At 37.2% G+C, this 258,467-nt stretch overlaps 12 protein-coding genes and 1 long non-coding RNA gene across 28 annotated transcripts; 5 read left to right on the top strand and 8 right to left on the bottom strand.

Annotated features, from left to right (window-relative positions):
- Positions 1 to 6,454: 6,454 nt before the first annotated feature.
- LOC127423559 (dual specificity protein phosphatase 13-like) lies at positions 6,455 to 12,419 on the top strand. Its single transcript, XM_051667984.1, has 4 exons — positions 6,455 to 6,678; positions 7,826 to 8,043; positions 8,260 to 8,448; positions 12,369 to 12,419. The coding sequence occupies exons 1-4, from the start codon at positions 6,539 to 6,541 to the stop codon at positions 12,398 to 12,400; spliced, it is 579 nt and encodes a 192-aa protein (XP_051523944.1). The 5' UTR covers positions 6,455 to 6,538; the 3' UTR covers positions 12,401 to 12,419.
- Positions 11,255 to 17,657, top strand: LOC127423552 (dual specificity protein phosphatase 13-like). The gene is made up of 4 exons (XM_051667974.1): positions 11,255 to 11,370; positions 12,389 to 12,578; positions 16,334 to 16,554; positions 16,712 to 17,657. The coding sequence occupies exons 1-4, from the start codon at positions 11,289 to 11,291 to the stop codon at positions 16,912 to 16,914; spliced, it is 696 nt and encodes a 231-aa protein (XP_051523934.1). The 5' UTR covers positions 11,255 to 11,288; the 3' UTR covers positions 16,915 to 17,657.
- A 4,463-nt stretch (positions 17,658 to 22,120) lies between these two features.
- LOC127423239 (dual specificity phosphatase 29-like) lies at positions 22,121 to 26,814 on the top strand. Its single transcript, XM_051667378.1, has 3 exons — positions 22,121 to 22,508; positions 24,474 to 24,697; positions 24,863 to 26,814. Exons 1-3 carry the CDS (start codon positions 22,336 to 22,338, stop codon positions 25,093 to 25,095), a joined length of 630 nt encoding a protein of 209 aa, XP_051523338.1. The 5' UTR covers positions 22,121 to 22,335; the 3' UTR covers positions 25,096 to 26,814.
- Positions 26,815 to 28,965: 2,151 nt separating this feature from the next.
- adkb (adenosine kinase b) lies at positions 28,966 to 55,672 on the bottom strand. 4 transcript variants are annotated; one of them, XM_051667229.1, is made up of 11 exons: positions 55,586 to 55,672; positions 40,459 to 40,533; positions 40,215 to 40,268; positions 37,549 to 37,627; positions 37,175 to 37,347; positions 32,254 to 32,362; positions 31,791 to 31,961; positions 31,663 to 31,698; positions 31,454 to 31,568; positions 29,889 to 29,975; positions 28,966 to 29,527 (listed from the first exon to the last, which is right to left on the bottom strand). In XM_051667229.1, exons 1-11 carry the CDS (start codon positions 55,627 to 55,629, stop codon positions 29,403 to 29,405), a joined length of 1,068 nt encoding a protein of 355 aa, XP_051523189.1. In that variant the 5' UTR covers positions 55,630 to 55,672; the 3' UTR covers positions 28,966 to 29,402. The 4 variants fall into 4 exon arrangements, with proteins under 4 accessions (XP_051523189.1, XP_051523192.1, XP_051523191.1 ...); XM_051667232.1 differs by lacking the exon at positions 55,586 to 55,672 and adding an exon at positions 54,554 to 54,572; XM_051667231.1 differs by lacking the exon at positions 55,586 to 55,672 and adding an exon at positions 47,225 to 47,259.
- Positions 55,673 to 57,204: 1,532 nt separating this feature from the next.
- On the bottom strand, positions 57,205 to 116,825 carry vclb (vinculin b). Its single transcript, XM_051667173.1, has 21 exons — positions 116,520 to 116,825; positions 96,977 to 97,047; positions 90,641 to 90,791; positions 90,437 to 90,545; positions 89,996 to 90,118; positions 88,525 to 88,685; positions 78,594 to 78,684; positions 74,372 to 74,519; positions 73,953 to 74,106; positions 73,680 to 73,855; positions 69,530 to 69,720; positions 69,246 to 69,445; positions 66,468 to 66,596; positions 66,225 to 66,374; positions 64,488 to 64,596; positions 63,751 to 64,053; positions 63,513 to 63,637; positions 61,390 to 61,575; positions 61,099 to 61,302; positions 58,751 to 58,855; positions 57,205 to 58,650 (listed from the first exon to the last, which is right to left on the bottom strand). Exons 1-21 carry the CDS (start codon positions 116,685 to 116,687, stop codon positions 58,504 to 58,506), a joined length of 3,201 nt encoding a protein of 1,066 aa, XP_051523133.1. The 5' UTR covers positions 116,688 to 116,825; the 3' UTR covers positions 57,205 to 58,503.
- Positions 116,826 to 125,172: 8,347 nt separating this feature from the next.
- Positions 125,173 to 154,967, bottom strand: exoc7 (exocyst complex component 7). 11 transcript variants are annotated; one of them, XM_051666902.1, is made up of 22 exons: positions 154,801 to 154,967; positions 154,325 to 154,390; positions 152,879 to 153,063; positions 151,350 to 151,455; positions 151,044 to 151,266; positions 149,331 to 149,495; positions 149,111 to 149,122; positions 143,548 to 143,637; positions 142,605 to 142,667; positions 138,277 to 138,422; positions 137,719 to 137,871; positions 136,607 to 136,705; positions 133,294 to 133,356; positions 133,098 to 133,164; positions 130,608 to 130,646; positions 129,638 to 129,703; positions 127,147 to 127,267; positions 126,700 to 126,795; positions 126,538 to 126,601; positions 126,088 to 126,129; positions 125,859 to 125,992; positions 125,173 to 125,704 (listed from the first exon to the last, which is right to left on the bottom strand). In XM_051666902.1, the coding sequence occupies exons 1-22, from the start codon at positions 154,858 to 154,860 to the stop codon at positions 125,602 to 125,604; spliced, it is 2,163 nt and encodes a 720-aa protein (XP_051522862.1). In that variant the 5' UTR covers positions 154,861 to 154,967; the 3' UTR covers positions 125,173 to 125,601. The 11 variants fall into 11 exon arrangements, with proteins under 11 accessions (XP_051522862.1, XP_051522864.1, XP_051522866.1 ...); XM_051666904.1 differs by lacking the exon at positions 130,608 to 130,646; XM_051666906.1 differs by lacking the exon at positions 142,605 to 142,667.
- LOC127422973 (uncharacterized) lies at positions 133,935 to 140,197 on the top strand. Its single transcript, XR_007894253.1, has 2 exons — positions 133,935 to 134,384; positions 139,501 to 140,197. It is a non-coding gene; the product is annotated as an uncharacterized LOC127422973 (long non-coding RNA).
- A 1,212-nt stretch (positions 154,968 to 156,179) lies between the features above and the next one.
- Positions 156,180 to 160,510, bottom strand: tvp23b (trans-golgi network vesicle protein 23 homolog B (S. cerevisiae)). Of its 2 annotated transcripts, none has more exons than XM_051666915.1 (7): positions 160,437 to 160,510; positions 160,104 to 160,174; positions 158,090 to 158,234; positions 157,525 to 157,614; positions 156,977 to 157,102; positions 156,652 to 156,780; positions 156,180 to 156,556 (listed from the first exon to the last, which is right to left on the bottom strand). In XM_051666915.1, the coding sequence occupies exons 1-7, from the start codon at positions 160,443 to 160,445 to the stop codon at positions 156,530 to 156,532; spliced, it is 597 nt and encodes a 198-aa protein (XP_051522875.1). In that variant the 5' UTR covers positions 160,446 to 160,510; the 3' UTR covers positions 156,180 to 156,529. The 2 variants fall into 2 exon arrangements, with proteins under 2 accessions (XP_051522875.1, XP_051522876.1); XM_051666916.1 differs by having other exon boundaries at positions 156,977 to 157,099.
- Positions 160,511 to 163,010: 2,500 nt separating this feature from the next.
- LOC127422971 (tripartite motif-containing protein 16-like protein) lies at positions 163,011 to 176,430 on the bottom strand. Its single transcript, XM_051666914.1, has 6 exons — positions 175,791 to 176,430; positions 169,151 to 169,246; positions 167,501 to 167,734; positions 167,043 to 167,214; positions 166,808 to 166,903; positions 163,011 to 164,379 (listed from the first exon to the last, which is right to left on the bottom strand). The coding sequence occupies exons 1-6, from the start codon at positions 176,382 to 176,384 to the stop codon at positions 163,799 to 163,801; spliced, it is 1,773 nt and encodes a 590-aa protein (XP_051522874.1). The 5' UTR covers positions 176,385 to 176,430; the 3' UTR covers positions 163,011 to 163,798.
- Positions 176,431 to 183,716: 7,286 nt separating this feature from the next.
- On the bottom strand, positions 183,717 to 194,767 carry LOC127423195 (fatty acid desaturase 6-like). The gene is made up of 6 exons (XM_051667338.1): positions 194,370 to 194,767; positions 192,057 to 192,223; positions 188,332 to 188,512; positions 187,905 to 188,089; positions 184,940 to 185,119; positions 183,717 to 184,550 (listed from the first exon to the last, which is right to left on the bottom strand). The coding sequence occupies exons 1-6, from the start codon at positions 194,629 to 194,631 to the stop codon at positions 184,401 to 184,403; spliced, it is 1,125 nt and encodes a 374-aa protein (XP_051523298.1). The 5' UTR covers positions 194,632 to 194,767; the 3' UTR covers positions 183,717 to 184,400.
- Positions 194,768 to 208,703: 13,936 nt separating this feature from the next.
- ush1gb (Usher syndrome 1Gb (autosomal recessive)) lies at positions 208,704 to 223,172 on the bottom strand. Its single transcript, XM_051667431.1, has 4 exons — positions 223,009 to 223,172; positions 212,286 to 212,736; positions 209,758 to 210,327; positions 208,704 to 208,988 (listed from the first exon to the last, which is right to left on the bottom strand). Exons 1-4 carry the CDS (start codon positions 223,170 to 223,172, stop codon positions 208,704 to 208,706), a joined length of 1,470 nt encoding a protein of 489 aa, XP_051523391.1.
- Positions 223,173 to 225,467: 2,295 nt separating this feature from the next.
- Positions 225,468 to 233,965, top strand: LOC127423225 (proton channel OTOP3-like). The gene is made up of 5 exons (XM_051667364.1): positions 225,468 to 225,737; positions 226,918 to 227,054; positions 227,305 to 227,362; positions 230,834 to 230,973; positions 233,927 to 233,965. Exons 1-5 carry the CDS (start codon positions 225,617 to 225,619, stop codon positions 233,963 to 233,965), a joined length of 495 nt encoding a protein of 164 aa, XP_051523324.1. The 5' UTR covers positions 225,468 to 225,616.
- Positions 233,381 to 257,419, bottom strand: LOC127423150 (protein HID1-like). Of its 2 annotated transcripts, XM_051667258.1 has the most exons (19): positions 257,306 to 257,419; positions 252,323 to 252,472; positions 251,970 to 252,140; positions 249,423 to 249,536; positions 246,079 to 246,185; positions 245,881 to 245,994; positions 245,447 to 245,702; positions 245,255 to 245,311; positions 244,885 to 245,025; positions 244,603 to 244,693; positions 242,301 to 242,452; positions 241,821 to 241,899; positions 241,584 to 241,748; positions 241,241 to 241,483; positions 237,278 to 237,426; positions 237,079 to 237,153; positions 236,711 to 236,802; positions 234,411 to 234,569; positions 233,381 to 234,042 (listed from the first exon to the last, which is right to left on the bottom strand). In XM_051667258.1, exons 1-19 carry the CDS (start codon positions 257,369 to 257,371, stop codon positions 233,979 to 233,981), a joined length of 2,445 nt encoding a protein of 814 aa, XP_051523218.1. In that variant the 5' UTR covers positions 257,372 to 257,419; the 3' UTR covers positions 233,381 to 233,978. The 2 variants fall into 2 exon arrangements, with proteins under 2 accessions (XP_051523218.1, XP_051523219.1); XM_051667259.1 differs by lacking the exon at positions 233,381 to 234,042 and having other exon boundaries at positions 234,429 to 234,567.
- Positions 257,420 to 258,467: the final 1,048 nt, after the last annotated feature.

The following is a 258,467-nucleotide window of genomic DNA, read 5'->3' as shown; positions in this document are numbered from 1 at the left end:
GGGACTTCCTTTCTACATCCGTTGACCGTTTGGCGTTCCAGTTTCTCCCATTCATTTAAATAGAATTGGCCCGTCTCTGACCACACACAGTGACATCTGCTGGTGAACTGTGGAATTACACCATCATTCACTTCATTGGTAGTACTGAGGTTAAACGGATACTGCATCTTTTCGCATTGAATGAAAGTGAACATAGGTTAGGGGTGGGTGGGCGATGATCATTAATTTCAAAAAAGTTTTCAAACATATGCTTCAAGTTGAAAAATATATATTTTTTTACAAATATTATGCATATTTAAGTCAAGAATAATCAAGTTGTTTTCTCATGGTTACACCAAATGACCCGAACCAAATGTGCCTTTTCATTAAAATGTCAAAATATTGATATTTAATGATATGAGAAAATAATGATAGGTTTTTAAATCTTCACACACAGTGTTGTGGGTCTAAAGAGATCTTCTCTGTTTAATTATTTTTGTCACATGACAGCAACATTTCTACCTACTACATGTTGGGTATACATCATGACTTTGATTTGGTTGTAAAAAAAAAAAAAAAAAAAAAAAAAAAGGGGGTATTGCCAAAACTATTTGTCCGATGTCGGAATCCAATAGAATGGCCCCAGAAGGTTTCTGCATTGTTCTATCTTTTCTGAGCGCTGAAACAAAAACACTTATTATTAATTTGCACTTTATCAATTTTATCTGACTCCAATTTTATATTGACCTCTAATTTAAATTACAGCTCTAATTAATTTCTGATCATTCTTTTAATTTGATCTTTTTAAGTTATTGATTACTCTGAATCATCTTAATTTTCATTTGATATGGTTTATGTATAGTTGTGCAATCACAGACGCGTCTGCTTGTGTGTAGTGAAATACAATAATTATACTGTAATCGGTGCAGAACGTTTCACTTGCTAGCACACGTGTGTATTTTTCTTTATAGCAGCAATCATTTATTTAAATAAATCCTTTAGTCCTAGGCTTCCCAAGGACATGTGAGTCTTGAAATTATGTTGACCACTGGTTGGTAACAATGACAGTTACTACCATAGTCTATTTGGCCAGAATATCCTGCAGTTATAAAAACGTCACAACGTTTGACCTTATCAGACTATCAATCGTTACATCTAATGTTAACGAATGCTGCCTAACTTTTGTAACGTCATTTATTTCAAAACATCAATGTTTCCAATAAGTCAAAACAACAGCATAAGATATTGACACATGTTTTCAGATATATGTTTTTTCCTTTCTTTCGTTATTTATTTGTCCATTCGCTCTGATAAGATGTCCTGTACCCAAGGGCGTAGATTCCAGAAGGGATGGGGGGGAGCTAACCTCCCCAATAATCAAAACAAGCAAGTATGACCCAAATTAAAACCAGCCCCAAAACAATGTAACAAGGTGCAGAGATGTTGAAATAATCCTCACAGAGCATCATGAGCTCGGCTTTCATTTACAGACAGGTTATGTGTGCGCAAGCGCACTGTCGCTTGAGACTGCCGAAATAAGCCGCAGGCGGTCAGAGATTCTCAGACGCAAGCAAATAAACCGTAACAAATTATCGGCAAAAATATCGGCAGTAATTCCATTATCAGCGTGATAATATTTTGATTTTCCCGGTTATCGGCCAATAATTTATCGGCCACCGATATATCATGCATCCATATATATATATACAGTTGTGCTCAAAAGTTTGCATACCCTTGGAGAACTGGTAATATATGTACCATTTTTAAAGAAAACATGAGTGAGCAGGCAAAACACATTTCTTTTATTTCTTATGGGATTCATATTCAACTGTAGGTTATAACAGAATGACACAATCATATAATAAAAAAATGAAATGACCCCTGTTCAAAAGTCTGCATACCCTTAGTTCTTAATACTGTGTATTGCCCCCTTTAGCATCAATGACAGTGTGCAGTCGTTTGTAATAGTTGTCTATGAGGCCCCAAATTCTTGCAGGTGGTATAGCTGCCCATTCGTCTTGGCAAAATGCCTCCAGGTCATGCAAAGTCTTTGGTCGTCTTGCATGAACCGCACGTTTGAGATCTCCCCAGAGTGGCTCGATGATATTAAGATCAGGAGACTGTGATGGCCACTCCAGAACCTTCACCTTTTTCTGCTGTAACCACTGGAGGGTCATTGTCGTGCTGGAAAGTCCAAGAGTGTCCCATGCGCAGCTTTCGTGCAGAAGAATGCAAATTGTCTGCCAGTATTTTCTGATAACATGCTGCATTCATCATGCCATCAATTTTCACAAGATTCCCCGTGCCTTTAGAGCTCACACACCCCCAAAACATCAGTGAGCCACCACCATGCTTCACAGTGGGGATGGTATTCTTTTCACTATAGGCCTTGTTGACCCCTCTCCAAACATAGCGCTTATGGTTGTGACCATAAAGCTCTATTTTGGTCTCGTCACTCCAAATTACAGTGTGCCAGAAGCTGTGAGACATGTCAAGGTGTTGTTGGGAATATTGTAACTGGGCTTTTTTGTGGCATTGGCGCAGTAAAGGCTTCTTTCTGGCAACTCGAACATGCAGCTCATTTTTGTTCAAGTATCGTTGTATTGTGCTCCTTGAAACAACCACACCGTCTTTTTCCAGAGCAGCCTGTATTTCTCCTGAGGTTACCTGTGGGGTTTTCTTTGTATCCCGAACAATTCTTCTGGCTGAAATCTTTCTTGGTCTACCTGACCTTGGCTTGGTATCAAGAGATCCCTGAATTTTCCACTTCTTAATAAGTGACTGGCATTTTCAAGGCTTTGGATATCTTTTTATATCCTTTTCCATCTTTATAAAGTTCCATTACCTTGTTACGCAGGTCTTTTGACAGTTCTTTTCTGCTCCCCATGGCTCAGTATCTAGCCTGCTCAGTGCATCCACGTGAGAGCTAACAAACTCATTGACTATTTATACACAGACACTAATTGCAATTTAAAAAGCCACAGGTGTGGGAAATTAATCTTTAATTGCCATTTAAACCTGTGTGTGTCACCTTGTGTGTCTGTAACAAGGCCAAACATTCAAGGGTGTGTAAACTTTTGATCAGGGCCATTTGGGTGATTTCTGTTATCATTATGATGTAAAAAGGAGCCAAACAACTATGTGATAATAAATGGCTTCATATGATCACTATCCTTAAATAAAAGACAGTTCATCAGTCATATTTTCAAAATCAATGCCAAAATTTCACAATTTCTGCCAGGGTATGCAAACCTTTGAGCACAACTCTGTATATATATATATATATATATATATATATATATATATATATATATATATAAAATGTAAATTTGTAATGTAATGTAATTTGGCCGATCGCTCATGTCAAAAGGTGCGCTCCTTTAAGACTTCAGCAGCACTGTCGTGGCATCAGGAGTGTGGGGAACACTGGCATAGTGTTGTAAGACAACAAACTTGATCCAGCAGTTAAGAACAATGCCGTGAGAGTTTGTGTACTGCACTATTAATGTGACGTTCCACACGTGACAAGGCAAAAGGAAAACGAGCTGTGAAACGGTCCGTATTATCAGTCTCCGCTGGGAATTTCAGTAATAATCATTAACCATCTTTTTTAAATGACATTAACAATAGTAGCACCTGGACATGTCAGCCTACGTTTTAGTTTGTTACACTTTCATTACAATATAATGAATATCTTTAAGAATAGTTGTGCCTGAAAGGGCACAAAACAAAACAGCAATTTCCGGAATTCCGGAAAAAGTCTTTTCCCTCTGGACGATTGTAAATTCCCCTTCAAAGCAACAGATCACAAATGCACAAAAACACATGCAACTTTTACACCGATACAGCTGTTTGACTGTCTAACACACTACAGAAAGAGGAACAGAAGGTTCATTTTGCTGATGTCTCAAACTGAACTCAAAAACATTTGTGCTGGCATCAGCCCTGGATATTGGGAAACAACCTCTTTTTCTGATTAAAAGACTAACCGCAGACTAACTGACACATCACAAACACACTGTTCCACCACGACAAACACACACTGCTCTGTTCCTACTGCAGCTTTACAGGAAAAGAACCGTGAAACTGCAAAATTTGGTCCTTTCTTCTGCTGAACACAATTGAAGATTTTTAGAAGAATATCTCAGCTCTGTAGATCCTCACAATGCAAGTGAATGGTGACCAGAACTTTGAAGCTCCAAAAAGGATATAAAGGCAGCATAAAAGTAATCAATAAGACTCCAGTGGTTATATCCATGTCTTCTGAAGCAATATGATAGGTGTGGGTGAGAAACTATTGAAACTAATCAATATTTAAGTCCATTTTTATTACAAATTTGCCTCCCTGCCCAGTAGGTGGCGATATATCACAAAGAAAGTAAATCGCCAAAAATGAAAAAACAAAAAAAAACAAGACTGTGAGTGGATTTAACCACTGGAGTCTTGATGAAACAGCCTACAGAGAGGAGGTGCTCACTCTGACACGCTGGTGTTAGGAGCACAACCTCTCCCTCAACATCAGTAAGACAAAGGAGCTTGTGGTGGACTTCAGGAGAAGAGAAAGAGAACACAGTCCCATCACTATCAATGGAGCACCAGTGGAGAGAGTCAGCAGCTTCAAGTTCCTGGGTGTCCACATCACCGAGGACCTCACATGGTCCGTAGACACTGAGGCTGTTGTGAAGAAGGCTCATCAGCGCCTCTTCTTCCTGAGACGGCTGAGGAATTTTGGAATGAACCGCCACATCCTCACACGGTTCTACACCTGCACTGTAGAGAGCATCCTGACTGGCTGCATCTCCGCCTGGTACGGCAATAGCACCGCCCACAACCGCAAAGCCCTGCAAAGGGTGGTGCGAACTGCCAGACACATCATCGGAGGTGAGCTTCCCTCCCTCCAGGACATATATACCAGGCGGTGTGTGAAAAAAAGTTTTAGCACTTAGCTAGGCATCACTATCTTGTTTTAGCATTTAGCTAGGCATTGTTAGCATGTTTTAACATGTTTAACATGTTTTAGCATGTTGTTAGCATGTTTTAGCACTTATCTAGGCATTGTTAGCATGTTTTAGTATGCCGCTAGCATGTTGCTAACATGTTTTAGCACTTATTTAGGCATTGTTAGCTTGTTTTATCATGTCTCTAGCATGTTGCTAGCATGTTTTAGCACTTATCTCGGCATTGTTAGAATGTTTTAGCATGTCGCTAGCATGTTGCTAGCATGTTTTAGCACTTGTCTAGGCATTATTAGCATGTTTTGGCATGTCTCTAGCATGTTGCTAGCATGTTTTAACACTTATCTAGGTATTGTTAAGATGTCGCTAGCATGTTGCTAGCATGTTTTAGTGCTTAGCTTCTTATAGGAAGTATTGGGAAGAACGATTCATTTTAGTGAATCAGTTTGTTCGGGTGATTCATGATGAACCTTAAAGGATGATTCATTTCAGTGTTTTAAGCAGTATAGCTTACAATCCAAATTGTTTCATATGTTCTTATATGTTGCTGAATATGTAGTTAAATACTGATGTTCACCACAGTGAACTAAAAAAATATTGATCTATAACTATCATATCTCTTCTGAAGACATGGATTAAACCACTGGAGTCATATGGATTACTTTTATGCTGCCTTTATGTGCTTTTTGGAGCTTCAAAGTTCTGGTCACCATTCATTTGCATTGTATGGACCTACAGAGTTGAGATATTCTTCTAAAAATCTTAATTTGTGTACAGTAGATGAAAGAAAGTCATACATATCTGGGATGGCATGAGGGCGAGTAAATGATGAGAGAATTTTCATTTTTGGGTGAACTATTCCTTTAACAGCTTGTAGTTTAGGAGAAAAAAGTTTTTTTTTTTTTAAAGGGTAGCTTTATAATTTCTTATGGAAGCATTAATACTGTAAATATGTTAAAATTATTAAATTATTGATCTTATTGTTTGAATGCATTGCAAGCTGTTTTGCGGTAATTCCCATATCAAACAAGGAGCAAACAGTTATTGGTTGTATGATGGCCAGCAGTCCAGGAATTTTACACAGCCAAAGTGACTTTCAATTTTTGCATGAACTATTCTTGATGGCTTTTAAGGCAGGACTTCCCAACCTATTTTGTAAAATGATTCCCTGAGATTTTAAGGAATGCTTAACTTTTAAATCATACTAGATATTTACAGTTTCTGAAAGGAAAAAAAAATGTGAGTAGTACTTGCCTGTTAAAAACTTGCCAGATGTTGCTATGCAGTTGCTAGCGTGCTGCTGTGCGGTTACTAGGGTGTTCCAGGTTATTTCAATCTAAGTCTGTGGGTGTTTTTTCCTGTTTTACACATGTAGGATCAGGTCAGGATGAATCATATTAATCTGAATGTCATATTCCACAGTTCTGACTATAAGAAGCTGGTTTAATTTTAGATTACGAGCTGCACCTGCTCCTGTCACTTTAATAAACCTGTGCCTTCATGCTGGACAACAGCAGATACAGTATGACACGTACATTTTTCCAGAGACAGAGAGAGAAACAAAGAGTCATTACTAAAAGAGTGTGAGAGAAAGAAAGAATTATATGAAGCTCCATGATGAGCGTATAATGGATGAAGCTCGTGAAACGCCCTCTGTTAAAGAACTGGAGAAAATACTGTTTGGAGGGAAGAGAAGTGGAAATCATGTGGATGAAGTTTGGCCCAACATGTTCCTGGGTGACATGTGAGTCATAGGCTGTTTCAAAGCCTAGTAAGCTGCCTATCTGGACAGCATTTGTGGACATCATACATTAATGTTCGAATGTGCCAATATTAATGTCCCAAAAATATTTTTTACGTTGATGCCTCAAAAAGGTTTTGATACGCAGCCATAATCTCTTCCTAGGTGACTGACTGTCTGTTTGAAACTATATAGATGTGAATAGACATGGGAATCGTAAGGAATTTAACAATTCTGGTTATGATTATGTTTTTATGTTACCCCATGTGACTCTACCCTACCTAGCAACCGGGCCAATTTGGTTGCTTAGGAGACCTGGCTGGAGTCACTCAGCACACCCTGGAATTCGAACTAGCGAGCTAGCGAACTCCAGGGGTGGTAGCCAGCATCTTTACCACTGAGCTACCCAGGCCCCTTTGTTATGATTATGTATGTTTTGTGTCGTTGATTCAACAGAACTGGCTCATGAGAGTCATTCGTTCAGGAATCATACTACACTTGATGCGCTAAATTCAAACGGGTCAATTAAGTTGTGGTCTGCGCCGCGTTATCGAGAGAAGCCGGATTGAGTATAGCGAGTAATCCCGCTAAATATCAGGAAGCCTGCTGGACTCGCACGCACTTGCATGCACCAGAGATAGCACACGCGACGCTCACGTGAAACACATATGCGCGTGAGAAGATGAGAAGCATATTAAGCGCTTATGAAGTGTCCGTGTGGACATTGGAAATTGGGTCGTTCAGGAATTCAGGAATCGGACGCTGGCTTTAATAGCAGCGCTGCAGTACCGCTGAATGGTAGTGCAGGAAACATTGTCAGTGTCCCGTGTTCCGTTCGCAGAACACACGATCGAGAACCGTAAAACTGACCTGAACGTCATGGAAATCATTCGGTTCCGGTATTCATGTTGATGGGGGCCGATTCCGAAAAAGAACCGATTTTTGATTCCCAACCCTAGATGGGAGTCATTTCGAACACTAAATTAAGCAGTATTTGAACCAGCATCATGGTCGCTCTTCAATTCCTCTTGAAATGAATACGCCTACTAGTTTTCTAGATTTAGGGAGTTTTTATGGGCATCATATATATACCCAGAAATCACTTGGTGGTAAAGGGAAATTATAACATCTGTGCATTTGTGATATTCAGGTCTGTAGCCAATGATCGGTTCATTCTGTGGAAGCTGGGCATCACTCACGTCCTGAACGCCGCTCATGGAAAGATGCACTGTCAGGGCAGTCATGAGTTTTATGGGTCAACAGTCGAGTACTACGGAGTCCCAGCAGATGATTCGCCATCGTTCAACTTGTCTGTTTACTTTCATCCTTGTGCTGATTACATTCAGGAGGTGCTCAGTTCTCCGGGAGGTAAAAGCAGCCATTACATTCTGAGATTGTCCCATAAACTTCTCCTTTTGAACAATCCCTTTATTGTTTTGTTTACATTCTTCTCAAATGTACTTACAGTGGAAGTCTGTGGGGCAACCAATGGTCTACAATTAAGCACATTTCTATTAGCTATGATTTAACAGACTGAAAGCTGATATACGAACTGTGAACAGAATTCTCTCTTGTTTGCTGCAGCACGGATGTTGGTTCATTGTGCGGTGGGAGTGAGTCGTTCTGCGTCTCTGGTGTTGGCTTATCTCATGATACACCAGCGTCTTTCCTTACTGGATGCTATTAAAACTGTCAAGCAGCACCGCTGGATCTTCCCAAACCGAGGGTTTCTCAAACAGCTACGGGCTCTTGATGCGACTCTACGCTGGTCTGGTTAAACACACTTTACTAAACGCAGACATTCCAGCATCATCAACCTGAACTCTTTAAATGCATCAGGAATTTGTTGAAGTTGTTTTTTGAAAGGCTGATCTCACACTTCTTGAAGGCAGATACTAGCTTCTGTTTTGTTGTGCTAAAATAAAGCTAAACACTTTATAGTCTTTACATTTGTACTCTGAATGTAAAGTGTCATTTTAACATGAACTTTAATATAAAATTAGTAATTTAACTGAAAAAGAATGTGAAAATGCTACTGTAAAAACTATATTTTATTATTTTACCATAGATGATGACAAATTATATTAAGAGAATAATATACATAAAACAATAAATGCATCTTTACTGTAAAATAAGTGTGTGTGTGTGTGTATAAATATTATAAAAAAATATAATACTATCTATCTGTCATCTATCTATCTATCTATCTATCTATCTATCTATCTATCTATCTATCTATCTATCTATCTGTCTGTCTTTCTGTCTGTCTGTCTGTCATCTATCTGTCTGTCTGTCTGTCTGTCATCTGTCTATCTATCTATCTATCTATCTATCTATCTATCTATCTATCTATCTGTCTGTCTTTCTGTCTGTCTGTCTGTCATCTATCTGTCTGTCTGTCTGTCTGTCATCTATCTATCTATCTATCTATCTATCTATCTATCTATCTGTCTGTCTGTCTGTCTGTCTGTCATCTATCTATCTGTCTATCTATCTATCTGTCTGTCTGTCTGTCTGTCTGTCTGTCTTCTATCTATCTATCTATCTATCTATCTGTCTGTCTGTCTGTCATCTATCTATCTATCTATCTGTCTGTCTGTCTGTCTGTCATCTATCTATCTGTCTATCTATCTATCTGTCTGTCTGTCTGTCATCTGTCTGTCTGTCTGTCTGTCTGTCTTCTATCTATCTATCTATCTATCTATCTATCTATCTATCTATCTATCTATCTATCTGTCTGTCTGTCTGTCTGTCATCTATCTATCTATCTATCTATCTATCTGTCTGTCTGTCTGTCATCTATCTATCTGTCTGTCTGTCTGTCATCTATCTATCTATCTATCTATCTGTCTGTCTGTCTGTCTGTCTGTCTGTCATCTATCTGTCTGTCTGTCTGTCTGTCATCTATCTATCTATCTGTCTGTCTGTCTGTCGTCTATCTATCTGTCTGTCTGTCTGTCTTCTATCTATCTATCTGTCTATCTGTCTGTCTGTCTGTCATCTATCTATCTGTCTGTCTGTCTGTCTGTCATCTATCTATCTGTCTGTCTGTCTGTCTGTCTGTCGTCTATCTATCTGTCTGTCTGTCTGTCTTCTATCTATCTATCTGTCTATCTGTCTGTCTGTCTGTCATCTATCTATCTGTCTGTCTGTCTGTCTGTCATCTATCTATCTGTCTGTCTGTCTGTCATCTATCTATCTATCTATCTGTCTGTCTGTCTGTCTGTCTGTCTGTCATCTATCTGTCTGTCTGTCTGTCTGTCTGTCTGTCATCTATCTATCTATCTATCTATCTGTCTGTCTGTCTGTCATCTATCTATCTGTCTGTCTGTCTGTCTGTCATCTATCTATCTGTCTGTCTGTCTGTCTGTCGTCTATCTATCTGTCTGTCTGTCTGTCTTCTATCTATCTATCTGTCTGTCTGTCTGTCATCTATCTATCTATCTGTTTGTCTTTCTATCTTTCTATCCATCTATCAGTTAAATGTATAAGTTAAATGAGTTACATTATAATTTACAGAGAAAATATTGTAAAATTTAACATGATGGGGTGTTTAATGCTTGTTATATATATTGTCATGACAGTACATGATATACTTTCACAGTAAAATACATATACATACATACATATATATATATATATATATATATATATATATATATATATATATATATATATATATATATGATGATTTAAACAACTTATGCTCAAATAATAACTGAAGAATTAATGTAAGTGCTTTTATTAAATTATAAGCGTCGCATTTCTGCCTTTAAACCCTCCAAAAATTGGCCCCATTGACTTCCATTGTAAATGTCTCACTGTAACCTCGTTTTCTTTTTTTTTAAAGAAATGGAGGGACGAGTCAAAATTTTTTTTTTTTTTTTTTTTTTTTTGTGATAATCAACATTATGCCACAAATGCTCGAACCCGTAATATTCCTTTAATGTCTTTTGAAGTAAATTTGACTTTCTTAGTTCAATGAACTTCACTCATTCTAATTCAATTTAAACTGAATATAGACGTTCAATTACTTTTCATTACTGATAACCTAGAAGTAGTTGGGGCCATCCCATTGTTAGAGGTAAAATAAACTGCCATTTGATGGTAACAACTACATTTGCATTTTTTAATTATATGACTTACAATTTTTATTTCAGCTGAATGGTTTTTCTAAGCTCAATAACTTATACAAAGTTCAGACAAAACAAACTTGGATAATTGAGTTATCTCAACAAGATTAATCCAGGGCAGCTATTCCAACTCTACATTTAAATTTATAATAACTAAAAGGCTAAATCGTTTTTTTTTACAGTTTAGAAAGAGGTGATGTATTTTTATCTTGCCGCTGTGGGAATGAGGTTGTCTAATTTAAGTCACTGTTACTCGGACACAGATGAGAGGGACTGCAGTGCATTAAAAAAAATCATAATTGTACAGTACCTCTATTTATCAGTTATAATCACAAGACCTTATAGTCAGCTTATCTTAAACCAGTCTATCTCAGACTGGTTTAAGATACTTTTACTTTCCTAGCAGGGTAGTCTAGGAACCCTGATGAAAGTGCTTGCAGTAGAGTCTGGTAACAAGAATTGAAAATATATAAATAGATAATGTCGTCAGCTCGGTGTCTTCCCACTGCTTTGGACAACACATCATACACACACACGCGCGCTGACGAGCGGTTCCTCAACTGTGAGTCTGTTTGCAGAACTAGTTGTTTTTAATGTGCTTAAAATGTGTTTTAGATTCATTCAAATGCATGAGTTATCTTAAAATGGGAACTAAAGTTTGATTGTAACATATAATGACATGTAGGCTAGTGTATATTATCATTTAATACTAGTTATTAACCTGAAAGAACATACTGTTTGTTTACCTGTATTTGCTAAGGTGTTGCTAAGGTGTTGCTAGGGTGTTGTGAGTATACAGTACTTTTCATCCTGATCTTATATAAATTACATGACTGTGGCAACATTTTTGCTAAATTATATTAAGAGGTTCATTACACATATCGCTGCATTTTCGAGGTGAAAAGCAAGTTGCTGTAAATGTTCAACCAAACAGATGAGGTTTTTAAGGTTAATCCTCTATCGAGTTTTAAATCAAGAAAACTGACCTCCCTACCCTAAACCTTAAACCTAAACCTAACCGATAATGTCAGGAAAAGCACATGTGAGATGAAAAACACAATATGTCATATTGTGGTGCTTCTATGACACTTTGGGCTTACGTGTCGACTCATGTGCTCTTCAAGACTCATACTTCCTTTACACAAGTGCAACACTCTATCAGTTGAGCTACTGAGCAATTTGATCACACTCGAACAAGCTTGTAAATGTAGTTGATTATGTAATGCAAACGTTAAAATGAGTCATGCACTATAGTAAAAGTGTTTAAATGTCATAAGATAGCATTGTGTGAGGAACAGAGAGAAAAGTAAGTGTTTATGAACTGATAATCTGTCGTGATTTGTGAGAAAGTGAATAAAAGTCATTGTTGTTGTAGCGCCTCTAGTGTTCATTTCACCAGGAATCTGCCGCGATACACACAACAAGGCACGTACAGTTCATTTAGCAAAAATGTAGGTATAGTAACACGATTCTATAATACCAGGATGGTATTTTTGGATGTAGTTTGTACCAGTTATTGGGAAATATAAAGTGGAATCAAAGTCTGTAAATTCTTTACAGTTCCCATCCATACCTGGCAGCAGGTGAGGTGAGCAGCGGACAGATGTGGTCAGATATGCCACGGAACGGCAGTCATCTGGGATGTGGTGATGGAGGGGACGTCAGATACGAGACTCCACCCACCTCTGAACTCCAGAGATTACTGTGGATCAAACCGGGCACCAGCGGACACCTGGATGAGGTCAGACCTGGAATATACATCGGAGACATGTAAGAAAAATAGAAAAAGATTGGACTAGCCATGTTTGAAATAGCATACTTGCAAGGCCGTAACCATGTCTTAAACATTGGGGGGGACCAAACCATTTTGGGGGTCACGGGTGTTGAGGTCACAAATATAATGGTCCTCTTTGGTCCTTTAATATAGTAAAGGCGCTGAATGCAATCATTTTCTGAATAAAGGCTTGAATTGCGGCCTTGGTAAAGGCCCAAAATTGTATAATTTCTGGTTTTAAAAGAAGTTCACACAGTACAAGACAAATACTGTGTTTGTATTGCTAGCAATTTGCTGTTTCAGTCATCTTTTCTTTCTTTTTTGTGCTGCCTCAAAGAAAAGATGAATATAATTTGAACTTCTTTTCATCACTGATGTATCTGTAAAATGGCTTGACTGTTTCAGCTGGCAAGCAAAAAGAAAATACATAAAATTATTTACTGCCCTCAAGTTGTCCCTTATTGTTTTTTCCTCCCAGTAGGATCTTTATGCACAATCTTTTCTTCAAGAATCCTAACGCTGCTCTTTTCCATACAAAAACAGCTCATATTGAGGGTTAGAGCTTATAAATCATTATAAAAATACCATAAAAGTAGTCCATATAACACATAGCTGTTGTGTGGCCCCAGAAAGCTTGGAGTATAATGCACGAGTCACTCAGAGTAGCTCAGTGGCAAAATACGCTGGCTACCACCCCTGGAGCTCGCTAGTTCGAATCCCAGGGCGTGCTAAGTGACTCCAGCCAGGTCTCCTAAGCAACCAAATTGGCCCGGTTGCTAGGTAGGGTAGAGTCACATGGGGTTACCTCCTCGTGGTCGCTATAATGTGGCTTGTTCTTGGTGGGGCGCGTGGTGAGTTGAGCGCAGATGCCGCGGTGGATGGCGTGACGCCTCCATACGCGCTATGTCTCCGTGGCAACGCACTCAACAAGCCACGTGATAAGATGCGCGGATTGAAGGTCTCAGACGCGGAGGCAACTGAGATTCGTCCTCCACCACCCGGATTGAGATGAATCACTACGAGACCACAAGGACTTAAAAAGCGCACTGGGAATTGGGCATTCCAAATTGGGTGAAAAAGAAATAACGATTTATAATATTTGGCCTTTATGAAGCTTGACAGCTCCTGCTAACTATAAACTGTTATTCTATGGAATACAGCTGCTTAAAATATCTGTTTTTATGTTCCAAGAAAAACCCCAGCATATGGGTTCTGAACAACATAAGGGTGAGTAAATGAGTGAGTAAAAGTAAATTTAACATTTTTAGGTGAACTGCTCCTTTAACTGGGGGAAAGAAGACAAAAGACAAAAGAAGACACTTAGGAGATACTGTACAACATTCTGAATTAATTAAAGACATAAAGAAATTATTTAGAAAATCTTAAATTGATTTTAAATTAAGAATATGTGACACTATCCTTGCCAAAACCTAAAAGCACGATAGAAGCCACAAGTCACAGCTCTTACCATGTTCTAGTTCTGAGGGTGATGATAATGCTCTACTTTGTGTTTTATATATATATATATATATATATATATATATATATATATATATATATATAATTTTCTTAGACAATGTCGAGAGAAGTTTCTAAAAAGCTCCTTCAAAAATCAGCCACATTACCAAATTTATTCAGCTTCTTTACAATATACACACATTCCCTCTTTGTCTAAAGCCTGATTCGCTGAAAACAGCTCCGTTAACGTTTTCACGTTCACAATTATGAATGGCATCCAAGTCACGTGCTGTACATGACATATGTTTAATTCAAAAAGGCGAATTTCGCCAAACGGTGAATAGAGTTTGCACCCTTGGAAATTAATGTCAGTTGTACATTTCAGTCATAAAACAGTGGGCAAATATTGCATGATTAGTTAGATACTAACATCTCACATGACACAAACACTCTTTACATGAATCATCGATTTGATTGGCTATCTCATATGACATTGACGAGCGGTGTAGCAGAACAGCAACATGGATATCAATTAGTGGGGGGGACAATCTGGCCATATATGATTATTTGGGGGGGGGGTGATTACTTTTCCCCCTCAAAATATATTGTGGTTACGGCCCTGCATACTTGTATACTACTCTTACTCAGTGTTGGGGAGTAACAGAATACATGTAACAGGATTACGTATTTAAAATACAAACTACAGTTACAATTTAAATCATTGGTAATTCGAATAGTTACATTCAAAAAAGTATTTAGAATACTGAAGAGATTACTTTGCATTTTATTGTCATTTGTTTCATTTAATATTTAGTCCTTTCAGATGGAAAACATTTATCCATATAAATGATGCGATCCAAAGTGCATTTGAACAGCGGTGAAACACTTTCTTACATTCAAAGAAGTTCATGCTGTTGTGAGTTAAAAGGTGGATATGACATCATTCCATTGGGAGCTTAATAGAAGAGCTACATCGTGTTTCTACAGCTTTTCAAAAAACAGATGAAACATAAATCCAATAAATACACGATTACATGCCATGTCAATGTTTTTATGCGGTTAGGGGTTTTTTTTAACATGAAATGCTAACCAACGTAGCCTATAACTTCGTATAGAAAGCTACAAATAATATATTTTCTGCCTCATATTATGAACAGAATCCACATATGATCAGAAAAGGATGTTGTTGTGGACACTCTGTGGGGTTTTGAAGTTTGTAGCAGCAAATATAGTTAAACTTGTCTAAATTGTCATGTGAACATTTAGCTTTATGCTAAGCTAAAATGCTATTTCTTGCATTTACATGCATCTGTTACCAGGCGTGATTGTATTTTATAATGAATTCTATGTAATTTACCTTGAGAAATCTAACGGAATATGTTACAAATTATATTTTACAGTATGTGTTCTGGAATACTTTTTAAAAGTAATTTTATGCAGTATATCCTATGTACACTGTGCACAGTATGCACATTTTCTGTATACAACAGAGCACACTGTAATGGAAAAAATGGTCGCTATATAACAGGTGGCTAGAGGGATTCTGCCCTGCAAAAGCATTTTTTTTTAACTTAAAATAACATGCACTGATAAATCGTAAACAATAAGACCAAGATCGGACATTAAGAGAGTAATCAAAGCTACCAGGTCTCACAGAATCACATTTCTATACAAAATGATTTTTACGTACCTCATTGTACGTCTCACGGCATTTTCCTGGTGAAATGAACAATAGAGGCGCTACAACAACAATGACATTTATTCACACAAATCACGAATAAAACAGCTGATTATCAGTTTATAAATACTTACTTTTCTCCCTGTTCCTCACACAATGCTATCTTACGACATCTAAACACTTTTACTATAGCGCATGAGTTGTTTTAACATTTGCATTACATAATTGTGTGGTAGCTCAACTGATAGAGTGTTGCACTTGTGATGTAAAGGACCGGAGTACGAGTCCTGAAGAGCACACAAGTCGACATGTGAGTTCAAAGTGTCAGAGAACACCACAAAATGACGTGGTTGTGTTTTCATCTCACATGTGCTTTTTCTGACACTACCGGATAGGTTTAGGTTGAAGGCTTAGGGTTGGGAGGTCAGTTTTGTTCATTTAAAACTCGATAGAGTGTTAACCTTAAAAACCTCATCTGTTTGGGAGAACATTCCACTCGCTTTTAGTGCCACACAGTGGACATTTCACCTCAGAACTGCCGCGACACGTGTATCGCACCACATAATATATCACACTGTGTTCTGTCTGAATTTGTTGTGATTGGATGTTTTTCAGGTACGCAGCCAAAGACAAACATATGCTACAATCTTTAAACATCACACATGTGCTGAACGCAGCTCATGGGAAGTTCAACGTCAACACGGGGGCGAGTTTTTACAGAGACACTAAAATCACATATCACGGCGTGGAGGCGTTTGACATGCCCTCATTCGACTTAAGCCACTTCTTCTACTCTGCCGCCAAATTTATTAAGAGTGTCATGAGCACCCCTGGAGGTAAGAAGAGGAAACACACATTATGTTTTGTGCATGCAAACATTTTTAAATAATATGCAGTAATTATATTTGCAGGATCTATTTTTACATTTTCATTATTTTGCAAGTAAGACGCTTATACTTTGCTGTAGGTAAAACATATTGTGTTTCTCTGTAGGTAAGGTGCTTGTGCACTGTGCTATGGGTTTAAGTCGCTCATCAACACTGGTGTTGGCGTATTTGATGATTCATGAAAACATGACGCTGGTGCAGGCCATTAAAGCAGTTGCTGAACACAGAAATATCTGTCCAAACTCTGGATTCATGGAACAGCTCCGCCAACTGGACAAAAATCTGCACTGTCAAAGCGCTGCTCTCTGACGCTCCACCAGTTACATTGACATTATAATGTTTAATGTTTATGAAAACGTTTTGACAAAATACATAGTTCAGAAATGGTCTTAAATGAATATTCCAAGTTCAACACAAGTGCCTCACTGTAACCTTGATAATCAGCATTATGCCACAAATGCTGTCGATTGAGCATAAACTATATTGAACCCGGAATATTCCTTTAAAACACGACTTCATTTTTCAATGAAAATGATTTTGTAAGAGTTGTATGTAATTGATTGGATGTTAAAACACTATCTAGTTTACTCAAGATCTAATCTGATCCAACAATACAATATATTAATTGAAATACAATACAGAAATGCAGGGGCGTAGATTTCGGGGGGGTAGGTAACACCCCCAATAATCCCCACCCCACAATATTTATACCATGATTAATGGAAGTAAATGCTTCATGCTGCAACTGTTCGGGTCAAATTTGACCTGCCATAGGAAATGAATGGGTGAGACTATGACACAGAGCTTTTTTTTTTTTTTTTTTTTTTTTGTACAAAAAAATAAATAAATCAGATACAATGCAGAACACACATAAATGAAGGTGTGAGACTATAAAACATCCACAATGTGACACATACACAAACACGCACACACATGTACACACACAAACATGCACGCACAGATGTTCAAGCCAAATCTACGCCCTTGCAGAAATGTAACTACAGAAACATTTGCTGTGTCATACATTTGTGTTGCTTGTAAATGGCTTTATCATGTTGAAGAATCTATAAAAGAAACAGGACTAATTTTAAAAATCACAATTTTGTTGTTTCTTTTGTAATGTGCTGTGTCGGCTTGAATAGGTTATTCTACATTTTAAACATAACAACACATGGCCACATAACAAAACACAAAATAATAACAGACTGATTAACCTGGTTTTTAACCTCAGTACACCTGATTCAAACATCACCAGATCAGACTTGCTCTTTCAAGGATTTTCAGCTCTCTATTCCTATGAGTTATTCTGACCTATATTTATCACACTGACACGCAGAGACCAAAATAGAGACATATACATTACACACACCACCAGCCGATCTGACAAAATCAACTACACGTCATGTAGGTTTTTTCAGAATAGAAAATAAATAAAATAGTTGAATTACTCAACTTTGCTATAAACTACCTTAACAGAACACACAACATATTGAGATGCAGAAATGTACTCCATCTAACTAATCCCAGGCTTGTGTATGTAATGGTATCTGTATGATGTTTAAAGAATGAGCAGAGAGGAAGTTCAGAAACAGGAAGTTGGATATGAGACTCCACCATCTGTGACCTTTTGACACTCCTGCTAAAGAACCGACGGCCCTCGGGCCCCTATAATGAGGTCTGGCCTGACATCTACATCAGTGATGCGTATGTATTATACTGTAAGACCTACACTGAACATTTTAAATCTTTCATTTTCTTGATTTTGTCTTTGGTTTGACCCTTAATCACTGTTTGGGTCAATTTTGACCCTAATCATTTATATATATATATATATATATATATATATATATATATATATATATATATTATATGGTTTCCTTAAATGTGCACTAAGTAACATTTTTGTTAAGTGTCAGTTGGACTTACAGTGATACCTAGCGGTTTGGATGCAGCATAATTTAAAATCAATAGTTTTCAGTTACAGATGCCATTGTATAAATTCACTATTCACCTTCAGCCATGATTACTTTAATCCATGAGTGAAAGTGTTCAATAACAGGGCGGTTACTGAGATAAAGTAATAGTGTACTATTCGGCTGGTCATGAGACCATAACATGGCAGCCCCCATTAGGGGACCCTCTAATTGTAGATTTTAACCGTTTTTATAAGGTTACTGATGTGACTGCCACCCCTGGAGTCACAGGGCATGCTGAGTGACTCCAGCCAGGTCTCCTAAGCAACCAAATTGGTCCGGTTGCTAGGTAGGGTAGAGTCATATGGGGTAACCTCCTCGTGGTCGCGATTAGGGGTTCTCGCTCTCAATGGGGTGTGTGGCAAGTTGTGCGTGGATCACGGAGAGTAGCATGAGCCTCCACATGCTGTGAGTCTCCGCGGTGTCATGCACAACGAGTCACGTGATAAGATGCATGGATTGACGGTCTCAGAAGCGGAGGCAACTGAGACTTGTCCTCCGCCACCCGGATTGAGATGAGTAACCGTGCCACCACGAGGACCTATTAAGTAGTGGGAATTGGGCATTCCAAATTGGGGAGAAGAAGGGGATACCGATATGACGATATATATATATATATATATATATATATATATATATATATATATATATATATATATATGTGTGTGTTTGATACATGTTTAACCCTTTAAGCTCTGAAGGTGTTTTTAAAGATTTCCTGTTTCAATTGCATACCCAAAATGAAAGGCTTACAACTTGACAAAAAAAACAAAAAAAAACCAAAAAAAAACTTTTTTTTCTTATTTCTCTGATTTTATATTATATATCTCTATGTTTAAATAAGGTGGCTCCGAAAAACTGCTTTTGTTTTGTTCCCAATCATGTCAACTGTAGCTGAGAATTTGTGTGTGTGTGTGTGTGTGTGTGTGTGTGTGTGTGTGTGTGTGTGTGTGTTGATACGACAAAGCAATAAAAAGTTATAGCATTACAAAAATAATTTATCATAGTGTCTGAAACAAATAAAACATAATAATTGTACAAAAGAACTAATTACACATGCAAACACAACAGTGTCTAAAGGTTTGAATAGCATGCAGACATGATTTTAGTAATGAGATTTCACAGAATGAGTTTCATTCTGTGTCATTTGAGTCATCATTGAGTCTGTGTCATGTATTTGGCGCCATCTCCTGGTGGCCATATGTAACATTGTGCTTCATGTGGATTATCTAATGATCTATACATCTGATTACCTTGTGTGTGGACTCGTTTGAAAGATAATCCTCTAAATAATGGTATGTGATATTTTATGTTCCCTTTATTTTTCGTGAAGTTATAAGTGAAAACGCGGCATACAAGCAACACCAACATAATTGTCAAAGACATATTCTTAGCTATTACTCGCTATATTTTTGTCTGTGAGTAAAACAAATAGGCTGGTTGTATTCTACTCTTTGAGAGCTTTCCAACAACATATGACACATGACTATTTGATGAGTTTGATGTTTTTACTGATTGCAATAATGTGTACATAGCAATTGTTTTTTTTTATAAATACTCAAAACAGAACACTTCTGATTTGTCTGCAAATTTCAAAGCACTTGTTCAGTTTTAGTCATAATGTCTACATGCATTGGAAAGTAGAGCTTATAACCTTTCAAACAATACCTATTTTGTGTTGGTCAAGACTGTATTTATTAATATTTTGATGATTCTTTTTTGGCGGGCCCATCCGAGCTTAAAGGGTTAAATTAGAAAGTGTAAAAAAAAAAAAAAAAAAAGAATTCTAAATGTTTGAATATCTGATTAAAGTTTGGTCAGTTTTACACACATTTTTGTCCATTTTGCACATAAGCATCTAAAACCAAACTAAAATATATTTTAATTGACTAAAATTATATGTCATTTTCTTCAGAGTAAAACTAACTAAAATTAATGAATATTACATGACGAAATATTGACTAAATTTAAAGGACATTTTCGTCAAAAGATTACACTATGACTAAAAAAACTGTGTAAAAAAATTTACATGGTTTTCATCTGTCAAGCATTCACTTTTTTTTTTTTCCAAAGAAAGTCTATGGGAGTTATGAGCATTTGGGTAGTTTTAAGCAGAATTATATCTAAATTTTAAAAAAATATGGAAAACTTTTTGTTGCCGGGTCACTTATAATAGTGACATGAGGTACCCAGAGAGGACAGACTCTGTATTTTATTCTCTTTTTTAATCTTTAAATATTTTGAGAAGAGCGTGCTATGGATTAAACTATGTGTCAGTTCATATTCCCAAATGAACATGTATAACATCATCCATTCTGCTCATAACATTAATTCATTTATGGCTTGATTCAGTTCTTAGTAGAGGTAATTGTTAATAAAGTGTTCACAGCATCAATGTAAGTGTTTTATGAGACGTTATGAGCAGTTCTGTTTACTTACACTAATGTTATCAAGTGTGTAATCGCCATCAAATGACACTTTTCTCATGTTATGATAGTTTCTCTCGATTCTGATTCACATCTCCACAGTTTTTAATCACGATTCAGTGTAATGTATCAATTTCTTAAAAAAACAAACAGCATACAAAATGCTTTGCAATGTCACTCCAGCCCACTTAAGAATATTATCCATCAGTTTATGAGACTATTTTGCCAAAAACCAGAGAAGGGTATAGCTGCAGGCATAGCTCCCCAAAAAGGAGCTCCAAATTGCCATTAAAGATATAGGGATCGAGCCCCTAACCTTACCCTTTCCCTAACTTTAACCCTTTTGGAGTTGGCACAACCCCCTTTTGAAGTAACCACGCCCCTTTTGGAGTAATTCCGCCCTCTTTTGGAGATTCCGCCCCCACCTGAAGGTCTCCGGCTTGCTGCTCTACCTACTTGGAAAACCGTGCAGTTCACGGTAATATCCCATTCATTCCTATGGAAAGTTTAGCAAAGCTTGTCAGAGCGAGCAATGGTTACCAAGGGGGCGGAGCTTAGCGAAGGGTCAATTGTAGGAATAGCAGTATAAAACATTTTCTAAGCTTTTTATAATGTACATGGTAAAATAATACCAGGATTCTACAAGATTTAACAATAAAATATATTCAGCATTTAACTGTGATATCAATGCAACACTGCATTGGGGAACCCTACATTGGTGGAATAATGATTAATGATTAGTTCTATAATTAATAAAGCTTATTGCTCTACTGCATGGGTCAGTAATGTAGACACACATCCCAATAGATGCAACTACATTGACAGAATAAATGCCAAAGAGTCCCTTGTATTGCTCAAAGAGAAATGTTTTCTTCTGTGCCTGATGGGGGTGACTGTGTTTTAGGCAATAAAGTTTTTCATGATTATGAGTTAATATGATACTGTGGTGTCTTGACATCCTTTCAATGTATCTGGTGGCTCTTTCATATGTTGTGAAGGGTGTGCAAGTGTGTGTTTTGGGGGTTCAGCCCTTGGTAGTGTGAGTATGTATGACAGACGAGGAATAGAGCTCTAAAAATAACCCAGAATTTTAACACCCACCGTCAGACCAAAGCAGTCGACTCTTGGCTCTTCTTGACCCAAACAACTGAAAAACAGAGAACTACAGATATTGAAGAATAAACAGAAATCAGGAGACATTTGGTGAGTCTGACAGCAATACGACGACCTTTCAGGATGATAAAACATCAGCCAATGGTTTGAGACATTGTTGTGTACCCAGCCTATTGCTCATCTGAACGTCAACTTTTGGGTTTTATATTTACTCTCTAATGCTGTTGATGATGAGCTCTCAGAGGAAGTTTGGAGTGAAGAAAGAAGTTTCTGAAGTTAAAGAGGAATATGTCACACCAAACGGCTATGAGCTTGAGAAACATCTCACACACGGCAGTGTGGCCTATACACACGTCAATGAAGTCTGGCCTAACGTCTACATAGGAAATGAGTGAGTCCACTACTATTGTCAATCAATGGTCACTTACAAATCTAGTGAGCTAACTTGCTGTCTACAGCCTACATAGGCAGCTTTCTTTTAAATTAGCTTACATGATACTCTAACAAACATAGAAGTGTTGCGCACACACAAACATTGGGTAAAATGATAAATTTTTAATTAGACAGAAATTTGTATCTATATTTTTCAGTATTGAATGAATTGTATTGACATTTCCCTTGCTATGTCCATCATCTTGGATGGATTTTTTTTTCTTCGCTAAGCTCGTTGCAATGCATTATGAGTTTGCCTTTTCCGTGACGGATACATGCAATGCCTCCAAAATATGGCCAAAACAAGGTATCTTAGAAGGTAGCATAATTATGGAACTGCCTTTGCAGTGTCTTTGTAGGCAGCTCACTAGGGCCACATTCACACTAATTAGTTTTTAGCTTCCTAAAATTGTTTTCCAAAGAGAGCGTTTCAGTGGAGGAAAATGGCATTTCAGTGTGGATAGTGTATACGTATTTAAAAATGTATGCATTTTAACCTAAAACGTATTAGGCCGCATCCACACCAATTCGTCTTTAGTTTCGAATGTCATTGTTTTCCAAAGTATGTGGTATCGAAACGTTCCATTTTTGGTGGAGGAAAACGCCGTTCTAGTGTGGAAGGTGTAAACTTAGCAAAATCAATGCATTTTCAACTGAAAGTATGTTAGGCCACATCCAAATATATTTGTTTTCATTTTAAAACTCCTTTTTCAGTTTCCTAACAGCATTGTTGTCTAAAGCATGCGGTAATGTAGAGCGTTTTTGAAACACTCTGTCGTGGCCTGTTGTGTGTTCAACAGATCCGATGTTCAATGGAAATTATTTAATGTAAGGACAGTAAAAAAGCTTTTGTACCTCTTTATAAATTTTTGTTTTTATCCCCTTTTTCTCCCCAATTTGTAATACCCAATTCCCACTGCTTACTAGGCCCTCGTGGTGGCGCGGTTACTCCCCTCAATCCGGGTGGCGGAGGACAAGTCTCAGTTGCCTCTGTTTCTGAGACGTCAATCCGCGCATCTTATCACGTGGCTCATTGTGCATGACACCGTGGAGACTCACAGCATGTGGAGGCTCATGCTACTTTCCATGATCCACACACAACTCACCACATGCCCCATTGAGAGTGAGAACCACTAATCGCGACCACGAGGAGGTTACCCCATGTGACTCTACCCTCCCTAGCAACCGGGCCAATTTGATTGCTTAGGAGACCTGACTGGAGTCACTCAGCACACCCTGGATTCAAACTCGTGACTCCAGGGGTGGTAGTCAGCGTCAATACTTGCTGAGTATCCGACGACACTGAACTGATGCGCAGCGTGAAAAGCGCAGTGCCTGTCTGTGCTCGTTTATGCCGTGAGCATCCGCCACTGACTCGGCAACATCTGCACAACGGACATCACGAAACAAATAATGCAGAACGCAATGGATACATTAATTTGGAACTATGTCATATTGCAGGGGATTATTATTTTACTCCTTTATGATTTCATTATACAAAAAAAAAAAAACTTTACTATGCAATCTGCTAAATGAATGCAGTGAAAAGCTGCATCAATAGCATTTTTATTATTTATTTTTTTCCGTTTTTCCCACTCTTTTCATATAAGTCAAGATGGGCCAAGTCAAAGGTCATCGCGGGCCCTAGTTTGGGCAATGTTCGTGTCAACGCGTCCAGTGTAGACAGCCTCAAGCCGTCGCATCAACGGACGTGCCCAGTGTAGACAGGGTGTAAGTGTGGATCATGGGCTTAAACGTAGCAAAAACAAAAACGTATTAGTGTGAATGGTGCCTAGGAAGTGAGTTTTACTGATTAACAAATTCTCTGAGGCAGAGTCAAAACAGAGTCAACTATTAATTATGATTCTACCTTGACAATCTTCTTTATCTTAAGACTAGTCTAGACTGTTGTGTTTTTGTGAAGAGAGACAGCAAGAGACCGATACAAACTGAAGATGATGGGCATCACACACATCCTGAACGCTGCAGAGGGTGAGTGGAACAGTGTGGATACAGGAGCCGAATACTACAGAGACATGGACGTGGATTACTACGGTATCACAGCAGAGGATGTGCCCACCTTCAACCTCAGTCAATACTTCTGTTCTGCAGCAGAATACATTCACCAGACCCTCAGAAACCCACAGAGTGAGAGCTGAACACACAATATTTAATATCAAATTGTGAATGATTCACACTTGACTGATTTTGTTTCTTATGACCTTAGATACCTTTGATCTAAAGGCTTATAGTGGACTGCATATAGACAATATACCGTATGGGCTTGTGTCATTTTTTGTTTTGTTTCTCCAGATAAGCTGCTTGTTCACTGTGTGATGGGTCGCAGTCGCTCCGCCACACTTTTCTTGGCTTACCTGATGATCTACGAGAACATGACGGTCGTAGACGCCATTGATCACGTCAAACGTCGGCGACGCATCATCCCAAATTGGGGCTTTCTGAAGCAGCTGAGAGAACTAGACTCTGACCTGCTGGAAAAGAGAAGAGCTACAAACACACAAGCTCAGGAGACCGCTCTTAAATAAACCAAAAACAATGTTTACAGTGTCCACAATCACCTCACATTACATGTATTTTAGATTCAAGGACTACAAATAAATAAATAAACAGATTTGCATTTTCTGATGGAAATAATAGTCCATTCAGAATGCAAATACTACAATGGCATCATTGTTGTTGGTCAGGATTTGGCTGGTTAGCACAGGCCACTTAGCCCCTGTTGTTAGATGCCGTAACTACACTATTCAGTGGGCAAAAAGCCCCCATTTCCCCATTTCCGGCCATTCAAAAAAATATGCACGCAACACAAATCATAAATACCTCATATTATATGACATAATACAATGACCGTTTTTGTTTTTCTTAAAAAAGAGAAATGGACTCAACCAAGGGTGTAGGCTTGGTTTGAAAGTTGGTAGGGACACATTACAAGGATGATGATATTTAAAATGTTGGTTTAAAGAAATGAGAATGTCAGTCTGGTAATATAGGCCAAACAACATTATTTTCTCATATATGTAACAAGTCGCATTTTCCATTTCTCTGGCACACCACATTAAATATTAGCCTGATTTTTGAAGAATAAACAGGTTTATTTAGTGGAGGAAAAATACAATATGTGAAAAACAGGTTGGATTATATGATGACGATATGTGATAAATTTAAGATTAATGTCTCAAAATCATATTCAGTTGTTTTTTAGTAGATCTACAATGAGAAAACAATGATATCAATAGACAAAGTGACATTCTGTAAATTGTATCATACAGCAATAAACAAATGGAAATCTAAACAAATGGCAGGCTAATTTTCAACATTTTCCCCCACTTTCTACTTTCCAAATCCCCTCACTCCCAAATATTTCACACCCTTACCTGGCACAATTGTTCAAATTCAAAGGTGTCTTCATTTAGAGGGCGCTTACCGGCTGTAAAAACAGAATCGTCCATTGGGTTGGATGCAAAACTCAAGGAGATTTATTTTTTTCGTAGACAACATTTGTATACATAAAAGTATGCTTCTTTAAATCTATTAATTTCAAGGATTGAACCTAAAATACAAAAGTAAATTCGCCCGTGTAATCTACAGAAAATTAAGCAATCAAAAATGAGAAGAGTAACAGGTGCCATGTGACAACACCATTTCTGTGCTGCTCCAGAAGAGGTTGGACAATAATTTAAGCATGAATTGCAATACTGAGGAACTTTAATAGTAATTAAAATGAAAATAAAAACATAGTATAAAGTTAGAGTACATTCCATGTGGTAAAATTGCCCACATGTTGGTGGGGACATTTCTGATTTTCTAAAAGTTGGTAGGGACATTTGTTTTCATACCATCCCTACCTAAATCTACACCTCTGGACTCAACTACCAACACAGCACCTCCCAGATAACAATGTTTGGTTCCCAGAACATTCCCAGAATAGACATTCTAACATTCTCTTTTGGTTAGCCAGATTTATTTTTTTAGTTTTTACAGAAATAGAACGTTCTCTTTAGGCCCCATATATGGGCTGCCATGGGAACGCACAGAATGATTGGCAGGCAGAAAGTGCTTCAAAGTCTTCTGACTTGGGTAAACAAAGCGTCTGACCACGGGCCGTGCTCATTTCTCTGCAGTTTGTCTGGGACATCTTTGCTTCAACAAAAAACTTCTACATGCTCTTCTCAATATGACTTGAAACTTTATCAAATCAACAACATATATATATATATATATATATATATATATATATATATATATATATATATATATATACAGTACAAGGGCGTAGATTTGGCTTGATCATTGGGGGGGTTGCATCGTAAAGCATTTACATGTTTCCATTTATCTTGGTATAAATAATGGGCAGGGGGTTGTACTTGCTTGTTTTGATTATTGGGGGGGATAATCCCCCCCCCCCCCCGTATCTATGCCCCTGTATGTATGTATGTATGTGTGTATATATATATATATATATATATATATATATATATATATATATATATATATATATATATATATATATATATAAAATATCACATCTAGAAGTAATTATTTAATGTCAGTCATTGAGTCAGTCCATAGGAAAGACCGTTAATTTGTAAATTGTGAAAGCATGCGGATTTCTGTGGAGGAATAAAGCGCGTGTGGATCAAATGCACGTGCATAACAGACGCAGTGAGTAAAATAGGAATAAAAAGGCATGTATTATGTATGCTTTTCACATCTGTTCATTTTAAAGAGTTCAAATCTCATAACTGTAATCTTTAAAAAAAAATATTCCTGGTTAAATACAAGTTAAGCTCAGTCGACAGCATTTGTGGCATAATATTGATTACCACAAAAATGTATTTCGAATTGTGCCTCCTTTTCTTAAAAAAAAAAGAAAAAAAAAAGAAAAAAAAAATAGGCACACACTCGTGTGTGACGAGGAGGAGGGCGTGGCCGGGCCGTGAGGGTGCATGGCCAGCGCAGAATCAGATGATCAGCAGGAGAGTGAGATAAAGGGGAGCCGGAGACGCCAATTTGAGAGAGAGATGCACGTGCCAGAGGTCGGAGGGCTCGCTGCTGTCTGCCAGAGGGCGGAGGAGGGGTTGAGAACCGGGCGACGGCGTGTCTGGGGACCGGCGAGCAAGTTTTTCCCTCACTCTCTCTCCATGTGTCTCCCGCTCACTCTTTCCCCACACCTCCCCTCATCTCTCTCCCAGGTTCCCAGGAGGTGGTGTGGACCACCGGCTGACAGAATGGCCGGAAGTGCAGCATCTCTCCTGCGGGGCGAGGGGTTGAGTAAATCAGTCTGGTGGCACCTTGGCTTTAATCAGGCAGGGGAGGAGTGTGATGAGGAGGAGGGCATTGGCGGGGCATGAGGGTGCACGGCCAGCTCAGAATCAGATGATCAGCGGGAGAGTGAGATAAAGGGGAGCCTGAGACGCCAATTAGAGAGAGAGAGAGACGCACGTGGCTGCGCAGCACGTGTATGTGTTTGTTTATGTTTGTTTTATGTTAAGTTTTGCATTAAAACTTTATGTTGACTGTTCAGCCGGTTCCCGCCTCCTCCTTGCCCATCCTCTTACTGTCACACTCTGTTACAGTGAGGCACTTAGAGTACAATAGAAGTGAATTGGGCCAATTCGTAAATGTTAAAATACTCACTGTTTCAAAAGAATGATGATTTATAAGTAACATGATTTTAGTGTGATAAAATTACTTTTAACCTTATATACAAATTTAGGGTTATATGCAAACCCTAAAATGGTGGTAAAAATGTACACGAGTAAGAAAGTTAAACAGGAGAATTAATTTAAGTGCTTTTATAAAATTATAAGCTTCAGGGGACTGGGTAGCTCAGTGGTAAAGACGCTGGCTACCACCCCTGGAGTTCACTAGTTCAAATCCCAGGGCATGCTGAGTGACTCCAGCCAGGTCTCCTAAGCAACCAAGTTGTCCCGGTTACTAGGGAGGGTAGAGTCACATGGGATAACCTCCTCGTGGTCACTATAATGTGGTTCATTCTCGGTGGGGCACGTGGCGAGTTGAGCGTGGATGCCGCGGTGGATGGCGTGAAGCCTCCACACATGCTATGTCTCCGTGGCAACACGCTCAACAAGCCACGTGATAAGATGCGCGGGTTGACGGTCTCAGATGCGGAGGCAGCTGAGATTTGTCCTCCGCCACCCGGACTAAGGCGAATCACTATGCCACCATGAGGACTTAAAAGCACATTGGGAATTGGGCATTCCAAATTGGGTGAAAATAATAATTATAAGCTTCACATTTCAGCCTTTAAACCCTCCAAAAATTAGCCCCATTCACTTCCATTGTACATTTCTCACTGTAACCTAAGGTAATACATATTTGTATACACACACATGCACGCTCACACACAAACGTTAAAACAGAGATGTACAAGCTTGGAGCAATTAAAACCTTTTTATTGAATTGGCAGAAAGATTAAGAGAAAAAATCCTTCCACATCTGATAGAGTTTGTGCATATTTAAACATTGTGTGTTTAAGATACAATTTGGTGTTTCATTACAGTACAGTCCGAAGTTAAAAATTCATTCAAATAATCCTGTGACGTTAATCTATATTATTTTAGATGATGTTTGAGAATTATAAATGTGAATGCACTTCCTTTGCATGATATAATGGATCTTTATTTGCTTATACTGTATATAGTTTCACATCATGGAGTGTATTCATGTGGTCGCAGTTACCCTGATAAATGCCCATAACAGTGAACGTCTGTAAACAAATGCAGAGGCACGCAGGTTGTGTTGCTGGAATTTCAGAATAAAATGAGATGGAAAGATTCAGAGTTGGGATAGGAAGAGAACGAGAGGACAGTTAGTGGAAATCAGGTTTTTCAGGGAAGGTGCAGCCGACTCGCTGGATGATGACATTGGCGGCGTAGTGACCTGCACGGATGCACTCTTCCAGCGACCTCTCCTGAACTAACTCGGACAGGAATCCTGCAGAACATACATGCACGAGTCATTCTACCAAACGGGTGCCTTAAAGTATATTTCTGTAAGATTTTAAACATTCTATCAGACATATAATGTTTACAAGTGTTCAATTGCACTGCACCATAACAAGCTAAATTAATAAAAATGAATATGTAAGATATTACCTACGGTTCAGTGATGATTTTTATTTTAATATAATGAATTGCGCTAAATTAACATGTCAAAGCAACAGCTCTAAACTACATCTAACCCTGTGTGTGTGTGTGTGTGTCACTAGTCCACAGATTGACAAATACTGGAAGAATAGCACAAAGCTTAATCAATATGAATGAAATTGTCAGTAATTATTTGATGAATCATTTACCTCCCACAAAAGCGTCACCAGCACCGTTAGTGTCAACAATGTCATTCTGGTCAATGTCTAACACAGGAAACATTTTCACTTTGTCACCTGAAACAGGAAAACACAATGAAAACTAGTGACAACAGACTTGATATAATTGATTCAGCGATCAAGAGAATTACTGAGCATCAGATAATTTCTATTATTGATAAGTGTACCACTGTGAGTACTAGTGGCAGCTGTTTACCACTAGGTAGTGTATTAAGAGAAGACACTTACTTACACCTTTAAACTAATAATCTGTACTTTCGGACTCACAGAAATTCTAATCTACACATTTTCCCTTTAGCTACTTCAGTGTTTTCTCAATTCACATGGGATAAGCAACGTCTAGAAATTGAGATGGGCACATCTTCTTCTTTCATGCGTTGTCGTAGTGTCGAAACAGCCCTGTACCAGTGTTTCCGTTAGCTAGTAATTATCGTTTGACCGTTAAAATGTCCTCATGTCTGACAAATTAAAACATTGATGGACACAATGTCCGGTGAAAGTATGAACAAGAAGCGTCAATAACCATCGCAAGTGTAGAGTGTGACGGCATGCCAATGATTACAGTGCGTCGCTAACACGGAGGTTTTTTTATTTATTTAAACCCAATTTTGGAATGCCCAATTCCCACTACTTAGTAGGTCCTCGTGGTGGCGCGGTTACTCACCTCAATCCGAGTGGTGGAGGACAAGTCTCAGTTGCCTCCACCTCTGAGACCATCAATCCGTGCATCTTATCACGTGGCTCATTGTGCATGACACCGCGGAGACTCACAGCATGTGGAGGCTCATGCTACTCTCCACGATCCACACACAACTCACCACACGCCCCATTGAGAGCGAGAACCACTTCATCGTGACCACGAGGAGGTTACCCCATGTGACTCTACCCTCCCTAGCAACCGGGCCAATTTGGTTGCTTAGGAGTCCTGGCTGGAGTCACTCAGCATGCCCTGGATTCGAACTCGCAACTCCAGGGGTGGTAGTCAGCGTCAATACTGTCTGAGCTACCCAGACCCCAGAAAAATGGTTTCTTGATGTTTTCATATTGCATCTTTGGGCTGTGTGTCTCCACACGATGAACTACGGGTACAAGGTAAAAAAAAAAAATAAAAAAAAAAGGCAGCAAAATATAGTGCGAATATACCAGGAAAACTGCTTTCTCACAGGAGATTGGGTAATATTTACCCTCAATATGCATGGGATTAGTATAACCTGGAGTTATTTTAAATGGGTGCTTTATAAAACGTAGAAGACGCTGCAGACGCGCAGTCTGTAAAAATTCCAGAAAAATTACTGATATGACGGGATTCAAATCACTGAGAAACTCTGAGAATTACTGTATTACCCTATGTCCCCATATGAATCTAATCCCATCTGAATAGGTCTTAAGTGGACGGTTCTTGGCCTGAATGTGTTGCTATTATTCCCCACCATTGGTTGTTGAAATAACTGATACTAGAAAATGTATACCAGTTGACATATTTATACCGGTATATCGCAAACCGCTAATTGTAGCGTTGGGATTGTGGAACGTACCAACAGTGGCCACAGTGTCATCTTTGCCTTGAGTAAAAACCACAATCCTTTGTCTTTTCTTATTGACTTTGGGTAGAGACTGAACCCTCCGCGCGATCTCTGCGATATCTTCTGTCTGCAAAAACATTAGAGTAGTAGACATTAGACATTACAGATAACTAAGAGATGTAAAACTGAATTCAACTGAAATTGCAGCTGCACTTCCTCACCTCAAAGCCCAGCTCCTTTGCAAATGTAGCAGCCTCCTGAAAACAACATATACTCCGTTAAAGCAAACTTCTTTTAAATTATTTTGTGCAGTTCAATACTTGGCCACTGGAGTCCCCAAAACGCTCACCGTTTCATTCCCGAAGATGATGTCAACGTACGGCATGACCTTCATGAGTTGCTCTTTGAAGAACTGACTGATGAAGGGGGCCGACAGATTGAGACCGAAGATCTTGTTGTTGTCAGACGCGTGTTTGGCCACTTTAACAATGGACTCCAGAGACACGATCAGAAAGAAACCCTGCAGGAGAGAGAGAGAGAGAGAGAGAGAGAGAAAAATCAGAAACGATTCCATCAACAATAAGAATAACTGTTCAACACTGCAAGAAGATTTGCATGCTGGACACTTGTTGAACACTTTTCCTTCACTACACGTGCCAAATTCATACGTATGCACAATTTAAGTTTGTCTACAAAACTAACTTCAAGCATGCTAAATAGGTCCTTAGATCAAAAGGTTTTTAAGATCATGAAAAACATAAATTTAGCCAAACTTTTGACGAGAAATGCTTGCGTTTGTGTACTTCACTTACTGCGATGTAGAGGACTTGTGCTCTCTCCACTAGACTCCAGTTACTCTCAATATCAAGATGCTTTTCTTTATTATAACAGTTTGCTGCTGCCAGGTTTGCAATAAGAGATCTACACACACACACACACACACACACACACAGTTAAACATTCTTCCTGGAGAGAGTTTTAAATATAAATCTAGTTGTCAAGATCTACTTCATTCTTTTCTGTTTTCCAACAAATCAGGATCTAATGAGTGAAACCAAGGCCACATCCACACCAATCTGTTTTCGGTGGAGTAAAACGCCATTCTAATGTGGATGAGAGGCGTAAACGAAATTAATGCGATGACAAACGAAAACGTATTAATTTGTGTTTGAGTATTTTCAAATATTAGCATTAGTGAATGAATCAATGAATATTGAATTTCGGTCTGTTCCTTGCACAAAAATATCGCATGACTTCAGAAGCAACCCTCTAAGGACACGTTGGAGAAAGAATCGACATTAGCTAGTACATATTTGTTTTGACTTTTGAGGACATATAAGCATAATGCAACTGAAAACTGAAAAGATATCAAGCAAACCGAGAAGGGGGCATCTTTACATATACATAGTTTTCATTTATATGACTTCTCGCAAGATCGTACATTTTATATTTAACTTTTGAGCACTTTTAATCACATTTCAGCTTTTTAAAAAAAGCACAAATTTCACATTCTATCAATTTATATTATGTCATAAATTTGTATTTTTAATAATGATACAAACTGTTGTCACTGTTCAAAATTTCATGCACATTTTTTAACAAAATATTCACAAGGTTGGAACCCAATAATGAAAATAGAATTACACACATAACAATTATATTATAACAATAATAATTTAAGTGCTAATTCATCAAAACTACTATGCAAATTGTTTTAAATATATTTTTAAACCAAACTCTTGCTTTGATTCTGTATATATGTTAAATTCTTTAATATTTACAGTTATCTAAAGTTTAAATATTTCATGATGTATTACTGTGCCTTTAAATATTTATGTATTTACTAGGGCTGTCAATCGATTAAAAATTTTAATAGAATTAATTACATGGTATGCCGAATAATTAATCCAATTAAATTGCAATTAATTGCAAAGCTGCGTGTTGCCTATAGTTTCGCTTACTGCCCCCTGGAGAAAACAGGTGGTTCTCAAAGCTTGAATTACGACATGGTTAATTTTTTTTAACGCTTTATTTTTTTATATAATTAATCACACCGAATGAATGCGTTAAATCAACAGCCCTAGTATTTACACATTTATTACAATTACAACATTACAACATTTTGTTTCATGTTTGTTTAAATGCACTTGTGCGATTTACATTGAGTATTCACTGATATGTATAACAACCACAAAATTGTTACTGTCTCTTTAAGAGAACTGGCAGCTCCGCGATTAAATGTTTTGGTTGAGCGCACATTAAAGAGAGAGAAGTAGCACAGCGGTTTTTCCCTCATCCATGCAATGAATGATAAGAATAATGTTTATTTTTTACTTTTTGATCACCAACTGACTGTAAATAACAGAAAGGATATTAAGAGACATGAAATATGTGGATCTCACCATGGACACACAATAGGCCTCATTCAAGAAACTTTCATAAATATAGGAGTAAATTCTGAGTAATTTGCACATAAAACCTTCCACCAGATTCACAAACGCTTCTTAATCCCCAGATTTCTTAGTAAAACATGCGTATGGTAGTGAATTCCAAACATTCGTAAAGAAGTGCACATACATTCACAAATATCATAATCCACGACCCATTAAAACGCCATAGTAAAACGCTAGTAAATGCTTTTAACGTCTATGTGGAACAGTAATGAAATTGTTTATGAATGAAGTGCATTCACATCGTAAAAATTTTATTTAGCGAGCATAATAGCATCTCAAAGAAAGTGAGTTACTGTCATTGCATGTTTTTGCGGTCATATGACGTTCTTTTGTGAATAAAACAGTTCAAGAAGTCAATAAAAATGGTTTGGCATGAGCGTAAAAAATGGGACGAGGATGTCCACCACCATTAATCTTCACTGGTTCAGTCGAGCACGTCACCAGCATCATTTGTGAAACTTCTCGGGTAAATCATGATGGTAACAGTAATATACTTACAACTGGAAGAAACTTCAGAGAAATTTAATAGAATGCCTGAAGAAGATCTTTGACTGAAACGCTGTAAGGTATCACAGATTTGTAAGTTAATCAACAATGTGCGGGCGTTTTACATTTTCCCCGTTGTATTGTGTACGCACCTGTTCACAATGTGTTTATTTATAGGTTTAACAGCATTAGCATTGACCATACGTTATCAACCGAACTCGATTTATTGATGCCTATACTATTATGAAACCTAAATTATAGAGTTCATATCAAATAAAAAAAACTGTCCAACCAGTCACGTGGTGATATTCTGCTGGTATTATTTTTTTTCGAGAAAAATCAAGCACTTCTGCTGCAAAGATGGGAAACATTATTCTTTGAAAAATATCCAAGCAGTAAAGAAACATTTCTAAACAAGTATAGGCTATGGTTTAAAAGAAAACACAGTTTTTTTTTCATTTATGTTATTTTTACACATTTAATTGTTAGTGACATTTATATTCACTTCTATCAAAACGTAGTGACCGTTTGCCTGAAAGAACACTCCACGTTCGGATGTCTTACGCACGATTTACATGTGGTCAGGAGCAGGTGAAAAAAAACATTTGTACCAACTAACGTTGTGAAAATACGAAAACTTTCATGAACCCGAGAATTTACGTCAGAACGGCTTTACTAACGATTTACACAAAAGTTCGTTCTGCTCGTGTTTCATGAATGAGGCCCAATACACAGAACAAACCAAAAGGAAACTTGTACTTGCACAATGTGTATTGATTTGCTTGTCCTGTACAAATATTTATTGTACAAGTTCTCAAATTCAAATGTTTGTTTTTCAACACTTTTTACTAGGGATGTAACGGTTCACTCATCTCACGATTCAGTTCGTTTCATGATACTGAACTCACAGTGCGGTTCCTTTCACGATTCTTTAAACTAAGAATGAATCAAGATTTAAAGTTGTTTTTTTTATTATTATTAAATCTTTTTAGACCTAGCCTATGCAAAACAGTTTGTTTTCTTAATAATGTAGCTAAAAGTACTATTCTTAAAAGTGCTAAATGATTTAGAGATGTACTGGGAGTACAAACAGCCCAGAAACAGGGCAATGGTGACACCAAATGGAAATATTAGCTAATAATTCTGCTTACTGAAAATATGGAATTATGTTTTTTTTTTCTCCCCAATTTGGAATGCCCAATTCCCAATGCGCTCTAAATCCTCGTGGTGGCATAGTGACACGCCTCAATCCGGGAGGTGGAGGACAAATCTCAGTTGCCTCCGCGTCTGAGACCGTCAGTCCGCGCATCTTATCACGTGGCTTGTTGAGCGTCGAGAATAGCGTGAAGCCTCCATACGCGCTATGTCTCCGCAGCATCCGTGCACAACTCACCACGCGCCCCACCGAGAGCGAGAACCACATTATAGCGACCACGAGGAGGTTTCCCTATGTGACTCTACCCTCCCTAGCAACCGCGCCAATTTGGTTGCTTAGGAGACCTGGCTGGAGTCACTCAGCTCGCCCTGGATTCGAACTCGCGACTCCAGTGGTGGCAGTCAGCATCAATACTCGCGGAGATACCCAAGCCCCTGAAAATATGGAATTATGTTAAATAAATGTGCTGCTTACACACCGTCACTGTTTACAAACATTTAAAATATTTTCGAATAAAATTGTATTTTACTAAAAAAGTATTGTCGCTAATTCCATCAAAATATTCTTTTCAAAAATACATATTTAATTGGAAGTGCATGCTCATTTAGTTAAATAATAATAATTTACTGATGAAATCAAATTAGACATGTCATTTGACATTTGACTCTCGTTCTGTCAGAGCAGATCACTGTCGCACTTCAAACGGACATTCGATCCCTCGCGTTGAAAAGGCACGTCTCTCTCCCGCTCCTGGTTTCACTTTCAGTTTCCACTGTTTCAGACATAAACTCATCTTACAACACCAGTGGCTGCTAGTGTGCAATCATATTTTAGAGCTCCTTGTGCCAATGAAGCAATTTCCATTTGTATGCCAGCGCTATATAGGCATTGGACATTGCGTGTATTGGATAGAACTGACGCTAAAATATAAATATGTCCCATCTCCACAATGTGCATAGTCATATTTTTGAACCGTGATGTATCGTGCCACGATAAACCTTTACACAACTACTTTTTACCTTCCAACAGATGTCAAACAGGTGCATTACTGGTCTGTAGATGCTGTAAAATGGAGAATGTTGTGAAAACAGTCAGTGGAAATGTTGAACCAATATCAGAGTTGATGTCATTCAATGCAATGTCAATGATATATCGTGGCTCAACTAAAGCGATGGTGACACCGCAATCCATGACACCTCAGGACCAACTGCAGCCAAATGAGGTCAATTTCCTTCAGATTGCACGCTCACGAGACACAACACAGTAAAAGACGAGACTGAATCCAGCTTCTCATTTGTCAGCTTCTTTTTCAGTAAAATGATTGCGGTGCTTAAGTTCTTCTTCACCACTACACAACTCAATCTCATGCAAGTAAAACCTGAATATTTACTATCCAGTGGCTAACAACAGACATATTTTAGTCGCATAGCATGACATTTAGTCCCATATGCGGGTGATTAACTCACAATATAGAGGGCTGAGAAGTCTTTGAAATACAGTGCATGTGTCATATATACTACTTTTATGATAGTTTTATGGATTTTTGGAGTTTGACAGCTAATAAATGTAATGTCAATTAAGTATATATTATAATTGATGTATGTACATGTGTGAATGAACATGTATGTTGTTTGTAACCTGTTGTCTCCAGTGATGCAGGCCGCACATGTTCCCGTGGGTTCATCACTCTGTTCATAATAATGAGCATCAACATGAGCTTCAGCTGCTTTCTGCTTCAGAATCTCCCCGAAATGATCTGTACCGATACAGCCGAAAAACGTGGCCACCTTATGAGGCTCCTGGATCATCCACTGAGAACGTAAACAAATCAAACACATATTCTTAGATTTAGAGAGTTCTGCTGGTTCCCTCTATACTTCATCTAAACTACGAAACCATGATCTGTACTGACATTTCAACCACTTTCCCCAAATCCCCCCTGAAAGCAACAGAGCTGCTCTATAAAGTGGCGATTAAGAGTGTGTGTGTGTGCGCGCGAGTCAAAGACTTACTTGAGCAATTTTGACAGAGTTCTGTGTGGATCCACCAGCGTGATACTCAACTTTACTCATATTCACAATCTCATCAAACCTGAAGCATGACACACAACCAACACACACACACACAGATGAGTTTGGTGATGCAAACAAGTCAGGTTTGAGTCCCCCATGAATTAAGAGAATTACAAGGAGCAGCTACTCTATAGATGTTTTTAATCCATTTCTAAATTAATAACTGAATTTATTTTCTATTGTGTTGCTTGTGCTATGTGCCTCCAGCCAACGTCATAAAACAAGGACTGGACGATATATCATACATTTATAAAATACTGTATTTGCAATGATTTTGCTGGCGATCGCAGACACTGTGATGATTTTAACCCTTTAAGCTCGGATAGGCCCACGAGAAAAAAAATAACCATCAAAATATAATAACTACAGTCTTGACCAACACAAAATAGGTACTGTTTGAAAGCTTAGAAGCTCTTCTTTCCAATGCATGTAGACATTATGACTAAAACTGAACAAGTGCTTTGAAATTTGCAGACAAATCAGAAGTGTTCCGTTTTGATAATTTATTAAAACAAAATTAATTGCACTGTACATATTATTGCAATCAGTAAAAACAACAAACTGATCAAATAGTCATGTGTCATATGTTGTTGGAATGCTCTTAAAGAGTAGAACAAAAACCAGCCTATTTGTTTTACTCAGACAAAAACTATAGCGAGTAATATCTAAGTATATTTATTTGACAATTATGTTGGTGTTGCTTATATGCCACGTTTTCACTTATAACTTCACGAAACATAAACGGAACATAAAATATTGCATACCATTACTTAGAGGAGGTCATTATCTTTTTTAAATGAGCCCACAAACAAGGTAATCGGATGCATAGATCATTAGATAATCCACATGAAGCACAATGTTACATATGACCACCAGGAGATGGCGCCAAATAAATAACACTGACTCAATGATGACTCAAATGACACAGAATGAAACTCATTCTGTGAAATCTCATTACTAAAATCATGTCTGCATGCTATGCAAACCTTTAGTCATTGTTGTGTTTGCATGTGTAATTAGTTCTTATGTACAATTATTATATTTTATTTGTTTGGAGAGGCTTTTGGACACAAGGAGACGTTTTCGGACACTTTGATAAATTATTTTTGTAATGCTATAACTTTTGATTTCTTTGTCGTATCAATACAAAAATTTTCTCAGATACAGTTGACATGATTGAGAACAAAACTAAAGCAGATTTTCGGAGCCACCTTATTTACACCCAGAGATATATAATGTCAAATAAAATAATATGGAAAAAAAAGTACATTTTTGGCTAACTTTTGAGATTTTTCAGCAGTTTCTTAGGCTGAGTAATCTATATCATAAAAAAAAAATGTGAACGTTTTCCTTACTATGATAACCAACACTTGACCCTCCTTGATTTTTTTTTTTTTTTTTTTTTGAGTTATAAACTTTTAATTTTGGGTATGCCACTGAAACAGGAAATCTTTTAAAACACCTTCAGAGCTTAAAGGGTTAATTAAACTTTTTATTTGGTCCTAAGACTAGTTTTACAATCCTTCCTGGTCTCACAACTCACAAATATGAGCATCAACATCTCATAGAAACAAAAGTGCCATTTCATTGGGTACGACTAAAAGTGTTTGGGAAGTTTCTGCATGCCATTTTTAACATATTTACAATTTAGTCAAAATATATGTATGTAAATATTGCTGCTAATGGTGGTGCTTATAAATGAAAATTATTTAATATTCATTCTTGTGTTCATTTAGTGTGGAAAACATTCTTTAACAACATTTCTACTGTATTTTACTTCTTACATTTTGAAACTTGGCTACAATAGCTGTTTGGTTGAAATGATGATACATTGATAAAATGATACATATATTTTTACAAAAAAATTTAATATATCAAAAATGCCATGCAGAAACTTACCGGAATACGTTTAGTCATGACGCAAACCAGGGTCACAAAAAAAATGACCTCAAAATTCACAATATCGAAAAAAAAAAGAAATGCCATAGCAGTGAATTCTGATTTTTATTCGTAACATCTGATACAATTCTTAATATTCTATTATAGTCCTAGTAATTCATATTATGGCATTAAATGTGAATTTGTGTTGATTTAATCCTTTTAGAATTCTTAAGAATTGATTAAATTCAAATATTTGACATAGACGGATGGGACCGTTTGTTATAAAATCGTTTGAGGAAAAAAAAAAAAAAAAAGCCCCTAAAAATCAAATCCAGGGGGCAAATATTGCTTTTTAATGTCAAACTTAATTTTTGACACTGACGCAAGCAAATAATTTATTTAGAGTTTGGAACTGATTCACTGAAACAAGCAGTTACAATTGAACTTGAACCAAATCTAATGCCATTATTGTTTAAATGAGAGACGCCGGTCAGAACGCTCTTATTCTCATTAATTGTGAAACTAATTGTTTTATGACACGATCTTTAGGACATTTCTAAATTTAAAAAACAACTGAAAGCCATTAATAAACCAATTTTAGAAATATTGAATATCATCAAAATGCTGAAAAATACAGACATGTTATTTTGTAGCTATATTGCCCTAAATATATGCCATAATTTCCTACTGAGCTTGTGTGAGGTCATAGTAATGATGTCACTCACAGAGCTTTGTGTTTCTCCTCTGCCAGGATTTGATCATTGGGCTTCAATCCATACCTGTATACACACACAAACAAAATCAACGAGCTATTTAGGAACAAATACACTAACAGAGTTCAATGGAAGTCAAAAAAGTTATTTCTGGCTCAGACGTTTTACTACAATCATAAATACATGTATGACCTTTAAATGACACACTACATACATGTCTTAAGTTACATGAACAGTGTGGCACTCAACTACTCACTTATCAAGAAAATCTTTATCCACCACTGCAGAGATGTCCAACAGTGGGTTCCCCATCCCAAACAGAGCATTCTGACTGCAAACACAGAAAAAAATGAGAATAACATGATTAAAAAAAACAAATGCAAATTCTGTCATAACTTACTCACCCTCATGTCACTATAAAATGGCTTCAATGGAGCACAAAAGGAGTAAACAGTGACCAGGGGCTGTCAAGCTTAAAAAAGGACAAAGAAGCATGACAAAAGTACCAAAATAGTAGTCGATAAGACTCGTGCACTACAGAAATGAATTATTAAATATAAAATCGCACCTGAGAACAAGCACATGTAAGGGATATAAACAGCATTAGAATAGAAAGCAAAGCGAAATATGACAACAATTTATGACATTAAAACCAGGGGTAGCTCAGTGGTAAAGACGCTGGCTACCACCCTTGGAGTTCACTAGTTCGAATCCCAGGGTGTGCTGAGAGACTCCAGCCAGGTCTCCTAAGCAACCAAATTGGTCCAGTTGCTAGGGAGTGTAGAGTCACATGGGGTAACCTCCTCATGATCGCTATAATGTGGTTTGTTCTTGGTGGGGTGCGTGGTGAGTTGAGCGTGGTTGCTGCGGTGGATGGCATGAAGCCTCCACATGCGCTATGTCCCCATGGCAACATGCTCAACAAGCCACGTGATAAGATGCATGGGTTGACGATCTCAGACGCGGAGGCAACTGGGATTCGTCCTCCGCCACCCGGACTGAGGCGAATCACTACGCGACCACGAGGACTTAAAAGCACATTGGGAATTGGCCATTCCAAAATTGGGAGAAAAAATTAAAATAAATAAATAAATAAATAAATAAAAACATTCATTCTGCTCAAACTCACTTAAAAACACCAGCAATTGTTTGAAATAACTTCCAAATTCAATCTTATGTGGAGTCTTATGTTGAATTATAACCGAAACTCATGAGGTCTTTGTGCATGTATGGAAATAAACATGAATGATAATGAATAATGAATAAAGGCCCATTCACACCAAGAATGATAACTATAATGATGACTATAACAATAAAGTTTTAAAAATCTTTCTAACTCTAAGAGGATTCCACACCACAAATATAACGGTAACGTCACCGAGGAACGATATCGTTGAGATCAGAGCGATTTTTTCCCAGCTGATGAACGATGAAAACATTGACAGCCAATCAAAATCCATCCAACTTTGAAGGGCTCGAGCCGCGACGTACACCCATCATAAAATTCAAAACGACACACTCCAGCACCGGATCGCCACTTATTACAGTGGCAAGAAAAAGTATGTGAACCCTTTGGAATTAGCTGCATTTATGTCTAAATTTGTCTTAAAATCTGGTTTGATCTTCATCTAAGTTACAATAATGAACAAACACAATCTGTTTGAACTAATAACACACAAATTAATGTATTGTTCTTGTACATACTGAATACACCATTCAAAAATTCACAGTGTAGGTTGTAAAAAGTAAGTGAACCTCTAGGCTAATGACATCAATAAAAGCTAATTAAAGTCCAGAGCTGGCGAACCTGGCATCCAATTAATAAAAGCGAGATTGGAGGTGTGGGTTAGAGCTACTTTGACTTATAAAAAGCACAAAAACATTTTTGTTTGCTATTCACAAGAAGCATCTGCTGAGATGGACCATGCCTCGCAAAAAAAGAGATCTCAGAAGACCTACGATCAAGAATTGCTGAATTGCATAAAGCTGGAAAGGGTTGCAAAGTTATCTTGAAGAGATTAGATATTCATCTGTCCACAGTTAGACAAACTGTCTATAAATGGAGATGATTTAGTACTATAGGTACTCTCACTAGAAGTGGCCGTCCAGCCAAGATGACTCAAAGGGCACACTGCAGAATGTTCAGTTAGGTAAAAAATAACCCTAGAGTGACAGCTAAAGACTTGAAGGAATCACTGGAACTGGTTAACATCTCTGTTCATGAGTCTACTATACGGAAAACATTAAACAGGTATGGTGTCCATGGCAGGACATCACGAGGGAAGCCGCTGCTTTCCAACAAAAACATTGCTGCACGCCTGAAGTTTGCCAAAGACCACCTTGATACTCCACAATGCTACTGGGAAAATGTTTCGTGGACTAACGAAACTAAGGTTGAATTGTTTAGGAAGAACATGCAGCACTACGTATGGTGTAAAGAAGGGCACCGCATACCAACATGAAAACATCACCCAGCGGTGAAGTACAGTGGAGGAAGCATCATCATTTGGGGCTGCTTTGCTGCTTCGGGGTCAGGACCATTTGCCATCATCAAGGGATAAATGAGTTCCCAAGTTTATCAAGATATCCTACAGGATAATGTCAGGGTGAATGTGCGCCAGCTGAAGCTCAGTTGAAGTTGGGTGATGCAGCAGGACATCGAAGTAAATCCACTACAGAATGGCTTCAAAAAAAGAAAATCCACCTTTTGGAGTGTCCCAGTCAGAGCCCAGAACTTAACCCAATAGAGATGCTGTGGAATGACCTCAAGAGAGCCGTTGCAACACCAGACATCCTAAGAATATGTCTGAGCTGAAGCAGTTCTGTATGGAAGAATGATCCCAAATTCCTGCTGAAAGTTTTGCAGGTCTAATCCGCAGCTACCGGAAACACTTGGTTGAGGTTATTGCTGCCAAAGGAGAATCGACAAGTTATTAAATCCAAGGGTTCACTTACTATTTCCACAGCACTGTGAATGTTTAATGGGATGTGCTCAATAAAGACATGAATGATTATAATTGTTTGTGTGTTGTTAGCTTAAGCACATTGTGTTTGTCTATACTTGTGACTTTGATGAAGATGAGATCACATTTTATGACCAATTAATGCAGAAAACTTGCTAATTCTGGATTCATATACTTTTTCTTGCCACTGTATGACACACGTGAACGAAATGGCAACTCCTGTTCAAGAACCAGCAATGTTACTTCTGTATTCTTCTTCTGTATTAACGGAGATGAGATAATGAAAAACTAATGCAAGCTGGTAGCAAAAATAATGTCAGGTATCCAAGCGCTAATGTCAAAAACATTGTCTTGCCTCCTCTGAAATTGTATCCATCTGTTTTTCTTTTAGATTCTTTGCGAAACGTAGAGCAGTAGCAGGCATCTACATCCATTTTCTTGACTGTGAACATAACTGCAGCACACGTTTAGAATAAACATAACGTTATCGTACGTCGGTTTGGACGTTAATATAGTTATCATTACAGTTATAATTATTGTTTTCATTTTGAGGTGAACGGGCCTTAAATGTAAACAAAGCCAAACGCTAAATGTTAACAGGAAAGTGAAAATTCTCTCATTATTCACTTACCCTGATGCCATCCCAGATGTGTATGACAGTGTTTCTTCAGCAAAACACAAATGAAGATTCTCTGTCAGGTCATTATAATAGAAGTACACGTGTGCCAGCACTTTGACGGTCCAAAAGTCATATTTAGGCAGCGATAAATAATCCACACGACTCCAGTCGATCAATAAATGTCTTCTGAAGCAAATCGATATGTTTGTGTAAAACATAAATCGATAATTAAAACGTTATTAACTTTTAAATAGTGCTTTCTAGCAATGACACGAAGCGTGACGTAGGCATGTTGGCGAGTTCACGTGAGAATTCGGAAGCAGCGCTTATTTACAACAGAAGAACGAACGTCACGCGAGAGTTCGGCCATTTCAAACTGCGTCAGAGCCCTGGATGGAAGAGCCAATTTAAAGTTAAAAACGGTTTAATTATCGAATTGTTTCTTACATAAACCAATTGATTTGCTTCACAAGATATTGATCGACTGGAGTCATGTGGATAACTTTATCGCTGCCTAAATATGACTTTTGGACCGTCTATTCCTTTAAACGTGTCTCCATTTCAAAACGTCCGACAAGCAGGTCAAGGCTGTTGTGGCATTGTTTACATACAACAACTTCTTTAAATCCTACTTCTGCTCACGAGAGAGTTTTGAGGCATTCAATTCTCGTCTACTGAAATTTCATCGTTATAGCACCACTAAGTGGCTTAGAGCGGCCGTAAAAAGGCCATTCAGAATGAGTTCAATCTGTATATTTCAAGTCTTCTGAAGTCATACAGTAGTTCTGTGTGAGAAACAGTAATTCACTGAAATTCTTCCTCTCCAACATAACTTTTAAATCTCATTCGTACTTCTGCATATTCAAACTTGGTGGTTCAGTTACGAGACATGCGGGAGTCAATGGCCTTTGGTGTAGTTGCCATCAAACCTGGTCCTGATGCGTCTAAATGCGGCAAATTTGAAAATGTGCATGCATACTACTATATGGTAGCTTGCATTCTGATTCACTTTCATTTTATGAGAGCATCGTAAACCTTCTGTCTAACGTCTCCTTTTTTGTGCCACGAAATAAAGTCATACAGGTCTGAAATAACATGACGGTGAGTAAATGACAGAATTTTTATTTTTGGCTGAACTATTCCTTTAAAACACATCTATGTTACTGACAGGTGAAGATAACATGATCATGGGGGTTCTGTAAGTGACCCTGATTTTTGACATTTAAACCCTTGGAATGTGAGTTGAGCTCAGAGAGCCAAATTTTCAGAATTCAAGCTTATTTACAAACTGTGATATTGATATCGCAGAACATTTTCATGACAATTAAGCACATTTTTCTTCCCAATTCTCATCACCAATTACCACTTTTCAGAATAGAACATGTCACTCACAACAACTACTAACAACCAAAAAGTGTATTAACAGATATATTAAGTGCATTTTAATAATTAACATTGAAAGAAGCCGAGAACACATTGCGACACACTATCAAGTCTAATCTTTTAACGGACCGTACGTTTAAAGGGTTTAAATTGAATGTGCCCACAGCGCACAGAACACATGCTTTAGTGCTGACTAAACCCTTTGAATGCATGCACATTCATGCACGCAAACACATACACCCATGGTACAGAAAATATACACAGGCTGCCGAGCCCTCAAGTAATCTAAAACTAAATAACTTCAACCCTGAAACCACACAGGGTTGCGGATGGCCAGAATTCTCATTGAACTGGTACAAATCAAAGTACTTGAAACCATGAAACTAAATATTAAAATGGGCTATTCCAAGAATTGACATTGATGATGTATTTTCTTTTCCCTCCTTGAAAGTGTTTTTTAGGAAGTGACTGACTTTAGGATAATCTTACATTTTAAGCATATATTAATTTTGTGTGACTTAAGCAATGTATGTAGGCATTTTTTTTCCTGGTTTGGTCACTAGCCCTACCATAAAAAAATATTTTTGTGTGTCATGTATTTTTGTATCTATGCATACTTTAATTAAATGTTTCGTTTTCTATACGAAACATTGCAACAAATTTTTTTTTTTTTTTTTTTTGCAATAGGCTTATTATACAGCTATTAATTCATCAACTCACTTTTGCTGTAAACAATGGCTTACATTAATTTGTTTATAATTTTAAAACTATTTTAACCAATGCTTCTGGGCTATTCTACGTCTAATAAATCAAAACTATTTGTTTTGAATTTTTTAAATATTTTTTTATACTTTTTCTGAAGAAAGATAAACATAAATGATGACCAAAACCATAATATTAAGTGCAGTGGATCAATATTTAATGAGTAATTCATTATTTTGTATTTTGTCAAAATCCCAAATTCCGCCTATGATTTTGGAGCAAAACTACAGGTCAAAAAAATAACCCTAGAATGGTGTCAGCATCATGATTTTATTTTTACACACAGATAGGTAGGTCTATTACTAAAATCAGTTGACTTCAGCACCACTTGTTGCTTTATATGCCAAAGGTCAGAGTCCAAATATGGGAAGAAAAAAACAACACTTTTTTGTGTTGTTTTCCAAAGTTGGAGTGCCAATAACTCTAGAAGTATTACATTTATGTTAATATCCTTTTAGATTCTGGTTCAGAATTCATATTTAAGGCCCTATATATCACAGAGATATGTATTTATTTTATCATCTTATCATATACATCCACTTTATTCTGAGAATTAAGGGGTAAAACACCACCAAAAACATTATAGATCATGCACGTGGCCCTGAGCCCTAATGCATAATTATTCAACATGCATGACAGTAAACAACCAGCACACATGCAGTGAAAGAAGGAAATACAGTATGTTGCATCATAAAAACCGGAAGAGTAGAAAACAGAGAGACAGTAATAGTAATGAATCGCAATACATTAATGATCTCTCACCTGACTGTAGGCATGATTAAAACACTTTGATTGTCTTTAATAAATCCCTGCCCCTTGTCTATCGCGCTCCTAGCGCCTGCTTCAAGCGCGTGCGTTTCGGTTTCACATCAAATTTCCTCCAAACCGGAAACCGAAATCGACTACATATGATTGGTTATGCCACAAATGGGCGGATAGATTGGCTGACAAGCCCACATCTGTATTTTAAGGTCTGAATTATCACGTTTACTATCATAACATGCGAGCGCGCGCATGTGTTTTGACGCATCTAACAGGACATGCATGACATAAAACTATCAAATAAAAGGAAAAATGGTTTGCAAACATGTTTGCACATTATTGTCTTTCTCATGCACACATCACGTCATAGGGGCTTTGAGTCGGACATCCTAAACACGTTGCATCGTCTCTGCTGCATGCATATGACGCTAACATATCAAATAAACAAACACACACTTGTGATTGCATCGGTAAATGACCGCAGTAAAGTTAGTTTGACGTTCGACATTCGTTAGATATTTGGTTTCGCTTACCCGCGCTCTCTTCAGGCGACAACCTTACAAAGATGTCATTAGCACACTTGGTTTAAAGGGAGTACAACTATACTATATGGGCATAAAAATTGGATTCAGAACAGTCAACGCTTGGTGTGGCTGCAAAAGGGACCGTCTGAAAACTCCATCCACAACGCTAAAACATAGGAGACGTACACTCGTTCACTCAATTGACGTGCAAGTTATACATGGAAAAAAAAAAAAAAAAAAAAACAACGTAAAATACATTTTCACATTCAGAATGTTCTAATAACTTCCAAGAGGATATATGGACTTACTACAGGTGAGATAATTACAGTATGATCAATTATATAAGTACAGTAATCAATTATTTTAGAAACATATTCAGTAAAATTCACCAAAATTATATTTTAACAGGCTGTAGTAACTTCCTAAGGATAGATGAACTTACTACAGGTGAGATTATTACAGTATGATCAATTATATAAGTACAGTAATCAATTATTTTAGAAACATATTCACTAAAATTCACCAAAATTATATTTTCTCATTCTAAAGGCTGTAGTAACTTCCCAGATGATAGACGGACTTACTACAGCATACTAGCGTAACCCCGGTTCTCTGAAACATCGAGTGGAGAGATCCACCTATGGGAAGGGCATCCATACCTGACCTCTGCAGAAGCATTCAATTGCACCATGTCTGGCTAGACAGACAGAAGTGCGTGACCTATGCCCGGTAAGGACCCGCCCCCTTACCTAAGAGCGAAGATAGTGACCATGACCTACCTGCACGCGCTGCTGTTCCTCAGTAAGTATATACGCTTCTCGTGCAGCAAGCGGGGCAAGCTTGGTGGATCTCTCCATTCGATGTTTCAGAGAACCAGGGTTACGCTAGTAACCTATTGTTCTCTTTCATCATCTCGTGTTCGAGATCCACCTATGGGAGACATTGACAGCTCTCCGGTTGCCCAATACACTCACAGTGAGGCCCTGCAATCCAGTTAAGGGAACGGTCACCTCAAAGAGGCGGTTCTTGACACATCCCATAACCACACACCTGGCAACTCTGAAGCACACAAGTGAGAACTATGCACAGGCACAGCATGAATAACATGTTAGTGGCACAAACATAAAAATCAGCCCAGCAGCATATATACAGTGAAAATAGCACCCAGGCAGGAATGTAAATGCATGCTTGGTGACATGAATGTGCACGGCCAACCGACCCATAACCCCTTTTTCTTACTCTTTATATATATATATATAAGAAAGAAAAGGAGCTAACAGGGGAAGGGCTATGAAGAACCCACCCCCAAGACAGAATTTGCTACCTGGTAACATCCAGCCGGTAGTAACATACAAAAGTATGGGGAGAAGCCCAGCCGGCTGCAGAATAGATGTCCTGCAATGAAACTTCCCTAAACAGAGCCCAAGAGGCAGCCATGCCCCTCGTGGAGTGGGCTCTGAGGCCTTCTGTAGGCTGCACTCCCCTAGATTCATATGCCAAAATTATAGCTTCCACAAACCAATGCGAGAGGCGTTGCTTAGAAATGGAATTCCCAGTGTGAGGGGGGGCCCAAGAGATGAAGAGTTGATCACTCTTCCGAAAAGCACAGATCCTATCCAAGTATGCCTGCAAGGCATGAACAGGACACAGAGCATTCAGCCTCTCATCCTCCGGAGAGAAAAAAGGAGGAGGGTGAAAAGCGGAAAGCTCCATTACCTCACATGAGAACTTTGGGAAGCATTTAGGCACAAAGGCCGGGTTGGGCCTAAGGAAAACCTTATCTCCACTAAGAGAGAATGACACATTTAGCTGATGCTAAGGCCAGGAGCAAAGCTGTCTTGAAAGACAGCAAATGTATTTATTTTTTTCCTTTTTCACCCAATTTGGAATGCCCAATTCCCAGTGCGCTTTTAAGTCCACGTGGTCGCGTAGTGATTCGCCTCAATCCGGGTGGCGGAGGATGAATCCCAGTTGCCTCCACGTCTGAGATCATCAACCCGCACATCTTATCACGTGGCTTGTTGAGCGCGTTGCCACGGAGACATAGCGTGTGTGGAGGCTTCACGCCATCCACCACAGCATCCGTGCTCAACTCACCACACGCCCCACCAAGAACGAATGACATTATAGTGACCATGAGGAGGTTACCCCATGTGACTCCCTAGCAACCGGGCCAATTTGGTTGCTTAGGAGACCTGGCTGGAGTCACTCAGCACACCCTGGGATTCGAACTAGCGAGCTAGCGAACTCCAGGGGTGGTAGCCAGCGTCTTTTACCACTGAGCTACCCAGGCCCCAAAAGACAGCAATTTTAGGGAAATGCTTCCCAGGGGCTCAAAAGGCTGCTGAGATAAAGCCTCCAGCACCATAGAGAGGTCCCACTCAGGAACAGTTCTCCTAGTAACTGGGAGAGAATGGCGGGCGCCCTTCATAAATCTACAAATGAGGGGGTGCTGTCCTGCCGTTGAGCCGTCAAACCCAAAATGACAAGCAGAAATAGCTGCCAGGTAGACCTTAATAGTGGAAAAACACCTGCCCTTATCCATAAAGTCTTGTGATGATATGATGTGGAACCGCGCCCATCATACTACCCTTCAAACACTTGCCACTTACAGTCATATAAGGACCTTGTGGAGGAGGCCCTAGTGTTCTGTATAGTGGCAACCACATGTGGGGGGAGCCCCATCGAGCTTAAGTTTGTCCTCTCATGGGCCAAGCCCAACGAGCCACCCTGTCAGGGTGGGGGTGATGTATCTCCCCGTTCGCTTGAAACAACAGGTCTGTGCATAGAGGGAGGTGCCACAGCTGGGCATGTAGAAGAGGAAATTTCTCTGCCAGCCATGGTGCTTTGGGCCACCTGGGTACTATCAAAATGAGGGACAAGCCCTGCTCTCTCACCCTGGCCAGGGTGGGTATTAACAGGCATGGAGAAGCACTTTGGGCCACGGGTGGGCTAGTGTGTCCACGCTGAGGGGCACGTCCTCATCCTTCAGCGAGAAGAACATACAACAATGGGATTTTTCATGTGAGGTGAAGAGATCTACGGGCGCCTATCCGAATCTCTCCCACAACATGCCCACTATCTGAGGGTGGAGGTGCCAGTCTCCGTAGAGTGGGTTCCACCTCGACAGAAGGTCTGCGCCCCTGGACAACTTAGGGGCGACATGTGGGGTTGCAGAGAGATATTCTCTCTCTGTAATGAATTAATTTGATTCATTGATTTATTTTTATTTTTTTGTGTGTGTTGGGAAACACTGGGGCCTTTATTGCATGGGTGAGAGAAATGTAATGGGGTGGTGTGGTGACACTGCTTGTGTACTTTTTCTCACTGTAAACACCTCCAGCACGGGGAGGCTCCCCGACATGAGCTGGACAGGGGAACACACATTGTTCTGCACTGAACACACAGGGTGGGCACCCTGTGTGTGTGGGGGGGGGGGGCTGACCCCACCGAGAGAAAACCTCCTTTTTTTGAACGGGTGAACTAGGAGGGCAGGATAGGAGTCTGGGGGGCTGGCGGCCCGGGAACATGGACTCAAAGCCCCCTGAAGCCAAGCATCAGGCCGGCCGTTTACATTTAGAGTCGGAGGGGGTAGAGTTGGGGGGTTTCTTGGCCGCAGCCGCGGCAAAAGGCATTCTCCCCCAGGGCTTAGCGGAGGGTGGTTTACTCTGCTGAGGAGGTGGTTTGTTGCGTGGCTTTGCCTTACCAGGGTGCTGGAAAGGATGCCCTGTGGCAGGTGGGTTGGGTGGCTGCGCGGGGGACGCCTGGCGTGGTGCCGCTTTCCTAGGAAGGCATAATTTAAGCACTTCGTCCTCCTTTTTCTTGTTGCATTTTTCTTGTTGCGTTTAACGTTGTTGCATCAAGGTGACGGTAGGGCCAAAGAGAGCCTGGCCAGGCTCTACCAGGGCACCTGCGATGCGCCACTTCTCACTGTCAGGGAGGCCCGACAGATTAAGCCAGAGTGCACGTTCTCCGGCCACTGAGAGCCATGGAATGCCCGCAGGCTTGGATGGCCTGATGGGCATTACGGAGGACAAGGTCATTAACTGTGACAATCTCATTCCACAGAGAGGGTGTGGGGGTCCCTTTCTCTAGTTGCTGCTCCATATTGACCAGGAGTTAAGCCTGGTATGCAGAGAGGAGGGAGGAGACGTTGAGGGCCCCGACAGCCAAGGCTGGGGCCTTGTAAGAGGCCTGGTGGATGGAGGCAGAAAAGCAGTCCATTTTGTAGGCAAGTAGGCCACCTTGAGAGGGATTAAGGTGTCTGGCGATTGAGGGCTCGATGGCGGGGGGGTCACCCATGACAAGGGCCGTCATATCCTTCACTTCGAGGCCCGCGAGACTGTGTTTGAGGTCAAGCGGGTCTCCCCAACAATGCCTCATATGCTTAGCACATGCAGGGAGGACAGGGAGAAGTTGTTTTCTCGGGCCAGGAGGGGGTCCCAGGAGTTTCCCGTCGTACACATCCCTCTCTTGGTCAGTGGCACTTTGTAGGGCTGGCCATTTGATATTAAGGTGAGCAGCCGCTCACTCACAAACCTCAATGAGGACAGACTGGGGTAAGGCCGCAGGGCGTTAGCCTGGGGAGTCATGGAAGGTGGGATCCTCATGGAAGATGGCCTCCTCATCCTCCGAACCCTCGAGAAGGCCCGCATCATCCTCGTCACCAGAACCAGCTGGCTCACTGGCGAACGAGGGATCCCCTGAGAAAATGTCCTCAGGGAACGCCAGGTTGCTTTGATCGGCCCAGCTGAGAGAGACCACGCCCCGGGAGGCACCCAGGAGCGCGTCGTTGTCACCGTTTCCCCTGTCAGAGTCGGAAAGTTTGGGGTCTTTTGGGCAATGCCAGGCAATGGCTACAGTTTTCTGGGAATTCTAGAGCCTTTTCTGTGTGTTTGAGACCCACGCAAATGACACAGAAAGGATGAGGGTCTCTGGCGGTGATGAGGGCGCCGCACGCAATAGGTTGTCCCTGGGAGTAGCCATAGGTTTGGAAAGCACCATATTAGAGAAAAATTCCGTAAAATCTGTGGCGAGCAGCCGTGGAGCAGGGTAAGTGGTGAGAGAGAAAGGCGGGCAGCCTGACTGGTAGTTTGAGCAAGTGTGGGCGACTTGCAACAAACAGAAACAGCTAACCTGGCTGAAGCAAGACAGTCACGTATGGTGGAGGCTGATCTGAACAATATGTCCTCCTGTAGACAAAATTGTGAAAGTCCAATTCCAACCAATCTGAGAGAAACAGAGGTCCTGAAAACGTCAACTGAGGACCAGCAGCGCGTGCAGGTCCTTATATGCTCTTAGAGGAGGCGGGTCCTTACCGGGCATAGGTCATGCGCTTCTGTCTGTCTAGCCAGACTTGGTGCAATTGGATGCTTCTGCAGAGGTCAGGTACGGATGCCCTTCCCATAGGTGGATCTCGAACATGAGATGATGAAAGAGAACTATGCACTCTTACAGTTGCCACCACACCAGAGTCCCCCATCATGGCTGCCATGCCTGAGTCCCCCGTCAAGCCTCAGCCACCACATCTGCCTCATCGTGCCATATTGCCACACCTGCCATTCCTACCTCATCATGCCATGCTGCCATGCCTGCCATTCCTACCTCGTCATGCCATGTTGCCACGCCTGCCATTCCTACCTCGTCATGCCATGTTGCCACACCTGCCATGCCTACCTCGTCATGCCATGCCCTGTTGGCACGCCTGCTGTGCCTAGTCAAGAGGCCCTGCCTTGCCATATTGCCACATCTCCATCCCCTGAGCCCACCACGGCTCCGTCCCCTGAGTCTCCCACGGCTCCACCTTCCGATTCTCCCACAGCTGTGCTCATGGCCGTCTGGAAGCGGAAGAGGAGAAGGAGGACTCCTACTTCCCAGGCACTGCCTGTGTTCATGGCCATGGAGACCGTTCCCATCACTGCCTGTGCTCATGACCACGGAAGTCGTTCCCCTGTCACTACCAGTGTTCACGGCCATGGAGGTCATTCCTCTGTCACTGCCAGTTTGCATGACCACAGAGATTGTTCCCCTGTCCCTTCCTGTACTCACAGCCACAAAGGCTGTTCTCCCGTCAACGCCAGTGCCCATGACCACGGAGGTCATTCCCTCATCACTGTCTGTGCTCACAGCCACTAAGACTGTTCCCCTGTCATGGCCAGTGCCGGAGCCTTCCACGGCTCTGCCCTCTGAGCCGCTCCCTCAGGAACCCTGTACAGCGGCCGCAGCCCAGAACTCTGTCCCCTCTGCCCCGTGGCCACCTCCCAGTCCTCCTGACCCTGGCCCTGTCCTGTGGCTGCCTCCCAGGCCTCCTGTCCCTGCCCTGTGGTCACCCCCCAAACCGCCAGACCCCTCTCTCTTCCTGGAGCCTCCACCAAACCCACCACCGGCTCTGCCCTGGTCTCCTGCTCCACACCCTGTCTCGCCAGGCCATGCTCCACACCCTGTCTTGCCAGGCCATGCCTCAAGGACCCCACCCCCCCAGCTCCCTATTGAACTCTGTTAGTTTATTTTTGGGCATCGGGAGCCACCCCTTGTTGGGGGGATATGTCATGTTTTAATGTGTTTTTGTTCATGTTTTGTGTTCATGTCTTTTATTTTGAAAATGTAGTGCCTTGTTCCTGTTTCCTCTTTCTTGTCATGTGACCCTCTTGTTCCACCATGTTTATTAGTCCTGTCTCTTCATTGGTCTATGTTTATGAGTCTTGTTATCAGTTCTGTTTTATCATTGTTCTTGTTTCATTGCCTTGTTATCATGTTCATTAGTTTAGTCTCATCATTGATTGTCTCTGTCATGTGGTTACCCATGTTCATGTATTTAAGCCCTCATATTTGCCATTGTCTTTTGTCGAGTATTATTTTGGTGTAACATTGTCAAGTTGCTTATGTTTGTTTCGTTTTGGATTTCAAGTTGTTAATAAATACTGCACTTGGGTTCACTCGTCATCGTCTGTTCCTGTCTTCAGCCTGTCTCAAAGTTACAATTACTTTTATATCAGGTCTTATCTCACTTCATAAAAATGAAATATCCGATGAAACATCCAGTTGGAGAAATACTCATACAAACACAGTTTCCTTGCATTAAGTTTGCAGTCAAAACATCAACTGGATGTTGCACTGAAAATGGAGAAGACTCCGATTACAAAAAGCTGGTGGATGACTTTGTCTTGTATTGTAGAAAACTGCAGCTGAATATCACAAACATAAAAAAGCTGGTGGTGGACTTTGAAGGAACACCTGAGTCTGACTTGAGGCACAGGACGCAACAGTACATCAGAGCAGATGACTAAAAATATGTAAAGGAAATTATCAGAAAGGACAGCTATACTAGACTTGATATACATTTACTGAAGTCAGATGTTAAAGCATCCTCTCCACAACAGCGATTTCAGAGCACCGTGCTCTAGGAAGCGATAGTGGAGATCTCTCTTGCCATCAGCAATCAGACTTTATTATGCCATCTCTCTTGTTAAGCCTATATAACAGGAAGCAGATACAGTATTAACAGAAATTTATAGAATTGTTTCTAAAATAATTGATTACTGTACTTATATAATTGATCATACTGTAATAATCTCACCTGTAGTAAATTCATATATCCTCTGGGAAGTTACTACACCCTTTAGAATGAGAAAATATCATTTTGGTGAATTTTAGTGAATATTTTTCTAAAATAATTGATTACTGTACTTATATAATTGATCATACTGTAATAATCTCACCTGTAGTAAGTCCATATATCCTCTGGGAAGTTATTAGAACATTCTGAATGTGAAAATGTATTTTACTGTTATTTTTATTTTATTTTTTCCTTGTATAACTTGCACGTCAATTGAATGAACGAGTGTTCATCTATGTTTTAGCGCATTGGAGCATTTCAGGCATAATTTTGCAGCCACACCAAGCGCTGACTGTTCTGAATCTAATTTGTATGCCCATATAGTATAGTTGTACTCCCTTTAAACCAAGTGTGCTAATGACATCTTTGTAAATTGCCGCCGGAAGAGAGCGCGGGTAAGCGAAACCGAATATCGAACGTCAAACTAACTTTACTGCGGTGTCTCTCATCGATGCATGACATCCGTCTGTTAGACATGATGCAATGGTACATTCTGTACGAGCAGCCCTGCCAGCTCTTGTGCATAGAAGACATGCATTTAGGTAATATCTGTAATCACATCGTAAATTACTCGAATGCGTCAGTGATTTCAGGTATTGCATATCAGATGTGCGGCATACTTCTTTGTGGACATGTTAAGAAGCAAAACATCCTCTTCTGACTGTCAAGTCGCAGTTGTTTTCTTACAAAATCTCGATCTGATTCGCAGATGCACATTGTGATGTTATCTCAAAGCATTAAAATGCACTGTTTACCTCAGTTTCTGCTTGCTGTCTGTGTGTTTCTCCGAGTGAGACATCTTCCGGATCTCTAGACAGTAACAGACCACGAGCAGCCTGCCCCTTACACAATAAATAAATAAATAAATAAATAAATAAATGTCTTTTTCTTATACAGTTACATTTCCTCAACATCTTAAAGGAATATTCCGTGTTCAGTACAAGTTCAGCTCAATCGACAGCATTTGTAGCATAATGTTGATTACCACAAAATTAATTTCGACTCGTCCCTCGTTTATTAAAAAAAGCACAAATGTGTGTTCCAGTGAGACACTTACAATGGAAGTCAATGGAGGCCAATATGTAAACGTTAAAATACTCACTGTTTCAAAAGCATAGCCACAAGACATAAACAATATGTGTGTTAACATGATTTAAAATCACTTACAAGCCTTTTCTGTGTAAAGTTATAGCCAATTTTACAACTTCTCTGCCATGAGGACACTCCGGTAAACCCTGTAATCATTTAAATGCTATAATGGTGGTAAAATAACTCATTATTCACACTAAAATCATGTTAACATATATAATGTTTACATCAAGTGGCTATAATTTTTTTTTTTAAAGTGTGTATTTTAATGTACTGGCCCTATTCACTTCCAGTGTAAGTGCCTTACTGTAGCTAACTAGCTATTATTAAAATGATATTTTTTAATAATTATTAAAATAAATAAATATACAAGGAACAAGTCTAATTATTATGTATTTATTTTTTTGTGATCGATGTTATGTCACAAATGCTGCCGATTGAACTTAACTTCAAAATGTTCCTGGATGAAATTTTAAACAATTTGTAAACATGAAAATCACATATGTCATCATATGTTTTCTTTAATCAAAATGAAGCGAACATAGGGGTGAATTTTAAATAATTGTACTACTTTGTGAAATTACTCTGTATCCCCTGGTGCTATATGCTCTAACATCTAAAATGATAAACCAGCAATTTATGAAGAAATATTCCAGGTTTTTCTATTCATGTTTACTTTTCCTACTTGAAATGTTTCACACAAAACATGCAAAAACAGTAGTGGGTGTTTTCAAATCTGTGGGCATTTCCAAACCGGGAAGGGTGTTCCCCACTGACTGGGAAAAGCCCATTTGTGTCCTGCAGAGATAAAAGTTTTAAAACATGTGGCAATAATGATAAACGACGATTCAGTTTCTATTCAGGTAGTGACATCTAGTGGCAAACCAACAGCACAAATAGGGTGAATGTGGGTAAACTGGTACATCATTATGTGTATATTCTTCCATTACTAAATTACTAAAGTTCATCATAAACTAGTATGGGATGTCATTGATGTAATCACTGTGTCATAATTTATAAACAACGCCAATGACAAAATATCAGAAAGTGGCCCACTTTACCTGTATTCACCCTATTAGCGATTCATTGGAAGAATTCTGTCAAAAAGGGACATTTTGCGGTATTTGTCGTCCCAAATGTAGGAACATTTGTTGGACTGTATGCTACATGCTACATTTTTGAAGGGGACATTCTCATTTGTTTGACCTTTCAAATACTCATTCGGCACATAATGCATATTAAAACAGACCTTTTCAAGAAAAAGAAATAAATATACTCCCGCACAGACGATAATTAGTTATTTTATTATGACAAGGCACAAAGGTCTTACAGGCTGTCTGTAGAGGACACATTATTTACACTAAAACTACTGGTCTCCTCAATATTATACAAGGAAAATTTATGCAAAGAACATACTTTCACTCATATAAATATACTTGAGTGTACAATCCGCAAGAGATTTTAGTAGTGTATCTAGCACAGTGAAGTCTTTAGTGGAAATACGAGGACAGCAGTGTGTTTTGTGTGGTTATAAACAGATTTGATTTGCATAGTTCACAGGTACACATGAAGCACCAGGTTGTAGGTTTAATTACCTCTTTAATTCAGCTTGCAGTGTCATCCCTGAATGATAGTTTGGACGGTCTGTTGATAAATTACGTTACTGGATAATAGGTAAACAACAATTATACGTTTGGTGAAATCGGTTTTTATAATCAGTATTTTTGTCTTATTTTTCAGTGAAAATATTGAAACATCCTTAAAACAAAATACACTTATGTGAGAAGCAAAATTGTGGAAGATGATACAATTTGTGAGTGTTATGCTTGAAATAAGAAAACAACCATTTGCCAGTGGGGTGAAAAAAGAAAAAAGTCTTTTGTTACATAATTTTGCTTCTCCAGTAAATGCATCTTGTTTAGAAGACATTTATACATTTTTGTAGGAAAACAGAAGAACAATGCTGATTATAAAAATTATTCTTTGCAGTTTTCACATACACTTTACATTCAAAAGCACATTTACTCATATAATCAGCTAGGATTGCAGAATATCAACATCTGTGCTTGTGTTTCTGTGCATGCGAAGACAAAAGATAAAGATTTGTATGTGTGTGTGTGATGATGGCATTTAAATATACATTCAAAGACTGAAAAAAGTTAGGTGAAAATAAGAATACGAAAATGACATAGATAGTGTATATATAAAGACACTTTATATAAACTGCATCTACGAAAATCAAATGGCTTCAAAATGCACCCATATATTGTTTCTGTAAAAATATCTGAGAAATAATAAAAATAATGACCTTTGCAAAACATCAGGATTCAAAAATTTCTAATTGGGATCTATCAAAACAAAATAAACCACAATCCACAAATTAGAAAAGGAATTGACCACAATACGGTATAATTGAATAGTCCCATATTTTACACTCATTAACATCCTCAAGAACAATGGTTTTGATATGGAATAGTTTGGCCACCCCTACACGAGGTGGACGTCATATCTGCAATGACATTTCGGACCTGGACTGAACTGTTTCTCCAAGTGCACGCTGGGATATTTGTGTTGGTTCTGCTCCTCACTGGTACCACGGTGTCTTACGGACCCAGCGGAGGGTGAATCCGGCATCTGTGCGGATCTTGATGGATGCGGCTTCGGCTTCTCTCACAGTCTCCTTCACGGACTGCATCAGGTTCTGAGCATTATGGACCAACATCTCAGTAGCCTACAAGAAAGACCCATACATTTGGGATACTTACATGTTATTAAGCTGATTTGGAAAAGAGTTCGGCTTTCACAACAATCCAACAAGAGAAAGATCTGACCTGCTCTGATTCCTCCTCGCTGATATTGGTTCGTCCTAACATGGTGGCCTTCACAGTGGAGAGAATCTTCAATTGTGTGCTGATGGTAGGAATTCTCTCACACACCTACAAAAAGACAGAGATTTTAAAAACTTGGGCATTTTTTTCCTAATAACCAATAAAGTGGACAAAAAAAACCAAAAAAAAAAAAAAAAAAACCCAGATCTCTTTGCATTCATGCTGTTTCTGGCCTCAGATCTGTTTTTGGCCCATTTTAGCTGTGATGGGTTCACTTTCCATTCAAACAATTTTTTTGGAAACAGTAGAATATTATTTATTATTATTAAAGGGGCCAAGGTTTAAAAGGGGCTCAGGCCCCTTATTGTATTTGTAGCTTTTCTTATCATGGGGCAAGCACTGAAGGTGCTGTGGCACCTATTGTATATTTTATTTTCTTCTTCTTCATCTGCTCTATGAAGCGTACATAGGAAAATAATTAAATTTGGCACACTGGTGGGGATAGGTAAGAATAGCCCCCTGACCAAGTTTGGGGTATCTATGCCAAATTCTATAGCTCCACTACCTACTGGTCTAGAAACAAATATTTTACCTCTGATTAGATTACAATGGCAGTTGGCACAGATTGAGATGCTAATAGTTTTTTTGGCTACTCCTACACAAACATGGCACCAATGATCTTAAGACCAAGCCATATAGAAACAACTGAGCAGAATTTTTATTAATGCCTTAGTTTAAAAGTGACGCCATTGCAAACTCGACAAGGTCTACTCAAAAGTAGAATGTGAGGCTGTATTTTCGCAATGCTTTGGTCTATCGAAACAAAACTTGGTATGTTTCATTAGGACAATGATCTGAGAGTACACACCAAGTTTGGTGACAGCACCGCCTACGGGTCGAGAAATGTCAAAAATTGTCATTTTTGCCCATAACTTTTGAACAGTTTCCCTTACAAAAAAATAGAGTTCTGGCAAACTTGCTGCCAGTTTCCCACTCATTATTTTTACATGCAAATGAGCTTGCGATTCACTGCAAATATTTTCCAGAAGTTCGCAGTAATGGTAAACCTGCAGCAAACCTTTGGTGACAATGACGAGTTTGCCGCAAAGCTCATTTGCATTTAAATATGAGTGGTGAATTTGTGGCAAATTTGCTAGAACTCTCGATTTTTGTGAGGGTTGTCCTAAAATCATGTTTTTGGATTCCTTGTGTCATATGGAATCCAATGATACGGATTTTGATATGATAACATGATACCATGATCGACAATATCGCCTGACATCTTGAATTTTAACACAAGGTGATGCAACTTTTGAATGTTTTATCAGATTTAAACAAAACTTGGCATGTGTCATCAACACCATGTCCTGAGTGTATCTGAACAGTTTGGAGACAGCGCCACCTATATTTCAAAAGAAATACTACTATATGCCTATAACTTTTGCATTTTTTTTTCTCCAAAAGTTGTTGTCTTGGTCTCTTTATGTTCCTAGCTTTACACAGATTCCATCGGTACCCCAATGGTGATTACTATATCTAATAACATCAATTTTTTCGCTACTTTTTTCCCCATTTACTTTATTTCCGTCCATTCTTCACAAACATCTGCTCAGATGATCTTCGGAGCAAACAGCATAGAAGTGACTGAACAGATTTTTGATTTTCACTACCATTATCAAGATATGTCTTACTGAATTTAATCTAGTCTGTCCTAAGAGGCTAGTCGGTTAGCATGCTAACCACATGCTATGCTATCTTAGGATGCTAATCAGCAGGGTAACCATAAGGGTATTCCATCTTTTCAAGCTAATCGTTATCATGCTATACATAGGCTACATTAGCTCAGCATGCTAACTAATGTTTATTTCTGATGAATCTCATCTTGGTTTGCCTCTTGGGCATTGTATTGACCTATCAACTGGGTGGCGTAGCGTGTAAACCAACGGGCAAGACCTCAGGAGTTTGTGTTTAAATCCCGCCTTGGACAATCTTGAATTTATACCTCTTGACTTTCCAAAGTTCTGAGTGGCATTAGTACCACTTTTCACCTCTAAGTCCTTTCATTATGTATCAAATTCCCTCTGTAATAGGCAGGTTGTGCAATCTGCCTATTACTTTTTTGAGGCTTGGCCATGTATTGCTGCTCACAGCTCTATTTGTTATTATTATTGATCAGTTACTTAATTAATGATATTAACTATTTCTAAATGATTTAAAATACAAGATCACAGTTTGATCACCAGGAAACATTAGTACTGATAAAATGTAGAGCTTGAATACGTAAGTTGCTTTTGATAAAAGCGTGTGACAAATGCATAAATGTAAATGTAGAGTGAACACTCGTTGTTTACCTGCAGCAGGTTGGTTCTGATGCGTTTGTCTGTACACTGCTTGGCGACTTCTTTGGCGAGGCGTGTGACCTCATCAGAGGCTTTGGCGATGTCTTTGGCACATTGGATGAGGGCTCTCTTATTCCCGCTGGCGCCACGCACCAGTCGAGACATCTCCGCCATCAACAGAGCCATGCGCTTAGCCGCGCCAATGATGTCATTACCCTGCAGGAAGTCAGCACCCAGAGATTAATAACCCGCACATTAGCGTATACTCGTAACCCAGCAGGGAGACTTGATGAGACCACTGACCTTGCTCGACCACTTCCGGGCCTCGTCATGTAGCTGTCGGGCGGCCACCATCATGGGCTCGCTGACCATCTCTCCAGCCTGCTGCTCTGGGAACTCCTCGTCCTTCTCCTCGGGTGGTGGGGGTCGGGGAGGGGGCATTTCACCCTCCGGCAGGGGTGGTTTTGGGGGAGCAGCATCGTCGTTTATCTAAATGTAAACCATCGAAACACTGTTCATGTTGTTACTGTGCAGATGGAATAAAACTGCACAAAATATGCAGATGGCAGACTAGAGATTTCCTGAATCTGAGCTAAATTAACAATGAGCATTTCAACTGGAGATTTTGTTTAGTATGGAACTGAAGTGGTAAGAAAGTTTGTGTAGAAAAATGCAGTACAAATTAATTTGTGAAATAAGGACATCCATAAACAGTATGTACATTTCACATTCATAGCAGCACTATACGGAAGCCCACAGATGACATGCATTATTATTATTTTTCTGTCTTGTTTTTTTAAGACCTTGTTAAAAGACATCTCGACAAAGCAATTTATCTTGAGTTTCCTTTTTTTTTTTTTAAGAAGGCAGCGCATGGCACTAGTAACACCAAGGTCATGGGTATGTGTCTGCATACCGCGATAGCATGCACAGTTACGTTATCATGGACACTTTAAAATTCTATGAAAAAATCTGTTTCTGCTTAAGTGAAAGTGAAACAGAAGGGTCTGCCAGATAGAAATAGGTTTAACTTAAGCAAAAACAAAAACTAGAGGGAACGTTCCCAGCATCTGAATCTGCATACTTCCCTACTATGTTGTACGCCAATAGTAGTATGTCAAATAAGTGTTTGAATCCTCAGAATTCATAAAACATTAGCCGTGAGGTACCCAGATGGACTACTACATCTGGTGAGATTTGGAAGTGCGCATCCACTGGACTTTTTTTTTTAACTTTTTTTTTTTTTACTTTAAGTGCTATATATACCAAGAAAGTTGTTACTTGTGTTTAAATTGTACATGACCAACCAGAGTAAATTATTTTGGCATTGTAAAAAAATATTTTTTTTTAATTTAGAAAATATTTTTTGTAAATTATTCATTATTTTTGTGTTGTAAATTATTTTATAATAATTTTAAAAAGGTTTTCAAAAATAATTATTTTCACATTGTAAATTTTTTTAAATACAAGTTTATATATTTTTGTAAATTAATTATTTTTGCATTGAAAATTGTTTGTATAAGTTTGATAATATTTTTTGTAAATTATTATTTATTTTTGTATTGTAAATTTCTTAACAATAATTTTAAAAATAGGTTTTGAAAAATCATTAATTATTTTCACATTGTAAATAATTAATTTTATGAATAATGATTTCTAAAAAGTGTATTATTTGTGTACATTCACAAATTCTTTATGCTTATTGTTCATTAACTATTTTTGCATTGTAATTTAAAATACTTTTTTTTTGTAAATGTATTTTTCCGCATTGTAAATGTTAAAAAACGTCTAAAATAACTTTGTAAATTATTAATTAATAATTATTTATGTAAATTATTTTGTTTTTAATTTTTTTTGTAAAATGATTAATTATTGTTTGCATTTTAAGTAATTTAAAAAATAATTTTATGAAGAATGTTTTTAAAAATATTTATTTGATATTAACTATTTTCACATTACAATTTTTTTAAATACTTTTTTTGTTCATTAATTTTTTAACATTAATTTCTAAAATTATTTAGTAAATTATTAATGAATTATTTTTGTGTTGTAAATTGTTTTTAATATCTTTTTTTAAATTTTACAATAATACATTTTAACGTTGTAAATAATTTAAAAAATAATTATGAATAATGTTTTGTAAATTATTAATTATTTTTGTTTTTTACCATTTTTTTGTTAATTATTAATTAACTATTTACGCGTTGTAATTTTTTTTAAATACTTTTTTTTTGTGTAAATTATTAATTCATAATTTTCATGTCACATACACATTTTCATGAATGTATTCATACTACTCGCCTTCATACCTGAAGAACATACTTTATTAACGGTTAGGTTAATAAAGTATGTTCTTCATCAAATGCAGTACATACTCTTGAATTTGGATGCCACTTCTGTCTGCAGGAATCATGAGTGACACTGACCTGCAACTGCTCCAGGTCTGGAGGTGGAGGGGGGAAGTCTGGCTCCTGTGGCTGGAACACCTCTCTGACTTTAGCCACAGCACTCAGAATCTTGAAACCAGAGTCCAGGAAACCCCTCTGAAGACCTGCCGACAGAGACAGAAATATTCACATTGTCCTGGTCTGGTTTTATGTTGTGACTTCTGACTATTGACATAACAACTTGTCTAGATTGCAGCTTACTCGGCAGGTGTCTCACCTTGGTCCTGTATGTTTCCAGCCACCGCCTTGGCATCCATGACCATTGGTGAGATGGTTCTGCTGAGCTCGTCTGAAGCTGCTTTCACCGTTTCTCTAAACTTCGGGTCCTCGGAGTTCTCCACCTCTCGTTTTGCCACAAGCAGGATCCGATTGGCTCGCCGAGCGATGCTGGTTGCCCCGGCGACCAGCATCTGAGGCTGGTGATTGGCCATAGCTACCTGACACTTATCCAGATCTTTCTTAATGGCTTCTTCTGATGCGTCCAACAAAGACCTGGTGTCGATCGCCTCATCTACCAGACCTGACAGAGAGAGAGTTAGGTGTCACTTAGGATGAGAATCGTAAGAAATGTAACAGTTCTCATTCATGATTCATAAGAAGCTAAAAATATTGATGGAAAAAAGACTCTGAGAAAATTCTAAAAAAGCATTTTCAGGAAATAGTAGACGAAAATAGTAAAGAAAATGTATATTCTTAAGAATGTTTTGTGAATTCGGACACTTGTTGCGAATGTGTATTCACCAGTTCCTAGGTCATATTGACATGACAAAGGTTCTGAACTGCAGATTAGTAAACCGACAATCGTTCTGACTGATTCGGTTAGATGAGCCAGTAGACCGAATTTTTTTGACCAATTCAATGAAAACTCTTCCTAGATCAATTTCAACAAACTTCACAACAGATTAAATTTGCTAAATTTCAACTTCAAAACAAAAAGTAAACATTTAAGTTCACCTGTCATTTTCTCAACATTGTCGATCCACTGATTCTTCATGGTTTCAAAGTGCTCGCTTGCCGCCTGATTACCAGGATTCTTGAGGAGGATTCGAGCTGCTGAAACAACCTGCAAGACAAAACAATTCTACATGATTAGGTCTGTCAATAGATTCAATAGATGCTTTTTAGTAATTATTATTAATTTCTCAAATGTTGACTTGAGCCAGTATTATTGTTAACGAAAATTAAACAAAAATATTTTTAGTTAATTGAAATAAAATAAAAATCATAAATACTTCTTCATAATTCCAAAACTAACTAAAATAAAAATATTTTTATTAATTAATAAAGATTATTTTTAAATGAAAATATTTTTTTGTTAACTGAAATAAAATAAAAATCATAAATACGTCTTCATAATTCCAAAACGAACTAAAAATATAGCTGCAAGCAGCAATGTGGATTTCTCCTCAAAACTGCAAATTAAATAAAAATTGACATGGTAGAGACATGTACTTCACACATGTACACAACATTTCAAAGCAATTGTAGCAATGGCTGATTTTGTAGCATTACCATTGGACAAGAGTATACTCGCATAATAGTAAAATATTTATAGTGGAAATGTTGAAATAAGTAAAGACCGGTTTATTAGCTTGGGTCAGATTTGGCTCTAATTCCATCATCTTTTCACATATCAAGGTGAAAATTGGCAGAGTAGCACAGAGTGATGTCATCTTGAAGCCTGTTACGTTTGAAAAACCATATGTCAAAATGGCGTTCAATTTATGGACATAGAGATATTGAGACAATGTGTACATTTACATAAATGCGCACCTTTCAGCCACTTTGGATTAAATTCCTTTTTGCTAAATATCAAATTGAAAGACATGTATCCTACACATATATACCGAGTTTCAAGTCAATTGGAGCTATGGTTCAGGAGGAGTAGATTTTTGTAGTTTTGGACAAATTTGTATTGTACAGGAAAACATCATGGAGGACTTTATGGGTTCTAGAGGCTTTTTTGTTCCTCATGAGAAATGAGGCATATATACCAGGTTTCAGAAATTTTGGACTTATGGGGTGGAAATGGCATAATTTTGAAAATGGACAAATTTGGGCGTGGCCTGTAGCGCCACCTATAGGCTCACGTGGGCCATTTTTGGTGTGGTAGTTAGTCGTGGCCTGTAGTATCAATGTGCCAAATTTCAAAACTTTTTACCAAGGAGATCTTGAGTTATTGGGCAATTTAGAGCTACAGGAATAAGAATAAGAATACTAACAAAAACAACAGGTTTCCGCCTACCGGAGGAATCCTAATAAATAATGAAAATTGAATTAATTGTCATTATTGTTTTTATTGATTTTAGTTTTAGCTTTTATTTTTTCATATAATATACACAGTATCTTATTAAATGTGCAACCTTTATAACCCACCTTCATGAAATTTGAAATGAAATGAAATTAAACGTGACGCTGTTTAAACATTTCAATGATATTAGTTAAAACGTTAACTGTGGAGGCTATAAAATACTAAAACTGAAAAACACTGATGTATTTATTAAAGTTAACAAATACAACTATATTGTAAAGTTTTACCCAAAAATATAATAACCCTGATTTGATTGCACATGCGGTACAGTATGATCAAAATTACATTTCAGATCATTTACAATCAGTCTTTTCAATAAGCTTCAAACTCTTAATGATACCATTTATAAACATTATGTTCAACATACACATTTGTCGTACCTGTGGCGTGAGCTCTCGGGCAGATTTAACCGCGGCTTGGATGCCCTCTACTGTGCTCTTATTGGCAGTGCCCACGGCGGCCGCCTTCTCTGCTGTAGCGCCTAGACGCCCGGCGTGATTCTCAAAGTTTGCCGCCCGCTCTTCAAACACCTGAACAGCACCATCAGATTATATCAGTAACACAGAGGGACATGTTGATGTGTGTGTGTGTGTGTGTGTGTGTGTGTGTGTGTGTATGTGTACCTCCTCTCTATTGGGGGTGTTCGGTGGGGCCGTCGCTGCCACAGCCAATAGTTTGACTGGTGTGGTTGTGTCACTGAAGATGTCAGAAACTTCCTGTGTCATGGTTTCCTGCATTTTACCCTTCAGCTCCTGCAAAAAACACATCAAACACACATTATACAAGGTATACAGAAAATACCTTGTAATACCTCATACTGGTATTCCAGAGGGCGCTCTTTACTATATCTGTGTATGCATGTGTGATTTTCAGCATGACCTGTAAATATACAGTGTACTTGATGATTGGTTGTTCTGTGTTGGCATGCATTCATGTAGTTTGTTTACAAAAAATGTGGTCGATGTGTATGAGGTTTGTGCACCATTCAGAACTGAATTGAGAATTGTGCTAAATTCCAGTTCAATTGCTGAATTTGAACTGTTTTTCTGAATTGAGGTGGCAAACAGGATGCAGAATTTTCATTCATATTTTCATATATAATTTTTTAAATATTTCATTCTGAGTGATCCTAAACACAATAATATTTACATAACATATGGTTTATTTCCAGACACATTAAATGATATTAATCAAGGTTAGAAAACAGCTAGAGAATTTTTTTTATATATATTTCATTAGAAATGCATTACTTTGTTGACTGTCTTTAAATTGCAATTCAGCACATTTATCTTGCGGCCATTCCAATATAAATTTTAATTCAATATCCCATTTGGCGTGGCCAGTTCGATTCAAATTTCAACTCATGGGAGCCAATTTTTAAATTCTGAATTTTGCCCAACCCTGATGTTTGTATATTTGCAATTAAACAGACCAATTTATTCTAAACTTTTAGTTACATTTCATTTTATAAATGTCAATTTTATTTCTTCAAATTTTGTTTTTCATGACCGATTTCCACCCTCTCTCTGACCCTTACAATTGAAGGAATATTCCGTGTTCAATACAAGTTAAGCTAGATCGACAGCATCTGTGGCAAAATGTTGATTACCACAAAATCATTTAGACTCGTCCCTCGTTGATTAAAAAAAGAGAGAGCAAAAAACATTGTTACAGTGAGGCACTTACAATGAAAGTGAATGAGACAAAATCATAAATGTAAATATTCACACACTGGGCCTCATTCATTAAACCTTTGTAAATATGAAAATATATATTACGTAAATATACATAAATATATATTCAGAGTAATCTGCGCATAAAGTGAACCTCCCAAAAACTTTATGCCGGATTCACAAACACTTCGTACCCCCCAGATTTGTAAATAAAACGTGAATATTAGTGAATTCCAAGCATTCGTAAATGGGGGCCATGTTCACGTTCATTCACTCGCTAGTTTTTTATGAATGAAGTGCACACATATCGTAAAATTTTGATTTAGCAAGCACAATAGCGTCTCAAAGAAAGTGAGTTACTGTAATTGCATGTTTTTGCGGTCATATGACGTTCTTTTGTGAATCAAACAGATCAAGAAGTCAATAAAAATGGTTTGGCATGAGCGTAAAAAATGGGACGAGGATGTCCACCACCATTAATCTTCACTGGTTCAGTCGAGCACGTCACCAGCATCATTTGTGAAACTTCTCGGGTAAACCATGATGGTAACAGTGATATACTTACAACTGGAAGAATCTTCAGAGAAATTAATAGAATGCCTGAAAAAGATCTTTGACCGAAACGCTGTAAGATATTAAGCTATTCGCAATGTGCGGGCGTTTTATATTTTTCCCCGTTGTATTGTGTACCCACTTGTTCGCGATGTGTTTATTTATAGGTTTAACAGCATTAGCATTGACCATACGTTATCAACCGAACTCGATTTATCGATGCCTATACTATTATGAAACCCAAATTATAGAGTTCATATCAAATAAAAAAAAAACTGTCCAACCAGTCATGTTAGAGGGCGTTAATTTTTACAAGAAAATCAAACGCAAACCGTGTCTTTCCATGAACCTGGAAAAACGATAGTTGAGAATATACTATACTTTGAAAAAAATAAATAAACGCAAGCAGCAAAGAAATGTTTCTAAATAAGTATAGGCTATGGTTTATAAAGAAAACAAAGTTGTTGTTTTTTTTACTAATTTATGTTATTTCACTCATTTAATTATTCATAATTTTTTCATTACTTGTTTAATTTCGCTTCTATCAAAACGCAGTCATGAGAGTTTGTCTGAAAGAACAACACTTTCGGATGTCTTACGCATTGATTTACAAGTGGCCGGGGGCAGGTGTAAATTTTGTTCGTGCCAACTAACATTTGAAAATACGAAAACTTTCATGAATACGAGAATTTACGTCAGAACGGCTTTACGAATGATTTACACAAATTCCTTCTGCTCATGTTTCATGAATGAAGCCCATGGTTTCAATAGTAAAGTGGCAATACGTCAACATTATAAATGTTAACATGAATTTAATGTGATAAAATCACAACCCATATATTTGTAATATTATGTCCAGTTTTACAACTTCTTTATCATGATGACGAAATGCTGGTAAAGCCTGTAATCTCGTTAATTCCACAACGCTGGTAAATCCTGGATTTTATCAAACTAAAATAACATTTACATGTATAATGATGTTTTGACGTTATAACCAGGACACTCAGCTTCTGTTCCAGCTGTTTCTGCAGTTTAGTTTTAATAAATGTTCTGGGTGTATCTGGAGCTCTTTAAGGAGTTTAAAAGAGCAAAGAAAGTCCTGTTTTCCATCATTTGCCCACTTAAATGGGTTCTTATGACTACCAACTTATAGCTGCTTATGTGTGTGTCTCTTACTTTGAGTGTATCCTGTAGCTGTTGAGCGATTGCGCGGGCTTGTGGACCATCTCCGTCTCCCCGAGCTGCTAGTTCGGCTAACTGCGCCATCAGATGTTCCACCTCCTCACATTTACCCAACAACTCGTGCCTTTGAGATGCCGGCAATGCATTGGCCAGACGACGCCCCTCAGCAACCAGCCCACGAATCGCAGCCTGACCTACAAACACAGATGACAAAAGAAGGAAATATTTAAATGAGTAACAAATTTTTTTTTAAACTTTGACAATTTCCAGAAACTCACCGACACCGCTGTCGTCCAGGGTTGGGTTGTCGATCCATCTCTGAGCCTGCTCGATTTTGCCTTCCAGGTGAACGGCGGCTTTGGCCGGTCGAGTGTTGGCTACAGATTTACTGGTTTTGGACTGAAGATTCTGCAGAGCGGTGGCAATCTGCTTCGCCAAAGCACGAGCCTCAGGAGTATCACCCTTACCTCTACACACACAGACAATGAGATGAGATGGAACTATAATCAAGAATTGTAAAGTATTTCAGTATATCGAAACAAACATAAACACAATCTTTCACAATGTTAGTTCCACTAAAGCCCTATTTGGACAGGACTAGATTTCTAGGTTATGGTTAATGCATATTGCATACAAAACTGACAAGCACTTCTGCTGTTTTAATCTAACTGACTTGGATACAAAGTCATGTTTGCAAATATCTATATACAGTATATCTATATATCTAAATCTATCTAAATATATATACTGTATATACACACACAGTTGAAATCAGAAGTTTACATACACCTTAGCCAAATACATTTAAACTCAGTTTTTCACAATTTCTGACATTTAATAATAGAAAATATTCTCTGTCTTAGAGAGAATGATTTATTTCAGCTTTTATTTCTTTCATCACATTCCCAGTGGGTCAGAAGTTATACAATTTGTTAGTATTTGGTACCATTGCCTTTAAATTGTTTAACTTGGGTCAAACATTTTGGGTATCCTTCCACAAGCTTCTCACAATAAGTTGCTGGAATTTTGGCCCATTCCTCCAGACAGAACTGGTTTGTAGGCCTCTTTGCTCGCACACGCTTTTTCAGATCTGCCCAGAAATTTTCTAATCGGATTGAGGTCAGGGCTTTGTGATGGCCACTCCAATACCTTGACTTTGTTGTCCTTAAGCCATTTTGTCACAACTTTGTAGGTATGCTTGGGGTCATTGTCCATTTGGAAGACCCATTTGTGACCGAGCTTTAACTTCCTGTCTGACGTCTTGAGATGTTGCTTCAATATATCCACATAATTTTCCTTCCTCATGATGCCATCTCTTTTGTGAAGTGCACCAGTCCCTCCTGCAGCAAAGCACCCCCACAACATGATGCTGCCACCCCCATGCTTCACGGCTGGGATGGTGTTCTTTGGCTTGCAAGCCTCACCCTTTTTCCTCCAAACATAATGATGGTCATTATGGCCAAACAGTTCAATTTTTGTTTCATCAGACCAGAGGACATTTCCCCAAAAAGTAAGATCTTTGACCCCATGTGCACTTGCAAACTGTAGTCTGGCATTTTTATGGCAGTTTTGGAGCAGTGGCTTCTTCCTTGCTGAGCAGCCTTTCAGGTTATGTCGATGTAGGACTCGTTTTACTGTGGATATAGATACTTGTCTACCTGTTTCCTCCAGCATCTTCACAAGGTCCTTTGCTGTTGTTCTGGGATTGATTTGCACTTTTCGCACCAAACTACATTCCTCACTAGGAGACAGAATGCGTCTCCTTCCTGAGCGGTATGATGGCTGCGTGGTCCCATGGTGTATATACTTGCATACTATTGTTTGTACAGATGAACGTGGTATCTTCAGGCATTTGGAAATTGCTCCAAAGGATGAACCAGACTTGTGGAGGTCCACAATTTTTTGTTATGAGATCTTGGCTGATTTCTTTTGAATTTGAAGGTAGGCCTTAAAATACATCCACAGGTACACCTCAAATTCAGTACACCTTCTATCAGAAGCTAATTGGCTAATTGTCTAAAGGCTTGACATCATTTTCTGGAATTTTCCAAGCTGCTTAAAGGCACAGTTAACTTAAACATCTGACCCACTGGAATTGTGATATAGTCCATTAAAAGTGAAACAATATGTCTGTGAACAACTGTTGGAAAAATTACAAAGTAGATGTCCTAAATGACTTGCCAAAACTATAGTTTGCTATAACTTGGATATAAACAATACTCACTTCTTCAGAAGCCTAACGAAATTTGCTTCACCCCTGGCCTCTGAAGTTAAGACATTATTACAGCTAAATGGAATACTACGTTTCAGATCTCGCTCGAGAGGTAAGAAAGCTGGAAAAATTTTATTCGTCCAATATGTACAATTGTTGGTAATTGCACAACCTTCTATGGAACCATAGCTGGCACTGAACCACGATTGTCTGGGCAAAGTCTGCCTATATCTACGGGTTGCTACCATTTTAAAAACTTAGTTTGTGTAAGCACAATTCAACATAAACCAAAGCCATCCCTGCCTGGGTTTCTCCTTTCTAACGTGCGTTCGCTACACCACCAATGCGATGATCTACACAGTATATCGGTGAACAACAATTCAGCTGTTATCACCGTGTCAGAGACTTGAATGTGGACATTCCAGACTCGATTGTAACTTTTCCTGGATATGTTTGGAATAACATCACACAGAAACGACTGACTTACTTGGAAGTAGATGAGTATGATGACTTATGGGATAGGTTGCGCCCTAACTGTCTTCCTCGTTGGTTAAGCTGCATTATCTATATATTGCATTATCTATGCTGTGCTGTATATTCCACCATGCTCCTCAGTGATGGCCCAACCAGACACACTAATTACACAGTATCTGGAATGTTGCCTTGGCAACATCGAATGCAATTACCAGCATGCTGCAGTTGTCATCCTCAGGGACATGAATAGGTATAAGTCTGAAACCATCTGTATCAGACATGGACTGAAACAAGTTGTGACGGGAGCAAGAAGAAAAGCCAGTCAACTTGATTCAATTCTCACCAACATTTCTTCCATGTATGAGTCACCTGTGCATCTGCCTCCTGTTGGCACCTCTGACCATCAAACCATCATGTGGAATGCTGGTAAATGGCCATCCAAACCCATACAGTACATCACTTGTAGAAAACCTACATCTGAGGCAAAGAGGCAACTGGGCCTTCTTATGAACACTACTGACTTTTCCTACATTTATGAGGTCATGGACCCTAAAGCCAAGGTCAGTGCCTTCCCTTCCATTATTGGGTCTATTTTGGATAAAGCTGTCCCACTAAAGAGAGTCTCAATTACTAACAATGACAAGCCCTGGATGACTGTACAAATTAAAGATAAACGAGAGACAGCATGCGTTTCGCTCTGGTGACGAAACTACCTACAGAAACTTAAAATCAAGTATTGCGAGAAAAAAAAAAGAAGAAACAAAATCAAGATTGCCAAGCAGCGATACTACAAGAGCGAGGTGGAGGAGTTGCGCTGCTCTAATTTAAAACAGTGGTTCAAATCTGTGAAGGCACTAATGGGGATGGAGGATGAGGATGATGGGCGAGTTGTGGCACCAAAAGACCCCAGCTCCCTGCAGAATGAGTGTGACACTCTGGCCAAGCATTTTGCTTCAGTATGGGACCAAGTGGATCACACTATTCTATCTGAGGAGGATGTTACTCATAAGCTGTCAACTGGTAATATACCTCTCCTGAGTATCGGGCAGATTAATGCTAGACTCCATAAAATCAATGCAGGGAAGACAGCTGGTCCTGATGGCATTGCTTCTTGGGTTTTTAAAGACTTTTCATGAAGAACTGGTGCCTGTGTTATGTGTTTTTAAAGTTATGTCTGTGAAATAATCAGTATTTCTTTGGGACACTAGTGCACACACATTTTCTGCTCATTTCTTCAGTGTTTTTTCTACAACCAGTCGCTGACCGACACTGCAGTGCAATTATTTGAATGATTTATTACTGTTATCATCAACTAATTCAGATAAACCCGTCCCTAAACGGCAAGTAAAAAACAAATTGAATTGTGATTAGTCACTTTAGACGGTCTCTTCCTGTAGAATAAGCTGCAATGTGGAGCAGACTGATAGTCAAAAGTAGGCAAATGTTAATGATTGCAGCTTCCTTCACACATACATTCTCACAGTGTTTGTTGAAAGGCTTCATTCACATATGTGAAGATCATCAGTACAACACTGTCAGCAACACACACATACAGCTGTTAAATATACTGATATAATGTGCAAAACCTTTGCACAAATGTTGATTAACTACAATCAAACAGTGAACAGTCAAACAATGGAAAACTGGAGTTTGGAATGGAAAAATGTGCTCATATTCCAGAGACTGTAGCCAAGAATTCCACAAACCCTCAACTGAAAGTCAAGATGTTGAGATGTACGTACACTTTCTTGAGCTCGGAGAGTTTGGCGGTGAGCGCTGTGATCTCGCCCATGTTGCGCAGGATGTCCTCTCTTTCTTTGGAATCTTCACACAGGTCAGCGATCTTCCTCGCTTCACCCAGAAGAGCCTTGATGTTCTCCTCACCCTCGGGACCTCTGTGGGGGTCTGCCAGCCAGTTCTGGAGAGGCAGCATATGGTCACCATTCACATGATAACACACTGTAACCATTACATGTTGTGTGATGTGCAACAATGATTTGAACAAATCCTCTCACCTGCGCAGCGTCTATTCTCTTGGCGATGGCTTGTTTAGAATTGGTCATAGCCTCTAATTTATGCGCCGCATTTTCAACTTTCCCCGTCAGAACGTCCAAACCCTGAGACACCTGCTGCGCTTTCTGCATGGCCACTGGACTCGCTCCCTGACCCCTGCATTGTACACACACGTAACACGCTAAATCACACTTTACCAGATATATCTATGCTCTGATGCTAACAACAACTTCAAAGTAAGCAGATATTATATATATATATATATATATATATATATATATATATATATATATATATATATATATATATATATAGTATACTGACTAAAATAAAGTATTTCTAAAATCCCCAAAGAAAGAAATTCAGCAGTAAGACTCAGTAAGTGTCTTACTGATGGTGGGGTTTTCATACACGATCATACCTGGCTCGTAACTCAGAAACCTGTTCGGTAATCTGTCCAAGAGTTTTGGCTGTGCCCACAATATCTCTCCTCTCTTTCCCAGCACAGAGTTCGCCCACTTTACCCGCTTCATCCAAAATCTGACGAATGGCCTGCTCACCAGGGTCACCTGCAAAAGCACACATAACGACATGAGGAAACATCCACAATTCCATCCACAGCAGGGATGTGTTCGGAATGGTATCCTACATACTATTTTTTACCACTACTATATACTAATTTTGAAAGTATTCAGTATGTATACTGTGCATAGTATGCACATTTTCAGTATGCATGGACAACAGCATGACCTACTACATTTGCCAAAACATGCAGAATACAAAGAGCACACTGCGTATAACCCAACAGCAACATGTTTTGGGTGTGTAGTTTTGTCCGTCCTTAGTTTCTCTCTCTCAAATTGCTCTCAGGTGTGCACAACTGGGTGAGCTGATTGCCAATGGGGCACGCCGGCGTGCAGTGTGTTCCTTGGCTATATAAGATGGAAGTTCCCTGGTTGGTGGTGCTGGGAGATGATCGGTCGTGATCTGTTCTATCTTGCTCAAGGGTTTTCGGGTGTGTTGACTCTTCTCCAGGGTTCTCCACTCTGGCTGGAGTGGGTAGCTCGTGGTTATTGACCTTAAAACTCCAGAGTTCATTGTCTTCTAAATACAGCATTGTCAATAAATATGCCTGTTACTCCTTACCCTCGTCTCCCCGCATCATTTGTTACATTTTGGTTTTGATATATATATATATATATATATATATATACACACACACACACACACACACACACACATATATATACACATATATATATATATATATATATATATATATATATATATATATATATATATATATATATATACACACACACACACACACACACACACATATATATACACATATATATATATATATATATATATATATATATACATATATATATATATACATATATATATATATATACCATCTGTTTTCTCCAGGGGGCAGTAAGCAAAACAGAACTCCAGCTGTATAGGCAACGTGCAGCTTATACAGAGAACAAACCACACTTACGACCGCACAACACAAGGACGCGTTCTTGCATTCAAAATGCAGCTTGATGGAGGCAAATCTGACCTTAGAGATCTCACGACGTGTTTTTCTAAGTATTAAACTACATTTAACTTGACACAGCGACCTAAAAAGGGTATGTTTATGATGCAACACAACCAAAGTGAGATGCTCTAAAAGCATCCGTATGATGTAAATGTACATTGACGCGTCCTTTGACAAGCCCGTATAATAAATCTCAGACTGACTGACGAATTCAATTGCAAAATGTATTGCTGTGATCTGTAGACCAATGATTGGCTTATGTTTAATAATATGCAAATAAACAATACATTTTATATTAAAGCCACTTTTTGTATTGTATTTTTTAATGCTTTACTTCTCTGCCACAATAATGTAATGCATTTTAATTATCTGAATATTATTTTTAATCATTTATATATAAATAAATGTATATATAATTTGTTATATAACTATTTATAATTATTTCATCATTATATATTGAATTATTGTTATTTGAGGGGCCTCTCAGCAAATATTTATAGAAGCAATTAATTGTGATTAATTCGATTAATTAATCAGCACACCATGTAATTCGATTAATTTTAATCGATTGACAGCTCTAATATATATTACGGTATACGTTATTGACAACATCGACAATAAAAAAAATTGTCGACCAAAATTTTAGTTGTCGAATAGTCGTTTGATCTCATTTAAGGTAACATGAGATCACATTAAACTGTAATGATGACGAGTGAGAGCAGCACTGCAGTTCGCTCCTGATTGAGGAGAGGACGAATTACACAGAACACAGTCCAGATGCACTCTAAACTTTCCAAACAGCTTCAGGTGATGTAGATCACAAAGTATGAGGGGAGTTATAATGCAAAAATACAAAATAAGTAAATACAGAAGCACTCTCGTTGTGGAATAAGTGGAGCCAGAGCTGCTGCTCCACTGAAGCAAAACTTGCGTGCCGAGCGTCTTTAAAGGGAACACCCCAGCGTTACATCTTTAATGCAGTTATATTTAATGCATTATAGCTTTATTCAAGTTCAAATAATATGGAAGCAGATCGTGTAAATAACTACAAACTCCGAAACGGTAATTTTTCTGTGCGGTCTGCGCCTCTTCTATGAGTTGCCCGAATGTCCCGATCTAAGGGGGAGAGATTGAAACTGTATCCGGTTGATGCACACTCTGTCACGGGGATGCACATCCCTCGAGCGCACACTTGCTGCAGCTAGATTATAACGTGATTGCTCGTGACTTACTGAATCATAATATATGTGTCACTGTGCATTTCTTATCGTGAAGAAAGTTGGCAATATGCAGCTCTATTAATAAGAGAGAATTTGTTTTTTTGAAGTGAACAGAAAGGTGAGAGAGGGTATTCTTAGACCCATTATACACTGCAATAAAATATGTTTTTTGTTTTGGCTTGTTTTCCAATATAAATATCTAAAACTCCTTTAAACATCATACATTTACTTTAGCAGCTATACTGCAGAAGAAAAAATTGTTATCTGAGAATGTTGAACATAATATTAAAAATACAAATATTTTAAAATATCTAAAAATCCTTTAAAAAAAAAAAAGATGCATTCACCTGAGAAGCAGCATATAAGATATTTAGACTTGCTTTTAGAGAATAGATCTTGAATATAAGTATATTTTGTCTTTACTGCACTCACAGAAGTATAACCCTGTGAAAAAACACACTTATATACAAAATACACTTATATTTAAGATACATTCTCTTAAAGCAAGTTTAAATATCTTATATGTTGCTTCTCAAGAAAATGTATCTTGTTTTAAGGATTTTTAGACAATTTTAAAGGGAAAACAAGACAAACACTTGATAACAATAGGATTTTTTTGCAGTGAATTTCTTTACTGAATTAAACTTAATAAAAAGTATTTTTCCCTTTAATTCAGTGAATGTCATTTAGAGGTATTTTTAAAAGATGATTTTGTCCTCTATTGTTAGTAAGCACATTTAATACAACCTTTTAAGTCAGACACAAGCTAAATAATCGGTTAAGAGCTAATGATTAATCGTTGCAATAATCGCAGAATAGTCGAATAATCGATCTAATAATCGTTAGATTAATCGATTATCAAAATAATCGTTAGTTGCAGCCCTATTATACACACACACATATACATATATATATATATATATATATATATATATATACACACACACACACACACACACACACATATATATATATATATATATATATATATATGCGCATGTATGTATGTATGCATGCATGCATATATATACACACACACACACACACACACACACACACACTCACACACACACACACTCTACCGGTCAAAAGTTTTGAAACACTTGACTGAAATGTTTCTCATGATCTTAAAAATCTTTTGATCTGAAGGCGTATGCTTAAATGTTTTAAATTAGTTTTGTAGACAAAAATATAATTGTGCCAACATATAAATTTATTTCATTATAAAACTAAAATTTAATAATAAAAAAAGTTGGACTCTTTTCACATTTCCGGGTTTGGAACATGGAAGTAAACTAAAGTATAGTATTCAGTCATTAAAGAGAAAAATAAGCCAAATTTACTGTGCCCCAAAAAAAATCAAACAATCACTCAATCAATAAAACAAATACAATACAAAAATACCAAAAAATACAAAAAAAGTTTGATAGCTTCCCCTTTTTTTTTTTACTCCTCATCAATAAACCTCAAATATATGTATATACTGTATAAAAATTTTGGATGAATTTTTTTTAGTTAAAAGTCCTGCATTATGCACCAAATCTACATTTTTCGGGACATTTTAGGAATTTTGTTCTCACAATAAACTGCTTTTGTTTTGTTTGTTTTTCTTGTAGCCTCAATAACCGTTCCCGTCATAGTAAAGAAAGACTGAGGAGTCTTTGATCATTCTATAAATCGATTTTAAAAAAAAAAAATTATCGGCCGATTAATCGGTTATCGGCCTTTTCAACCACTTTAGTTATCGGTATCGACAAAATCCACTATTGGTTCATTATAAAAAAATTTTTTTTTAAAATTGTAGTTAGTATACAGTATATACTGTGCAGTATGCAGTACTCCATTCAGAACATTGCTTAGGTGTATTGTCATACCTGGCTGGGCGTGAGGGTCTCTGAGCCAATTCTTGGCCTGGGCCATTTTCGAGTCAATCAGAGCCAGTGCTCGCTTCATGGCCTCTGTGTCCTGCACACAAATAACACAAAATAAACAAACAATCCAACCCAAATCAACGATTGGATGTTCAGACAAGTATGAACGCAGGAGATATTCGTATGTGCCGGATCTTCATTATTAGCTTCCTCAAAAGTTGCATTTACACTGTGATATAACTTAATGAACAATATCCCATCAAGAATTATAAATTAATTCTAAATTAAAGGAATTAGAAATTAAAAATCCCATCATAACAGTGCTGACCTTTTTTAAAAAAAAAATATTATTATTAATGCAAGTGTAATATAACATGAAAAAAAATGTATGTTATAAGTTTACATTAAATAATAAACAGAATTAAAACCTAAAAAAATATGCTAAATTTAAACTGCTAAATTAAGGCAAAAATGCATCAACCAAAAATGTGTCACTACTTTGTGTTTCACTGTGTGTGTAAGGGCTATTATCATTCTGTCAATTGTTTGTGTGATTTATTAATAGGAATGACCCCACTGAACTGCTTCCATTGGTCTCCATAATCTTCACCAGTGCTTCTGTTATTAATGTTTATATTTATATATATTTGATTGAATACTTTGGCAATATCATACAAGTCTGTTAATGTGCCGAGAGAGAGAGAGAGAGAGAGAGAGAGAGAGAGAGAGATGGCATGTTGTGATCCAGTAGGTCATTTCCTTTTTTTGGTTATGAAAGTTTCAGCTACTGTTCCCTTACCGTCTGTTTTAACAGGAGAAAACAAACACACGCTCACATAAACACATGGGTAATATGCAATATACTATGAGTGTATAAATATTACGAACATAAAAGCATCCATTGTTATTTTTCAGTGTTGATGAGGGTAATGTGTATGAAATTCTCATCATGTCACTGTTTTAGAGATGAGCTCTCACTCTGAAACTTCAGAAAACACAAAGCCACAAAGCTCACAGTTTCTTTCACAGCTGCCTCAGTGAAGAAACACAAACACATCCTGTCAATGACAAATTTATTCAGAATTCAAGACTCATCAGTGTCTAGAAAACTTAGATGTTATTTTGGGGGGATTTAGACAAACTTATTTAACAAAGAAAAAAGCTTAAACCAGCCTAAGGTGGTTTGCAGGTCTTAGTTGGCCATTAACTATTTAAGCTCTGAAGGTGTTTTAAAAGCTTTCCTGTTTCAACGGGATACCCAAAATGAAAGGCTTATGACTCTACAAAAAAAAAAAAAAAAAAAAAAAAAGGAGGTCAAGTATCATTGTTTGGTATCATTGTAAAGAAAACTTTTCAAATGTTTTAATGATATAGATTATGATGCATTCTGAGACTCTCAGCCCAAGAAACAAATTGAGCCCCAAACATTTTTTTTCTCTTCTTTTTCTTATTTGACATTATACGTCTCTGGATGTAAATAAGGTGGCTATGAAAATCTGTTCCCAATCATGACAACTGTATCTGAGAAAAATGTTGTGTTGATACAACAAGGCAATCAAAAGTTACAACATTATAAAATGTATTTATCCATGTGTCCAAAAGCCTCTCCAAACAAATAAAACATAATAATTGTACATAAGAACTAATTACACATGCAAACACAACAACGATTAAAGGTTTGTATAGCATGCAGACATGATTTTAGTAATGAGATTTCACAGAATGAGTTTCATTCTGTGTCATTTGAGTCATCATTGAGTCTGTGTCATGTATTTGGCGCCATCTCCTGGTGGACATATGTAACATTGTGCTTCATGTGGATTATCTAATGATCTGTGCATCTGATTACCTTGTGTGAGGGCTTGTTTGAAAGATAATCACCTCCTCTAAGTAATGGTATTTACATATATTTTATGTTCCGTTTATTTTTGCTGAAGTTATAAGCGGAAACGCGGCATATTAGCAACACCAACGTAATTGTCAAGGACATATACTTAGCTGTTACTCGCTATATTTTTGTCTGTGTAAAACAAATAGGCTGGTTGTATTCTACTCTTTGAGAGCTTTCCAAGAACATATGACACATGACTATTTGATCAGTTTGATGTTTTTACTGATTACAATAATATGTCCAGTGCATTTAAAAAAAAATTCAAAATTCAAAATGGAAAGCTTCTGATATGTCTGCAAATTTTAAAGCACTTGTACAGTTTTGGTCATAATGTCTACATGCATTGAAAAGTAGAGCTTCTAAACTTTCAAATGATACCTATTTTGTGTTGGTCAAGACTATAGTTATTAATATGTTGATGATTGATTTTTTTTTTCTCACGGGCCTATCCGAGCTTAAAGGGTTAAGCTGGTAAGTTTGGTCTGGTTTGATGGACTTTGAACAGTTCTGTATATTTAAGCACTCTTGATTCACTAATTGCAAATCTCTGTAATTCCACATATTATTGGTTGCTACAAATTACTATACAAATCTAAAATAACCCCATCACATGCTTTAGTTTTCCATCAAAATAAAGGCTTGAGGGTTTATCCGGACTGCACAGCAGCATGCAAGATAAGAAATTATGACAAAAAAAACATTGCAACTTTTTTTTGTAGTTAATCGCGATTAATCGCAGATTTTAAAAATGCAGAAATTTGACACTATATATTTCCACAATATAAAGACAATGCACTAAAATACCACCAATTCAAATACCATCAAACGTTTCCAAAATCTAAGTGGGAGAAATTGAAGAAATAGTCCCCATAGGTTACATATTTATTGCAATGGGCATAAAATCCCTTAAACTGTCATCCTCCACAATAATAATCTGCCGGTAGACCGTGGCTATCCCCTTTGCTACAGCAACCGTGAAGCTGTGTTCATGATTTACATCAGCATGACAACGGCAGCATCAATCTTTGAACTCACCATGAAAAGCGCTAGCAGAAAAAACGTCTTATTCTACATTTTGGTGATGGTTAAGACTTGGTGTGCTTCTGTGGTAATTAAAACGTGCCTTACATAGGCTGAAAAATACTTGATTTCTATCACAAGTCCCATCTGGGTTTGTTTTGTACATCAAATAGTGTTAAGAGCTCCTTTCTCCATCATTTTATCACTGGGAGGGATGCGATGTCGGAGATTGTTTTATTTCCTGACATAACAACCTCCTATGACAACCTCTATCATAGGAGACAGCGTAACAGTCAACTAGCATGTTAGAATGTCTACGGGACTGCCGCGTTACGCTATTTTATGCTTAGCTTGTAGGCTCACCTTGGTAGAAGGGCTCTGGTACTGTGGTGTGTGCATCAGTGTAATGACTCCAGGTGGTCACATTACAAAGGTTACACCCTTCACACCAGTGTATATGCTGTATTAACGGTAAATGCGTTTTAAGAAAACGCGATTAAGAAAAATGTACGTGTTAATCATTTTAATTAAATCGCATGCTTTAACGCATTAATTCTGACAGCTCTAATTATTATACAATAATAATATCTTTCTGTAATAATTTTGTAACAGCAAATTATCATTATAATTAAATATTATATTACAATAATTTTCATGTTGACTGGGTTACATAACAATAATGAAAAGTGGGCTGAGACTCTTTTACAAAGTGGACAAAAAGGACACAGACAGGTACAATGTGAATGTATCTGTCAATGTAATGATGATTTTATTCCATCTGTGTTTCACCGGTTTAATTACTTATTTATTTTAAAAAAACATTTTTTTAAGAGGACTCTAGTGTGAACAGTCTTTCTGGAACAATATTTAAAATGTTGGTTAAAAGGAATCCCTTTTTTTTTATGTTTATCATATCGTAGGTCAAATTGCAATCGCAAAAATGTTCAAAATAATCATTTTTTGTCCAAATCGTTCAGCCCCAAGACAAAAGGATTGAAACAGAAAATTGCTTCAACGGGACTGGAACTTCTGTCGTCCGCACAGAACTGTCACTGCGCAACATGTCGAAATATTTACAGTCGTGCAAAACCCGCCAGGTCACATCTCCAACTTGAAAACTTCTTAAATGCAGGTATCACCATTTAACACTCTAGTTTGACAATATTAGAACTGTAAACGATCATTATGAAATGATCGGAGATAAATCGGTTTGTTTATACAGTTAAAAATCAAAGTTGTGAGAGCTAGCGTCAAATTATCAGAGGAGGCCATTTGTAGACTTCATTTAAACACACACGCTATATTTATAGTATCAGTGTAATTCAGTCTCAATGCAAGGTTAATCACACACACTCCATCAAACACAATGCAATAAAAGCAGAAAACAGATTAGTTCTGGGTCACATTACAGCAGGACAGAGAGAACAGACCTTTGGCGAGTCCAGTACGGCCCTGACAAACTGAACGGCCCAAATCTGTGGTTCTTTTTCCAGCGTTAAATCACAGAAGCTCAGATATTTTTGCAAAATTATTTTTACATGGCTCTTTATACGTATTGTGATGTTTCCTTGTAAAATGAACATTAGAGGCGCTAGAACAACGACTTTCACTTTAACACAAATTACGAGTAAAACACCAGATTATCAGTTCATAAACACTTTTCACCCTGTTCCTCACACAATGCTATTTTGTTACATCTAAAAACTTTTACTCTAGTGCATGACTCATTTTAACGTTTGCATTACATAACCAACTACATTTATGTTTGTTTGTTCGAGAGTGGTCAAATTGTGTGGTAGCTCAACTGTGATGTAAAGGACCTGGGTACGAGTCCTGAAGAGCACACGAGTCCACAAATTGACGTGGTTGTGGTTTTCATCTCACATTTGCTTATGACACCATCAGTTAGGTTTGAGTTTTGTTGATTTAAAACTCGATAGAGCGTTAACCTTAAAATCCTTATCTGTTTGGGAAAATATTTAACTCGCTTTTAGCGCCACACAGTGGACATTTCACCTCTGAACTGCAGCGATACGTGTAAGAAACAACGCAATGCAAAAATGTCGCCAGAGTTATGCAGTTTTCATCAGAGTTTATCTTTATCAACAATTTGAACAGTTCTTTTGATGCCACATTTTTAAAAAAAACAATACAACATAATTCATCTTTACTGTAGATCACTGTACATACAGATGTTTTTATGCCTGAATTCACTTGAATCATGTGATTCCACTTGGAGTGAATTGTATTTTTAGTTTTAAAAATAGGCAAAATTGCATAAATGTATAATATCAGCCATCATATCGGTTATTGGCAATAATGTAAAGAGTAGTTTTTGACAAATTCTTTATTGGTGGAATAATTATAATGACCATTCGAATGTTTTGATGTCTAATTGCACTTGAAGCATGTAAATTCACTTAATGTATTTAACTTTCTGTTTAAAATGGGCAAAACAGCATGAGTTTATAACATCGGTCACCATATCGGTTATTGGCCAAAACGTAAAGATCAGTATCAGCTAAAATGTCTATATTGGTGCAGTAATCATAATGAACATTAGAATATTTTGATGTCTAATTGCACTTGAAGAATGTAAATTCACTTAATGAATTGTACTTTTTTTTTAAAATGGGCAAAACAGCATGAGTTTATAACATCGGTCACCATATCGGTTATTGGTCAAAATGTGAAGAGTAGTATATTACATAAATTCTTTATCTGTGCAATAATTATAATGAACATTCGAATGTTTTGATGTCTAATTGCACTTGAAGCATGTAAATTCACTTAATGAATTGTACTTTTTGAATAAAATGGGCAAAACAGCATGAGTTTATAACATCGGCCACCATATCGGTTATTGGCCAAAACGTAAAGATCAGTATCGGCTAAAATTTCTATATCTGTGCAATAATTATAATGAACATTCTAATGCTTTGATGTCTAATTGCACTTGAAGCATGTAAATTCACTTAATGTATTTAACTTTCTGTTTAAAATGGGCAAAACAGCATGAGTTTATAACATCGGTCATCATATCGGTTATTGGCCAAAACGTAAAGATCAGTATCAGCTAAAATGTCTATATTGGTGCAGTAATCATAATGAACATTATAATATTTTGATGTCTAATTGCACTTGAAGCATGTAAATTCACTTAATGAATTGTACTTTTTTTTTTAAAATGGGCAAAACAGCATGAGTTTATAACATCGGCCACCATATCGGTTATTGGTCAAAATGTGAAGAGTAGTATATTACATAAATTCTTTATCTGTGCAATAATTATAATGAACATTCGAATGCTTTGATGTCTAATTGCACTTGAAGCATGTAAATTCACTTAATGTATTTAACTTTTTGTGTAAAATGGGCAAAACAGCATGAGTTTATAACATCGACCACCATATCGGTTATTGGCCAAAACGTAAAGATCAGTATCGGCTAAAATTTCTATATCTGTGCAATAATTATAATGAACATTCGAATGCTTTGATGTCTAATTGCACTTGAAGCATGTAAATTCACTTAATGTATTTAACTTTTTGTGTAAAATGGGCAAAACAGCATGAGTTTATAACATCGACCACCATATCGGTTATTGGCCAAAACGTAAAGATCAGTATCAGCTAAAATGTCTATATTGGTGCAGTAATCATAATGAACATTAGAATATTTTGATGTCTAATTGCACTTGAAGCATGTAAATTCACTTAATGAATTGTTATTTTTTTGTAAAATGGGCAAAACAGCATGAGTTTATAACATCGACCACCATATCGGTTATTGGCCAAAACGTAAAGATCAGTATCGGCTAAAATGTCTATATTGGTGCAGTAATCATAATGAACATTAGAATATTTTGATGTCTAATTGCACTTGAAGAATGTAAATTCACTTAATGAGTTGTACTTTTTGTGTAAAATGGGCAAAACAGCATGAGTTTATAACATCGGTCATCATATCGGTTACTGGCCAAAACGTAAAGATCAGTATCGGCTAAAATTTCTATATCTGTGCAATAATTATAATGAACATTCGAATGCTTTGATGTCTAATTGCACTTGAAGAATGCAATTTTACCTAATGAATTGTACCTTTTGCTTAAAACAAGCTAAACAAAATAGATTTATAATAATGTCCAAAGCAAAATAGTTTTTATTTGTTCAGATATTTGTATTGGTCAAAATTTCTTTATTGGTGCAAACCTAAATTAAATGACCATAAGACACAATAAATGTCAATTAAAAGGTGTTTGTTTGTATGTTTTGATAATTTAACATTGGAAAAAGCAGCATTTGCTTATCTCCGTGATCAGCGACCATGAAAAGCAAGACAAACATGTGACATCATCTGAGCAAACTGTGGCATATTTCTCCTTGAGCACTCCCTCATTCTGTTATCATCACACATGAGTGACGGGACCCATGACCAATCATTTCACTCAATCTGATGACATCACGCATAAGCGAGGCTGAGCATACACCTGCTAACACACGGCGAGAGAGCATGCTCACACATCCTTACCTTCTACAGGGAGAAAACAAACCAAGAAAGGAGAAACAGAAAGATATTTCAACAAAACTTGAACTAAGGAAAACAGAATGACAGAAAAGGTGAAAGAGAAAAGAAGAAAGAGAAAAATGAAACAAATCAACAACCCACAAGCCAAGTTCTCACCAGCTCCAAAACCCAAAACCCACATCTGAAAGCTTCAACCGTGCCAAAAACACCCACTTCCCAAAACACACTAGAGAGTACCATGAAATCTGTAAAGAACATGCACAGGTGATATTTCACTCTAAAATCAAAAGAACAAAACAAAGCCTAATTAAAAGGAATATTCCGGGTTAAATTCAAGTTGAGCTCAATCGACAGCATTTGTGGCATAATGTCGATTACCACAAAATTATTAAATAGTATTAAACCTGGAACATTCCTTTAAGGCATGATAATTTAAATGAGAATTTGGAGGATAAATTTGCTTATTTGTCATAAAAATCTTAATGATTTAAAAAAAAAAAAAAAAATATATATATATATATATATATATATATATATATATATATATATATATATATATATATATATATATATATTTATTTATTTATTTAGTATTATATAAATAATACATTTATTTATCAAAAAAATTACACAATTTCTTTACACATATTGTGCGATTTCTCCGGACATTGTTTTTGTCAAATCCGTTCATAGCCACAACTTTAAAATGCTTTAAAGAGTGAGATATGTTGATAAATTCATGCATGTAATAAAGCATCAGCCAGATTCAGTAACTGCATCTCTAAAAAAGGCAATCAGGTTATCACATTCAATACAAAAACCGTATAATGTTTCCTCTTTCAATATGAGTGTAAAAAGAACGGTCTCATACTGTGGCAGCAAAAACCCTTTTAGATGTTTGAGATAGCAAACTCCATCTGCAATCTGTTTAATTTCTGTTTAAAAGTGATCTGGAGGCACCTCAGTAACAGTTTAGATTAAATTGATAAATTAATGTATGCAAAGAACCTAGCTGAACTAATTTCATCCAATCTATAATCCAAAATTCAGCAAGAAAACTTTAAAGGAATATTCCAGGTGCAATACAAGTTAAGCTCAATTGACAGCATTTGTGCTATAATGTTGATTACCACAAAAAATAATTTAGTCTAATTTTTGTGGTAATCAACATTATGCCACAAATGATGTCAATTGAGCTTAAAGGGATAGTTCACCCAAAAATGAAAATTCTCTCATCTTTATTCACCCTTATACCATCCCGGATGTGTATGACTTTCTTTCTTCAGCACAACACAAATGAAGATTTTTACAATAATATTTCAGCTCTTTGGTCCATACAATGCAAGTGAATGGGTGCCAACATTGTAAAACCCCAAAAATCACATAGGTCTGCATAAAAGTAATCCATAAGACTCCAGTGGTTAAATCAATGTCTCCAGAAGCGATATGATAGGTGCGGTGAGAAACAGATCAATATTTAAGTCCATTTTCACTATAACTTTCACTTTCACATTCTTCTTCTTCTTGTGTTTTTGGTGATTCACATTCTTCATGCATACGCCCCCTACTAGGCAGGGAGAAGAATTTCTAGTAAAAATTGACTTAAATATTGATCTGTTTCTCACCCAAAATTATCATATAATTTCTGAAGACATGGATTTAACCACTGGAGCTGTATAGATTAATTTTATGCTGTCTTTATATGCTTTTTGGATTGTCAAAATGTTGGCACCCATTCACTTGCATTGTGAGGACCCACAGAGCTGAGATATTGTTATAAAAATCTTTGTTTGTGTTCAACAGAAGAAAGAAAGTCATTCACATCTGGGATGGAATGAGGGTGAGATTTTTCATTTTTGGGTGAACTATCCCTTTAACTTGTACTGAATTCAGAATAAACCATATAAACACACATCATTAGACATAGAAAGAAACACACACACAAACACACACACAAACACACACGTCTATATTGCCCAACCCCAAATACTCACACTCTAATAAGTAAAAGAAATTTATGTTCCACTGCTTTGTTGCTGTCTAAGACAAAAAGGCAGTTTATGTCAAATCTTCCAGGGTTACAAAAAACTCGAAACTAGCTGCAAATTTGCCGCTCGTTATTTTCACATGCAAATGAGCTTTTGATTCGCCGCAAATGTTTGCCAGAAGTTTGCAGCTCTTCACCAGTAGTGGTGAACCTCCATCAAACCTACGGCAACAATGGACAATTTGCCGCAAAGCTCATTTGCCTGTGAAAATTATCAGTGGCGAATTTGCGGCAAGTCTGCGGAAAATTTGCCACGAACTCTTGATTTTCGTAAGGGTATGCATGCATGCGTATTTGGGGAGTAAATTGTTTAAAATAGTTCCATGCATATGTGTGAGCAGACTGTATATTGCTCTCTGTAAGCGAGTAGTGTTTAGATGGCTGCGTTCTTAAGGCGAGAGATCAATCCATGCGCATAAGTACACAGTGACCTTTGCCCTCTCACACACCTTATTGGCCCAGGCGTCCTCATCCCAGGACGTGAGCTGCAGTACACGGATGATCTCATTGATTTCTGCGCTCATCTTCTCCACGGTGAAATTCCTGTTCTTCAGTGCCTCCTCCACACCCTTCCCCTGAGATGTCCTGGTCGTAACGAAGATCTTAATGCCTATGTTAGACATTTAAACATGACCATTAGGAACTTCACACTTGCGTATATAAGCATCATGTAGATGTAGATGCAATGTAGAGGTGCAGCGATATAGACGTTTTTGGTCAATGCTGGATAGACATTTTATTTTGCAGCAATAACTTTTTGATTTGATGGCTGATGTTATAAATTGATATGTTTTGAATGTTTGTTTTAAAAAAAACACTAAAGACTATTATATACTTGGTTTTCAGTACGTTGTTCCATCGTCATTTAGTTCGACATGCAAAGGCGCTGTGTGTGTGTTGTGAAGTGCGTCAGTGTAATGACTTACGGACAGACACATTACAAAGGTTCCACCCTTCCAACAAGTGTTTATGCTGTAACAATGGTAAATGAGTTAATCGCGATTAAGAAAAATGAATGTGTTAAATTTTAATTGATCACATGCGTTAACGTGTTAATTCTGACAGCTCTAATTTTAACATTAAAAGTTGTAAATGTTAACATTGGTTATTGCATTATAAACTAACATGAACTCACAAATAATTCATTGTTAGTTCATGACACCTTAATTTACTGAAATCTTATTGTAAAATGTTGATGATTTTAGAAAGGCTGCATTACCTACAACAGTAGCATAAAAGAATGGCTTAGTTTGGCTAATGGTTAACATAAACCAAGAGTTTGAGCGGTGAGCCTAAAAGAGATGACATTTTTTATTACAGATTCAGATTTTTTATTTATTCAGTTATTTATTTATGTGCACCAGCATCAGAAATTAATTGGGGATCAGGGGAAAAGTGCCACCGAAAGTGACAAAAATGCCCTCAAAATTAAAAATGTCCTTATAATGAGTTCTTCTGAGTAAAATCTGATATATTTCTAAATATATTGCAAGCCACAGATATTAAAAAGATGTTAGTCTGAGAATTTATGTAAATAAATGCCGCAAACTTGCCGCAACTTCGCCACTGATAATTTTCACACGCAAATGAACTTTGCGGCAAATTGCGGCAACTTATCCATTGTTGCCAAGGGTTTGCCGGAGGTTCACCACTACTGGCGAAGAGCTGCAAATTTCTGGCAAATTGCGGCGAATCAAAAGCTCATTTGCATGTGAAAATAATGAGCAGCAAATTTGCGGCTAGTTTCGATTTTTTGTAAGGGAATCCAGAGGGCAAATTCTGCCCCTAAATAGGAAACGTAATTTCTGACACTGATGTGCACTGACGAATCGTGCAGAAACAGATATGTATATTATGAATGTAAATAGGGTCAGTTTTGATTTTGTGTTGACTTGAAAGAGGTCAGAGGTCAGATGAGACCTGATATGAGGACGGGCAGCAGCTCCTTCACCGTGTTCATGGAGTTCACCAGCATGACCCTGTGCTCCTGATGAGTCAATTCCTGCTGTCGCTCGTCAATCATCTTCGCCATCTTTGTCATACCTGTGCGGGAAAAACATAATAAGAGACGTGATTTAATATTCTGTTTAATGTGTCTTCAACAGGTACGATACAAGTGATAGTTCTCCTCAGTACTCGGCTAATTTTAGATTAGTTGTTCTAACCAGCCGTAACGGTCAACAGCGACATTTTAATTAACTTTAAGAAACCTGGTTTCTATTCTTGTTGTGTTGGTTTACCTATAGCTGTCTGTGCATGCTAAACTGGGAAAAGCTTAAGTGTTTTAACATTATAAATAATTACACTTCTCCTTCATAAATGTGTGTATATTGTACTCTTTTTGATTGTGTGCATGTTCACCTGGTCCCAGATTCTTTGTGTATGTGATAAGGTCTTCCATCGATTCCACGACCTCAGCTACAGTCAGATACTCCAGAATCCCTTTACACACACGGATGATTTTACGAACCTGAGAGCAGAGAATCTGTCAGTGTCGAAACACACACACACACACACACACACACACACACACCCCCGTTTAATGCTGTTAAAGTCACACTATACCTCGGCCTCATCGAATGTGAGAAGCAGGTCAGAGGTGCCTGACAGAATCCCACGTGAGCCATCGATCAGATAATCTCTGGCCGGGACAGAATACGGGTCGGCCTTTAACATCTGAGAAGCCTGCACCAGTTTCGCACAAGCGTTCTCGACCCTACAAAGAGTGAGAGAAAAACAGAGAGAGAGAGTGTGTATGAGACCGCCTTTTTATGGTTATGATCCATCTGTATATGCAAATGAAGCTATACACTAACCCTACATGCAAACAAATGCTAATCTCCAGTACATGGCTAGAAACATGAGCTGTGTCCCAAAACTTAATTAGCGGACTTGCTGCCTAGTGCCTACATAGGTAGCTGCCTTCAAAAGGCAGCATCCTAACCATCATGAAATTTCATATGTGACTGATTTGAGGTAGCAACTCATATCACATAAAGAGCGCTCTTCACAATTGATTTCAATAGAGTATGGCGTTAGCATGTTGCTAAGCTAACGGCATGAACCATCATGAAACCTCATTAGGCAGCTGTGACGAGGAGGAGGGCGTGGCCGGGCCGTGAGGATGCACGGCCGTGAGGGTGCACGGTGGGAGAGTGAGATGCATGCGTGTCTATGTCCTTATATCATTAAAGTTTATGTTGACTGTTCAGCCGGTTCCCGCCTCCTCCTTGCCCATCTTTATACTGGGTGCTTCAGGGTGACTTGCAATAATTGAGGGAAACATGAATTCTCCTCTCTACCAGAAAATCCTAAAGGAGAACGTCCGGTCATCAGTCCGTGAGTTTGAACCTCTGAATGGCTCAAAAGAAGCTAAATTAAAGTTTTGGAGTGGCCTAGTCAAAGTCCTGACTTGAACCCAATTGAGATGCTGTGGCAGGACCTTAAACGGGCAGTTCCTTAAACGGGCAGTTCATGCTCGAAAACCCCTCAATGTGGCTAAACAAAAGCAGTTCTGCAAAGTAGAGTGGGCACAAAATTCCACCACAGCGTTGTGAAAGACTGATCTCCAGTTATCGGAAGCGTTTGGTTGCAGATGTGGCACAACCAGCTATTAAGTTTAAGGAGGCAGTTAGTTTTTTGGGTGATATAGGTGTTGGATATATTTTGCTTCAATAACAAAATATATGTTTGAAAACTGTATTTTTTGTTTACTCAGGTTGCCTTTGTTTTATGTTCTCTCATTTGAAGATCTAAAACAATTTGAATTTTTAATGAAAAATACATAAAAATAGAATCAGGCAAATACTTTTTCACATCACTGTATATGAAAATAATAAGTGGTGAATTTGCGGCAAATTTATGGCAAGTTTGCCAGAACTCTCTATTTTTGTAAAGGTCGAGGCAGCAACTCCACGTCTCAAATATAAAAGCGCTCTTTACACCTGACTTGACTTACAATCTATTTCAATAAAGTATGGTGTTAGCATGTTGCTAAGCTAATGGCATGAACCATCATGAAACCTCATAAGGAAGCAACTCTGCACAACAAACAAATAGCGCTACTTACAATTGCTTTCAGTGAAATTTGGTGTTAGCATGTTAAGAGTTTGATACACTAATAAGCATAAAAATACACAGCACACAAAAGTATTTGGTAAAATAGCCCTTTAATTTCAATGAACTATTTTTATTGACACTTTTTAGTATTGAATGGAATCTATGCTTCTTTTAGAACAGCATTTGCATTCCAAAAGGTACCAGCAATTAAACATTTGTGACGCTACACTGTTACATGTCAGACAAGCAGTTTGTTTGCAAAAGCTATATATATATATATATATATATATATATATATATATATATATATATATATATATATATATTTTAAAGAGCGGAACAACTGTCACGCTACTTAAAAATGTTAGTAGGTTAGTAGCATTTCTAATTTTAGTTAGTTTCACGCCAATAGAGTGCAACAGTTCCTGCCCACTTTTTCAGCACTCTTGGTTCTGGAAGTGTTTTCCCCATTTATTTTTCCCATAGGAATTTCATAAAATCTTTTATTATAGAGTTCTAAGCTATAAGCCAAACTAACCATCTTTGAGATGAATCACAACATTACAAACTTTGATTTGAAGAAAAAAGTTTTTGAATTTCAGAAAAAAGACAAAAGATACAAGACTGTGCAATTAACGTCTTTAATGAGGGAATGAACTACAATCCCATGAAGCATTGCAAATTATGTCATCGAATTAAAAATTATGGAAAAATATAAAACAATTGATTTAAAGTTGTTGATTTTAAGTATAGAAACAATATACTTATATTTTATTGCAAAATATTCAGATATAAGCAAATATATTAGAAGTAATGTCTTGATTGTGTTATTCACAGTGCATCATGGAAGTGGGCGGTCAATTTTCTGATTGGTGAATCATGGGTAGTGTAGTTCTTTACCAGGTTCAGTGTTCAGCAACACTAAATCATGTAGTAGCAACTTATTAGGCCTAAATTACCACACACTAAACACTCCCTGTACACATACACACTCATGTCCTATTCATCATGTCCTCTCCTCCTGTGAAGAGGATATTGTTGTAGTTGCCGAAAAGAGACTGGTGTCATATTTCTCTGTGGTAGGAGCCAATGCAGCTGTGTGTGTGTGTGTCACAGGACAGCAAGGTCAGGACAGTGTGTGTCAGAGGTGGCGGGTGAGAACTGTGGTAATGTATGTGAATGTTAATCAGCATTAATATATGCAGAAGACACACACAAACTAGAACTATGTCCGGTATAACTCAATGTAATGTGTAAGATCAATACAGTATTGCATTTTACAAAGCTAAGGGTTGTCTTGTGTAACGCAAAGTCTGTGCAGAACACAACCACGGTAATGACACAACATCTGAGTAAAACAGCATCATATTGCCTATCTGTGGACTTGGAGAAAACAATATCTTTCCCCATCCAAATAGACAGGAGCTGTACTTGTATGACTTGAAAAAAAGCTGCCTTAAGGAAATTTGTCGAATTGCCAATGTTTCGCTGTCACCCAAAATCACCAGATCTCAATGAAAACGAATTAATTCTGGTTACTTTATTGATAAAAAATACTGGTGTCCTTTCAGATACATCAGAATAATCAAAATATACAGTTGAAGTCAGAAGTTTACATACACTTAGGTTGAAGTCATGAAAACTCATTTTTTAACCACTCCACAGATTTAATATTAGCAAACTATAGTTTTGGCAAGTTGTTTAGGACATCTGCTTTGTGCATCACAAGTAATTTTTCCAACAACTGTTTACAGACTAGTGCCCAACCGATTTATCGGTCAGCCGATATTAGCCTTTCACCGATATATCGGTATCGGCATATATGTTTACCGATATACGCAGATATGAAAACTTTTTTCAGAACATATAATGTAGAAAACAATGCTTTAGAATTGGTGTCATAACGTAGTTTGTCCAGCAGAGTGCGCTCCAAAAAGTTTACAGAGCTGAGCTGATGGTGGTTCTGCAGACAGTGCGGTGTTAAGCGGTGACTTCACGGTAAGCTGTTAACTAGTTTGTGAAATACATACTGGAAAGTTTATAAACAATGACCCCATCATTTTCCCTTTTCAATATAACTAATATAACGTGAACCCTGTCCCTGATAACCATGTCACTCATGTTTATCACATCTGTTTGCTGTTAGCCAGCTATAGTTTGTCAAGAGCATCTTTTTGCAGCTCAGCAGACAACGATGCAGTGGTGGATTGTGTCTGTTGAGTGTTGATTTCACGCTACGTTGTTACCTAGTTGGTGAGATGCAATGCTGGAAAGTAAATAAAGTCCATCTTTTGCTCTCCGTGACAACGAGCTTATAGCTAACTAGATAATCACGTATGCTACTTTCATTGCTTGTCAGCTGAGTGGAAGCTAATGTGTAAACATGTATTCGCCAAACTGTTTTGTTCAGGATTCGCAGTTTGGTACCCCCTTCAATTGAACAATTCCAGTCGTTGCATTTATAAAATGTAATATTTAAAAGTCTGGTTTTCCACCATTGAAAGTTTCCCCTGAACTTGTATAGCAGAATATGGTGTAACACCGCTGCCACTGTTTATCTCTTGACTCGGCAGGTGTAAATGCTTCTTGTTTTACAACCTGCCCCTAATTGACTGGCAGTATTAAAATAGTCAGCATTTGACTGATACTAAACAGTACTACTGATGTTTATTTATCTATTTATTGTATTTTTATTTATTCTTTATTTTCTCAGTGTTCATTTCTAGAATTTGTTGACAATGTATAATAATAATGTCAAATATTCTTTGATACAAATATTTAAGAAAGCAGCCTTCTGAGTACCTTTGCATAGTCATATCGGTGCAAAATCGGTGCACAATCCACATAGAAAAGGTCTGTTTTCATTCCAGCTCAAATTAACAATATCGGCCACCATATCGGTAATCTGTGAATTTTCCCCCTCTAAAATCGGTCTCAAAAATCCCATGTCGGTCGGGCTCTATTACAGACAGATTGTTTCACTTTTAATTGACTATATCACAATTCCAGTGGGTCAGAAGTTTACATACACTAAGTTAACTGTGCCTTTAAGCAGCTTGGAAAATTCCAGAAAATGATGTCAAGCCTTTAGACAATTAGCTTCTGATAGGTGTACTGAATTGGAGCATGTACCGGTGGATGTGTTTTAGGGCCTACCTTCAAACTCAGTGCCTCTTTGCATGATATCATGGGAAAATCAGAAGAAATCAGCCAAGACCTCAGAAAAAAAACAAACAAAAACAAAAAACCATTGTGGACCTCCACAAGTCTGGTTCATCCTTGGGAGCAATTTCCAAACGCCTGAAGGTACCACGTTCATCTGTACAAACAATAGTACGCAAGTATAAACAGCATGGGACCACGCAGCCGTCATACCGCTCAGGAGAGAGACGCATTCTGTCTTCTAGTGATGAACGTAGTTTGGAGCGAAAAGTGCAAATCAATCCCAGAACAACAGCAAAGGACCTTGTGACGATACTGGAGGAAACAGGTAGACAAGTATCTATATCCACAGTAAAACAAGTCCTATATCAACATAACCTGAAAGGCTGCTCAGCAAGCAAGACGCCACTGCTCCAAAACTGCCATAAAAAAGCCAGACTACAATTTGCAAGTGCACATGGTGACAAAGATCTTACTTTTTGGGGAAATGTCCTCTGGTCTGATGAAACAAAAATTGAACTGTTTGGCCATAATGACCATCATTATGTTTGGAGGAAAAAGGGTGAGGCTTGCAAACTGAAGAACACCATCCCAACCGTGAAGCATGGAGATGGCAGCATCATGTTGTGGGGGTGCTTTGCTGCAGGAGGGACTGGTGCACTTCACAAAATAGATGGCATCATGAGGAAGGAAAATTATGTGGATATATTGAAGCAATTTCTCAAGACGTCAGACAGGAAGTTAAAGCTCAGTCACAAATGGGTCTTCCAAATAGACAATGACCCCCCCAAGCATACCTCCAAAGTTGTGGCAAAATGGCTTAAGGACAACAAAGTCAAGGTATTGGAGTGGCCATCACAAAGCCCTGACCTCAATCCGATAGAAAATGTGTGGGCAGAACTGAAAAAGCGTGTGCGAGCAAAGAGGCCTACAAACCAGTTCTGTCTGGAGGAATGGGCCAAAATTCCAACAGCTTAATGTGAGAAGCTTGTGGAAGGATACCCAAAACATTTAACCCAAGTTAAACAATTTAAAGGCAATGCTACCAAATACTAACAAAGTGTATGTAAACTTCTGACCCACTGGGAATGTGATGAAAGAAATAAAAGCTGAAATAAATCATTCTCTCAACTATTATTCTGATATTTCACATTCTTAAAATAAAGTAGTGATCCTAACTGTCCTAAGACAGGGAATGTTTTCTATGATTAAATGTCAGGAATTGTGAAAAACTGAGTTTAAATATATTTGGATAAGGTGTAAACTTATGACTTTAACTGTATTTTTACACAGATGTTTTATTCATCATAGAGGGTAATGCAGAGGAGTTCCATGTATTCTGAGGTGTAGCATGCATGCTAAAGTGATCTAGTAATCATCACAGGAAATGTAGTTGTGTTTCTTCATGAGTTTAGCTGTCCAAACATGTCTGCAGCTCATTTATAACACAACACACCTGCATGAGTGCACTCACTCCCTCAGCAAACACACACACACATATTTACAGACAATCCATTTTCAATGCAGTTAGCTGGTAGAACGATTAAAAGCAGAAAACCAGCAATGCGCAGAATCACACACACACAACCATTGACAGCTCCATTATTTACACAGCACCACACACACTTAACATATCATCCCTGACCTTTACAGGAAAAGTGTGTGTGTGTGTGTTCTTACTTTATAAAAGCAGGAGGCATGTCTCTCCTCATGATGGCATCTTCTGTGGTCTGAACAGTCTCCTTTCCTACCTGTATTTAATACACAAATCACACACATGATATAAAAACACGTTAACCTTATTGTCCACACATACACACACCAAACTTTTAGACATTTGAAATGAAAAAGCACAAGGACTCTAGACTTGGTAAGGTTGATTCATTTCCATGAATCACTTCAAACTGTAACATTTTCAAAAATTTACTTACCTTTAAGCCATCCCAGATGTGTATGACTTTCCTTCTTCAGAAAAACTGAAGTGAAGATTTTTATATGCACATTTCAGCTCTGTTTGTCCATACAATGGAAGTAAACAGGTGCCATTAGACTGCTGGCTATTTGATGGTCCAAAAGGCATATTTAGGCAGCATAAAAGTAATCCACATGACTCCAGTCGATCAATTAATGTCTTCTGAAGCAAACCGAGAGGTTGGTGTAAAAAATAAATCGATAATTAAAACTTTTTCACTTTAAATCGTTACTTCTAGCCAGTGCTGGGATGCTGTTTGAAATGACCTAACTCTCGCGTGATGTTCGTTTCTCTGTTGTAAACAAAGCGCACGCTTCTGACTTCTCACGTGAATGCACCATTGCGCTTACGTCTATGGTCATTGTTTAATATTGGGATCCCACCCCTACTCCTGACCCAGTACTGTCTTTTTATGAATACCTCTCTGCATCTACATTTCCTATATTTACTTCTATGTCTTTGCTGTTTGCCTGTATGTTAAATTGTCTTTGTTTCTGTGACCTGAGCCTTGTCCCAAGTGTTTCAATGCCCAGTGTACCGTGTAAGCTGTGCAAATGATAAATAAAATAACTTGACGTCACTGATGCGTCGACTGCTGGCAGGAAGCAATTTTTTAAAGTCAATAAAGTTTTAATTATCGATTTATTTTTTACACAAACTTATCGATTTGCTTCAGAAGACATTAATTGATCGACTGGAGTCATGTGGATTACTTTTATGCTGACTAAATAAGCCTTTTGGACCATCAAATAGCCAGCAGTCTATTGGCACCTGTTTACTTGCATTGTATGGACAAACAGAGCTGAAATGTGCTTATAAAAATCCTCACTTTGGTTCTGCTGAAGAAGGAAAGTCATACACATCTGGAATGGCTAAAAAGTAAGTAAATCAAGAGAGGATTTTCATTTTTGGGTGAACTAATCTTTTAACCCTCCTATTGCGTTTGGGTCATTTTTGACCCGGGAGAGGTAGATCATTTTTAAATGCCACATAGTTTTTAGCACAGGAACCAAACTTTGTGACTTTGTCAAGACTATCAAAATACACCTTATAAAATTTTTTTTAATAAAATTGTTTAAGAGATATGACCATCTTTTGCGTTCGCAGGTCAATTTTGACCCGGGCATCAACTGTGGCTTTACACATGATATTATGTAGATTTTTTTGTACATCAATGAATTAGATTTTTTTCTTATAAACAATTCACTTACATTTTGCCTTTTTCCCATACTCTCTCACTGGGACTGCATCTTGTTTTCAAACATGCACACACACACACCGTACATACAGTCACACACAGACACACACATTCCTGTATAAAACAGTCATGACAGATGTAACAAACATAACAAATAAACTAAATCAATGGTACTACTGACTAAAGGGGGTGTGACGAGAGCAATACTGCATGCACACATTAGTCTAACCAGGGCTTGAAAGAGGAAATTGTTCATATTTTAATCTGCAGCCATCTGATGCAGAACCAGATTACAGAAAACTCACATCAACATTCAACAGTTCTTGAGAGTAAATAGAATAGATTTTGCTTAAAAACACAGTAAAGTATTAATGTTTTATACTTGTGTTGTACAGTTGTTTTGATGAAGTTTAGTTGAAAAAGAATACGATGGTTTTATAACTTTTGACCACCAAGTTGTATTGAGCAGTTATGAGCAATAGGAAATTAATTTAAATTACTATTAATTCTCACATTAGATGTTAATATAAATTGTATATTATTGTATAGTTAGCGTTTCACTGAAATGTTGATAAAAAAAGATGTCTTCACATGTATCACACCTGGTTTTGCTGTAGTTAATAGTTAATGCATATTTGTGAAATGTCAAATAATTTCTATATTTTATTATTTAAAAATGGCATATTAATTAATAGATTTTATATTTGTCCGTTAACATGCCAAAAATATCAATCGTTTTACATGTATGAACAGTTAAGAACCTATTAATGACTTACAATATAGTTTTAGATGAAAACCATCTGGTTATGAATGATTTATAAGCTTGAATTCCACCGGGTCAAAATTGACCCCAAATGCAAAAGGTGTATGCAGATTCTCAATGCAATAGGAGGGTTAAAATGTTCAGTAGCAGCACAAGAAAAACTACTTTACTACAGCTTTCTGTTCACATCTGTGAAAGAATGCAGGCAGTCAAGATCTGTTACCGGAACCGAACGTCATAAAAGGAAAAACAGAATCATGTCTGAATAAGATCCAGTTCTCAATTTCCAACCCATCTCAAACACAACCAAAGACAGCACAGCTAACTCTTTAACCAGAGGTGACCCTCAGAGTGACCCCCACAACAGGTCAGCAAGCATTTTAATAACTTGTAATTTCAACATTACCACATTCTTGTGATTCAGTATTTAATTCTGGATAATTATAAGCACACCCAAACACTGCAAGCAGATTTGCTGTCATCCATATGACATCATGTCTGGTGCCGCTCCAGTGATTGTGGGTTGAGTATACGGCCTCTATTGGAAAACTCAAGGCCATGTTTAATGTTTTTCCCTCAAAGTGTAATTTGGTATGATGAAACTATATACTTTGAAAGTGACAATCAAGTAAACGCACACCTTAGATTCAGAGGTGAAGTTTTGGAGAAAAAAAAAATGTGAAAAAAAAAAAGAGAGTATAACTGCACAACTCAAAATATAGGCTCTTTTATTTTTATTACCAACGTTTTGGCAGCCAGCCTTGAAAAAGGTATACCTCGAAAAAGGCTGACTGCCAAAACAGTAATAAAAATAAAAGAGCCTATATTTTGAGTTGTGCAGTTATACTCTCTTTTTTTCATGATGAAACTATAACCAGGTCAGTATCGTTCTCCGAATATAGATTAAGTTGCAGTATAGGGCATATGTCTATGGTATACTGTATATTAATGTCAACATTAAAAATGGCATTCACAAACCATTTTACTTACATAATTTGACAATGTTCACTTGCATGCCTTCTCTAATAATACCTATTGATAATTGCTATGTTGTTGCTAAGGTTTTCAGATTTTTTGTTCAATGCTATGCATTTGCTATGGTTTTTACAGGTTGGAGTCCAGCCCACCCTCAAGTCTCTATGAAATTTTTATATCTAGATATGACTTGAGTGTCTCCTTCAATGCAAGTCTAAAATTTGGCATATTTCATCTACAAACCCTCCTGACAAAAAGTTATCAAACAAATTTTCCATTCGTCAAAGCACTTCACAATTACAAGCCAGTAAAATGTTTGGGCGTGGCCCATATTAAGTTCAAACTCAATGAAACTTGGTCAATTTCAACATGAATACATTTTGAGGATGCACACCAAATTTTGTCAAATTCTGTCCATAGGGGGCGCTATAACTAAAACGCTACCATAACTCTTCATCCGTTTCACCATGGAAGTTGGAACTTGGCATGAATCTTTGGTTCAGGTGAATAATAAACATTGATTAATATTAAGAATGAATGAATGAATTAATCCTTAATATTAATTGTTGATTTGACTAATCAAAATTCTTAAGTCTTAAAAGTTCAATTGCTTAGAATAGTAATAATAGCACACCTCATCTCAACAAGCTGCATGATTTGAGGATACCTTTCATGACCACAGCACAAACAATGCATAATTAGTTGCTCTCTCAAGTAGTTTACTTTGGGTTTAAGGTTTGTTCAAATCACTAACCCAATGTTTGAGCAATAATAATAGTGATGCTTGACACCAATAATACAAACAATTCCCTGTATGATTTCTTCTCAATCACAAGATTCATGTCTAGGCAGATATGTAATGGCAGTCGAGGACATCAGATTAAATCCTAAATGTTGAAAGAACATTCCTCCATTTTTACAATCACTGTGTCTGTGTTTCTTCACAAAAGAGAGGCCTACATTCTGTAGTATGCACTGCACGGTTAAACTATAAAGTGTGGCCGAGTGCCTGGTATTCCACCCCACAGACATTCCAACCATTTGTGTTTAAAACCGGATGAGAGACCAAACACACACACAACTGCTGCTGTCAGGTTACAACATTCCCCTCGGACAGGTGACCTCATTAAAATATGACCACACACACTGACATAAACACCTTTTTAGTATTCAGCAACTTGAAAGCAGTAAGCAGAGGCTAGTTAATCATAAAAGATGTCATTTACTGTACATATACAAGTATTACAGGTAATTTAGGTAAATGTAAAACATTTAAAAAAAAAATCTACGAAAGTGTAGGATATGGTCCTGTTAAAGGAATAGGTCACCCAAAAATGTTAATTTTGTCATCTTTAACTTACCTTCATATCATCCTAACCCATATGACATGGACATTAAGCAATACTACATCTTTTGTGTTCCACAGAAGAAATTCATACAGGTTTTGAACAAAAAGTGGGTGAGTAAATGATGACAGAACAGTTTTGGGTGAACTATCACTTTAAGGCACCAAATACTGAACTAAAGAAATCTAAATATCTGATTTTAATTGTGCTGCTTTAGAGACATTTCAGGGGTCCAAGCACTGAAGGAAATCTACTTTTTTGAACTCCTCTTATGTTGTTTGTCAGATTTTCATGAAATTTGTAACATATAATCTACAGACCTTTCTGACAAAAAGTTATTTGACAAAATGTCATTTGTCAAAGCACTTTGGAATTCCAAGCCAACAACATGTTTGGGCATGGGTGGCCCATATATTGATCAAAATCTTCTAAACACAAGTCCAAACTTAATGAAACTTGGTAAACTTTCACATTAAGACATTTTGAGGATGTATGCCACATTTCACCAAATCCTACCCATAGGGAGCACTATAACTAAAAAAAGTCATAACTCTGCAACCATTTCAACAAGGAAGTTGCAACTTGGCAAATGTCTTATTTGGTCATAAGTGCTAACATATTCTTAAAATACTGATTCAACAAATCATCAAAAATGGCGGTCATAAATATCTTCATTCAGAACCTGTGAATTGCCAATGGTCATAAAACATTGTATACATAAGCAGAGTGTCTACATGAAGCCGTTTACAAAATTTTGTGAAAAATCACCAGTAAGCTAACTCATGTTTTTGCTAAAAACTCAGAAACATGAAATAAATATTTGTAGTCCCTCTGAATCCTTCAGTGTCATGTGGTCTAAATCATATGGTCATGTGGATTTCCATTTCCGCTGGAGTTTTTCTACCACTTTGATTTTTTTGAAAAAAAAAAAAAATAAATTTCGAACTCGTCCAAGGCCATTTGTCTGATTTGCACGAAATTTGGTATGTATCATCTAGAGATGCTCCTGACAAAAAGTTATTAAAGAATTTCTATTCGTAACATAATTCAGAAGACATAAGCCCATACTTTTTGGGTGTGGCCCATAAGACTAATTGGCCCCTATCTTGTCAGTACAATGTCCAAACTTCACATACCTTTGTACACACGGACAAAAGAATATGTTGAGGGCACATGCCAAATTTAATCAGTTTCAGATGAAAGGGGGCCCTATAACTTAAGAAAATCTTATAAGTCGATAAAAAAGAAGTTGAAATTTGACTCCAAAACAACGGTGTTCACAGGATCTGCTCCTTCACATGTGGGTATTTTGGTCATGTTCTCTTCAAATGAGCTTGGACCCTGATAAATGTTATTTAAGTTGTCAGGCTACAGCATCACTTAATATAGAAGTCAGTTCCTTAAATTGTCTTTATATCCTTGCCAGGTTTAAACACACTTCAACTGCCCATTCATGGCCCGTTTACAACAGCTGATGAAAAGAATTCTTGGAGAGTGCTGAACATTGATGTTCGCATGGTGAAAATGTGAGGACGTTCTGCTAAACACCACGGACAGTGCGGTAGAGTCCAAATAACAGACTGTTCTTTGTACCCGCTTCTCAATGCTCTACATACACACACATAACAAGAGCTCTCATAGTTTAAGAGCTCACATACACAACGGCTGCTCTGTGAAAGCGTGTTCTAAAGTCTATTAAATAAGAAAAGGAACCACAATCATCTCATTGGAAAATTGAGTGACACAATGAGCTGTTAAAGCATGAAATTCATCAGAAACACTCACCTTTAGTGGAGAGAGTTGAGTAAACTTCATTTATTATCATAGATAAGTGCTATAAAAAGTTTTAGGAGTATGTCCCAAGTCAACCTGTACAGAGTTTATAAACCTTTTCAACATTTTTAACCTCTTTAGCACAGCTGTCCTCAATAACCATGACATAATCCAGTCCATCTACAATAAAAATAAAATATCTGACATGCAGACGAATCAACAACTCTGTCTGATGGATATTAATGCTTTGTCTTGCATGAAGTTCTGCTCTCAATCCATCAGTATTTATCAAGTTTCCATGGCTAGTGTTTCCCCAAAAGGGTTATTTAGGAATGCATTATCTCAGCATGTAATTAAACTGCTTTCTCCAGTAACAGACTGATGATAAATGTTCTGGTCTGTGTGTGTGGAGTGACTAGAGAGAGACCGCTGTATATCTGTCCTGTCTGAGACACAAACTCAGAGCAACAATGAACCTCACTTTACTGAATAAGTAATCTTCACTGGACTCAATGCTTAAAGGGATAGTTCAGCCAAAAAGGAACAGTGTCATCATTTACTCACCCTCATGTTGTCTGTATTAATTTCTTTCTTCTGTGGAACATAAAAGGCACATTTCTGAAGAAAATCCTTGTCACTATTTTTTATGTAGGGATAGGGAATCAGGACAGTGGCGGTCGAGCTCCAAAATGACAAAAAATGACCATAAAAACATCATAAATGAAGTACATACGGCTCGTGTGCTATATTTCAAGTCTTCTGAAGTTATATGATAGCTTTGTGTCTGGAACAGACAAAATTAAAGTTGTTCTGCTTCACATCTCCACAGCAGAAATAAAGTCATACAGGTTTAAGGCAACATTATAGGGTTAGTTTAGTAAATAAAGAAAATGTTCATTTTTTGGTGGACTATTCCTTTAATAAACTGATTATTGTCTACAGCAGCATTTATTTTCTCTTTCTTTATCGCGTCTGGAACATCTGCTGGAACATTATAATCCTGAGTCAAAGCCAAAGCTTCTGAACGTTCAGAGTTTCCTCGTCCAAAGGACCTCCTCCCCTCCTTCCATCACTGAGGACATCTGAAGTGTCCCAGACAGGAAGAGCCACACAAAACATTCTCAGATTATGTTATTCTCACTCATTTCAGAGACAATTTGGTGAAAGTAGACAGTTTTAGCTTCCAAAATCTGTTCAAAAGGCTAAATAGACTATAAAACATCTTCTGACATTTTTCGTAAGACAAAAACCAGACAAAATCTAGTGATTTTCACATTCAGTAATTAATAACTTCACTTAAAACATTTTATGAACAAAATGTTGGCAGTGCAAAAATGTTGCCACGGAGTAGCTATGCAGTTGCTAAGGCGTTCACAGTGCTTTTTAGCGCATTTCTATGCAGTTGCTAGGGTGTTCTGCGTAGTTGCTTGGTGGGTTCTTACTGGTCCAAATCAAAAGAATCTAAGGCCCTATTTTATGTCTGTAACAGGTTAAGGTTGGCAACGAGGAGGTGGGAACCGGCTGAACAGTCAACATAAAGGTTTAATGATATAAATGTACTTAAAACAACATAAAACATAAACGACATGCAACACGGCTGCGTGCGTCTCTCTCCCTCGAACTGGCGCCTCCGGCTCATCTTTATCCCCCTCCTGGCTGATTAGCCCGATTCAGGGCCGGCCGTGTGTCCTCATGGCCTGGCCTTGCCCTCCTCCTCGTCACAATGTCATATGCACAAAGTCAGTGGGCATGGCCATGAAGTTTTGGTATTTTCGTGCAAGCATGCACTAATTCTAGGCGCAAATGGCTTTGGCAAATTTGAGCGCGCAAAGCGTTAATGGGCTGGGTCAAGTGCAATTTAATTCTGCGTCTGCGTCCTATTATATAGTCCATTCCCTGTCAAGCACCAGCTGAATAAAGTTAGTAGTGTAAATGGACTGTATGCAATTAATTAGTTGAATAGAAATATGGACTTATGTTCTTTTGCGCATTAACTGCATCCTTGTTGGATGTTGAATAGCATATTTCTAGCGATACGCTCCTTTTATATGCATGGAAAATTTGGTTCCCTTCAGGATTGGGATTTACACTCCATTAAATTATAGAGAATGCAAATATTACTAATCATTTTCATCTACTGACACACAAATCATGGCTAGAATTAACAGTGATTTCATCAGCATTACACGTCAAACAAAACGAAAATATAATCAAAATAATGAAGTGGTCAAAAAAATCGTACCAAATCTAAACATTTTACCCTATTCAACTTCTTCCACCGGCCCCTTTTGAAGGGACTTAAAAATCCCATCATAAATACAATTGTAAACACAATTAACACAATAAATACAATTAACACAAATCTCATACATTGTTTTCTAAAACGGATACAACCGTGATAGCCAGGGACAATATTTGATGTTCCACTATATTTTCAGAGTTTGGATATGAACTTTATTATAGTCTAATCTCTATATATGGCGTGGGCTCCTCTTCATTACAAGTCTACGGGATTGTTAGCCGGTTTTATTGTCAATCAGATGAAAATCACAAGTCTGATTGCATTGAAAAGTAGAACAACTACTCTCATCAAGTTGCACACTTTAAAGGGATCATGAAGTGCCCTTTTTTTAAATAGTTTTATTATCTTCCCTGAGGTCCACTGATAATGTTAGTAAAGTTTTTTTGCATTAAAACTACAGCATGTGAGCGGAGCAGAGCATTGCACGGAGTGGTGATAATCCACCTGAGCGGAGAGCACTTTTTGAAGATTCCACTCCGCTCGTTCAGGCCGCTCAGCGTCGTTCGCTCAACCCAGAATGCGCTTCGTGATATGCTGGTTTGGGAACCTGTGAAATAAGCAATAGGCCTGAGGGAGTTCAAACATTGTTTTAGTGAAGCTGCAAACCTTATAGCCTATATAAATGCAAAGTATAAATCAAAGTTAAGAACGAGGAAATCGAAAGGGAGTGTGGCGAGACCGTGAGAATTAGCAAATATACCTTTTGGAATGCGTCACATTGCCAGAAAGCACGAGGAAGTTTTAGGTGAACATGGTAGTGCAGCAAAAGGTGAGCTAGTAGACTACACTACTATTTGATAATAAATTAATAGGTAAGTAGATAGTAAGGTATCTTGTTGTTTTGCAATCATGTCAGTGCAGCTGCCAGCTAGATGCAGACCCTGTTTTGGAGGGTGTGAATGTTAGAGCACCCTCAATTGAATAGCCTATGTAAGCTTGATAATACTGTATATTGGCAAAGCATATTTCCTTGAAACCCCGCGAACACACACACAAAATCCCTGCATCAAAACTAATAAACATGTATGATCTTGCAGATCAGTGTGTCCTAATTTGCATGCCTCCATTGTACAACTGAGCATTTAATTGGTAAAGATTTCCACTCTAGCATAGAGAATTTCATAGCGGAATTTCATAGAACACGTGCTCAAAACAGTAAGAGGCAGCAGCTGAATGACAGAGAGCTTCTACTCTTCAGAGTTGTAACTTAACACCACATCTTTTAAAAGCTGCGCGAGATATGTATCAAGCGGTCAAAGTCTAATGCATGTTTATATACAAAAATAATTAAAAATAGCACAGATGGGTCCCCTTTGGTGTTAGGAATAGTTACGCCACAGTAGGCTTTGTTTGTCCTTCACTCTATGTTTACAAACTGAAGCACCAGTGGGCGTGGCCAAGGGTAAGTAGGCGTTAATGTTTTTGAGCTGTAGAGGTGGTCATGGGTTAGGGTTAGGGATGTACCCCAAATGATATAGCGTAGTCAAGGAAGTAGAGAATGAGATGTTTTTGCAGCTTGGTTTCAATAAATGCTTTTATTGCATTGGGGGTTAAGTTTTGAGTTCTGAAATGTACTGTATCTTTTTATAGTAGAAAGACCTCTTATATGTCAAAATATCAAGGAAAATTTGATTCCTCATGACATGCCACCTTTAAGGTATTATTCATGTCTGTAAAACAAACAGTGTGAGATGTGTTATACACCGACCAAAGTTTAATACTTGGTGTCAGGGGTTTTGTTGAAATCACTAATACGGACTATGAGTTATGCCAAAGTCTCTTTCAAAGCAAGTCAATCCACTCCATGGCCAGCTTTGGGACACTACCTGGAAGCTATTTTCTATGGATACAAGCTGCATAAAAGTACAACTCCTATCTACATAAATGGGCAAAGACCGAAATCTCCAAAACGGTTGGTCAAGATTGCGATCAAATAATATTTTTCAAATCAGCAGTAAAATCTGACATCAATGCTATCATATATTTTGCTTCTTTACCTCAAATCATGCTTAAAAAAAAACTTTATTTTTCAGGCTGGTGCAGCTAATTCGCATGCGTGTTCTCGAGTTCAGGTGATGTTTGTATCTAAAAGGTTATTGGTTCTTTTACCTGTAAGGCGTGACTTCATTTTCTACATCCACCATACTGGGCGTTCTAATTTCTCCCATTCATTTTAATACAAGTGCTCCGTCTTGGGGTTAAACAGTCTTTGGTTATCGTAATAGTGACGCTTGTTTACATGACGTGAGCTCCACAAGACGTGCATCATAGAGGTGATGCTGGGCTTATTATATAAAAGATCATATTTCAGTCTAAAGTAACTACCCTCAGAAGCTTTAGGGAAGTTAATCCACTGGGATTAAACGCCTGATCTTCATCTGAAAGTCCATGTTTTTAAGACTGGAACAAATGCTGAGAGAAAGGAAATTAATACTCCCATTGAATTCTGGTGCCTGTGCAGATAAAATTCTTTCTTCCAACAGAAATCTACTGAAATAAGAATTTAAGAGTTCATGACATTCATAAGGCACGGGCAGCGTTGCCTAATATAGATGCATTTCTCTCCATTTTAGGAGGTTTTTGGAGGAGGTTTCCATCCATGTGGTCTTGAGAAATGTTCACCCCAGCTTAACTCTTCCACTTCTAACAGCTCGAGTCAGAGCTCCTAAATAAGACACAAAGCCACTCTCAAATAACTGCTCTCATTCCAGACACTGATGCTCGACAGGAGGGCAGCATACGCCAATATGACAAGATACACACAAACATTAGCATTCAAAGCGTTTGGACAGACCTACTCATTCTTATAGTGTTTCTTCAACTTCAGGCTGCAGCTGTTCATTTTTATTACAATGAACAGATTTCAACTGTTTTTGACTATGAAAACCCATTATAAAAATATGAATTATTTCATGTTTAAAACTATGATCATCTAAACAAAGAGTGAAATAAACAATTTAAATATTTACTGTGTGAAAATGATTTCTAGCAATTTTGTCCCACAGTTGTGACATCATTTCCAGCACACTAAACAATTTTGAACCTAATACGTTTTTTTCAAAAGTTAATGTTAAAGTGGACAAAAGTGTCAGCGAAGAGCATGCTTGAGATTAAATATGAGACAAAAAGTCAAATCAAGGGCAATATCACTATTTTTATTGGACGTCATTTCCAATCAAGCTGTAACTTTACCAAATTTTGCAAAAAAGTGTGAAAATTTTTAACTGTATTTACAACATTCAATGATAGCTATGAAATTAGTCTATAGCAAGACAAAGGAGTCGGTCATTTTATTTAAAAAAGGTTAAAAACATTATTTCCATCAGCATCTTTTCCAGCCACTTTGGTGGGAATTTAATTACAAAAATGGCATAAATCTCCTGTGATGCATGTACATACACTGTTAGCAGACAAATAAACTAGTGAGATTTAGAAAAATGTTTTAACGAGACTTTACTTTCAAGAAATGCACAGTGCTAAAAGTGCCTGAAGTTGCACTATTATATATATCAAATGAAAACAAAGACATGTTATTAATTAGCCCTTTAAGGTGGATTTCCTGTTTCTGTGGCATACCCAAAATTAAAGGCTTATAAGTACAAAAAAAAAGAAAATAAAAAAGAAAATATTCAAGGGTCAAGTGTTTGGTATCATGGTAAAAAAAGCTTTTCAAAATGTTTAATGATATAGATTATGATACAGTCTGAGACTCTCAGCCTAAGAAACTGCTGAAAAATCACAAAACAAATTGAGCCAAAAAATTACTTATTTTCTTATTTTTTTTTATTTGACATTATATATCTCTGGGTGTAAATAAGGTGTCCAAAAGCTTCTCCAAACAAATAAAACATAATTGTACATAAGAACTTATTACACATGCAAACACAACAATGACTAAAGGTTTGCATAGCATGCAGACATGAGATTTCACAGAATGAGTTTCATTCTGTGTCATTTGAGTCATCATTGAGTCTGTCATGTATTTGGCGCCATCTCCTGGTGGACATATGTAACATTGTGCTTCATGTGGATTATCTAATGATCTATACATCTGATTACCTTGTGTGTGGACTCGATTGAAAAGATAATCATCTCCTCGAAGTAATGGTATGTGATATTTTATGTTCCGTTTATTTTTCATAAAGTGATAAGCGAAAATGTGGCATATAAGCAACACCAACGTAATTGTCAAAGACATATATTTAGCTATTACTTGCTATATTTTTGTCTGTGAGTAAATTGCATGAGTAAAACTGATTGCAATATGTACAGTGCAATTTGTTTTTATAAATTATCAAAATGGAACACTTCTGATTTGACTGCAAATTTCAAAGCACTTGTTCCGTTTTTGTCATAATGCCTACATGCATTGGAAAGTAGAGCTTATAACCTTTCAAACGATACCTAATTTGTGTTGGTCAAGACTGTAGTTCTTTTTTTTCCCCACGGGCCCATCCGAGCTTAAAGGGTTAAAATGATTAAGAAATATTTAAGAAGTCACTAATCAAATAAGGAAATTAGGGACATTGATCATGTTAACTCATGAACAGATGGTCAGATTTTCTTGCTTCCATTGAAACACACCAGATGTTTTTTGGAACATTCTTAAATCATGCTGGAGAACATGATCATCAGGTTTTGTTCATGCCAGCTCAGTGCATGATGTCATGAAAATAAGAGACACATACCAAATACTAAAACATTCTAAATTTCATGTCGATCCTTCAATTAAAAACTTCACTCAAATTGATAATAACACATTTTATCAAAAACAAAACATTCTACTAATAGTCTCAGACATTTTGGAACCCACTGTGTTAAATTAAATTAAAATATTTACATATTTAATTTTTAATTTCATATTTTTAAATCATTAGATTATTTATTAACTATTATACTTAGATGGGGGGAAGTCAAACAGATTTTATAATCGCCTTATAAGCAATCAACACTGGGCAGACATGATCAAAAATGTATATAAATTACTTCAGGATCAAAAACACAGTTTGTACTAAATGCTCAAGAGTACCGATATGCCATCTTGTCAAAAGCAGGAAATAATTTCAGGCTGTTCCTGCACATGTGCGGTCGTCCAATCGCCAAGAAAACATTATGAGCCACAAATAAAACCAAAACTACACTAAAATTAACTGATATGACCCACAAGCAGGCAAAACGTCAAATAAATGAATAAAGGAATAGGAATTAAGTAAAGAGGAAGGAAGAAGAGAAATACCAGAAAGAGGAGAGACTAATACAGGAACCGTTCACAATCATGGGTGAGATGAATGCTTAAATATTCTGCAGAATTGTGCCTCTTAGACTGCGAGTAAATCTCAGATAAAGATGAGATGAACGAGTAATAAACATCAGGATGTTTCTTACGCAACAACATCCTCTAACAGCTGCACACACAGGAAGAGTTTCGCAGGGTGGGGTCACATTAACAGATTCACCGTACACACATTAACTCAGTTTAAATCTTGATCTGAGCTTGATCTGAATTCAACCCTAAACTGAATTGAATTTTAACCATTAAATGACAAGGCCATCCAAAAATGAAACTTCTGTCATCATTTCCATTTTAACATTTACCATCATGCCATTCCAAAGAGTATGGATTTTAAAATCAGTCACATTTAATATTACTGATGTCAAACATGGCAAGACGTGTCTTGATGTGCAATATTTACGTGAAAAAGAGGGGAAGCTTTTCAGAAAATAACGACTTAAATAGGAATACAGGTGCATCTCAATAAATTAGAATGTCGTGGAAAAGTTCATTTATTTCAGTAATTCAACTCAAATTGTGAAACTCGTGTATTAAATAAATTCAGTGCACACAGACTGAAGTAGTTTAAGTCTTTGGTTCTTTTAATTGTGATGATTTTGGCTCACATTTAACAAAAACCCACCAATTCACTATCTCAACAAATTAGAATATGGTGACATGCCAATCAGCTAATCAACACCTGCAAAGGTTTCCTGAGCCTTCAAAATGGTCTCTCAGTTTGGTTCACTAGGCTACACAATCATGGGGAAGACTGCTGATCTGACAGTTGTCCAGAAGACAATCATTGACACCCTTCACAAGGAGGGTAAGCCACAAACATTCATTGCCAAAGAAGCTGGCTGTTCACAGAGTGCTGTATCCAAGCATGTTAACAGAAAGTTGAGTGGAAGGAAAAAGTGTGGAAGAAAAAGATGCACAACCAACCGAGAGAACCGCAGCCTTATGAGGATTGTCAAGCAAAATCGATTCAAGAATTTGAGTGAACTTCACAAGGAATGGACTGAGGCTGGGGTCAAGGCATCAAGAGCCACCACACACAGACATGTCAAGGAATTTGGCTACAGTTGTCGTATTCCTCTTGTTAAGCCACTCCTGAACCACAGACAATGTCAGAGGCGTCTTACCTGGGCTAAGGAGAAGAAGAACTGGACTGTTGCCCAGTGGTCCAAAGTCCTCTTTTCAGATGAGAGCAAGTTTTGTATTTCATTTGGAAACCAAGGTCCTAGAGTCTGGAGGAAGGGTGGAGAAGCTCATAGCCCAAGTTGCTTGAAGTCCAGTGTTAAGTTTCCACAGTCTGTGATGATTTGGGTTGCAATGTCATCTGCTGGTGTTGGTCCATTGTGTTTTTTGAAAACCAAAGTCACTGCACCCGTTTACCAAGAAATTTTGGAGCACTTCATGCTTCCTTCTGCTGACCAGCTTTTTAAAGATGCTGATTTCATTTTCCAGCAGGATTTGGCACCTGCCCACACTGCCAAAAGCACCAAAAGTTGGTTAAATGACCATGGTGTTGGTGTGCTTGACTGGCCAGCAAACTCACCAGACCTGAACCCCATAGAGAATCTATGGGGCACTGTCAAGAGGAAAATGAGAAACAAGAGACCAAAAAATGCAGATGAGCTGAAGGCCACTGTCAAAGAAACCTGGGCTTCCATACCACCTCAGCAGTGCCACAAACTGATCACCTCCATGCCACGCCGAATTGAGGCAGTAATTAAAGCAAAAGGAGCCCCTACCAAGTATTGAGTACATATACAGTAAATGAACATACTTTCCAGAAGGCCAACAATTCACTAAAAATGTCTTTTTTTATTGGTCTTATGATGTATTCTAATTTTTTGAGATAGTGAATTGGTGGGTTTTTGTTAAATGTGAGCCAAAATCATCACAATTAAAAGAACCAAAGACTTAAACTACTTCAGTCTGTGTGCATTGAATTTATTTAATACACGAGTTTCACAATTTGAGTTGAATTACTGAAATAAATGAACTTTTCCACGACATTCTAATTTATTGAGATGCACCTGTATAGTGCACAAGTTGTATGGGCTGTAAAAAACGTCTGTAATTTTAACGGTAAAAGACTGCAAAATTGCTACAGTAAAAAAGAAATTATTGGTTAATGGGTAGAAAATATACGGTAAAGAATTCGAATAAATTTAACAAGACAATACATGTCATTTTACTGTAAAATGTTGTAAAAATTATGTTTTTTAGATGTAAAAAGTATCATTTTACCGTATAATTAATGGTAAAAATTTATATTGTGTTTAACAAGAGACTACATGTACTTTTTACAGTAAATTACTGTTAAACTTACAGTAAAAAACAATAATCGGGTGTTCCCAGAATTTCTAGCCTGACCCATTTCATCATATTTCGTGGGATTAGTTCTGTTTCTTCTTATTTTTAATATCAGTTATGTACTTTTGGGTTTTCTGTGTTTTAGTTTATGTAGTTTAGTTAATGTTTATTGCATTATTTTAGTGTCCCATGTGTTACCCTGATGGTGTTTGTTTATCTACATGTTTATTGGTCGTTGCTCCTGAAAAGGCCACTATTGATGAACTTTGTTTTTCTGCAATTACTACAGTGATTAACAATACATTATAAAGTGAAACGCAGATTTTTATAGTTCCAGAATGTTACTGTATTAAATTATCATTTAATAATATATACGGTAATAAACCGCAAAATATACAGGCATCAAAATGACATCCCATAAAGCCTAAAACGTGGTCACTCTTTTTTTTTTTTTTTTTTACAGTAAATGTTTGGCAACCACAGCTGTCCGTAATTTCCCGTAAATGTTATAGTTTTGTTTAGTTTTTTTACAGTGTGCTTTTGTGGTGCTTATCTTTCATTTTTGGAGCTCAACAGGTTCAATCCCTGTTTCATTTTCATTTTATCACAAAGATCAGCTTGGATTTATCAGTATCCTTCCACACACTTGATAATGCTAAATATAAATGCACACTACCACAGACACAAAGGTAACTTGAGGTAAATTTGGAGGAACAGAGAGCATCATGTATTTTCAAGAGTCTAGAGATAACCCTGGACGTTTGCTAAGAATAACTAAGAGTTGAGAGCTGTTCATTAATCTACAGGCTTCTGAAAGTTTTGTTTCCGTTTTAAGTAACCACAGATGCTGGAAGACAACTGATAAAAACACTCCTACTGTATCTGACCATTACAAATCATTTCCTTTCTTCTATTTAAAAATGTGCAGAATCCAGACGTTAAGATATATCGGAGAGGCCTACTACAGTTGCCACCAAAAGTGACTCAAGTGCCCCTGGAGTGAGGAAGTTTTATTTATCTAATATATCTCACATGATACATTTTATTCTATTCTAGGCTTATTTGTTTAAGGGTTAAGTATCGGTTGGACACCTCTACATGTACACAATGACCTGTATGCCAGATATCTGTGTTATGTATGTGTTAATATGGTTTAATTAGGGATGCACCAATATGAAAATGTATGGCCATACCGATTTCAACAAAAACAACAGGCCGATACCGATATTTTCCACTTGCCTTACTTTGCCATCGTTTTACTTTGGAATTATGCTTTCAAATTGTACAAAGAGTGGGGAGCCTGGATAGCTCAGAGTATTGACGCTGACAATCACCGCTGGAGTCGCAAGTTCGAATCCAGGGCGTGCTGAGTGACTCCAGCCAGGTCTCCTAAGCAACCAATTTGGCCCGGTTGCTAGGGAGGGTAGAGTCACATGGGGTAACCTCCTCGTGGTCGCTATAATGTGGTTCTCACTCTCAGTGGGGCGCATGGTGAGTTGTGCGTGGACGCTGCGGAGAATAGCGTGAAGCCTCCACACGCGCTATGTCTCTGCGGTAACGTGCTCAACAAGCCATGTTATAAGATGCGCAGGTTGACGGTCTCAGGCGCGGAGGCAACTGAGATTCGTCCTCCGCCACCCGGATTGAGGCGAGTCACTACGCCACCATGAGGACTTAGAGCGCATTGGGAATTGGGCATTCCAAATTGGGTGAAAAAGAGGAGAAAATAAATGTAAATTTTTTTTTAAAAAAAGTATAAAAGAGGTACAAAAGCTTTTTCACTGTTCTAACAATAAATATTTTTCATTGAACATGGATTGAATCTGTTGAACACATGGCAGGCCAACACTTTAAAGAGAGCCACAGTGAAAGATAAATGGAAGATAAAAAGATAACAGTATTTTTTTTAAATCACTAAATATGATAGTATGATGATTGATAAAAAAAAAAAGGTTATTTTGTACTTCTAAAAAAAATTTTGCACTCCAAAACAACATAACTCACATTTTACATGTATGTACTGTATATTATAGAACATTAAAAATGTATACCATGCATATGTTGGGCAATTCAACAGAAACGTCAACCACATCATTGAAAAATAAAAAGTTACCAATGGAACAAAAACTCCTTTTAAATTCTGTATTATAGTGGTTTAATAAACAACGGATAACGACGTCCAGACCACTAGAGGGCGCTGCTTGCTCACACAGCACTGACTGAACCGCTGATTTAAGGTTTAGTAATCACGCAAGGCCATATTGCAATTTCAATCTTAATTAAATCAATCATACAGCATTAATGGATATCATACCGATGTCTCAGAAGTCAAAGTCTGCTGGTTTCAAAGTGTTTTGAATGGTTTCCCTCATCATGTAGTTTTAACATGAGAATGAGAATGATTCAAAATTCAATATAACAAGTTCTTAGGAGTGCCAACCTTTCTACATATTGTGGCATTTATTATTACTGAATTGTGCGCAACGTTTTCACACTTGTATGCCAGTGGTTTTAATTTGGTCAATAATTGGCCAATAAATATCATCGGTGCATCCCTAGTTTTTTGGCTATAATGAACTCTGAAATCACTGAACATAAAGAAACAGCAGTTACATCGTAATCTACTGTGACGATAGACAGTAGAGATATAATCTAACATGTTGACCTGTCAGTTTATTTTAAACATATTCTAGCAGAGTTTATTGTGTTAGGATAGCATATCTTGTGCATTATGTGAAGCTGCTTCTTTATGTTGATTTGATCTTAAAGGTAAAAATCTTAATAGTTTTTTTTTTAGATGTGGACCGATAGTGGATCGCCAATTCTGATAACTAAAGTGGTGGAAAAGTCCAATAACCGATTAATTGACCGATAGTTTGATTTTTGACTTGCATTAGATCTGAGATATTCATCTAAGAATCTTTGTATTAAGCAGATGAATGAAAATGTTCATTTTTGTTCGAATTATTCCTTTAATTGGTGCATTATGAAACACTTTGCACAAAATATCGGCTAAATTACTTATTAGTAGGATATAAATAAGGACTTTAATATTTGATGCATGGATCAAAGGAACTGAATGGCATGGCGTGGCACAGCGGGCAGGGCGAAATCCAAGAAGAAAAAGGTGGAACTGAGTTTGAATCAGAGCCAAAGATCTAAAGGAAACTTTCATGGATTTGCAACAATAAACACAGTCAAACAGGACACTTTGCAACCATTTAAAGCGTTTAAACTACTTTTAGCAGTGCACACGCGTAAATGAGCCAATGCATCGTAGTTCATGATTTCACGTACCCGGACCAGGTTGCTGACAGCAGCCTGCACGGCCAATACGGGAGCGGTGAGATCCGGTATCGCTTTCCCGTCCACCTCTCCCTCCTCATGCATGATCACCAGATGAGAGATCTGCTGAGCCACGGGCTCCAGGATACTTTCTATCGTCTTGGTGTGAAAAACCGGCATGATGATAACTTAAGAAGAGTCGCTCTTTAGAGAAAGCAACCTCTCTTTGGAAATCTGTATCCAAAGTCCCGTATCCGTTCCCGAACGCGATATCCGTTACGCACTGTACGAACAAACTAACTCACTCTCATGCAACAAACTATCTTGGGAAGCGACTGATCTATTGAATGAATTGTTCATTTGAGTCGGTTCTTTTCCATTCGCAAATCGATTCGTTCACGAGTCAACAATAAATGAATCGGTTTTTCGGACATCGAAATGAGCTGAGAATCGGCTAAAAAAATGCGCTTAGGTGTAAAAAGCAAGCAAACGTGTATGTTCATACATATAAATGTGTTGAAAGCGTGTAAAACGACTTTTGATAACAAGCTAACGAGCTAACGTAAAAGAGCCGATGACTCTTTTTTGAACCGGTTCATTAAAGCGCACTGTTCAAAAGAACCGATTCGCGGAAATGAGTCAGACTTCGCAACACTATACTCATCACAAAATGACGCTCATCCCTCTATCCACCAATCAAACCGCAACCGCAGGCGCGCCCGTGGATACGATTGGTTCACCCAAACGTATTTCACCCTGTTTCGCCCCGCCCCTTCATCTTTGTTGAGTTTGCTAGAGATTTGAGCGCTTCCCAAATTACGTAATACATTCTCATGCCCTTAAAAGGAAATCTGCTTCTACTGTTCTGGATGAAGAATCAAGAGTGCCAGGGGGCACCATGCTGTCTACAGGGGTTGAGTATTGCTCAGTATTCTTTAAGACGACAGCTGAAGCTTATATGTCAATTTATATGCTTATATACCAACAAAATGCATATATTTCCATTATTTTTCCTCAGGTTTCTTTTGCCAAAAAATAAAAGAATAATAATAATAATAATAATAATAATAATAATAATAATAATAATATACAATATATTTGACATTAAAAATAAATAAAAATAAATATATATATATATTATTATTATATATTTTTTTAAATAATAATAATAATAATAACCACCTGCCTAATTTTGTGTAGGTCCCCCTCGTGCCACCAAAACAGCGCCAACCCGCATCTCAGAACAGCATTCAGAGATGATATTCTTCTCACCACAATTATACAGAGTGGTTATCTGAGTTACTGTAGACTTTGTCAGTTCAAACCAGTCTGGCCATTCTCTGTTGACCTCTCTTATCAACAAGGCGTTTCCATCCACAGAACTGCCCCTCATTAGATGTTTTCTGTTTTTGGCACCATTCGGAGTAAATTCTAGAGACTGTTGTGTGTGAAAATCCCAGAAATATTCAAACCAGCCCATCTGGCACCAAAAATCATACTAATCCAAATCCAAATCACTGAGATCACATTTTTTCCCCATTCTGATGGTTGATGTGAACATTAACTGAAGCTCCTGACCCGTATCTGCATGATTTTATGCACTGCACTGCTGCCACACGACTGACTGATTAGATAATCGCATGGATGATTGTTGGTGCCAGATGGGCTGGTTTGAGTATTTCTGGGATTTTCACACACAACAGTCTCTAGAATTTACTCCGAATGGTGCCAAAAACAAAAAACATCCAGTGAGCGGCACTTCTGTGGATGGAAATGCCTTGTTGATGAGAGAGGTCAACAGAGAATGGCCAGACTGATTCAAACTGACAAAGTCTACGGTAACTCAGATAACCACTCTGTACAATTGTGGTGAGAAGAATATCATCTCAGAATGCTAATTTGAGATGCAAGTTGGCGCTGTTTTTAATAATAATAATAATAATAATACTTTAATTAATTCCCATCATTTTTCCTCAGGTTTCATTTGCCAAAAAAATAAAAGTATAAATTGTGACGAGGAGGAGGGCGGGGCTGGGCCGTGACTATGCACACCCGGCCCCCAGTCAGGCTAATCAGCCGAGGAGAGGGATAAGGGCAGCCGGATGCAGCAGTTCGAGAGAGAGAGAGAGAGAGCCACACGCAGCTGCCGTGTGTGTGTTTATGTCTGTGTCTTTGTTTCATTCAATATTATTTTGACCGTTCAGCCGGTTCCTGCCTCCTCCTTTTCCATTTTAACCTTGTTATATATATATATATATATATATAACATTTTTAATTTTATATTAAATAATAATATGTAATAATAATAATAATAATACTATAAATGGTTGTTTATCTCATGTATGCACATTTTGCCTGGTTTGAATTTGCTTACTGCTGAAGAAAATCACATAATGAGTGTTCCAATATGTGTACCAATGTCAATTTTTTTTCCCCCATGGAATGCATGGACTGATAACATATACCTTGAACTCAGTGTAAGTTGCTTTGGATAAAAGTATCTGCCAAATGCATACCTGTAAATGGCAAGTAAAATGAATGAAAACATTGTTGCATAAAGCACATTCATTATGTTCAAAAACAAACATGCTAAAAAAGAAAAGACAGAGAAAAATATTATGGGAGGCAGAATTGTTTTATAATCCTAAGAGCAGGTTGCAACCCCAGTTACATACTTTACTATAACAATAACAATATCTTGGGCTGTTTCAAACCAACAGACGCCTCAAGCAGCCCAAGAATTTGCCCCGCATCTGAGCGGAGACCCACAACAGCCTGCAAGACCTAATATGGAATAGTCCAAAAAGAAAGAAATGAGGAAGTCAGTTCAGAGATCTTAGAGTAAACACACTCTGTGTGTTTGTGTTCATGTACAGTATGTGTAATACATCTTAATATTTAACAACAACAGAGTTTGCTCGTATAACTTTGATCAAAGAAGTTTTCAGTTTAAAGCACTGGTACTTAAGATAGTCTTTGTGGAGAAAAACTGAGATTTTGGAGCCACTCACAAAGTCAAATCCCATATAAGTGTAACTTAAACTTCTGATTCTGACATTTACTGTAGCTTTGGCTTTGTCATACTAGGCCTCGATCTAATGAACTGACATTCATTTTTAGACTTTAGTGCACACATACATCAGTGTTTTAGTATGCAGTGATATTTGTAGGTTTTCATTGGTGAGATATTATACTCAAACTGTTTTAAAAACACCTGACCCAGCATTGATGGGAGTGAATGTATCATAGTATTTCCTGTTCAAACACCACCCTCCCATTACCCATAACCACACTTATGAGGTATTTGAACAACAGGATAGAATATTTACTATTTTATATTTATATATTTAAAACTACTGTATTGGTACTTTATATACTGACATGTTGCCACCTTGTGGTTGAATATAAATACTGCACTACACAGATTTAAAGAGACAGTTCACACACAAATGAAAATTCTGTCATCATTTATACACCCCTATGTTGTTCCAAATCTGAAAGTCATATGATTTTGGAACAACATGAGGGTGAATAAATGATGACAGAATGTTTTATTTTTGGTTGAACTAACCCTATACTAAATACATACAAAAATGAGATTTTCCCAAACTTTAAAACAATTTATTTAAAGAGTTAAGCTTTTAAGTGCTTTTCATGTTTATAAGTCCTATGGCCTTGTTTAATCAATTACTACTTTTATAATTATATAATCAAATCAGTTGCTTACCAAGGGAAGGATTTCGATAGTACATGATATGTTTTATCAAATAGAAATTAAATTAGTATGATTATTTAGTCCAAATATGTTTTCACAATGCACATCGTTTCAGAGCAACTTTACAGAAAATGATGCTGTAATGTCTGTAAATGTCCTAAACTCCCCATTGAGCAATTTTATTGAAAAACTTCACTCACTGAAAATCATACCCTTAACCCTTAAACGCATACATCAATTCTTTAGAGACCCGGGACCTCATTCCACCACCTGTACCTCATCCATTTTATATATATAAAATGTGTAAGTGCCAAAAGTGTATAGGGTCTCTAGAGATCTTAGGTATGTAAGAGTGTCATTTTCTTTCCCCCGCACTTCCATAAATTATTTTGTATGATTAATTAATATCTATTTAAGTTTACTATCACATGATATCTATTTCTCGGTGTATTACAAGAGAAATGAGTCCTATATTCATACAAATAAACACTATATCTCGTTGATTTTCTGTGCAACAATGAATTATCAACAATGATAAATTATCAGTATCTCATATGTGTGTACACATGCATAATATACTTGTTATTTCTTACTCAAGGTGGAGCTGAAGTTTCAGTTATTGACTTGATTTACGTTTGATGTAGTATTAACATTGAAGTAAACTATAGCAAGTTTAACACATGACGGTATGATATGACTAATTTCATTTGGGTGTACTACTGAAATAATGTAAATTGTTCATCTATTTAGACTCAACAAGTGCCTGAGAAAATACACATAAGATACACATATACTACACATTAGTTACACATATATTACACATGTGTAGATTATGTGTTGTGTAGCTCAATGTGTTTGACAGCCAGTTGCATCTCGTGAAATTTCAGTGTGAAAATAATGAATCCTGTTCTTGATTTGTCCTGATTTGTTGCATTATCTCTTTGATTTATGAAAAATAAAACATCAAAATATATCTTATTTGATTGTTTTCTAATTGTCTTGAAAATATTTGGAAAATGTTAAACTATCTGGGCATCAATGTTTGATAGGTATAAGTCTTTAAAGACCCAGATATGTAAGAGTGTTTGGGGAAATGACCTTACATTTAAGGGTTAAATTTGTTGTTGTTTGCTGCTTTAAGTCCCCAGTGAGCAAGCCAAATGCGACTGCGCAAGGAACGAAACAAAAAACTCCATAAGATGTTAGTTTATGGAGAAAAATAACCTTGAGAGAAACCTCTAGCAATACAATGTGATTGCTGATGAACTAAAGTCATGCTAAATTAATCGGAAAGGTGATTACATTCAATTTTTTACACATAAGAAACACGCTGTTCGAAATTCACCCTTTGATATTCCATTGTTATGAATAAACTTGACTTTCCTAGGTCAGAGGTCAAATATCACATGCAAACTAATTTGGGGATGTAGTTGAAAACTCCCACTTCTTTCATAATAATGTGGTCCACAACAATATTATATTATTAGTAAACTTTTTATATAATTGCAAGCTACATGAGCTGTGTAATTAACTGATTTGTCATTGATATTGTTTACTCACAGAGATGAATTGAGTAAGGGATATCCTATGAGTGACATCACCTCTTTAAACTCTGTGGGTCACTCTGACCACTGCTGACCCAATGACATCACCTGAGTGTCTGTAACTATGGTAACCATGGTCCAATGGGAGCTACTGCTGGTCTATAATGCGGCTTTTCCACTCACCAGCTGTACGGGAATTACATGCACAACTGCTGCAATGATCTTAGACATCAATAAGCTTTGTTTTAGACACACACACACACACACACACGCACACACACACGCACACACTCACTCACACACTCACTCACTCACACACTCACTCACACACTCACTCACACACATTCACACACATTCACACACACACGCACACACTCACACACAAACACACACACACACTCACTCACTCACACGCACACACTCACGCACACACTCACACGCACTCACTCACACGCACTCACTCACTCACACGCTCACTCACACTCACACGCACATTCACACACACACGCACACACTCACACACAAACACACACACACTCACTCACTCACACGCACACACTCACGCACACACTCACGCGCACTCACTCGCACGCACTCACTCACACACACACACACACACTCACACTCAAACGCACTCACTCACACGCTCACTCGCACACACTCACTCACACAGACACACACACTCACTCACACACACTCACTCACACAGACACACACACTCACTCACACACACTCTCTCACACAGACACACACACTCACTCACACACACTCTCTCTCTCTCACACACACACACACACACTCACTCACTCACACTCACTCACTCACTCACACACACACACACATACACTCACTCACACACACACACACTCACACACACTCTCTCTCTCACACACACACACACACACACACACACTCACACTCACACTCAAACACTCACACTCAAACACTCACATAGATGAAACTTTAAAAAGCTTTTTGGAGGGAAATTGCTATCCTTATGAATGTATAAAATTATATATTATAATTAAGAAATATTGTAATAACTAATACGATTTTCATCTTCAATAATAGAGAGTTTAATATTTTATCCAATATACTGTATTTCACCATATATGAAAATGTATTGCATAGTAGTAATAAGTATTTACATAAAGTGTGGGTACGATTAGTGTGTGTGTGTGTTTATTCTGAATGTCTACAACAAAGCTTATTGAGCGAATAATTAAATATGCAGATGAATGTTAAATCTGCGAATAAAACAAAAGAGAGTCCACAGACAAGCAATAAAATAATCAAATATAAAGAGAATATTCTGAATCTTAATATAGTCTCTGCAGAGCTCCTTTATGTATACAAATTCTTCTATATAATTAAAGAAGTCTCATGTGTGTGCATTTGTGTGCTGTAGTTTGACTGATTTTAAAGTCTCTACCAGTGTTCAAATCTGGTGGAGACTTTAGCCCAATGGGAGAAATGGCCCAATTCCAAATGCAATTCTCAATCTGCGTAAGTTTGCTTCATGGGTGCATACGTCATTTAAGAGTAATCCATGTAAAAATGGATTGAACTTTTTTTTGACCTACAGAGATCACATGAAGGATTCCAGTTTGGTTCCTTTTCAGGTAAATAAACTACCATCTTGAATTTTTCAGATTTCATGTTTATTATGTTTCTTTTTAACACACACACAAACACTGAGTCTGAGAGCACACGTAAATCTCCGAGATGTCTGTTTAAGAGCGTTTCATCTGAAAAGCATCACAATCTAATTAACATCTGCTAAACATCCTAAAAAGATCAGATTTACAAATATTCTAAATTATAAACGTCTCTAAGACATCTGCTGAATGTCTTATTGACATCCGAGAGGAAACATCTTATTGACGTTTTGCCAGTGCTGGGTAGTAACGGATTACATGTAATCTAGATTACGTAACCAGATAACAATCAAGCACTTGTTGGTAGACTAAATTACATTTTAAAATACTCAGATTACAGTTACTTTTATGGATTACATATTAATCAGGCAAATGAAGTAAATTGTTCATAATTTATTGATCCCTCTAATTGTTATTATTTTTAAACAGTTGAAATTTTTCATTCTCAATCAGGCTACAACTGGCATACGTTTAGTAAGTCTTCAAGTGTTTCCACAAATAAATGCCGAAATGATTGCATTAGTGCGGTAAATTGTTTTTGTACCCGCCTTGAAAAAATGCACATGAATGCGCTTTTTCTTTTGTGACCTTGATTCCTAAATATACAGTAACTGGTCTGATTTGTTACCGCACATGGATGGCATTTGTAATGCCAAAATTGCCAAAGTAAGAACAATTTAAGTGCTTTTTAATTTCACTTAGAAACAGACAAATAGCACGTAAAACACACACACACACACAAATCCAATGAATTCTTATTTTTTTTATCCTTAAAGTTATCTTTAATGCAATTAAGGAACAAAATGTCAAAATGGTACCAGATTATCCTATTCAAATGCATGTTACATTAAATAAGAATTAGGTCAGAGGGGCCCTGGGTATCTCAGTGAGTATTGAAGCTGACAACCACCGCTGGAGTCTTGAGTTCGAATCCAGGGTGTGCTGAGTGACTCCAGCCAGGTCTCCTAAGCAACCAAATTGGCCCAGTTGCTAGGGAGGGTAGAGTCACATGGTGTAACCTCCTCGTGGTCGCAATTAGTGGTTCTCGCTCTCAATGGGGCGCGTGGTAAGTTGTGCGTGGATTGCGGAGAGTAGCATGAGCCTCCACACGCTGTGAGTCTCCACGGTGTCATGCACAGCGAGCCACATGATAAGATTGCGTGGACTGACGTCTCAGACGTGGAGGCAACTGAGATTCATCCTTCCCCACCTGGATTGAGGCGAGCCACTACGCCACCACGAGGACTTGGAGTGCATTGGGAATTGTAACCTTATCTAGGGTAATTAATTAGATTCATTTCTTACCGCTGAAGTGTACAGTTTTATGTTGGGATATATAGTATCTACTGTCATGGCACTACAAGGTGCTTATTAGAGAATTTAATGCTAATTTTTCAGCAAATTCTCCACATTTAATAAGCAATTGTTTACTATTTAAAATCATGGTAATAGGGTTGACAACTTAAGATCGCCACCAAAACTTAGAAGTAAGATAAACTGATTAAAACAGGAGATGTTTTACTTGCTTGAAGAGCTCATGCTCTGAAACATGAAACTTTTTTTAAAAGTGCCTGATCTTGACCAGAGCATAAAAGTCTGCTATATTCTGTTATAGTATTACTACTTTAAATCCCAAAACAAACACTGAATTTTTTTAAATTGCAGAATTCAAAAGGTACAGCGAATAGCCGGCCTATAATGGCATAGTGTCAGAAATGCAGCACTCAGTAATAATTGAAGAAACTGAATTGAAGTACAGAATTCTCTTTATTTATAGCAGTTCAATCAAAAAAAAAAAAAAAAAAAAAATGTACAAATAATTTTGTTTATACGACACAAAAACACAATGAATTTCCAATTGAGTAGTGTATTACACCTTGTCCTAACCAGGCACGACGGGACAAGTGCAATTTGTCCACAGTTGATGCGAAACTGACATGCAGTCACAGCCAATCGGAAGATACAGTTATGAGGAGCGGGATTTTTGACCACTGAGACTGCACTGTGGGCGCAGTAATCAAGAGGGACAAAATGTTGCTCGATGTCACAGCTAGTTAGGACAAAAACTCAGATTTACATGGACCAGATCCCTTTTATCACTTCGTTGTGTCTGTGTTATGAAGCAAGATGTTTGTTGCATGGGAAATCAGTTTGCTTTGATAAAGAGGGGGCGTGGCCTAGGCTGAAGTGTCAAACAGCTTGTCAATCATTACTTCCACCTGCTCAGGGGTGTATCTGTGATATTTCTCTGGATTTTTGGTGAACGATATGTTTTCACATCTGTAAAGACAAAAAAAGGACATTCTCAATACAGCAGGATATTAAGTGGTGCTTGCCCATGGCACAGCTTGCCCCGCTCTCATCATGCATCTTTGGTTGTAAATGTTATGTGTGTGTGTGTGTGTGTGTGTGTGTGTGTGTATTAATGTGTCACCTCAGCAGAAAAGCTTTATACGCTTCTGACACGACTCTCTTCTGCGCATGTCTGATCGCATCACGCTGCTCTTTATCAGGAACCGCCCAACCCTTCTGAATCTTACACAGTTCCTCGAGACCATCGTTAAAACCCTGCAAAAACACACAAAACACAATTACGCTTCATACGTACTACACACAGAGCACACAAACAGTTTAACGACAACTTTTGGTCATATCTGTAGTACCTTGAACTTGTCCTTGATGATCTGCCGTTCTTTGTCTTTGAGCTGTTAATGGAAATACATCGGAATTACATGGAGATCATTGGAATTGTGATTATTTTGAAAAGCCAATTACTTAATCTTTATAATTTCATGCTTACTATTTTTCTCACACAATATAAATGGGTCTTTATACATGAAAATACATAGTTGCATTTTTTCAATTTTAGGAAGGGGGCCTTTTGCAAGGGGATCATCATCAGAAAGTTTGAAAACCCCTGCTATGTTGCGTACTAAATTTGGTTGAAATATTGTTTAGTCTCTAACCTTGTGTAAGTAGTTGTAGCAATACAAATATTGGGCCTAATTATTTAATTGAATGCAACAAAGTCAATCTTTGAAATCGATGAGCTTAATTTTCATTGTTGAATATTCTGTGGTAATGTGCATCTTCAGCGTTTTAAGTGTCCTCACCTTGGTTCCAGGTTGAAATGCTGGAATGTTCCGCTCTGTTAAATGTTCAGTGACCTTTAGCCAGCTGTAGGTGAGTATAGGTCAGAAGGTCATTCACCGATTCATTACAGAAGCCTCATGTTAATGTTGTGATTGAGAGCAGGTGTGCACAGGCGAGTTTACCTGCGCTGGTAATTCTGAATCTCCAGTTCAATGAGCTCACTGTATGAACTCTCAACTTTCTTATGAGTCACAGCAACCAGCTGAATCAACTCCGACCTGTACAACACACACGGTCAACATAAAAACAGCATTTACAACCAAAATCAGCCTTGAACTTACTTGGAGTTATTAGTTTGAATTGGCCTCATCAACTCAACTAATCAGCTGGAGCGGTTCTTGATTTGACTCACTGAACCGCGAGTCATTAATTACATCATGTTTATTTTGAAACGAAACGAGAACTGTTACATTGTTAAGCATACTTAGTGAAATTACTGACTGACTGTTCATATGACAATGTGTATTTAAAGATATGTTGTTAATGGAATCATTAGTGGGATAAGAACCAGAATGGTTCAATTCTTTACTATTCCCATCTCTATCAATGATAGTGTGAATATTACTCACTTCTCCAGGGATTTCAGGATGTAATTGTAGTTGTTATGAAGGAAAATTGCTCTCAGGGCCGGATCTTCATACACTTTTGCTTTGTTTGAGAGATTCAGCTGCAGGTTACCCAGGACTTTATCTACAAACACACAGCAATGCATTTATCTTGTTAATTTACATATTAGCAAATCATTGCAAACACATACTGTTTATTTTATATGTATGTATATACATATATATAATTGTTATTTATTTTTTTCTCCCCATTCCTCCCCAATTTGGAATGCCCAACGCCCGTGGTGGCGTAGTGACTCGCCTCAATCCGGGTGGCGAAGGATGAATCTCAGTTGCCGCCGCGTCTGAGACCGTCAATCCGTGCGTCTTATCACGTGGCTTGTTGAGTGCGTTACCGCGGAGACGTAGCGCGTGTGGAGGCTTCACGCTATTCTCCGTGGCATCCACGCACAACTCACCACGTGCCCCACCGAGAGCGAGAACCACATTATAGCAGGGGTCGGGAACCTATGGCTCACGAGCCACAATTGGCTCTTTGTTAAAAATCAAGTAGCTCACCGGGTGTCTCACCAAGGTTTGAAATGAACACCCGCCAAATGCTGATTTTTCATGCAGAGTAAGACCTGTAAGACTTCTCGGAGTGATATATTACAAGAAATTAGACATAAATACGCGTGTTTGATGAAACATGATTATATTTTGAAGAACAGACGAAAGAAAAGCCTCTGATGCGCGTCTGATTTTATATATGTGCGCAGTTCTGCTGTTCACGAGTGCAATGCAAGTGCTTCTCCTAGACACGCACATGCATAGAGTTCTGGGCCTCGTTTCCCAATAACTATTGATCTTAGCAGTTAAGAGCATTTTCTTCAAGTAATTTTATGAACATTTGTTATTTTTTATGTGCAACCAGTGTGTGATATAGCACCCGTCAACCCGCAAAATGCAACGAGGCTCAATCCAGTTTACGAGCTCCTCCTCCAAATGTATTTTACGTGCGGGTAATTTTGCTCATCTACCCACAACATGTGGGTGACCTGTAAGATGTCTTAGAGTGACACATGACAAGAAATGCTGTTGATTAAAAAGACGCGTTTGAAGAAACACACTTTATTATATTTTTAAGAACAGACAAAAGAAAAGCCATCATTGCTCGTGTCTGATCCGCTGTTTGTTCAGAGGTGTGCAACGGGACCCTGTCTCATGGAGCAAGCACATGTAAAGAGTTATCACTCCTTTTTCTCTGTTTCATTCAACTGAAAACTGTTTGGAAGAATAATGTAATCTATGAGAATGCTGCAAATGATCTCCGATCATCTCGTGAGGTACTGTGAGTTTCGATTTATTTCCACGGAGCAGTTCACTTTTACACATTGTGAACGCAACTCTGAATGGTTCAGTAATATATACAGGTATCTTTGTATTAAAGAAACAAAGATGAAGCGATTAAATCATAAAGTAATAGAGTTCTATTTCTTTTCTTTAGGCAGCATTAACTGTATTACCAATATGCAGTACAAACACATTTGATAAGAACACACATTTGGCAGCATTTTTTGGGAACACAAGGGAATTTATTAGGCTTATTTATTATGATGATTATTATAATTATCTTTACATTTACAATTGTCTTTAGATCTTAATCATTTTTACCTGTTGCCTCATACTGATACTTGGGTGATGGCAAATGGGGCCGTTGGAGACAGTAAATGTTTAGATTTGAGGTGGTTATGTATGAGTTTTTTCATCACTTCGTTATTTTAATAGTTTTTTCCCGTTTCCTTTAAAGTGCAATTTGAATTTAGAAATGTCTTTTAAGGTGTTTCAATAAATTAATTTAATTTTTAAAGCAAAATTAATAAAGCAAAAATATTCACCGACCTTGGGTTGACCATATAATCGGATATCGCGATATTTTATATGCGATTATCATTAAAATATTTTTTTACATATTGCCCAGCCCAAAAGGGAAATTACAATTTTCACGAACAATTGTAATTTTATGGAGACCCGCACAAACACGTGTACTCAATTCCATATTGCAACATGTTACCTACTGTTACTATTATTTTGCATATTTGTTTGTTTTTGTGTTTTTGAGTAGTCTCTGAGCAATATAAACATTTTATTTTATTGAAAAATTTTGTTTTTGAAAATAGTAAATGATTCGTTTGTGGTATGGCTCATTCGAAAAAAATGCATCAACCAAAAATGTAAAAACTGGCTCCTTATTGAAAAAAGGTTCCCGACACCTGCGTTATAGCGACCACGAGGAGGTTACCCCATGTGACTCTACCCTCCCTAGCAACCGGGCCAATTTGGTTGCTTAGGAGACCTGACTGGAGTCACTCAGCACACCCTGGATTCGAACTTGTGACTCGAGGGGTGGTAGTCAGCGTCAATACTCACTGAGCTACCCAGACCCCCTGGATGTTTATATATTTAAGAATCTGTGCATATTTAAAGTTACACATGTTTTGTGTGTGTATCTTACAGATATATGTGCTCAGAAGTTTTCGGCTGAACTCTGAACTGTAGCTGCTGGCAGACGAACTGCTTTCTGGAAACAAGAAACAAGTTCAGTTGCGCTTAAAACACTATCAGCTTTCAATCGCTTTTAAAACACTATTTAACTCTAAATAACTCTATAAATATGGATGTGCATAAGTTTCGATTGAATACAGAAGATAATTAATCTACTAACAAATAAAATATACATGTATATTAACACAAAGTATGCCCAACACTCAATAAGATCAGAGAGCAGGTCTCAGATCAGCTGAAGTGGTGCAATTTAACACCAATTAAAAACCAGATTTACAGCTGCTGTAGATTGTAAACATCAGAGCAATATAGAGATGTTTAAGGTCTAAAGTTTGATTTGATTGTTTTACATCCTGTTGGCTTCAGAGAATGAGATCATGATCAATGGCTGGAATTGTAACTCATTCAGAAACACCTGCATGTCTACAAAGTCAGTAAAAGATTCAGAAAGACAACATGAAATTAAAAATGACCCGATAAACTATTGTACTAAACATTCCTGGTCTTATTGAGCATGATGCAAGAGTACAAGTTATCCATGAAGGATGACTAAAGTTTGTTTTTATAATCTTTCATCAAACTTTGATAACTTTTTTGTGTCTGAACTGGTGTTTATTTTCAGCTGATGTAATCAAGGATGTGTGGGCGGGGAAAAATAACATAAATAACATCACAACCCACTTTAAACAAGCCAATCAAATCTTGACAGACAAAACAACATGATCAGACGGAAAATCCGAGTGATCAGAAAAGATTATAAAAAACAAACCCCTTTTTCTTTGGAGAAACGATTCCAATATGCATTATGAATGACTATATATATTAAGAAAGTAAATAGGGTCAGTTTTGATTTTGTGTTGACTTTAAACAGAGGAGCCTGAGCCAATAGTCCTACTGTATTCATCAGCACGGGCTCTTACCTCGGGGGTCTAAAGGAATATTGTAAGTGTCCCCGAGTACTACAGGACAGAAGCAAAGCAGAAAAGACAGAAAGAGAAAAAGAGAGAGAGAGAGAGAGAGAGAGAGAGAGAGAGAGGCATAGGGCAAGAAGTTAAAACTGTTTGTTAGTGAAGAGCATAAACACTAATAGCCAGCCAGGATGGAAGAGAAAGACCATGTGACAGACAAGCAGACAGGTGGAGGCAGAGTATATGGATGAGTGGGAGGAGCTATAGGTGGCATGCATTGCTGTGAAGCGTGAATGGTGGACAGAGCAGAACCAAAAAGCAGAGGAAAGACTCGTCTGAAGTGTCTGTGTATAAATGTTCACTGAACGATTTCAAAAATCCTCAAAAATCCAATCAAAACTTACTTTAGTTAATACAGCCAAGCCAAAATGACTGAGCTGGGACAATATAATGGCATTTAACCTCCTGAGACCCCGTGTCCACATGCGTGGATATTACGTTTTGGCTTTGGTGTACGCAACGCATAATTTTATGTCATTTAAACCGACTGATCTCAGTCCAGGAGACTCTGGGCTGTCAGTAAAGGGTTAAACTTTCAACACACGGAGTCATGTGATCAAACAATATGCCGTCAATCACAGAGGAGTTTGTTAGAAATGCCAACAAAACTACATCTGGTAAGAAACCTAATGAACTTTTTACATTGAAACCTGTTTGAGTCAAAAGATTAGAGTCTCTAGTTTCACACGAAATGCCTTTTTAAATTTTTTTATTTGAGCGAATTATCGCAAAACGCCACGCTGCTAACACAATGACCATATTTGTGGACTGTATGCTCTGTTTCAGTTAAAAATCCTATATTTACTGTGCATTATCACATTGAGAATCAATGGATGCATCCAAAAACTGGAAAATGTTGCTTTCAGAGGTTTTATATGGAGTTAGGATGAAAATAAGGTGCATTTCAAACTGTTCTGAGACCAGTGCAGACAGACAGCACACTGGAGGTTAAGTCATTCACTAAATAGGGAGCAAGGGAGCATCCTATAGCTCTCTATGCAGTTATGTGCGTTCACTCCTAAAATCTGATCAAAAGTTCAGTTTCAGGCTGCAGATGATGTTTGGATCACTCAACATGTTTGACAGACATGTGACAATGATAATCAGTACATAGATTCAGAATTTATAATGTATCATTTTATTTTAACATGGTTGGTAGTGATTGGATGATGCTGGCCATTACTTTGAATCTGAATTAATTATGCTAATTAATATCAAAAACATGAATAATCAACACTCCTGGAAACATCAAAAACAATCTGATAGGAAAAAAAAAGACTTTCTATAGCTTAGTGTTATTTAACATTTCACAACTTAGTCACGCTGTCCACATATGTGGACATCCATTTTTAGGAAAACTATTTTTTTTTTTTTGTGCATGTTTCTTAGGGGCTACTACTTACAAATCAAAAAGGGGAATGGAAAAAGCACACAGCAGTCATGCAGGGGTCTCAGGAGGTTAAGGTACGAACTTTAAATTTCATGAAAGAATTAAAACATTATATGTTGCATAAAGAAACACTTAAGCACATTTTTCCCACAATTCTTTTCCCACAAGTGTAACACACACACACACACACACACACACACAAATAAAGATCTATTATTAATATTGTATCATGGTAGTATGTGATGTACTGCAGTTAATTAATATATTAATAAAAAAGGAAAATTCCAATACACTACCACAATGAGAATATGAGGGGGGAAAGTGGTTAATTGTCATGAATATCATGCCACAATGAAAGAATAAATAAAAATAAACAAGTAAATAAAATTGAATAAATACAATTTAAAAATGTAAACCTTAATTTTACAAAATAATTTTATTTTCTTTATGTAAAATATAATTTCCTACTTTTCCCTTTTGATTTTGGGGTGAAATATGACCCAAATATGTTTTTTGTAAGATTCACCGAAGTAACAGAGTTGCTATGCAGTCAAGAAATAATGATGGGCAAAAAAATTACTTTTGTGCAGAATATTGCAATTTGAGGGGAGATCCAAAGCAGAAAGATGCGAAAAAGAATTTGAAATTGCTTTCAAGAATTGATGTGGGATCAGCTTTTCAAACAGACACCTGAAAATGTAAGCAACTTCAGGGAAACCAAAGGAAGATGAAAGCCAGACCACAAGATGACAAAAACAGAGAGAACAGGGTGAAGATGGGTATCGGTTTGGAACTGTTTTTTTATGATCATTAATGCCATAAAAATAAGAGATCATTCCTTAAGATATAACATTCATACACCACAGCATGAAGGATCCATACAGCTATTAACATTAACAAACTTCATTTCATCTCAATTTATATACAACTTATATTCACCTTATATTCACCTTGAAAACTTATCTCAAGCATTTCACATGTTCACATGTTTTTACATAGCATTTAATCTGTCTAGGTTATTGTCCTCTTTTACTAGAGTATTTTAGTTTTACCCTGTGAGGCCAGCATTGCCCCGGCCGTTTCCTGGAAATCCAACAGCTGCTGTAAGAAGAGGATCGCCTAAAGAAAAAGAATGATAGAAATGAAAAAAAAAAAAAAGTGTGTTATGGTTCAGAGAAAACTGATCTTACAATACATTACTATTATTAGTATTTCTATTGCATTAAATTGACAGTGAAGTGATCGTACGTTGCTTGTGAGCTCATGTACAGTTCCATCTTTCGGCATGTTGTATTCTTTATCTGGATCATTCTGTTGGGGTAGAGCACATCATATTATCAAAATATAACCAAGAAACACCCAAGACCCATTATAATGCATAACATGGAATATAATTACATTGTTATTACAATGTTATTATAGTGTCATTAACATCTTAGTTACATATTGTCATTTAGCAGATGCTTTATACATACATTTGATATTATATAAGCAAGACCCTTGCTAAAGGGTAGTGTTATAATAATTACATTATAATAACATTGTTATTATCATGTAATACCATCTTAGCTGCATTATTTGTCATTTAGCTGATGCTTTATACATACATATTATATTAGCAACAGGAACAAGACCCTTGCTAAAGGGTCATGTGTCATGTAAACACCGTCATGTAAACGCAATAAACCACGTTCCTTTATCGGGTAAAGGCCATAAACAGCTTATGAATAACCTGATCAACAGGGGTAGATTTTTGCCCATCACGCCAATTTCGTGTGCCATGTAAACACCTTACCCGCTGTTCTTACCAGCTCATCCAATGTGTGCACGTGTTGAGTGCATGCTTCTTCACGGTTTGACCTCAAAAATAGAGGATAACGCGATTATTTCAAATGTCATGTAAAGGCGGATTTCTTGCCCTTTTTTAAATAAGCTAATTTTAGAGAGTAATCATCATATTGGTGTGCATGTAAACAGGCTCACTGTGTCTTTTTAAAGGCATACCATCAATCAGGATAACTGATTTCCTTTGGATGTTAGAATATTTAATGTAAATTGCAGTTAAAGATAAACTCAAGAACATCAACATTTAAATTTGAGATGTTGCACCATAATTTGTCATTTGATTAATGCAGTTCTGGATACAACTGACTGTAAAAATCAGTAACATTCAAACTACATGGATTATTTGAATTACACACAATTTTTCTATTTAAATAATGGGACTTATTCATCCAAATGCAATTATACTTTATATATTTTCTTATTAACTTGCTAAATAATTGACAGTGGAAACAGCTACTGTTTTTCATTCTTAAATATCCTGCTTCAATCTGAAGGTTCAAAAGTCAACACTGAATTAAACTGGTAATAAATGCAAAATAGAAGCACACTGACATTTTTTTGTTGTTTTTGTGGTGAAGTCACATACGTAGCTAAAAAGATTAAGCACTTTTGAGGTAATTTGTGTCTTGCTTGCTATCTTATTTTATACTATGCTCCTATTTTTCCCCCCTAATTGTTTTAATTGTACTTGTACAACACTTTGGTATACACTTGTTGTTTTTAAATGTGCTTAAGAAATTAATTAACCTTGACTTTTTACAGTGAACAAGTTAAAGTGTGAACGAAGTAAATTTTACATTTGTACTCAAACATGTAAAAATTCAAGCTTACAAGTACATATTATTCATGATTGTGTTATCTTTACAATGAGTCATCATGTATCAATCGAAAACTTTGTTTATATTATATTTCTTTGCTAATTTGAGTAAATTTCACAGGTAAATAAAATAACTTTTCAAAGCTGGTGTTTCCAGCATGCACTGGACTTGAATAATTAATTAGCTTGCATGGTTTCACTGTTTGAAAGTTTATATATTACACCGTTTTTATTGTTGATTTATTTGTATTTTTTTACGTTTGGTAACTTCTTGTTTTGTAAAGTCTGGATTTCAATTTCTTCACAAAAAGTTTTGATTGTTACCGTCATCCTGTTTCTGTCGCTACATACTGTAGAAACATAGCACTACACTACATAGCATGCATTACGCTTCCTTAGTACCAAGCTTCCATGGTACATGATTAAACGTGTTTATAAGGAAAGTTCAAATATGACATTTTCCAATAAAATACTCATTCAAATTTGACCAAATGTATTCAAGTACCATGTACATCAGATCTGTAAATAAAAGTTACAGTAATAACTGAAATGTTTAAGCTAAATTTACTCACTTAAATCCATATAATTTCATGAAGTAGATTTTGCTTAATTTTATACCAGTAAAATTTACTTAGAAAATTTTTGTTTTGCACATAGTTTAAGTAAATCGTTTATCATTATTTTCAGTTCATTTTCACAAGTAAACTTAAACTTTTGAACTTCAATGTCATTTTTCAAGCAAAATGGCTTGCAAAACTAATTTCATGATGATTTTAAGAATAATCCCATGTCACAACTGCAAGGAATATGACTTTCTGCAATTATATTGCATAATACTGAAAGAGGAAGCCATAACTGCAAAATTCTGTAAATTAAAATAATTTCTCCTTTTAAGTTTTAGGGTAGATGAAAGTAATGTAACAAATAGCCCCACCTTAATGTTTCCAAACTGAACCAATAAAGTGTCTCCCTGTTGCATACTATTGATACATACTGCATGCTAAACCTTCTCAATGTTCAAACCATTTTAACCAAATGCCAGTGTTGAAAAATAGCTGCTCCAAGGAGTAAATGGACACTTAAGAATAACACTTAACACTTAAGAATGAGAGCACATGTACATCTAGAGAAAATATTTTACAAAAAGAAGTTTGTTTGGTTCGAAAGCTGAAACAACAAATATAGTGTTCACAAATTAGAAAAAAGGTATTGTGACATTAGTGGAACATGTCTATAGTTAATGTGATGAACTCCACCTGTGGTTACTGTGCTAGAACACGTGTGCAAATATGAGGGGATCTGACTTCATACATCCACTAAAAATCATCAGGACACCAGTTGATTACAAGTCATTGTCCCTTTAAGGTCTGAATGTTTTTTTTATTTTTTAAAGATTTCCAGTTTCAATGGCATATCCAAAATTAAAGGCTTATAATTTAAAGGGGGAAAAAAAGTGTTTGGTAGATCATTGTAAATATATATTTTTTTAACAATATAGATAATTACATTCTAATAACAATGTTATTAACATGTAATGACATCTAAGTTGCATTGTCATTTAGCAGATGCTTTATACAATGTATTTAGTATTATATTTACAAGAGGAACTAGCCCCTTGCCAAAGGTTAGTCATAATAATTACATTCTAATAACAATGTTATTAACATTTAATAACATCTTAGTTGCATTATTTGTCATTTAGCTGATGCTTTATACGAAGTATAAATTTTATATATTATTTACAACAGGAACAAGACCCTTGCTAAAGGGTACAGTGTAATGTCTTTTAATTACTCTCCAGTTCATCCATTACCCCTTTTGAATTTGAATCCAAGCCCTTCAGGTCACCAACCCAGATCTTTAACCATAATTTTTCCATCACCGCCCCTGTGTTTCTACCTTTATGCTGTCAGCAAACTCCTCTAGCGCTTTGGCTCCAGTGGTCTCCATGGAGGTGATGAGAGCTGGGAGTTTGTTCTTGGTGCTGGCAGCAGTTCCCTGCACCACAACACATGATATGTCAGTCAAGACACAGTGCCACTGACTACTAAACATTTCACCAGAGATGATTCACACGGTGGTGCAAAACACATACAACACCAATCAAAAGTGTGCAATTTCACAATACTTTAAGAACACTGAAAAAATTATTTTGTGGTGAAGTAAATATAGCAGTGAGATCAAGTACTTTCTACATTGAATAATTAGTTCAAGCATGAAATTGAAAATATTAACAAAATTGTACATTTGTCCTCAATTCAAACATATAGAAATCAATACACTAGCTTGTAAGTAAATATTATTTATTGCTGACAGTCAATAAACAGATTGAATCGTGATTAATTGCATGATTTTTCATAGTTAATCATGATTAATCAGATTTTGAAAGTGCTGAAATTTGATTGCATATATACACTTCTTTTCTGGTCAAAATGCATCTATTTTCTTTTTAGAAAGAAAAACAAAACAATATGTAACAAAAATGCTTAATTTTAATAATGCAAAGCCTTCGACAGTATAAAGATACACTAAATTGGAACCAATTCAAGTAACATTAAACGTTTCCCAAAGTCTTAAGTAGGAGGTTGCAAAAGTGTTTGTTTTTTGTCCACAAATCCCATCTGGCCTTGTGACATAAAATGTAATAAAATAAAATTGTAATAAAATGATTGGGTATCAATCCTAAACTTTTTGTGCAAAACTTTGAATTAAATCTAACTAGTCATTTTTTTCAGTGAATAATGGCCATGTAATTAAAACTATGAAATAACATAAATGAAATTATCATGTAGTGACCTAAAGTATCTTATACAGTATTCAACATTTTCCAAAGTAGCCAACACTTTGCATAGGCTACAGTTTACTATCAATTAAATAGTTCAAATTAATACGAAAATAAATGAACACCAAACCTTACTAAAAAGAGAAATTAGTCCTAATGCATATCTATGAAAACATCAAATTTAAGACAACGTTTTATTTCTTGTTTTACTTGCAATTTGTCTCTCTACCTGTAGTGTGATGTCGAAGTCTGGTTTGGTTTGTTTGAGGTGGCGTAGAATGGGGAAAATAGTGAGAACAGCAGAATAATCATGTCTCATGATGGCTCGACGTGCCGCCGAGACAATGTTATCACCCTCCAACATCAAATTATCCAACGCCTCCTGCAAGACACAACACACAATATACAAATGAAGACTCCATGAAATCAAAACTGTGAGTTTTGTGGATTTATTTAGTCTACTTCTGGTAGCTTTGAGGTCATTTATTTGTCAGTGTACTCCTAAAAATGGACAAACATGCACTAAAATGTCCAAAAATATTAATGACAACATCTTGCACTCATGGGCATATCTAAACCTTTGCCTAGAATCTAGAATGAGAATATCTCTTCCTCCTAAATTATACCACCTGTCACCGATGAAACTAAAGGTTATTGGCTATTTAAAAACAAAAGGGATGAGCCTTCAGTGTGTCCTGTCCCAACTTCCTGCTTCAAACAGGAAATATGTGAACACAGATATAAAATATAAAAAGTGCATTAACAGATAGAGGAGACTAGAACTGACCTGTATGAGCGAGTCAAAGGTCTTCTTCTGGTGATGTTCTGGAATGATCTCAGTCAGCAAGGCGTACTCACTCTGAGCTAGTTTTACAAATGCGCTGATACAGTGGATGTATGAATCGATCTCAATGTCCAGGACATCATCTTTTCCTGGGATACACACAAACACACACATCTGTCAGATGACAATAAATAAAAACTCTTGAATACATCTGCCATATCTGGTTAGGACCTTGAATGGATTACGGTTACCAACATCTTTCATTAAATGTTTTCTTAATACATGCTTCTGGTCCTCCAACTTCAAAATGAAGATTTGGATTCAGATTCCCAATATCATGCAGCAATAGGAGGATTCAAGATAGTATTACATTTAAAAAAAACGTCATATTCCCTCGCAGATATTGGATGAAACAACTGCATCAGATATAAGATAAGTTTCATTTTTATATTAAACATTCTAAATCAAAATCTGTAAGGAGAGACAGTGAGCGCGTTTACGTGCACGTTTTTACACCGTTCATGCTTAATAAGCCGACAACGCGTGCCGTCATGTAAACGCAATAAACCGCGTTCCTTTATCGGGTAAAGGCCATAAACAGCTTATGAATAACCCGATCGGCAGGGGTAGATTTTTGCCCATCATGCCAATTTCGTGTGCCATGTAAACACCTTACCCACTGTTCTTACCAGCTCATCCAATGTGTGCACGTGTTGAGTGCATGCCTCTTCACGGTTTGACCTCAAAAATAGAAGATAACGCGATTATTTCAAATGTCATGTAAACGCGGATTTCTTGCCCTGTCAAGATTTTTTAAATAAGCTGAATTTAGAGAGTAATCATCATATTGGTGTGCATGTAAACAGGCTCACTGTGTCTTTTTAAAGGCATACCATCAATCAGGATAACTGATTTCCTTTGGATGTTAGAATATTTAATGTAAATTGCAGTTAAAGATAAACTCAAGAACATCAACATTTAAATTTGAGATGTTGCACCATAATTTGTCATTTGATTAATGCAGTTCTGGATACAACTGACCGTAAAAATCAGTAACATTCAAACTACATGGATTATTTGAATTACACACAATTTTTCTATTTAAATAATGGGACTTATTCTTCCAAATGCAATTATACTTTATATATCTTCTTATTAACTTGCTAAATAATTGACAGTGGAAACAGCTACTGTTTTCATTCTTAAATATCCTGCTTCAATCTGAAGGTTCAAAAGTCAACACTGAATTAAACTGGTAATAAATGCAAAATAGAAGCACACTGACATTTTTGTTTTGTTTTTGTGGTGAAGTCACATACGTAGCTAAAAAGATTAAGCACTTTTGAGGTAATTTGTGTCTTGCTTGCTATCTTATTTTATACTATGCTCCTATTTTTCCCCCCTAATTGTTTTAATTGTACTTGTACAACACTTTGGTATACACTTGTTGTTTTTAAATGTGCTTAAGAAATTAATTAACCTTGACTTTTTACAGTGAACAAGTTAAAGTGTGAACGAAGTAAATTTTACATTTGTACTCAAACATGTAAAAATTCAAGCTTACAAGTACATATTATTCATGATTGTGTTATCTTTACAATGAGTCATCATGTATCAATCGAAAACTTTGTTTATATTATATTTCTTTGCTAATTTGAGTAAATTTCACAGGTAAATAAAATAACTTTTCAAAGCTGGTGTTTCCAGCATGCACTGGACTTGAATAATTAATTAGCTTGCATGGTTTCACTGTTTGAAAGTTTATATATTACACCGTTTTTATTGTTGATTTATTTGTATTTTTTTATGTTTGGTAACTTCTTGTTTTGTAAAGTCTGGATTTCAATTTCTTCACAAAAAGTTTTGATTGTTACCGTCATCCTGTTTCTGTCGCTACATACTGTAGAAACATAGCCCTACACTACATAGCATGCATTACGCTTCCTTAGTACCAAGCTTCCATGGTACATGATTAAACGTGTTTATAAGGAAAGTTCAAATATGACATTTTCCAATAAAATACTCATTCAAATTTGACCAAATGTATTCAAGTACCATGTACATCAGATCTGTAAATAAAAGTTACAGTAATAACTGAAATGTGTAAGCTAAATTTACTCACTTAAATCCATATAATTTCATGAAGTAGATTTTGCTTAATTTTATACCAGTAAAATTTACTTAGAAAAACTATGTGCAAAACAAAAATTAAGTAAATCGTAAATCATTATTTTCAGTTAATTTTCACAAGTAAACTTAAACCTTTGAACTTCAATGTCATTTTTCAAGCAAAATGGCTTGCAAAACTAATTTCATGATGATTTTAAGAATAATCCCATGTCACAACTGCAAGGAATATGACTTTCTGCAATTATATTGCATAATACTGAAAGAGGAAGCCATAACTGCAAAATTCTGTAAATTAAAATAATTTCTCCTTTTAAGTTTTAGGGTAGATGAAAGTAAATGTAACAAATAGCCCCACCTTAATGTTTCCAAACTGAACCAATAAAGTGTCTCCCTGTTGCATACTACTGATACATACTGCATGCTAAAACCTTCTCAATGTTCAAACCATTTTAACCAAATGCCAGTGTTGAAAAATAGCTGCTCCAAAGAGTAAATGGACACTTAAGAATAACACTTAACACTTAAGAATGAGAGCACATGTACATCTAAAGAAAAACATTTTACAAAAAGAAGTTTGTTTGGTTCGAAATGTTGAAACAACAAATATAGTGTTCAAAAATTAGAAAAAAGGTATTGTGACATTAGTGGAACATGTCTATAGTTAATGTAATGAACTCCACCTGTGGTTACTTTGCTAGAGCACAGTGTGCAAATATGAGCGGATTTGACTTCATACATCCACTAAAAATCATCAGGACACCAGTTGATTACAAGTCATTGTCCCTTTAAGGTCTGAATGTTTTTTTTTTTTTTAAGATTTCCAAAATTAATTTAACCAAAATTAAAGGCTTATAATTTAAAGGGGGAAAAAAAGTGTTTGCTAGATCATTGTAAATAATTTTTTTTTTTTTTTTTTTTTTTTTTTTAATGATATAGATTATGATAAAATCTGAGACTCTCAGCCTAAGAAACTGCTGAAAAAAATAAAAAATAAATATCCTGTATTTTTCTTATTTGACATTTCTCTTTGGGTGTAAATAAGGTGGCTCCAAATAACTGCTTTTGTTTAGTTCCCAATCATTTCAACTGTATCTGAGACAATTTTTGTGTTGATATGACAAAGCAATCAAAAGTTATAGCATTACAAATATAATTTATCATGGTGTTTAAAAATGCCTCCATGTGTTCAAAAGCCTCTCCAAATAAATAAAACATAATAATTGTACATAAGAACTAAAAGGTATGCATAGTATGGAGACATGGTTTTAGTAATAAGAGTTCACAGAATGAGTTTCATTCTGTGCCATTTGAGTCATCATTGAGTCTGTGTTATTTATTTGGTGCCATCTCCTGGTGGCCATATGTAACATTGTGCTTCATGTGGATTATCTAATGATCTATACATCTGATTACCTTGTGTGTGGGTAATAGATAATCACCTCCTCTAAGAAATGGTATGTGATATTTTATGGTCCGTTTATTTTTGAAGTTATAAGCGATAACGCAGCGTATAAGCAACACCAACGTCATTGTCAGAGACATATACTTAGCTATTACTCACTATATTTTTGTCTGTGAGTACAACATATAGGCTGGTTTTTATTCTACTATTTGAGAGCTTTCCAACAACATATGACACATGGCTATTTGATCAGTTTGATGTTTTTACTGATTAAAATAATATATTTACAGTGCAATTTCTTTTAATAAATTATCAAAATGGAACACTTCTGATTTGTCTGCAAATTTCAAAGCACTTGTTTTCAAAGCACAGTTTTGGTCATAATGTCTACATGCATTGGAAAGTAGAGCTTCTAAGCTTTCAAACAATACCTATTTTGTGATGGTCAAGACTGTAGTTTTTAATATTTTGACGATTTTCTTTCCTACAGAGAGCAATGACAGTTGCTTTGATATTTTGTTATCTAATGCACTGACATTAAGTCATTTTTAAATGTGACATAAGTGTCCAAAAACTTTTCAGGGTCACAGTATATTTACAAATGAACCCATTGTCTAAAATGTGACATTCTCTCTTTAATTGTAGATCTGATTATTCTGATATTCAATGAACTGACAGAATCAAATACTTTAAATAGAAAAGAAAACCTCTTAAAGCAGATTTTAAATTTAATTCAGGATGTTGAATTCAGTTCGAAATTACAGAGTAACTGGTATTAAATCTTTGAGGTGAGACTTACCTGTAGCTGCCCCATGCTTGTCATCAGACAGGTGCTTAACCCCACGAAGGTCATGATCGAAACCTGATTGGTTAGGATATAGTCACATGACCCAGTCACTTTTCCCCAAAGGAAGTTTTGAACAAGCTTGCCCCGCCCACACAAAGCGAAGGAAGCGCTTACACACACTGAGCAGTGCAGCTGAGTGTGTTTTAACCACAGTGTTGGATGTTAGTGTTGGATTTTGAAGTGTATTGATGAACCCAACAAAACACAAAGATGTTTGGGGGAAAAAGTGATGTCACAACAGTTTGTCCTCAGAGTAGACGCCATGACCACATGTGTCCAGCGCTGCCACACCCTTTTCTTCCAGTTTCCTCGCCCTTCCTAGTCGTAAACTATTTGGAAAATTGTAACAGAACGCCACTTGTAGTCAGATTTCCAACAAGAAAACTCATGCAGAAATCTACAATTTGTTTGCCAAAGTTTGTTTTACTCGTGATTTGTGTGAAAAGTGAACAAAAGTCACTGTTATTGTAGCGCCTCTAGTGTTCATTTCACCAGGAAACTACTGCGATACGAAAAACGAGCCACATAATAATCCTTAAACTTCATTTTCTCTATGCCAGGCCATTTATGGTCAGAAGAAAAAATATATCATGCAGGAATATCCCACATACAATTTTTCAATAGAGCTCAGTATTAGCTCACTGTTTACCATCAATGCGCTGAAACTGATGAGACAAACAGCAGCGTACGGGAAGGTGGACATCACTACTTTACACATTATTAGGTAGGTTTGGCCACGCTGAGAATGAAACTGTTGTGACCCATAAGTTTGTGTTTTATCTGACTGTTGTTTTCCGAAACACAGGAACAACAGTTCGAAACACAGCAAAAGAGACACACAAGAGAGCTTGTGATGTAGAAGAAGAAAGCAGAAAGAGAAGACAGCTTGCTTTACCTTCCAGAGGAGTGAGGTTAGAACCCTTTTTCCCATCCAGGCCATGCTGAGAGTACTGTTTAAGCAGGTTTTGAGCCTTACGGATCGTGCCTGCGCCCATCAACACCCAAAGAGAGAGAAGGGGGGATTGATGTTGGGTATTTAAGAAGGGAAAGAGAGGGAGAGACCATGAGGTTGGAAAAGAGGAAAGGTGCTTGTAAACGCTGTTCACCCGACACCAGAGAACCACTTCAAATCCAGAGCCCTTCAAGACTACGGCCGAGAACCACACCGCTGCTACCACATTCACACAAAGTCCAAAATTAACACTCGCCAAGTGTCAAATGCGTGGCTTTGGATGAGTTACTCACCAGTTGGCCGTTAACTTATTAGGAACTGCTACATAGTACAAGCTTTAAAGCTGAAGTGTGTAATTGCTGCATCTGAATTGCAAAAATAAGGATTGTTTTCAAACAGGTTTCCAAAACACTTCTATCTGTCGGGGGTCGGTTAAACGGCTAGTCCTGTCTCAAACTCACACCATAGGATGAGTCAATGTTGCTGTGTCAGGCTGGTTTTCACAGTAATCAATCTACAAATGGCTTACTTCTAATTGTATCTGTAATATTATGGTGCCTTGATCCTGCCACTGAAAAAATAAATACTGACTTTCTACCTCACAATTGCGACTTTATCTCTTACAACTGCAACTTCATATCTCGTAATTAAGTAGTAATTGTGGGATATGAAGTTGCAATTGCAAGAAATAAAGTCGCAATTGAAATATAAAGTTGCAATTATGAGATATAAAGTCATAATTGTGAGAAATAAAGTTGCAATTGCAAGAAACAGTTGCAAACTGAAGATATAGGCTAAACTCACAACTAAGCTATTTAGCGATCACATATGAGAAATGAAGCCGGAATTGAAAGATATAAAGTTGAAATTATGAGCTATAAAGTCGCGATTGTGAGAAATAAAGTTGCAATTGCAAGAAAAAGTCACAACCTCAAGATATAGGGATCGCATTATGAGAAACATTGTTGCAATTTCAAGATATAAAGTCGCAATAAAAAGATATAAATCCGCAACTGTGAGAAATAAAGTTGCAATTACAAGATAAAGTCGCAACTTCAAGATATAGGCTAAACTCGCAACTAAGAGATATAGTGATCACATTTAAGAAATAAAGTCACAATTGCAAGAAAATGTCGCAACCTCAAGATATAGGGGTCGCATTATGAGAAACAAAGTTGCAATTTCAAGATATAAAGTCGCAACCTCAAGATATAGGCTAAACTCGCAACTAAGAGATATAGCGATCACATTTGAGAAATAAAGTCGCAATTTCAAGAAAACGTCGCAACCTCAAGATAAAGGCTAAACTCGCAACTAAGATATTTAGCGATCACATATGAGAAACAATGTCGCAATTTCAAGATATAAAGTCGCAATTGTGAGAAATAAAGTTGCAATTGCAAAACAAAGTCGCAACCTCAAGATATAGGGGTCGCATTATGAGATTTCAAGATATAAATCCGCAACTGTGAGAAACAAAGTTGCAATTACAAGATAAAATTGTAACTTCAAGATATAGGCTAAACTCACAACTAAGATATTTAGCGATCACATATGAGAAACAAAGTCGCAATTTCAAGATATAAAGTTGCAATTGTGAGAAATAAAGTTGCAATTGCAAGAAAAAGTCACAACCTCAAGATATAGGGGTTGCATTATGAGAAACAAAGTTGCACTTTCAAGATATAAAGTCGCAATAAAAAGATATAAATCCGCAACTGTGAGGAATAAAGTTGCAATTACAAGATAAAATCGCAAATTCAAGATATAGGCTAAACTCGCAACTAAGAGATATAGCGATCACATTTGAGAAATAAAGTCGCAATTGCAAGAAAAGTCGCAATCTCAAGATATAGGCTAAACTCACAATTCCGGGAAATAAACCTATATAGGGGTTGCATAACGAAAAATAATGTTGCAATTGAAAGATATAAAGCCACAACTACTGAGATATAAAGCTGCAATTGCGAGAAAAAGGCGCAACCTCAAGATATAGGCTGAACTCGCAATTATGAGATATAGGGGTATATAAATATAAATACATTTGCAATTGTAAGATATAATGCCGCAATTACGAGTTATAAAGTCGCAGTTATGATACACAAAGTCGCAACTGCCAGAAAAAAGCCGCAATTGCTATATCTAAAGTTGCAATTACGAGAAATAAAGCTGCAATTGCAAGATATAGTCACAATTGCAAGATATAGTCACAGTTGTAAGATATCAAGGCACCATACAATATTAAGCTGACATAGGAGAATGTATTTTAATGTGATGCAAGGAAAAAAACAGCCAATTAATTCCATTGTCACAGAGACAATGTTTTTTTATTTTTTTTTTTTTTATCAAAATAAAGCAAAATTCAGTTTCATGGCTGGTTAGACATAATTACGGGCAGTATATTTACTCAATTGACACAGTATTTGCAAGTGAGGCAAAAAATTAATTTTGGACCACTGATGCACACACACACACACACTACAGTACATTTGCAGTGAAATCAAACACCACAAACACAAAAATAACATCACAATGCCTAAACAGACTATACAACACTTCACAGTTAGGAGAGAAAACAGCTGGTTATTCCATCACAGCTAATAAACTACAGCATTCTGTCATTTATAGTGATATTAATACAGAGCAAAAAAGCATCAGCCACTACCAAAGTTCACAACAGCATTTCAACAAGTCTAAAGCCTATTTAACAAAACACATTTACACTGAACACAAATTAAATATCTGAGACAGTAATTCTACAGCTAAAAAAATGGCAAGTTTTATAAAAGGGTCATATCATAAATGTATCCATTTTTTTTCTAGTGTCCACTTATAATAATCAAATTCATTTTCATCTTCTAACTGACATTTACAATTAAACAGGTAGTTTTTGCAACTGTACCTTTAACGCTTCTATAAGTAAATGAGCTCTATTATTACTGGCTAACCTCTGTGTAACCGCATATTTCACACTGTCGTTCATCAGGATGGTTGAAGTTGCTGAATAATGAATATATGTTGATATGTAAATGTGGGCGGACATATGTTACTGAGCTCAAGCTTAGTTTTAAGTTATGGTCATTTTGGTTTTGTGTTGTGAAAATTTTTATTTTTCACGATATGACCCCTTAAAAAAGCAGTTAATAAGCAGAAGACATTTTCTTCAGCAATATTAAATATGGTAGGCATTACATAGACACTGACAGTCTGTTAGTGAGGGCAGAACAGTCACAGCGCACCCGTGTGGTGGCACAAGCATGCAGTGAGGTGTATTTGTGTGCTTGTGTTTGCAGTGTTAGAGAATGCAGTGAGGGTTAGTGGAAAACAAAGAACTTCCTTTCTTATTGTCGACTGCATTCAATACACAATACAATGCTGTTAGCCTGTTAGCAGACAAAACACCCAACACACAGAGAAAATATGTTAACGCAACACTGCAACACTGATACGCAGTACTAAGAGAATATGACCTCTCTATTTAAGACGCTCAGTAATGCTCAGCTGCAATTCATCGGTTTTCTGACGCTTGGTAAACTCTGCTGTTCCTGTATTGACCTGCTCTGCAATGTCTGTATGTGCTTGTACGGTATAGAAGTCTGTGTGTGTGTCTGTGTGTGTACCTGAATGTGTTCGTGTATAAAGGCCAATTCACACTAAGCTTTATTCATGAAACTTGGGCAGAACCAATTTCTGTGTAAATCGTTTAAAAACCTTTCTAATAATGCAACAATTGCTGCATTGTTGGTTATGCGAACAAATTTTACACGTTCAATTCAATAATTTATGCAAGAATAGTTTTATACACGATTTACACATTGAACTGAATGAAATTAATTGAACAATTTATGTAAAAATGGGTTTACGAACAATTTACACATTGAATTAAATACAACAATTTACGTAACAATGGGTTTACGAACAATTTACACACTGAATTAAATACACAAATGTACATAAAATGGTTTTACGAACTATTTACACATTCAACTGAATTAAAACATTACGTCAAAATGGTTGTAAGAACAATTTAAACTTTGAATTTAATAAAACAAATAATGTAAAAATGGTTTTACGAACAATTTACACCGGATTGAATTCAACAATTACATGACTCCAGCCAGGTCTCCTAAGCAACCAAATTGGCCCGGTTGCTAGGGAGGGTAGAGTCATATGGGGTAACCTCCTCGTGGTCGCTATAATGTGGTTCTCTCCCAGTGGGGTGCGTGGTGAGTTGTGCGTGGATGCCGCAGAGAATAGCGTGAAGCCTCCATACGCGCTATGTCTCCGCGGTAACGCGCTCAACAAGCCACGTGATAAGATACGCGGGTTGATGATCTCAGACACGGAGGCAACTGAGATTCATCCTCTGCCACCCGGATTGAGGCGAGTCACTACGCCACCATGAGGACTTAGAGCGCATTGGGAATTGGGCATGCCAAATTGGGGAGAAAAAAAGGGGAGAAAATAAAAAAAAAATTAAATAAAAAAATGGTTTTACAAAATATTTACAATTTGAATCAAATACAACAAATTGTCAAAATATTTTTACGAACAATTTACACCAAATTGAATACAAACATTACGTTAAAATGTTTTTTCGAACAATTTACACCGAATTGAATACAATACAAATTGAATGTGACAAGTTTGGGTAATTGGCATACTAAATTGGTTTTATGAAAATCTTTTACTCAAAACTGGTTTTACGTAAAATTGACACATTTAATTGAATACAATGATTTACGTAAAAATGGTTTTACCCACAATTTACACCGAACTGATTACAATTATATAAAAAAAAAAATTACGAACAATTTACACTAATACAACAAATTGCATAAAAATGGTTTTGCAAACAATTTGCACACCTAATTGAATACAATATATGTAAAAATTGTTTAAAGACGAATTTACACTGAACTGAATATAATAAATTATGTAAAAATAGTAAATTATGAAAAATGCATACTGAATTGAACGTGACAAAGTCTGAGTGACTGGCACACTGAACTGGTTTTACGAACAAATTGTGCTCAATTCAAACCAACAATTTACATAGAAAATGTGTGTAAAATGGATTTTACAAACAATGTACACATTAAAAGCAACGATTTACATAAAAATGGTTTTACGAACAATTTAAACATTGAATTGAAAACAACAAATTACAAAAAATTGGTTTTACAAAGAATTTACACGGAATTAAATGTAACAATTTATGTGAAATAGTTTTACAAACCCTTTCTATACTAAATTGATTGTGAAAAAAAACGTCTCTGATCAATAAACTATGAATTTGAGACTAAAAATTCATGACAGAAATTTTTCATTTTTACCAGCAATTTTGCCCGTGATTTGCATCATGTGTGAATGGGCCTTTCGTGTTTGTACAGCGGCCTGCTCTGTTGCATGTATATGCATGTAAGTGAGTGCTGTGGAATGGGAAGCTATGGCTCTAGAAATGTAAGCAAGCTCTGGACACGTCACACTAAAGCTGCAACTTTACCTGGGATGTAGACTGACATCATGAAACACAAGTGAAACAGGAGAGAAGGCAAGAGGAGACGTTAGTGAGAACACACTGGGAGAGAGAGAGGAGAGGAGATCTCTCAACAGGAAATGAGGTCATGAATGTCAGATGTCTCTGATTATAATCCGTCAGCACTGTGAGGAACCGAGTAAACCCAAAGAGATGCGAGTAATGTCAGGGGTTAAAGGTAACTGACCTGGTCTTTTCGGGGTCTTCTTGGTGGGCGTCTCCTTGCGTTTGGCCTGTACGGCGGGGGAGTGAATGGCAGATGTGGCGCTGTTCTTACGGAAATGTTCCTTCAAACCCTTAATGGACCGATCCAGCTGACTGGACCGGACCTGAAAGTACACATTCATGAAATCTGCAGAGAAACACACACACAACATGAGATTACAAACACAGGGAAACTTTTTTTCTTTTCATATTTCAGTGTTTTCTATAAAATGAATCAATGCAATTAAACCAACTTATTTTTTTTCCCCAAAGTTATGAGCATTTACTTTCTGTTTGCCTTTCTGAAGGAAAATCTTTCAGGGTGTAAGGGGTTAAACAAGCTCAAAATACACCCGGGACTCTTATTTAGAAATGTCTGTGCTCCCAGCTGCTCACACAAACAGAATATACACTCTTGCTAATATAACAAGAAACACTATAAAGTAAACATGGTACTATAATAAATATGAGCAGTAACTAGTCAACAGTTGATTAGTGATTGCTCGTCATAAATGGTAATCCGGTATTAATAAAACAGATTTTTTGCTTTTCTCTAGGGACACCGTCTATCAAAATCAACATGAGCTCAACAATCAATAATGGTTATATAAACACACATTAAATAACATCCTTGTTTTATGTGTCTTTTTTAATAACATCCAGTATCATGCATTAGTAAACTGTAACAAACAGACATTTTATATTTGATTTATTATTATTCACCAGATATGAAGTTGGAGAAATTTCGAAATGTAATGTCTAATGTTAAAATATTTGTTTTCTAATTTAATGCTGCCCCATTAAATTATTTGGGCAGTTCATGAATAATTTATTAATTTTATATGATTTATTTGAAAGAATTAAAATAACAGTTTCATGTCTATCCTTGTATTTTTCATCTGGTCGAGGTTGATCAGGGTTTTAGAAAGTAATTATTAATAAGTAATGCATTACTTTTCAGACCGAGTAATTAGTATAGTAATCTAATTACACTGTAGAAGATGTAATTAGTAGTTAGTAATTAATTAATTTTTTAGAGTAACTTACCCAACACTGCAAAGTTATCTCGAAGAGCTTAGATATTCATCTGTCCACAAGTTAGACAAACTGTCTATAAATGGAGATGATTTAGTACTATAGGTACTCTCACCAGAAGTGGCCGTCCAGCCAAGATGACTCAAAGGGCACACTGCAGAATGCTCAATGAGGTAAAAAAGGACCCTAGCTCTGTTCACACCAGACATCCTAAGAATATGGCTCAGCTGAAGCAGTTCTGTAAGGAAGAATGATCCCAAATTCCTTCTGAACGTTGTGCAGGTCTAATCCGCAGCTACCGGAAACGCTTGGTTGAGGTTATTGCATACATTTTATGACCGATTAATGCCGAAAACAAGCTAATTCCAAAGGGTTCACATAATTTTTCTTGCCACTGTATCAGGGCCGATTATTCTGCAAAAACAATCAATCGGTTGACTTTTTGAAACTCCACACTTGGGAATATTGCCCACTTTAGTCTCTTGTCTAAACAAATCTAATAATATTATTTTGCAGGGCAGACATCTAGTTTGCAGGCTAAACTTAATGGAATGAGAGCTAAAGACTGGGCATTGCGAAGAAATATACATTTTCTATTGCAATGCCTTTGAGTGAGAGATCTGTGTGTGCGTGTGTGTGTGTGTGTGCGCGCGCACACCACCTTGGTTGCGTCCGTACTCCACCAGCCAGGCAGAGATACAGATGATGTCCTGCAGAACGGCTTCAGGCAGGTGCTCCAGCATAACGTCCTCTTGCACCTCCATGTCCTCGTCTCCTCCAATCGCGTCCAGGATCAGGATGGGCGGCACTGGCTTACTATACCGCATCAACAAACTTCGAAACTCCGCCTCCAGAAGCTCCTTACCTTTCTCAAACCGAGCTTTCTATAACACAACAGCCCTCACTGAGGAACACTTTACAAAATGAGGGACAATGTTAGTTTGTGAGAAGTAAATGAGAGACATACGACTGTGTTAAGTTCTGGACTGTCGGGATTGTTGTCCTGAAAATACTCCACGGCTTTCTGGATCTTTGCAATGCAAGACAGATATTCCTCCAGTCTCCCTGCAGGACTGGAACAGAACAAACACCACGTCCAATCTAATCCAAAGTTTTCAGCAACAAACAATGTGTCTGTTCATACTGAACTCAAAACTACTGTGCGACGTGACACAATCACAGCCAATCAGAACATATGTGATGTTAAATAAGTTATGCAGTACACGATTTTGTTTTTACGGTAACCAGAAATAGAAACCAAGAGATTAAGCGACAGAATATTTTGTCACTGCTTATCACAGTTATGGCAGGTTAAGACAAAAACTCTCATATGATATTATGATTTTTCTAATAGATATTGCAATTGCGATTTTAATTGCATTTTGACTTATGTTTATTTTAAATGTTAAAATGATTTACACACCACCTTGAAACACATTCAGCAGTAAATGGTCTTTAATGTACAGTAGGCTTGTCAATCGACAAATCAATTACATGAAATGCCAATTAATCGCATTAATTGTCTATATCAATACTTGCTGAGAAAGGCCCCCAAATAAAATAATTTAATATAACCAATACATAATTCTATTATATAATAATTCAAATCATTATAATATATTAGTGCTGTCAGTCAAATAAAACTTTTAATCGCGATTAATCGCAAATTCTTTTTTTTTTTTTTTGCAGTTAATCACGATTAATCGCAGATTTTGAAAATGCTGAAATTTGACACAATATAAAGATAAAAATGCACTAAAATAATCACCAATTCAAGTATCATTAAATGTTAGGCTGCAAAATACTTGCTTTCTGTCACAAGTCCCATGTGGGCTTGTTTTGTACATACAAATAGCGTTAAGAGGTCCTTAACCATCACTGTTGTGTGTGTGTGTGTGTGTGTTGTTGTTGTGTGTGCATCAGTGTAATGACTCCGGAAGGAGTTCCACCAATATTTTTGCTGGTTTATGCCTTATGAACTATAAATGCTTTAATCGCGATTAAAAAAAATTAACGCATTCTACTTTTTAAACTAATCGCATGCGTAAACATGTTAATTTTGACAGCTCTAAAATGTACATTTTATGTGTTTTTTAGTAGCTGATGTTGATACTGATATCTAGAGTGCAGAGTGGCCGATGGCAGATACTGTATAATGTTGATATACAGTATGTATGTAATTTTATATATATATATATATATATATATATATATATATATATATATATATATATATATACACAGTGTATATATATATATATAAAACACTTATTTTTACACAACATATGCTCAAAATTCACAAAATAATATCTGAGAACAGAAAATGTGCATTATCATTTGACAAATTTTTAGAATTTGGAACTGAAACAAAGAGGACCCAACGCCTCTGTTAATTGGCCGAAAAGCCCGAAATGGCCAAATATCATCCAGTTAATGGACCTAGCTGAAATATCGGTCTAATCACAAAATATGAGTCCCAGGGAAGGTGGCACTCACCCTTCCCGGATGATCTTGTCAGTGTCCTTGGCGACGTGGTAATAGCTGATCACATGATCCATACAGGAGAGAGTTTTATCCACATTCTCCTGCAGTCGCTGTAAGTTCTCTGTCTGTTTGTGAACCGGGATGATGGAATTCTCCAGCTGCATTAAACGGCTCTCAAATGAGGACAAGATGGACACCTTCAGGGAGTACAAAACATTCATACGAAACAATCACTCATTCATGTAATCACTGCTTAACTGATTTATTTTTCTGAAATATTTTTGCGTTCCCTCACAATAAAATGTAACATGGTTTTTTCTACAGTAACCATATTTCAACCATGATATTCGTAGTGAAACCATGTTGATAATACAGGAAAACTAAAATAAAAATAAAATATATAAATAATAAAAAACATAATACCATACTTTTTATTTTCCTGTATTTTTACTATGATTTTACAACAAATATCAAGGTTAAAATATGGTTACTATAGTAAAACCATGGTGAATTTATTGTGAGGGCACACAAAACTATTTCAGAAAACAAATTCCCGTCTTGTCCTCTAAGAGGGGCTCCATAATGCTTTACCAAAATAGAATAAAATGTGTATCACTACATATCACTACATATATGGTTGCTAAGTCAATATCACCCTGTAGCTCAAAACCAGTTGCCCACTGAAGCTAAGTAGGGTTGAGCCTGGCCAGTACCTGGATGGGAGACCTCCTGGAAAAACTAAAGTTGCTGCTGAAAGAGGTATTAGGGAGGCCATCAGGGTGTGCTCACCCTGTGGTCTGTGTGGGTCATAATGCCCCAGTATATTGATGGGCACACTATACCGTAAAAAGGCATCAGATGATGACATTAAACCAAGGTCATTAAAAAAAAAAAATCCCAGGGCACTTCTCCTAAAGAGTAGGGGTGCAACCCCTGGTGTCCTGGCCAAATTTGCACCACTGGCCCTTCTTACTCATGGCCTCCTAATAATCCCTATTCATTAATTGGCTCTATCACTCCACTCTCTCCTCTCCACCAATAGCTGGTGAGTGTACTGGTGCACTATGGCTGCTGTTACATCATCCAGGTGGATGCTGCACACTGGTGGTGGTTGAGGAGAGTCCCCTGTTCACTGAACATTCATTCATATACGTAATGCCAACTGATTCACACAAAGCTGTCATATGAATCCATAAGACTTGGAATATAAAACATTTGATGTATGGACTACTTTTATGGTGTTTTTTTTTTTTTTTTTTTTCCAGCTTGACAGACCTAGTCACTATGAACTGCCATCAAAAAAATTCTCCTTTTGTGTTCCCATGAACATAAAATAACAGCATTCAGGTTTGGAACAACATGAGGGTGAGTAAACAATGACAGATTTTTCATTTTAGAAATGAACTGTCCCTTTAGCACACTTTCACTATCCACAAGTATAAACTGCTCATATCTCACCATTCCTTTAGTGAGCTGATCACTCTTCTCCAGACTTTCCCGAATAAAAGACAGTGTTTCCTGTTCCTGTAGATGAGGGACATTTAACAGTCATACAGCTTATTATATGTGCATACTGTAATATATGGTAAAAAGTACAGTTAATAATATCAGTATTTCAAAGAATGATGTTCTATTGCTACACCGCAAGCGACGCGACACACTAGAAGCGTTTAGTATGTCGCGTCGCGTCGTTTGCAGTGCGTTTAGGGCGTTTGTTTATGTCACTGACTAAAAGAGGCCAGTGACACGTTCTATCAGCCCTTCTGCTACAATGTAACAATATAACACTGTAACATTCTAACAGAATTAATGATTGTAAAAATGTATCCACTGTAATGTAACATTGTATCACCCTCTGTGATGAATGACACCCGCAGAAGATCACGGGATTTCTCAGGATGTTATTAGTAAGTCTTCCTCTCTTACTAACGTACCTGTTTGAGTTTCTCTTCAATCTCCCGCTTCCGAGCGGACGCGTCTTCAGTCGGGATCATCCTGACGGCTCAGAAATGTGATGGAAATGATATCTGAATCCGTCCGGATCAATGTAACACTTCCAATAATATTCAAACATCAATCTGAAGGCAGCAATAAAAAGACAAAACACAAAGATGGCCGAGAATCACATTTATAAAACAAAAGTCCCCAAGTAAAACGCGTTTCGCACTGGAGATATTTAATGTTTCAGACTTTAAATACTAAATCAGTGATGTTACTAAGGCATGCATAAAATATCCAGTAGAGAACAGCTTTAAAATATAAAGAGAGTATGAATGTCTAATGGTATTTCCACCAATAAGACATGGTGCTACAATGCCAAAGTCATTGATTCGGTTTCCAGGAAATTCATGAAATCATAATTTAACCCTTGTGCGACCTTCGGGACATTTTTGTCTTTTTCATTATTGTTTTTTCAATCATCAACTGCATAAATTTAGTCAAAAGAGCCCCAGCTTCAAAATTTTATTTTTTAATATTTTCAACCAGATGGTGCCATTTTTCTTATGTTTAGCCTATGGAGCAAATACATGCTTTTTTCCTATTTTCCGTTTGCTGTATTATAGAGCACTGCAGGCCAATTGAATAATTGATGCAGCTAAAATTGTGTGGGTGTGTTTTGAGAAATTTGTCTGTGTAAAAAACAACAGTGGCATTATGTAAACAAACTGGCATTTAAAGGGTTAAAACCCTGAAAATGAATATTTGGTAGTTATGATCAGGACTGATCTTGGTTAAAAAAAATGTAAGTCAGTGAAAGTGGAAAATAATATTAATATATAGTATTTTTATGGCAGTTTTTTTATGCTGACATTTGTCCTTGAAGGTCCTTAGTGTGTTTTTTTTTTTTTTTTTTTTTAAATCTGACACTGCATAAACAATTATAGTGCATCAAAATCAATGTTGTTGCTAATCATTGACATATCCCAGACTGTGATAATCCAAACAAATAAAAATCCCCTTAGCTTTTAGTATATGGAAAATAATTCATTCAGGACTGATGTTGGTTAAAAAAAAAATGAACTCATTGAAAGTTGAAAAAAATATTAATATATAATATTATTATGGCAGTTTTTTGACGCAGACATTTTTGTCCTCGAAGGACCTCCGAGTGTCTTTTTTAAACTGATGCACAAGGGTTAAATAAAAACATATTAGATGCAAGTAGGACTGATTTTGGCATGTTTTTGATTCAGAAGTAGTTGTGGATGACTTCAGCAGGCTTTGACTGTTTGAGACCCAGGTGAGATTGGACTTCAAAAGGTCCACCTGCATTTATTTCTTGAATTATTGAACATAATATACACTCGCTCAATCATTTTAACTTGAGAAAGATTTATTAGTTCCCCCCAAAAATAATTTACAACCTTATATAAATATGTACATTGTGTCGCTGTCAACAAATCAAAAGTGTAATGCATGAAGTCATGCAATATTATACAACAAAACACATACTTTGTATTCTTTAAGTTAGTTTGTTTAGTAGAAGAAAATTATGCATGAAGAAGTTACTCTGTAGAAGACTCTATGGAACTGGTTGTGGTTGACAAAGTGAAGTAAAACTAAACACAGATGAGCTAACTAACCATTTCCCTTAACTTATTTAAATCATGTTTAAAATAAATGGATACATTAAAAATAAGCATTCTAAAAGGACTCTCCTCTTTAAGACTCCTCTTGTTTCGTCAAAGCCTAAAAATAGACAATAAAACAGAGTTATACACTGAGTCATCAATTTGAGTAAGACAAAATTAGGACATTAATTCAAAGGTAACTCATGAACATACCTGTTTTAGAAACTGTCTTCCGAAATAATTGGTGGCCATGCTTTTCAGGTCTGTTCTGGTACCCACTTTACAGCGCACATATCCGTAGAGATTAGCGCCCTGTAACACCACCCCCAAAATCACCACCGCCTGCGAAAGACAAACACTTTATTACTCACAGCACATCAAATTGAAAATGGACACTGCCTTATATAAGTCATCATGCATCTTATATTTATTAAACTACATTAAAAGGATAAAGAATATCAGTTGTAGTGCAGACTAAAAGCTTTGACCTCTGTCCTCATCTATCAGCCAATCACATGCAGAGTCCCTAAGAACTCACCAGCCATTTGATCTTGAATGAGATGAGTGTAGAGAAAGCAAATATGACCCAGATGATGGGACAGATGATCAGACCCAGCCAGAAGATACGAGACTCTGCTGCTGAGGACTGCTTCCTACTGGTCTGCTACAAACACACACATAAAAACACAGTTTATAGCCAACAAAGACTTCTTTTTCTTCCCTTTTTTATGTGAGAATTTTCTCCCCAATTTGGAATGCCCAATTCCCAATGCGCTCTAAGTCCTCGTGGTGGCGGAGGACGAATCTCAGTTGCCTCCGCGTCTGAGACCATCAATCTGCGCATCTTACCACGTGGCTCGTTAAGCGTGTTACCACGGAGACGGAGATTTTATTATTTGATTTATATATTTGAAGTTAAATTAAAAAATGACTTTTTAAGGTGTATGAACACACATGCAGAAAAAAAGCACACCTTAAAAAAATATGGCAATTAACCGTGAAAGCCCTTAAAGAGACAATTTATCGTCAGCCAAATTTCATAATCGGGCAAGCCCTACTGAGGACTGTGTTTGTGTGTAATTGCACCTTTCTAGATTCAAACACCCAGCGACTCTTTCCATCATCATCCACTTGATTCCACCAGCGCAAACCCACCATCAGACGCCCTGTGATATTCTAGAATAACACAGACATATTCAACTACAGTTCAGGGGCTTTCGATACACAAACAAGTCAATCAAACAACAACAACAACCACCTACCATCAAACCTAATTGTTAATACATCTGTGCAATAAAAATGTCAATTTTAAGATTTAATATTATACTATACAAATGTAGTGTGTATTATGTATATTTTACATTGCATATATAAAACATATTTTGAGAAATCCTGTATATACATACAGTATAAAGTTTAACTGTCATCTTTGTATTTCTCTAAATTCTGTATTTTTTGTAACATCCTGTGAATGTACAATATTGACTGTTTTGCTGCTACTGCACCATAATTTCCCTTAAGGGATTAAGAAAGCATCTTAACTACTGTAAATCCTGCCTAAACTTTGGTTATAACTACAAAACAGATTTTTGGATTTTTTAAATAAGACCTTACCAGTTTTTCCCCCCACTTTTTTAAAAGAGACACAAACCTTCACAGTCCAGAAGTCACATGACAGGAGGAGGATGATGGTGACCATACAGGCGATGAAGCTCCCACCGAATATTCCACAAAGCAGGTAGACCAGGAACGCACTAACCCGGAAGAACAGGTGGAAGAAAGATGCCACTGGATGCCTGGAGAAAAACACACACATTTACTTCAATATGTAAATGAGGATAAAATTTGTTTTAACCCTCATGCACTGTTCGGTCATTTTTGACCAAAATCAATTTTGTTTCTTCAATAAAACTGGTTTCCTTTATCTGACGGTTACGAGACTTAGTGACTTTTCGTCCATTTGATATCTGAACACACACAAAGAAATTGGAGTTGATTTGATCAGTCTAAGTGGTAATAGAAAAAAAAAGTTACACCTGTAATGTTCCCGGTCAAAAGTGACCGCCTAAAGAAATTAACGGGAAATATTAAAAATCGCAGATTTTTTTTTTCCATTATTTATTATATAAAATCTAAAAAACAGCCACAATGCAGAAAAAAAAAAACACACACAGACATGAAGGAGTGAGACTACCAAACATCAAGAGTGCAAAACACAAACACACACATACAAAACTGAACTGGTCAGACTATAAAACAGATATTTTTATTTGTCCAAAAAACAAAAAAAGAATCAGCCACAATGCAGAACACACACCAAAATGAATTGGTGAGACCATAACACATCTACAATGCTACACACACACACACACACACTCATCTTGTTACAACCAGGGATAAATTAGGTTATTACTTGTTATTCTACTCATTTCAGGTATGCAAAAATTGACAAAAATAACCTAAAAAAACAAAAATCAATCAAAATGACATTTCCAATGAGAAAACGGGCAAATTTGTGTCTTTTCGTTCACATCAAGTCAGAAAAAAAACAACATATGAATCCAAGTTAACATGTATTTATACTAAAGTAATATTCAAAGCCGTGCTGGTCCATAATGGTAACACGTCTCTTCCCCTGGCTCACTCGGTGCACCTCAAAGAGGATTACAACAGCATCAAGACCTTGCTGGATGCCTTGAAGTATGATGAGTACAGCTGGGAGGTCATAGGAGACTTCAAAATGGTCGCATTCCTGATGGGTCTCCAAGGCGGTTTTACCAAGTTTCTATTTGCCTTTGGGATAGCAGGGACACCAAGGCGCACTACCACAGGCGGGACTGGCTACAGCAGACCGAGTTCTCTGTGGGGAGGAACAACGTCAAGTGGGAGCCACTGGTGGACCCCCGGAAGCTGCTGATGCCACCACTGCACATCAAATTGGGCCTTATGAAACAACATGTCAGAGCTCTAGATAAGGAGTCGGCAGCCTTCAAGTACCTTCAAGACTTCTTCCCTAAGCTGTCTGAGGCAAAGGTCAAAGCTTGTGTCTTCATCGGACCACAGATAAAGAAGGATTTTGGATTCATATGTTGTTTTTTCTGACTTTATGTGAACAAAAAGACACAAATTCACCCGTTTTCTCATTGGAAGTTGGTAAATTTCAAAATATCACTGTCCTGGTCACAAAAGCAAAGTTTGTGGGGAATACTGGCCATTTTCTATACTTTTGAAACATGAGCAATTAAGAAATAACACTTACTACCCAGGAACAAAAATTGTGTCACAGTGTATTATATATCTAAATGCAGAACTTGTGACAAAATCTAGAAATCATCTTCTCTTCAACCAGGGATGAAGAAGTAGCTCTCTGCAGCCATCTAGTTTTTATACTTTTAATTTCATTAATTTTTATTTTTCTTTTAAATGGACAGCACTCATTTTCTTGAGACTTTAAGCTTTCAAATGGTACATAATTTATGAGGATTAGTTCAGTATTTGAGAAAATATTCTCAGTAATTTTTTTAGACACACAGTTTTACGTTACAGGTTTTTATACAACAATTTCACAAAAATGTCCAGTTATTTATAGAAGTCACAGACAGAGAAAGTACGATGTTAACGCTCTAAACAGATTGATTAATGTAGATTATTAATGATTTACACACTTGACTTTACTCTTTCTGGAGGCAGAATCTTCCTCAGCATCGAATAAGGACACATCATCATCCTCATTGTCCTGGAAATAAAACAGAAAGCTGTCAGTTTAACAAACAGGTTTGATAAAGAATAATTAAACACAATACACTCTTTAACTGAATGTGATTTAATGATGTACACGCAGATGCGGCTAAGCTAAACTAGCTTTACTCTGAGTTTATTAATACCTTACGTATTGTTAAACTCATAACGGTGGAAAGCAAGTATAATATACAAACAGACTCTATTTCTGTTTTTTATAAATTCTTTATCATAATAAGAGTAAGACATTTCGCTCTCACCAGCTTCATGATTACTTGAGCGGCTGCTGCTGCTTAAGCTGCTGATGTTACACGTCACTTCCGGGCACGTAAGCGCTGTCTACGTCGCGCCTGATCAAAAAACAAATTGTTTGATCACAAATTCCCCTTAAATTATGTTATATTTATGACTCTAATGTTATAATGCTGTGCTTGTGCTATTGTGTACATGTTTGTGTAAACTTTGTCTTAATTAAAAAAATTAAAAATGATACTTAACATAAAAAAAATATTTATCCTCAATAATCTAAACATGAGGCACATTTTCAATGTAATTTTTTTTGTGTTTTTTGTTTTGTTTTTTGTTTTTGTTCTAGATGCAGTTATAACGTGATTCGTATTCTGTTCTATTCTATTAAAAAAGACTAGCAAACTGAAAAGTGATACTGACAATGAGAATATAAGAAAAAATATATATGGATTGATTACCAATAATATAATATTTATATTATAGATTTGTATTTTATTATCAGTCAAAAGTTAGCACACCCTTGACTGAATTTATGTTTCACACTAGTGATATCAGGTTGAATGGGCCAATTTTTATTAAATCGTTTAGACTAGAGCAACATTAAAATATGTATGCTTTTTGCTAATTAATTCAGGTCTGTTTTATCATTTCATGTCGAAAATATTAACAAAGCCCAAATAACTTTATTTAAGAAAATTTTAGACAAACATGTACACAATAGGACAAGCACAGCATTATAACTTTAGAGTCATAAATATAACATAATTTAAGAGGAATTTGTGATCAAACCATTTGTTTTTTGATCAGGCGCGATGTAGACAGCGCTTACGTGCCCGGAAGATGATTCGCTTTTGTTTTCCTCTTTTGTAAGTCGCTTTGGATAAAAGCGTCTGCCAAATGAATAAATGTAAATGTAAACTATTTTAACGTGTCAACACCACTCCAAACAACTAAAATCAGCCAGTAATTAAACTTCGCAAATTTCCGATTTTTTTCCCCCTTAAAGAGACAGTAGATATAATTCGAGACACCTTAAAGGGATTGTTCACCCAATATATGAACATTCTCTCAGCACTGACTCACCATCATGCCATCCCAGATGTGTATGACTTTCTTCCTTCTGCAGAACACAAATGAAGATTTTTAGAAGAATATCTCAGCTCTGTAGGTCCATACAATGCCATACAAAGTGAATGGTAACCAGAACTTTCAAGCTCCAAAATTCACATTAAGTCAGCATAAAAGTAATCCATACGACTCCAGTGGTTAAATCCATGTCTTCAGAAGTGATATGATAGGTGTGTGTGAGAAACAGTTAAATATTTAAGTAATTGTTTTTTTTTTTACAATAAATCTCCAATTTCTCTTTCACATTCTGAAATAAATAAAAAATGATTGAAATATTGATCTGTTTCTCACCCAATGTGATTGCATCACTTCAGAAGAAATATTAAACCACTGGAGTCATTTGGATTACTTTTTTGCTGCCTTTATGTACTTTTTTGAGCTTGAAAGGTCTGGTCACCATTCACTTGCATTGCATGGACTTACAGAGCTGAGATATTCTTCCCTTTAAAGGCACAGTTCACCTAAAAATGAAAATTATCTCATCATTTACTCACCCTCGTGCCATCGCAGATGTGTTTGACTTTCTTCTGCTGAACACAAACAAATATTTTTAGAAGAATATCTCAGCTCTGTATGTCCTTACAATGCAAGTGAATGGTGGCCAGAACTTTAAAGCTCCAAAAAGCACATAAAGGCAGCATAAAAGAAATCCATACGACTCCAGTGGTTACATTTGTGTCTTTTAAAGCATTACGATTGCTTTGGGTGAGAAACAGATCAATATTTAAGTCCTTTTTTACTATAAATGTTCACTTCTGGTTGCTTTCCAATGCGCGTTCATGAGAGGACGAGTTCATGCAGCCTCTCACGTGACAACGTAAGCGCATTAGCGTGTTCACACAAAAACTGATGGTTGTATCACAATGGTTTTTCCAATCCATCCTTTGTAAAATGAGTTGCACTGCCCACCTTAGCAAACTCGGATCAATGAAATCTTCTATAGTGGCAACTGTTTAAAATAGTTTGGAGTGACTGGATATTAAATCTTAAAAAACTATGAGACTCCAAACTTATCTGGTCCATTTCACCTGATGGCCCACTTTACCTGACATCACCCTATCTTAATAACCTCATGATCTAATATGCTCAAATGCCTGACATTAGTTTTGTAGACAAATACTATAAATTGTGCCTTCATATGCATTTCTTGGGAAAACTAATTTATATGATATTATAATTACTCATTATGTCATTACAAAAATGACACCTACATGTAGTAATATTTGAGTTTTTTTATTTGTTTCTTTTCATTTGTAAAAAATATAAACAGATGTGTATGCATCGATTCAGTTTTCAAATCCATTCTTAATATAGACCTTTAAAGACAAGCATCAGTCACGTGAGGAACATTCTCAGACATTACTTCTATTTACTTGTAGACTTTCTAACATTATATCTATACTGGTGGAACCGGTTGTGGCACACTTTAACAAAACACAGGAAGAAAAACCCACAACTCACTGTAGCAATTGTAGTTTTTATTTGCATAGACACATGATGTTTCTTTTGTTGACAAAAAAATGTCACAATGTAAAGAGGAACAAAGAGTAATAACATGAAAAACAGCAGCATACAGACAGTAAAGAGACTCATACCCATGAGCAACCCTAATGAACTGTACCATAATCTTCAGCTACGTCATCTGGGTTTGGTCTCTTGTGCAACGCTATAGCATAGACACATAGAGGAATATTTTCCTTGTGTATTAAAAATGAAATGAATGAAACTAAATTAGATATTTAAAAAAATCATGTAAGGCAAATACTCATGTACAATAAAGGCATTACTTTAAAGTATTTCTACAGAAGTGTCTACCAGACTTTCAGAAATATGCCCTGGTCAAGCGCAGGTTCTTAAAATGTATCAATTATATCTTGATTATTAGATACAGAATAGCAAGTAAATTAACAGGATGGAAAAAAGAGCTAAAGTTGCAAGTTAAAGTTGCATGTTAACTTAAAGGTAATTTTGATAATTTTTTTAACCTTTAAAACTGGGGTATTATTATCGTACCAATTTTGGTAATTTTATCGAACATCTTTCAAAATTGTGTGTATAATATTTTATTCAAAACATTAAGACATATGAGGACATGAAATGTACTACATAGCAGGAGTGACCCATATACATTATGACACATCTTGGAAATGGATTGTTGCAGTCATAAAACTTTAATGTCAGTCAAAAGTTAGTTCTCTAAAAAGATGGAAATGATGTGGGTACGAGGAGGAAGAGCAGCAGCAGTTTATGGAGGAGAGGAAACAGGAGACAGGGTTGTCTGAGATAGTGCTCCTCCAGGCTCCACCAAAACCACAACGTTCTCCTTCTTGGGAAGCCAGAACGCTGGGTAGAGCGGCTCGAGAAACTCTGCCTGGTACTGGTGGATGAGGGCCATGCTGTTCTCCACATCATAGAACGCCAGCATGCCACGAGAGTAGTCCACATACACGCCGATCCGTGTCACTTTCTGGACACTGAGCGGCGTCTCCACATCGCTGTGCCATGCGGAGAAGTTCCGGCCGTTCCACTGCAGGCACCAGGAGAAGTTATTTCCTGAGATGCTGCTGTTGCTCTCAGAGCCCTTGCGGTCGATGCTGTTGTACGTCAGGCCGACGTGTGTTCCCTCTCCTCGCATATCCACCTCGAAATAATGACGGCCTAGGTAGAAGCTTTCCACCGTCAGCACCTGTCGCAAGTGCTGGAAGCGCACGGGGAGGTCAGGATAGCTGTGCTGCCATGGTGTCGTGTTTGTGACCTTCTTTCTCTCTTCTGTGAGACGAAGAAACTGATGCGCTGTATCTGCATCAAAGCACAGTGGCGTGGCATCTATGAAAGAGAATAGACATTAGGTTTAAACAGGGATGAGTACATAATCGACTAATTGAGTACTTGTTCTGCACCATGGGATTTTCCCCCATTTTTCACCCAATTTGGAATGCCCAATTCCCAATGCGCTTTTTAAGTCCTCATGGTGGCGTAGTGATTCGCCTCAATCCGGGTGGCGGAGGATGAATCTCAGTTGCCTCTGCATCTGAGACTGTCAACCCACACATCTTACTTTTTCGGCACGTTGCCACGGAGACATAGCGCGTGTGGAGGCTTCACGCCATCCACCGCGGCATCCGCGCTCAACTCACCACGCGCCCCACCGAGAACGAACCACATTATAGCAACCATGAGGAGGTTACCCCATGTGACTCTACCCTCCCTAGCAACCGGGCCAATTTGGTTGCTTAGGAGACCTGGCTGGAATCACTCAGCACGCCCTGGGATTCGAACTAACGAACTCCAGGGGTGGTAGACAGCGTCTTTTACCACTGAGCTACACTTTGCGCATTTGTCTGCCATTATACTTTACTTTCCCTCTGAATCTCTCACCAAATCTCGCAGTTACATTGAGTTACATTGGCGCTGTGGATGTGTGTCATCAAGGTGTTGGATGAGAGAAGGATTTTTATTGACTTCTACTCTGTTAATATTCTGTTAATGTTGGAGTCGTGCAAACCAATGGATGAGGATCTGCTTTTATGTTGGAAAGAAAATGCGAAGCGTTACGAGAAACTCGGAAGCTTATCAGACCAGTTTGGGTGTATATGCGTTAAATCTTTATATACAGACAGAATGCATTTTAAAAAGCCAACTTTCACCACTAGCTTTTCTGAATAATAACATGTGAAATGATAAAAATGTGATAGCCTTTATGTATACCAGAGTTTATATATGTCTATTACCCTAATGCCGACAGTATTGGTTTCTATATAAGCTCTGTGTGAGTGCAAATGTTTTAAATCTTTTTCCCCGATTTTTATTAATGCATATTGTTAATTTGATTTTCTTCCAAAAAGAAAAGCATAGTTTGTTGAAGTTATCTTATTTTGATTTCGTATTTGGAAATGTTTGTGAAAAAAACATAATATACATTTCACGTACACGTCATACTTGTTATTTTTTTAACTTATATTTTAATTTACGAGTAATCGATTACCCTTTTTTTGTGGGTTAAAATACTCGACTACAAAATTATTTGAAAATGCCCATCCCTAATTCAGTGATTTAACAGACACTTTTATCCGTAGCAAATTACAAATTAGGAAAACAAAAAACTATTTATCGTACAGGAGCCAACAGTATTAGCAGTACCGCAATACTAAATTTCAAGTAAACCACATCTAAATCTAGAGCAGATGTCTAATTGTAGAAGAGTAGAAAAAATAAAGCATCCCATGAAGCATCGCAAATGACATAATTGAATTAAAAACAATGAAAAATATAGAACTATTGATTTAAAATAGCTGATTATAAGTATAGAAACAATATAATAAATGTGTTGCTAAATATTCTGATATATACAAATATATAAGTAGTTTTAGAGGGTCGGGAGAGCGACTCGATTGCTTCATTTACAATGCGTATTGCGAGTGGGCAGTTGCTCTTTTGCTGCACATTGTTTGCCGCGATTCTCTTCAGGATCATGGTTAGTGTAGTTATTAATGAGAAATTCCACTATTCAATTTTTTTTTTTTAAAGATTACGTTGAAATTCGCCGACTGATTGCTGTCACAGTGTTTATACTTTTGGGGCAATAAACGTTACAAATGGCTATCTTAGGGGGCCTGGATAGCTCAATGGTAAAAGATGCTGGCTACCATCCCTGGAGTTCGCTAGTTCGCTAGTTTGAATCCCAGGGTGTGCTGAGTGACTCCAGCCAGGTCTCCTAAGCAACCAAATTGGCCCGGTTGCTAGGGAGGGTAGAGTCACATGGGGTAACCTCCTCGTGGTTGCTATAATGTGGTTCATTCTTGGTGGAGCACGTGGTGAGTTGAGAGTGGATGGTGTGAAGCCTCCATACGTGCTATGTCTCCATGGTAACATGCTCAACAAGCCACATGATAAGATGCGCAGGTTGACGGTCTCAGATGCGGAGACAACTGAGATTTGTCCTCCACCACCCAGATTGAGGCAAATCACTACACAACCACAAGGACTTAAAAGCACATTGGGAATTGGGCATTCCAAATTGGGTGAAAAAGGGAGAAAAAAATCCCCCCCCACAAAAATACAAATGGCTATCTTATAGAGTTCTTTGCATATTGGGATAGGAAACAATATTTTAACAAATAAAATTACACACTTTGCCTTTAATTTAAACTCTGATGGACCTTGAATTACCTTTGTTGTACCATAGTTAAACAACATCAAATGAAGAGTATTTGGGAATGGGATGATGGAATTTGTAGCTGTTATGAATACTCACATTTAAGGAAGTCATCTCTGGTCTTCGGGTTAGGCATTGTCATGTTCTGTTTTGCTGCAATATTGGAATAAACCGTCGTCTTTATGCCCACATTATCTGTGAATTGGAGCAAGATATTAGCGATAGCAACATTACACAGTGCTTTATACAACAATGTTGTGGTTTATTTTTGTGAAATGTGGTGGTTTGGTGGCAGATGTTTATTGTTTGTGCTGGTATGTGCACACATGCTGACCATTTTTGCAGGTGTCTTTAAGTTTATTGGTATATGAGGTGAGCAGGTTATCGCACATCTCTTTCGTGGATTGCGTGATGATGCGGCTGAAGGACTGAAGTCGATCTATGAGGCCGATATAAACACCAGGTAAAGACACGTCAGTCACTTCCTTTTTCCACTCTGAATACTCCTGAAAACAAAAAAAATATAGCTTTATTTCATACTGTATCTATTAAACCTATGAATGGCTTACTTAAAGTTGACTCTGAATGTTAAACTTAAACTTTGGATAGAGTATTTTAAAGACTAACATACTGCCAAACATGTAATTTTTTTGTTCTACGAGTTTGGAATGACATGAAGGTGAGAAAATTATGACATAATTTTACTTTTTGGCAGAGAGCATCGACAAAAATGACACTTCACCTGTCAGAGATATGTCGGAGATACTTCGAGGTCATGAACTGATGTCATACCTGCAGGAAGTCAATGTCATTTTTGTTCTTGGTGATTTTCTCTATCTGTGTCTGTGTTTTCTTCAGGTCAGTACAACGTTGTTCCAGATGAACTCGGATTCCTTCAGCCTGTCGCAGTGCCTGACGTTCTTCCACCTCCAATATCTCGCTCACATCCTTCTTCATCTGCTCCACAGCCGCCAGCAGAATATTGAATTGCTCCTCGATCACGCCATGCACCTCTTTCACAGACGCCTGCAGGTAAAGACAGAGAGATTGTGCAATATATCTGACATTTCTAAGTGAAAGAGTCATCTGAGAAGGTCATTTAAGTCTCAGCATGTTGATGAGATCAGTTGTGTCAACGCAGTAATCCTTGACCTTTGAGTTTCATCTGATAAAGTTTTAACAAGAGGCGTTGGCTCTGGAACAGTCGAGGCTACAGGTGTTGGCTCTGGGACAGTCGAGGGTACAGGCATTGGCTCTGGGACGGTCGAGGCTACAGGCATTGGCTCTGGGATGGTCAAGGCTACAGGCATTGGCTCTGGGACGGTCGAGGCTACAGGCGTTGGCTCTGGGACAGTCGAGGCTACAGGCGTTGGCTCTGGGACGGTCGAGGCTACAGGCATTGGCTTGGGATGGTCAACGTTACAGGCATTGGCTTTGGGACAGTCGAGGCTACAGGCGTTGGCTCTGGAATGGTCGAAGCTACAGGCGTTGACTCTGGGACGGTCGAGGCTACAGGCGTTGGCTCTGAGATGGTCGACGTTACAGGCGTTGGCTCTGGGACAGTCGAGGCTACAGGTGTTGGCTCTGGAACGGTCGAGGCTACAGGCGTTGACTCTGGGACGGTTGAGGCTACAGGCGTTGGCTCTGGGACAGTTAAGGTTACAGGCGTTGGCTCTGGAACGGTCGAGGCTACAGGCGTTGGCTCTGGGATGGTTGAGGCTACAGGCATTGGCTCTGGGACGGTTGAGGCTACAGGCACTGGCTCTGGGATGATCGAGGCTACAGGCGTTGGTTCTGGGATGGTCGAGGCTACAGGCATTGGCTCTGGCTCGTTAACCGTGACAGGCGTTGGCTCTGACTCGTTTACTTTAATATATGTTTCATTGTGGGATGTGTTCAACAGATCCAACCCATGTTAAATGTAAATTATTAATAGTTTGAATCTTATAAAAGCTGCCAGTGCTGTGATGTCATTTGTGTATCATTGTCTTGTTTTCCAGTAAAAATATCTAAATATTCTTAAACAAGATATATTTACTTTACAAGTAAAATGGTCTTGTATCTTAAGATATTAAGTCTTGTTTTCAGAGAAATCTGATAAAATTATGTAAACTTTATGCTGAAAACAAGAAAAAAAATAAATAAAACTTAATATTTTTTACAAGTAAATATATCTTGTTTCAAGAATATTTTGATATTTTTACTAGAAAACAAGAAAAACATACAAATTAAGAAAAAAATTTATTTGCAGGGAAAGAGAAAATGTATTTTCCTTCTTATTTTTCAAAATGTTATCTGTCAGCTAAAGACCACCTTTCACCATCCAATCAATTTGTTGTGGCTCAAAAAAGGTTACATTTGTTTCCCTCTTTGTGTATGCTGTTTCACTCAGAAATATGTCACATTACAGAAGTAAAATAGGTAGTTAATTCTGCATGTTACCTCAATAGACACAGCGTTGACCTGTAGTTTGTTAATGGCGTTCTCAGCTGCTGTGACCGTCTTCACCATGTCTGTCTGTTTGTCCTGAAGCTCTCTCTGTAAACACACATCATATTTGTGATACATGATTACAGCAAAAAGCCAGTTTCTTGTAATTTTAAAATATCACATTTATTGACACAGAAATAACGTTTCGAGAGTCTCATTTGTGGTGTTTGCTAAGGGAAGCATCACTATTGCTCATACTTTACTTACACATATTATTCCACTCTAAACATTGGTTCACATGCACATTTTGTGCATTATACTAAATAACTTTACCCGAAACCAGCATCTCTGTGGACTAGTGTGCAATTGGAGAGGATCTCCATGGTATTGTTTTTCAGTATTTTACTTTGCATTCCACAGGCAAGTTCAGACAAACCCAGATTTCCTCTATTGAGCACACGGCTCATGTTCTAGAAGCTTTTGTTACTTTTGTTCCATGTGTTGGTTTACTAGAGGGAGTATCTCGAACAGTAGAGCTTTGAGATTGCTTTTAAGTCTCAAACCATGATATGTGTTTCTCCACCCTGTGAACCCGATAATCTCAGAATTATCTCGACTCTTTTTTCACTCTTAAACCCCTCTCTCATTTTTCAGAACTCGATCCAGTTAAAACATGCTCCGGTATGTTCATGAGATGTTCGTTTGCCAAACAGGTGAATGTTTGTTCACCGATGAAAGAAAAAGAGTGCATTATCAATCTGTGTCTCATAAACATGTCCTGATGAATATATGAAACTGATCTGATGTCATTTAAAGCTCACTGGACAGAATGCAAGCATTACTAGAATTTTGCTCACACTTTATGTAGGAAAATAAATGAGAAAATACTCATTAAAAACAACTAGCTTACATCCTACAATGTACATAAATGAGATTCATACATTAGGGGCAGTGGTGGCTCAGTGGTTAAGGTGCTGCATTACTGATCAGAAGGTTGGGGGTTCAAGCCCCATCACTGCCAAGATGCCACTGTTGGGCCCTTGAGCAAGGCCCTTGACCCTATCTGTTCCAGGGGTGCCACATCATGGCTGACCCTGCACTCTGATCCCAGCTTAGCTGGGATATGTGAAAAAAAAAAGAATTTCACTGTATATGTGCAAATGTATAATGTGTGATAAATAAAGAAAATTATAATTATTACATTCATGTCATGACTTTACTCTTGAGGTTAATGGAGCTATAGTTGTTCTATGAAAGTCAGCTGTGAGGAAGTCATTCTTTTAAATGTAATTAGATACATTTTGCTTGTATAATGACACTTCTGTCAACCAGAGCTGTCAGGCAATATTGTTTGTGGTATGTACGTTACGTAACTCAGTCCAAAATCCTTAAACATCCCCAAACATGCCTTAACTCAGTTCCACATCGGCATTCTGAATTAATCGAAACTGAACACACCTCGCTAAACTCTACACACATGAACAAGAGATCAAACAATCCACCCTTTTTTGTGTACACAGTGTTGACACAGCTCTTTTCCATACTAAAGCGTACCTGCGACCAGGGACTGTCAAGCCTGGAAAAAAAAAAAAACACCATAAAAGTAGTCCATAGAGCTTGAGTGCTATTTACCAAGTCTCCTGAAGTCATACGATATAGCTTTGAGTAAAAAACAGACTGAAATAAGTCATTATTAAATCACATTCACACATGCCACATATATATTTAAACCAGGTTTGATTTCAATGAGAAAAAGCTATCATATGGCTTCAGAAGACTTTAAATATAGTGTTTTTTGAATGTCCTTTTTGGAGCTTGATAGTCTCTGGTCACTGTATGTTTTCGTTGTATGGTGAAAAGCAGCGTGAACATTCTGCTAAACATCTCCTTTTGTGTTCCACTAAAGATCTCCTTTTGTTTCTTTCTGTCTGCTGAACACAAACGAAGATTTTTAGAAGACTATCTCAACTCTGTATGTCCACATAATGCAAGTGAATAATGACCAAAACTCTGAAGCTCCAAAAAGTACATAAAGGCAGCATAAAACTCCAGTGGTTAAATCCATGTCTTCAGAAGCGATCTAATCGATTTAGGGTGTGAATAGACCAAAATACAACTCCTTTTTCACTGTACATCTTGCCATTGCAGTCTCTAGGCACGATCGTAATTTAACAGGGTTCCCGCAGGTCCAAGTCTTAAAATGTCTTAAATTCAGTTTTCAAAATTTAAGGCCATAAAAAGTCTTAAATATATTAAATGTTATAACAAAAGCCTTAATCATCATTTAAAGAGGTCTTAAATTTAGGAACAGAAAAACAGATATCACGATATTGCCCTAATGTGATTATTAAACTGCACAATCTGTGATTAAATTAAATAAATCTATAGTCTGTAATGCGGCCCACGCTTCAAAGTGAAGAGGCGGCACTGTTGCACATTCTCCGAGCACGCAGGGAGCTCATGATACAGTGTTTCCTGCGATTTCAGAGCGGTCCAAAATCAGGCTTATTTTTGTTTTATGACATTGTTTATTTTACAGTGTGTATATAGTAATAAGTTGTAGATGATTGTAAGAGTGCATATTTTATGCATATTTCCCTTAAAAGTTTGTGTGAGCAACTGGGAGTACAGACATTTCAAAATAAGTCCCCGGTGAATTTTCTGTTTGTTAAAACTCCTGCGTTATGCACCAAATCTGATTTTGTTTTCCTAGTTTTTATTGGAAATTTGGCTTCTTGTTGCTTCTATGTCAGTGCCCATCACAGTAAGTAAAAACATTTTTAACACACTCAATATATAAATTAAAAAATTATCAGTTTTTATCATCTGGATTTATCAGACTACTGATGTCAAGATTTATAGTAAAAAGGAGTTATATTTTGGTCTGTTCTCAACCAAAATTGATTAGATCGCTTCAGAAGACATTGATTAAACCACTGGAATCGGATGGATTACTTTTATGCTACTTTTATGCTAGTTTTGGTCATTATTCATTTGCATTATGTGGATTCTTCTAAAAATCTTCATTTGTGTTCTGCAGAAGAAAGAAAGTCATACACATCTGGGACGGCTTGAGGGTGAGTAAATGATGAGAGAATTGTCATTTTTGGGTGAACTATCCCTTTAAGTCTTGATTCTCCAGTGTTATATACAGTCACAAAGTTCTGTGCTTGTATTGCAAAACCTCACATTGGCTGCTTTGAAACACAGCCTAATTAAAGTTCTTTTATTTGCTTGACATGCAAATAACTCAGCAGCAATATGGCAGAGAAGGTGACTTGGAATAATCACACAGTGTTCACATTCGGTCACGGAAAAAAATCCTTTAGAAAAGAGCTACCCTAAAGGGAATGTTTTAAGCCTGTTGAAGCCTCTTCAATGGTTACATAATCATAAACATATGTTTCCTCTAGGGTTAAGGTCACATTCTCTTTAAAACTTACCCAACATTTGTGCTGCTTTACTAATGCATGTTTGTGGGTTGTTTGTTTGTTGGAATTTGTGGTCATGTGACGCTTAAGCACTGTACATTCTTGGGAGAAATATCAGAAATGTTTTTCTTTCTTTTATCTTTTAAAAAAAAATAAAAATGTTCTCCCCTTTTTCTCCGCAATTTGGAATGCCCAATTTCCAATGTGCTCTAAGTCCTCATGGTGGTGTAGTGACTCGCCTCAATCTGGGTGGCAGAGGATGAAACTGCCTCTGTGTCTGAGACCGTCAATCTACGCATCTTATCACGTGGCTTGTTGAGCGCGTTACCACGGAGACATAGCGCACGTGGAGGCTTCACGCTATTCTCCGTGGCATCCACGCACAACTCACCACGTGCCCCACCAAGAGGGAGAACCACATTAGAGTGACCACGAGGAGGTTAACCCAACATGACTCTACCCACCCTAGCAACCGAGCCAATTGGTTGCTTAGGAAGCCTGACCGGAGTCAATCAGCACGCCCTGGATTCAAACTTCTGACTCCAGGTGTAGTAGTCAGCGTCTTTACTTGCTGAGCTACCCAGGCCCCCTGATGTTTTTCATTCTTGAGTGTATGATTAAACATAGACGTCATGAAGTTACATACAGAACAGAATACAAATGACCACTAAAAATGGTTGATGGTCCTTTATTAGGCATCTCCATGTTATTTCATGATTAAACAATCCCAATGATAAGGCTTTTAATCAGAAAGAGAGACATAGCATGATGACTGTTGCCAAAGTACAAATGATCTATTATTTAATGTGCACTGATTTGGCTTGGTTACAAAAAAATGTTGTTCTAATCAGAGCAAAAAAGAGGGAAGATACAATGTTCTGTTCCTTATTTCATTGAAAAGATTCATAAGTGGCATAAGGAAGAGACATTTGTGTTTTTGAGTGCTGTATTGTAAGGTACAATGGAGCTAAAAGTTAAAAATGGAAGTAATTATCTTCCCCATGTTAAAGTCGGCATGCTGTTTCCGAGAGTTCCAGTACCCCAGGATCTGGCCACATTATGCCGAGTCACTGACAAATGCCATATATCAGATATCTTTGCATCTGCTCAAGTGTGTTTGCATTCCCCTGTGACATGATTCAGATGTTGCATTTTTTCCTCTAACATAAAATTTTTACTCCACCGATGGTTAGGTTTAGGTTTGGGGTATGGCTTGGAGGGTTCAGTTTATAAAATATGCATTCCTCTTCACTGTATTACAGCCTGAAAACAACTCGCTTTACAACTTGCTTTTGGCGCCCCTCTGTGGACATTAGACCCAGAAAATGGAGCTCACATGTGCCCATACGCCCAACAGCACTTACCGCTTTGGCCACTGGGGGCAGTGTTTCGAATTTCAGTAAGAACGCGATTTCAGCTTAAAGGGGCGGTCACACTAAACTTTGAGCACGCACATTTTTTCGTACAACGCAACTGACCAGGATATGATGTCACGCGGGAGGACTTCTGATGTAAGTAAATAATACATCACAAATAACAAATAATATTATATTAAAAAAGTTTAAATATATTGTCTACTCACTTTCTTGCAACAATATAACACGCAGCTTTAAAATATGTATTCTTTGTATTGAGCCAAGAGATCAGCGTGTGCCGTTTAGATCTTCTATTGGTCACGCGTCCTCTCGTCATACGAATTCACGGTTCAAGCTTGAACATTGGTGTACAGCGTCGTATGAAATTTCTTTGCATGAGCTTGCATTTCCGGTCTCCCGTGTTCGGATGCCTTTGAATGGGAGTGAATGGAGTGCGAAGTGTAGCGTGACCGCCCCTTAAGTCAACCTGTTGTTTCCGATTTTACTACGATTTGTAGGTTGATTTCACCTTAAAGTGTAAATACAGTGGCTCTATAAAAATATTCAGTTTGTTTATTAGCAATATATATATATATATATATATTTTTGCAATTCCATTTGGTGGCACAGAAATTACTGTATATTCTTCACCTTTAAAGGAAATGTGATTTTTTTCTAGTCTCAAAATATAGATGTAAACTGAAAAGGTAAAAAACTTTTTGATTAAAAAGTATGTCAATATAAAGGCAGCTAAAGTATGCAAATATAAAGGGAACTATATTGATTAAGTGTAGATATAGGGACAATAGGGATATGGCATAATTTGTCAGCATAAGCAAACACTTTTGATATGGCTTGATGTTTTTGAACACAATTAAATTACATACTAATTCAAAATAATCACTTTGGCTTTAATTTTAGCTACAACATCACTGATATTTTTTTTTCACCCCAGTTTTACTTATTTGACATTACAGAAAAACTGTTGATTTAACTGCCTTAATCAAAATTGAAGTCTTTTTTTCTCAAAGAGCTACCAATGCCTGAAACATAATAAATAAATAAATAAATAAATAAATAAAAAATATTAAAAGTAAGATCAAACTACCTCAAAATGTTGCATCAGTAGTTGTAAAAAATAAATATAAATACAAAGTCATTATTTTAAGATATTATCCCATGCTGGCATGACAAAGCAAACATACTGTGGCACTACAGACTTTGTTAAACCCCTAAACAAAGACCAAACTTTCTAACACTAACTTATTATAGAGTTTTCAAGCTACATACACCAAACTTGGCACAGACCTTCAGACTGTTCTGAGTTAAAATGCAACATATTTTCTAATTGATCAGATTTTTGATTTTCTTGTATCTGACCTTCAAAGCAGCCAAAAATCCCATTGATTTACACTGACATATCTATCTATCTGACCTTTTCTGTTGGGCCTATAAAACCTAGTTTTGAGTTCGTATCTCATTATTTTGAAATACAAGCTCTTTTTTTTTCAAGATACCTCATTATTTTGAGAAACTCTCAATATTTTGTATCTCTTATTTTGAAACCATGTGATTCCTCAGACATTACTAAAATATCACTTTGTGATATTTGTGATCAATTTGTGAATCCAAGTATGAAGAAGACCTCCATGTACCCATTGTCACATTTATGAAGCCCCAAGATGGCTAGTTCTAAACAAGAGATACTACCCATAGATACTGTATTTGAATATTTGAAATGTCATTGTTTTGAAATGATCTCTCAAACTAATGACTTGTGTGCTGGATTATTAATTTGACATGGCAGAATCATGCTTCCATAGGGACAAAGTGCTGTGATGGTGTGTAAGTTGGCATGTACCCTACCTCTATTTTCCTGCGCGCTTCAGTGATGGCAACAGTGTTGTGTCCGCGATGTTCCTCTAACAAACACTCCTGACACACACATAATGCATCAGCGCAGCAGTACAGCTCCAGTGGGCAGTGGTGAGTCTCACATGTGCGTCTCTCAATGTCTCGCAGCGGCTCCACCAGCTTGTGGCTCTGAAACTTGACGTTCTCCAGGTGCGGCCTCAGGTGAGTCTCACAGTACGACACCAAGCAGGTCAGGCATGACTTCTTGGCCTGATACAGATGGTCAATGCAGGCATCACACACCACATCATCTGGTCTCAGCACGTCCTCCAAAACGTCCTGGTGCTCTTGAGGTTTCTGAGGGTCTTCAGACTCCTGGAGGTCTTCCTGAATCTTGCTCTCCTCTGTGGTCTGACTGTCTTTCTCTCCTTCTTCCTGTTTCTCCATGTCTTCTTTGGTCTTGATCAGAGAGATCCCATTCACTTGAGTCTTCTCCATCTCTGAAGGCTTCACATTGCAGCTGCAGTACTCTGAATTCTTCTCCTTGAGTTTGTCTGAACACATGCTGCATGTTGGCAGGTCTGCCACCAGAACTATATCGCCCATGACTGCTCTCCTTCTGTCTGAGCTTCGACTTCAGTTTAAAGTTGAAGCCAAGCCCAAAGTTACTAGGCGAGTTGGAGTTTAGCCACTCCCCTCTGAAACTAAAACATTCCATCTCCTACTGATACAGCCTGAGGCAGTGGGCGGGGCCACACGGTGCTGTGGGCAGAGATAGTATGCAGAGCATGACGGCATGTGGTTGCAAAACTGTTAAGGTAGTTTGGTGAGGTTGATAATATGGTTGCAGGCTGATATTGGCCTAATTTTGCCACATCTATACAGGGTGTAGGCAGGGGCGGATTATGACTAGCAAGGGCCCCAGGGCCAATTGTCTTTTACAGTTGACATCTACGCAATTAAGTACAGTCAGATTAATTCAAACACACAGCACTGATGTGGTACAGAAACCGCTCAACCGAAACAGGTTCGCTGAACAGTCACTGTTCTTAAAGAGACAGTACCATTTTAACCTTTGTTACACATCATGTAAACTCAATGTAAATACTACAAATTATGCATACAAAATGCATATATTTAAAGGGTCCACAAGAAATTATGAAATATTTAACTTCAAAAACTTTTAATATTGAGGAATTTAAAAAATACAGTAGGCTCCTTCAGTATCTATGCAGGGGTTTGATGAAATTCGGCAAAGAGTTCAGGCTGTTCTGGCTCGCACTGCAATAACTTTTCAATTTATCTGAATGATGGGGTGCGTTCCATTCAGAAGTGATGATCATCCCTACACCCTATTTCCTTTAAAGACATTACCCTCCATTGTGAGAGCTTTGAAGGGCTGAAAAGTGTGGCTAAAAAATAGTGGTCATCTGGAAATTGTTTTGGGAAATTCTGTTTGGAACGACCCTACAGCTTGGCTACCATTATCATTCTTCCATCGAAAAGCCCTGCAAAGGCATCATTTAAGCCTTTTCAAGTGTCCAAAAATCTAGACTACATTACATTGACAGAATGTTTAAATGAGCTACGAATCTGTTTTCGAATGTTTTCAGATTTCAGACTTCAGCTCTCAAAACTTACACACAAGTCCTTTAATCTGCTTTATGCTCTCTTTCTTTCTTGCTTGCTTGCTTGCTTTCTTACTGTAAAAACTTCTAACTTCAAGCATTTAAAACTATTTAAAACTTTCAGACAAGGTTTTGTCAGACCAACATTATAGTTTGTCTTAACAAACTTTATGTATTTAGTTTAATCAGTACTTTTGAACCACACACAAGTAAATATATATATATATATATATTATCCCTTTTTCTCCCAATTTTGAATGCCCAATTCCCACTACTTAGTAGGTCCTCGTGGTGGCACGGTTACTCACCTCAATCCGGGTGGCGGAGGACAAGTCTCAGATGCCTCCGTCAATCCACGCATCTTATCACGTGACTCGTTGTGCATGACACCACAGAGACTCACAGCATGTGGAGGCTCATGCTACTCTCCACGATCCATGCACAACTTTCCATGCGCCCCATTGAGAGCGAGAACCACTAATTGTGACCACGAGAAGGTTACCCCATGTGACTCTACCCTCCCTAGCATCAGGGCCAATTTGGTTGCTTAGGAGACCTGGCTGGAGTCACTCAGCACACCTTGGATTCAAACTCGCAACTCCAGGGGTGATAGTCAGCGCCAATACTCGCTGAGCTACCCAGGCCCCCGTAAATATCAATATTTTCTTTTTCCCAACCACCTAAGCCAAGTTATTTTTGTAATGTAGAGCAAACATGCAGTTATAGCAATGAATAGTATAATAAACATTTTTGTTCGACAGCCCTTTTATACAAAGAATGAAGCTTAACCATATAAAGCCTAACATAAGAAATAATAATAATAATAATAAACCTTTTTCTATAAAATAATGCAATTTTTAGCACATGTTGCTTGAATTCAATAAATACTAATGAAATATCAGTAACTTGAAATATCAGTGTAGAGCCGAGGAGGGCGGGGCCGGGCTGGAATGAGACACACCCGGTCCCCAATCAGCCTGATGGGGCGCGAGGGATAAAGGCAGCCGGGGACGACAGTTCGAGAGAGAGAGAGAATTACAGACAGCTGTGCTGTGTTTTTAGTTGTGTGTTTTTGGTTGTGTTTTTTGTTTAATAAATTGTTATTTAAGTTGTCAAGCCGGTTCTCGCCTCCTCCTTTCCACTGAACCCCCCCTTACACTGGTGTCCCCGGCCGCCTTTATCCCTCGCGCGCCCCATCAGGCTGATTGGGGACCGGGTGTGTCTCATTCCAGCCCGGCCCCACCCTCCTCGGCTCTACAATCAGTAACAATATAAACGTTATTGTTAATTTTACTTTATCCAAATCAGCAAAGATTTCACATAAAAAAGATGAGTGCATCTTTTTTGGAAATTATGTTATAAGGTCTTCTACTTCCAGAAGAGCATGGAAACTTTCAGCAGGAGACATCTCATACACATCATAATGATGTAGAGGCTTTAGAAAGTCACGTATCAAATATGATACGTGTGGCGTTATAATTTTTAAGAGTAGCTCAAAAATGTTTATTAGAAACAGGAAGGCAAAAGGGTCCTATAAGAGGGATGGGGCCCTCATAGTCACAAGGACCTGTTGAGGGGGCCTTGTATAAGCTTTGATGCCCACATATTTACTGTAAGCATATACAAACATTTGTTTTCAAGGTTGATGGGATGCGAGACCTTGCAGCCCAGGGCACCCCGGGCCCCCTGGGCACTGGCCCCATTGGCCCGGTCCGTAATTCACCTATGGGTGTAGGATGGTGTGGCTTGGAGATTTAATTAATAGTGTAGCCAAAATAGAAAATTCAAAATTTTATGCAGAAGGACAGCGTCAGTCATCATACATTTTTACAGTATATTTTTGTATGTGTGAACTAGCAATTTAAGACACTGAGTGTACTGTAACTCACTTTAGAAACAAGTATTTGCTAAATGACTACTAATGAAGTAGCGAACTTCCTGACGTACACAGACTTCTAAGAGAAGTACAATATAATCTATAGTCAAAAGTCATATCTCTCTTTGATTAGAACTATTCCTCCTGGTATGGTTCAGCTGATTAAAGGCACTCATCGGTGTTGACAAGGTTGATCAATTTAACTATTTCTGGCATCTGTTTTGTAGAGAAAAACTGTAATAACAAAGTGCTAACAAAGTGTTTGACTAAAGCATGTTTTCAACTTAAAGTCAGAAAGAGATTGAGTCTTGTTTTGGAGTTTACGAAAGAGGAGGTTGAGGATTAGAACAAAATATATTTATTTTCCTATTTTACCAAAGGCTAAAGAAATTAATTTCTAAATCATCAATGATATTTATCCTTGTAATGAGTTTTTGAGTGCACATCTTGTGAAAAAGACATCATTGGAACATTTATTTTATTTGTGTAACTTTTCCAAAAATTATTGGGATGATCTTCATGATTGGATATTAATGAAATATACAGTACCTGTCTTAGACTACACAAGTATGAAATATGTTGTTTTGTTTTTTTCTATAAGGAACCCTAGAGTTGAAATTGTGATCAGTACTATTGTGATATTGGCAAAATATGATATACATAAGAGCAGGTTCTTTAAAAACCATCAAATTTTCTTGCCATTCCAAAATGAGTTTTTTTGGTGTTTTATAAATCATTAAAATGTATGCATAACAAAAATGCCCTTTAATTATGCCATCTTATGCCATCAACTGAGGCTCAGTTTTTTTAATTTTTGAATGTTTGAATAAAAGAAAGAAAGAAAAAAATATATATTTTAGGAGGAGAATAGCACCAAAATAAATAAATAATAATAATAAAATGAACACATTGTGACTTTCAACAAGGCTGATCTTCTTCAGTTATAGAGGAAGTAGAGTTTATGAGGTGCTGCTGCCTGCTGGACAGAGAGACATACAACATACAAAATCGAAAACTCATTGAAATTATCTCATTATTATTATCTATAGAACACACACACACACACACACACACACACACACAAAGCTCTTTCCATATGACAGTTTATAGTGACTGCGGCAGTCAACACACACACACACACACACACACACACACACACACACACACACACACACACACACACACACACAAACCCATAGAACTATCATAGGATAAAGTGTTAGAAACACATTTAGTTTTAAAGCTGCACTATGTAATATTTTTTTGGTTAAAAATTGCCATTAATGATTGAGTACATAAACAATCAGTGTTCAAGACAATGTTCTTACTTTACCCCAGTTCACTATGGTAAGCCTATAAAAAATATATGTATCTTGAGCTGTCACGTCGGATTTGGCTCAAAATCACTGGCTTATGCCATACATCCTTGCGTCTTTACGTCATGTCCGTGAACATAGGAAAGAAGAACCGGCCATCTCATGTTCCGGCTGGAGAAACTACGTTCAGTTCAGTTCAGTCACACTCACACAGTTCAGGACAGCATCGCAACAATCTGGATGAATGTTTATCTGTTATCCGTTTGGAGTTGTTTACCTGCTATAATGCTTGTATTATGTTTTCTGGTAGGGTTGTTGAAGCTTATATTGCTTGTCATGCTTTTATGAATTGAACATTACTCGTGTTAACCGATCACAATGTATCTACGTTGTCGGGGGAAGTCACTGTGACATGTTTACTAATATTTATGACTTCTGAAATTGATTTGTAACTGTTATATTGCATATTTAAGCATATTGTTTTCATGTTTAATTAAGTATATTTTATCCCCATTATTATTGAGTCCTTGTTTTATGTTTTTAGTTTACTGTGTTATGTGTTCATTGCATAGACGTACTATTGTAGTATTATGGTTCACTTGCATTATCAACTGAGACTGTACAATATAATATAAAAATAATAAAGTCTTCTATTGAATGTGTCAGCCATTTCATGAGTTTCAGTTCTTCAATTGATAAGTATAGTAGGCTCTGAATATCTCCCAGTCATGATCACACAGAGGTGACGTCCCGGTAATCATGAGATTCATCCGCCAGAAGAGCAGTGCCGAAACACGACTGACGTAAAGTGTTCTTCTGCAAATTGCTTGCAATTTTTACTTTCAACCACAGATGTCCCTAGAGAGCACAAAGTTACATAGTGCAGCTTTAAGTCATTATTAACTGAATGTTATTCACACATTTAAACTCAGTTTACAGCTTTATTTGGTTTATTTGGTCAGTAAAATCAGTGCAGCATATCTTACATTTCAAATAAGAACAACAAACTCTCTCTCTCTCTCTCGCTCACACACATACACATCTCAGTATCATCATATGCACTTACAGTACATTCATTTGTACTCAGTGAAAGCTAGTCAAATGATTTAGGTTAAAATCACTAAAACAATCATAAACTTGACCTCCATCAGTGCATACAAATCTGTTTCTTTCTTCATCGATAACAAACACTCTCAACCAATCATAATAATAATAAAAACATTCGTTACTACTGCAATGCTGTAAATGTGAGTATTATGTGATAATTAAGTAATTAATGCATGTTCATTATGGGTACATATACTCATTTTTACTATGAGTTAAATTAATATTGTACTGGGTATTAGACTTTTAGCTAATTCTAATATGTCAATCTATGTACAACCATCATAAAAACTCACCCACAATGTCAGAGAGTTGCTATGCCATTGCTTTTGTATTCTGATGGCTTTTAGCATGTTGCTAAGTGGTCGCCAGGATGTTCTGGGTGGTTGCTTGCTGGCCCAAGTCAAAAATAGTCCACATGGTCTCAAGATATAATTTGGGTTCCACCTTCAATGTAAATCTATGGCATTTTTCACTTGCTTTATCATCCACCCAGTGAAAATAGATTAGGTATGTTTATCTATCTTAATGGGGTTCATACAGTCACATGTTGAAGTTCAGAGCTTATTGGGGTCAGAGGTCAGGTACAATGCCAGCTGCAGTGCAGTATTACCACTGATATGACGTCAGCGCATTCGTGGCAAAGATTTTACATTCAATAATGTCCTAAAGAGTCAGGAAGTGATGTCATAAAGGTGTGATCAAACAACCAAATGAAAGGAAATCCTCCTTATTGTTTCACATAAAAGCATCCTTGACATTTTCAATGGCTTTTAGTTCATGTCTGTCAGAGTTATAGCAACTATATTCTACCATATGTGCTATAACGCATTTTAGCCCTCAGAGATGTGCTCGTCCATAGACATTCAGTTTAATTTTCAGTTCAAGCACCACCCTCACTGTTTCATTGAATATCTCGGCCTCTGAGTGGACTAGAAGCTCAATATAGGCTGAGATCCACCCCTTTGCGATGATATATTAACATTTAATCATCAATAGTCGAAAACATATTTTTCTAATGATTTGTTTTGCATGCTTTTACTTCTGGATGGCGTATTTTGTTCTGGACATCTAAGATATAACATTGGATTATTCAGCCAAGCAAGCTCACAGACAAGTAAGAAATGTCTCATCTGGCTAGTTGTGGCCTACAGCAGCAGTTATTGGCGCATAAAAGAGACGTTTGTATTTGATGACTTACAGAAATCATATTTCACTTTGTGATTCTTTTGAAAATCTTTCGAACTGTGGTATTAGGGCATCTAAATAAACTATACAGTCACATTCCTGCAAATGAGAGCTTTCATTTGATATATGACTTGACCATTTAGGTGCTATGCGAAAGACTTTTATTTTTATATAAATAGTTCTACTCTGTTTCCTCTGGGGGGCGCTAATTTTCAACGCAAATGTTTTGAGGCCTTATTTTGTCATTTTAAGTAACATAAATGCAGAAGTGATGGATATCTCTGAAAAGTTCAGATTCTGAGCTTTCAAATGAGACCTCAAATGCCCAACTTATGTATACAGAGACTTAAACGTTTTAAACTAAACGTTTTTTGCGATATAGCGCCCCCCTTTATATCTTAAAGAGTTTAAGGGATTAAATGCATGATTAATATTCGCTCATTTTGTTTTACTGTATTACAGGGGGAAAAATGCTTTTGTTCAATCATTGATTATTTGATTGAATCCATTAGAATCAGCAAAATTGAAAGGCAGTACTAAGAGAGTACTGCTACAATAATAATAAAAAAAAATTATTTTGTGGTAAAGTAAATATAGCAGAAATGATTACGTTTTGATTTCGTTAAAGCGTGAACATTGAAATATTAAGTAAATTCTACATTTGTACTAAAAATTAATGCTCTAGCTTTTAAGTAAATATTATTTTTGATTGTTTGGTATCTTTACATCATTATAGTATCTTTATAGTCATTATGTATCACTCCTAAAGTATAAAACCTTGTCATATTTATTCACCAATTTGAGTAAATTTCACAGAAAAAAAGTACATTTTATGTAGCTTGGGGGGGGGGGGGGTGGAGAATGTGCATAACGTTGTTAATGTTAAAAATCTTAATGGCTCTAAAAATACAGTAGGCTTCATTTTTATATGCAAAATATAATTTCTCATTTGTTTCTTTTGATTTTGGAGTAAAAAATAAATAAATGGCAAGGACATTTTCTTGACCAGTTTTGTAAGAATTACCCAATATGTCACATCCAGTCGGGTGGTTGCATATGGTCTAGTCACATATGTTGACATATTTCAATGCATCCAAAGCTCAGATCGTGCGACTCTTCATTAGAGATTAACAACTTCTGCTCTCATTTGTTATTTGTCAGATGCAGTGAAAATACGGCTTAATACTGACTGCTGATAAGCGAAACTAAGTAGCCAATCACGGTGCATGACTGTGACAAAAAATTAAGGCTATAGGCTATTTAAAAAAGGTCAAGCCCTTCCTGTTTCAAGGACATACGTCAAAATAAGAAAGAAAATTGCCCCATTTCATGGGGTCTTTAAATTAAAGGATCATCTCTGCTAAACCTGCTCTTCTGATCGCTTCTTAATTCTAACATTGTATTCATGCACCAATTAAGCATTTGGAAAAGCACAATGGTCTTCCCTTCTGTGTCCATGTTCTCTTTTCTCCTCCTCTTTATCTGTTCATTCAATCCTCTTCTCCCTGTGTTACTGCACTCCCACCAGTTCCGTGATGGGCGGAGCAAACACCATCAGCTCCTGATATTTGTGGAAGAACAGACTCAGGCGCGAGAGGTAACTGTCCTCCTGATAAGGCAACTGCTTTTCCTTTAAATACTGAGACACTATGGGCTTCACCTGAGAATATAAAGGACAGAGACAGATTTATTTTCATTATTACTGTTTTTGGCATATTTACAGTAGCCATAATTACAGTAATTTAACCCTCTTATTTAGTCTTATTTGACTAACATCACTTCCTTAACTGAATCCTTTTTTTTTTACTCTGCATTTTTATATGTTAATTTTACTTGTTTACTCCATTTGAACAACCTTATTTGACCTTAAATGACTTGTTTTTGCACTTTTTCTTCAACACTTTGGCAATATGAATGCTACGTTTTTGTCATGCTATAAAAAGCACATTCAGTTAAAATGGAATTAAATTGAGATTGAGACGGATTCAGAATCATTAGTACTATTTTTGTATCCATATTATATACCGCAGTATAAACACACACAGTTACCTTCAGGCACATGTTGTCAGACAGGTATGGGAAGAGGTGATGCTCTACGTGGCAGTTGATGAGGGAATGACCGAACGTCCAGTCCAGCAGAGGGTTTCGAGGAAGATTCAGAACACCGTGAGTCATCTGATAGATCCGTTTGGGTCGACAGGTTGAAGAGAACATTGGCAGACCGATGTGCTGTACAAGTAGACACACAAAAACTCATGAGTAGCGGCAAAACAAGCATGATGACTTAAACTGTCATGTCATGGAAAACAGGACGGTTTTTGCTCTTTTGAAGTAAGACTTTCTATGTAGACATACTCTAGACAGCACAGAAATGACATACTTCAGCTTCAACTTTACGTAATTGTGTTACTTGATTAACTAACTAAACTTTACTGTACTTAACTTACTGCACTTTCTTTACTGTACTTATCTTACTTCACGAGTTCGTGTTTCATATAATCTTGAGATAGCGGTAAACTGTTAAACTGGTTTGGCTTGCTATCCGCGATGGAGCGTCTTGAGCGCAAGACTTGACTCGTGCTCCAGTTGCCCCCCCGGACTACGTGAGCGCATAAATTTATATTGAATGATAATGGAGGAGATGGGGTGGAGGAGGGATGCCTGGATTGTCGCTGGAGAGAGGGAAGTGAGCCTTTATATTCTCTAGGGGTGATTGTGAGTTTAGATGAACGTGCTCCTCCTGAAATTTTGTTTATAACTCCAATTCGCTTTCTTTACTTACTTTACATACCTAACTTACTTTACTTTCTTTACATCAATTACTTTACTGTACTTTACTTAACTTCGCTTTCTTTACTTACATTACTTAACCTACTTTTTTACTTAACTTACTCTTCTTACTTTAATTTATTAACATAATTAACCTACTTTACAAACCTAACTTACTTTACTTTCTTTACTTAACTTTACTGTACTTCCTCAACTTAACTTTCTTTACTTACTTTCATTACCTACTTTTTTACTTTACTTACTTTCTTTACTTCACTTACTTTACTGTACTTCGATTTCTTTACTGTCATTACTTAATTTTTTTATTTACTTTCTTTGCTTTATTTTCATTACGTCACTTACTTTACTGTACTTAACTAACTTCGCTTCTTTACTTATTTTCATTACCTAAATTACTTACTTCTTAACACTTTAGTTTCTTTACTTTCTTAACTTACTTTTCTTTTTTACTTCACTTAACTTACTTTACTTTATTGTACTTTACTTTCTTAACTTCTTTTATTTGCTTTCATTACTAATTTAACTTTTCATTAACTTTAACTGTTTTTGTGTGTGTTTCTTTTTTTTTTAATACCAAGCATGCCTTCTTCACAACATGCATCACTAAAATAGGTGTCCCTGTAGACTCTGTAAACTGCAAAAAGACTCCCCATTTTAGCCAACCAAACTAGCCAATCAAAAACACTGAAGAAAAAAATAAATAAAATTGCTACAGAAGTGTGTGTAGAATTTGGACAATCCATACCAACCCTTAGATTAGTGTGTGATCTACAAGAAAAATGTTAAATGTGTTCAGTGACTTGAGAGACGCAGTGACACCACAGGGATCCAAACTAAAAAATGACAACACACACACTAGACAATAGCACACAAATGCATTCAACAGACACACTGTAACACAGCACATGCTAAACAAGTGTGTGAAGCAGCAATGAAGCGTTTTTGCCAAAACAAAGAGCACACACATTATTCTGCAGTCTCCAAGTGGATGGTCTTTAAAAGCTTTAAACCAGCAGAAATACCTCTGAGGATCAGCACAACACAAAAGTACATTTTCTCTTTGGTCTGCCTGGGAAAACCATGCGTGAATTGTTCCCTACTTTTTCTACAAATGAACTGTGTGAACCTCTGTGTGCAGAAGAGAGAACAAAGCCGTATTGAGTGGTCTCAGGGGGAAGGATGGAGAGAGAGAGAGATGGATTGATGCAGACTTTAGTAAAGTTGAATAGCTTTTAAAGTTCACTCTCAGATTGCTCTTATGAGCCAGAGAGAGTCGACAGAATAATGTACTTGAGTGTTACTGTAGTGTAGGAGTAAGTTACAGTACAGAGTTGGGATGGGTTAATTAGTGTGATTGTGTTGGGTGGTATTTCAGTACAAAGGCGTCATATACCACACTTATTACTATTGGTTTGTATTTTTTTTTTCCTATGGTGGTGTCTTGCATTCTGAAAGTTTAAGTATCTAGTACATCTATGGTTGGGAACCGAGAACCAGTTCTTTTTCGAAAAGGTTCTATTTTTTACAAGAACCGTATAATTGACTTATGGTTCCGTTAACAGTTCTTGATCGTGTATTTTTCTGCCTATAAGGACAGAACACATACAGAAATATTCTGCAGCAGTGCTACCTCTCTACCGATTCTATAGCACAAAACATACAGCGCGACTACTGTAGTCTGATTCCATGACATTTGAAATAATCGTGTTATTCTCTACTTTTGACGTCAAACCGCGAATAGGCATGCGCTCAACACGTGCACACATTGGATGAGCCGGTAAGAACACCGGGTAAGGTGTTTACATGGCATGTGAAATTGGCATAATGGATAAAAATGTACCCATGTCGATCAGGTTATTCATAAGCCATTTATGGCCTTTTCACAGATAAAGGAACGCGGTTTATTGCGCTTACATGACCACACACGTTGTCGGCATATTAAGCATAATCAGTGTAAGAACATGCACGTAAACACGCTCATTCAGCGCGTCCAGTGTCGAATGATTCCTGAACTAATGACTCTCATAAGCCGGTTCTTCTGAATCTATAGCATGAAACATTCAGTGTGACCTGTAAAGTCCAATTCCTGAATGAATCACTCATATGAGACTTTAGTGAGTAATAAGTACCTCAATCTCTTATTTTAAAATTTTCCATGTTATGAGCCCTTTATCATTGTGTAAGATAGGGTTGGGTTAAATTTGGTTGTGTATTTGTATCCCACCTGAAATATGTTGACGTGTATGTACGGCAGGGAGAACATGGCTCTACACAGCAGCATGACCAGCAGAGCAGAGCTGCACGACAGCCCCGACACACACCTGAGCAGGTAATACTGAGAGAAAAAGCCCAGACACACACACAACACTGTGCGTACAATCTGGGATGGAGACTGACCCTTCATTTGACCTGTAACACACAAATAAAAATACAAAAAAAGTGACGTAAATGTAAGGCAATTGTACATGCTGAGGTTTCCATGGAGTTAACATAGAAGAGATAGGATTTGTTGCTTTCCCTCGTCACTCCTGGTTAGAAGGACACGTTCATTTCTGATGATTGTAGGAAAGGTGAACATGCAACACATTTATTATTCTCTTTTGACATATTCTACAAATCCACATATACACATACGTCCACTCAGCACTCACCCATGGCTACGACAGGAGTGATGACTGGGACAGCCAGAGGGGCGATGAACAGGTAGACGGATCGAGGCAGGAAGGGGATTTTCCAGGTGCTGGAGTCTCCCAGACCAATCACATTAGTGTAAGCATGATGCATCTTAACATGTGCTTGTACACCTGCCCTCGCAGAGAACGACCCGCACACCTGAGAACACATACACAGGTAGAGACACATGTCTGCATTTACAGTATATACAGGTACAGTGGGGTCCAAAGTTCTGACACCACATTAGAAATGGGATTTTTTCATTTAAACCTGAAAATAATCAGGATTTGCAGAACATAACCGAAAACATCAAAGAAGGCCCTTTCTATTGTTCCGGAGTAAAAACGTTATTTTTGAATGTGGCTAACCGGCTAATAACCAGTTCATTTCGTGCCGATATTTTTTTTGTCATGAACCCAATGTATAAATGGTTTATTACAGTGCATTTTCAGAATTACATCACTTCCTGTTGCCCAAAAAAATGAGGCTTCTTTCTTTTTTGTTGCACATGATAAGCATTTGCTTTGATTCTGAAGGAAACTGCGGCATCACACATTTCTTTGCCTTAATGCACATTGTGGATGTAGCCTTCTATGACATGATGAAAACCTTTTAGACAACTTTAAATAATTACTACATGTACAGGGTGGCCCAAAAAACAAAAAAACGGGGCCACTATGTTTGATTGCTCATATCTTAAAAATTCATAAAGGCGTTTGCACGAGTGGCGACGTTTTGTTAACAACAAAATTACGTCAGTGTGACGTCATCGTGAGCATCAACTTGCTACAAATAAATAAGTCCATCGTTTAGCAACGTTTTCAATGGCAGCAAACTTAGGTGCTTCTCTTTCGCAATGTGACCCCGTTGTTTTTGGGCCAAACCATTTACTTATTTATTTATTTGTAGCAAGTTGTTGCTCACAATGACGTCACAGTGATGTCATTTTGCTGTTAACAAAAAGTCGTAGAAGTACGTCAAAAATCGTGCAAACGCCTTTATGCACTTTTAAGATATGAGCAATCAAACATAGTGGCCCTGTTTTTGGGCCTCCCTGTACATGCACGGTTAATCCAAATACAAGGAAAAGCATCGAGGTAAAACATTTCTCAGATGTTTCACTGAATTATTGTTAGATATGATGCATTAATACAGATTTGATGCTACCAGGATCTGACCAAGAAGCAGATCTGTAATTAAAAGAAAGAATTAAATAATTATTACGTTTAAAATAAAATAATTCTGCCCGTATAAGATGACGTTTAATCCAAACATGACCAAGCAGTGTGTGCATGCATGTAGGGGAGAGAGATTTTGGCTATTTTTGGGGGATATATTTATTGAAAAGAAGTTATTTTATATAAGCTACTGTATAATTTGCTTGTTATGATTTTTTATACTGATAATTCCCCCACATCATGGGGGGAAAAAAGTGATTGCTTATTAGCACTTATTTTGGTTGAGGCAAGTCCCTTATTTTGAGCATGTTTTTCCAGACCAGGTCCCTTTTTTTTTTTTCTAGAGAGATCTGGTGACACTGCAACTGGTACATCACCCTCCCTTAGCACAGAGTACCCGTGATGTGCACAGACCTTACCAGGGGCAGGGTGGATGGAAATGGACTAAGTGTGAAGAGAAATCTGCCAAGGATTGAAATAGAAACTGGCCCAATAGTCGTTTTTTTTGGGGGGGGGGGGGATGTGAGCTGTAGCGCATGCTCTCCGCTTCAATCTCTGTACTCTGTGCAGAGTACTGTCATAAAAAAAGCCCCCAAAAAAGTAATGAACCATTCTTTAATTTCGTTCTTATGGTTACCAATTAGAAAGGAGGCAGCGGAACGCTGGAACCGGAACAAAAGAAATACAGTTTCTGCTCAGAAATAAACATTTAATTTTTAGTCCCTGATTAATACCAAACATTTCTGGAATTCAATTGAACTTTTCCCTCAAATTGTTATGCTTAAGATTTATCATGAAATTAGAAAAATAAAAAGGAGCATTTCCACCACTGGTCTTACATTTTTGGACCTCACTTTGTGTGTTTGCCTTCAGGACAGCCAATGGAACCGCACCCTCTTACTTAAATTCACTTCTCCAGGTCTATGCTCCAACTCGCTCTCTGCGGTCTATGAATGAGAGACACCTGGTGGTCCCGTCACAAAGAGGCTCAAAGTCTATTTCACGATCTTTCACTTTCTCTGTTCCGCTGTGGTGGAATGAGCTTCCAACATCCATGTGATCTGCTGATACCATCTCAACATTCAAGAACCAGCTGAAAACACATCTGTTCTGAGAGCACTTAACTAATCCACACTAATTGCACTTACTATTGAACTTCACTTGCCCTTACTGTACACACACACACACTAGGGTTGCTCCGATACCAAAATTTTGGCTTCAGTACGATACCAGCCCTTGTACCTCAGTATTGATACTAAATCGATACTGAAATCAACAAATAATAAGCCTCAGATTTTTTATGAATTTACACAGAAAACGAGATTACTGCACAGTATTAATGAAAACATTAATGAAAAAAAAAATCTGATTACCTGTGGCACAAGGCTGCTATGGCAGAATCGCAGCATGCTGATAAAACACTTGCATTTGTGATATTGCTTACAAATAATAATAATAATAATAATAAAACAACCATTTAATATTATATAATTGTTATTATGAGTATTACTGCTTCCTTTTGAATATTACATTTTTATACAGTAGTTCAATTTTTCTGTCTTCAATTTCACGCATCCAGTTGAATAGAGCTTTTATTTTGACAGACGTTTAATTTCTTCCTGTTTGTGACGGGTTAGTGCATGTGACTGTATAATATTTAATTAAATTACATCCTTCTGCTGTTTAATGATCACACTTGGCCATATCCAGAGGTTTGGATTTTATTTTATTTTCAAAGTGTCACTGATTTCATCTCAAAACTGTCACATCTCATATAATGATGACAGCATACTGTAATATGGTACCGAAATTAGCAACAAGATGATATTGTACCATTTTCATTTTTCTGGTATCGTGATACTTCGTTAGTACTGGTAAACCACGCAACCCTAACACACACACACACACACACACACACTATATATATATATATATATATATATACTGTAAACTCCTGTCTCTTTCTTCTGCGTTAGCACCTATACTACTCCAGCCACCTTGAGAGCTTGGCAGCACAACACTGTAGATGTTGTTGAACTTTGTATGACAAATTGCTTGCTATGTTCCTCATATGTAAGTCGCTTTGGATAAAAGCCTACAATGACTAAATGTAAATGTAATAAACATCTGAACTTCAGCATTCCTGTTGAATGGAAAAATATGGAAATCAAAATGTGTTCTTCAAAGACCTCTGTGCTTCATTGAACACCATGGTAGTCCCATGTAGGGGTGAGCGATATACCTAATTTTGGACAATCCAGTGCATGAAATACAAATGAAAGGATCTCATTTGATCTTGGACGCTATCCAAAAGATATGATTATTCATTGTGCAAATATATTTAGCACAGCATTAATGGTACAATATAGCAAATTCTTTTGAATGCATATACTGTCATACCACCCAGCACTATTTGCATTTTTTTTCATGATACATTTTATGGTAATACCATAGTTCCATTTCCCTACTATTGCCCTGCACACTCATGCAGAGAAATAAGCACAGAAACCATCTTAATTTCTTACTTCGATAAAGAAAACAGCCCAGAATTTGGCCCAGGTCGGAGACTCGCTGAGCGCTCCGTGACTGGCCATGTGCGCCCCTTTAACAGTGATGACGGCATGTGCCACGCCCATAATGAGCAGACCCAACAGGAAATACAGCAGCTGAGACGAACCCAACAACAGGAACCCTACAGAGAGAACAACAAAGAGATAAATTTAGTGTGGCTTTGAAATTACTTTAGACAACTGAACAATATCCAAAACAGGATATGATGTCATGCTCTAGGAAATCTGTTTTTAGTAAATAATACATTTAAAATGTGAAAATATACCATTTAATTTCCCTCAACACTACAAACCATGCACACAAGTTTATATGCTTTGTATTGAGCTAAGAGGTCCATATGAGACATTAAGATCCTATATAGAGCACAACAGTCTGATTCTGGAAGTAGAAATCCTATACATTTTTTTCCACAAGGGAAATTATTTTTAACGATAACTTATAAAGCTTTAAAGACAGACCTACTGCGAGCTCTGAGGTTGTTCATCAATGGTATATACTTCTGTTGAAACCATTAAATCATGTTTAATAGAGGAATTTTTAGTGAAGAACTACACTACCCATGAGTCCTGAAGAAAACCCCTCCACCAATCAGAGAATCGTGGCCAACAATGTGCACCAAAAGAGCTCTGCAGTGACCGCCCACTCCCTGAATGATGCAATCGAGATGTTCAACTTGCACTCTCAAACTACTTATATATTTGTATATATACAGTACATGAATATTTTGCATTAAAATAAACTATATTGTTTCTATCTTTATAACCAACTATATATTACGAACAACTCTGAAAACAGCTTTTGAATTAGTGATTGGATGATGCTGACCATTACTATGAATAAGAATGAATTATGCTAATTTCTGATGTATGTCTGTGTAACGTGTTTGGGTGTTCTCGTTACATGTTTCGATTCATATTCATGTTTTCAGGTCTTCTATTTTGAAATTAGTTCACTTCCTTGTCTAGTCATGTGATGTCCTGTTTCCCTCATGTTTATGTGTCTTGTTCTCATTGGTTTATTGTCTTATTAACTTATTATCAGTCTTTTCATTGGTTCATGTTTTCGTAGTCTTGTTATCTTGTTATTAGTTTAGTCTTGTTATTGTCATGTGTTTGCCCATGTCCTTGTATTTATACCCTCATGTTCTCTAGTCCTTGGTTGAGTATTGTTGGTGTTATGTTGTTTTGTAACCTTATCGTCAAGTCATAGTCAAGTCATGTTTATGTTCTGGATTCTATTCTGTTTTGTTTTACTTTGGATTCACGTTTTTTGGATTTATCGCACTTTGTAAATAAACTGCACTTGGGTTCTTCACTTCACCGTCTTGTCTTCAGCCTTTGCACACGTTAAAGTCTGTCACATCTCAAAAACATGAATAAGCAACACTCCTGGAAACAAACAATTTGATAAAACTCTTTTACTTTCTATAGCTTGGTATTTAAAAAATCAGGAGGTTAAAGATGTTAAGTGCACAGTCTTGAACTTGTCTAATGTTGTGGATTACCTCTGAGCTGGTAGGTTCTTTTATGAAGGATGTTGAAATCCCTATGGGAAAAATGAACAGGAAAAATACTTCCGGAACCAAGATGGCTGAAAAAAGTGGGTGGGCACTGTTGCGCTCTATTGATCAAATGTATTTTCAGAGATCAGAATTCATCAAAATCAAACTTTGGTATGTAGCGGAAGACAAAACTTTGCTTGTACTTGATTTTCCGAAGCTTCCAAAGTTTAGTGTGACTCCATCTTAAAACCTTTTGACTCCGTTTCCACCTGGTATAACGATGCGTCTCAGGTGATCTGATCACATGTGGTCAGGTGAGACATATCGCTGTGACACCTGGTCACTTAAATGTGTCTCCTGTGACCACTTGTGTTCAGATTTGGAGGGGAGGGTCTCTTTCATGACGACATATATCAATCACTATGTCAGTGTGTTACTGCATTATAAAAAAGCGCATCAAAGTCAGAAAAGAAAGCGAAACAAACGGTGCGTAGTTTCTCCCAGAACACGTTTTTTTAATGCTCTTTGATTAAACCCACAAGCCCATATTTGTCATGAAGCAAAACCTTTGAGATTTTAATCATTTCATCACTCCACAGAAATAGTTTTTTTGTACAAAAAGTTTTTCTTTATGCAAACTATTATTTCTATTTCTTCTTTTTTTGTGGTAAATTTTGACCCAGGCATGACATAAAAATGATAAAAATGTCTATATGTGAAACTTTGTCAAAGTGTATATGATTGTGTGTGTTTGTGTGTACTGTACCTGCAGGCAAAGTGATGAACGCTGCAGTCAGGATGGTGCAGTCTATACCCCTCCTCTCCCACCAGCTGCTCTCTCGCAAACTCTTCTGCACCAGTCGTGTAAGCTCCATCATCAGGGTCTCCTGCTCAGTGTCGGCCTGCTTCTCAAACACCTGTCTTGTGTCAGCGTCCCCAATGGAGCTCCTGTGACCTTCACCATCATGGGACATCTGGGGCTCTCGCAGGATTCCCGTGTCTCTCCTCTTCTCTGGAATGTTCTGCATGCTAGTGCTAGTGCTCAGAGACGCATGGCTGACTTACACACTTTCTGTCCTGTCCGTGAAACAAGGTAGTGAGCGACTTTCCTGCTGACTGCACTAGACACAGATCCCCCTCTCTCTCTGTCTCTCTCTCTCTCACTTTGTCTCTCTTTCCCACGACGCTGCTTTTGGCAGGAGTGCAGCAAGAGCCCAGGCATCGTCTCGAATCACAAGAACAACACACTAAAGCATGCACACACCCACAGTCACACAGATTTTACAACCATCAAAGCATACTAACTATCTTAAGTAAACTGAACACATTTTTGTGTAAATCATAAATGATTTTGTTAACAATGTAATACATTTATTTTATTTGGATTCAACAATTTACAGAAAGCTGTTTTACGGAATATAAAGTAAATTCAGAAATTTGACAATTTGTGAAATCTGTTGTATTAATGTTTTTGACCATTTCTGTGTAGAAGATTGTCAAATAAAAAAGTCATGCGACAATTTACATAAGAATGGTTTTACAAATTATTTACACAATTTGTTTTCAATTTAGGTTAAATTTAAGTTTTATCTAAATCGTCGCTTTTATTGAACAAATTACAGAGAAATTGGACAAATCCAATGTCAAAAACAGTGAAATCTTAGGTGACACTTTTTACATAGAAATTTGTTACATTTATTTGAAATGGTTTGGCAAACGATTTACCCAGAAATTCAACAATTTCAGTGTAAAAATGGCAGAAACAGAAAATCAAGAAACAATTTACACAAAAATGATTTAATGAACGAACAACAAATAAATGTGCTCAATTTACATTAAATGGTTTTGCAAAAGATTAACTCTTTATTCCATAATAATGGTTTTACGAACAATTTGCCAATGTTTGGCAAATTATTTACCCAGAAATTCAAAGATTTCTGGGTAAAAATGGCAGAAACACAAAATCAAGAAGAAATTTACGCAAGAATGATTACATAAACGATTAACACACAAATTTGCGTGAAATAGTTTTGCAAACAATTTATTCCAAAATCAAAATCTTGCAACAATTTATGAAAGAATACTTTAATTCATGATTAAAAATAAATAAATATGATAAATTTATTTTAAATGGTTTTGCAAACGTAAAAATTGCAGAAACACAAACTCAAGAAACAATTGACGCAAGAATAATTACATAAATGATTAACTTAGAAATGTGCTTAATTTACGTTTGCAAGATGTATTCCAAAATCACGCAACAATGTACGCAATAATTATTCACTATTAACACAGAAATTTGCTTAATTTACATGAAATGGTTTTGCAAAGTATTTATTCCAAAATTTGACAATTTCTATGTAAAAATTGTCGAATCACATTCATCAAACAATTTACGCAAGAATAATTTCATGATTTCATGAATGATTAACACAGAACTTCGCTCTATTTATGTTAAATTGTTTTGAATGATTTTTCTGAAAAATGTACACACAAATTTTATTTTTCTTGTTTGCCGATGCTTTTGGCAGGAGTGTCCAGAGTCTCGCATCACAAGAACAACACACTAAAGCATGCACACACACAGACACACACACACAGACACACACACACACAGACACACACAGACACACACACACAGACACACACACAGACACACACACACACAGATAACACTCTTTGTACAGCTACAGAATAAATTTTTGAACCATTAAAAAGTACCAACCATTTTAAATAAATGAAACAAATTTTGTGTAAATCATGAATAATTTTACGAAAGATTTATTAAATGTATTTTATCTGGATGTGACAATTTACGTAAAGCTGTCTTATGTAAATTAAAAGTAAATTTGTGTAAATTGTGATTGGATTACAAATGATGTTAACAGAAATTTGACAATCTGTGAATTGTGTCGATAAATACGTCGGAATTTTAAACAAGTTTTTAGATGATTTCTGTGTAAAAATGGTCAAATCAAAATCATGCAACAATTTAATAAGAATGAATTAACCAAAGATTTACACATAAATGTGTTCAATTTACATAAAAAGGTTTTACGTAAATTGTCGGTTCCATGAACAATTTACAGAGAACGTCGACCAATCCGATGTAAAACATTCGACTTTGTTACAATTCATAAGTAATTTGCAAACAATTTGCCCAAAAATGCAAAAATTGTTTTTTTAAAAGCACGAACCAATAATGGCACATACTATTTAATTATAAACAATATATATATATATATATATATATATACAAAAATATTGTCTGTATTTCCTTCTGTGCCAGCTTATATTACTCTAGCTACTCTTTAAATTGGCAGTGCAATACTGCAGATATTGTTGACCTTTTTAAGACAAAATGCTTGTTATGTACCTCATTTGTAAGTTGCTTTGGATAAAAATGTCTAGAAAATGATGAAAAAGTGAAGTGTCTTTCTTGTTCCCACAGTGATGCTTTTGGCAGGAGTGTCCTGACTGCAGCAAGAGCCCATGCATTGTCTCGAATCACAAGGTCAACACATGAAAACATGCACACACACACACACACACACACACACACATTCACACAGATAACACTTCTCATAGAGCTACAAAATACATTTTACACTCTCTCGCTGCTCTCATCTGCTGACCCGCTAATGTATTCAGCAAACCCTGTTCACCCATTCTCCCTCATTCTCTCCCTCTTGTTTATTCGCTTTGGCAGAGGACAAAAGCAAGGATGCAGCAGAAGAGTGGAGGTTCAAAGCAGAAAAATAAAAGTGAACAAGAGAGAGAATCTGAAAAGGCAGGAAGGACGTGGGCGATTCTATCCAGCACACTGACCACAGGCCACTTTAAAAAATAAATAAAATAAAAATGAAAACAGGTCAGTTAACTGTTATAATAATGACTAGTTTATTAAATTAATATTTTAACACAGCTGTCCACAATTTGTCACTGAAAACATTGGCATTTGGTTACCCTAAAAAGGTATATATAAATACTGGTCACAAGAAATCTTAAAATGTGAAGACAATTATATTATACATATAATAAATAACATGTAATAATAAAGAGAAATATAATAAAATCACATTACTATACCTATATTTTTGCACGCTTGTTGTACGCTCATTCAGATGAACACTAGAGGCACTACAACAATGACTTTTATTCACTTTCACACAAATCACGAGTAAAATGGCAGATTATCAGTTCATAAACACTTACTTTTCTCTCTGTTCCTCACACAGTGCTATCTTATGACATCTAAACACTTTTACTATAGTGCATGACTCATTTTAACGTTCGCATTACATAATCAACTACATTTACAAGCTTGTTTGAGATGTGATCAAATTGCTCAGTAACTCAACTGATAGAGTGTTGCACTTGTGATGTAAAGGAGCGGAGTATGAGTCCTGAAGAGCACATGAGTCGACATGTGAGCCTCAAAGTGTCATAGAAGCACCACAAAATGACGTGGTTGTGTTTTTCATCTCACATTTGCTTTTCTGACTCTATTGGTTAGGTTTAGGTTTAAGTTTAGAGTAGGAATGTCAGTTTTGTTGATTTAAAACTCAATAGAGCATTAACCTTAAAATCCTCATCTGTTTGGGAGAACATTTAACTCGCTTTTAGCGCCACACAGTGGACATTTCACCTCGGAACTGCTGCGAAACGTGCAATGAACAATGTAATATAATTTTGCAAAAACGGTACAACTGTCACATAATTTTAATGAGATGAGGCTCAATACAAAAAGGGAAAGAAAGAAGAGGGAAGAAATGAAAGAAAATAGAACAGAGCACAAAATTAGTGAAAACACTTTAGGGTTCCCACTCTTTTCAAAGCACAATTTTCCAAAACATTTAATTTGCCCAACAGGTGTAATATTTAAGCAAAAATGCAGAGGTCATGATGTATATTATGGTTATTGAATGGTTATTCCTTTCTGAATTCATTACACTCATTCATTTTAAAGTGTGCAGCACATGCAGATTATTTATTTAATTAAATTGCAGCCTTTTGCTGTTTAAAAACCACACTAAGACATATTGCTATTTTAATTTTATTTGTGCATTCTAAAATTATTTTTTGTCCCAAATTTGTCAAATTCTGAGACTCTCTGTGTTTTAAACATGTAGCTAATGCTATTTTTACAACTGGATTCAATTATTCCAACCGAGTTTTCCACATTACGGAAATCACAGGGCCCTACATGTGCTAACTGTGGTATAAACGGACTCGGATTGTTCATTTATTATTAAAAATGTATTCACATCCCGAGGTGTAAAGGCCGCATAACCACATTACAACCTCAAGTTGTGAACTAATTTAAAAAATAAATAAATCAGCAGTCTGACCGTCGACCGTTGTCTAAGGTTTACAACTCAAATGTTTTTGTACAGCAATGATAACGAAAAAATCTTATTTTTCACTATATCAGTATTTAAACTATTTTGTTGGAGCAAAGCAGAGATGACAGCAGATGAGCAGAGAATGTACGGTACAGCCCTTCGCTCATGATGGTCAACCGTTGATGTTGTGTCACATTGTACAGCTGCCGGAAGTGACAAAACGATACGAATTTGTGTATTTGACAACTATCACGAGTCCTGATTGTTACCATGTTTTTGTACATGTAACAAAAACCATGTTAGCCGCACAGTTAAACGGTTTTATTATAAATATTTTCCAGGACAAATAATTATTTTCCTGGACATTTAGGTATTTTTCTCATTTTCCATGACTGGGAAACTGCATTGCAAAATTTCAGGTTTTCCATGACGTGTGGGAAACCTGAGCAGAACTCATTTTAGTCTAAATCATTCGTAGAACAATTCTTGACAACCATGATGTGGCAATTTACAGAGCCCCTTAGAGGACAGGGTGGGAATTTTTTTAGCTGAAATAGTTTTGCATGCCCTTGCAATAAATTTACCATGGTTTTACTAAAATAACCATATTTTAACCTTGATATTCATAGTAAAACCATAGTAGTAATACAGGAAAACAAAAACTCTGGTACAGAAAATAATAGTTTTGTGGTTATTTTGATTGTTATAGAAAATTATAGAAACCACAAGATTAAACATGGTTAATCTATAGTAAAACCGCCAAAAAAAAAACATAGTTATTTAACTGACTTTTCATAGTCACTACAATATTACCGTAGTAAAACCATGGCTTCCGTCAAAAAAATAAATAAATTCATAAAAAAATAAAAAACGGTTAACAGTCTAAAATCTTGGTCGCACTTTATTATAAGATTACATTTGTTAACGTTAGTAAATGCATTAGCTATCATTAACTAACAATGAACAAAACATTTGTACAGTGTTTATTAATCTTTGTTAATGTTAGTTCATAGTACGTTAACTAATGTAAACATATCCAACTTTTGATTTTAAAAATCTTATATTGAAATTAACATTAACCAAGATTATTCAGTGCTGTAAAAGTTTTATTCATTGTTAGTTCATGTTAACAAATGGAAACTTAATCTAAAGTGTTACCACAATATTACTATAGTAAAACCATAATTAAGCTATGGTATTTTCATAGTAAAACCATGATACCAACAAAATTAAGATTTTTATTACCATAGTTTTCGTTTTCCTGTATTATCACTATGGTTTCACTACGAATATCATGGTTCAAATATCGTTACTGTAGTAAAACCATGGTAAATTTATTGCGAGGGAACGCAAAACTATTTCAGAAAAATCCATCCTGTCCTCTAAGGGGCTCTGTAGCAATTTGTCTAAAAATTGTTTTATGAAAATGTTGTTGCACTGAATTAGACAATTTACTTACAAATGGATTTACACACAAACATTTTTGTGTTTGCAACTATTTCTGTGTTAAAAGAAAATGCGACAATTTGTGTAAGAAATTGAATTTGCTCGTGTTTCCACAGAGGCGCAATCTGAGCAGAGAGGCAAGAGCAATTTTAGGGAAAAAGTGAAAGACAGAGGATTCAATTAAAGTAGCAAACAAAGATGCATTAAACATACTGTACTGCATATGTGTAAGAACGGTTAGCCATGGGTGGATGTGTGTGTTTGTGCATAAAAGGCAGTGTGTGTGATGGATAGACAGATAAAGTAACAAGAGTTATATCGGCTTTCACCATGTCAACATCTTAAACCTGCTACACACCCATAAATGAGCAGATAACAGAAGAACACAATATCAAGAACAAACGTCTCACCCATGGAGATAGACGCTTCACTTCCAGTCAGTCAATAACACAGAAACATACTGTCAGGTGGCCAATGAAGGTATTTTACACACCCAAACCTTAGTGATAGAGTCAGTTTGTAGACTATAAATTATAAGTAGACACTATAAATAGACTATATATTGCATGCATAACTTTGCCACGAGAAGAGTCACAATTGTGTTTTGGCTGGACTTCAATTCCATACAAAGCTCTTATACATGCACAATTATAAATGCTCATTTCTAAATCTAAACACGAATGAAAACAATTCATGAATGCATAAGGAGTAAAAATTTGTTCCAAAAGGTAAAAATTATATAATGTTTAGACATACGGTACCAGTCAAAAGTTTGGACACGCTTGGCTGAATTTGAGCTTCTCATGATCTTAAAAGAGCTTTTGATCTAAAGGCTTATGCTCAAAGGAATATTCCGGATTCAGTACAAGTTAAGCTATACCTTGTTTATTTAAAAAAAAAAAAAAGAGGCAAAAATGGGAGTTACAGTAAGTCGTTTTTAGTGGAAGTGAAAGGGGCCAGTCCGTAAACATGAAAATACACACAGTTTCAAAAGTATAGCCATAAGATGTAAACATTATATGTGTTAACATGATTTTAGTGTGATAAAATTGTTTACTAAGCTTATCTATGTAAAGTTGTATTGTTCAGCTTTGTTGCTATGATGACGCAACCCTGGTAAACCCTGATAGCGACTTTATCGTGCTAAAATCATGTAGAACAAAGATTTTATCAAGTTAAAACCATGTTAACACATGTATTTTTTTTTTACATCTTGTGGTTATACTTTTGAAAGAGTGTGTATTTTAATATTTATGGACTGGCCCCATTCACTTCCATTGTAAGTGCCTCATGATGGACGAGTCAAAATACATTTTTGTGGTAATCAACATTATGCCACAAATGTCATCAGTTGAGCTTAACTTGTATTAAACCCAGAACATTCCTTTAAATGCTTAACATAATCCTATTCTAGCTGGGTTTTCATGTGACAAACTCTCATTTGTTAGTCTGAATTGTTGGAGTGGGATCAAAAATAGTCCTGATTACACTAATTCACCCTAATCCTAAATATACAGTATCAGTATACAAGACAGCAATTACAGACAGTATTTATTGTCGTTGCATGTTCACTCTAGAACGGCAGTGTCTTCATTGAAACTCAAGCAGAGAAATAGTGGGATAGATTGAGAATTTGTGTGAATCATACCTCGAATCAGCATTGGAATATTTACCCGCGACTATCTGCATGTTGGCCTAATTTTTAAAGCAGAACCTCTTTGTGATCAGGCTGAGATGGATGAGTGGTAGAAGAGATGTAGTTTTCCTCCCAGCCACAGAAGGACGTAGTCATCCCTTTTATTTGGGTCATTTACAAACGTTTAAATGGGTGAACAGTGATATACACTTACTCAAGCACACAATATGGCTCTTATCCAAAATTTAGTGAGCTGCCTACATAGGAAGCATTTTAAGGTATCATAGGTGCTCCCCTGGCATAAAGGATGACCCTGTTCCTATTGGTAAGCTGCATAATTATGCTGCCCATTTAGATATTGATATTGGTTATCAATACACTCATTTTAATTCAATAGTGAGACGTATCTGTAGGAATAGTTAAATCAAATTAAAATGGACAATTTTACTCAATATTTGTATGTGTTATGTATTTTTATGATTATTAGAGTATTGCGTTTTAAGCTTAGCAACATGCTAATGTCAGACTCTACTTCAATCAATTGTTAGTCGAGTCTTCAATAGAGGTCGACCGATAGTGGATTTTGCCGATACAATAACTAAGGTGGTGGGAAAGGCCGATAACCAATTAATCAGCTGATCGTTTTTAAAATCGATTTATAAAATTTCCACAAAAAAAGTATTCTTTCTTTATCATGGTGGGCAAAGACAAAGAGTGCAAAATTAATCAAATCCCAGATGCAGTTTGTTGTTTAAGCAAAATCCCAATAATAACCAGAAAAAAATGAAGATTTGGTACATAACGCAGGACTTTTAAGAATAAACAAGCCCAAAACACACCAGGGACTCTTATTTTGAAATGACGAAAAATCTGTCGGCAACTATCAACATAGCCGATAACCGATAGTTCCAAAAAGCAACCGATTAATCGGAAAAACTAATATAATTATTATTGATGACATGTATTATGATTATTAGAGTATTGCGTCGTAAGCTTAGCAACATTCTAATGTCAGACTCCACTTGAACCAAATGGACCCTTTTCACTCTTCTGCATTCACGATGCGGAAGTCGCCATAGTTGGGTAAATGCAACTATGGCCGCTACTGAGGTGTATGTGTTTTCACAGTCCTTAAACTTGTTGCCTGCATTTACGTTTGGAGACGTTGATCAACAGTTAAATCTAAACTCAACAAAGGTTACAAGTTATTTTTTGAGGGTTATCTGCACGAATACAAAGGTAAGTCGATAAAAATAAACGTATTATTATATATGCACATATTTATGTATTATGTATCCTGCAATGGGTCAGTCGCAGCCCAGAAGAACATTGCCAGCACTTCCGCTCCTTGACGCTGAGCGAGGTTGGCCACCCTTTGCCTTTGCTCAGCAGCTCCATGATGCCTGCTGCCGGTTGGTGCTGGCTAGGGAGAACAGTGACACCGATGACGTGATCAACTTGGTGGTGCTGGAGCAGTTCGTCTCCCGGCTGCCAAAGGGGATGGCTAAGTGGGTCCAGAGCCACTGGCCAGCGTCGCTGGACGAAGCAGTCCAGCTGGCGGAAGACCATCTGGCGGCGTATCTGTGGGTGCCTCACCCATTCACTAATTTTGGGAACTAATTGGCTGGCTTTTCAATTATTATTGAAGGGGTTGTGTGTGGATGGGCCCTATAAGAAAGTGAGTCGGTGTGAAATGGGCAAAGCACTGACTGGGGAGGCGTGGCCTGGGCCGTCTGCATCTACTCCGCATCAGGCTGACGCCAGGGAAGGGGAGGTGTCATCCTCCCCCGCCCTTAGGGAATTCCCAATAGAGGATTTCCATTTAGAGCAGTTGTGAGACGAAACCCTGAAGCACGTATTTGACCAAGTGATAGTGATTGATGGTCAATGTCTTCAGCCAGGCATCACACTCGCATACCCATATTTTCTGATTATAAAAGATCAGTTGTATAGAGTGACACAGGATGCTCGGACAAATGAAAAACAACCCAGTTGTTGGTACCAAAGAGCCGTCAGGAAATGTTATTCCAAGTGGTTCATTATAATCCGATGGCAGGTCACTTAGGACAGGGGGAAATACTAAGCCACGGGGATGTTCGCCAGTGGTGTGCAGCATGCTGTGAATATCAGCTGGTGAATCTGCCGGCCGCTCCAAAAGTGCCATTGTCAAGTCAAGTCAACTTTATTTATAAAGCACATTTAAAAACAACAAAAGTTGAACCAAAGTGCTGTACAATTAGCTATAAAAGACAGTACACAAATATATAAAAATAATCAAACAATATAAAAACAAACAAACTAAACACCAATAAACAACATGTAACCTTGATCTTAACTAATATCAAAAGATACAGAGTAAAAATAGGTTTTAAGAGAAGATTTAAAAATGGCTAAAGATGGGGCAGACCTTACATGTAAAGGGAGACTGTTCCAGAGTTTGGGGGTGACAACAGAGAAGGTTCGTTCTCCCTTAGACTTGCAACGACAGCAGAGAACTAAAACTAAAAGAACTAAACTAAAAGAAGTTGCTTACAAGATCTAAGCATTCTAAGAGACGAATATGGGTGCAGAAGGTCAGTGATATATTGAGGAGCAAGACAAGACAGGGCCTTTTACACATAAATAAGAATTTTAAAATCAATTCTAGCCTTGACAGGAAGCCAATGAAGGGCAGCTAATACAGGGGTAATGTGGTCTCTTTTTTTAGTCCCAGTTAAAAAATGGGCTGCAGCATTTTGAACCATCTGCAAACGAGATAAAGCAGACTGAGGCAGACCAGCATACAGAGAGTTACAATAATCCAGCCGTGAAGTAATAAGAGCACAGTTTCAAGGTCTTTACCAGAAAGAAAATGCTTTAATTTAGCAATAGACCTCAACTGAAACTTCCCTTAGTAACAGCACTAATCTGTTTGTCAAACAGTAATGATTAGTCAAAAATCACCCCAAGATTTTTGACATGCATGTGTACATTGGAGGAGAGCAGACCTAACTGGGCTTCAATGACAGATGAAGTCCTGACAGAGCCTAAAATCAATACCTCAGTTTTGCTTTCATTTAATTGCAAAGAATTATTTACCATCCAGCCTTTAATTTCCTCAAAACACATAAGAAGAGAATCTGCTATCAGGCTTAACTGGTAAATAAAATTGTGAGTCCTCTGCATAACAGTGATAGGAGACATTATATTTTTGAAAAATGGAGCGCAGGGGAAGCCTATAGAGAGTGAACAATAATGGTCCCAGAATAGAACCCTGGGGCACACCGCAAAATAGGGGGGCTTTTGTAGAGGAAAAATTACCTATATTTACAGAGAAAGTCCTCTCTCTCAGATAGGAGTCAAACCACTGCAGAGCCAGACCCTGAATACCCACCATACACTCCAACTGGTTCAAAAGTATTTTGTGATCAATCGTGTCAAATGCTGAGCATTGTGCCCCCTCCCATTGATTAAGGTCCTCTTCGACGAATTGGCATGGATCTCACCGGGCCATTAGAACGGACAGCACATGGGCATCACTTTGCATTAGTCCTGGTTGATCTCAGCATGTAGTGTTGTGGAGGCACTCTTCAGAATAATCTCCTGAGTGGGGATTCTGAAAGAAATCCTCACTGATCAGGACACTGCTTTTATGTCACATACACTATGCGAGCTGTATAAGTGGCTCGAACCCGTTATTTGCAGTGTAAGAGGTTCCGCAAGCCTCCACGGGGTTTTCCCCATTTGAACTGTTATATGGGCGTAAGCCCCGTGGCGTGCTAGACGTCATGAAGGAAAATTGGGAGGAGGGACCTTATCAGAGCGAAAAATAAAATTCAATACGTTCTTGACCTGAGAGCAAAACTCCACACACTGGACAGACTATCACAGGAGAATTTGCTACAGGCGCAAGAACATCAGTCCTGGCTGTATAACAGGGGAGCTTGGCTACGGGAATTTGCACTGGGAGATAAAGTACTTGTATTACTCCCCACAGAGCTCGAAATTACTTGCAAAGTGGCAAGGGCCCTTTGAGGTCACATGGCGAGTTGGGGAAGTCGACTATGAGGTAGTGCGTACGGATAGGGGCGTGGCACATCAGCTTTATCACCTCAACCTGGAGACGGTAGTTCCGGAGAGGGAGGAGCTCAGACCGGAGGTGAATCTAAAAGCCAATCACTTCACCCTTGTGGAGACCATCTCTCGCCGTCCCAACATACGGAGGTTGCCAGGTTGCAAAATAATTTCTCTGACATGTTCTCACCTCTCCCCGGCTGCACTAATCTCATAAAACACCACATCGACACAACAACCCAGGGGGTAGTGGTACGTAGTCGTCCCTATCGTTTACCCGAACGCAAGAAACAGGTAGTACGGGAAGAATTAAAGGCCATGCTCAATATGGGGGTAATATTCAGGTGGGCCAGCCCGGTGATTCTGGTGCCTAAGTGCGATGGCTCGGTCCGGTTCTGTGTGGATTATAGGAAAGGCAACGCAGTGTGGAAATTTGATGCGTATCCAATGCCTCGTATTGACGAACTGCTCGATCAGCCTTCTCCACACCGTTTGGTTTACACCAGTTTGTGACCCTTCCGTTCGGTTTGTTTGGGGCACCAGCTACGTTTCAGCATCTTATGGACCGAGTCCTCAGACTGCATGCTGCGTCTGCTGCTGCCTATCTGGATGACATCATTATATAGAGTAATGATTGGCAGCGGCATATGCAGCATCTGGGGGCCATTCTGAGGAAGCTGCGACAAGCGGGGCTCACGGCAAACACAAAGTGCGCAATTGCCACCCCTGGAGTCGCAAGTTCAAATCCAGGGCATGCTGAGTGACTTCAGCCAGGTTTCCTAAGCAACCAAATTAGCCCGGTTGCTAGGGAGGGTAGAGTCACATGGGGTAACCTCCTTGTGGCTGCTATAATGTGTGGTTCTCGCTCTCGGTGAGGTGCGTGGTTAGTTATGCGTGGATGCCGCGGAGAATAGCGTGGGCCTCCACATGTGCTACGTCTCCGCAGTAATGTGCTCAACAAGCCACATGATAAGATGCGCGGATTGACGGTCTCAGACGCTGAATGAAATTATTGGAGATTCGTCCTCCGCCACCCGGATTGAGGCAAGTCACTACACCACCACGAGGACATTGAGCGCATTGGGAATTGGGCATTCCAGATTGGGGAGAACAATTAATTTTTCATATTTTTTAGACATCGTTTCAAGTTTAAATGAACTTGCATCTCGAGACACCTGCGTTCTGTTTCATTCGTTGCGCTGCATCTAGCTTGTTTTTTGCGCAGGTGTCACAAAATGCTTACATAAATTACAGCCTATTGCATAAAATTTAGTTGCTTTAAGAAATTATAAAGAGAGTGAGCGATTTCGGGTTTCTGGCTTAAAATCGGACTGTACCGGTTGAGTCGGGACGGGTCACACAGTCTCAGGTAGGGTCGAATTCAGGCTTCATTTTAAGACCATTAGTTTTAATATGTTTACTATGATATATTCATCTGTAGGAAACTTTATTTAGAGTTATTTGGAGGTAAAAAATTGCTGTTTCAGAAGATCGTCACAGGAATTTTGCATCAAGTAGTATTTAGTGACAGAACTAACTCTTTTAAAACTCTAAAAGCATTTTCATAACCCTTTGTACTAATCAGAAAACAAGACTGGCTTACTTAAAGTAAATTATGAATACTGCACTCATTATTTAATATCTGTGTATGATACGCTTATCTCATGGTATAATATACTGTAGATGTATATGGTAAGTATAGACTATAATTTGCACTGCAATCATTTATTATCTCGGTTTGCTATAGTTTATATGGACAGAAATTACTATGTGAATGATTAGTCCTATATGATTTAATAACATATATATGATCTGAATAAATATATTATGAATGTTTTTGGAGCCAGATTAATTTATGATTTTGACTCATGCTTTCCGCTGCCTTTATGATCAATAGTTCATGGCTTTTATCAGAAGCTTATAGCATCAGATAGTTCTATTATCAACATTATTTACAGTATATAAGAGCTTTTTACCAATACTCTGGCATTTTTATCTTCTACAATATTGCCAATGAGGCAAATTAAATCTTGTGAAAATTGGTTGGAAAAGATTTCAGGCTGTTGCAGACCCCATCTGTCATTTCACTTCCATGTGATTACGGAAGGCTCTTGACCTTTCCAATATGGTGGACACTTCAAGATCAGTCCATAAGAACAGCTGCTAATGAGGCATCTACATATGTATACCTATTGTTCAAGGAACATTATTTCTGTCTCATGCTATATTGCTGTCTATGTTCCAAATCAGTATAAACTGGGTGTATTAGGTTACATTTTAGTTCGAATGCTGCCTTAAGGCCAAAGTATACTTCAGTTTTCTGTATCAGCATGCAAATTTACGTCACTAGCACAGCATGTGTCTGTGTGCAGCCCAATTTTTTCTAGAAACGTTGACAGTCTGCATTTGTGCACATTGTTGCCCATGCACCTGGCACTGACTGTGCCAAAGAGTATCACAAAGCAGTCGTATGTGTGCAAAAAGAGTATACTTATAAAGGCTGAGCACTCGAACTTGCACAAGATACTGTATCTCCTAGCCTTTAGAAGGTAGCTTACTATGTAGGCAGTAGACAGCAAGGTAGCTCACTATGTTCTGAAACAGAGCCACACACACTCATTCACAGCATAGTGTCCTGCATGCCATCAGCTTTATCCAGCACACGGTTGCGTCTGCTGCAGGCATCCATTAGTTTTTTACGTGGCCCAAGAGGGATGTGAATGCTAATGAGGTCCTGCTCTGAGCACAACAGCAACGCCTCCAGGTCCATCTGCTCTCGGTTAAAAATGGAGAGATAGTGACTCAATCCTTGAGATGCCAGGAACACTTCCAGAGGAGCTGCCGAAGGTTGTATCTCATCATCTTCCTCCTCCAGACCCAGGTCTCCTTCTTCCCAAGGCAAATCCTACAGGACACCAACAACATGAGAACCATTATCATTTATTCACTTTCCCAGATCTAGATCAGTGTGTTCTCGTAAACAGATTCAGATCATCAGATTCACACCGATTCAGATCAGCACATTTACACTAACAGATTCAGATCAACAGATTCGCATCAACACTTTTACATGAATAGATTCAGATCATCAGATTCACACTGTCTTATTTAGATTAGCACATTTATACTAAAAGATTCAGATCAGCACATTTACACTAACAGATTCAGATCCACAGATTCACACCGATTCAGATCAGCACATTTACACTAACAGATTCAGATCAACAGATCCACACTGGCTTATTTAGATTAGCATATTTACACTAAATGATTTAGATCAACAGATTCATACTGATTCAGATAAGCACATTTAAATAAATGGATTAAGATCAACAGATTCACACTGACTGATTCAGATTAGCACATTTACACTAAAAGATTCAGATCAACAGATTCAAATCAGCACATTTTCACTAACAGATTCAGATCATCAGATTCACACTGGCTTATTTAGATTAGCACATTTACACTAAAAGATTCAGATCAACAGATTCATACTGATTCAGATACGCACATTTACATGAACAGATTCACACTGACTGATTCAGATCAACAGATTCCTATAATTTACACTAGATGGCCTAAAGTATGTGGACACCCCCTTCTAATTAATTGGTTTGGTGCATAAATTTAAGCATACCCCCATGCAGTCTTCTAAGACAAATATTTTGTACCTGTAAATTCCTCTCCTGTAGACTCAACGTGCTGCCAATGCTGACTTCGTCTAGACTGGGTGAACGTAGTGGCAATCTCCCTCGTAATCGGACGTTCTGGGCCCGTCCCACCGGTTCACTGCCCACCACGCTGCCCTCATTCTGTCCCATTCGGGAAAGCCCGTCAGTCATATAATTCCGACGGAATACCATGGTGCCAAGTCCTGGTCGGTTGAACAGAGAGTCCCGACCCGAATCTGTACTTATTTCAGAGTATGCTGCATCATACAGACCCGGGTCACTAAGCGCCCGGGAAACAGTGTCTACATCGTCATCGTCTTCAGCCGTCCTGATGTCCCGTTTACCTGAGAACATGTTACGGATGTTGAGACGTGTATTGGACTGTTGGCGTGGGCTGATAAAGGTACCCTGCTTCAAGAACATAATGTCATTGCCCAACTGAAGACCAGAGAGAGAGCGGACACTCCTTCGCCCGTCTTCGGAAATCTTGAACGTCCCTTCACCCTGTTTCTTCTTCTCAAGGCGTCGTTGAATCTTGGTTCTACCTCTAGCCGTGGACTGAAGGGTTGCCTGTCAGTAGCAGTCTATCATTAGTGTGATAAGATCTGCATATCATATTATTTGTTATACTACACACCTCATACAAACTGATTAGTCCAACAAAGCCTATTAGCATCGCCTCTTTAGAAGACCCCCAACCCAATTGAATTTTAATGTTTTTGTCCAAAGCAACGTAGTCTATGCAAGTACACAAACACAAACATGAATACTTCGCCAATATATTACAAGCAAGCCGTCCCGATGTACATATTCAGGGGTGGTTCAGACCGAACACATCTTTCCATTAAAATGCAGTGCAACAAATAGAAGTCTTGAGACACGTTTTTAAAGGTTAGTATTCTTTTTAACTTGAATCGTGGTCTAAAGAACATCTGCTCTGGATGAGATGCTGAGTAATGGTCAAAGCTGCCTGTTTAACGTGTTTACATAGCAATACAATTTAAAAACAGCGCAGACTGACACAAAAACACTTTTGGTGTGAACAGCCCCTTAATGAGCACTTTTGCTTAATGTTTCGTGTAACTTTATTCAAACTGTGGCTTCGCCATGATAAGATAGCACCACTTGTGGCAAATTGTGTAATTGCATTGCACCATGAAATGCATTTTGACACGTAGCAATGCTTGAAATTGAGCTAGCATAGATAGAAACGTTTGTTCTCATAGAAAAAGACTATAGCACCTCTTGTGGCAAATCGTATAATTGCACTGCACCATGAACTGCAATTTAACACGCAGCAATGCATGAATTTGAGCTAGCATAGCTAGAAATGTTTGGGCTCATAGAAGACTATAGCACCCCTTCTGGCAAATTGTGTAACTGCATTGCACCAAGAACAGCATTTTGACAGTAGCAATATGTGAAATTAAGCTAGCATACCTAGAAATGTTTGTGCTCATAGAAGAAGACTATAGCACCCCTTGTGGCAAACTGTGTAATTGCATTGCACCATGAACTGTATTCTGACACGTAGCAAAGTGTATTGAGCTAGCATAGCTAGAAACGTTTGTGCTCATAGAAGACTATAGCACCACTTGTGACAAATCGTGTAATTGCATTGCAGCATGAACTGCATTTTGACAAGTAGCAATTTTGTGAAGTTGAGCTAGCATACCTAGAAACATTTGTGCTCATAGAAGACTACAGCATCCCTTGTGGCAAACTGTGTAATTACATTGCACCACGAACTGCATTTTGACAAGTAGCTATCCGTGAAGTTGAACTAGCATACCTAGAAATGTTTGTGCTCATTGAAGAAGACTACAGCACCCCTTGTGGCAAATTGTGTAATTGCATTGTACTATGAACTGCATTTTGACAAGGAGCAATCTGTGAAGTTGAGCTAGCATACCTAGAAACATTTGTGCTCATAGAAGACTACAGCGCCCCTTGTGGAAAATTGTGTAATTACATTGCACCATGAATGGCATTTTGACACGAAGCAATGCGTGAAATTGAGCTAGCATAGTTAGAAACATTTGTGCTCATAGAAGACTAAAGCACCCATTGTGGCAAATTGTGTAATTGCACTGCACAATGAACAGCATTTTGACACATAGCAATGCGTTGAGCTAGCACAGATAGAAACGTTTGCGCTCTTGTACTTGCACAGAGTATGTTTCAAGCCACTTATTACAAGGACCACCCACAGGAATCATGTCACAAAACCAGAAGTTCATCCACCAAGAAAAGTACTCCCATTTTTCCTTTGTTTTTAAGAACAGAGGCACAAGTCAAAATGATTTGCTCTGGTAACAGTGCTTCAGTTGTACTGTCAAATAATTCCTTTAACCATGATGCCATACTTGTAGTTGGACAATAAGTATGTGCAGAAAATTTAAAAATAATGAGGGATGCAATATAACATTGCTTGGTAATTTCCTTGTACCATAAGGTCAACATGGAAATGACACAAAGGTTTTCTATTGAGTGTAATCTGTGCTTACATTATGCATCTTTGTATGTACCTGTGAATAAGTCATATTGGAATCGAGGGTGTTAAACTGTGGGATCTTGCGACTCAGGGTGCTACTGAAACTGCTGTAACTCATCGTATCTGACATGTCCATTGCAGCAGACTCTCTCAGGAAATGCTTCTCCATGCGCTCGTGGTGCTTGCGCTGAAGTTTTTCACAGTTCTTAATGCGTCTCTCAGCATTACGGAAGGCGCGGTCCTTTAGTTTGCTCACTAGTTTTGGATTAATGGTGATTTGTTTGGCGGCAATAGAGTCCAGATACCGCACGCAGTCCATGTGACCCTTGGTGGCTGCCATGTCCAATGGCGTGTGGTAATCATTGTCCAAGCACCACACGTTGGCACCAAATGACACCAGAAATGACAGACAGTTGAGATGGCCGTTAGCCGCAGCCAGGTGAAGAGGGGTGTTTCCCCAAATGTCACATTTATCTGGATCTCCACTGGGGGCAGGATAACAGAGAAACAACAGTGAAATTATTGTTAGAATGTCTGATTCTCCTATGGACCGATATGTTAGTCCGACCAATAAATCGGCCAATATTTAACCATTGTGATATTTTTGCCATTGGCTGCTTGGCTGATAAACAGCATTAGCTCTCATGTCAGTTCCAAAAGCAACCAGCAGCTTAGTCAATGGTTAATGCATAGTTATTTTTTTCAAATATTTGCAGCCTAAGACGGTTTGCTGGTCTAAGTTGGTCTCCCAGATTAGTCAGGCTGTTTTATTTTTCTTCCACTGGTTTTAGAGTTGTTTTTTGCACACTTCAGCTGGTAAGGTTGGAAGACCAGCTGGCCGACCAACTAAACCAGCTAAACACCAGCTTAAACCAGTTAAGACCAGCAAACGAGCTACAGCTGGTTTAAGTTTTTTTTTTTTCAGTAAGTATTGAATTCAGAATAAATATGTATAAAAAAATAAATAAAAACTTTCAGCATTAATGTGTCAATTTTCAACTGTTAAAAATATCGAAAACAATCGGTCTGCCATTCTACATAAACATGGTTGACATGGTCAAATATAGAGTTAGTATATGTAAATATTAGGACTATCAGTTGATGAAACTTTAATGAAATGAATTACATTAATCATATTAATCACAATTAATTGCTTAAATATTTGCATTGAAATGCATTACATTATTGTGGTAGACAAGTAAATCACTGATAAGACAATTAAAAAAATGACTTTAGAAGGCAGTATATTGCTTATTTTCATATTACTGAACACAAGCCTATCTTTGGCCTTCAGTCCACAGCAATCCATTTTGCAAATGAACTTGTCAATCTGTCCAAAGCAGATTTATGCATTGTGCTGCATTGTGTCATAAACACAGCGTTTATAGGTCGCTGTGTCAAGTTAAACATAGTTCGAAATTTAGCTCGGAATTGCACTCCGTGCAGCTGTGTTTGAACATTGCCTATACAGCTGGAGTTTCGCTTACTGCCCCATGCTGAAAACAGGTGGTACTTCAAGCTTGAATTGCTCCGAAGGTAGGAATATTCCAAACTACGGACCGAGGATATCATTAATTGTGTTCATTTTTGAACACGCTATATTTCATATAATTAATTGCACTGAATTAACTTGTGAATTGACATCCCTAATAAAGGTACATATGTGTGTGGATGCATGAGTGCATGTGTTCATGTCCTGGTGTGTGATGAGGTGTTGATCTGAATACGTAACATGACACTTTAGAGCTCCACTTACCAACTGTAACACACATGCACACACCCTTTATGAAGACTGCCTTTGTGACTCTTTGAGGTCATTAAAACTGTGCACCGTGTAATACATTGATCATTTGCATTGAAAGCCACCTGCACTCTTCGAGACCGATCACCAGAACAACATGCACGGAACATATCTGAATAAAAGAACATGAATACACACTGAAAACAACTGATCACTTGCGCAGCACCAGAACTCAACATTCTGAACAAAGCAGTCAGTGTTTTATACATAACTACAATATAAAGCCATGTTTTAATGTACATCTGCATTACATGGAAACACAGTCTTAATCACAGATCAGGTGGACAAGATTATGCGTGTTAATTACATGTGTAAATTAAGCTCATGTTCTTGTGCGTGACTCGTGTCACCAAAAGGAATTGCAAAAATAATCACTGTTTTCAAACAGTTTTCAGAAAAATCTCTAGGTCTGCCATTGGTTGGGCAATCAGGTAGTCCCACCCCAAAATCACACCATTGGTCGGACCAATGTTGCTAGAGGGCAACTCAAACAAACAGCTACAGTACAAATGGTTTACTTACATATACAAACTGCATATTCGGCTAGGATACAAGAAAGAATTGTAACCTCAAAAATATTATACACATCAGCTTTAAAGGTGCTCTAAGTGTTTTCAGCCGTTTTGCTCATAACTCATCATATTAAAATATGGCGTCTACCATGACTAAGGTCCATAAACCAGTATAACTCAGCTCAGTGTTCTCTCCATTGGTCCTGACTTCTCATGTTTGCACCAAAATGTTATTATACGTAGCTGCGGCAGTTTACAGTAAACGACCCCCAAGCAGAAACTATGTGAGGTTTAATGGGATCATCCATGTGTAACAAGATTGAAAAGATACAGAGAGCATGTAAAATACTATGGTGTGTAATCGTACTGACATTCAGAACACTTAATAAAATGCCATCAGCCGGAGAAACAGAGAGGCGGTGTGTAGGAGACGACATAATACATCATGTCAACCTTTAACTGTGACATTAAAGGATTAGTTCACCCAAAAATTAAAATTCTCTCATGATTGACTGACCTTTAAGCCATCCCAGATGTGTTTGTCTTTCCTTCTTCAGCAGAACTGAAATGAAGATTTTTATAAGTATATTTCAGCTCTGTATGTTCATACAATTAAAGTGAATGGGTGCCATGACGCTGCTGGCTGTTTGACGGTCCAAAAGTCATATTTAGGCAGCATAAAAGTAAGCCACATGACTCCAGTCGATTAATGAATGCCTTCTGAAGCCAATCGATAGGTTTGTGTAAAAAAGAAATCCAAAATTAAAACGATTCACTTCTAAAAAATGCTTCCTATCATGAAGCTGTGGGAGGTATGGCTGTTTCTGAAAAACATTATTTTGTGGTGAAGTAAATATAGCAGAAAAAGGGGGGCCTTGGTAGCTCAGTGGTAAAAGACACTGGCTACCACCCCTGGAGTTCGCTAGCCTGCCAGTTCGAATCCCAGGGCGTGCTGAGTGACTCCAGACAGGTCTCCTAAGCAACCAAATTGGCTCGGTTGCTCGGGAGGGTAGAGTCACATGGGGTAACCTCCTCGTGGTCGCTATAATGTGGTTCGTTCTCAGTGGGGCACATGGTGAGTTGAGCGTGGATGCCACGGTAGTTGGCGTGAAGCCTCCACACGCGCTATGTCTCCGTGGCATCGGGCTCAACAATGCACGTGATAAGATGCATGGGCTGATGGTCTCAGACACGGAGGCAACTGAGATTCATCCTCCGCCACCCGTATTGAGGCGAATCACTACGTGACCATGAGGACTTAAAAGCACACTGGGAATTGGGCATTCCAAATTGGGTGAAAAAGGGGAAAAATCCAAAAAATAAATAAATTAATAAAAAAAATATATAGCAGAAAAAGTACTTTCTACATTAAATAAGTTAGTTTAAGAGTGAACTTGAAAATATTAAGTCAGTTCTACATTTGTACACAATTTAAACATAAAAATGATTGCTCTAAATATTATTTATGATTGTTTGTTATCTTTACAATGCGTCATTATGTATCAATCCTAAAATACAAACCTTGTCATATGTATTCACTCATTTGAGTAAATTTCAAAGGTAAATATAATAAGTAAATTTTACTTAAAGTTTTGAAGCTTGTGTTCCCATTATGAACCAGGCTTGAATAATTCATAAGCTTATACGGTATCACTGTTTCACTGATTTTATTGTTGAGTTTGTTGTTTCGTTTGGTAACTTGGTTCATTTTCTATCCAAAATTACCTATTCATGTTAAAGAAATGTACCTGTTGATTGTTACCGCCATCGTGTTTTATGCACCAAGTGTTCAGGTCTTTCATGCGCAAGTATGGATCTTGTTTCTATTGCCATTCAAGCAAGGTGATGTTGTCTTATAGAATACAAAGCAAGCATTAAGCTTTCCTGTAGAAGGTTTCCGTGTCTCATATGGTGCATGATTAAGTACACTATATTGCCAAAAGTATTCGCTCACCCATCCAAATAATTGAATTCAGGTGTTCCAATCACTTCCATGGCCACAGGTGTATAAAATGAAGCACCTAGGCATGCAGACTGCTTCTACAAACATTTGTGAAAGAATGGGCCACTCTCAGGAGCTCAGTGAATTCCAGCGTGGTACTGTGATAGGATGCCACCTGTGCAACAAGTCCAGTCGTGAAATTTCCTCGCTACTAAATATTCCACAGTTAACTGTCAGTGGTATTATAACAAAGTGGAAGTGATTGGGAATGACAGCAACTCCAAGGCCACGTAAAATGACAGAGCGAGGTCAGCGGATGCTGAGGCGCATAGTGCGCAGAGGTCATCAACTTTCTGCAGAGTCAATCACTACAGACCTCCAAAGTTCATGTGGCCTTCAGATTAGCTCAAGAACAGTGCGTAGAGAGCTTCATGGAATGGGTTTCCATGGCCGAGCAGCTGCATCCAAGCCATACATCACCAAGTGCAATGCAAAGCGTCGGATGCAGTGGTGTAAAGCACGCCGCCACTGGACTCTAGAGCAGTGGAGATGCGTTCTCTGGAGTGACGAATCAGGCTTCTCCATCTGGCAATCTGATGGACGAGTCTGGGTTTGGCGGTTGCCAGGAGAACAGTACTTGTCTGACTGCATTGTGCCAACTGTGAAGTTTGGTGGAGGGGGGATTATGGTGTGGGGTTGTTTTTCAGGAGCTGGGCTTGGCCCCTTAGTTCCAGTGAAAGGAACTCTGAATGCTTCAGCATACCAAGAGATTTTGGACAATTCCATGCTCCCAACTTTGTGGGAAGAGTTTGGGGATGGCCCCTTCCTGTTCCAACATGACTGCGCACCAGTGCACAAAGCAAGGTCCATAAAGACATGGATGAGCGAGTTTGGTGTGGAAGAACTTGACTGGCCTGCACAGAGTCCTGACCTCAACCCGATAGAGCACCTTTGGGATGAATTAGAGCGAAGACTGCCAGGCCTTCTCGTCCAACATCAGTGTCTGACCTCACAAATGCGATTCTGGAAGAATGGTCACAAATTCCCATAAACACACTCCTAAACCTTGTGGAAAGCCTTCCCAGAAGAGTTGAAGCTGTTATAGCTGCAAAGGGTGGGCCGACGTCATATTAAACCCTATGGATTAAGAATGGGATGTCACTTAAGTTCATATGCGTCTAAAGGCAGATGAGCGAATACTTTTGGCAATATAGTGTATGTTAAAAAACATTGGAATGCCAATACACTTTTAAAATTATGGCTTAATTCAGTGCAGAGTAAAACGTACAAACAAAGAGTGAGTAAAATTGACTAGAAACAGAGTATTGCACAGTAATCGTCACTGAAGAGTTTCTAATTAAAGCCACCAAGAATTTTGTGTAGCCTTTACTTGAAAATATAGTCTGTTAAATTTACTAGCAATTTCTGCGTGGAAATTGTTTCCTAGGTTTTTTTTTTTTTTTTTTTTAAGTTAACCCCAATCCAAATTTTTTTCAGTGCAAAGAAGTAAAATGGGTTGCAGATGGTGTTTCATGCCCATTTTTAACATATTTACCATGTTTCCCTTAAAGTCACCACCAAAAAGTCTACAAATTCCATCTGGGCAACACATGTCATACAACCACAAAGCTCAAGACTACACAACTCAAACTAATTCTATCATTCTCCAAAAAACACACTTTATTAATTATGAACAGAAAATATAGCTAGCGTTATTATAACTGACTCCTGCTTGTTATAGTAGCAGATCTGGTCTCCAGTCTGGAAGGGACTGATGCAGAACACTAATTAGTGAACAGTGAGGGTGTTCACAGAGCAGAACATTTAGCTTCCATTATTAACCTTGTCTTGAGATAAGACGCAGGTTATTTAGATCTAATTACCTAATGACTTCATTATGCAATGCTACTGCTCTCTCATGAACCCAGTTCCTTATAAATGTAGTTCAACCATAAAGGAAAATTGTCATTATTTACTCACCACTTGTGTCTTTCCAAACCTGTATACTGATATTACTAACTAACACAGAAGCAGAAATGTTATTCTTTTATATTCAACAACAGTTCATAGCGACCACATCTGTCAAAAGCATCATATCATATAAAAGCCCTTGTTAAATTCTGAATGCAAGCTTCATTGTCACGATTGTCAGCAGAAAAGATTTCAATTTGGGTCTGTTCCTCACACAAAGCTATCATATGACTTCAAAAGACTTGAAATATCGATCTGTTTTAGTGACACCACTTTTTCCTCGCAGCCGCCATATTTGTAACCATCAGCAGCAGGAAGCAATGGCTGTGAATGGAAAAACATCCGTTAAACGATATCAATAAAAACATAAAACAATATCTTTTGATCCATGCCAGTGTAACAGTAGCCAGCTGGTAAGTGATTGCTGTGCATTGTGTAAACCTCACTCCCCTGGCCTCAAGAGGCGTTTTATCGACTGTTGCTAAAAGCTGTAGCCTCCTCGTTACTGCGCCCGCCTCCCAAGCCAGAGACGCTGGTTCAAATCCCGTTCGGAGCAGGTCGAGCAGGACCAGCTACAGTGGTGCCGTGACCCGGCTGGGAGTGAGGTTTGGGGGAGCCAGCTGGTATGTGATTGCTGTGCAGTGTGTAAACCTCACTCCTCTGGCCTCAAGAGGTGTACTTGCAACTAATGCTAGAGGCTGTAGCCTTTAACCTCCTCGTTAGCGTGCCGCCCCCCATGCTGGAAACGCTGGTTCGAATCCCACTCGGAACGGGTCGAGCAGGACTGGTTACACCAAGTCCCAGGGAAAGTGTGCTCTGAGGTCAGCACAAATATTGCTAAATTTGAATTTCACAGACATTTTATCCACAATTTATCTCCATACGCCAGCGAGTCTACACGCCTACCGATACATCACCGTAAACATCTCTCAATCAGAAGCTAGACATGTTTGTATTGTTTTCTGGTCTGAATTGGTCACAATATTTCAAACATTTGTGATGATCACGTCTGTACGAATGTAAGAGCTTCTTTTAACTCATGAAGAATACACAGAAAGAAACCGAGGCATATTAGTGTATGTGGGGATGGGGGCGTGGTCGTGTGTCTGTTTGCCGGAGAGAGGGAGTGGTGTGGGTCGTCAAACTGGTTGGCATCATTTCTAATAGCAGTTTCTTACAGTGATGGCAGAGAGACCTTAAAAAGCAGCCAGAGAGTTCAGAGAGAGAACGACACAAGAGTGCAGCGTTGGCATGTTTTCTGTGAAGTTTATATCATTAAGAAGTTAACGTTTAATGAGAGTTTTGTTACTGACCTGAGTGAGCTAAGAAAAGCACCGAGAAGTGTGCAAACAGTGCGCTAAAGGCAGAAAAATAAAGCCTTATGTGACGTTCCTGTTCTATCCACTCCGTACGGGACTCAAACTGGCGTCTCCAGCATGGGAGGTGGGTGCACTAACAAGGAGGCTAAAGACTACAGCCTCTAGTGTCAGTCGCTAGTGCACCTCTTGAGGTCAGGAGAGTGAGGTTTATACACATTGCACAGCTGTATATCAGCTGGCCACCGTTACACTTACCTGAACTGTGTCACTGCTCCCTGTCTCCTCCTTTCCATACCCTAACCTTGAACTGTGTAACAGTGTATAAGACTAAAATGTTATATTGTAGTCTGGTGTGTGAAAAAAGTCTGTGCTTCATATCCTTATGATGTGTTTTTCATTGACTAAAATTAGTATATACATATTAAATATACAGGACTGTATAGTGACATTATATTGCTTTTTATTTATTACAATGTGTTACAATTAAGACATACACTGAAAAAAATACTAGTAAAATTTACTTAATTTTTATTTCGCAAGTTTTTGCATACAAGTAAATATTTATGGAATAAAATTAAGTAAAATCTACTTAATTTCATTACATAATATTGATTGAAGTGAGTAAATTTAACTTAAACATTTCAGTTAAATACAGTAACTTTTACTTTTAAATCTGATGTACATGATACTTAAATAAACTTAGTAAAACGTATTCAAACGTATTCAAGCCAGGTGCATGCGGGGAACACCAGCTTCGAAGAATTAAGTAAAATGTACTTATTTTATTTACCAGTAAAATTTACTCAAATATGCAAATAAATGTCAAGGTTTTCAACTTTAGGATTGATACTTGATGAAGCATTGTGAAGATAACAAACAATTATGAATTATATTTACTTTTAAGCTAGAGCATTCATTTTTACATGCTTGAATTGAGTACAAATGTAGAATTTACTTAATAATTTTAAGTTCACACTTTAACTTATATAATGTAGAAAGTACTTAAATCTGCTGTAAGCGATTTTAGCCGTTCTGGAATTTCCACAAACTGTGCCGTTGAATTAGCCACGCCCTCTTTTTCCAAAATCCCAAACTCCAAAGATACCAGATGAGATTTATTGAGACCGACATCACACAGAAATGGTTGTCAAAAACAACAGCAGCAAAATAGCACCCTCAACTGACAACTGTTGTGAGCGACATGCCAGTAAAATTGCAGTAAGCCTCAATAATTCGCTGCAACTACAATACTATGAGAACATGCAAAATGATTGACAGGCAGAAAGCGTGTGGCCTACGGACACATTTTTGTTTGCTGTTTACAGAGTCTACAGCTGTCACAGAGACCGGTGAGATATCTCAGGGCACTTATTTCATTCATATATTTCAGGGAGTAGTAAAAAATATGCACACAGTACTGTGCAAATGTTTTAGGCACTTAAGATGTTTCACAAAAGCATTTGTCTAAAGATGGTTATTTATATCTTCAGCTTTACTGTCAATAGGAAAAATACATTTTAGGCTCCCAAACATAACTTTTGCTAATAGAAAAGATTAGAATAGAAGAACAGGGAGCCCTGCAAGAGATGGCATTGCCTCCACAGAGCGCCCCACTGAACATCTAGTCAGTCTGGGATTACATAAAGAGACAGAAGCAATTGAGACAGTCTGAAATAGATAGAAGAACTGTGACGAATTCTCCAAGAAGCTTGGAACATCCTATCTGCCAACAACCAAGAAAAACTGTGTCCAGGTGTACCTAGGAGAATTGGGGCTGTTTTAAAGGCAAATGTGGTCACACCGAATATTGATATAGTTTTTTTTATGTTACCTGGACTTTGTGTGACATTAAGTGATAAATGAAAACTATTTATGTCATTATTTGTGAAGACATCCTCACTATGCAACATTTTGTTGTGCCTAAAACGTTTGCACAGTACTGTACCTTTCCATGAAAAAAAATTGCTTACAGCACCTTAAATTCTTTATATTAAGTATATTTACTTATATTATATATAGTTATATTTACTTCACCACAAAATTATTTTTTCCACTGTTCCTTTATACAGTCTTGGTGTTATGAATTTAATATCGTCCTATGTGTATTTCCATTTTAATTGTATCAGAATTGATGGTGTTATAAATAAAGTTGACACGTGTACAGATAAATGACATGTCTGAATAAATGGGCAAAAACCAACAAGTGTTTCATCCCTGCTTGACTTTGGTGAAATAAAGCCGTGTAACTTGAAAGATATAACTTTATTGAAAGAAAAATAACATTTTGGCTCTAGTAAGTAAACAGCAGTATCACTTTTTCACGATTTATAAATATAAATACAGCGCAGCACACTGAAGGTGTGCGTCACACGAAACAGGTCAACAGAGCACGAATCATATGGACTACGTTTATGATGCTGTTATGGTGTTTTTATTAAAAAATTCTACTTTTGTGTTCCAAGACAAAAAAAGAGCAGTATAAAGATTTGAAATAACATGAGGGTGAGTAAATAAGGATTTATCAGCAGGACTGATCTGTACTCTGCAGATATCCACAAAATAACAGTTTATACACAACTCCTCTGCCAGCAAAATTCATTATTTACTGTTTCTTTAATATGGTATTTTAACCAGTGGTGAGTCTATCCAAAGGCAGGACTTACTCATGAGAAAGATGCATGGTTCTCCTGGGTGACCTTTATTTTAATTAGTGTAGGGCAGTAAATATGCAAATGAAATAATCCAGATATCCATCACTTAATGGGTGGTTGGGGGACTGAATTATCTCAGTGCAGATATCATCCCTTGCTGATACAGGAGAACACAGCCATCCTGTTAATGAAACTGTACACGCCTAAACATCACATAACAACCCCTGTGAGGGTTCCATAACATAATGTAAACAACTTACAGCAAAAAGCAATATATAGTTGCATTTTCTCACTCATTTAAAAAAAAATAGCATTCGAGATTGCATTAAAAAGGCACTTCCAGTCAACAAAAATAAATGACGTTTTTAGCTTATGTAAAAATAAAAATAAAAATGCATATTTTCTTATGCATACTATAATAACAGATTTTGGTTAAACTCAATAACAACTTTAATGCAACAAAACCTGCATGCGTGGATTTCTGTAGGCTACAGCACAATGCATGAGTGTGCATGGGCAAAATAAGTTATTTAATCATAAAATAAGCTTTTGATCACTCACCCTCTTCCCACAACCAGTCTGAGCGCATCCAGGTTGCCGTGGTGCGCGGCCCAAAGCGTCGGAGTCATCCCGTCTTCATCAGGTGCGTTCAGATCTTTGCGCGTGGCCTCTCTCAGCAGGTCCAGATAACCGTCCCGAGCCGCCCGGTGGTATTTATCGTTCATGGCGGCGGCTAAAGCCTTTATCCCGGCTCACAGATACTCATCTGTGTGCGTCGCATCGGCAAACCCGTTAAAATACGGATTTCACGTGCACTTCGAGCGTCTCCGCGCGAGGAACTGCAAGACGCTCTAGCGGTTGCTAGGGGAGGCTTCCTGGCATGACCACGCCCACTTCCCCTCAGCACACACCTGAGGTGCGAGACAGATTCAGGTTGATGTAATTTAGTCGAAAGCAGGTAAATCACGTGTTAAAATAACGACTACCACTGACAGGATGATATAACTGATCATAAACACAATAGAATACACCGGGGCTAGTTGTCACACTTTTACTCCAGTGAATATTTCTCTAAATTTATTTTTCTGTGTAGACACATAACAAAAAGTTACATTTCTACCGTTATTACTCAGCAGAAAAGATAGGGGTATGTTGTCACACTGTATGTGAATGTGAACCTGGTGTTTATTGACACTATTGTTTGAAATATGAAATACTATCTAAAGTAAATAATACAAAAATATTAATAATAATTATTAAAACATATCTGTATTGAAAAGTATTATAGGCTATGTGATGTTTTTTTTTTTGTTTATTAAATTTAAAGAAATATTCCAGGTTGACGCAAGTTAAGCTCAGTCGACAGTGTTTGTGGCATAATATTAATTACCACCAGTGTTGGGAAAGTACTAAAAAAAGTAATCCACTACAAATGAATAACTACTTCTCTAAAATTATAATCAGATTAATGTACTTATTACTTCATTTAAAAAGTAACTACATTACTAATTAGTTTACTTTTAAGTTACTTTCTAAAACACTTGTTACAATTTTATTTTGTATATCCCGCACAACAAATTCAAAATAAGGGCTATTTTCTCCTTGTTCATTGTCACACACCCTTCAGCTGTCACAGAAATGCAAACAGACATACTTGAACATATGAAGTCACATTTTAATCGTATTACACATAAATGACATTTTTTTAGAAAAATTTGTAACCCAAGTAATCTACTTAAACATAATTACTTTCATTGAAAGTCAGTAACTGTAATCTGATTACAAGAATTTAAAATGTAACGTGTTACACTACTTATTGTGCCTAAAAGTAATTAGATTACAGTAACTAATTACTTGTAATCCAATTACACTTAACATACATTTTTATGTAAAAATATTATTATTATTATTATTATTATTACAATTGTTTTTTGTGGTATTCAACATTATGACAAAGATGTTGTTGATCGAGCTTAACTTGTATTGAATCCTAGAATATTTATAAGCAATTATAAATCAAACAAGCCAAAACATTAAAAAAAACGGTAATGGAAATGGAAAGGTAATATACAAAATATCAAACCATTGTCTCAAATCAACAGATAATGAGTAAGTTAATACATTTAAAAAATGTGACAAGCTGCACAAATATCTTTCGGTTCAAACGTTTACCTTAATTTTATAGTGGACTCTTGCCGTAGTGTGGTTTTATTGTGTTCACATGTTTACCCAGTAGCTATAGTTAAAATGTGATATTGGTTATTTAGTTTGAATGACAGAATTCACACACACACACACACACACACACACACACACACACACACACACACACAAAATAATAATACATTCCAATTTAAGACCAGCATACAAAACTTCTGTGAGAAAGTAGCCCTTGATACAACTTCCTTAGTGACAACTAGCCCCGGTCTCCCCTATAATTACAATACATTGATGTAACATTAATGCCGTCATTATTCAGAGACAAAAAACACAAAAAAACACAACAAAAAACCCCCCAGAAATCTCATATTTTGTATAAGAAATCTAATGCCACATGGGAGGTGCCACCTTTTACCACCCTGTATGTCCATGCACACTACACAAATGCCATGCAAAAAGCTTTAAAATTGAGTTTTACCATGCATAATTATAATTACTATATACATGTATATAGTAAGATGTAATTTTACCATGCATTACTCTGTCTATAAATGTCATAAGACAATAAACTTGTTTAAGTTTAGTGGTCTCTAGTGAAATTGACATGTAAATGTATATTGAAAATGAAGGTGAAAATCTAATGCAAACTTACTTATCTCACTCTGAGCACAATGACACACCCAATATATGAGGCGTGTTATATGATGGCCTGGCAGAAAACTGACCACACAGAAACACTCTGCTTGGGTCTGAGGAGAGTGAGAGAGTAGGTCAACACCTGGCAGGATCTAAGGTTGTTGTGAAGGTCAGAACTTCTCAAATGAACACTTCTTCCGGACCTGCGGAGCGTACAACAGATTTGGAGCATGATCAGAACCCAGCAGTGTCATCTGTGGATGCTACAGATTGTTCGGGTCCTGTTATGCTCTGGGGTCCCAGTGGAAATGGAATGATCTCTGGACTGCTGGACTGCATTTAGTGCTCTTTGGTGCTGCTCTGGTCACAGGAGATGCCTTCCATCCTTTGGAGCTCTTGGAGACTGAGTCTGTTGTGGTACCTACTTTGGGCGCAGAGGCAAACGGAAATCACCTCTTATACTGACCATCATGCAGAGGGCGTCACGGTTAAAGGTAACAGGCTAGCTACACTCAAAACAAATACTTTAGCCTATTTTAAAGATTTGCACATTTCAATTTAATACAAAAAAATAGTTTTTTTTTACATTACATTAAATATGTAATGTAAAAAAAAAAAAGTTGTATTTTTTTTTTTTTTTTTTTTACATTTTATTTGATTAAAGATTACTCAATTCAATTGGATGGAATTTTGTTATTAAATTGAAATGCATAAATCTTAAAATGTTTTTTTTTTTTTTTTTTTTTTTTTTTTTTTGGAATGTAAATTCTTACATTCCAAAAAAAAAAAAAAAAAAAAAAAAAAAACATTCATCAGTCCAACAGTCATGGAAAACCTGGAAATATCAGGGAAATTTAAAACTGTGATTTCCAAGCCTGGAAAAGTCATTGAAATTAATACAATCTGACATTTCTATTTTGACTATATACTCAAAAATATTTTAGCCTATTTTTAAGATTTAAACATTTCAGTTTCATAAATTCAAATTAAATTGTGAAATGTTTAACAAAATTAAGTTAATTAAATTATTATTATTTATTTAATATGATATTTTATTAAAGATTACTCAATTCAATTTGAAGAAATTGTCATGAAATTGAAATGCATAAGTCTTACAATTATTTTTTGTGTGATATTTACAGTTATACTCAGTTCTAAAATATTTCAGTGGCTAAAAATTGCTCTTTGTAAGTACAATCTAAAATGATCTTTAAAATTCCTTATCCTCAAATGACTGTACATTTATTGGTTAAAAGGTGTGGGAACCTGTCTAAATGTTTCTGTCTTATACTTGTAGTACATAACCTCTCAGTACTTTTATTTTGAGAAAGAAACTTCAATATCACTTACAGTACATTAAAGATACTCAACACAATACCACCTATCATTCCTGCTAGGAAAAACAGGTCATAGTGACTTAAGTTGGTCGAGCTGTTTTTTTGAAACATGGTCAGCCAGAGTTTTTAATGGCAGATGACGATAGCAATAACGTACCAGGCCACCATTGTAATTAAAAATCTTGTTCTCAAGAGATTTGCCTGTTTAAATAATGGTGTAATGAAAAAATGACCAGTCATTGTTACTTATTTACTTTATACTTCAGTTGCTATAATGTAAAATCATCTGTCACTCTAACTGTATCTGTCTGATACTTTGTGTGTGTTTGTGCACCAGTGATCCTGTTGTTGTTTATGGGGTGCAGTCTGTTGTTGTGTATGTTCAAGATGGGTTACTTCATACTCATGAGGCGGTATCGTCCAGCCTGTAAAGTCATATTCCCTTTCGTTGAAGCTCCATTCATCGCCCTGCAGGTGGGAAACACAATACATTACAAATATTACACCATTCAAATCTAAATAGAGCCAAACCCTTCCTGTGACCTCAGCATAACCTTCCCACACAGAACAGATTATTTACTTTAATTATTCTGTGTAATGAGTTGGTGTTTAGTTTCATTCAGACCGGTGTGTTGTAGTTTCAGTCTACTGGGCTTTAATAAAATTGTGTGTATTTTGTAAGGTGATCTGTTCGTATCTCTGTTACTGATCTCTCTTCTTACAGATGTATTTACTCTGGGCTCATTCCAAAGACTCAGTCATAATTACAAGATCCTCACCAGGTACACAAATATGTCCTGTTCGCAGACTTTTTATCAAATAATTATTCATATTTTTTTATATAGGATCAGATCAAAGTGTTAAATACACTTTGATTTAAATGTACATATTTTATTATCAAAATTGCAGCTTAAATGTAAATTTTTATTTAGATCAAGGCTCATGCTGATTTTAAGCACATACATGATACTGTGGTTCGGTGCAATAACAGATGATTCCATTCATGTGGAGGTAGAGACGGACAGACTGATCCCAGACATCAATAACACAAACACATGCACAATAATATTTGACACCCTCACAAAAACATGACATTTGTTGCATTTTCTAGAACATTCCCCTTGCCAAGGAACCTGGTAGAAAAAACATGGTGCCATGATGGTATCAGAATACCATGGTACTCATACATAACCTACTAAATGACTATATTTCAAGGGTACTTTTTTGTTAGAGGATGAACCTGAACTTTTTTTTAATCTCCACTGAACAATGTAGCCAACTTACAAACTTACCATACAATAGAATGGTTACCATGTACACAAGTAAGGGATAATGTACAGTCACTTGGTCATAATTGGAAAATAAACTTGTGAAATGGAGGGGTCTTGTGTCACCCGGAGGGGTTTTATTTTGTGATAATGACCACCAACTCATTGTACATAATGCAAGCTACTTACCAATAAATAAACGTACGTGACATATTGATTTGAGTAAATTATTATTTTTTTATTATTTGATATGAAAGAGGGTGTGGAGTGATATGAGACGTGAAACTAGCGCAGCTTTTTAGGAAATTGGTTGCCACGGACAACAATCAATTTTACAGTTTAGCCGTCATTGCATAAAAATTAGGGCTGTCAATTGTTTACATTTTTTAATCGAATTAATGACATGATATGGCAATTAATTAATCAAATTTATCACAATGAATCGCATTTATAGAATTTGCTGAGAAAGGCCCTCAAATAACTCAACTCAATAATTCAATATATAATGATTAATATATTTATGATTAGTTATTAGAGTTGTTGATTTAACGTGTTAATTCAGTGCAATTGATTACATAAAAAATAATGTGTTAAAATAATTAACACAAGCACTCATGTCCCCAGACTTTAAAAAGGAATATTCCTACCATTGGGATTGGGAGAAGGATATAGCTGCAAGCCGAGCTCCAAAGAGGGGCAGGAGATATAGTTAGCCCCTAACTTACCCCTTTCCCTAAACTTAACCATCTAAGGAAGAGTTGCCCCCTTTTGGAGCTGGCACAGCCCCCTTCTGGATTAACCCTGCCCCCTTCTGGAGCTACCCTACCCTCTTTTGGAGATTCCGCCCCCATTTGGAGATCTCCGGCTGCAGCTATACCTACTTGACCATTGGAGCAATTTAAGCTTGAAGTACCACCTGTTTTCAGCAGGGGGCAGTAAGCAAAACTCCAGCTGCATTGACCTGTTTCAGTGAACTTCCTCACTTTTTCCCCGCAGCTTGTACATCACCGTAAATATCTCTCATTCAGAAGTTACACATGTTTGTGTTGTTTTCTGCTTTGATTTGGTCACAGTATTACAAAGCGTCTATATGAATGTAAGAGCTTCTTTTAACTCATGAAAAATGTACAGAAAGCAACCAAAGCATATTAGTGAATAAGAACAATATGTTTACATTGTAGTCTGGCGGAGTGAAAAAAGTCTGCTTCATGTTTTTCGGATGTGTTGTTTATTGACTAACATTAGTATATGCACATTAAATACAGTATGTACTGTATATTCTTTTTCATTCATTACAATGTGTTACAATTATCACATACCTTTATACAGTCTGGGTGTTATGAATAGCATAGTCCTTTGCGCATTTCCAGTTTAATTTTACCCGAATTGATGATGACATACTGTAAATATAATTGACACGTGTACAGGTAACTGACATGTCTGTATAAGTGAGCAAAAGACACACAAGTGTTTTTATCCCTGCTCTCCCCCTTCATAAAGCTGTGCCACTTAAAAGATAAAACTTTATTGAAAGAAAAATTACATTTTGGCTCTGGTAATTAAACAGCAGTGTCACCTTTTCAAGATTTATAAATAGAAACAAAAATTACGCCGACATTTGTCGCATCTTACAGCACAGCACAATGAAGAAATATGGTATTTTGGTCACAAATATGGTGACGCGGTCATACAGTGACGTCACATGAAACAGGTCAATAGGCAACGCACAGCTGTACAGACAACAAACTGCACTCAGGCTTGCTTGACGTTAGTGACTGCACAAGATGAGAATGCGTTCTTGCTATTATTGTGGAAGATGAGTAAAGCACTGCTAAGACAATAAAAAAGTGGCTTTGGAAGTCAATATAATATTTATTTCCATATTAGTGAACATAAGCCTATGGCAATTGAATTTTGCATTTTGCAATTGAATTCATCAATGTGTCTGAAAACCTCCCTACCCTAAACCTTAAACCTAAACCTAACTGATAGTGCAAAAAGCAAATGAAAGATAAAAAACACAACCATGTCATATTGTGGTGCTTCTATGACACTTTTGGCTCACGTGTTGACTCGTGTGGTCTTCAGGACTCATACTTCTTTACACAAGTGCAACACTCTATCAGTTGAGCTACTGAGCAATTTGATCACACTTGAACAAGCTCATAAATGTAGTTGATTATGTAATGCAAATGTTAAAATGAGTCATGCACTATAGTAAAAGGGTTTAGATGTCATAAGATAGCACTGTGTGAGGAACAGCGTGAAAACCCTAACCCCGTTTTACTTGTGATTTGTGTAGAAATGTATAAAAGTCATTGTTGTTGTAGCATCTCTAGTGTTCATTTTAATGAGCATACAACAAGTCACTTAAAAATCATTTTGCAAAAATGTAGGTATAGTAATGTGATTTTATAAGGCTAGGTTGCATAAAAAGAATGTATGATAGAGACTATTATGTCCTGTCAAACCTTGTGCTGTTTCTGTCTGTGTGTAGCACCTACAGCTCTGCAGATCCTTCTGAAGAATCCCGACATTAGAAACCAGCAGCTGAAGTTTATTTTTAACATGATCCATGATAATTTTACTGTGATCTGAACAGTTTGAGCAACACATTTTTAGCACAGATTGTTTTATGAATGTGCCACAGTGTATTGTACAATAGCTTTACAAAGAGGCTGTTATTGAAGGCTGGAGCAGTTAAAAACTACAGCAATGCCCTGTTACTAATTTCAGATGGGAGAGGGTGGAAAATTGTTATGAAAACTAAATTATGACTGGTGTTGTAAAAAAACATTGCTAACATTATAATTGGACCTCAGGATAAAAATATAAAGTTATGTAATTGATGTTTGATATGACCCCTTTGAGACACCAACCAAATCATCCTTTAAATACACATAAATGAACCTACTGATGTGATCCGTCTAGCGTTATGTGTGTGTGCAGCTCTGGGTGATTTCACCTTTTGGTTCTCACCTACAGTTCCAGAATGGAGTCGGGAAGCAGCACTACGGGTTTTCGGCCTGGTTTGTGCTGGTGAATGCGTGTCAGCCGCTTACTGTGTTTTACCGTATGCATTCTGTAGGAGGCCTGATGGAGATCTTCATATCTGCATGACCGCAGTTGGATTTAAACACATATCATTAGAAGACTATGGTTACATGATCTCAGGATCAGATGTGTACGACTTTACTTCTTCTGCTGAACACAAACAAAGGTTTTTAGAAGAATATCTCAGCTCTGTAGGTCCATACAATCAATGCAAGTGAATGGTGGCCGGAACTTTGAAGCTCCAAAAAGCACATAAAGACAGCGTAACAGTCATTCATACGACTTTAATCCATGTCTTTAGAAGCGATATGATAGGTGTGGGTGAGAAACAGATCAATATTTAAGTCCTTTTTTACTATCATTCTCCACTGTCTCATTCCTCATCTTTTGTTTTTAGCAATTCGCATTCTTCGTGCATATCGCCACCTACTGGGCAGAGAGATTTATAGTAAAAAAGCACTTCAATATTGATCTATTTCTCATCCACACCTATCATATTGCTTCTGAAAAGATGGATTTAACCACTGGAGTTGTATGGATTACTTTTATGCTGCCTTTATGTGCTTTACAAATAAATGTATTTCTATCTATCATATATGTAAAAAATATATTAACATTTAACTCTGTATATATTATCATTAAATAAATATTAACAACACACATGCTGTTATTTTTAACTATACAGGTGCTGGTCATATAATTAGAATATCATCAAAAAGTTGATTTATTTCACTAATTCCATTCAAAAAGTGAAACTTGTATATTATATTCATTCATTACACACAGACTGATATATTTCAAATGTTAATTTCTTTTAATTTTGATGATTATAACTGACAACTAAGGAAAATCCCAAATTCAGTATCTCAGAAAATTACAATATTACTTAAGACCAATACAAAGAAAGGATTTTTAGAAATCTTGGCCAACTGAAAAGTATGAACATGAAAAGTATGAGCATGTACAGCACTCAATACTTAGTTGGGGCTCCTTTTGCCTGAATTACTGCAGCAATGCGGCGTGGCATGGAGTCGATCAGTCTGTGGCACTGCTCAGGTGTTATGAGAGCCCAGGTTGCTCTGATAGTGGCCTTCAGCTCTTCTGCATTGTTGGGTCTGGCATATCGCATCTTCCTCTTCACAATACCCCATAGATTTTCTATGGGGTTAAGGTCAGGCGAGTTTGCTGGCCAATTAAGAACAGGGATACCATGGTCCTTAAACCAGATACTGGTTGCTTTGGCACTGTGTGCAGGTGCCAAGTCCTGTTGGAAAATGAAATCTGCATCTCCATAAAGTTGGTCAGCAGCAGGAAGCATGAAGTGCTCTAAAACTTCCTGGTATACAGCTGCGTTGACCTTGGACCTCAGAAAACACAGTGGACCAACACCAGCAGATGACATGGCACCCCAAACCATCACTGACTGTGGAAACTTTACACTGGACCTCAAGCAACGTGGATTGTGTGCCTCTCGTCTCTTCCTCCAGACTCTGGGACCCTGATTTCCAAAGGAAATGCAAAATTTACTTTCATCAGAGAAAGTAACTTTGGACCACTCAGCAGCAGTCCAGTCCTTTTTGTCTTTAGCCCAGGCGAGACGCTTCAGACGCTGTCTGTTCAAGAGTGGCTTGACACAAGGAATGCGACAGCTGAAACCCATGTCCTGCATACGTCTGTGCATAGTGGTTCTCCCCCACATTTTTGAATGGGTCTTGTTTCACAATCCTCTCCAGGGTGCGGTTATCCCTATTGCTTGTACACTTTTCTACCACATCTTTTCCTTCCCTTTGCCTCTCTATTAATGTGCTTGGACACAGAGCTCTGTGAACAGCCAGCCTCTTTTGCAATGACCTTTTGTGTCTTTCCCTCCTTGTGCAACGTGTCAATGGTCGTCTTTTGGACAACTGTCAAGTCAGCAGTCTTCCCCATGATTGTGTAGCGTACAGAACTAGACTGAGAGACCATTTAAAGGCCTTTGCAGGTGTTTTGAGTTAATTAGCTGATTAGAGTGTGGCACCAGGTGTCTTCAATATTGAACCTTTTCACAATATTCTAATTTTCTGAGATACTGAATTTGGGATTTTCCTTAGTTGTCAGTTATAATCATCAAAATTAAAAGAAATAAACATTTGAAATATATCAGTCTGTGTGTAATGAATGAATATAATATACAAGTTTCACTTTTTGAATGGAATTGGTGAAATAAATCAACTTTTTGATGATATTCTAATTATATGACCAGCACCTGTATATACAATTATATAATATTTTTCAATTTTCTTAAATCAAGATATGTAGTATTCTCAAAGCTCTCATATTGTTAACTGATTTTGCTTTACAAATAAATGTATCTTATCTAAATGTTTACACTTTTGTACTGGAATTCTCTTAATATATACAGTATATATAATGAACAAAATATATTATGAAAATATTTAACTCAATATACATTAACAATACATATTTATTAACCACAGACACACATAGTTAACTTTACATATAAAACTATAGATTTTTCAACTCTTAATATTTTCTAAATTCAATATACACAGTATTCTCTTAGACGTCTTATGTTAACTGATTTTACTTTTGGCTTAACAAGTAAATGTATCTTGTTTTAAGAATGTTTAGACTTTTGGAAAGATAGAAAACTATAAAAACTGTACGAGCAGCATTCACAAAAGATTTTCAGACTTTATCATTAAGGTTTTTGTTTCATTACAATTCAGAGTCTCTCTTGAAGTTTATATACAGAGTTCATTTACACCTGTTCACACACACAAAGCGCTCTCACAAGTAAAAATAACATAAAACAAATAAACACACAATGCTCTCACTGCTCATGGGCTTACGTCTCAACTCTCATTGGCTGACCCACAACAGGAAACAAAATGGACATGAGCATTTTGACTAAATTCAAGAATAGTTTAAATGGATATATTCACGTCTGAAAAATAAAATACAAATGAAAACTTGGACTTTATTGAATGATATTTGCTGAATTTATCTTTTTGAAATCTTCAGGATGTTTTGGGAGGAATGGAGTCAGATCTGTTGAGTTGATAGTCATCAGTCATTAAACTCTCTCAATCTCGAAGAGTTTGACGTCAGTGTCGTACCACACAGGAGGATCCACGTTACTAAAACAACAAAAAACAGATGTAAAAAAAAAAGAAGCAACTTAAATCATGTTTATACAGTATGAGATGTTTCTAATTTAGTCACGTTTCAACTTATAAATACAATACAGACAAATCGCATGTTAAACAAGCCCTAATAAAAGTATATTATTTCCTTGTGTATGTAAACATTTATTTTTTATGCATGCTTCCTTTGAGTGTAACTTTCACATTGTCCTGTAGAAGGGGTCACAGAGCAAAACTAAGAGATTCAGTTCAGTGCTCAACTCTGAAACAGCATGTTGATTTATTTATTTGTAGCATATTGAATAAACTGAATCTGTATGGGATATTAAGCTTATATAGGTTTTAAACAAAATATATCTCACCGTAAGTAGATGACGCCCCACATGTATGTGCGGAACCACAGAGCCGTGCTCTCGTTGGCCTGGTACTTGCGGATGAGGATGGGATGAGGAACCGGCAGCAAACCCACCAGAGTTCCGTGTTGTAGAAACTTCAAGATCTCCGATTCATCTGTCAGACCTCTACAGGAACAGAAAGATCTTCCTCACTTACTCATTTCAAACCGTCACTAGAGCCAGAAGAAACTTAAGTGTACACATACAGATCACACTGAAAATATGGAATTCATAATCCAATTTCAACATGGAAATAAAGGGTTTTGAAAAATAAATAAAAAAATGATTATAAAAAATGAAGTAAAATACAAGCATAATATTAATTCAACAGACTTTCGTCGTTTACATTTGCTCCCTTTTTAAAAGCCTTTTATGTACACATTTTACTGTTATTGCCTTGTCCCAAACCCAGACTTTGAAATCCATTATAAAAACACAAATATAACATGTTTAAAACTGATGATCATCTTAACAAAGAGAGATAATAAACAAACCATTTCAATATTTATTGTGTGAAAAGGATTTCTAACAATTTTGTCCCACAGTTATGGTGTCATTTCCAGCACACCGGACAATTTTGCCCCTAATAATGTTTTTTTTTTAAAGATAGTGTACTTGTTAACCAAGTGGACAAAAGTGTCACTGAAGAGCATGCTTAAGATGAAATTAAGCCAAAATCAAGGGAAATAAAGCTTTTCATTGGATGTAATTTCCAAACAAGCTGGATTTTGCCAAATTATGCAAAAAAAGTGTGAAAATATTATTTTAGATATGAATAATATAAAATAATAATAATTGTTATTATTATTAATAATAATAATAATAATAATGATATTATTTAATATTAAAGATGTAAAATAAAATATTATTTAATTAATAAATAATAATTTAATTTATTACTATTGAATCTACTTAGGATATATAAAATGTTAGCGATGAAATTAGCCTTGGCAAGATAAAGGAGGTCATTTTATTTGAAAAAGGTAAAAAATGTCATTTCCATGAGCATCATTTCCAGCACAGAATTCTATTAAACACAATACAGAATCTGAGATGTGCTGGAAATGACACTGTGTTGAGAATTTAATGACACAAATTACACAAATCTCCTGAGATGCATGAGCATACACTGTTGGACATTGTAAGTAGACAATTTATACAAATGAAAGAGTGTGAAAAATGTTTTAACAAGACTTTGCACAGTGCTGAACGTGCCCGAAATTAAAGAAACACCCATATTTAAGAGGCATATCACATATAATAACAACAAAATAAGCACAAACACACACACACGTTGGGTTTTCATGTTTTGAGGACTCTCCATAGACATAATGGTTTTTATACTGTACAAACTTTATATTCTATCCCCTAACCCTCACCCTACCCCTAAACATCAAAGAAAACTTTCTGCATTTTTACATTTTCAAAAAACATCGTTTAGTATAATTTATAAGCTGTTTTCCTCATGGGGACAGACTGATTGTCCCCACAATGTCAAAAATTTCAGGTTTTACTATCCTTGTGGGGAAATTTGGTCCCCACAACATAGGGAATACCTTGACACACACACACACACACACACACACACACACACACACACACACACACACACACACACACACACACACACACACACACACATATTTCTTTACGCATATGAGCGTGGTTTGAACCACTGTATTTTAGTCTATCACTACTAACTAGCCAGGTCAATTACAGTATGGGTTAACGCCGTTAATTAAATACGTTGTTTTTTTTTCAGCAGGGTTAACAAATACAATTATGAATGTTCACAATGTATTTCCATTTAGATTTTCAAGATAACGAAGTATCTAATATCCATGAAGCAACAGTTTTCATTTATATAAAAAGGCTGACATTCGAGCATTTTTTTCTGTATACCAATTCATGAGCTGACTAAGCTATAACTTTAATGCTGCCACTCATTTTGCATTGATAGATCACCTTCTACACATCAAAATGTAAAAAAAAATAAAAAAATAAATCTATACAAATAATAATATTAACAATGTTAATCATAATAATCACTCGAAATAAAAAAAGTGTCCTTTTGTGCCTCCTGGCGGTGATTTTGTGAACGAGTCTCACGTGTGAGAATTTAACGTTTTACCGCTGCATTATACCCGCGATAGCAAGGGTCATTCTGGTTGGATACCTACTGTAAGTGGTGTCATTTTTAAAGTTGTCAGTGTGACTCATAATAAGTTATGCATTTGCAGCAGGAAATGTGTGTGTTTATATCTTACTTGTCTATGCAGATTTTCTCCACCTGTGGCACGAGCACCTGCAGGAGTCTCAATATGGTCTGCAGAGGAAGTTTACTCTTCCAGGAAAGGACCTGAACAAGAACAGCCATATTAATGAACACTGAATATGAGTTGCTTTATGTGTGAAACTGACTTCCGACTAGTGCGGATGGTTCTTCCTAATAAGAAAGGGCAGAATAAGGTCCTAATTAAAATCTAAACATGTCAAAAAATGTCTATTTAAGGGTCAGGTTAGTGTTAACGTGTAGTATTCATAAATATCTTCATTCAAAAACAGAAGTCTACAGTATATGAGTCTTCACAAGTACACTGTAGGTGTGTAAGTTTGTACATGTTTTATGACTGACCCAGTCTGGAGAAGGAGACCAGTCTGACAAAGAGGACACACTCTTTCGTCTTGCATCACAATCCCCGTTTAAAGACTTGATATAGATACAAAGAACAAAAAAAACTACATAAAAATGTCATAAGAACATATTTTATTGTTATAAACTGTTACGTTGATGACAGCGGTTAAATTTTAGGGGGCATCAGGTGATGCTGTACCTTGTCATCTCCACCTGAGGTCTGCTCAGTGTCTTTGACTCCCGTTTCAGAGCTGCGATCTGATTGGCTTTGAGCAGTGTCACTGGGTTGCAGTAACACTGTGTTTCCGTCCTCAGAAACCTGTGACTTTTCTGTTACTTTATCGATGCCTGAAACACAGATGATAACCAAATGAGCTGTTAAAAGATCTTCAAAGTACTTTCTCTTATGTCAGTTTAACATGCAGACACAACTACTGTATAAGTAAGCTACTTACAGGGTGCTTTCTACATTGGATGTCAACACTCTGACTAAAGACCAATTCACACAAAGTATGTTTTTTTTCGGTGTGAATGTTCATTCCGAACAAGCTTTTGAATTGGAACAATGTATTCCTATGGCGCTATACACATCGGGTCTGACAAATCCTCCGCCGACAATTCGAAGGTTTTTTTTTTGTCGTTTTTTTTTATTTTTTTTTTTTTAACGGAGAATGCTCCTTCTTCAGACTGCAATGAAAACTGAATGACCAATGAGATACAAGCTTTTTGTCACTTTTCCCCAGAGTCGCTGCAGCTGCTCAATCCAGTGCGTTAGTGGCGCTAATCACCTGGCAAACACCGGCAATGGACGTGCAGTTCATACACCCCCTGAAAATGATATACATGAACCATATATACTGCAAACATAAACCAGGTCTGTTTTAGAAAATCTGCTTATAATATGTGTGCATGTCCTGTATTATAAATGTTCATAAATATAAAGACTCTGGAGTGTGCTCTTGTACTTATCTCATGCACAAAAACACTAAATTCAATGCAAATATCCTGTAAATAAATAATATGCTGTTAACACATTCATTCTTTTTAGAATATGTATGCATTGTGCTGATACCTCAAATGTTGTACTATATCTGGTGTTTTGTCTTAATGAACATTATTTAATATTTATATCACTATGTCTGTTATAATATCCTGGCATTACAAATAGCAGCAAGGTTCTGCAATTCGTTTGCACTAAGCTTGTAGTAAAATATTCCATAAAAAGACTTACATGCAATATTTTACTACAAGTGTAGACAAATGAATTACTGCTTTTTTATTGCAAGAATAATATAACAAATGCTTTTTTATTGCAAGGATAATATAATAAAGTATTCCTGTAACATTGCTCTTTTCTAACCACACACAAGAAACCCTGAATTCAATCCAAATATTCAATAATTAAATACAGAAAAGACCACGAGCCAGTGGTTTCTTTTATATTATTTTTTATATTATTATGCATCATGTTTTATAATATACAACAGTTAGTTCCGGTCCTCGAATCTGATTGGATGAGAGACATTCCTTGAGTGCTGATGTCTTAGAACAGCAGTACTCAGACACTTCACTTGGTGTATCAATCCGCTTGTGTTCACGGCATTCTAAACTAAAACATAAGAGCAGTGCATATGTGTAAAGAGCTATATATGTGTATTTAAATTTTTCCCTGTGGCATTAAAGATTTTAGCACGCAGGTGGTGACAAAAGACCATTTTTGTGTGTTATGAGTGAGTTGAACTGACGTTCATTTAAGTCATTGGCAATTGCCTCTCACTCCATGATCGCCCAGATACTACTACATCAAAACTGGGAAATACAGCTTCAGCATTAAGGCTCATCACAGCTGAGAGACAGAACAGACGAAGTAATCACACATACTCAAGGTGCTTACCTACCGGAGTTTCCGCGTTGGGAACAGAATTCAGATGTAAACATTCAACATGGCGGAGGAGTGAAACAAACCGGCTACAGCGAAATACTATGGGAAGACCCCGCTCGGACAGCTGTTTTTTTTTTTTACACAGAGAAAATTATCTTCAGCAAGCTGACTAACACTACAGATGAGGAACAGAGTTAAACAGCTATATATTTTATCTCTGCTTGTGAGGCACGGCAGACGGTTGAATCGAATACGCTCAACTGCTCTCCCTGGTCCTTTCTCTCCATCAAACACATACAGACACGTTTCTCCAATAACTTGTTAGAAACAGCCCATTACTAGGCCTAAAGTGACGTTTTCAAATTAGTACCGGAGGATTGGGTACATTTTTTGAACTAGCAATGGCAGATTCTGATCCGTGGTGTAAGAAAGTAGTTCCATACACAAATGCGTTTTTTTGTGACAGTCCTATTTTTCCCTCGTTTTATTTACTTTTTCATTGAACTGTTGTATATAAGCAATATCACACTCACAGTCGTGCTGTATGGCCCTAAATCACCTACAGCAGGGGTTTTCAAACTGGGGTCTAGGGACCCCCAGGGGGCCGCAAGGAGGTCCGCAGAAAATTTCAGAGAAAAAAAAAAGCATAAAAAATCTATACACGTAAACATTTAAGAAAATTGAAATCATTGCCATTTCATTTGGTTTTCTAAGGACTAAAAATAGATTTCAATAGAATTGAAAATGTTTTGCTTCAGGTTTATAGTCTACATCTAACAGTACTCATAGTGGGTAGAAACAAATAAAGTGGTCAACTTTATACAAAATAAAAGTCGTTTTCAGATTATGTTTTTTTATTATTTATTTTGGCTTTAGTACAGTGACAATATAAATCCAGTTATTCAATTATTTTATTTAGCAAACAACTAAATATGTCTATTACATCATACTTTTTTCACACAGTCTTTACACGTGAAAATATATGACTGCCTTTGTATTTTTTGGAGACGGGTCCCTCGCAAGGGAATCATCATATTCGGGGGTCCTAATAGTTAAAACGTTTGAAAACCCCTGACCTGCGGCCGAATCACAGCCGTGCTGATGAAGGGCTATACAGTACTCTTGCTCGTGTGATACTGCTTAACTATACCTGTTTTTCTTAATGTACATTATTCCAGGGGGTCTGGGTAGCTCAGCGAGTATTGACGCTGACTACCACCCCTGGAGTTGTGAGTTCGAATCCAGGGCATGCTGAGTGACTCCAGCCAGGTCTCCTAAGCAACCAAATTGGCCAGGTTGCTAGGGAGGGTAGATTAAGTGGTTCTCGCTTTCAATGGGTGCGTGTGGTAATTTGTGCATGGATCGCGGAGAGTAGCATGAGCCTCCACATGCTGCGGGTCTCCGCGGTGTCATGCACAACGAGTCACGTGATAAGATGCGTGGATTGACGGTCTCGGAAGCGGAGGCAACTGAGACTTGTCCTACGCCACCCGGATTGAGGTGAGTAACCACGCCACCACGAGGACCTACTAAGTAGTGGGAATTGGGCATGCAAAATTGGGAGAAAAGGGGATAAAAATATATATATTAAAAAAAAAGAAAAATGTACATTATTCCACGTGTATTTATATCACTATACCTTGTTTTATATTATACAGGCATTAAACCAGGCATTATAAAAAGGGATGTTGGGTTTGGGAGTTAGTTTGGAATATAATTGTAGCAATGTGCAAATATAAAGACACAGGACGTTTATTTATGCAACAGTGCTCTTTACTCATCACACTTGCATAAAAACATCAGAAAAATGGAAAGAACATTAATGAAACAGCTGTGCTAAATTAGGTAAATAAATGCTTTAACAGCATTCAATATAATCAATCTCTAGCACTGACGGCTGAATGCTGAAGGGTCCAGGCAGAAAACTAGTATAAATATGTTTGTAGAACAGCAACAGGGTCGCCTACGGTCTCTGTTTGAATAGACCTTTTGTCGGACGTTTGTCATGCAAATTCATCACAGATTTGGTATGAATAGGCCTTAAAGGTTGACAGTTCACTTTGTGACAAAACAAACAGACTACAAGTTAACTTTTACTATATATACACTCTTCTGAGAAAACGGACCAAAAATATTGATGCATCATATTTTTGTCCAGTCAGATGCTCTCTGGAAAGAGAAACCTTCAGGATGGCACATTCTTTACTGCACAAATATAGTCATCATACTGCATGTGTGTGTGTGTGTGTGTGTGTGTGTGTGACAGAGAAAGTGAGTTACATGGAGTCGCCTTTAAGCTTGCATTCAGAGTGCCCTTCTGGACCAGTGCGGTTTTATACGGTCCCTCACTGGAGGCGGCGCTATAGGGGATGTTGATCTCCATAAAGGCAGCATTATGAGTGCTGTTGCTCCGGGTCTTTCTCTGCAGGGCTTTCTGTATCGAGTTGATGTCTGTCGGCAGGTTAGCCAGCTGGTGAAAAAGGCTGCGCTTGCGGATGATGCCGTACACCAAGTTAAAGTTACCTGAGTGATAGAGAGAGAGAGTGTGATGCATTTAGAAATGCATCTGTATTGTTGCCCAGAGAAAAGATGCGGAAGTTGATGATATGGTTACAACACTTGCCATCAAACTGGTACTGAATGATGTTGTTAAAAACTTCTAGCAAAAAGAAAACCAGGTGATGGTTCACTGGTGAGCAGAACAGAAACCAGCTGTTGGAGAACACTTCCAGCAGGTGTAGTAGTTTGTTGGCAGCTACCATAGACAGACTCTTCAAGTAAGGAGACACTGCAAAAACAATAGTGAAGATCAACAAGAGAAAACTCTCTTCTCTGGAACAATGAAGCAAAACAAACTCACCATTGACTATGATAGTGAGCAGACAGTCATAAAGGGGCTGCAGTCGCTGATTTCCACTGGTGATTATCTTATGGAAAACCTGTCAATCAAATAAAAAGAACACATTTGCAGCATGTTTCAGGGGACATGTTTTTAAGCTGTTATTCTTTTTAATTCTTCCCCTACGCTGTTTTTTGTCAAGCCTTATTTGTGTATATTCAAATATGCCACATGAAGATGCATTACTGTTATGGTGATTTTTTTGTCCATTTTGGTGTGCTTTTATTGCATGGAAAAGACACAAGAGCAGCACAAACCTTCTCCCTAAAATCTCTTTTTGTGTTCCATGGAAGAAAGACAGTTGTACAGGTTTGAAACGACATGAGGGTTAGTGAACTCTCCCATTAATCCTGAAACTTTGCTTTGTCAAATCTTACTGGCAATGACAGATTTATTAGCAAAACATAAGTCAAACCAGATGTTTGTGTATGTGTGTCTCACCACTATCAGCAGGTCAGCGTGAGTCCCAGCAAACACTGCGATGTCCATTGGCACATGCATAGTATACGGCTTATTCAGACGCACCCCGAAATTCCTCTCTCCACTAAGCAGCAACAAGATAAACACGCTGATATGCAACAGTCCCACACATGCTGCAAACACACATATATACACACACACACACACACACACAATTAGAGTCATAGTTAATGAGACACACAATTAGCCACACCCACTAAAATGGCTCATGAATTTAACAAGAACACAAAAGAACCGGAATAACATTCATATTAGCATATTTATGAGGCTGATAACATTGATTAGACGAATAAAGGTCATTACGGGTACGCAACCTGTGTTACACTAATAACTAATCTGCGTTAATAAATGGATCTGCTTATCTGTGAAAATGTCAGCAAGCAAATCTGCTCCGTTTGTCCTTTATCTTCTGAAACATACTACGTGTTGCGTGTGAATATTAAATGAGGTAAGCACTGAGGCATTATATGATTGGTTGTCTGCTGCCAAACAACTTTATGTAACATTCTAACACTGCATTGTTTCACACTGTATACTTTTAGCACAGCAATGCTGGTTTAAAGGAATATTCTGGGTTCAATACAAGTTAAGCTCAATCAACAGCATTTGTGGCATAATGTCAATTACTGAAAGAAAAAGAAAAAATCTGGATTACAGTGAGGCACTTTCAATACTCACTGTTTCAAAAGCATAGACACATGATGTAAACAATATGTGTTAACATGATTTTAGTGATACAATCACTTACTAACCTTTGTGTAATGCTATATTCAATTTTACAGTTTCGTTGCAATGGTGACATAACGTCGTAAACCCAAAAACGACTGTAAAAAAAAAAAAAGGCTATTTAAACAACTTTATAGCTCAAATAATACACAAGTTTTAACAGATGAATCAATGCAAGTGATTTTACAAAATTATAAGCATCACATTTCTGCCTTTAAACCCTCCTAAACTTGTCCCGATTCACTTCCATTATAAGTGCCTCACTGTAACCTTGATTTTTGCTTTTTTACACGCAACCCCCACTTTTAAAACATTGCTTTACCCGGAGGTTAAAAAGTGGGTTTTAAAAAACATTTACCCAGGCTTAAGTGCAGTGAGAAAAACACTTTTTATACAACAATTTTCTAATCCTTGTATATTTATTATACATATTTTTATATTGACAAACTATATGGAATATAACTGGAAAAATGCTAAAAGGTGTTTAACCCTTGTGCAACCTTCGGGACATTTTTGTCTTTTACCTTTTTGTTTTTTTTATCATTTTGGGTGTGTTAATGCCAACGGCATACATTTTGCCAAAGGTGTGTATTTTGGGGGGAATTTTGATATTTCAACCTCAGTTCCTATAATACATCTATAATACACTGTGTACACAAAATAGTTACACTCAGGACAAAAATGTCCTGTTTTTTCAATATTTGATCCCAGTACCATTAAAGCATAAAATCATGAATTCTATGACATTATGCTTTCATTCCAGAGCCCTGGCTTCAAATGTTAAATTTTTAATATTTTCCACCAGATGGCGCCATTTTTCTCATGTTTAGCCTATGGAGCAAATACATGCTTTTTCCCTATTTTCTGTATTATAGAGCACTGCAGGCCAACTGAATAAATTATGCAGCTAAACCTGTGTGTGTATGTTGGTATGGATGTCAGAGTGTGTTTTGTATGTGTGTATTAAGAAATTTGTGTGTGTATGTGTGTGTGTAAAAAACAACAGTGGCATTATGTAAACAAACTGGCATTTAAAGTGTTAAAATCCTGAAAATGAATGAATATTTGGTAGTTATGATCAGGACTGAAGTTGGTTAAAAAAATTAATTAATATTAATTTATAACATTATTATGGCAGTTTTCTGACATGGACATTTTTTTCCTTGAAGCACCTCAGAGTAACTTTTTTTTATTGACGCACAAGGGTAAAAACTAAACTGTGACTAGTTCCAGCTCCTAAAATATACATGTTTCCTGAAATATCAATTTGCATTTTTTTCTAAAATTGTTCCTTTAAATAAATAAGAATTAAAATGTATTTTTTTAATACATTTTTTTAGGTTCATATCCATGTTATATGTTAACAATTAAAACACATACTCATGATTTTATTTACAAAAATCTAATAATAATAATTAAAAAAATAATAATACATTAATTCCAGAAATGGATATAAAGATTAGACTGATTATTTTTACGACTGAATGACAGAGATATTTATTCTGTAGTCAGAACACTTAATGCACCAGTCACTCACACTGATTGGCTCGGGCGTCGTTCAGATAGAACAGAATCGGCACCAGAATCTCCAGCACATCACTGCTCTTCAACACGTAGAACAAGAACTTCTGAAACACAGAGATGAAGAAACATCAAAGTCTGAACTAAACAGGTATAAATATAATATGCAGTTACTAAACACACAAGAGCTGAATTTAAAATACTGCTAAATGTAAAAGAATGGTTATAATGGTTAATAATGTGCATGCAAACATTAGATGTAAACTAAATATATGTATGTGTGTGTGTTTTCAGGCACCTTGTTGAGGTCACAGAGTTTCCAGAAGAGCACCAGCAGCTCTTGGTGAAACTGGATCTTCTTGCAGGAATGAGGCAGATACGTCTGCATCAGAGGATTATTGAGCAGTCGACTGATACCCCGCAAGATGAAAAGAAAATCCTACAGGCAAGAACAAAAACCAAGAGGGCAAGATGTGTGTATGTGTGTGATACTTATTGTTTTGTGTGCATGAGTTTGATGGTGTGTGTGTTGTGAGTTTTGGGGGTGGTTGTGAAGTATATAAGTGAGGTTTAGGGCATGTGTGTGTTTGACCACAGGGTAGTGGTACTCTTTGCCTAGGTGGGGTCGAGGGTGTGTGTATGTATGTTTATAGCAGGGTTTGTCTCACCTCTTCTCTATGAATTCGGAACAGGTAGTTTACAAACAGGTTTTCAACTTTTGTGGCCTGTAATGCACATAAACATCATCATCATCGAGACTGAAATGAACTTAATTGTAAACACAAGCTCTGTTCCGAAACCTAGTGAGCATTTTTGGGCATGGCTACATGTAGTAATTCAAGTATATCTACATGAGGTACCTTGCTTCCCTCAGCAGATGTTTTCTTGTTGGAATCAGCAGAGCTGGTGTCAGTACTTGCGCTTGGGTTTGAGCTGATGTTTGCGTTAGAGTCGACGAGCTCTTGCTCCAATGAAACGATAAGTGTCTGCAGCGCCAGCTCTGCTAACGCCCCCCGCTGGTCAGAAAACATCAGGTGATTGTACGGGATACCGTACCCAACTGGATCATATGCGCACACCACGTTAAGAAGAGAGGTGAAGAGCGGCAAAGCATGTCTGTGTGAGACAAAGAAAATGTAAAGGAATAGTTCACCCAAAAATGTCATCTTTATGCTGCAATTTTTAACAAATGGGCCATATATGATTTTGAATACGGGTGAGTAAATCATTATTTCTATAAGTGCAGACTGCACCACCAAATTACAAAAACAAATGTGTGCGTGTATGAGGTCACCTATTTTCTCTAGAGCAAAAGAACGAGACCCAAGGGTTGAGCGTGTGTGTGTCAGATGGATTCTCGTACATGTCTTCAGAGAAACATGTCAATAACAGCTTCAACAACTCCAGCCTGAAAGAGAGACAGCAAAGTATGGATGTATTAGTAAATGATGTAAAGAGGTACATTGCAGTGAGAACAGGGCGGAGCTCTGACCTGTTGGAGTCGTGGGTGTGGTTAAGAGGCTGAGACTGAGCAAATCCGACTCCTGCTTCCCAGATGAACTCACAGCTGTCTATGGACTGAATATCACCAGCGCAATCCTGGACGAAGTCAGAAAAAAAGTCAAGGCAAAGAACAAATTACTGGAATATGACAAAGTCATAAAAGTCAACAAATGACATGCACGAGCTTACACGGATTACGCTAGGTCATGTAAATGCCTTAAATGGTTTCTTTTATCGAGGTGAGGTCTTAGATCAATCGGCACACAGAGTTTTGCCCATTAACCTGATTTCACAGTGCAAGCAAACAACTTTACCGCCATTCTTATCCAATGTGTGCAAGTGCAGTGCGCATGATTGTTTTCATTTTGATGTTAAAAGTAGAGAATAATGTGATGATTTCAAATCTCATGTAAACACTGTTTTCTTCCATTGTTGGACTTCAAATCAGCTGATTTTTGGTTGTTTTGGTGAAGTTTGTCAGGTTTGGAAGACATATTCAGGGTTTGTTTGTTTTCATAATTACACTACATTTCAAAAGATTTTTGTTTTTAAAGAAATTGATGTTTCTGTTCACTGAGGATGCATAAAATTGATCAAAAATACTACCAAAAACATTAGTAATTACTATTACTGTATGAAATTTTGAAGTAACGGTTTTAAAAAAAAAATTAAATTTATTTTAAAATAAATAATCGGATGATTTCAAATCTCATGTAAATACGGTTTTCTTGCGTTGCTGGATTTAAAAAATGTTTTTTTTTAAATAGCTGATTATTGGTAGTTATACACATTGTTGTGCATGTGAACGCACTTAAAGTTTGCTGGGTTTGCCAGAGATATTAAAAAATTCCACCAAAAACATTACTAATGTTTCAAAATAATTATTACTGATTGAAATAACTGTTTTATATTTTTAAATACATTTTTTACCAGTCTTTTCTCCAGTCTACTAAGAATATACCATATCACCTAATCTTTAAGAAATAATTTTAATGTGCTAATTTGCTACCCAAGAAATTGCTTTTTATTATTACAACAGTTGAAACAGTTGTGCTATTTAATGAAGTGTGGACATCGCAATACAGTCTTTTTCCTGTTGCTGAAGTATTGAGTACTTGCATCTCACTTTACACTTGCAAATAATATTTTGGCTTTAAAAAATATGAAAAAGCAACATTTCTCCTGAAATTCATCAGTCTATTGTTCTTTTGAGAGATGGAGGCTATTCCATGCACTACTGCCTTCTAAAGAAGAAATCAAACTGGACCAAACAGAGAGAGAGAGAGAGAGAGAGAGAGAGAGAGAGAGAGAGAGAGAGAGAGAGAGAGAGAGAGAGAGAGAGAGACAAAATGCATAACAAGAAGACACTAAACTAGCAGCTTCAGTGAACAGTATATGCCGGACACTTGCACAGATCCTTGGATGAACAGCAAGTTTGAAGAATACAGCATTCATTTACACAGTCATTTGTAACATTATGAATGTCTTTATTGTAATTTTAGATTAGAATTCTGGAACAATTTCTTTCAAGAACAAAAATGTCTTAGTGTTCTAAAACTTTTGAATGGTAGTATATAGGCCTTTGCACATCATAAGCGAATTTTCGGCGCAATTTCTCGCCGCGATCAACATTTTGAATCGAAACAATGGATCCCTAATGAGCCATTCTTATTGAATCACATGATGACAAAGTGAAGCTTTGTGTGTTGAAATTTTTCCTTCGCCCGATAAAGAAATGCCCTGACCAATAATATATAAGCTTTAGATTACATGTCAGAAGCTGTTGCAGTTACCAGAACAACTGGTGGAGCTAAAGCACAGAAAGCTGTTTTGACCACCGACATTAAACACTGAAGTAACTCGAAGTCAAAATCCTGAACCAGCAGTGAGAATGTGTAGTTCATTTGTAATAAATGCTTTAAAAATGGAAAGATTTTTTTCTCATATGGGTTCTCTTAACATGTAAATGATATTACTGCATCACTGCCTTGCATCCCATTTAAAAATGATCTGATCTCACGTAGATTGTCTTCATAATTTATTCTAAGTTGCTGCATTGTTTGGCCTTTGCATTTAATCTTATGCGAGTTCTCCAATACCTTTAACAATACTTATCGTGCCATCTTTTCCTTTGTATCACTTTTTTAATAAACAACTTTAAGTGTTTTTCTTCGCCAGATATTAATAATATTAATACTATTGCATTGACTTGCAGTGCACGTTGTGTGCCTTTGAATACCAAAAACAATATCGTTATTGCTGTGCTATTTTTAATAGTCATTAACAGTATATATGAAAATGGGTTTTGTTGGGTGAGATCTGTGTTTTATTGCGTGCACTCTTGGAGTGTTTAAATTTCATCACGTTTAATTAGTAACATGCAGGGTTTTAAGCAATATAACACAAGTGGATGTAAAAGGCAATAAAATAGTCAAACATTTGTTTTAACAGACATTATGAGTGTGCATTACGCATTGATTTTAAACAAATGCACTTAACACAAGTATATACAGTATACGTGACAGTGACATAATTAATATTGTTCCAAATGATAACATGTTTTAACCGTTAATATTATTTTTTACACTCGATTCTTTCTAATCACCCCTCAAACTGTGTATTCATGATAACACTGTCAGTCAACTTGTCCAACGGGTGAAATGAAATAGTCTGTGAAGTGTCTCGAAAGTTCTTTGCTTGTCGAATACCACCACCGATTGTAAAGGCCTAAATATGTGCTAACGGCGAACAATCTGCTTCACTTCTAAGGGAAAGTGCCATTCGCCGTCGATTCGCCTCTCGTAATCGTGTCGCGTTTGGTGTGAAAAGGCCTATATGTCTGTGAAATAATCAGTACTTTTCATTTTTGGCCAGACATAAATTCGGTTCCTATAGCTCAATTGTTTTTTTCAACAGCTCAACTGCCGTTAGCATCATGCTGATAATGTCGTTTTTATAATGCAGTCAATTTGGATAAAAGTAGGCTAAATGTAAATGTCTACACACATTTACCCCAATAATTTCTTTGGTGTTCTCTGTACAATCTTTTTCAGAGATTGCTGTGCCATTATTTGAATGTGCTACCATTCTGTTAAACAGTGGATTAGTATTATGATATCATCGTAAATACACTGTATCTGTCTCTAATCATCATGCTAAAACAAAACACACTGTTGATTTACTTGTCCGTCAGATCAGATGGTATCTTCCTGTTTAAGTGGAACGCTCTTGGACAGAAAAAATTACAATATGGACCCGATGTTATGCTAACAGTTTAGCGCTGCGAGACTCGGAGGAATGGAAGAGGATAGAATGACAGAGAGAGATGGTTACCGAACTGGTCTTGCAGTGACTCTCTATGGTGAAATCTGGACAGAAAAGCAGATCAGCTATAGCTGTGAGCAGAGACTCCGCCAATGGCCGTGTGGATTCAACATCACTTTCATCCTGTGCCAACACAAAAAAAATAAAATTTGACACTCTCTTAAAAGGTTAAATGTGTTATTTTCTACATACCAGTTTAATATGCAGATATATCTCACTAAGTAATCCACTTATAGGTTGAAATATGTGACGGGCGCTTTTTAAAAACATTGCTCTGTTTGAACGTCCTGACCAGACAGATATAGCAATATTGGCACAACCAATAGTGATGAGTTTGGGGCGGGACTATCTGTTTGTTTGAACAATGGCAGATGGAGAGAGCAGTTAGATCAACGGTCATTATGACGGCTTGACAAATCCAGCATACTGTTATTCTACAGACCAAAATGATAAATTGTAACTCCTCCTACAGCTATCAAGCTGCATCCACCAAACTTGGCACAGACCTTCAGACTGTTCTAACTCGGGTTACTATGACTTTTCTAACGTATCAGAATGATGGTTTTTGCACAATGGACTATCAAACATATGAAAAACCGCATTGACTTACACTGACCACGTTTACATGCACTTGAGAAAGCAAAGCGCTGTTCTGAAACGTCATGTAAATAAGAACTCCGATTTCCTTATGCCGTTTAAGGGATTAGGAGAAAGCGGTATAAAACACACCTAGGTTTCTTCCGGAGAATGCGGCTTAATGTGGCACAGAACTGCCGTTCTAACAGGTTTGTCGTGCAGACGGAAGCATGAAAGCGAGCTGAGGGCCAGTTGACGGCGTGTCCGGGGCCAGCGAGCCAGTCTCTCTCTCCTCTCTCTGCTTTCTCTCTCCCTTTTGTTATTCTCGCCCTCCTCTTCCCTTTCTCCTCTCTTTCACCCTGCTTCCCCTCCCAGGCATGCACAGGTCGGATCCGGAGACTGCCGTGACCCGTCGATGCTCCCTCCCTAGAAATGGGGGGTGGGGGGAGTAGGTCACAGTCCAGAGAAATCCCCGACCCGAGTTCGGCGATGGGGGTATGTGGTGAGCAGGGCGGAGCCAAGTGGCGTCTGGGCAGAGCGAGGCCAGGAAGATAAGTGGTGAATGACTTCCACCTGCGTGCCACACCAGCCTCGCGTTCCAGTGAGTGGAGGCGTGAGTATTTAAGGAGAAGAGACAGCGGCAGATGAGAGAGAGGTGTACGAAGCTTGTCTGCATGTTTGACTGTCTTTATGATTTGACGCAGCTGGCTGAAAAGCAGTGCTTGTTTTTGTTTCTTTATACGCTGAAAAGTGTTATTAAATGTGTTTGTCAAGCCGGTCCCCAGCTTCCTCCTTACCTTCTTAATTGTTACACAGAGTTACAGTAGATTTATGACCCAGGTGCAAGAAGATGGCTGCACAGAGTTGAATTCAAGGTCAAGAAGATAAGGATTTTGGAGTCGGTTGCATTGGGGAATTACCTGGGAATGTCCAGATTCAGGAGTTGGCCAATTTGGCTATAAAAGAACGATGCATTGAAAAGAACTTCAGATACGGTTTAGACCAAGCAGTATCTCCGATGCTAGATGCCTTGCTGATATTGCCTTTAATTGAAAAACCTTTTTTGATTTTTGTACTTTATATTTACCTAGAACATTTTGACTGCTAGAAAATAAATAGTAACTAATAAATTTAATTTGATTGATTCCAAGAAATTTGCCTACCGAGGCTTTGATTTTTGATGTTTTGAGATCCTGTGCAAAGAGCACACCACAAAGGGGTCTTCTGTCCAGGTTGTAATATTTTTATAGAATGCTTATAATTTAAGCCAGATTTGATTTACTTTACCTAACCTGAGAATAATAAAAATAATGTAAAAGGTGCTAAGATACGCACCGCATAACAATGTAAACGGGAAGGCTGCTTTCTTGCAATAAGACGCTTTCTGATGTCCATGTAAACGTAGTCATTGACGGAACGTTCAAATGGGCCAAGGCTATTAAAACACAAACTGAAAAAATTCTGATGTAAACAAACCCACACATGGCCTTTAATCTGCTAAAATACTTCCGGAACCAAGGCGCCTGAAAAAGTGGGCGGGCACTGTTGCGCTCAATTGGATTTCTGAGGAGTTTCAAACACAAATACATCAACAATGCAATCATTCAGAGAACTGCTCCCTTCATCTCACTTCTGTCTTTAATCACAGGATATTTAATACGCCATCTTTCTTCAAGACAGACACAATCAGAACAGTGTTCAGGACTGGTAATAGGAGACCACAAAAATGCACTCAAGAACAATCTCTCTCTCTCACACACACACACACACACACACACACACAGCTAATGTTTTAAGCAAAACCTCATATCGCACTGTGTATCTTAAAACCCTGTTTGCACAATTCATGTTTGCCGGTGTGGTTCTTGGAATGTGTGCAAACTACAATCAATCTTCGATCAATCTATCCATTCATCTGTGTATATTTCATCCAAACTAAAACATTTTGGTGAATATGTTAATTTTCAGTGTAATTCTCACCTCACTCTTGCCCGCTCTGGGTACAGTAGACCAGAAGAATCCGCGCCAGTCCGGATCTTCAAAAATGTATGGCAGAATCCGTGTCAACAGACGAGTGCAGCTCAGTACAGTCTGTCTGTCTCTCTCACACACACAGCCAGAGTCTGCGTTCAATACAAGTCTCTCCACTGCCTGCACAACACACACACATGACTCATTTCATGCACATGCACTTTTGACTGCAGTAAAAAAAAATAAAAAAAAAAAAAAAAAAAAGGCAATGATGGGAGACACCTATTAATAAGGTTTTTCTACATTGGAAAACTGCAGTGTCATAAACTGCAAAATGAGTAAGCACAGATGGGATACTGTACCTTATAGCAGAGGGTTGCCAGATTGGAAGGTGATTCCTCCCTTACAGCACGGATCTCAGCGGCAGGAACCAGAGCAAAAAAATCCTGTGTTGTCAAGTCGATGTCAGCCCAAAACTGATCCCAGAACACTTCATCAGTCGCCTCCACGGGCTGTGAAACCACACAGGTGAATCGTGGGACCCATTATGATTTCTTTTTTTTTGCATTGTGGCATTATTTATTAATAATGAAGCATATTTTGATCCTAAAATGCACTTTATTGTAACACATCCAGGTATTTTACTTGCAAGTTTTTATATAATTCAATTTTAAAAGCGAGTCATTTCATTTTATCACAGAAAAATATGTCTATTTATATACATTTGCACAAATTAAAAGCAGCAGAACAAATACTAACTATGTTGTATAAATAGTTTACAATATATATTTGTATTTGTGCCTTCTGATTTACTATAAAGTGACCAGACGTCCCCATTTTCCGAGGACAGTCCCGGTTTTTGACGGTCTGTCCCTGACTGGAGCTGTCCCCGGGAATGTCCCCGTTTTTACTGCGCGTTCAAAACAGTCCGCAAAGTGAAAATACATGGCAAGAAAACCGCTATTGAAGCCCACTGGCAACAAGGTTAATCATGTGCTGTTTATTTTGACCAGTAGAGGGGGCTTCTCGCTATAGCAGCTTTAAGTCATTTGCCTTGCTTTATTGATTACTTGTTCGCGCCAGTTTTGCCATTAAGAACTGGACCAGGGAGCTATTGAAAAGAAACATCATCATCATCGTTAACAGCTTTGATGTGAGGCACATACTAGCTATGTTATAAAGAAGTTATATTGTTATGTATTATATACAATACATTTAAAATAAGAATACGACATTAACAACATGGAAAAATAAATGAAATGTATAATAAAGTATCTGCAAAGAACAGTTAAATGTAAGTCAGCACAGCGCATAGATTACATTGCGCCTTGCTGGGAAAGAAGTGACTGAAAAGAAGCATCATAATGCTTAAGAGTTGATCAAAATAAAAGGTGTAATTAAGAAAAACAGGTTCATGTGATACCATATGAGATAACTGAAATAATGTAGTAATAATAATAATAATTATTATTATTATACAATACTGAATATCTTTGTATATATCTTGGGTAATCCCCCTTCAGAAATTAATTTCAGGCCCTGATACAGTACATAGTGGAAGTGTTTCATATGATAATGGTAGTCAAGTGAGCTCATTTCTTTTGAAATTCCTCTGCCAGTTTGCCAGCAAGCAAGTTGGCAGCCTACCGTCTTACTTTTAGGAAAGAGCCAGGTAAAGGTGAAGGAAAAGAGGAGAAGAGAAAGAATTTTAGAAGAGAGTAAGAAGAGCGTGACCAAGGGCAGGTGTCCCTGTGCTGTGAATCAGCTGCAACTATATTCAATCATAGTTTATAAATGTTTGTTTAGTTCACTTTTATGCCACAGTGTCATCTACTGTATACAGTGTAGAAAAGAATGAACTCATATGTAACAGAAGACAATTAAAATTGATCAACTTTACCTCCGTAACAGAATTTCATTGGGACATAGTCAACAGAGTAAGATAGACGATAGTTTATCATATTACACCATGGTCAAAATACACATCCGAACTGCCCCCTTTTTTAAATTCATAGATAAGTAACGTGAAATTTCAATGACATATTTACCACTGATCTAGAAATGTCCCTGTTTTTCACTTCAGAAATCTGGTCACCTTAATATACTATTGTGGCCTTATCAGGGGTGTAAAGTAATGAATTACAAATACTCACGTTACTGTAATTAAGTAGTTTTTCACAGGAATTGTACTGTTTTAAGTAGTTTTAAAATTGTATACTTGAGTACATTTTAAGTGCTGTAACTTAAGCAGTTACAGTTCCCTACTTCCCTGTCCTGATTTTATTTTTATCAATCAACATGATTGGCTAGGGAGATCCTCCTGACTCCCATCAAATCAAATCACATGTAACAAAACTTGAAGGGCAGCTGTAGATCAGGCGCCATCTGTTATGGATGTGGAGGATGCCTCAAACACAGTTCAACACCTGAACATCACGGCAGCACCTGAAAGGGCTTTTCGCAGTGAAAAAGGCCAATTGCTTGATTGTGTCAACTTGCTCAATTCAGATATCAGCATTAATCCTGCCTCTAATTTGAAGAGACATATCGAGGTAAATTTCATATTTCTGTTTACTAGATTCTGTGTGTCTATAATGTAGCCTGTAAATTAGCTATCTATCACTGAGATTATTGGGTTGATGAGAGAGATTAAGGTGATGTTATCAATAGGGCTGGGCAATAAAACAATCTTTATGTTTATCTAAATAAAATAAAAAATAAAAAAAAGATGATATCGATGATAAACTTTTTAGTAACTTTCTATACTTAGCCTATGATCTACATTTAGAACAGGGGTGTTCATTACATCGATCGCGATAGCAAGACAACCACTGGTTGCTTGATCTAGATAAAATATAAAAGATTGACTTTTTATTTCCTGACGTCTGTAACTGCGTGCTGTTTGATTGACAGGCGGCTAATGTTTGAGCGCTAATGCGGGAACGCACCTAAACGGTCATATACACTTTATAATCCACCAATGCCCGTCTTGATGAGGCATTAATGTAAACGCAGTCGGTTTGGTCTAAAGTGAACGTAAACAGTGGGACGAAAAGCGTATTTGAATCAAAATGTCAGACTTGAAGTGTACATGTAACCGAATAGAGCACTGTCTAGTAGGCTATGTCATATAAAGGCTATTAATCAAACAACAATAACAAGGGAACGAGAAAATCACTCTTTTCTCACTGCTTTTGGCTGAATAATTTGAGTAGCTTTAAAAGCATTAATGTAATAGAATAAAACAGTGACATTTTTAATAATAATATTTTTTAATAATATTGTTAGTTTTTTATTTTTTATAATACCGACCCCTGATGCAGAGAGTGTGTTAAATTGTCTAATAAATTACCAGGAAAGTAGAGATGATAAAATATTTTATAATTATGCTTAGCCTTTATCATGTTTTTTCTAATGCCTGATATTAAAGTATCAATCTTTGTACAGCAATAATTCAGGCAGAATATTCCACCAGTCACAAACTTCAGAAAATTGTGCATCATGCATTAGAATGAGAACACAACTATTGCTGGGCTTAAAAGATACAAGAACTAAATCAATGTGGAACACTGTATCTCAAAAGGAGGACAATGTGGCCCCCCATGTGCTACTTAAAGGAACAGTTCACTCAAAAATGAAAATTCTCTCATCATTTACTCACCCTCATGCCATCCCAGATGTGTATGACTCTCTTTCTTCAGAACACAAATTAAGATTTTTAGAAGAATAGTTCAGCTCTGGAGGTCCATACAATCCAAGTGAATGGATGCCAACATTTTGACGCGCCAAAAAGCACATAAAGGCAGCACAAAAGTAATCCAGTGGTTAAATCAGACTGCAGAAGTGATATGATATGTGTGGGTGAGAAAAAGATCAATATTAAAGTCTTGCTAGAAATTTTTGATCTGTTTCTCACCCAACCTATCATATCACTTCTGAAGACATGGATTATACTACTTTTATGCTGATTTATGTGATTTTTGGAGCTTCAAAATTTTGGCACACATTCACTTGCATTGTGTGGAACAAAAGAGCTGAGATATTCTTCTAAAAATCGCAATTTTTGTTCTGCTGAAGAAAGTCATACACACCTGGGATGGCATAAGGGTGACTAAATGAGAGAATTTTCATTTTTGTGTGAATTATTCCTTTAAAGCCCGATGTGGCCCCTGTACCAAACATCTGCTCTACCGCCTCTATTGTGCGGGACATGACGCGCCAAGTGACCCTGCTTTTTTAGTATTTTTTTGTTTTTTTGCCATCCTTGCATTGTTTTGAACATGTTTTATGCGCGACAAAAACTCTCTCAGTCGGCATTAAAGGAAATTTAGACCCTACACATAAACTGATTTTAATGTAATTGTTTCATACATTAGCGAAAATAACTTTTTCGTCTTTTAATTTCTGTAATCATGTCGCCCTTTTATTTATTTATTTTTAAAATCAGGTTCATGTAATGTTTACAGTATCATAGCCAAGTGATGTATTTTAAAAGTTGTCAATCACAAACGCCTATAAAATAGCTACATTTTTTATTCTTTCCGGCAAACAGCCATAAAAGGGAATGTAAATGATGGTATGTGTGCTACATTTTTAAATTGCAGCATACAGTTTTTATTATAAAGGGGCATAGCTTTCACAACTCAGTACTCAATACTCACTACTCATGAGTACTTTTAAATGAGCTACTCTTTTACTCTTACTTGAGTAGTTTTTAGGACAGGTACTTTTACTCAAACTACATTTTTTTAAGAAGTAACAGTACTTTTACTTGAGTATTATTTTTCAGTACTCTTTCCACCCCTGGGCCTTATTGACATGATATTATAGGTACATGCATAAACCACATTACCTGCTAACATTATTTCCTTTGGAATGAGTTGTCTTTATTACAGAAATGAGTTTCGGCAGAATTATTATTATTATTTTGATTTTAAATATTGCAATGTAGAACAATATTTTCACTTGGGAAATGAATCATAGATCCACATTAAGTGAGCATTTACCTTTAAAACTCACTAAAAAACAAAACAGAGTGTTAGTAATGCATTACACCCAACACTGACTTCAACAATACCTGAGTCTTTCTCGTCTCAAATTAATAGGCTAACAGATATGCATAAACATATTTAGTTTCTATGCAAACATTTGAACGCTCTTTTGACAAGCTATGGATTAAGGTAGAAAGCTAAAATACCCCAAAGGAGTTTATAATAAAGTTATCAGGTGATACTTAGAAAGAGACATTGCGCAACAGTCTTCCATATGTTACTGTTTACAGTGAATTAAACATTTTCCACACACATATTTAAAAACGTCATATAAGTGAATAAAACAAACCTGACCTGTGTTTTGGTTGTAAGCTGTATCACAGCTTTTCTAAAGTGAAGTTTGGAGTCTGAAGTCCCCATCGCGCTGATTCACCCTGTCTGTGATCGCGTCCAGCGAGCACCTGCGACAACAAATTACCAATCCTACTACGGCAAAGGTTTAGCTCATGAATATTAATTACGCCACGCCAAAGTTGCTTCGTAAACTTGCTAGAGTGTCCAGTCAGGTAACCGTATCAATATTCATGAGCCACGCCTTCAATTCGCTGATTTGCAAGATGAACGCGCATAATTACAACCGTCTGCCTTCTCAGGTCATCCCGTTACGTCATTAATATTCATGAGGAAGGCCTTCACAATAGTAGGATTGGTTAATTTGTGACCAGGATGCAAGCAGGGATGATTTCCGTGTGCGTTAAGTACATATTTGCTCACCGATTACTCTTAAAAGGTCAAATGGCTTAAGTAGACTGTGAATTAATACTTAAGCTATTATTTAGTGGCGCGTTTGGAAGAGTTTGGCCAACACTGAATACAATGCACTGTACTGTGAGAATAGTAAACTCCGCCGCCAGTCCATGACATACTCTATTGTGGAGTTTTGTTTGTTTGTTTGTTTGTTTGTTTGTTTGTTTTTAGCACAAGATAAACTATGGTTTGAATGAACACAAACACGAGTAATCTCTCTCCAGTGTACATGTGTGGCTCTCTTTAACGTGTTTCACAGAGATTAAAAATGATGCTTTACTATCAAATAAATAAAATGGAACTAATATGAGTATACTTTATTGTAGCAGATGGGGCTGCCACAGCAAAAAAAAAAAAAAAAAAAAAAATGAAAGAAAAAAAAATACATAAATAAATGTAAGCTGCCTACAAACATGAAAAAATGTATTGCATTTCAGATAGTATAGATACTGGTTAACATTTCAAGTGTATTTTTGGGGTCTTTAGGGAGACAGTCAGTTTAACTCCATATGATGATGCATGATGTTATAAAGAAATAGAGAAAAAAATTCTTTGAACATGGGACAGCTCTATCTGGTGGCCAAATATGCAATAAATAAATAAAACACATGCAGTTTGGTGTTGTCCATATGACATGCACCTTTAACTATATATATATATATATATATATATATATGTATATACATAAAGGCCTATTAGTAGTTGACAT

This window comes from Myxocyprinus asiaticus, chromosome 32, assembly GCF_019703515.2.
Source record: "Myxocyprinus asiaticus isolate MX2 ecotype Aquarium Trade chromosome 32, UBuf_Myxa_2, whole genome shotgun sequence".
NCBI lineage: Eukaryota > Metazoa > Chordata > Actinopteri > Cypriniformes > Catostomidae > Myxocyprinus > Myxocyprinus asiaticus.
The sequence above is the reverse complement of the archived record's forward strand: the minus strand, read 5'-3'. Positions and strand labels throughout refer to the sequence as shown.

Bases quoted from the DNA above. Each gene is read 5' to 3' on its own strand.
- adkb (XM_051667229.1), bottom strand. From the start codon at position 55,629: ATGTCTCACTCGGAGAAACACACAGACAGCAAGCAGAAACTGAG. The intron at 37,628-40,214 runs GTGAGTGACATC...GTCATGCTTCAG, and splicing joins GAGGAGAAACACAAAGCTCT to GTTTGATGAGATTGTGAATA. The intron at 29,976-31,453 runs GTACGTTCCACA...TTCCTGTTTCAG, and splicing joins TGACACTGTGGCCACTGTTG to GTGACAAAGTGAAAATGTTT.
- vclb (XM_051667173.1), bottom strand. From the start codon at position 116,687: ATGCCGGTTTTTCACACCAAGACGATAGAAAGTATCCTGGAGCCCGTG. The intron at 74,520-78,593 runs GTATGACAATAC...GTGCTTTTGCAG, and splicing joins AGACCCTCACGCCCAGCCAG to GTGACCCTGGTGAGCAGGCC. The intron at 69,446-69,529 runs GTGAGTTTCTGG...CTGTGTTTGTAG, and splicing joins CCTGGACGACAGCGGTGTCG to GTCAGGCTGCGATTCGTGGG.
- tvp23b (XM_051666915.1), bottom strand. The intron at 156,781-156,976 runs GTGAGTTCTTAG...TGTCTTTCGCAG, and splicing joins CATTCAAGATCAAATGGCTG to GCGGTGGTGATTTTGGGGGT. The intron at 156,557-156,651 runs GTATGTTCATGA...GTCTATTTTTAG, and splicing joins GAAGACAGTTTCTAAAACAG to GCTTTGACGAAACAAGAGGA.
- LOC127423239 (XM_051667378.1), top strand. From the start codon at position 22,336: ATGCTGTTGATGATGAGCTCTCAGAGGAAGTTTGGAGTGAAGAAAGAA. The intron at 22,509-24,473 runs GTGAGTCCACTA...GTTTTTGTGAAG, and splicing joins AACGTCTACATAGGAAATGA to AGAGACAGCAAGAGACCGAT. The intron at 24,698-24,862 runs GTGAGAGCTGAA...TTGTTTCTCCAG, and splicing joins GACCCTCAGAAACCCACAGA to ATAAGCTGCTTGTTCACTGT.
- LOC127423552 (XM_051667974.1), top strand. From the start codon at position 11,289: ATGTCGTCAGCTCGGTGTCTTCCCACTGCTTTGGACAACACATCATAC. The intron at 12,579-16,333 runs GTAAGAAAAATA...GATGTTTTTCAG, and splicing joins GGAATATACATCGGAGACAT to GTACGCAGCCAAAGACAAAC. The intron at 16,555-16,711 runs GTAAGAAGAGGA...GTTTCTCTGTAG, and splicing joins TGTCATGAGCACCCCTGGAG to GTAAGGTGCTTGTGCACTGT.
- ush1gb (XM_051667431.1), bottom strand. From the start codon at position 223,172: ATGAACGATAAATACCACCGGGCGGCTCGGGACGGTTATCTGGACCTG. The intron at 212,737-223,008 runs GTGAGTGATCAA...TCCTGCCCCCAG, and splicing joins AGACTGGTTGTGGGAAGAGG to TGGAGATCCAGATAAATGTG. The intron at 208,989-209,757 runs GTACAAAATATT...GGTGTCCTGTAG, and splicing joins TACAGGAGAGGAATTTACAG to GATTTGCCTTGGGAAGAAGG.
- LOC127423225 (XM_051667364.1), top strand. From the start codon at position 225,617: ATGCCTTCCATCCTTTGGAGCTCTTGGAGACTGAGTCTGTTGTGGTAC. The intron at 225,738-226,917 runs GTAACAGGCTAG...TTTGTGCACCAG, and splicing joins AGAGGGCGTCACGGTTAAAG to TGATCCTGTTGTTGTTTATG. The intron at 227,055-227,304 runs GTGGGAAACACA...CTCTTCTTACAG, and splicing joins CTCCATTCATCGCCCTGCAG to ATGTATTTACTCTGGGCTCA.
- exoc7 (XM_051666902.1), bottom strand. From the start codon at position 154,860: ATGATCCCGACTGAAGACGCGTCCGCTCGGAAGCGGGAGATTGAAGAG. The intron at 151,267-151,349 runs GTATGTCTCTCA...GTTGTGTTATAG, and splicing joins GTCCAGAACTTAACACAGTC to AAAGCTCGGTTTGAGAAAGG. The intron at 137,872-138,276 runs GTCAGTTCTAGT...TGTGTCTTGCAG, and splicing joins CCTTTGACTCGCTCATACAG to GAGGCGTTGGATAATTTGAT.
- LOC127423150 (XM_051667258.1), bottom strand. From the start codon at position 257,371: ATGGGGACTTCAGACTCCAAACTTCACTTTAGAAAAGCTGTGATACAG. The intron at 252,141-252,322 runs GTACAGTATCCC...TGTGTTGTGCAG, and splicing joins TGGCAACCCTCTGCTATAAG to GCAGTGGAGAGACTTGTATT. The intron at 241,484-241,583 runs GCAAGTGTTGTA...TCTATCACTCAG, and splicing joins CATTCAGTACCAGTTTGATG to GTAACTTTAACTTGGTGTAC.
- LOC127423195 (XM_051667338.1), bottom strand. From the start codon at position 194,631: ATGCAGAACATTCCAGAGAAGAGGAGAGACACGGGAATCCTGCGAGAG. The intron at 188,513-192,056 runs GTAAGAAATTAA...ATGTGTTCTCAG, and splicing joins GGGCTGTTTTCTTTATCGAA to GTGTGCGGGTCGTTCTCTGC. The intron at 188,090-188,331 runs GTGAGTGCTGAG...TGTGTGTTACAG, and splicing joins CACTCCTGTCGTAGCCATGG to GTCAAATGAAGGGTCAGTCT.
- LOC127422971 (XM_051666914.1), bottom strand. From the start codon at position 176,384: ATGGGCGATATAGTTCTGGTGGCAGACCTGCCAACATGCAGCATGTGT. The intron at 167,735-169,150 runs GTAACATGCAGA...CTTTACCTGCAG, and splicing joins TCAACGCTGTGTCTATTGAG to GCGTCTGTGAAAGAGGTGCA. The intron at 166,904-167,042 runs GTCAGCATGTGT...TCCAATTCACAG, and splicing joins TAAAGACACCTGCAAAAATG to ATAATGTGGGCATAAAGACG.
- LOC127423559 (XM_051667984.1), top strand. From the start codon at position 6,539: ATGAAGCTCCATGATGAGCGTATAATGGATGAAGCTCGTGAAACGCCC. The intron at 6,679-7,825 runs GTGAGTCATAGG...TGTGATATTCAG, and splicing joins AACATGTTCCTGGGTGACAT to GTCTGTAGCCAATGATCGGT. The intron at 8,449-12,368 runs GTTAAACACACT...AATTCTTTACAG, and splicing joins TGCGACTCTACGCTGGTCTG to TTCCCATCCATACCTGGCAG.